The following is a 285,510-nucleotide window of genomic DNA, read 5'->3' as shown; positions in this document are numbered from 1 at the left end:
ATTGCGCAACCAGATTTTGCCATTATGCAACTGAATCCCACCCAGCAATAGCAACAGCCTAGAGGCATCCACTGCCTTTTAAATGTACGACAGCAAACAGAAACTGTCCCAAGGCCCAATACTAACACAAGGCAGTAGGAAGGCATCAGGGCCCTCCATGTATGGCCCAGGAAGTGATGTCGGTCTCCCCTTTGACCACTTGAATCATAAACTCTGGTGAGGAGCCAGCAGTGGCTCAAACAAGGATTGGCTAACAATGGGGAAATCAGTCAGTTCTCTCAGGTTCTCATTTTTCCAATGTTAAGTTGAGTTAAGTTGAATTTCCACTTTCACTTGCAATTAATCTTTCTTTTTTTTTCTTCAAGCCCACATAAAAAAATTCACAAATATTTGTGTGCAAATTTATTCTCATATATGCATTTTTATATGCATGTTCCCCTAATATATGCATTTTAGTACACTTTAAAGGTAAAGGTAAAGGGACCCCCTGACCATTAGGTCCCGTCGTGGCCGACTCTGGGGTTGCGGCGCTCATCTCACTTTACTGGCCGAGGGAGCCAGCGTACAGCTTCCAGGTCATGTGGCCAGCATGACTAAGCCGCTTCTGGAGAACCAGAGCAGTGCACAGAAATGCCGTTTACCTTCCCGCCAGAGCGGTACCTATTTATCTACTTGCACTTTGATGTGCTTTCGAACTGGGACTGAGCAGGAACCGAGCAACAGGAGCTCACCCCGTTGCGGGGATTTGAACCGCCAACCTTCTGATCGGCAAGTCCTAGGCTCTGTGGTTTAACCCACAGCACCACCCGCGTCCCTTTATTTATTTATTTTTTAAAAAGAACAGCATTGCAAAATTCAGGGAAGCGTGAATTTCAAAGGATAGCTGTGTTCTGGTTTGCATCTGCAAATCAGTTCAAACAACTTTCTTCCTCTCTTTAGGACTCGCAGAGTTGTAGAACCAATGGGAGGAAGCTCTAGAGCAGCCTTTCTCAACCTGTGAGTCCCCAGATGTTGTTGAACTACAACTCCCATCATCCCTAGCTAGCAAGGCCAGAGCTCAGGGATGATGGGAGTTGTAGTCCAACAACATCTGGGAACCCACAGGTTGAGAACTGCTGCTCTAGAGATACCGGCAGGAGACTTAAGAGGGCAAGGAGCAGCAGAGGCAGCAGCAAAACAGCCCTAACTGTAGAGCCAATTTTGCAGAGAGAGCCATAGCTCAATCTCTCTTCTCCTGCCTCGTCTTAGCCTCCCACACTCCATCTGAAGGACACACCCAAAACTACACCTAAAGTGATGACAACACATAAGCCAGAGAGCCACAGGCTAAATAGTTTCTTCTTTACTGCTCTCGTTGCCCATAACGAGCAATGTTAAGTCACTCAGGTTTTCTTTGGTTCCCTTTGTTCTGGTTTGTTGTTGTTGTTTAGTCGTTTAGCCGTGTCCGACTCTTCGTGCCCCCATGGACCAGAGCACGCCAGGCACTCCTGTCTTCCACTGCCTCCCGCAGTTTGTTCATAGCTTCGAGAACACTGTCCAACCATCTCGTCCTCTGTCGTCCCCTTCTCCTTGTGCCCTCCATCAGGGTCTTTTCCAGGGAGTCTTCTCTTCTCATGAGGTGGCCAAAGTATTGGAGCCTCAGCTTCAGGATCTGTCCTTCCAGTGAGCACTCAGGGCTGATTTCCCTAAGAATGGAGAGGTTTGATCTTCTTGCAGTCCATGGGACACTCAAGAGTCTCCTCCAGCACCATAATTCAAAAGCATCAATTCTTTGGCGATCAGCCTTCTTGATGGTCCAGCTTTCACTTCCATGCATCACTACTGGGAAAACTATAGCTTTCGTTCTGGTAGAGTTTTACAAAATAAAAGTCATCCGCGTATTTACACCAGGACTTTCCTCTTTCCCTGTTTGGCTGCAATGCGGGCATCTCAGAATGCCTGGCACACAGACCGCTTACAAAGGATACCGATTCAGCAAACTTTGCAAAGGTTCAGAAGGAGCTACTTAACAACTGCAGTCCCAAAACAACAAAAGTCCAGCACCCTAAAAGCCCGAAATTGCTTTGATCAGTTTGTGCACTCAATGCTTCTTCTTCCAAAATATCTTTGCACACAAACGGATTCCAGATTCCCTCTTCTACAGGCCATTATTTTTAGGCATTTGTGACCCCGGTCCTTCTTTTTGGGTGGTCTTAAAGCTTCTGCATGCACCATTCCCTGCTACCCTTCCCCTCTTGCAGGTTGAGAACACCTTATGAGCCTCCAAGTACCCTTTGCAGCTCCTGGAGGTAAAAACCAGTGAACCTAAGTAGATCAGTGATAATGTCAGAGCACTATTGAATTGGTCATTCCACCCCCCTCCCTCCTTTCTCTGCCTGACCCCTCTCTTGCATGGTTCAAGGAATCAGCAAAACTCCCTGACACAGAAACTAGAAGACACTTGATCTGTCTGTTACAATTTCCACCAGCTTTGATAGAAAAACACACATGTGCACACGCTTCTTGGGCTCTCCTCTGCCCCTACCAGCCTCTTGGATTGTCCTGGTTTTTTTGTTACACAGAAATTACCTCCTTCCTTAAACCCATCAAACAAGTGTAGATCCCTCCTCTGGAGCTCAGAATCTCCCCTCCACCTTGCCCATCATCCAAGGAATATAGATAGCCCTGGCGCCACTGAAATGTGTACTGTGTGACACTAACAATGTGGGGGAGAGGACCCTGAAAAGGGAGGGAGGGAGGGAGGGAGGGAGGAAGGAAGGAAGGAGGGAGGGAGGGAGGGAGGGAGGAAGGAAGGAAGGAAGGAAGGAAGGAAGGAAGGAAGGAAGGAAGGAAGGAAGGAAGGAAAGAAAAGAGGCAGCCTTCAGAGAGGAGAATCACATTCACTCCAACATTTCTCAGGTGAAAATAAGGACACTTCTCACTCCCCCCACCAACTGACCCTCCGCAACCCCCCCCCATTTTTGTGGGGGGGGCCCAGAGCATTTCCTATCAGAAGGGCGAGTGCTGCCACCAAAACACCAATGGGACACAGCATGCATGCCCTCCACCATCTTAAGAAAACCCCATAATTCTGACTTGATTTTATTCTTTGGTAGATTTACAACAACAAAAACAGCTTACACACAAACCCCAATAAATAAATTTTAGAAAGCGGCAAGATTGGACACAAAGTACCTCGGGTTAAGAACTTAATTCGTTCCAGAGGTCCGTTCTTAACCTGAAACTGTTCTTAACCTGAAGCACCACTTTAGCTAATGGGGCCTTCTGCTGCCGCATCACCGCTGCCGCAGCACAATTTCTGTTCTCATCCTGAAGCAAAGTTCTTAACCCAAGGTAGTATTTCTGGGTTAGCGGAGTCTGTAACCTGAAGTGTATGTAACCTAAAGCGTCTGTAACCCAAGGTACCACTGTACAACAACCTCGGTTGTCGAATGTAATCCGTTCCGGAATACCATTCGACTTCTAAAACATTTGACAACCGAGGCGCAAAGAGCTGTCGGCAAATTCAATTCAGAAATTTGAAAAACACGCAGCGGAAGGTGTTCGACTTCCGAGGCATGTTTGAAAACAGAAGCATTTACTTCCGGGTTTTCAGCATTTGGGTTCCGAAACGTTCGTCAACGGAGACATTTGAAAAACAAAGTTCCACTAGATATAGTTTTAATTTTATCCATTTTTCATTGTTTCTTAATGATTGTTTTTTCTATATTTTTAGCTGTTCTTATTTTTATCTGTAAGCTGCCTTGAGTCCTATCAAGGAAAAAGGTGGGGTATAAATAAACATAAAACTAAGAATCATGGTCACTGGTCCCATCACCTCGCGGCAAATAGAAGAGGAGGAAATGGAGGCAGTGAGAGATTTTACTTTCTTGGGTTCCATGATCACTGCAGATGGTGACAGTAGTCACAAAATTAAAAGACGAAATTAAAAGAATAAATCTTGTTTTATTTATTTTTTAAAAAATTAAAATGTTAATTGTGTGATCTATTTTGTACCAGTAGTAATGAATGGAAGTGAGAGTGGACCATAAAGAAGGCTGATCGCCGAAGAATTGATGCTTTTGAATTATGGTGCTGGAGGAGACTCTTGAGAGTCCCATGGACTGCAAGAAGATCAAACCTATCCATTCTTAAGGAAATCAGCCCTGAGTGCTCACTAGAAGGACAGGTCCTGAAGCTGAGACTCCAATACTTTGGCCACCTCATGAGAAGAGAAGACTGCCTGAAAAAGACCCTGATGCTAGGAAAGATGGAGGGCACAAGGAGAAGGGGACGACAGAGGACGAGATGGCTGAACAATGTTCTCAAAGCTACCAGCATGAGTTTGACCACTGCGGGAGGCAGTGGAAGACAGGAGTGCCTGGCGTACTCTGGTCCATGGGGTCACGAAGAGTCGGACACGACTAAACAACTAAACAACAACAACAATAAATGATTGATTATTTATCATCATCATCTATAGGTTTACCTCAAGTTAAACAAGTGGTTAACTTTCCCAGTGAGATCAATGAAACCTAAAAGTGCTTACGCCTAGCTCAATTGCACCCAATATATGGATTCTGGGGGTTCTGGGTGTCTGTTTGGAACCTGCTATAGTTCAGCGGGGGGGGGCTATTTTACAGTCAAGCACCCATAATACTTTCCATTTGTTACGTGATCTGTAAAAACGCTCAGAAATCTTTATATCATTACTAGGGCAAATGAAACTAATGAAAGGTGTGGAGGCAAGCATGGATCTGTAATTGTTCATGACCTCAAGTAAAAGGAACTTAGTTTGCCCAGCGATGTGTTGAAAAGGCATCCCCCATGCAGAGGTGGCCTGGAGTGTTTAGATGCAGGCGAACATCTATACAATTTTATACAGAGTCAGAGAACAGAGAGACCACTCGCAGTGCATTCTCACTGGTGAAGCTAAGCAAAGCTGGGCATAGGCCCCTCAGAAACTGTCTCTCATGCCTTGTTACGCTGCCATTTCTACGGGGATATACGCTTGGTATCTATTACCCCTGCTATGCAAAAATCTCCAAATAGGGACGGAAGGAGTGTGAACCTTAATTAGGAGCACCGCCATTTCTAGGAGACGTGTTTTTGTGATTATTAAAGATTCTAACTGGTAAGACGCTCCTTTCATTTGATCCTTTGTTTACTGCCACGGGGAAGAAAGCCGATTCCCCGAAGTCTGACACCTGCACAGTAGATGACATTCCAGCCATACAAGAGTCAGAGGTTTTTATGCACACATACCACATCTCTCCCCCCTCCCTTCAGGCAAGCAAGGGGTATTCACATGGTTCAAGGTCACATCCCACCCAAACAATAGCCCTCAAGGAGGGTGTATAGCTTGCGTAGAGGCATGACCTGAGGAGAGCCCCAAGAGTCAAGCAGAGGTGCCTGGAGGCCTGCTTTTGACCCCCAGGTTTAAGGTTCCCCTACCCTGATACCCACACAGTAATAAAGGTAAAGGGACCCCTGACCATTAGGTCCAGTCGTGACCGACTCTGGGGTTGCGGCGCTCATCTCGCTTTATTGCCCGAGGGAGCCGGCGTACAGCTTCCAGGTCATGTGGCCAGCATGACTAAACTGCTTCTGGCAAACCAGAGCAGCACACGGAAACGCCGTTTACCTTCCCGCTGGAGCGGTACCTATTTATCTACTTGCACTTTGATGTGCTTTCGAACTGCTAGGTTGGCAGGAGCAGGGACCGAGCAATGGGAGCTCACCCCGTCACGGGGATTTGAACCGCCGACCTTCTGATCGGCAAGCCCTAGGCTCAGTGGTTTAGACCAAAGCACCACCCGCGTCCCTCACACAGTAATAGTCATGAGTAATTAAATTATAATTGATTTTATTAATTGATATATAATATGTTAATTAACTAATTATACTGATACTTGTCAATGTTTTAGAACAAAAAAAACCCACATCCATATGCTGATATTTTAGAGGATAGATTTGGAAACAAGACAGAATTGTTATAAAAGCAGAATAAAACAAAGTTTTCCTGGACACCCTTGTTTTCTTCCACCTTAAGTTTAGCCATTTCCCCAATCCCAGTCATTGCATTGACTTGAGAAAGTGGGCTCATTCAGTGGAAGAGGGTGTCTCTACAAGCAATCATGTAAATCAGGGGTCAGCAAACTTTTTCAGCAGGGGGCCGGTCCACTGTCCCTCAGACCTCGTGGGGGCCGTACTAGATTTTTGTGGGGGAAATGAATGAATTCCTATGCCCCACAAATAACCTAGAGATGCATTTTAAATAAAAGCACATGTTCTACTCATGTAAAAACACCAGGCAGGCCCCACAAATAACCCAGAGATGCATTTTAAATAAAAGGACACATTCTACTCATGTAAAAATGCTTTGATTCCCGGACCGTCCGCGGGCCGGATTGAGAAGGCGATTGGGATTGAGAAGGAGATCCAGCCCCCGGGCTTTAGTTTGCCTACCCATGATGTAAATGTCCCATATCACCTCCTGGTTCCAGAGGGTGGCTAGGGAATTGATAAGAACAGCAGACATATCAGCAGGAAACTCCCAAAGTATAATCAGAATGCCTTTCAGATCCATCTGCCCCTGAGAGTTGGCTGTCCCAATACATTTTCCAGTCCTGCAAAGCACTGAGGTTCTCTCTCTCTCTCTCTCTCTCTCTCTCTCTCTCTCTCTCTCCATGTCTCAGTGATACATGTAAGATCAGCATGCTCACATGACATTCTTTAGCCACATGAAACTGCCCCCATGTGCTGTGGCCAGATTGTTAGGAAGCAGTCCTGAGGAAGTCCTTGCCTATCAACAGTGGTTGGCAGTGCTCTTGGTTACAGGGAATCAACACTTACTCACAAGAAACAATTCAGACGATCACAGTATTAATATCCCAATCAGGGGCAGGTCTACTATGGAACTAATAAAGCTAAATCTTCAACTTTAGTTGACATCGCTTAAAAATTTTGGGTGTAGTTGACCCAATTTGAGCCACGGAGCTCAAATGTATTAGTTTGTTGTGGTATATATTTCAAAAATCCCAAAGTTTGAGAGTCAGTAGCACAGATGTTGTAAAGGAGGAACAACCCCATCGACAGACCCTCCAAGTGCCTGCATTTTCCAGGGACTGTCCCGGATTTACAGAAGCTGTCCTGGTTTCTGATTTGATCCTAGAATGTCCCATTTTTCCTTTGTTGTTTAGTCGTTTAGTCGTGTCCGACTCTTCATGACCCCATGGACCAGAGCACGCCAGGCACTTCTGTCTTCCACTGCCTCCCGCAGTTTGGCCAAACTCATGCTGGTAGCTTCAAGAACACTATCCAACCATCTCGTCCTCTGTCATCCCCTTCTCCTTGTGTCCTTAGGATGTCCCTATTTTCATTGGAGAAATGTTGGAGGTTATAGAGCTACCGACCCCCAAACCATCTGAAGCCAGTCCTGTACAGGGAAGTTTTTTAATGTGGCTGGGGCAACCCAGTCAGATGAGTGGGGTATAAGTAATAAAAAAATTATTATGGAATAGGACATCCCTATTTTCATCGGATAAATGTTGGATGGTATGCATTGAAGAAGATAACAGTGGTTACCCAGACCTTGTTGTTGGTTGCAAAGGGGCCTCCATAGCAGTTCAAGCTTCAGGGGCCACAAAATGTAGGTTCTCCACTGGTCCCTTTTCATTGTGACCAGATTGGTTTATAGTTATCCAGTCTCTCTCTCCTTGTGGCTCAGCAGTACTGCCCAACCAAGTCCAGATCCCTGGCATGCATCCCTTCCAGTGGAATCTTGTAGAATTGGCTTGTGATCCTCTCTGAGTAAGCTCTAGTCTGCATACAAAGCCTTGGAGGTCCATGATGCATCAGGACACACGGTCCTAGTGGTATTTTGATTAAATGTGATGGGGCAGATGTACAGGAAGAGATCAGAAGACTTGCTGAAGAAGTGGGGTCATTTTTCCTGCATTAAAAAGTACATATTGCATGGGAGTGCTCCCATAAGGGAAACAAGACCACACATGTGCTTGGAAGAAATTTAACATCATTTGCAGATCAGACCAATGCACCAGTATAAGCTTGGCCTGTTCTCCTAGCAAGCTGTTCCTCATTCACTTCTTCATTCCCATAGCCTTAATATTATAATTTATTTTATTTTTTAGAAGAAGGAGGAGAAGAAAGGGAGAGCAGGAGTGAAACAGAAAGGGAAATTGTCTGGTCCTGCCTCTCATTTGTTCAGCAGACCCCAGTTCTTGGCAGGCCAGACAGCTCCTCTTCAGACCAAATTGAAAAAAATCAGCTTTGGGATTTTTGTTTATTTCTGAGGGTTGGCTCTTTTTTTTCTTCCCTCTGCAAAATTCTTAAGTAAAATATATCACAGGTTCCAGTGTCCATAAAAATTGGACTGTTTTTATTTTAATTTTGAAAACAATTTCAGTGCCTCTGATGAGGAGCCAAGAAGGAGGTGCGGCTAGGTCATCCATCCTGGCTGGCAGACAGAATTCCATCTGCCAAGATCTGAAATGAGAGACTAAATGTTGATGAAGTCAGAAGAGGAAGAGTTCTCCACTGAGCCTCTACTGCCATGCCTTCAGCGGCTCTCTAGAGACGAGCGGCAAAGTAGCAAGGTTGGCATCCCCGGGGAACGCACACCCCTCCCTCCCTCCATATTCAGAACACTGAATATGAAATGCCAGAGGAGCGATCAATCTTACTTTGACGGCAGAGGGAGCTTCATTTGTTAGTGCGGGGTGGAGAAGGGGGCTGTTCAGATGCATTCGCTGATTCTTCAAAACACATTTCGACGCAGCAGCTTTGCCACTGCTCATTTCACCGCAATATCAAACTCGGTGCGCAGGAAGAGAGACACATGTCCACAATGATCTGCTTTGTAGTGTTTGCGGGGGGGGGGGAGCGAAGCGGGGGTTGAATGGCGGGAGAAAGGAAATGGAAGCCCCCACACCACCACATCTCCCTTGCGTGTATTTGCCCTCGCATGCACACAATGCGACACACAGATCGATATTCGCTTTGGGGGTCACTCCACCAGTTGGGAAGTAGCAATGTGGCTCCATTGTGCAGTGGATCTAGAGCTGGAATCCAAAGCTCAAATTGAAGATCATGAGACTGCACAGCAATCCTATTTTGGTGGGGGTGGGGTAGGGGGAGAAGGATCTGTGTTGGCAATGGTGCAAGTAGGGTTGGAGCTTGCGGTCAAATTCCAGTGCCCTACAATCCAAGCCACTTGCCCCATTCCAATGGATACTCTGAAAGCAACAGTTGATGGTGGGAGAAGCAGGTGTGGCGCTCAGGCCTGGCATTAGTACCTAGGCTAGTAAGATGCACTGAGATGCACCAAGGCTGACAGCGGTCACCATGCATATACTTGTTTACAGGTGATATTGAGATATCGATACAGTGGTACCTCGGGTTACATACGCTTCAGGTTACATACGCTTCAGGTTACATACGCTTCAGGTTACAGACTCCACTAACCCAGAAATAGTACCTCGGGTTAAGAACTTTGCTTCAGGATGAGAACAGAAATCGCGCGGCAGCAGGAGGCCCCATTAGCTAAAGTGGTGCTTCAGGTTAAGAACAGTTTCAGGTTAAGAACGGACCTCCAGAACGAATTAAGTACGTAACCAGAGGTACCACTGTACTTGTTCTGACAGGTAGCTGCATAGGGTTGCCATATTTTGAAGAACAAAAAAGAGGACACATTTGCCGACTTCTACTCTTAGCTATAAAGGGACACAGGTGGTGCTGTGGGTTAAACCACAGAGCCTAGGACTTGCCGATCAGAAGGTCGGCGGTTCGAATCCCTGCGACAGGGTGAGCTCCCGTTGCTCGGTCCCAGCTCCTGCCAAGCTAGCAGTTCGAAAGCACGTCAAAGTGCAAGTAGATAAATAGGTACCGCTCCAGCGGGAAGGTAAACGGTGTTTCCATGCATTGCTCTGGTTCGCCAGAAGCGGCTTAGTCATGCTGGCCACATGACCCGGAAGCTCCCTTGGCCAATAAAGCGAGATGAGCACCGCAACCCCAGAGTCGGTCACGACTTGACCTAATGGTCAGGGGTCCCTTTACCTTTACCTTACTCTTAGCTATGGATCACTATGATGACTCTCATTTTACACACCCATGGAAAAGAGGACATGTCCTGGAAAAAGAGGACCCTGCAGAACACTTATCCAAGCTTATGAGAACAAGGCGATAATCCCTATATTTGACATTCTGATATCTGATTTTTGCAAATGCCAGCTGAATGCTATTAAGTCATGAAATGCCATTATTGTTGCATAATATCAGTTTGGCTCTTGTTTATATTTTATGTTACCTGGTTAAATCCAGATTAGAGCGAGAGGTTAAGAATGCAAAGTGGGCAATAAAATGAAAGTGTGACAATTAGAAATTGGATGACTATCCTGCATTTGAATGCTGAAATTTTAAAAGTTTAACTTGGAGTTTTAAACTTCCACACTTGTGTCTGAAGCTTTAGTTCTGGCATCAAACTATGACTAAATTATGAGGATGGCAGACATATATAGTATACCCAGTGTTTTTTTCCTAGGGGGACACGTACCCATAAACATTTTGTGAATCCAACAGTAGAAGAAACTAAAAAATATATTTTTTTTTCATTGTTTCTCCTCTAGTGTGGTGAATCATCAGTTCCATTGCTACCCCTGATGGCGGCCTTTTGTCCATTTACTGCTCTGGTTTGCCAGAAGCGGCTTAGTCATGCTGGCCACATGACCCGGAAGCTGTCTGCAGACAAACACCGGCTCCCTCAGCCTATAGAGCAAGATGAACATGCAACCTCAGAGTCATCCATGACTGGACCTAATGGTCAGGGATATCTTTACTAAAGGACCCCGACAGTTAAGTCCAGTTGCAGACGACTCTGGGGTTGCGGCACCCATCTCGCTTTACAGGCCGAGGGAGCCAGCATTTGTCCACAGACGGTTTTTCCAGGTCATGTGGCTAGCATGACTAAGCCACTTCTGGCGCAATGGAACTGCGAATCCAGAGCAGCACACAGAAACGCCGTTTACCTTCCTGCCGGAGCGGTACCTCTTTATCTACTTGCACTTTGACGTGCTTTCGAACTGCTAGGTTGGCAGGAGCAATAGGAGCTCACCCCATTGTGTGGATTTGAACCGCCGACCTTCTGATCAGCAAGCCCGAGAGGCTCAGTGGTTTAGACCACAGCGCCACCTGCATCCAGTGTTCAAATTCACAAAATCTGAAAATGTACGCATCTCCTATCACAAACTGAGATGTCCCAAATCTAGAGAGGAACTACTTTGCCTCCAGAGATCTATAATTTTGAGACTCCCCTGGGCAATGATAAGGATGTAACAAAGGCTTCAGAAGGTCTGAATTTACAGTGGTACCTCGGGTTAAGTACTTAATTCGTTCCGGAGGTCCGTACTTAACCTGAAACTGTACTTAACCTGAAGCACCACTTTAGCTAATGGGGCCTCCTGCTGCTGCCGCGCCGCCGGAGCACAATTTCTGTTCTCATCCTGAAGCAAAGTTCTTAATCTGAAGCACAATTTCTGGTTTAGCGGAGTCTGTAACCTGAAGCATATGTAACCCAAGGTACCACTGTACATTCCTGTATAATGCCTTCATTGCCTTTGGTGCTGTTGCAGATTATATGCCCTGGTGCAGCAAAATATTATGACCCTATCTGTGCTGTCAGATTTTCAAACAGCACTGAATCATCCTTTCTGAAGTGGTACAAAATGCCAACAGTAAGCCATATTTGTGGAGAACAAAAATATGAAAAATACGTGTGGGTGTGTATGTATGAGATGAATGTCCCGCCTCTCACCATGTTAGTGAGTAACAATAGTGGAACTATAGAACTATAGCACAGTTAAACGCAACTTAGAATAAAACACAGTATGAAACAGCAGTCTGCAACAACACTCAGGTCCTACCTCAACAAAATCTGGCAGCTAGTACCGAAACAAAAAAAAAATATATCCCATTCCTCCCCACTAAAAAATATGGGGAATAAAAATGCTTCAATTACTGTCGAAAGATAGCCAAAGCTGATGCCAATCTCACTCAAGAAGTGATTATGGGAGTTCCATAGGGAGATTAAAGAAATTTACTAGTAGTACTAATAATATTCCCACCCTTCGCCAGAAGGTCCCTGGGCAGATGACAGCAATTTAAACATTCAGAATTAAAAACAGAGGGCGAGTCAGGAATAGCACCCATCAGGCCGGTCCACACTAGACATTTGTTTTTGAATTGTAATGTATCGATCGCTCACAGATCACACAGTACCAAGCCATGCACTCATCATAGTGTTTTTGTGGTTTCTGTCCTGGCATTTTTGAGACCCGTTGTGTTTTAATGTTTCTTAAGCGACTGAAATGTGGCAGAGTGTTCTTACAAACCACCCCAATTTCCAAGCAGTGCGAGATTCTAGGCGCTTATCCGAGGTTCATGTTTCCTTTGGAAATGAAGCACAGGGGAGACTGTGGTGTCTTTATGATATGTGGTTTATTTGCACATGCGTATATACAGCCTGAGAGGGACGTGGGTGGCGCTGTGGGTTAAACCACAGAGCCTAGGATTTGCTGATCAGAAGGTCGACGGTTTGAATCCCCGCAACGGGGTGAGCTCCTGTTGCTCGGTCCCTGCTCCTGCCAACCTAGCAGTTTGAAAGCACATCAAAGTGCAAGTAGATAAATAGGTACCGCTCCAGCGGGAAGGTGAACAGCATTTCCGTGCGCTGCTCTGGTTCGCCAGAAGTGGCTTAGTCATGCTGGCCACATGACCCGGAAGCTGTACACCGGCTCCCTTGGCTAATAAAGCGAGATGAGCACCACAACCCCAGAGTCGGTCACGACTGGACCTAATGGTCAGGGGCCCCTTTACCTTTTACATACAGCCTGAGCCGGGAGGCACTGAAACCCCAAGATGTTCTTGCTTCTCCCACAGCCACAGCAGCCTTGTATTAAAACAGAAATCCAACATGGAGCATCTCAACCTGCCTAATTCTTATGGGCCGAAGGAGAAAATTAACTGGAAAAAATGAATACGGCAGTGTAGAACCAAATTAACAGAGGCTTGGCCGACGAGTCAGGATTTTACCCAAGAAACATTTTTAAGCACTCAATTTGGAAAACGTTGATATGATGTCCAGGTTTCCTGCTGAGCAAGTGTTCTGAAATTTGACATGTTTTTCCATGATAATGAGAAAAATTAACTTGGCTCTGAAATGATAATGTGACCATTCTCTCCAAGGTTACCAAAAGTCATCAGTGCTTCTATCAGACATTAACCATCCAAATGTCTATTAAAGAAACAATATGCCCAAAATTTAAAGATTTCCTTGTATGCTCAGGGCACACCGGGTAGGAAATATTCAGCCAAGAGAAGAAAAGGTCACTGAAGGTTATGAATTGCATTTATCAGATGTTACCCAAGAACATGTTCATAAATGAGTTTACTGGGTGGCAATTACAGAGATTACAGTAGATTTCTGTTACATGCAACCATATCAGGAAAAAAGGTCCAGACCTGGTGAAATTATACAGGAAGGCTTGGTAAAAACTGGCTAAAACACTACAGGATTCAGCTGGTTTGACAAGATAGTATGGAACAGTTACATAATGCAGATGTCACAAAAATACATAAAGTGTGTGCAAGAATATTGTTCTGGTGCAGAACAATTATGATTCATTGAACAACAAATTCATTGAACTACAAGATGAACTGAAGGCATAGCAGATTCCTGTATGAGCACCAAAATTTTCAGAGTAAGATCTTTAAGTGCCGGGATTTCAACATTAAAACTAATTTCTGGCCAGGGGTGGGGAGTGTCTCCCAAATTTCAGTAACAAGTCTATTGGAGAATTAGTCAGTTGCTACGGAAGTTGTTCTGCTGTGCCCTGCATGAATGTATTGCCATATGTCTGTTGAAATGGGATAGTTCTGGACAGCTTTACAAACCTAAATCTGGGTAACGAAGTGAGCGGTATATACCGTATTTTTTGCTCTATAAGACTCACTTTTTCCCTCCTAAAAAGTAAGGGGAAGTGTGTGTGCGTCTTATGGAGCGAATGCAGGCTGCGCAGCTATCCTGGAAGCCAGAACAGCAAGAGGGATCGCTGCTTTCACTGTGCAGCGATCCCTCTTGCTGTTCTGGCTTCTGGGATTCAGAATATTTTTTTCTTGTTTTCCTCCTCCAAAAACTAGGTGTGTCTTGTAGTCTGGTGCGTCTTATAGAGCGAAAAATACGGTACATATATAGCACTAGACTGATAAGCAAGCTGGATTATTTGATGTTGTTGTTGCTGCTGCTGCTGTTATTCAATTAATTTATGTATTATATTCCAAAATATTCCTTTTACATTAACTATGGCATGCATGCAGGATTTTCTTTTACATTGGTGTCAGCACACAGCATCAAGGAGACAAAGGCCTCGTTTGGACGTCACACTAAACCATGGTTTATCATGATGAAAACAAGCTGGCACAAGCCTCCAGCTCATATGCTCCTCTGCCCTCTCCTCTGACAAGGAGGAATTCAGAAGCTTCCGTTTCTGTTTTAAATTAATTACAGCTTGTTGTGCCATCCAAACCTGACAAAATGTGTTAATCTTAACGATTTCATTAAAACAAGTCAACTTCAGACCATGGGTTATCAAGCTGACTCGCTTAAACAAATCCTGGTTAACATGAGCCACAGTTTAGGGTTCAGGTGACATGCTAAACTGTGGTTAATTGGAATAAGAAGTGAAAGCTTCTAAATTCCTCACTGTGGGCACACTGGAGGAGCAAGAGGGGAGGGGGAAACATGCAGACCTGAGGCTTGCTTTGGCTCATTCTTATCACTTCAAACTACCGTATTTTTCGCCCTATAGGACGCACTTTTTCCCCTCCAAAAATGAAGGGGAAATGTGTGTGCGTCCTATGGGGCAAATGCAGGCTTTCGCTGAAGCCTGGAGAGCGAGAGGGGTCGGTGCGCACCGACCCCTCTCGCTCTCCAGGCTTCAGGAAGCTATCCGCAAGCCTTGGGAGCGCGGCGGGAGTTCCCGCTGGGCTCCCAAGTCTTGAGGATAGCAGCCTGTTCTGGGGGCTGGGGTCGGGGGAAGCTCGGGCTTAGTCATGCTGGTCACATGACCCAGAAGCTGTCTGCGGACAAACACCGGCTCTCTCGGCCTATAGAGTGAGATGAGCGCCACAACCCCAGAGTCGTTCGCGACTGGACTTAATGGTCAAGGGTCCCTTTACCTTTAATTGCGAGGGCATCCGTGAACCTACACAACTCCAAAGCAACACAACGAAAGCCTTCTCCAAATCCTGTCGAGCAACAAACAGGAATTCAGTCTGCTTAGGCTTTGAACAGGCTGGTCCTAGAGAATAAAATCTTCAGCAAATCCTCGACTGATGAAATGTCATTTATAGGTTAAGAGTAGCGTGGGGCTTTCCTTTGGTCCTTAGCTGTCCTTTCTGTTCTGTTGTGTCATAGATCTGAAGGCCTTTCATTCTCTTATCCAGATTATAATTCAATTACTGTTATGATCTGCGGTCACCTCTACAGATTAAGGAGGTCAGCATCAGAGAACATTACAGCTGTTAAATGCCACTTGTATCTAAGGCAGTAGCTAGGCTAAATTGCAAACGGTCAAATGGCAAAAGTGACAAAATCTCATTTAAACTGACCAACATTAAAACCTCATAGCAAATAATTTCATCTGAATCCGAATCAACAGATGGGAAGAAGCGAGGACCAAGGTGAAATTTGGTTTGGTTTGCATTTTTGGTGTCAGCCTACTGTATCAGCACTTCCCAAAAACAATACACAAACCAAAGGACGTCTATTCTTTGAAATTGGACCTTATCAGAAATTTGTGATGGAATTTTCCAACTGAAAACAGTGGACAAAATGTACATATTATGGGAAAGCAAACCTAAAATGTATAGATTCATGAAACGACTTGGGAGGAAATGTGCGGATTATGTGAAATTGCAGGCAAAAATGTGTATCCTATGAGAACTCTGTACTAAAATACCAATGACATTTTGTGATAACTTTTTTTTAAAAAAAGTTGAAGACTGGAAATGTGGCCAATGCAATTTAAGATTGGGAAAATAAAAAACTGAAGGAAACTTAAATTAATGGATTCATTCATCCCCAGGCAGAAGTAAGATGGAACAAGCCAGCATTGCTGTGTCCCATGGTTTTAAGAAGTAAAAAACAAAAACAAAAAAAACCACAGTTTTTTTTGCCTCAGAACAGGGGTGAGGAACCTGTAGTGCTCAAGATTTTGCTGCTCTACAACCCCCAACATCCCTGACCGTTGGCCATGGTGGCTGGGGTGGATGGGAGTTGGAGTCCCGAGGGCCACAGGACAATGGAAGGTCACCATTTCCCACCCATGTCTTAGACAGGTAAAGGTAAAGGACCCCTGGACGGTTAAGTCCAGTCAAAGGTGACTATGGGGTTGCGACGCTCATCTTTCTTTCAGGCCAAGGGAGCCAGCATTTGTCCACAGACAGCTTCCTGGTTCATGTGGCTAGCATGACTCTAAAGCGCTTCTGGTGCAACGGGACACCGTGACAGCAACCAGAGTGCACAAAAATGCCATTTACCTTCCCACCGCAGCGTTACCTATCTATCTACTTGCACTGGCGTACCTTCAAACTGCTAGGTTGGCAGGAGCTGGGATAGAGCAACAGGAGCTCCCCTCGTCGTGGGGATTCAAACCGCCAACCTTCTGATCAGCAAGCCCAAGAGGCTCAGTGGTTTAGACCACAGTGCCACCCACATCTATCCTTAGATAGAAAAGGATCTAGTTATTTTAAACTCTAAAAGAGGCATAGGCAAACTCAGCCCTCCAGATGTTTTGGAACTACAACTCCCATTATCTCTGACCACTGGTCCTGTTAGCTAGGGATGATGGGAGTTGTAGTCCCAAAACATCTGGAGGGCTGAGTTTGCCCATGCCTGCTCTAAAACATAGTACTGTCTGTGTTGACATGACCCAGTCCATGTGTGAGGCCTGGGGCAATTGCTCTCGTTGCCCCACCCCAAGGGTTTGGCTGTAGATGGAGGAGATAAAGCTTTGATGTGGGAGGTGTCACCTCCCAACTCCTCTTATGCATACGATGCAACAAGAGCACATTGCTGGCCTGTTAAGTGAGGTGACTCTTTCCCCGTTCACTTCAGAGTCCACTGTACTGCTGTGTGGTTCTTGGAGGTCACTGAGTTGGCCCTTGGTCAATTTCCCCCTTCTTCCCGAAGAGGCTGCTGGAAATGCTTACCTGCTCCCATGCTACCTCCACGATTGCTGGCACAGCACAGGGACCAGGAGAAAAATGTTGTAAATTAATTAACATCAGACCTCTTGTAGCTGTTCATTTCTGTAAACAAACATTTTAATATACAGTAATTAATTAAATCTGCCACACTGTCCCCTTCTTCTCATTGATCTTTCTCCTGTTCTGTCTCATCCTTTTTTGCTCGGAGTAACATATACAGGGATAGACTTGTTTTCTCTCAGCTCTGAAGAAAGCACCGTTGACGGGGGACACCTCGCTTGTCTTAATCTGCCAGGGTCTCTCTGGCTCCTGCTTCCTTCTTCCAATAGCTCTTTCTCCTCCCTCCCACCAGCCCGTACCCAAACTCTTGAAATCTCCTCCTAGTTCCCGTGAAGGTGTCGCAGAATTTAAATCCATCCATCATAAGAGTGGACTGAATCAAGCACGATTATTGATTATCGTCTCAAACAGTTTCTCTGCCTCTGGAACAGTGCCGGATTTCCGTATAAGCTAAACAAGCGATAGCTTAGGGCCCCACTCTCTTGGGGGCCCCCAAAAAAATTAAAGGGGGAAAAACTGGATGAAGATTTCCAAAATATAAGATTAAAAAACAAATAAAATAAAACCTACATACGTCAACAGTGTTTTGTGTTGTGTAGGCTCCTATGATGTAAGTAATGGGCCCCGCCTGCTATCCTGCTAACTAAAATACCACTGGTTTGCTCATTTCTATATATAGGGTAGGGACGCGGGTGACGCTGTGGGTTAAACCACAGAGCCTAGGACTTGCCGATCGGAAGGTCGGCGGTTCGAATCCCCACGACGGGGTGAGCTCCCGTTGCTCAGTCCCTGCTCCTGCCAACCTACCAGTTTGAAAGCATGTCAAAGTGCGAGTAGATAAATAGGTACCGCTCCAGCGGGAAGGTAAACGGCGTTTCCGTGTGCTGCTCTGGTTCGCCAGAAGTGGCTTAGTCATGCTAGCCACATGACCCGGAAGCTGTATGCCGGCTGGCTTGGCCAATAAAGCGAGATGAGCGCTGCAACCCCAGAGTCGGCCACGACTGGACCTAAGAGTCAGAGTTACCTTTACCTTTACCTTTATATATAGGGTACCTACATTCTGCATGGACTGGTTGCATGGCAACATATGCAAATGGCTTTAGATACCTATTAGGTCCATAAACTGCCATACAGTGGTACCTCTGGTTAAGTACTTAATTCATTCCGGAGGTCCATACTTAACCTGAAACTGTTCTTAACCTGTAGCACCACTTAAGCTAATGGGGCCTCCTGCTGCTGCCGCGCCGCCAGAGCACAATTTCTGTTCTCATCCTGAAGCAAAGTTCTTAACCCGGTGTACTATTTCTGGGTTAGCGGAGTCTGTAACCTGAAGCGTATGTAACCCAAGGTACCACTGTACAGCATATATTCAACACAAAAATAGTGACAATTTGTTGTTGACAAAGGACAGCTGGACATATAAAGGGCCTCATTACCTTCAGTAGCTTAGGGCCTCATCAAACCTAAATCTGGACCTGCTCTGGAAATCCCAGTCTGTCCGCTCAGCTTTTTGAAGAAATTTATTAAAATCACCCCCTGAATTGTTGCCTCCATTTTGCATTAGAATGAACGTCAGCAATGTACTGCCTTATATTTTCAAGGTGCTAGTGGGTGACTGGGGAGGCAGGGAGCCACACACACACCCTTAGCACCACCGGATCCTTCCCTAGGGTTTGCTGTGGGACCTGCTTCATCCCTTTGGCCCAGCTACTCCATCCCAAAGGCCATTGCCATCCTACTGCCCCAACAATCAATTCCAGCTGCAAGGCTTTCTCCATGCACCAGTTCGTGTATATGTGTGTGTGTGTATATATATATATATATATATACACACACACACACACACACACACACACACACACCTCGGGATGCGAACGGGATCCATTCCGGAGCCCCATTCGCATCCCAAACAGAACGTAAGATACAACAGTGCGTCTGCACGTGCGCAGATTGCGTTTTGCCGCTTCCGCGCATGTGTGTGATGTCATTTTGACTGCGCATGCGCGAGCGGCGAAACCCAGACGTAACACGCTCCGTTACTTCCGGGTCGCTGCGGAGCGCAACCTGAAAGCGCTCAACCTGAAGCATATTTATCCTGAGGTATGATTGTGTGTGTGTGTGTTTGTGTACAGTGGTACCTCAGGTTACATACGCTTCAGCTTACATACGCTTCAGCTTACAGACTCCGCTCACCCACAAATAGTACCTCGAGTTAAGAACTTTGCTTCAGGATAAGAACAGAAATCGTGCTCCGTGGTGCAGCAGCAGCAGGAGGCCCCATTAGCTAAAGTGGTGCTTCAGGTTAAGAACAGTTTCAGGTTAAGAACGGACTTCCGGAAAGAATTAAGTACTTAACCCGAGGTACCACTGTGTGTGCATATATATATATATATATATATATATATATATATATATATTTCAACAAGAAAACCACAATAACAAATACAATAGCAACCACAAACAAAGGAAATTGTACACAAAAACAATGTCAGATCCATAAAATGGGATTATCTGAACCCCGTGACTTCACTCCGCCTCCACCCCTGTTTCCTTAAGTTTTTTTTTCCAGCTGCATATCATTTTTACTCCAAATTATTACTATTTCAACCTCAGATTTCCTGTACTGTTTCTAAAAGTGTTTCTAAAATCCTGCCAATGTAACACATTGTTTACAATACTTTTGCAAATACATAATAAACATTTCCCATTCTTTTTTAAATTTCTTGCCATCTTGATTTCGGAGCTTTCCAGTTAGTTTCGCCATTTCAGCATAGTCCATTAACTTGGTTTGCCGATCTTCTTTGGTCAGGACAGGCTAACAGTATCTGGGCAGCTGTCAGAGCATACAAAAATAATTTTTTCCTGGTGTTTTGGAATCTCCGCTCCTACAATACCTAATAAAAAGGCTTCTTTTTTTTAACAAAGGTCACTCTAAACTTTTTTTTTCATTTCATTATAAATCATTTCCCATTTTTAAAAAATCCTTCCTACATTCCCACCACATGTGATAGAATGTACTCTCTGTTTCTTTACATTTCCAACACTTCTTAGATCTTATTCTAAAACAACTCCATTGCAACCAGCTATCATCATGCGAAAGGCTGGGCTGGATGAATCCCTAGCCGGAATTAAGATTGCTGGAAGAAATATCAACAACCTCAGATATGCATATGACACAACCTTGATGGCAGAAGGTGAGGAGAAATTAAAGAACCTTTTATTGAGGGTGAAAGAGGAGAGCGCAAAATATGGTCTGAAGCTCAACACCAAAAAAACAAAGATCATGGCCACTGGTCCCATCACCTCCTGGCAAATAGAAATGGAGGCAGTGAGAGATTTTACTTTCTTGGGCTCCATGATCACTGCAGATGGTGACAGCAGCCACGAAATTAAAAGACGCCTGCTTCTTGGGAGAAAAGCAATGACAAACCTAGACAGCATCTTAAAAAGTAGAGACATCACCTTGCCAACAAAGGTCCGTATAGTAAAAGCTATGGTTTTCCCAGTAGTGATGTATGGAAGTGAAAGCTGGACCATGAAGAAGGCTGATCGCCGAAGAATCGATGCTTTTGAATTATGGTGCTGGAGGAGACTCTTGAGAGTCCCATGGACTGCAAGAAGATCAAACCTCTCCATTCTGAAGGAAATCAGCCCTGAGTGCTCACTGGAAGGACAGATCGTGAAGCTGAGGCTCCAGTACTTTGGCCACCTCATGAGAAGAGAAGATTCCCTGGAAAAGACCCTGATGTTGGGAAAGATGGAGGACACAAGGAGAAGGGGACGACAGAGGACGAGATGGTTGGATAGTGTTCTCGAAGCTACCAGCATGAGTTTGACCAAACTGCGGGAGGCAGTGGAAGACAGGAGTGCCTGGCGTGCTCTGGTTCATGGGGTCACAAAGAGTCGGACACAACTAAACGACTAAGCAACAATATCCTAATGCTGCCACTTAGCCACTACCTCCCCACAGCTCCGCAGCAGCCTCGCTAAGTCAAAACTGTTTGATGCAGGTTTCTAGCCTGATACATCTGGCAGAATCTCACCTCCCCATTGGCTGGGCCACAAAAGACTTGAGTGGTTCCATTGCCTGGAGAGGTCACTTCCTGGTTCGCATGGACAAGCCATTTTCAGCGGAGCCCAGCCATGGAAGCTGTAATGGTAGCTGTACTGAGGCAGGACCAGGTGTTGAAATTTTGCGCCCCCAAAAAATTTGCGCCTGGGGGCAACTGCCTCTGTGCACTCTATCCCCCCCCCCACCTCGCACACTACATCACTGCCTGGACATGACAGACTTTTAGGGTGTCAGAGATAGGTTAGCTGCATTAGAACACTACCTGCTCCATGGAGATTTTTTTTAAAAGGTAAAGGACTCCAGAGGCATAAGAAGGTCAGGTGGTACCCGGTACAGAACATTTCTTGTCACCCACACCCACACTGGGTTGTGTGTGGTTTTTTTGTTGTTGTTTTTTGCCTGCAAAAATGGTTTTACGTTATTTCATATTTTCTTACAAAGGAATGTGGATTCTGAGCCTCTGATAACAAGTAGGCGACTATGGACAGATACTTAAATCTACAGGATGGATTGTGTTTTGGCTTGTGTTATTTTATTTATATTTATTGTTTATTTATTTAATAACTTTTATTTTAAAAAAAACCTGCAAAGTGGTTTACCAAAACCAAAAACACCACAGCAATAAAATCAAGAAAAATTAACAATCTTACTTTAAAACAAACAAAAGCTAAAATGTTAAGATTAAAATTACCTCGACTTCCTAAGCATCTAGGTATGCTTGCCTAAAGAAGAATGCTTTTAGCAGGTGCCCGAAAAGAGTCTAGCAAAGGCACGTGCTTTGTTGAAATTTCAGCCTTCACGACATAGGAAAACGGCCAAATAAACAGCTATTTTCGTGGAGGAGGGTCAAGATATTAACTGATATGCATGAAATTTCATATGTAGCTATATAATCCCTAGTGTAGTAAGATAGGACCTTTGGAGCAGGCATTTAAAGAAAAAGTTTTTTATGAACCGCCCTATTATGGCAGTAATTGTTCCTTGATAATTTGCCACCCCCTCCATGATGTCACCTGGGATGGCCCACCCCCCCTTTCCTACGCCTCTGAAGGACCCATGGACAGTTAAGTCCAGTCAAAGGCGACTATGGGGTTGTGGTACTCAACTCGCTTTCAGGCCAAGAGAGCCGGTGTTTGTCCACAGACAGCTTTCCGGGTCATGTGGCCAGCAGGACTAGACTGCTTCTGGTGCAACGGGACACCGTGATGGAAACCAGAGCACACAGAAATGCCATTTACCTTCCCACTGGAGCGGTACCTGTTTATCTACTTGCACTAGCATGCTTTCGAACTGCTAGGTTCGCAGGAGCTGGGGCAGAGCAACGGGAGCTCACCCCGTCGCGGGGATTCGAACCGCTGACCTTCCAATCGGCAAGCCCAAAAGGCTCAGTGGTTTAGACCACAGCGCCACCCACATCTATCCTTAGATAGAAAAGGATCAGGTTATTTTAAACCAGCAGCACCAAAAAACTGGCACGAACAATCTGTGCAATGATACGGTCAACCCTGTGATTGGTAAGGCCTCTGAGACTGACATTATATCTTTTATACCATTGAACCTGCTCTGGAACACATTAGAGACAGAGAGAGACAGAGTCAGCAGGAACCGCATTCGCTCAGCCCCTGCTCGGGATCAGGCTGTCCATCTGCAGTTTTATTATCCATTTTTCTTTTAATGTTTTACACACTTGAGAAACCCTCATTGAGAGCAACAGAATGAGAGAGGAGAGAGAGAGAGGAAGAGAGAGCTCATTGCGGGCATTAAAGGGATGGAGTCTGATTAGCCGAAGTTATAAAAATGATGGATGTCTGCAAACATTATTTCTACTTGTATTGTTTGCCTGTGAGGCTTACGTCATCTCATGGAGCCACTAGATATGTTCAGCTAAGAGAAAAGAGCAGCAGGGTGGGGTAGGGGGGTGGGGGAGACATCCAAATATTTTTCAGATATTTAAATGACTGTTGGGGTAGGGAAAGGGGAACAACAATTCACCATATGTATTTTGGTTAGGACAAAAGCAAGCATTTAAATTACAAGGAGATGGATTTAGGGTTAACAGTAGGAGGAAATAAGCTTTTTTATTTAAAAAATAATAGCTTGCAAAGAATTTAACAAATTCAATTCAATTTCAGTAGAATATGCCCATACAGTTTTGACTGTCTATCCTTAATAATTCATCTACTGTCATACATGTAATATTTCTCTAAAACATATATCTTACATTAGTTTCCTTTAGCATTCTAATTCCTTTGCTAATAATTCCTTTCCTAATTTCAAATCCTGCCTGCGATTTCATTTGACTGTAATATTCTCTCAAATAATCCAAAAAGGGTCTTCGTTCTTTTGCAGACGTTTTCTTCTTTCGTGTCTCCGTTTCGACATCTCCACATTGTCCAATAATTTCAAAGTCCACTTCTCTTTCGTTGAAACTTCTTCTTCTTTCCATTTCTGTGCGTACAGAATTTTTGCTGCGGTGGTAGAATAAGTAAACAATTTAACCAACTTTTTTTTAAAAAAAAAGAACCCTCATCCTAACAGCAATAGTACAGGAATAAGGGAGCCGCCAAATATTGCTGGACTCCAACTCCCATCATTCCTGGCTGCTGACCATGCTGGCTGGGGTTAATGGGAGTTGGAGTCCAGCAGCCTTCAGAGAACCACAGGGTTAGCCATTCCTGCAGTAGAACAATTGGACACACCTGCCTCAACAGGTTGTAGGGCTTTAGGGCTTTTTGTATGGAGAGGCAGAGCTATTGATAGCCAGGGGTGCAGTCAGCACAGAGATAAGCAGCACACACAGATTGCTGGAGGTGCAGTCCACAGACACCTGGCTCTTCTTCCTCCTGACCATCTGACCAATCTGACTATCCCAAAATTTAGGAAAGCATTTACCCAGGCTAAGTTTAATGTGCTCCTATCTGCAGTACTGACAGGTAAATACAGCAAGGTACCATATTATGAATGTATGCTTTATTGTATTGTTCCTTCCACTGTGATATCTGCCGCCATTTTCAAAACAAAAAAAATTTTTTTTCCTTCCAGTAGCACCTTAAAGACCAACTAAGTTAGTTCTTGGTATGAGCTTTCGTGTGCATGCACACTTCTTCAGATACGCCATTTTGTTAATCCAATTTCACAAAGTATATCAGGAAGATCTGAACTCCTTTATATTGACTATCTTTTGGTTGACCAGTTTCCTGAGATTACAGGCAAGGTAGCTAGTATGGGGCAGTAGCAATAGCTTGTTGGCACAAAATCTTGTCCTAACTTTAAAATTATTAACGCCTTATTTTATATTTCCCATTTTTTCATATATTTTACATTGTTTTTAATTCTATGTTTAATAGTATACTTAACATATTATATTGTGTTCTGTGTGCTCTGTTTTATTCCTATCTTCTCTGCTGTTTATTGACTGACACAAACACACACACACACTACATATATATATATATATATATATATATATATATATAGTGTGTGTGTGTATATATATATATATATATATATATATATATATAGTCCACAGGCACCTGGTACTAGACTTCTAATGACCCCAGCTGCCATTTTAAAATATGAAGGATAAATGTTAAGGAAAATAGAGGGGCAATGTTTAAGTTGATCAAATGCTGTATGCTTTTTAATCTCTCGAAAACTTTGATTGGGATTTTTCAAGTCCTTCCAGGATATTATTCCTTCAGAATAATAACTCCCACCTATGGCCAACATGGGATAAGGACAACCTGACCCAGTGGTGTAGCATGGGTTGCCAGTGCCCGGGGTCACAAGGAGGGGAGTGGGAGGGAAGGAAACAGATGGAGTATGGAGTATGCATGCACATTCAATTTCCTAATGGTCAGCCAGGAGGTCACAGCCACAGAGGTAAGAAGAGTAGTTCTATTGTCTGGAGAGGTCACTTCCTAGTTTGCATGGAGTAGCCGCTTTCAATGGAGCCCAGCAACAGAAGTGTGCAGCTGTACTGAGGCAGCACCAGGTGTTGACATTTTGCACCCCCTAAGAATTTTGTGCCCGGGCAACCACCCCTGTGGCCCCACCACCACCATGCTACGCCACTGACCTAACCAACCCCACTTCCTGAGGTGAGGGGTTCACCATATAACTGCTTTCCATCGTAGAACTGCAGGGGGTTGGCCATGATTTGCCCCAACGGATGAGTCAGTGGGTTTGGTTTGCAGGTCGTATGCAGGGCCTGCTAACCTAAGATGCATTCATTCATAGAAACATGTATATACCACGTGTCTATTCTTCCAGAAATGGCCTCCCAGATGGCAATCAACTCTCAACTCTCCTTCTCCTCCCATTAGGACAAATCAGTACAGTGGTACCTCGGGTTACAAACACCTCGAGTTACAAACAGTTCAGGTTACAGACTCCACTAACCCGGAAGTAGTACCTCGGGTTAAGAACTTTACCTCAGGATGAGAACAGAAATTGTGTGCTGGCAGTGTGGCCCCATTACCTAAAGAGGTACCTCAGGTTAAGAACGCTTTCAGGTTAAGAATGGACCTCCAGAACAAGCGTCTCCACCCCCATCGTTCTGCCCAGACACTGAGGTCCAGCGCCGAGGGCCTTCTGGCGGTTCCCTCACTGCGAGAAGCCAAGTTACAGGGAACCAGGCAGAGGGCCTTCTTGGTAGTGGCACCTGCCCTGTGGAACGCCCTCCCACCAGATGTCAAAGAGAACAACTACTAGACTTTTAGAAGACATCTGAAGGCAGCCCTGTTTAGGGAAGCTTTTAATGTTTGAAGCATTACTGTTTTTTAATATTTTGTTGAAAGCCGCCCAGAGTGGCTGGGGAAGCCCAGCCAGATGGGCGGGGTATAAATAAATAAATTATTATTATTATTATTATTATTATTATTATTATTATTATTACGAATTAAGTTCGTAACCAGAGGTACGTCCATCAACAGTAAGACAGAAATAGAACCAGAGGTACATCCATCAGCAGTAAGGACAGAAATGGTTCTATCCTGCCACATGCTCTACAGCACAGCCCACATATGTCCACAGCATGTCATGTTCCTTTCTTGGTTCTATGGCCCTATGACTATTGTGCTCTGCAATGCAACACCCTTTCCTAAAAGAAAAACCTGTGTATAGGAGCCATCTGTAAGGGCTGGCCGTTCATTTAACAGTTGTGCAAGGAGTCATTTTTTCCAGGTGCAGCTGATCATACAGAAGAAAGCTGCATCTGCTGAACCTTTGGCACAACTATTCAGATTAAAGCTAAAGGTAAAGGGACCCCTAACCATTAGGTCCAGTCGTGGCCAACTCTGGGGTTGCGGCACTCATCTCGCTTTACTGGCCGAGGGAGCCGATGTACAGCTTCTGGGTCATGTGGCAAGCATGACTAAGCCGCTCCTGGAAAACCAGAGCAGCGCATGGAAACATCGTTTACCTTCCAGCCAGAGCGGTACCTATTTATCTACTTGCACTTTGACATGCTTTCGAACTGCTAGGTTGGCAGGAGCAGGGACCGAGCAACGGGAGCTCCCCCCGTCGCGGGGATTCGAACCTCTGACCTTCTGATTGTCAAGTCCTAGGCTCTGTGATTTAACCCACAGCGCCACCCGGGTCTCTGTTCAGATTAAAGGACCTTTATATTATTTTGCATCTGGTCATGCATGTTATGGCACTTATTCTGCAGGACTGTTCTTCTGCTGGTCAACCAGCCCCATCCCTGTACCCCAAATCTCCCTGAGCCAGTCTCAGCTTTTCTTCTTGGGCAATCCCACATTGCCTTGCCTCTGCCGATCCCAATTTTCTCGTTGCTCCTGCCATGCAGGAGAGCTTGCCCATCCTGCGACTTCTCCCCCCCCCCCCCCCGATGCCTGCCAGCCCCCTGCTCTGCCTTCGCTTCCTCGCCATCCACAATCCTTGCAAAGGGAGCAGAATGAAATACAGATGCAAAATGTGCTCGTAAGAATCTCCTCTCTTGCACCCATCTGCCAGAGAATAGATTTTAATCTTTAATCCATGAGCAATCAGTGAACACCAGTGAATTGCAAATTACAGATGTTTTACTGTCTTTGGCATTTTAAGCTTTCTCCACTGCCACTAGCAGCCTCCCCTCTTCTGCATGCAGCGGATGCTACGCACCATCACCAAAACCATATGACACTGTCATCATTTAGTAATTAAACCTTTATTCACTTTAAATACACAAAGCTGGCTGGGGAGGCAGCTATGAAGAAGCATTTAACTCTTTCCTCATGCGCTGCGTATTGATAAGTGGAATCTGGGATGGGATTGCAGGGAAGGCAGGGGGAAGGAAGCCAAGGGGCAGGTGCCAAACCCAGGTAAAGGCCATCTTCCAGTGGCCTTCCTTCTTGGGTTCTCATAACACCCGCCTGCAAAGTTGGCAGGCATCACTCCATCCAAGGCCAGGCAGGAGGAACATGCAGTGTTACTGCCTGTGAAGAACCTAGTGGTACCATAGCCAAGGAGGAGCACAAGAAACGCAGTGCAACTTTTTCAGATGAACACCCACGGTAAATTGGCAAGTATTGGAGGTCAGAGTTTGGGGGAGCTGGCCGATGTTCTGCCTCTGTGTCAGCTGTGGTTTCTTCCTAACTCACCACCCCACCCCAATACTCAGTGCTGGGTATACGTATAAGCTAAACAAGCTATAGCTTAGGGCCCCACTCTCTTGGGGGCCACCCAAAAATATTGTTGTTGTTTAGTCGTTTAGTCATGTCCGACTCTTTGTGACCCCATGGACCAGAGCACGCCAGGCACTCCTGTCTTCCACTGCCTCCCGCGGTTTGGTCAAACTCATGTTCGTAGCTTCGAGAACACTGTCCAACCATCTTGTCCTTTGTTGTCCCCTTCTCCTTGTGCCCTCCATCTTTCCCAACATCAGGGTCTTTTCCAGGGAGTCTTCTCTTCTCATGAGGTGGCCAAAGTACTGGAGCCTCAGCTTCAGGATCTGTCCTTCCAGTGAGCACTCAGGGCTGATTTCCTTAAGAATTGATAGGTTTGATGTTCTTGCAGTACCCAAAAATATACTTCTTCTTAATTGTATTTCACTGTTAATATACTTCTTCTTAACTCTATTTTAGTTCAATGATTCCTTTGGTAAAATACATATTTTGTTATGTGCAAATGGCTTTAGATACCAATTAGGTCCATAAATTACCATATAGCATTTATTCAACACGAAAAACAGTGACAATTTGTTGTTGGCAAAGGACAGCCGGACATATAAAGGGCCCCATTACCTTCAGTAGCTTAGGGCCTCATCAAACCTAAATCCAGCCCTGCCAATACTACTATCCTGTCAAACACAAATGTATTGTTGCATGTTTTATATTTTAAGCCGCTCTTTTGATCCTTGGAGGAAGGGTGGTATAGAAATTTAATAAATAAATCAATAATATATATGTTGTGGTTTCAAAATTCCAAATTATGGACTTCTGCATTTTGAAATCTGAAAGTGGTACTAACTAATCATGGTGTGGAAATTCTAGCCAGTGTTTGATTTGTTCGTTGTCAACAGAAGTATCAGGAGAAGAACACACCTCACTTTCCAGCTGCTACTCTCACCCAGAATCTAGAGCAGGGGTCAGCAAACTTTTTCAGCAGGGGGCCGGTCCACTGTCCCTCAGACCTTGTGGGGGCAGGGCTATATTTGGGGGGGTGGACGAATTCCTATGCCCCACAAATAACCCAGAGATGCATTTAAAATAAAAGGACACATTCCACTCATGTAAAAACAAGCTGATTCCCGGACCGTCCGCGGGCCAGATTGAGAAGGCGATTGGGCTGGATCTGGCCCCTGGGCCTTAGTTTGCCTACCCATGATCTAGAATGTATCCCGAGAGAAGGCATAGCATGAATGGTGCACTGTTTTTCTCGATTCAAAGATGCAGTCTCCTTTTCGTGCATTTTATAGCGACTGCTAGGTGAAGAACTGCAGTCATATAAACGCAGTTCAACAGCTGCATATGCATATGTTCATCTGCCCTAAGCTGCTGGTATTTCCTGCATTAGTGGATGTGACCCTTGTCCTTTGACTTGTCTGCAGAGCCCTCATAGTCACAGAGAGTCAGGGCCATACGAAGAGATCTGTCATTGGGATCTTTGAGTTAAAAAATAAAAAAATCAGTAGGTGAAAGGACCAGGACACTGAGGGAGAGTTTAATCCTTCCTCCTCATACCCCTGACCATTAGGTCCAGTCGTGACCGACTCTGGGGTTGCGGCGCTCATCTCGTTTTATTGGCCGAGGGAGCCGGCGTACAGCTTCCGGGTCATGTGGCCAGCATGACTAAGCCGCTTCTGGCGAACCAGAGCAGCGCACGGAAACGCCGTTTACCTTCCCGCCGGAGCGGTACCTATTTATCTACTTGCACTTTGACGTGCTTTCGAACTGCTAGGTTGGCAGGAGCAGGGACCAAGCAACAGGAGCTCACCCCGTCGCGGGGATTCGAACCGCCGACCTTCTGATCGGCAAGTCCTAGGCTCTGTGGTTTAACCCACAGCGCCACCCGCATCCCTACAACTAAACTCATACACCATCTCTAAAGCTGTTATTTGCCCCACTGGGGAAAACTAATGGGAACTTGTAGATTTTCTTCTGAGGGTCAAATAACTGGGTGGAGGAGTTGTTTTAATTAGGGGAAAGGTGCAAAGGCAATCCTACAGCACTGGGGGTCCTGTTCCAATTAATTAATAGGACATTTTGTGTGGGAGGTCTAATCACAGATTTCCAGCATTGACCCATTGAATTTGGCCCTCGTGGCATGTCCGGATACTGATGAATGATCTAAAGCCATCAAGTTTCACAAACAGAAAATATTATTTCCCCCTTTAGGTCACAGGTTGCCCACCCCAATTTACTAATCTAACACTGTATACAAATGTTCTTTTCGTAGCTTATCCGCAAAAAGAAAAAGTTATAAAAGTAGGACATAAGACAGACGGACAATCTAAAATTAAATAAAACCAGCAGCAGAATAAAATGAGGTAAAAACTGTCACAAAATATAACCACAGTGCAAAAGACCTAAAAAGTGCATTATTATTGCCATCTTTCATTATTCTGAAATAAATATATGATAATCTACAATATATATATATATGCTTTTGAATTATGGCACTGGACTCTTGAGAGGCCCATGGACTGCAAGAAGATCAAACCTCTCCATTCTGAAGGAAATCAGCCCTGAATGCTCACTGGAAGGACAGATCGTGAAGCTGAGGCTCCAATACTTTGGCCACCTCATGAGAAGACTCCCTGGAAAAGACCCTGATGTTGGGAAAGATGGAGGGCACAAGGAGAAGGGGAGAACAGATGGTTGTATTGGAAGGGAGATGGTTGTATTGGAAGGAGCAAAGCAGAAATTATGAGTGTCTGCAAGATACTAGTTTATTACGGCCAGTGGAGGCTCATGCAATAGAGCCAGGATTGCTTAGACAAAGTAAAATGATGGGAGCCTTGAGCTTTAGGGCCCAGAAAGTAGCCTGAAATCACCTGAAAGCGTAGCTCCATTTGTGAAGGCAAGTGGATCTGGCCCAGCCAATAGCTATATGAGAGAGGCCCATGTGGTGCTCTCAGTTGCTCCAAGGAAGGGTGGAATATGCAAGCCATATATCAGAGATAAGCAACTACTGGAGTACAAAGAGTAGCATTTGGAAGCATCATTAGTTAAGCCATTTCAAACTCAACTGGACAAAGCAGTCAAGCACAGAATGTAAAGAACAGGATACTAGCAGGAGAAGAACAAGATAACCTGATGGGTCCTTTCAGTTTGTTGGGAGCTTGCCCAGGTCCAGATTGCGAGATAGCATAGCGCAGTTCAGATTAGCCCATGGGCATAATCCTGCAAGATGCTCTTCTCAGCCAGCCGTATCAAAATGAGCAGGAGCTGAGCAAAGGCAAGGCAGAACTTCCTGGCAAATTGTGCCCCAGGATGGCCAACGCAGGACAGGTTCACTTCAGTACTGAACACTTGATGGTTCTCCACCGTGAATTTTCGCCCTTGAAAAATACTGTGTGAAAGAGAGTTGACAATGAATGTCAGGCTGTGTAGATTCATCTGTGGTGGCTCATTCTCATGGAAGAAGAAGAAGAGGAGTTTGGATTTGATATCCCGCCTTTCACTCCCTTTAAGGAGTCTCAAAGCAACTAACATTCTCCTTTCCCTTCCTCCCCCACAACAAACACTCTGTGAGGTGAGTGGGGCTGAGAGACTTCAGAGAAGTGTGACTGGCCCAAGGTCACCCAGCAGTTCCATGTGGAGGAGCAGGGAAGCGAACCCGGTTCCCCAGATTACGAGACTACCGCTCTTAACCACTACACCACACTGGCTTTCACTGGCAATGATAATGAAAAATCATGAATCAGATCAGAGGTTCCTCCTCTTGGCCTTAATGCGCCCATCTTAGAACGAGCACTTACTGTTGATTATAATACACATCATCTTTGTCCCCCAAATCCCCAGAGACCCAATGACATGGACCCGCTACAGTGGTACCTCAGGGTAAGAACTTAATTCGTTCCGGAGGTCTGTTCTTAACCTGAAACTGTTCTTAACCTGAGGTACCACTTTAGCTAATGGGGCCTCCCGCTGCCACCGCACAGCCACCGCACAATTTCTGTTCTTATCCTGAAGCAAAGTTCTTAACCTGAGGTACTATTTCTGGGTTAGCAGAGTCTGTAACCTGAAGCGTCTGTAACCTGAAGCATCTGTAACCTGAAGCATCTGTAACCTGAGGTACCACTGTATTTCACTTTTAACTTCATTCAGATAATGTTAAAACAAAAACCACGAAGATGCAGTGTAACGCCACAAATTAAGGGAGAATAGATTTGTCACACACACACAAACACACACACACACACACCGCTGCCTTGTTTGTAAACTCCAGGTTTAATTAGCTAGCAGCTGAAATCTTCCAAGGTGTCACTTGCAAGTTTAATAAACTTGTAGATTAACAAAGCTCTATATTTTGGTTGGCTGGTCTATCCATCCATCAGTCTCTTTGTTAAGCCTGTTTCTTTTAACGGCTAATTATACTGTTCAGGAAACATCTCTGCAGAAATAAATCTGGTTGCACGCTACCCGAATCTCTGAGCAGTGTGAGATTCCCGGGGATCCAGAGTTTGTGTTTCCTTCTGGAAAATGAGGCACAGGGGAGACTGTGGTGTCTTTAGGATATATTGTTTATTTACACATATATACAACCTGAGCCTGCGATGGAGGGTCTCACAGCATTGACACAGCCAAGACAGTCTTCCTTCTCCCATAGCTACAGCCTTAGATTCCAGCAGGAATCAGGCATGGCTCTCTCTGCCTTCCGGGCTACTGCTTTGCTCCCAGCTTCCACCTCACATAACTTAACTCTCCACACTGGCCTTTTGTCTTTATAACTCACAGACAGTTGAGCAAGGGAGGCCCACCTATTTGTCCTCTGGCACAGAGCCCGCTCCCTTTGTTCTCTTAAGGACCTATACTTAGAAAGCCATCATCAGGCTGGGCTGGCTATTCCAGCAATCGAATCCATGCTACATCCAAGAATTAGGAGGACTCAGGCACACAGCCTGACCTCCCGCCCAACACAGAACTTCTCCAAGCAACAAATCCTCCATCTCAACATCTTATTTCCAGAGAGGAGCCAAAAATTAAAATTACTAAAGCACCAAAGGGAGGGGGGAACCCACTTGCCTTCTAATTCAGAGCAAAATAGTTCAGTATACCTGAAGGACAGTCTCTACTGCCATCATTCAGCCCAGACACTGAGGTCCAGCACCGAGCGCCTTTTGATGGTTCCCTCACTGCGAGAAGTGAGGTTACAGGGAACCAGGCAGAGGGCCTTCTTGGTGGTGGCGCCCGCCCTGTGGAAGGCCCTCCCGCCAGATGTCAAGGAAATAAACAACTATCTGACTTTTAGATAACATCTGAAAGCAGCCCTGCTTAGGGAAGTTTTTAATGTTTGATTAAATGGGTTACTTCTGGGTTTCAGCGCTCGCAAATGCGCAGAAGCACTAAAGCTTTGCGCTTTAGGGAAGCTTTTAGTGTTCAATAGGTTGTTGTATTTTAGTGTTTTGTTGGAAGCCGCCCAGAGTGGCTGGGGAAACCCAGCCAGATGGGCGGGGTATAAATTATTATTATTAATCGCCGAAGAATTGATGCTTTTGAATTATGGTGCTGGAGGAGACTCTTGAGAGTCCCATGGACTGCAAGAAGATCAAACCTATCCATTCTGAAGGAAATCAGCCCTGAGTGCTCACTGGAAGGACAGATCCTGAAGCTGAGGCTCCAATACTTTGGCCACCTCATGAGAAGAGAAGACTCCCTGGAAAAGACCCTGATGTTGGGGAAAATGGAGGGCACAAGGAGAAGGGGACGACAGAGGATGAGATGGTTGGACAATGTTCTCGAAGCTACCAGCATGAGTCTGACCAAACTGCGGGAGGCAGTGGAAGACAGGAGGGCCTGGCATGCTCTGGTCCAGGGGGTCACGAAGAGTCGGACACGACTAAATGACTAAACAACAACATATTGCGCATGCGCAGAAGCGCCGAATTGCGTCAAGCGCGTGCACAGATGCGGTGCTGTGGGTTGGAAACACTGCATGTTGCGAATGTGCCTCCCGCACGGATCACATTCGCAACCCGAGGTTCCACTGCATCCTCAAGCCTAGTCCGAAACTGCAGGTATCTGCGTTGATTCATACATATGTATAAGTGTACCCTGCCATGGGGCTTCAGTAGGTAGCTTAGTGACCGATTTATTAGGGTCACCGGGCAGTCATAGAATAGATGCTTCTAAAGTAAGTTCGGCTTGTAAAACACAGTGAGCTTTATCAAAAGATCTCCAGCCAGCTGAAATGCAACCTTTAGTTTTTAATTAGAAGTGCACACCATCTCATTATCACCGCCTCCATCACTTGCCAGAGCAAAGAGAGTCCTGTTAGTTATCCTGGAGCTCTGGCAGATGACATCATCGCTCCTGCTCTGGGGAGGAGAATATCCTGGAGCTCTGCTCAGCATTCCCTCTCCACTATCCCTCTCTCTAGAGTTTTAATACAGGGGAGACGAATGAAGGGGACTTAGTGCAATGATCCCACTTCTGTAAGCCTCCCACCTAGTTCCATAAACTCACTCTCATTATGATTTTAAAATCATATTCATTACGTTTAGTGTAACATGCCCCTTTTACTTCTTGTTATTATCTTCTCGTTTCCTTCTTATTTATAATCTTGCATGCAGCAGGAGTATCTCGCCTTTTGCACGGGGAAAAATATACCTTGGGTGAAAATGCCACGTTCAAAAATGCGGTGGCTTTAGACAGCGGGGTAGCGTGGGAGGGCCACAGAGGCGGTCGCCCCGGGCGCAAAATTGTTAGGGGGTGCAAAATTTCAACACCCAGTGCTGCCTCAATGCAGCTATGTGCTTCCATCACTGGGCTCCATTGAAAACAGCTTCTCCATGAGAACCACTAAGTGACCTCTCTAAACAACAGAATGACTCTTCTATTCTTATCTCTGCAGCTGCAGTCTCCTGGGTGATGCCCATTAGGCAGTTGAATGCACATGTGTACTCTGTCCGTTTCCCTCCCACCCACCCTCTCCATGGCCCCGGGAACTGGCAACCCACGCTACACCACTGACTTTAGAGAAAGAAATATGATAAACCGGCACTTCCTTCATTAAGGATGGAGAGAGCCTCATGCTGGTCTATGCTCTTGCTGCGGGTTTCAGAACCCCAGGAAACAGGTATATCCTAGCACATCCAAACTATACTGATACTGTACTCTAGTTGTAATCCATGAAACTAACAAAAGCTTGGACCCTCATCCAGCAGTGAGTCCACCTCCTCACTGCTATTATCACCAGACTCAGCTCTCCTTCTGAGGTCCAGCTCCAATGGCCTTCTGGCGCTTCCCTCTCTGCGATAAGTGAGCTTACAGGGAACCAGGCAGAGGGCCTTCTCGGTGGTGGCACCCGACCTGTGAAACACCCTCCCATCAGATGTTAAGGAAATTAGAAGACATCTGAAGGCAGCTCTGTATAGAAAAGTTTTTAATGTTTGATGTTTTATTGTGCTTTTAATATTCTGTTGGGAGCCACCCAGAGTGACTGCGGAAACCCAGCCAGATGGGCAGGGTATAAATAAATTGTTGTTGTTGTTGTTGTTGTTGTTGTTGTTGTTGTTGTTGTTGTTGTGTTGGCTTGCCAGGCAAGAGAGTCAATGAGCAAGCAGACCAGTGGTATCCACTGCTCCTGTCTCTTACAACCATCGCTTTCATTTAGTTATTTATTAAATTTATATTCCACCCTTCTTAAATCAATTAAAACATTTTTAAAAGATCTTAAAGGCCGATTCAGGCTAAATTCAGCTTGTGTTGTGGCAAGCACATGAACATGCCGCCTTGAGTCCCTGTCAGGGGAAAAGGAGAGGGTATAAATTAATATATAATATACAGCAATAACAATAACATCTCCTCCATGGACTGGAACCTGCTATAAGTTGCCATGAGCTGGCCTTAATGCACAGAAGCGATCTTGAGACTTGAGTTAGAACAAATGCCCACAAATACCCAGCTCCCAGTTTCATTGTTCACATTTTGAATGTGAAATTTAACATTTTGAAATGGCGCTTAGCTTTAAATGTTATACTTTGAGCATTTTGGTTTTGTCGGCATTTCTTGATTGTTTTGATTTTGGCAAGCAGTGGCGTAGCGTGGGTTGTCAGCACCCGGGGCAAGGCAAGTAATTTGCGCCCCCTAACCCGTGGATTTGCGCCCCCTAACCCGTGGATTTGCCCTAACCCCCAGATGTTGCGCCCGGTGCGGCCGGCCCCCCCTGCACCCCCCACGCTGCGCCACTGTTGGCAAGCATCAGATATGAAATTTCATGAGATGTCAAATGTTAGATACACTCAAAAAAATGAAATGCTGGCAACTATTAAATACTGTCAGATATCAAATATTGAAATAAAATATCATCGGATGTCAAATGATCCAGACTGGGGCACTGCATGGCTGCTTTTCCTATAAAATAAAAGTGGTCAGCCTAAGCACACTTTTTAAAGTCTGTTAAAATTTGCATTTGGACTACAGCTTCCTTGTGAAAGGATATTCTTGGCTGAAGACATTGCAAATACTCTGTGCGGATCTCTCGATTTAGGAAATTAATAATGATGTTGATGGTATGCCTGTGTATGTTAGTTTTTTAAAAAACTGGCTGTGTCAATTAAGTTGGCTTGCATCACCACAATATTTATAGCATTTGAGACATATTTATTTACGTAATAGATAAAAGGATACAGTAAAAGGAAGACCTGTAGACTTCATTGGCTGATAGGCTTCAAAACAGTGAATCTATCTATGTATCAATCATGGCTCAGAATGTAAGCTGATCCTTTTATTAAATTAACCTTTGAGCTGTGAGACTCAAACAAATTATCCATGACCATCAGCTAACATGGTCTTAAATGAGGTACCAGATCTTTATCAACTGAGCTGAGGAAACAGCTTGTTTGTGTTTGCAAAGGAGGAGGTAGCTCTTTCAACTTTGCAAATCTCAACGCACATGCAACTTTGCACATGAAACTGTGGCTAACAGCCTGACAGGTGGCATTTTCCCTTGCCTTGTGCTGTAATGAAAGGGTCAACAGAACCATTTGAACAGTTTATGAGATGCAAAGCCTTAAGCAACCAAACAAACCCAAATTCCAGCGGTTGCCAGGACACCTAGTATCGGTGGGGGAGAACAAATTTTACACTTTTAATTTCTCCATAGGGGTGAATGTCAACATTGCACTTTTCTTCTTCTTTTTGAAGAAAGTTGAGCGTGAAGGGACACTAGCTCAGCCTGCGACTTGTCCCTGGTTAGCCTCGTACATAAGAACTAGGCTTTCACACTGCTGTTTATCGTGTTTTCAGTCTTACGTTCAATTCAACCCATTTCTGCATCAGTTTGCAAATCTTAATTTCAAAAATCTGCATAACAACATTTGTTCTTTTTCATTTTGCATAATGCGTCCATTTTTGAAGCCATTCCCCCTAATATAGCAAATATTTGCTTGTTACTTTCAGTAATATACACAATTCTTGTCAGGATTCAATTAGATGCTAGGAGAGGATATATTTATTAGATATTATCCTTCCTTCTTCACGTTTGTGAGTTCAGCAGCATGCAGTTCCTTAAAAGAGAAGCTTAAATAGGCTAGAGTTAGCCTTTTAGTGTTTGTAATACACGATGCTTTAAGGCAGACTGGATTTTCCTGTTTTACCCCCCTTTTCTCCCCCTTTAAATAATAATCACACACAAACAGTTTTGAGAAAAGGTAAAAATGCCATTTAATCATTCCAAAAGCATCTTAAAGAATAACAGATACAGTAGCTTGATGCGGGCAGGCTTTAAAATGGCCATTAAGTTACTAAGACGTATTACGTCTAGATTAAAAATGGAGTCTGAGTGGAAGCTCAGACTCACAGATGTTGTCACATTGCAGGTGTGGTGGGGAAAAGTGTAAAAAGTGTGTTTCCAGGCACAGAGATCCCTATTCCTGTCGAGGTACGAAGGGGAAATGATCTCACAGAGTTCTCTCTAGCAAGCTGGCAGGAAAACTCTGTGAGCCTCAGGCCCTTCATGTGTCTCTCTGGCAAAACATGAGTTGTTGGTTTGTGTGCATTAAACATCCCACACTTCTGTGCACAGTTTTCTGTAGTATTTTTGTGCAACCTTGCCATGCACTGATGCACGTGAACCCTTCTTTTCAAAACAACCATGTGCTAACAATTTAAAATGCCCTTTTAAAAAATGCTCCTGTGCTCCCATGTGCATAGAAATATTTTTAAAGTCGTAAGTGCTGATCTACACTGGGGGGGGGGACAGATCCCCAAGCCCCCTGTGAACACATTTATAACTTTTGAGTGCCCCCACCCACAAGAATGGGGTAGTACGTACTTCATGAGAAGGATTTTTAAAAGGTTCCTTAAACTCAATCCAATGCAGAAATACAATTGGAGAGATCACCTTGGTTGGAGTTGGGAACTAGCTGTCCAGCATATATGTAGCAGCGAAAGTCATGTGATTTGATAAGGTCATGTAGTGACCAACAGTGGCGTAGCATGGGGGGTGCAGGGGGGGCCGGCCGCACCGGGCGCAACATCTGGGGGTTAGGGTTAGGGGGCGCAAATCCACGGGTTAGGGGTGCAAATTACTTGCCTTGCCCCGGGTTCTGACAACCCACGCTACGCCACTGGTGACCAAAAGCAGCAGGGAACCAAGAGATGAACTTTGAGGAACCCCACAACAAGGAGAAGCCTGAACAAGAGCCTACAATGTTTCAAGCAGTCTCACGTTTCCTTCGATATCTCAGAAATGCAGCTGTTGGTCATGTGGAACAAAATTTACATGTGGTTAATTAATCAGTCAATAAATTGGTTTAAAGGCAGAAGAAGTTATGGAAGTGGTTGACAGCCCTAAAAATAATGCCATAATAAAATGCAGTATTGTGCTTACAGCCGGCAGTAAATATAGTGGCAATAGGGTGAGGTTTTCCCTGTTTAGATGACATGAAGATTCAAATCCACGTCATATTTCCACAGGTGCCCCAACCTCATTCTGCCCAGAACACCAGAAGTTCCCCCTGTTGTCAATTGTGCAAAAGCCCCAGAACTTCCAGGCATGATAGATGGGGAACAGAGAGGAAGTATGGTTTTCTCCCTCCCTTTTGAAAAAGTCTGGTTTGACGTATACCCCAGCATAGCAGAGTGTGAGCTCACCTCCCCCCCATCCCCATGGAAAATAATAATAATAAGCCTGAACAGACATACTGTTTAATGGAAAGGCTTGATGTAGTTTGATCATCCACAAACACTACTGATGGCTCATTAAGTTAAACATCAGTTCCCTTCAAGTGTGTGGACTTGCTGGTCACACCTACTTGCCAGGGTCTGAGACCAGGATTTCGTCTGGAAATATCGGTGTTCCAAAACACGGGGAAATGGAGAAGCAGTTTCGATTCTGGCAGAGAGAAAAGACAATGTCTGTTTTTGGAAAGAGCTTTGGTGTGATAACTGCAAGGCTGCCCTATATGCTGAGAGGGTGCTCTAGTAATAGCCCCGCAATGAAACAGATATTACAGAAGACCACACCATTCGCCGATACTCTGTGCTCAGGAAAGACTTGGCCGTGTAAGATTGCCTTGGTTAATTCCTACCACTCACAGAACTGGGGAGTAAGAAACAAAACTAATTGCATTATCCTGCGCCTTTTAACTTACAAGCAAGTTTCAGTATGGTTTAATCCCAGGAAAAAAACGCATAGGGTTGCAGCCTTACAAAACTAAACAATGGTTCAAAAGATAGTGTGGATGAGGGAAGAGGGAGGTTTGGAGATATACCATATTCAATGTGTGGATACAGACGACATTTGGAGTTCAAATGCATCAGCAGAAGCTTAAACTGAACACTAAATTATTGCTAGAGAACACTTGACTCTTCGATGTAATGACACAGAATCTCTGAGTCTGGAAAAAAAGAAAACTGAGTTGTTTATTAAAGGAAATAAATAATAATAATAATAATAATAATAATAATAATTTATTCCCCAGCCACTCTGGGCGGCTTCCAGCAAAATATTAAAATACAATAATTCATCAAAAATTAAAAGCTTCCCTAAACAGGGCTGCCTTCAGATGTCTTCTAAAAGTCAGATAGTTGTTTATTTCCTTGACATCTGGCGGGAGGGCGTTCCACAGGGCGGGCGCCACTACCAAGAAGGCCCTCTGCCTGGTTCCCTGTAACTTCGCTTTTTGCAGGGAGGGAACTGCCAGAAGGCCTGTTGGACTTTAATTTCTCACAACACGTTTCATTTATATGGTAAGTTGGTCTATAGAACCATATATTTTGATATGATATGTTTGAATCGCATTTGAAAAAGAATTTATATAGTTACATACAGCATGTTACGTTGTTGATGTTGTTATCAGTTTTGCATTTACATGACAAAGGGTTTGGTAGCATTTTGGATGCTCTTTGTTCTCAGCATAAAAGGCACATACAATATGAGATGTTTCTAATTTATTTCTGTTCCCTGCCCTTAGTTTTTAATATATCTGTGGGGGGGTGTGCAAGGTTAGTTAGTTAGTTAGTTAGTTTGGTTGTATGTTGCTTTGGGTTGCCTTGGGCAAGATAAAGCAACCAACAAATTTAATAAATAATATAGAAAATAATTCCCAAGGTAAGGATGCAAGAGGAGGAGGAAATGACATCACAACCCTAACAGTGTCAGCCTAGCACCTGAGGAAATGTCAGCACAGGTTAAACGGCAGTCTAGGAAGCTTGGAGGTGATTCTATCATCTCTTTTCCAGGGATGCATTCAATAGAACGCAGGCTTCAATACAAGCTGAGTTACTCCTCAACACTTCAGACCAGGTGAACCACAAAATGCTGCTCCCATGGCCCCCAGGCATACTGGTGGCTGCGAGGCTGTGCTTCTGTGTTTTAGGGGCGTCACAACTTTCTATTGCTCACAACCTATATAAGGCTGGTCATATCCCTGGGCTGCTTTCTTTCTCTGATCCCTGCTATCTGATCTCTTCTCATCAATGCTTCATCATTGACTAGAGTGGTAGGACATGTGCCAAGTCACAGCTCAGACTCCAACCCTAATCTAAACTATAATATATATCTGCATGCTGCGGATAATGCCAAGTTTGCAGGTTCGATCCCCGTATGGGACAGCTGCATATTCCTGCATTGCAGGCAGTTGAACTTAGATTATACTCAGGTATAATCAGGTATATAAGGGACTCGGGTGGCGCTGTGGTCTAAACCACAGAGCCTAGGGCTTGCCGATCAGAAGGTCGGCGGTTTGAATCCCCGCAACAGGGTGAGCTCCCATTGCTCAGTCCCTGCTCCTGCCAACCTAGCGGTTTGAAAGCACGTCAAAGTGCAAGTAGATAAATAGGTACCGCTCCTGCGGGAAGGTAAATGGTGTTTCCGTGTGCTGCTCTGGTTCGCCAGAAGCGGCTTAGTCATGCTGGCCACATGACCCGGAAGCTGTACGCCAACTCCCTCGGCCAATAAAGTGAGATGAGTGCTGCAAACCCAGAGTCATCCGTGACTGGACCTAATGGTCAGGGGTCCCTTTACCTTTACCTATAATCAGGTATAATCAGGGACACGGGTGGCACTGTGGTTTAAACCACTGAGCCTCTTGGGTTTGCTGATCGGAAGGTCAACGGTTCAAATCCCCACGACGGGGTTAGCTCCCATTGCTCTGTCCCAGCTCCTTTCGAAAGCATGCCAGTGCAAGTAAATAAATAGGTACCACTGCAGTGGGAAGGTAAATGGCATTTCTGTGCACTCTGGTTTCCGTCACGGTTTCCCGTTGCACCAGTAGCGGTTTAGTCATGCTGGGCTGGACATATGACCCAGAAAGCTGTCTGAGGACAAACACCGGCTCCCTCGGCTTGAAAGCAAGATGAGCGCCGCAACCCCATAGACGCCTTTGACTGGACTTAACCGCCCAGGGGTCGTTTACCTTTACCTTTTATCCTCAGGGTCCTTTCCAACTCTACAATTCTATGATCATTCTACAAAGTACATTTTCAGCCTGCCTCAAGACCACTACTGTGAAACTGAGTGAGTAAATCTATGTTTACTCATACAAAGACTGTTTTGCATGTTTATTGTTTTAGAGGGAAGGAAAGGGGAAAATACCAGGGAATCCAGTCTGCACTAAAGCATCCTGGATTACTTACATTAAAAGGCTAAAGCTAGCTTATCAACAGCTCCTTTATATTTGCTGACAAAGGGTTGTACTCTGCTGAACTCACAAACGTAAGGAAGGATAATATATATGAAATATATCCTAGTTTCTTTCTTTCTTTTAATTGGGTTTTATAAACAAGAATAATGTTGTACAAACAAGTACAGACATACCTCGGGTTGAATGTGCTTCGGGATGAGCGCGTTCGAGTTGCGCTCCGCGGCAACCTGGAAGTAACGGAGTGCGTTACTTCCAGGTTTCGGCACTTGCGCATGCACAGATGCTCAAAATGATGTCATGCGCATGCACAGAAGCGGCAAAATGCGATGCGCGCGTGCGCAGATGTGCCGTCGCTAGTTACGTTTGCTTCTAGATGTGAACAAGGCTCTGGAACGGATCCAGTTCACATCTAGAGGTACCACTGTATGCCAAGTTTTCTCATGTCATTTGCATAACACAAAAACAGCATAATAAATGTGGGGGGAAATATCTACAACATATATTTCATTATGTTCAGTGCACATATGTTCAGTGTACAGGTTCTTGGTTCATGGATTGGTTTAAACAGTTAAAGGAAGGAAGGAAGGAAGGAAGGAAGGAAGGAAGGAAGGAAGGAAGAAGAGGGGGAGGGGAATGGTGAGTAGGGTGGGGTCGGGTGGTTGTGCTTCTATTCTACTTAGTGGTGCGGGTTGTGTCAGCATTGCTTGTGTGGGTTCTCTTACTATTCACTTGTTGTATTTCCTTGGTGGTGAGAGAGGTCGAGGGTGGCTTAGGGTGTGGTTGGTTGTCACTGGTTGGCTGTAGTGAGAGTTGTTTTTGTGTGTGAGCCGGGTCTGAGTGTGTATTTTTGAATCAGGTTAGCCAGACTGATTCCTATGCTGCCGGCGGATTCTTGTCGTCTTGTCGGGCTGTGTCTACACATCCCTACAGAACCTGCCCCCGAATCTTTAACGTGAGAGCTAAACTAAAGCCTGCAGCCTATAGTGGCCAGTTCCGTCTTCAAGGAAGGCATTAAAAGGCTGCCTCCGGTGGTTTACAGAAGGGATAATGAGAGGCACCTCGATGGGGAGGGAGGATTGGGGCCTGCAGACTCATCATGCACCCAGCAGATACAAAGCAGGGTGCTCAAGTGATGGGGGAAATCTTTCTCTCTCTCTCTCTCTCCCATTCACAGTCAACCAAGACATTGCCAACAGACTGCATAAGAAATATGGGCGTAGAAATAGACGGAGACGGAGAGACACCCACGCATTCTCTTTCTTTCTCTCTTCCCCATCCCTGAAGCCCCCCGGGGGGGAACTGGGGGGGATTCCTCAGCCCCACCCCCACCCCACCCCGTTTCCAAGCGAAGCTGAAATAAAACAGGCAGAGGGAGCCTTGTGTGTGTTTTTATTATTATTATTATTTCTGATTAAAGAGGAATTCATTTCATCTCTCTGCCTCCTGCCAGGGGCTGAGGTGCCGCCATTGAGGTTAACGGTGCGGAAGAATACAAAAAAAATTCATTGAGGAGGATTATAAAAGTTACTAGCTGGAACATTAACAGAAGAGTAACTTGTAAAAAATGCAATATTACAATATTCACAAGGACGGTAGAGCGTGGTAAAGCTATAAAATTCAACATTAAAATCTTCTACGGCCTAGATAACCTAGTTAACAAACATTGTGCTGGAACTACTTTTTTGCGGGGACGTGGACGCCGCTGCTCCTGGCTGAAGGGTGTGAAGTCCAGGGGCCACCCGGCAAGTGGGGAGGAGACCAGGTGAGACGCTCGGCTGTGGGGCTCCCTCCGCGGTGCGGCGCCTAAGGATGGAACGCAGGTCTCTAACTTGGACCAGGGAGGCGCCGGGAGCGTTCCAGATCAAAGGAGGGCGGCGCGGAGTTCTGGAGCGTAGGGTCGCGAGGACATTCGGAATCCAGAAAAATCTGGAGCGCTCTGAGGTTCCCCCTGCGGCCGAACACCTCCCTCTCGCCGAAGATCAGGCAGATTTCCTTAGCAGCGCCGTAAAGTCTTGCAATTCTGGATTCCGATCCATTGCTTCGCCATGCATCTGGGGCTGAAACCAAAAGAGGAGGCTGAGAGCGGCTCTGGAGGAGAGCAGAACTGCTTTCCAAAGCGGCGTGAAAGTAGTACATCAGTGGGCAGGGAGTTCCGCAGATCTCTCTGGCCTTTCCAGTGGAAAAAGGCCGCAGTATGAGAGTTCCTGCTGCACAGGTCCAGAGACTCTTTGTTAAAAGAGAAAAGGAAAGAAATATTGTGTTATAAATCCCCACCTTGCTCCATCGTAGAGAGGGACGCGCGCCTCTCATCACAGTGACGTGGAGGGAACGCGCACAACCCGCAGGTGCCCCCAAGGTAGCGTGAAATTGTGGGGATCAGGGATGTCAACTTGAATAAAATATTGGGACCGTAGGTCACGCCCAGCCCCTCATAATCCATCACAAGACGCAACGCACACGCTATTTGAATGAAAATGCCAGTCAATTTTGGGACGGCAGGTCCCCTCAAATATTTTGTAGGGGGGCGAAGGACCTCAGCACATAGGAATTGGCTCCTACGGTGGAGATAAAGAGGTGACTGGGAAGCTACTGGAAAGTTTCCATCACCAGCCCCACTCATTTCCTTTTCCCTTGGCCTAGAGAGGATGCGTAAGTTACAAGAGACAACCCTGCACACTGCTGTTTGCTGCATGTTCTCGTTCACTTGCATTTTTTTTAAAAGTACAGTTTCCCGGCCTGGGGTGACTTGGGGGGCTAAAGGAGATGGGCCTGGAGGGGAGGAGAATCCTGGTTCCAACAGGGAGCGGACCATGTTGAGGGGAGAGGATGGGAAAGGCTATTAAGTCAGATCACTCACTGTCTATCAGCTTCTGTTGCTTTAGTAACAGATGCAGGCTTTGGACCTGCGCAGAATCCTCCTTCAGGAGAGGCCAAAATTGGGTTCCAGCCGAACGCTGGCAAGACTAGGGAATGGAGTGTGTTTTGTGCATCGTACGAAGTCAGAGAAATCAGCGAGCCTTCTTCCTCCGTCAGCCTCTTGGAAGTGTGATCCTGAGAAATGGGTGGGGTGCGCAGAGGTCCGATGCTGGCGTGCGGACTTCTGCTCTCCAGGGCCTGCCCAAGAAGAAAGCAGACGCGATTTGCGCGCATCTTAATGAGCTCGCGTTTGCACGGGTATATAGTCCCGTTCACACGTTCACATTTTCCCTACACTTGGTGATGGACCGTGGAGTTTCCTTTCTGGACTCACACGCCTTGGTTGGCTGCGAGGCTCATCAGGGAAGCTCTCGAAGGAGCCTGCAGCGCGTGTATGTTTCACCGGGAGTAGGCAACGTGTGGACTCCAGTTGTCCTGCCATTGACGCGGGCTGATGTCGCTGCCTCTAAGATTCACCGCATTTGGTGCCCCTTTGTGGCTAAATGGGTGGGTTCAAAGTAGCGCACTTGGCGCTCTCCCAAGCACTGCCAGTCAAAGTCGGAGTAGCAAACTGAGGTCCCAGGACGCCTCGGCTATGGGGATAGCTACAGAGAACTCTTCCAGCGCAGATGAGCACGGTCTAGCTACATGTGTGTCGACCTACATACGAGCCATGGGATGGCAAAGAGGATGTGTGTATTCTGGATTGACTGCCAAGTCATTCCAAAGTGGAAAACGAAGGCAATTGTGTGATGTGCAATTCTACCGTCCCTTCCTTCGAGAGAGGGACTTGCCTGGTCGGTGTATGCTATTCTTAAACTCTCTCCAAAAATCCAGTCTGCTCAACTGTTATTCACACACACACACACACACTCGGGGGATAATAACTTAGCAACACCACCCATTGTCCAGCTTCACTTTCAATGGATGATCCCCTTGTTGCAGGGGGAGTAGGGGCCGTGGAGAGAGCCTGCAAATATGTGGCGAGCAGCCTTCTTTTATCCCCTCGATTCCTCGCAGAAAATGCTGGGATGGATCTGAAAACTGTATAATTTGTTGCAGATCTACGGGTGTTGCACCTTCCCATTCCAAGTCGCCCAAGTAAGAAGGTGATTGGAGACGGGAGATGGGAGAGGACTTTGCCCTCAGTTCCCAGGATTGACTACTGCGCATGGGCTTAGAGAGGGAGCATATTGGCCAGTACTAAACGGTTACTTGAAAGTAAGCTACGTTGGCACCTGGGAAATGGTTCCGAAAACAATAAGCTGGGACTTAGTGCCTCGAATTCAGGCATGCATCGTACCAGCCTGACCGCCTATAACCTTTGCGTCAGAGGAAACCTACTTATCTTGCGAAGTGTGGCTGCCTCTTTGTGTATATGTGTGACGGGGGGGGGGGGAGGCGCGGAGGGAGAGAGAAATCTATTTTTTCCATACTATTATTTCCGTGTCCTCCTCTTCTTCATCTTCATCTCCCGTTTCTGTATCAGGAATCAGGAAAGGGGTTAAGGGAGAGAGGAGGAGGGTGGAAGAGACAGAGAGAGAGGGAGAGAGAATCTCTTTTAGCTGCTCCGAAGTGCGATTCAGTTCCCCAGGGAGTTGGCAGACAGTTTGTGGAGACGTTACTCCAGATTTTCAGACTATGATAAATATGATAATTTGTATAAAATTTGAATGGGTTCTTGTTTTCAGGGAGAATGCCTCCGATGATGAATGTTCCTGATTTTCAGATAGATGGCTGATAAAAAGTGTATTGAATTGTTGAAAGCGATTTTAATTTTAATTCTCTACCTGCAGATGTCTAATAATAATAATGTCTCCTAATAAAATAGGAAGGTGTCAGTTTAAGCAGCGGTATCGCGCTTGACTTCCCCCTTCCTGTCCCCACACTGTGACAACATTAACCTCTTCTTATAAAAAAAGCACATAAAATTATTATAATTACAGAGTTATTAATTTTAAAAAGAGGGTTAGCAGGATTTTTATGATTATTAATAGAGCTCACACATCTTACCCCTGGAAGTAAATCCCTAGCGCTAAGACTGTTATTGGATCGGAATCGCCTCTGGAGCTTCAGTTTGGACATTTGAAACAAAAAGGAAACGGGGAGGGCGCAGATTAAGCCGTAACTTTCCCCCCTCCCTTGAACTTATTTAAAAGCCACGGGTTTTAGAGGGTGCCGCCATAGGATGGGGAGGAAACGTTCACACGCCTCCGAATTCTTAAAAATACCTATCTGACGCGGGAGTGGGGGGGGAGGCGACTTCAGTTGGGGGGAACCCATTCAGCAGCACAAATCTGCCCTGGGGAAAGCGAACTGGGACTTCTCTCTAGACTGCCTTCCTCTGCCTATTTAACACCCCTGATTTTTTTTGGGGGGGGGGAGGCTCGCCGCTGTGCCTTTCAGACCACCACTGACCACACGGCGGGCGAAGCCAAACCAGCCGACTAGTAGCGCTTCAAGCTTGGCTGCGAATTGACCTCGGGTTATGTCCAACTCATCCGAAGCATAAACCGGTTTGCATCCAGATTGACAAAGCAATGCGGTGGGAGGAGGGGGGACTCAATCGCTTTTTATTTTTATTTCCTGCGCCCGCACCACGACTGAACGAGGCCAACACGAATCCACGCGCACAGGTGCGCGCGCGCACAGGGTGTCAAGCGAAACCTCGCCCGGCCTTCCTCCTTTTGCAACCGCGCTCTAAGCTCGCTGACTTCGGAAGAGAAGTGTTTCCTGGGTGATGTAAGACTTAACTTCCTCCCAAGCGGCCCTTAGGCTCGGAGCCTTCGGGGAATCGACGTGGGGCCGCCAAATTAATACTTGGCTGTGAAGGAAACAGTCCTCAAAAGGAAACGGGCGGGGGACTCTGGGGCTGCGATGAGAAAGTCGTTCTGGATTTGCAACCAACTTTAGGCGAAGCGGCCGGGGCTGGGGAATCGTTGACTCCGAGTTCTTGTGCGCCAAACCACTAGGCGCCTGTGCAAACGTCTGAAAAGACAAGGCAGGTCAGAGAGGGAAGCGATGGGGATTAGACAGGAAAGAGGGTCGATCGGGAAGGTACAGACGGAGTGGTAAGACAGGGCCTTCCCAAGTAGTCTGAAGGTACCTGCGCGAACTGCTTCAGTCTGTCGGACAGCAAAGAGTCTTTTTGGGTTGGCTGTGGCCCGGCCGCTTGGGAACTAGAGTCAGTTTTGGTCGGTGAAAGGTCAGGAAAGCCTGAAAAGAAGATGGGTCGAGGTGCAACTTCCACCAGGGCAAAAGCCGAGCAAGAAACGACGGCGCACGGCGGTTTCCACGCAAAAAAAGCAAGCGAGTGGATGGCTCACCTCTGCTCACCAGAGGGCATATTAGGGTGGATGGAGGGCGCATTGCACGCCTCCCCAGAACAGCTGCTAAATAGCCATAGAGGCTGACTAGTATGCAAGCGGGCGATCGTGTGGTGTTTGTGTGTGTCTCTGCTTTTTAGCCAGGTACCAAACCTGAATGAAGACATATGGCGTGGAATCCCAACCGCCTGATCTTAAAGGCATTGGGCTAACACCTACCCGCTGGGGACGCACTTCCGAGTATACAAGCCTAAAATCGGACCTGATCTTGACTCTCTTGACGCCCTTGCTTCCTATGTTCAGCCCGAGGCCTAAATGAACGGGGGATATCGCCCGTCTGCAGCACGTCCAGGCGTTGAAATAACAAGGGGGACTTTGGCACGGATTGTTTTTAATCCCCTTTTCTGCTATAGAGTCAGTCTCTGAGATTACAGGATTGTCCGAGGCTTTACTGAGCGTGCAGCCAGTTTTGGCCACAGAAACGAAGTCGGACCACCCCCATTTGTTGCACACGCAAAAAAGGAAGGAAACGGGGGCTGGGACGGAGGGGGTTTTCCGGGCCCTTTCCTCGCATTTTCTTGGAGACAGCGGTTTCTCGCGTTTTCAGAATGGGTTGTAAGGAGGAATGGGTAACCCATCTCTTACATAAACGTACCGGCGTGCTGGAGCAGCACTTGGCCCTAATAATAATAATAATAATAATAATAATAATTGAGTGCGGGCGTTTTTCGGGACTGGAGAGTTGGAGAGGAGGAACCCGCCGCCCCGCTCCGATTCTTCCAAGAATTCTCCTCCTACAGCCCTGGAACATTCACTTTTCCAATCCGGAAGGGGCGCGTGGTTAGGTTCCCTGGGCGCGCCTGGCGCTTTTCAGCTGGCTCGGAGAGTTTAAAAGGATCCGGAAGCGGTTTAGGCTTCCTCCACCCCCTCCTCCTCTCCAGCTCCCCGGCCTGGATTCCACAACTGATCCTCTCTTCCCCGCAAAGGTTTGAGCGGGACTTTGGCGAGTCGCCCGCGGGCCAGACAGCTCCTTCCAGCCCTCCTCTCTCGGAGGAGGAAGGATGCGAGGCTCCGCGCCTCCTGTCCTTGAGGACTCAGTTTCCTTGCTTGCAAATCGACCGAACGGATCCGCTGCGCCCTTGCGCACAAAGTCTGCGCACTTAATTCGGGGAAAAGTCCTGTTGAACTTCGTGAGAGACAGACTCGCGCAAGAAATTGTTAAGAGGGGCGGGGAGCTCGGTTGCTAATACATCCTGCTGCCAGCCCCCGAGTCATCGTCATCATGTGGGGCTGGGCTGGGGGGCGAGGAAGCGGATTTTGACCCGACCAAAATAATCTCACGACAACAGCAGCGAAGAGAGCGGCGGGGAAGCAGAATCAATATTTATGCACTCAATGGGTGGCAGTCACCTAAATTTTACTCAGAGTAGACCCATTGAAATTGATGAACTTTGCTAACTTAGGTCCATTAATTTCAGCGAGGGTACTCCCAGTGAAGTCACTCAATGTTTCTTTTTTCTGCCAAACTTTAGCAGTTCTCCCAAGGTGGGCACCTGCTTCAAATAACATCTTGAAGATTTTCAAACTGCACTAAAACTGCAGCTGGCCTCTCCTGCCTTTGCCAGGAAACAGAAGGGTCTTTTATAATCCTGGCGGAAGCAGCAGCAATTCTGATCCCGCACGGATTTCAAGGGCAGGAGTTGCTGGACTTTCAGATGAATTTCGGCCTGATCTACTTTAACCCAGGAAAGCCACCAGAAGACAGACAGAGAGAGAGAGAGACTTTCAGGGAGAGCCATCCCCTGTCCCTTTATGCTGGGTTAGGAACCAGTCGAAAAGCAGATCAACCCTTTAATTTAGGCCAGGGTTAGAGAGGTAGGCGTTTTCAAGGCCAGGTCCTGAACTATATAAAAAAAGCAAGAAGGAAGATCATGCCATGTGTGTGTGTACAAAATAATTTCCTCCCGCTGGTGCGTAATGCCGCCGCGTCCCCATCCAATACAGAAATCTGGGATTGAAAAGGGAAGGATTTGCGAGGATAAATAAGAGCAAATGAACCCCCAGCAATTCTCCGTTTAGAAATGAAAGGGAACTAAACTAAGTTTCTTTCGTGCCCGGCTGCCAGCAGGAGCCCAGGAGGAGAAGGGAGAGAAAGGGGAGGCGCTATCTCCTTGGAAGAGAGATTTGGGGCGCAGAGTGAGCAGGGTATCCTGGATCGTGTCCCGGGGGCAGGGCGGTTGGGGGGGCGAAATCCCTAGTCCGTTTCCTTTTCTCACATCCAGACAGAAAGTGAACGAGAAGTGGAGGGAGGGATGGGGGTTCGCCTGTCGCCTCCTCACTGGCTCTAGGGAAAACAACCCGACGGCGCTTCGTCTCTGCGAGATCTGCTTTCAGGCTGAAGTGGCCCTATGGGAGAAGAGAGCGAGATGCAGAAGCCCAGCAGGGAAAAGAGAAGAGCTGCTAGGAGGGAGGTGGCTTCTGTCCCCGCAACCTCCGCAGGTCAGAACCACGAAGGAAGAAGGAAGTACCATTTTTGAGCCTAAGCAGGACTTCTGAAAGGGCTGGGCGATATCTAAACATACGTAGTGGTGATGGGGAAATAATAATACTACAGTGGTACCTCGGGTTAAGTACTTAATTCGTTCCGGAGGTCCGTTCTTAACCTGAAACTGTTCTTAACCTGAAGCACCACTTTAGCTAATGGGGCCTCCCGCTGCCGCCGCACCGCCGGAGCACGATTTCTGTTCTTATCCCGAAGCAAAGTTCTTAACCTGAAGCACTATTTCTGGGTTAGCAGAGTCTGTAACCTGAAGCGTATGTAACCTGAAGCGTATGTAACCTGAGGTACCACTGTAGTAATAATAAGACGAGCTCTGCCCATGTAACATATACGGTAGTCAAAGGTGCCAACTTGAATAAAATATTGGAGAGGACAGGTAATTACGCCCCGCGTAATTGTTCACAAGACACGGCCCACGCGCACCATTTGAATGAACTTGGGGGCAGCCCCCCAAAAAACATTTTAGTGGATAGGGGCACGGGCGTTGCCAGGGGGTGCAGAGGGCAGCTGCCCCCCCAATCAAGCAGGTAAATAAAAATACAGTGGTACCTCGGGTTAAGAACTTAGTTCGTTCCGGAGGTCCGTTCTTAACCTGAAACTGTTCTTAACCTGAAGCACCACTTTAGCTAATGGGGCCTCCCGCTGCTGCCGCGCCGCCGGAGCACGATTTCTGTTCTCATCCTGAAACAAAGTTCTTAACCCGAGGTACTATTTCTGAGTTAACGGAGTCTGGAACCTGAAGCCTCCGTAACCCGAGGTACCACTGTACTTAACTAACTGACCAATTGCGTCGCAGATAACTCAGTTCTGCCCCCTAACATAAAGCCTGCCCCCCCCAAAAAAAATACTAGGTGGGGGCTACAGGGACCTCGACCACTAGGAGGAGACTCCTACGATGGCAGTGGTGGAAGTAGTAATACGACCCCTGCCCACTTCGACGACTAGGAAGCCCCCTCCCTATGCGAGAGGAGAACCACCTCAGTCCGGGAGAAGTAGCGAAAGGACAAAGCGGAAGAAGTCGGAGACCTGTCGGGCTGATAGGAAACACAGCTCTGTGAGACTGTGGTGGTGCGTGGAAAAATCACGCACGGACCCTGCGGCACCTCGGGGACCACGCGAGCAGATCGTGGGAGAAGCTCTGGCACCTGAGCCGAGGGGCTTCAGTCCGGGTGATGGGCGCCCACGTTTTGCGGAAGCACCCAGAGCCAGTGTCACCACGCGAGGGTGAGCGAATTGCCTGGCCACAGATCCACCCAAGATAATTTCTATCTGGAGGCTGAAGTTTTGAATCAGCAGCCCAGTTCACCCGGAATAGTCGAGTTTAAAGTTCTTTAAAGACTTCTCAGCGCGTTCCTTCTACCCCTAAGCACACCTCAAGGTCTTTCATAGGCTAATATTTATTCCCCACATATTGAGGGTCTGATTGTAGGCGAGGGAAGGAGTCTATTCCGCACTGTGGGCTCTGAAATGGGAGCAGGGAACAGGGGCAGAGAGTGAGGTTCTTGTTGGAATTGATATTAGAGTTATTTTCAAGAGGGAACGGTGTAAACGCTTGTGCGCGCAGCAGGTATATATGACAGAAGCAGCTCGATGCCAATCGAATAAACGGATAGAGGCCAACGATTCTCAGTTCTCTTGCTCCTGCTGAACACTCTGGGCCATAAGTCCACATAAACATATTTAGGGAAGTCACAGTGGTGCTAACACAATTCCAGTTCCAGTACACACCCAGAACTGTTCTAAGCCGCCTTCACTTTTACACAGCTTTGCTGCCATCCTGAGGTGCTCTGTCCTTTTTTTTTTAGAAGTTCAGAAAGTTGAAAACCTAGAGAAGAGTTGGATTTGAGTTAAATGTTAAATCTAAAATTGAGACGGATAAGTTTTAACTTGATTTCAAGGATTCCACGTTTACAACCTGCCCGGGCATTGAGACTGCAACTGGCAAGAGTCAGGTCCCTTTTCGTGGTGGGCCCCTAGACTATGGAGCGCTCTGCTTTCGGGGCGCAGATGACCGCTGTGTTGCAGATTTTCGAATAGTTAAAAAAAATACGCCACCTTTTAAAGTATTAAATTAAAACGCGCCTTTTCCTAACTATAGCTTTTTCTTGTCCAATTGGTCTCTTAAATTATTGCTACTGTTGCTGCCTTTTTCAGATTTGGTTTTTTGTGTGTGCATACACACACACACACACACACACACACAAACTTGTGGTGCTTTTATGATATTGTGAAGCACCTTGAGTGAGCCATGCCCCCCAAGAAATAGCATATCAATAAAAATACAATCACATAAAACGTGTTTGATTGGGTATGTTAATCTGAGAAGAGCATTGTTGGGGGGGGGTTGTCTTTACTATGTGTTTTGTGTTTTCATATTGTGTTTTTATGTTGTAACCTCTCTGAGACTTGCGGACATAGGGTGTCATACAAATAATAAAAATAAAAATAATAGTTTTGACAACGCCACAGGTTTACTGAGTTCCAATAAGGTTCAGTTAGATTTACTCCAAAGTAAGTGTGCCGAGAATTACGGTAATCATTGGCAGATTAAGACTGCAGTCCCAAGTAACTTAAGTCCCGTTGGACTCGGTGGGATTTACTATTAAGGAGGAGACATGTTCAGGATTGCAAGGCGCATAAATCCTTTTCAATGCCGATTGCCTGGGATGGTCTTTTAATTTGACTGACCATTTCTCTCCAGTAGAGAGAATTTATTTGGGGGAAACCGCCTGCGTCGTGCAGGAAGGCAGTAAGAAAGGCGGCTGCCAGAACGGGATCCCCTTTCCCTGGAAGAGGGGGGCAGCTCCGATTTGTCACCCACCACAACTCAGTCCCTCCAGAGCTTTCCTAGCCAAGTCAAGGGTCTCCCTTGAAGGGTCAGCTGGTTTTCTGCCCACCGACCCCTCTTAAAATCTGCTGTTACCAGTGACCTGTCGCGCAAGGTTCTCCTAAGGACCGTGAAGCGCTCTTGTCTTCTTCACACTATAAATTCTGTGGAAGAACAAGAATAATGGTGATTTTCAAGTCCCGGTGGCGACGCGAAGAAAGAAACAAGAACGGGAAATGGAACCGAAGCCTTTATCTCTCTCCCTTTTGGCAACCCACGAGCCCTCTGGTTTTCTCATTCGTGGTTACAGACTTGCGCTTTAAAAAAGTTTGGTTAATGTTTGTTAAGTTGCCGTCGTCATCTTCCTGCCTGCTGTCGAGCAAGCCCCTTCTTTCTCTTTCTCTCTCTCTCTCTCTCTCTCTCTCTCTCTCTCTCTCCGTTTCCTTTCTGGTCAACGGGACCATCTGCCAAACCCACGGCTCTCTCCGACTCTGGCATCCAGAGAGCACCCGCCAGTCGGGGAATCGAGGCAGGCGCCTTAAAAGGCGGGCTTTGAATTCAAGTTGCTCAGGATGCAACTCTCGCCCTTTCTTGCTTGCTTCTCTGTTTTATTTAGTGAAATATAAACACTTTAATAAACTCCCTAAAGAATACCAGCTTTCCTTTTTCCACTCCCGCGGATTAAGAATCGGGCTTGAGGCTACAGCCCTCTGCACGCTTGGCCTGGGGGCAAGTCCCACAAAACGGAGTAGGGGGTCTTACTCCCCAATAAACGGGTAAAGGATGGGGCTAGCTGCGCTTGCCCCGTCTCCCGACGACTGGCCAAGAAAGCGCTGCTTCCTCCCTCTCCAAGCCAGAGGAGAAAGTTGTGGAGCGACTCTGGGTGGCGGACAGGTGAGCTGGGGGGTTGGCGAACCAACATCGGCTACTATCAGTGTTGTGGCGGATAGGCTCTCGCGCGCGCCCAGGTGGGGTTCACACGTGCTCACAAATGCAGCTAAGCCCGTGTCTTGAGCGCCACTTCTGAACACACGTTTAGATCGCGGCGGCTCAGGAAGGGAAGAAGGAAGACCAGGGAGCGCTGGAAATTGACGCAGTTCTCAAATGTGCGGGAACCAGATCATCACCATAGAATTGTTAAATTGGAAGAGATCCTGAGGATCATCTAGTCCAACCCCCTGCAGTGCAGGATCCTTGAGGTTTTCCTTCCTCGCCTGGTCCCGAAACCGGATCATGACTACCGGGTGGGATACATCCTCATATTTGCTTTTTTTGCTTAACTTTATTAGCTCTGCGCTGGCTCTTATTCAGAGTTTTCATTTCAGCAAAACGCTCTCAAAAACCGACCAAAATTTTGAAAACAGCAAATGCGACAGGATAAGAATAAGATAATTATAAAGCGGCGCTAAAAAGCACTCAGACAGCTCACTCGAACCCGAATTCAACGGATATATATATATATATATATATATATATATATATATATATATATAAGCACGGGAAAATCAAATGGGCGGAAAAGGAGATTTTGGGAGACAGGGCGCCACCGCGGAAAAGACCCTCTCGCCCAGCGCCTCTCCACTGAACCGAGAAGGCGGGCTCCAGGCAGAGAGCCTCTGGGGGTGCAAAGCGCGGGCAGGCGCGCCGGTGCGCAGGCATGTGAGACAATTTAAGTATAGTCCGATTTCCCAGTGCGTTTCAAACCTTCCATCCCTCAGTATATCTACACCACCCTCTCCGAGTGCTACTCTAACCGCGCTAGAGAGCGAGCCTGAATGTGGCCGCTCACAACCATTCCACTCCGCCTCTTAGCCCCACCCTTGATGATCCGGTTTTTCACCGAGATGGCGAGAAAAGCGGTTCTAAACTAATCCTGACTGCTCCAGGAGGTTCTCTAATCCGCCTCGGGGGAGCGCTCGAGGCCTCCATCCAACAAAGGGGGCTAGTAGCCCAAGCACTCCCGGTCCTGGCCCGTTATTGGGTTGTCTGCCTGAGGCTGGCCCGCGCGCGTGGACCCCAGGCGCCTCCTTTCCACTCCGGCCTAAATGGTTTGCGGATCGGGCTAGCAGGCTTGTTGCTCCGACTTCACTTCGCCCCCTCCGCGCCCCCTCTCCATGTTTACCTCCCTGCATTACCCGGTGGGACAGTACCCCCGTCCAACCACACCTCGCGCAATAGTCCCCTTTTCGGGACTTGTGGGTTACAAGTTGGAAATCGACCCGGATTCCCCCCAGAAAGAGGAAAAAGACGGGGGTGTCTATGGCGGATCAAACCCCATTTTTTTAAAGGAGTGACGTTGCCTGCTCACCTTTTCATTCCCCGCCCCCCTTACTCTCGCGTTCCTCATTTCCCTGGGAACTTTTCTCCTCCGGAGTTAACTATTAACCGAGGCACAACGGGCAATTTTCTTGGGAATGCGAGCTATTTCCTTTACACTGCAGATAGATGGGGCGAGTGATTAATAGCAGATATATATTTCAAAGAGATCGCCGATGTTTTATGTTGAGCAGAGGGGGCGGTGAGAGATGCATCGCAAGAGGTCCCCGGAGAGATGCGTCTGTGCAAAAACGCGCAGGAAACCAACCCAAAATGACATTCTGCGTCTATATCTATCTTATCCATATGTTTTTAAAAGTTTAAACATTTCAATTAAGAGGAGTAATTTTATACTTCGTCGTTGCAGTTGAAATTATAAGAATGTCGTGTGTATGATGGGTGGGAGTGGGGTTAGTTCCTATTTGTATAATGAAGACTAGTATTGGCTCCCCTGGAAGTCTCCAGGAAGTTGGATGGTTTCTCCTGCGCTCACACCCGACGCCGGACGCTTTTTATTCCATCTCCCGAAGCAGGGGCGCTCCTTTGCCTGCTTGGCTTTATTTCTCCGGCTGATCCCGGGCAAGGCAATTTTTTGGTCACTGGGCAATGAAGGGGTGCGCACTACCTGGTGCTTATAGGATCCGTTACAGGCACTGCCTGAAACGCAGAAGGAGCGGGATGTCAGCCAGCAAAATAACCCACCTCTTTCGAGGTGCTTTGCTCCTGCAGCCCACGCAGGATTAATTCCAAGCGGCGACTCTGAACGAGGGATGGCGCTGCGTTGGCGCTGCTCAGTGAGCTTGGCAAAGCAGCCACCCAAGCCGCGCAGCGCTCCCGCGACCTTGGCTTTCTGGGAGAATCCAAGTTCTCCAAAGGGGCCGATCCACAACAGAGTTGCGCAGACCGAGGTCGGAGCTGGAGAAATCCTGCTGAAAACCAAGACGGCTGAAATGAATCGCGTTGTGGATGGGGTTCAGAACCGCGCAGGTCGATCCTAAGCGAGCCCCGCTTGGTTTAACTGGGTTGTGTGGGTATTTCCTTGCCACTTCAGAATAAGCCTGCATAGGCTGTAGGGTGGCGCAGAAGTTGGAGAGGTTGTCCTTCTTAGGATGGGACGCAAAGCCTCCCCAACCTCTTTCCACGAATCCCATCGTGGTGGTGCCCTACACGTCATCTGCTTCTCCTCTTCCTCTTTCAGTCTTTTGTTTTTTTTGGGGGTGTCCTCTATTTCAGTTTCTAGCCTTCCTTTCTCGCCCCCCCCTTGCCTCTTTCTTTCTGTTTCCCTCTGCGCCCTTTCTCCTCCCCCTTCCTCTTTCCTTCGACCCGCTCCTTCTTTTTTGCGCCCCCCCCCCAGACCACGACGGAGGCATATGAAGTTCTAAGTCTAACTGGCTGGTGTCAGGCAGTTCTCCCTCTCTCTCTCTCTCCCTCTCTCCCTCTAACTCCTAGGCAGCCTGGCGTGACGGATTAAACATCAACTAGTTAAATAAAAATTAATATCAAATGCTTCCTAACTTCTAATGTCATGTTGTTTATAACTAATGAACTGATTAGGGGATAAACACATCAGGAAGACGTTTCTGCTCCTCTGCTCTTCGCCAGAGACAGCAGCTTCGAGAGGCAGCGCTCCCCCCACCAACCCACCCACCCACCCACCCACCCAATTGTCCCTGCCAGGGTTCTTTCTCCCCACATATAAAACGCCAGTGAGAGTGGCAGATGGGGAGGGGGACACGCTGCAGTGGCGGGGTGTGTGTGCTCCGAGATGGGCTTGGGCGCTTAGCTGTGGACTCCATGGACCTCTCTCGGGGAGGAAGGGGGTGGTGTTTATATTGCCAATCCTCTCCCTGGCAGAGATGCGCCCACAGACTCGGAGGGGGGGGGAGAACCAGGGGAGAAGATCACCACTGTCAGGAGGCAAGCTCATGCCTGCGCTTGTTTGAAAGTTCCTTTGGCGATGGGTCACTCAACAAACGGACATTCCTACAATTATTAACAAAGCGGTTCGGCTATATTCCACGTTTGCGTCCCGTCTCCCCACTCGATGCAAATTCCGCCCCCCCCCAACTTGGCTTGTTGGTGGATGGTGGCACTGGAGGTGTCTTCTCGACCTCTTTCCCTTCGGTGTCCCCCCCACCTCCTCGGCCCCCCCAAATTTGGCCCCCTGGCCCCCACCCCTCTTAGTTCCGGGAAGAACCCCCCCAGGCTTTTAAAACACTGTTTGTCCAGGCCGGCGTCGGTTTTGACAAGACCATAATAACAGGGGAAGCATTTTAAAACCAATTTAGCAAATGCAGAAATGTAATTTTAATGAAGAATCGATGAGCGAATGGTTCATTTTTCCTAGGGTACCTTGTTGGAGTTGAGAGACTTTCAATCAATGGGGGGCGGGGAGGCGGAGGGGGGAAAGGCGAGGAAGAATGGGCTCCCAGGCGCATCTGCTGCCGCCGCCGCGCCTGCTCTCGCAATCCTGAACTGCGGAAGGAAGAGACAGGATTTGTCCAACAAACAAGCTGACCGGCCAAGAGACCGCAAGGAGGGAGGATCTCAGGGGCTCGAAGGGGGCCACGCCATGGGCGTAGCCAGGCTTTTTGTCAGGCGGGGCGGGCCTTTTGTTGGGGGGGGGATGCAGAACCTCAGCTAGCTATGTATATTTATGGATTTTTATTGATTTGGGAGGGGGCAGCTGCCCCTCCCTTGGCTACGCCCGCGGGCCACACTCTCTCCTTAGCGAGATTCCAAAGTACATAGGCGACAATTCCTAGGGGCCGAGGGGTCTTCCGCCGCCCTCCGATAAAATCTTTGAGGGGGAGTCCACGCTCCCCCTGCGCCCCAAGTTGATGGGCATTGCCATTCAAATAGTGTGCGTGCACCGCGTCATGTGATCGATTATGCGGAGAGGGGCTTACCTGCCCCCCCTCCATATTTTATTCAAATTGGCACCACTGCCGACGGGGATGGGGAACCCGAGTTCAAGATCTCGTCTGAATCCGACCTAGATTTATCTTGGCATTTCGGGTGAGGGAGGAGAGCTTAGATGGCTGACTGTGGCTGCCAGCTTTTCAGACTGATCATTGAGAGCAATGGGTCTATAAGCGAGTCAGGGCAAGGCTCTAGCTGCCGTGTCCACACAGCCCATACCTCCCTTAAAGTGGTTCTTGAGATCTTTAAATAATGGCAGCAGGCCCCCGCCCTCTCCGCTGCCGACAAAGTGAGTTGGCATCTTACTCTCTGGAGCTGGGCCTCACCACTCTTCGACTTGCGAAGGATTTTGGCAGCGATCCTCGGCCAGAAGCGCGCTCTCTCGCCACCATCCCGCAGGTAGCTGCTGGACCACCGAGGGGAAGGCCTTGATTACCCAAGGCTGGGTTTGCGTTGGGTTTTCCCTCCTTGGAGGTTTTCCAAGCAGAAGCTGGGTAACAGGGTTTCTTTGCGCGCGGGGAGAGGGGGTGAGGAGGACACGAAGGGCGGTTCTCCAACTCTGGATTTCCTGAACGGAGCAGGAGGGCTGGGTTGGATGACCCACAAGTTCCCCATCCCCCACTCTTCCCCAGTGATCCTAAGGGATATCTGGTGAGGCTACCCAAAGGGGGTGCCTGTTAGCCAGACGGTCTTTGAAGGCAGCCCTGTATCGGGAAATTTGTAATGTTTTATTATGTTTTTATATGTGATGGAAGCCAGGTGGGCAGGGTAAAATAATAATAATAATAATAATAATAATAATAATAATAATAATAATAATAATAATAGGTAGGGTAGGGAAATGAGGTTCCCATCGCCAAGCTTCAGCAACGACCCTCTGGGGGTCCCAGGCACTCTGTACATGCCCTCGCCCCTCTCCACTTGCGACCGGGCCCCGAGGGCTAGCGGAGAGGAGCGCCTCTTGTCATCTTAAGAACGCGAGACAAAGTGTGCTTGTGCTGGCAATTTTTCTCCCCTCCTTTTTTAAGTTGGCTGAGGATCTGTGGAGCGGCATCTCCTTCTTCCGGGGTTTATTTATTATTTTTTTTAATTCCCCGGGAAAGGGGGGGTGAGTAGAGGAGCCCCTCTCCCTCCCCCTCTCTTTCCTTCTTCCTCTCCTTCCCTCCCTTTCTCGTTCTCTCGTTATCTAAACCGTTTAGCTTTGGGTGGTTGCTCGCAGATCACCAAAGTGGGGCTGTGGCGGGGAGGGGGGGGGGTAGCCGGCAAGACGGCCCAGCGAAGCGCTCGGCAGAGGAGCAGCGAACGCGAAAAGGCCGCGGCCGATCTGCTGGGCTGAGCCAAGCGGCCCAGGCAGGGAGACGCACCATTAGGCAAGGCAGGCATGGCTCACAGCTCCGGCGGGAGAGCAGGTAAAGGAAGGAGGGGTGGGGGAAAGAGGCGGTTGGCTAGGGCCCCTGGGCCCCGCTGAATATTCAGAAGGCAGGCAGGCAGGCAGGTAGGCAGAGATCTTTCCCCACCACACCAGCACCCCGGTGTCAGCAGCAGGGGAAGGAACCCGCCCCCCGCCATCAGATATAGAGAGACTTGCTTGGCTCCAGGGAGCCTACAGGTGTGCGGCGAGCCGCGTCTGAAATCTGGTACTGCGGAGCCTTCCCTTCGGCGGCCCCCGAGTGCAATCAGGACTTTTACCCAATGAAATGGTCCTTTGGAAACTTCCGCTTCCCTGGTTGGTTCCCTGTGGCGCCGCTCTTCTCCAATTAACCTCCTGGTGCTTATCACGACTTCCCTCCCAGCTGAAATTGGCGTGCGCTCCGTTTGAAAGGAAGGAATAAAGTTTTGGTGTCAAATGGGGAAATTTAAGCCAGTGTCGAAGGTTTTGGATTTGGGGCAAACTGGCCCCACTCTTGCTGTGGTCGCCTAGCCTGTGCGCCGGGTCTGCCAAACAGCAAACTACAAACTAATTTATGGTGCTCTACTCCGGTTAATGTCCCGCGCAGGGGCTTTCGCTTCCTCCGTTGTGGATCTAGCTGTCCGGAGAGCGCAGGGCGTCCCCTTATGGTGCAAGAGTGGGGGTGGCGGTGGGGGCTAAGTGAGAAGAGCTTTGGAAACTGAGGAGCTCACCCTATAGCTGCCACGTGTACACCCGGATTAAATCTTTGAAGAGCTTTCTGTGCCTTGGGGATGGGTTGAGGGTTCACAAACCGATCTCCAAATGCTGCTTCAGTCTGATCCCTGCCTGGGCTCACAATCTGGGCTCCTGGTGCCGCAATAGCTGGCACAGAGAGGCTTCAAGGCTTATTGACTAATTATGAGTGAGGTGGGGGGGCAGGAGTCTCTGCTGCTGGGCCATTGAAGTCCTGGCTGGACTCAATAGAACCAAACCAACTGAGTCTTTTAAAAGAAAACAAACCAGGAGTCTTTTAAAAGAAAAAGGTCTATTTTCGCTAGTTATTCTAACGAAGTTTCTCTAAATCTAGGAAGCACTTCAATAGAGAGAGATTCTGTAAACATATCCGGCAATATAAGGAAGATGAAATGCATTCAATTAAAACATGCAATATGCGTTAGGGAATCTATAACTGATGGCATGTGAGTTTGCGAAGGAGGCGATTTGTAGGGGAACCTCAAAATGAATGAACTTTTCTGGTTCGATGAGGGCCTTAGGATGCATGATCACTGATCAAATAAAGTCAGGAACACATCAAACACTTAATACGCGTTAAGTGTACTGCTGTGTATTAATCGTGTGTTTCACACCTGCCACCTAGGAGAGAAGGCCCAGCCAATTTTCCAGTCTCCCACGCAATGATTCTCGGTAGAAAATCCCTCTTCTCCCTTCCCTCCCCCCGTTCGAAGTCCCCTCTGTTCCATTTCCCTTCTGTGTCTCTAAAAGATCTGCCCAAGTCCCTTTGCATCTGAGGTTTAAATAGGAAGATCAATAGAAAACAGTTGTAATGATCTAATTAATTATAGCAAAATTAAAAGCGAGTAGAAAATCAATCTCTGATGGTGTTGAAGATGGAATTAAATTGATAGTCCATCTGTTCACCTCCTAGACCGTATAAATTTGCAACCCAAGGACGGAGCTAATGGGATCAGGCTGCTCGAAATCTCCTCCTATCTCTCTCTCTCCCCCCCCCCCGCCCCCGTTCTTACTCCTTCCTGAAGTTCAAACTTGCAGAATCAGAGCCTGCCACAACTTCTCCGCCAGACAGTTGCAAAATTAAACACAATATGAGGCAGTTCTGTGGCAGAGTCAAAGCAACAAGCAACAACAGCAGTGTGAAACTGGGAAACACTGGTGCAAACTGGGGTTCTATCTCTCTCCCCTACCCTCCCTCTTCCTTCCGGTTTATCCAGAGAGACCACTTCGTATCCTATTATTGGCCACAACTCCTTCTTCCCAAATTCCTAAACAACCACGTTGGTTCTAATGTTCCACTGGCTCCTAAGCCCGCTGTTTTCGTATGCCACTTTTAGGGTAATCCATGGGGTTTGAACCAGCATGTAGCGGGTGGGTTGTGAGGCCTCGATATCCCCTTCCACACTACACAGCGGAGCTGCCTTTTTGAAAAGAGTGGCAGAATTAATCACAGTAATGAATTTACACACTTGCTCGGAAGTAAAAGCCCACGGAAGGGGATGGGAACTTCCGTTCGGGATCAGTCTGCGAAGCCATTCAATTCCGTACTGGTTGCACACACAAAAATCTGCCTAAATCCGAATATCGGCTTAATTAATGGGCCAAGTACCACGCAGGGAGGGGAGGTGGCGGAGGAACCCTAACAAACTGGCCTAAAACAATGGCGTCTAAGGTGCACATCTAGGCAATCTCGAGGTGCGCGCGCGTGCAAACACGTGTATTCCCCTTACACACACACACTCTTTGGAAATGGCATTCTCTGTTCCACCCGAAGGCAGGGATTCCGTCCATCCCAAGGCCGCCCGCCCCCTCCCACGGATTTTAGTGAGACCTTCTCCCAAGAGGGGTCGCAGACTTTAGGGAAGGGGTGGTCAGGTGGTCACCGACTGCCCGCCCGCCCTCCGGATCCCCCTCTCACCCCACCCATCCCTAATACCTACCCTTCTTCCGGGGAAAGGCTTCCTCCACCAGCCGAGCCGGCCCGGTAGGTCCCTCTTAGGCCTTTTCGCCGTCCTTGCTCTCCCTTCCCGCAGCTAGAGCACCATCCGTTTTCCTAGGCTTTGCTTTGTTTCTCACGAACCAGGACTGAGAGCTAGGAAGAGAGAGAGAGACAGAAATCCCTCCTGTCGCCCCGCTGGTCCCTTTTAGAAAGCAGCCGGGCGAGGACTCTGGCTTGGGTAGCTTTGCTAAATCAGAACCCAAAAAAAACAGCAAATCGCAACAGCAACCTTTGCAGCTTGCTAGTTCTCTTCTTCCTCGCTTTAACCCCCAACCCAACCCACCGCGCCGTTCCCCACCTCTCCAAACTCCCTGCAATTTGCCCTAGAAAGCATGGCAAGGAGGCAAAGACTGACGTCTGGGGAACTCCCCCCCCCCACTCCGGCTCCTTTAGGGATGAAAAATGGAATATTTTTTTTGTATGGGGGGGGGAGCTGCAGAGCGCAGTGAAATTAACCGAACAGAAACTCTGCTTCTTCCCCCGGGTTTGGGGACGAGCAAAGTGCCGCGTAAGCCTTCGCGTAAAAACGCCAGCCCCGGTGGGTTTGCGGGGCCTTCCCGGTCCTGCGGTGTTTGTGTGGCGGGGGGTGTCCGCGGTCCCCTATGCGGAGACAGCAGAGGCAAGAAGGAACCCGATTCCACGATGTGGAAAGCAGACTTTGCTAGAGCTCTTGAGCTGGAGCCTCTGTCCTCTCCCCTTTTAAAAATCCTGCCCATTTTAGAAGTGGGGTAAACGAGATTTCCACCCCTCAAAGCCGTGATTGCTCTGCTGGTTCCCCTCGAGCTTTAGCGCAGTGTTACCATTATCACCTAGGCCCAGAAGAAAACTCCTACATATACTGCTATATATATTTATTATATATATATATGTATATATTAAAATACCTCTCCTTTGTCCTTTTCTGAACCCCACACAGAGACACACGCGCGCGCGAGGAGGGCAGGCAGGCGCCCCGGAGCTCTGCTAATCCGTTTTATTAACTAATATATTCAAAAGGATGGCTTGGCCTATCGCGAAAGGCTGTTGCAGCCCTTCTTGTCGGTTGGGGCTCTTGCCTGGTGGGGCAAAAGGTGAGCTGTCGTGGGCCCCTCGGTCGCTCCCCCTCCACCCATCCCTCCGCCTGTGAAATACACGCACATTTTGACTGGATTATGCCCTGAAAGTTAGAGCAGCACCAGGACTCCAGAAATTATAATCCATTCGGGACTTTTCTCCGCTTCCTCCCCACGAACTACCGCCGTCTTACCTGAAAATGTACGCGAAAGATTAGCGCAGGTGCCACGAGCTGCTTCTGAGCAGAAGACGACGCGCGATCTTCTGAAAAGTTGGAGATCTATGCCGAAGTTTGTTGGGGTGTTGGGCAGAGAGAAATCGTTGGAGGTTTATTCTCTCTCTTTCTCTCTCTAAGGGAAAAGTGTGTCCAAAATTAACTAACCACCTCAGCAGCATCCAAGGGCGGCTATACTGAGAAAAGTTTGCAGAGAGGAAATCCTGAACTTCGCCGCCGCCGCGTGGAAAGGGCTGCAGCGAAATCCATTAGGTCAGGATCACACGCAGAGGAAAGACTGGCCAGCGGTGAGGGGTGGGTTAGGGAGAGGCGTCTTTGCAAAGCTCGGGGACGGAGAAATCGGGGAGGCAGCTTGGGTGGGCTGGGAAGAGAGGCGATGCTGGAGAGCCCCGGCCAGGCCGCAGTTCAAAGACTGGGGAGTCCCTTTTGCTCCTGCCTCTCTGGCCCCTTCGTTGCAGCATGGACCTCCCCCACGAGCCCATCCTTTTCCCAGCCGGTGCCGGCTGAACGTGGAGCGGAGGAACCCGAGTGTCTCCTCCCTTCCCTGCGTCCCGCAAGGCTCCCTTTCCTCCCTGCTGCTCACCTGGGGCTCCCTTCGCATCGCTTTGGGCTGGGGTCTTTGGGGGGTGTTTGTTCGGAACAAGGAAAGGAGCTCTTTCTAAGAAGGTTTGGCTGCTCAGCTTTTGGAGCCGTTCGCAATTCTCATATGCCCTATTTAATGTTGCCCTTAAATGTTCAGTTTCTCCTCTCCTCCCCCCCCTTTCTTTTTACACCATTTCATTTATTGTTATTATTAATTTTGATCTTGGATTTAGATCTGCTCCTCCAGCCAAAAGGTTCCCGAAGCGGCTATACTTTTATTGGACTATGGTCTCAGATAACTTTAAAATCTTGCATTTGTTTAATTGCACAGAGAGGTATTTGGGTTTGTGTGTGTGGTTTTTTCCCTGTTCGTTCGTTCGCCTCGTTCTCCTCTTCCTTTCCCCCTCCCCCTCCCCTTAATTTGTCCCTTTCGGGGACTCTCGTTCAATAATTCCCCTCACCCTTCCTCCTCCCGATTCCTCCCGATCCCTGCGTACGCACGCACACGCACGCACACGCACACACCATTAGCAATTCCTGCCAAAGTCGAGTGACTTGGACCGACACACTTTTTAATTAGACTTCAGATTTGAGGATTACCTGCTTTCAGATTTTACAAAGAAGTATTAAACGGTGAGGGAAAGAAGGGAGCAACAACGACACCCCTTTCCACCCCCTTATAGGAAAAAGATGGAAACTGTTCTCTTGCAAACGAAGAAACTTTCCCTGGTATTCGCCCTCCCAAGGCCCTGGCTGAGGCTGACTCGCCACCTGAAAGGTTTAGGGTCAGAGACGGGGAGCGATCCGGTGCCCTTTTTGGGGTTTTTTTATCTCCTTTCTCCCTCCAGACAAACTCAGCATTAAATCGCTATCCTCCTGGTTTACCAATGAATGAGGAGAGGGCCACATTTCCAAATTCTGGGTGGCATAGTGGTGTCCACACATAAATTGTCGTGTGGAGGTCAACTTTGTCTCACCACCGTTTTGTTTCCCGGGAGAGAAAACGCCTTTATTCAGCAAACAGAAATTGCTAAAAGTAACGATGCGCCGTTTGAAGTATTCGTAAGTTATTCAGATAATATACATCGGCAATAACACTTAAAAAAGAATGTCACAGTCATGGAAAGAAGACCAGAAAATTAATAACAACATCGCAGGTGCCTTTATTCTATCGATAGAAATAATTTCATGCGGGAACTGGCCAGTAACATGGAAACAATGGCCGTAACATGGATATATATAATATAGAATATTATATATATCTATATATATATAGATATATATAATATAGAATATATATATAGAATATATATATGTATATAGAAAGAAAAAGAAAATGGGAATATTCTACTTTCTCATTAGCTAGAGAGTCTACAGATAAACTCCTTGCCCTCTCGGCCTTCTAGGAACTGAATTGTTGTTTGTTTGGTGGGAGGGAGGGAGGGAGAAGTGCTCCCCCTTTTTCATGGATTTGAGGTGATGGGAATATAGTGCTCCCCCTTCTAATCCTCTCCTGTAGGGCTTTGTGAATTGCAGGCTCTCATCATTTCACTTTGGCCCTGCCTCTACTGGAATTACCCTTTCCAGGGACTTAATGGGCAAGCGCCAGGGTTTTCGCTGAGCCGCAGCAGTTTCCACCTATGTCCCCGTTTTTATGGGTGCATTATAGTTAGGGGGTTATATAAATGTTTTTGTCTGTGATCACTGTAAATCCTAACATTTGCAAAAGGCCCCAAGGCAAGCCAACCTTGGACGGAGAGAGGGAGGGAGAGGACGGAGCTGGGGGGGGGAGGAAATCTCCCATTACTGCTGATTAAAAGGAGACTTTAATAAGCGCCTAATTCACTCATCGGGAGTTTTATGGAGAAATTAGAGAAGACAAAAATATCTCTGGCGGGGGTGGGGGCGGGAATCCCCGAGAAAGCCTGTTTCTGAGAGGGAAGCCAGGACAGAACCAGACCCCCCTCAAGCGCCTTAAGATCTAAGGCTGTCTAGGAGAACCAGGTAACGTCTCCTGCCCAGCTTGCCCGCTGCATTCCCAGCCGTTTTCGCCATCACCAAATAAAGGAATGGAGATGGGCATTTTCTAGGCGAGAGGGGCGAGGCCACCAAATTACAGCCGCCTTGCATTTGCGGGCTGCAGGGGGTGGGGGAGCTTGTCCGTCTGCGCCCAAAGCCTCGCCAAGCGGTTGTTTACCAAAAGCAAGTCTCCTCTCTCCTCACCCCAGTTCCCCGCACAAGGGGCTCGCTTGCTTCCCCATATTTGCAGCTCCTCTCCGGACGCCCACCTGCTTTTCTGATGCATGCAACTGCAAAGGACGTTGCTTGCAGCAAGCAAGCAAGCAAGGAAGCACTCGCGCATGGGTGCACCTTTTCCGCCTTGTTTGGAGGGGTGGGTGGGCGTTAGTTGCTGGGTTTAACCCTTGAGTTTAAACTCTGAGCTTAAGCCCTGAGCTGGCCAGCCTCGCTGCAGAAAACACACACACTCCTGAGCTGGCCTCCCCCTTCTTTCCAGCCGAGGCTGTAAAAAGGTCTCCGGCTTGTCTGGGTTTTGTGGCCAACGCTCCGTTGTAAAGAGGAGAGGTTAAAGTGTCGGTTGCCGAATAAAGAGCGGCGCACGTGGGCTTCTTAGCTTTGAGGGCAAACAAATGTAGCAAAGGGGGGAAGAAAGAAAGGCTGGAGGGTGGGGGAAGAGCCAACAACAGCCGGAGCAGCAGGAGGCCCGCAAGACTCGCCCCCCCTTCCCGCGCCTGCCTCTCCCTCCACCCTGTCCATTCATTTCCCCCTCTGCCCGGTGCCAAGGTGCCCACGTTAAGCCTAGCCTGACTGTATCCGTCAAGTCCCCCAGACATGGAACCCACCCAGGAGTCACAAAAGAGAAAGGGGTGGGGGGGGGGAGAGAGGAGGGAAATGAGGGGGTCTTGGCTGGGAAAGAAGAAAGTAGCTTTAGGGGAAATGTGCCGTGGAGTGTGAAATTGCAGCCCATGGTGCTCCATATTGTACCAGAAGCTCTCTCTCTCTCAAAAAAAGCCACGCCAACCCCTCCTCATCCTCCAACGTGACCACAGGGGCAAGGGGGGGGGGGAGAGAAGAGACGGAGGATCCGGGCACCGGGAGGGGTGGTGGGGAGAAAGACGGACCAGGAAGCGGAGGGCAGCGCCAAGTCTCCGCTGAGGGCCCGATCCACCGCCAAGCGCCCATTGCTTAAGCGCCCCTGAGTTGGGGAGTGGGCGCCTCGGAGCAATGCACAGCAACTTCTCAACATTCAGCTCATCCAGGGCTTCTCTGTGTATTTGCTCCAGTGTTTCCACAAGCGGCAAGTGAGCTTTTTTTAAAGCTCGGCATGCGGGACATATTAAATGTGCGGAAACGGAGCCCGTTTTAAATCCGGGTATAGCCCTGTAGCTGCTGCTGCTGCTGTTTTTAACTCTGATTACCCCCTACCTGGCGCGCCGTGCATTTGGGGCGCGTGTGTGCCCGCTTGTGTACAGCCCCTCTCCCATGAATGATAGTCTTATCTCATGCATATAAGATAATCTAGGCTTTCTCCCCTTAGATGACTGCCCAACGCCGTCTCCTTTTAGCAAGAAGAAATGAGCAAGAATTTGGGTTTATTGAATCAAACCGGGAACTGGAAAACGCGCGGTGTGCGCGTTTTGTAGACTAAACCCGTCCGGAAAGGGCAACAAGGTTTCTCTGCCTGTCAGTAAGGCCTGTTTGGAGGCCGCCAGGACCTCGCCGTGGTAGAGGGAGCAGACGGAGTCCAGTCTGGTTTGGCAGGAAAATATTTGCGCCCCAAAGAAACGAGGAGGGAAATTGGTAGCAGTTACTTGTTAGTGGTGGCGGCTAGTTTTGTATCCTCTAGCGTCAAGAAGGCAATGGGGATCGAGGTGCAAATATACTATCTAGAGCTCCCTAGGTTAAGATAAACTTCATTGTGTTGCGGGCTCCCAGGGCGTGGGTGAGGTCTCTGAGGTGACCTTCGGGGAGCCTCGGTGTGTTGCAGGGGCTCGGATGCGATCAATAGGTTTGACTTGATCAGCTAAGGAGCCGGGGAAGGAGAGGAGCTAATGAAGTAAATGCAAAGATCACTATCTCCTCCGCTACTCCTCCAAAAGTTTGTGAGGTTTCTCCCCCCCCCCCCTTCCAAATTTCCGCAGAGGAGCGGTCGCCTCTTTTGAAGTGTAAATGTCCCGAGTTGGGAGGTGAGCGATGAATAGCCGGGACAGGAGACCCTCTTTGAAAAAGGAGAAAGAAGATTCATTTAAAGTAAAAATGGGGAGAAGCAGCCAAGCCTGACAGGCCGCGAGCGGGACTTGGGGAGTTTTCCCAAAGATAACAGAGAGGGGGTGGTGGAAGGGAGGGGAGGGGGTTCTTTATAGTTATTGAAATCCAGTCCTTCCATCTGTTTGGGGAAGGAAGAAGAGGGAACGGTTTCAGGGATCCTGCTTGAGGAACAACCAACCCCCCAACCCCCTCAGGCTGATAGGGAGTGTTGTGCGGATTTGATTGTTGACAAAGCAATTCCTCCAGGAAGTCTTGGTCGGAGAGGGGCAGCGGGTGACACTTCGGATGTGCCGTGAGATTAGAGGCTCTCTCTCACAACTCTGGATGCCCGGAGAGCACAACTGATATACCTATTCACAGATAAAGATGGCATCCGTAGCGACCTGTTTGTTTTCAGGGCCGTAAATATATACATATATAATATGGTTCTCGCGCTGGGATGTTTTATAAGACCTACGGCTGCAGTTAAAACAACATTCTATATCCGATTCTTCAATGGGATTTGGTGGCATCTGCGGCTCTGCACGACCTTCTTGCAGCCGCTTCGCTTCTCTCTTGTTGGGGAGCCCCTGGAGAAGGCAACGTGTGGACGCCTTTTCTCTAGGTTTGCATTTTTGCACCTGCCCACTCTCCACCCAAGCACTGGGCTCTGGGTGGGAGAGGCTTTTCTCCCTCCTCCTCCTCCTCCTGTATAACCTCGATAAGGAACAGGCCCTCCCCCGCTTTCCACTGCCTCGTTCCCACAATCAGAACTATTGTCTCCTTAAATATAGGGTCAGCCTATAAACCTGCTGGAAGACAGAATGAACTCCCCTGTGCGCTAATGACGAGGCGGGGAGGGCGCGAGGAGGTTGCGGGGAGAGGCAAACAATAGCCTCCTAGGAACAGATGCACCCCGGGGGGGGCTGCGAAGGAAAGAGCAGGGGGGGTTCCAAAATGGGTCGGCTGGGCCTAAGTCACCGCTATTAGTTGATGTCCGAAGTGGGGTTTATGGGTTGTGGACTCTGGGCCTGCTTCTTGCAGATGAAATATGTCTTCCATATGTCTGGAAGAAATAGCATGGAAATACCAGGAACTGTCTTGTTTTATTTCCAGTAAAAAGATGTGTGTGGATTCGGTATAATTTAAATAAATTCTCTGCGCCTTTTCTGGATCCCTTCCCGATACAGGCGGGCGTGTGTGTGTGTGTTTGTGTGTGCAGCAACTCCTGGGGGGGGGGGGGAGGGGGAGGGGAGAGATTAAGTTAAAATCCGGTTACTTTGAAACTTTTCCCTAGGTCTGGCGATGGAAGCTGCGCAGAAAGCAAACCGCGGAGCGCCATCTACAGGCGCAACCGGGAAAGGGGATTTCACCGCCTTCCCCTTTCTCTGTATTCGTTCCAGATTTGCTTCAGAGCAAATCATGTTTTCCACCTGTATTCTGAGAAGGGTCCCAGGCACACTAGCACAGCCTACCTCTGCCATCACCCAGGCTCCAACTCCACCCTGGTCGGGAGCGGCGAAGGAGGCATTCCTTCTTTGATCTACAGCTTCGGCTGCTCTCCTCAAAGGAGTTGGGAAAAGTCTGAGGTGGGGGGAGGAAATTCAGTCTGGGATCGAGGTGGAGTGGGGGGCGGCGAACAGCACAATATCCAGAGCAGGGAGGTGCGCAACAAAGAGACCCGGCCGTGGGGTGGCGAGGAGAGACAGCGTGCTAATAAAATAATATATTGCATTATCGTTACAAAAATTATAGGCGAACTCCAAAAATATTATATTGGATATGGCCGTAATTAACCAACGACTCCCACGGCCCAGTTATTCGAATTTTAAGCCTACTTTTCCCATCGATCACAAGAGCGTTGTGCACATATTAGAACTCCCCTCGATCCATTTCCTAGAATAGGCCCGTGGCAAACCGATCTCTGATCCAGTGGAGCAGAAGTACGAGAATTTGGCGCCGGCACTTTCTCTGCCGTGTGACGCGGGCGGCGTTTCACTCCAGGAGAGTCCTCAGAAAACCCGTCCAGCGATTTTGTTTTTGAAAAAGAATAATAATTTAAGCCGCCGAACACACAAGCGGGCCGAAAATGTCCAGAAAAATAAAGAGAGAGGCGCTTTTGTAAACACAGAGCGGGAAAAGAGACGAAGAGAAAAGGGAGAGAACATCAGCTTAAGTGCCAATTTGATTTATGAGATGGAGGAAAATATTTCATCAAGGAGATCCTTGGCTTAACTGGTTATTAAACAAAGAGGTTAGTTTGTGACAGATAAGCGGAGAGGTGGGAAGGATGGATCAAAGAAGGCAGAGGAAGACGGAGCGGCGCTTCGCCTAATGATACAAGCCGAGGAAGGCAACAAAAACCCGAGCTAATATTCACATCTGTCTGTTTATTAATCTCAGGTTGGTTCCCGACTCTCTTTCGTCAGTTTCCCGCGCGTGTTTTCTGAGGCCACCTCTTTCAGTTTTTGAAATACATATACTAATACATATCGTACAAAAAAAATAATAAAAAAAAATCAAAAGTTTAAAATGAAAACGGGAGAGGAAAAATAAGAGACAGGGTCATTAAGTCATAACACACGCGCGCGCGGTTTTAAAATTCTGCTTCTAATGGAACGAAATGAAAATGCGGGCAGAGGTACAAAAATCTGGGACGTTTGAAACAAGCCCCACGAAGGCGGAAATACCCAACATATTTACTTGGAAGCAAGCCCCATTGGAATCAGTGGGGCTTGCCTCCGAGTAAACGTGGTTGGGATTGGAAAATGACTGACAGCTACCGCAAAAAAGTGTTTTCCTTCTCCTCCCTATGCCAGATTTTTCTTACGCCAGAGTTCCAGGCATTTTTAAACTGAATTCCCCGCAGGCCCTTCACACACAGCTGGTTCACACGACCCTCCCGATGCCCAGATTAATCCCCGGGACCTCGAGGGCCTCGTCCCCAATCGCTCAGGTCTGCGGGTGGGGGGTTGGGGTGGACAAGTGCCTGCTGGCTTTGCTGGCCGCAGCCCCGACCTCCAGGCGACTCGAGGGGGAGCGCGCCGAGTTCCAGCGATTTAAGCCGAGGCCGCTTCGCTGCCCGGGCGGCCCCCGCGTCTCCAGATCCGACCCTTTCGCCTGCGTTTGACTGAGGGGCAAACCGGGAGGGAAGGGCGCGCGCCTAGGCGCGCGCGCAAAAGTCGATCCTCGCCTTCGATTCGGCTCCAGCAGCTGAGATTTCTGGAGGCGGAAGGCCTCCCACATTAAAACAAATAATGGCGGCGGGGGAAGTGTTTTCGGGGGGGGGGGGCACATTTACATCTACATCGGCAGGCTTCCAACGCGCGTAAAATACGAAAGTAGACCCCTTCCTCATCCCATGGCGTGGGAGAGGGAAGAAAACAAAGCCGCGAGGGCTCTCTGCGCCCGCGGACTTGCCAAGGTGCTACCCAACAGTTGATGCCCCCTGCGAGTTTCGTGGCCCTTCCCGGATCCCCCGATCGCCCAACCAACCAATCAACCACTCCGCGCCTTCCCTATACCTCGGCGGTTTTGGTCCTCTCCCCTCTCCCTGGTCTCCTGGATCTGCTCCCCTCCCCCGCGCCGGCACCCACACACAGATATATTTATTTGTTGGTACGTATTTATTTTTTTTGAGTGGGTGCGTTTTTCGCTTTGGCGGTGACAGAGCGCCGGACCTTCCTCGCCGGGTCTCCGGCGCTGCGTGCTGGCGAATCCGAGAGTGTTGGAATCTACTGCCTTTGTCTGACAAGCCATCCATCTCTCTCTCTCTCTCTCTCTCTCTCTCTCTCTCTCTCTCTCTCTGTGTGTGTGTGTGTGTGTGCCCGGCGAAAAAGGGAGGGCGAGAGCGAGAGGGGAGGGGGCGGAGGTGTGTGCGAGGGAGAGGGATAGCGAGAGAGAGAGAGTGTGTGTGTGTGTACGGAGAGGGGGGGAGTCCGGGGTGAGATCTGGAGGGGGGTTTGCCGCTTTTAGAGAGGCGCACACCGGCGACGGCAGCTCCATTCTCCAGGCAAAGCTCGTGGCAAGCACATCCCACCTTGTGCAAAAAAGGAAAAAAAAAAGGAGACAGGGGGGAGGAGAGAGAGAGAGGAGAGGGAGGGAGGCGACAAGGAAGGAGGGAGCGAGCGAGCGAGCCAGGGGGGAAAAAGTCTGGAAGGACCAGGAGGAGCCGGGTTTCCTCCTTCGCCCTCCGCCTAGGGAACCCGGAGCTGCGGAGTCAGAAGCAGATCCTCGACGGCGGAGAGAAGAAGCGCCTGCCTGGGTGACCCACCGGCCCATCGCTCCCGGATTTGCCGCCGTGCCGTCGAACGAACTTGGCAGAAGCGAACTCCGCGGCGCCGGCGACTTGGAGAGCTGAGCGCGACGCTGCTGCGCTGCGCCGGCCCGACGGGGCCCCCGCCATGCCGTGCACCTGTCCTTGCTCCGGGTGGGGATCGTGAGCGCCGCCGAGGAAGGAAAGTTCCCTTGGCCCTCCGCCGGCCCAGGACCGGCAGCGAGGGAAGAAGGGCGACCCGGGGGGCGGCGCCACCACCGCCGCCGCCGCCGCTTCGGCTTCTCCATCTTCTGCTCCGCGTCCAGGCCGTCGCCCGGCTCCCCGTCGGCGCGCCGAGCCGGCTCCCCGTCCGCTCCGCCGCGCCTCCGGCCCGATTCTCCCCCAAGTGCCGAAGTTGACTCTGCGCGGCGACACGGCGGCGTCAGCCGACTTCTTCCCCTTCCTCTGCCTCCCCATGGATATGCACTGCAAGGCAGACCCCTTCTCCGCGATGCACCGTGAGTACCGGCAGCAGCCCTCGGCGCCGCCGCCGCCTCCTCTCCTCTCCCTCCGCACCTGAGAGCCCCTTCCCCGCTTGCCATCTCCGTCGGCTGGAAGGTGAAGCAGGAAAAAGGCCGGGCAGCCGTGGCAGTCCTTCCACTTTCTAGTGGACTGCGGGCGGGGGGGGGTGGAGGTTTCAGAAGGGACCCCCTCACCCCACACTCCTGGCGACGCTGCTTAGCGGAGTGAAGGCCCCCAACTCCCTTTCCATAGAGCCAAATCTTTGAAATAGTTCGGAGGAGTTCTGGACTTTAAAAATGCAGCCTAGGGCTTCAGTTAGGCAAGAGAAAAGCCCGTAGAATATAATGAAATTATAATTGGATAGGAACATGCTTATAAGACGTCGGTATAAATCTATATGCTGCCTTTCCCCTTAGATTTTACATTATCTGATTTGTAATTATTAAACGGGGGTCAGGAGCGGAAATGCCAGCCTTGGCGTAAGATGAGAGCGTTTCCTTTAAAATAAGGATTTTAAAGGCCTTTCCCTTCGATTCGCTTTGCCTTCTCTGAAGTTTTGTGCCTTGAGCTTTCCGTTTGCCACATTCCGCACCCCCCCGCCGCCGCCGCCCCAAATCCTCGGCCTGTCTTTTAAATGCATCCATTTCTGACGCGGAGGGGCAGAGGATCCCGGAATTGTTTCTCTCTCAATCCATTTCACGAGGAGCAAAACCCAGAAATCAACCTGGCTCTTTCTTCTTATTGTCGCGGCTCACCACCGCCTTGCCTAACACTTTTTATTTAAAAGGAAATTGCGGAGAAACAATTCTGTTTAAAACAAAACAAAAAGCAACAACATTCAGCTGAAACCCGAGAGGGGAGACTGAGAGAGTCAGTAAATGAATAATTAACAGCAATCCCTAACTTTTGACATCCTTAACTTTCAAGCATATGCCCTACACAAAAATCACGCTTAAAAAGACACAAAGGAGGGGAAAATAATGTGTTAGGAGTTAAAACGTATTTTGGGACCAGGAAATCGGGCGAAAAGGACGGATGTTCCAACCAATAAATACCTAAAAAAAAAAAAAAAAAACCGACCTTGTCTATATTTTTCGCATTTTTTGACATTTGGTGTCAATCACCTGCCTCTTATAAAAGCAAAACTGAAATGATTCCAGCTGCAGTTTGATGTAGGAATGTTTTAACAGGCCGAATCCCACATTAGGTATTTCTAGAACCGTTTAAAATTAAACAACGTGGCTCATCGGAAGGTTTAATTCCCTCCTGCAAACGCGGGGTTTTTTTTTTTTTGTTTCTTGGAAACGGGGTGAATTTCGTACCCCCACAACCTCTTCTGACTTGCTCCGGGTAGAAGCGTGCGCCATTCAACGAGCGCCCTGCGTTACAAAGGAACGGCCGGAGCACGAAAAGCGAGAAACAGCCGTAGGAAAGAAAAAGAAGACAGTCTCTAACCCCGAAGGAAGTGAATTCAGAACTTGGGCTGGTGTGTGGCTGGGGAGACGCAGGTGCAATAATCTGAATTATTAATCCCTTAATCTTTTTTGCATCTGTTGCCTTTTAATACTCTGTAATGCGAGTTATCAAAGGTGCCCTGAATTATTCAGGAATGAGGTGCTGCAGAAATTGCCTGCTTGGTAACTTTAGAGGCAACATCTGCAGAAGGTGACCCAGACAAATGAAGGAAACAAACAGATACAGAGTGAGAAAGAGAGGCCGGTCAACGCCATTCCACCTGCAAAAATTAAAAAATAAAGGGAGACAGTGAAAAGTGTGCGGTGGATGCTCAGGAGGTTGGGGGGCCGGGGCGGTTGCAGGAAGACGACCTGAAATCCCCTCTTAATTTCACGAAAACAAAGCCGTGGCAGTGGTTGGGGAGCGGCGGCGTGGAGTGCATTTCTGTGCAACCTCCCCGCCAATAAATAGGATGTAAGCGGGCTTTAGAAGCTGCTCCTAGCTGAGCATCCTGGAAGGAGGTGAAAAAACTCTATTTGCGAGAAAGGACTGGGATCGATCGCAGGGGCAATGAGAGTTTCCACTAAGTTCAGAGCCAATAAGTCAGTGTCACTGAGTACCGAGGAGGGTGGGAGCTCGGCAAAAATACAAACAGATCATTTTTCAGTAAGCTTGGGGAGGAAAAAAAAAACCAAAGACTTAAGATCTCTCTGTTTTTCCTTTCCTTCCTACCTCGCCCAGGCAGAAGCAAAGGTTAGGTCCGTTGTGTGCGAGTTAAATGCAGCGCTCTATTCACCTTGTGGGTGTAATCACTCCAGGGACCTTTTGACACTTAACATCGCTCCGGTACCTATTCCAGTTAAACACCCGAGAGGGGGCTTCAAGCAACTCCCTAGTCCACGGCAGGTTCCGCCTGGGCTGGAGCTCCCGAAAGGGAAATATTTCGGCTTAAGTGAGTTGCGGATCGAGGCGCAAGGGAGAAGGGACCGCGGGGAAAGGCTAATAAACAACAACACCCCGGGGGGGGGGTTCTCTTAGAGCCTTTTGGCGCTGTCCAAAACATCCAACCCCCCACAGATTATTGTGGCAAGCGCTGGATTAAAATCCGCTCCGTGAAATTCCTGCTTCGAGGACAGCAGGGATAGACTCCTGCCCCGCTGGATTTAGCTAAATTATAAATTATTAGACTGCTGCAAAGGCAACTCAGGTCTGGGAGATTGTCTGAGACGGGGAGGATAAAGAGGAATATATAAAAAGATAGGTGGCTTAAATAAAATAAAAGCAAAGCGCACCCGAAGCTGGTGTAAATTATTAGTCCCCTGAAAAATAATTCCGTATAATGGGAGAAATTATGCCGAAAAGCAAATAAAGAAAAAGGAAAGATATAAAATGTTAGTGAGGGGGGAGAAGAAAAGAGACGGACTCCTTCGTTCTATTTTTATACCAGCGTCTATGTAACAAATTTAGCAAGCATTTTGCTATGAAACAATTGAGCGGCCCCTCAGAAAGAAGCAGGATTTCGCCCGTGTCAGAGGATCGAGCCCGGCCTGTTTGGAAACTTGGGCAGAGCCGAGTGGAAATATAAATTGAGGGAAGAAAAGAGAGAGAAAAGGAGGGGAGAATTTGAGGAGACCTTCCTCCTGAGCAGAGATTTTGGTTTCCGGTGGGAACGGCCAGGTCAATCACCTGCCACTCTCCCTAGGGTGGGAAAGACCCTAAAAAACCCCCAGGGGAGCACCCAGCCCCGTTGGGCGCCAGGAGAAGGCTCCCTTCCCCGCGCGGGGGTCGAATCCTGCCTGCCTGCCTGCCTTCCCACCCCACCCCTTCCCCTGTCATTGGCGACTTGTCCGGCTTAACTGCCCCGACTAATGTTTTTTCTCCCTTTCCCCTCCTCCCCCTCCCCTCTCCTGCCCTCCCTTCCCCACCCCCGGTGTGCGTGGGTCTTCGCTGGTGTGTGCGTGTTTCTTCTCTCTCCCCAGCAGGGCACGGGGGTGTCAACCAGCTCGGGGGGGTGTTTGTGAACGGCAGGCCCCTGCCGGACGTGGTGAGGCAAAGGATCGTGGAGCTGGCTCACCAGGGGGTGCGACCCTGCGACATCTCCCGGCAGCTGCGGGTCAGCCACGGCTGCGTCAGCAAGATTCTGGGCAGGTAAGGCCCGGGCGCGCGTGGGGAGGGCAAGCGCCGCCAGGGGCGGGGAGGGGGAGAGAGAGAGAGGCGCCTCGGCTGCCCCTTGGCACAGTCTCGGTGTGGACCTAGAAGCGGAGCCCTGGACCCCGGGGGCGAAGGGAGGCCCGGCTCGTCGGCGCTGCGCACCCGCCACCCAGCCACCCAGCACCCACGCTCCTCTCTTGCTTTCTTTTGTCTGGCACTATCTTAAAACAGGGACCTGCTGTGGGTTCGGAAAGAGGGGGAAAAGCCCACCAAGCAAAGAAACAAAGCGATTGCAACCCAATTTGCTGTGAGACCAACCTGCAAGTCTCCCCTCCCCGCCTCCTCCTCCTCCCAGCTAAGACAGGCCGGGCCCTACTTTCTCTCCACCCCCAGGTCAGCAGGAACCAGCAGGCCGGCAGGCTGCCTCTCTCTCTCTCTCTTCTTCTCCTCTCTCTCTCTTTTTCTTCCTTCTCTCCCCCCCCCCTCCGCCAAGTAGATGTCACCGCCCTACAGCAGAGCTCAGCTCAGAGGGGGAGTGGGGAGAAGACGGGGGGGAGGGGGGCAGCTGAGCCGAGTGCATGCCAGGGAGGGGGCTGGAAGGGGGGTCCCAAAAATGTAGATTTTCCACTATCACCCCGCTTTCTTTGCAAAGGATTTGCAAAGGGATTAGCAATTGCCCGGCGAAGGGCAGAGAGAGAGAAAGAGAGAGAGAGAGAGAGAGAGGCAGAGAGAGAGAGAGAGAGAGGAAAAAAGATGCGTCTGGGTTTTTTAGGGGGTGGGGGAGACCCGGGACCAAGCGCTGGGGAGGAAATCGGAGTCGAGGAAATCCCCCTTTTAAAAAAGCAACTCTCAGTTCCCCCCTCCCCCATGGTTAAGTGTGTCTAGCTGACTTCTCCTGGTTGTAGGTTGGCATGGGCAGGGGGGAGGGGGGAGTGTGGTGGCCAGGGTGCCCCCGGCCTCTGCATCGTCCTGCCCCGCCGAACCAGGCGTTACGCGCGCCAAGGGCCTGTGGAAAATGGGGGTGGTGTTTCCGGGGCTGACTCCAGGCAAGGCGGACCCTGCAGCCCCAGGACGGGATGCGAGAGTGGGGCTTCCCTTGCAGATCCTCGCAGGGGGGGGGGGAGGCGGGAATGCGGGGTCCAAAAATCGCCTCCCCAACCCGTTGGTTTGTGTGCACGTGTTCTGGAGCGGCGGTGGGTGCGGGGTGCGTGGATGGAGGCTTCCCTGCAAGCTCGGGGGCTCAGCTTTGAACCTCGCTCTGCGCTTGCAGGTACTACGAGACGGGGAGCATCAAGCCGGGCGTGATCGGAGGCTCTAAGCCCAAAGTGGCGACCCCCAAAGTAGTGGATAAAATCGCCGAGTACAAGAGGCAAAACCCCACCATGTTCGCTTGGGAGATCCGGGACCGGCTACTGGCCGAGGGCATCTGCGACAACGACACCGTCCCCAGCGTGTCCTCCATCAACCGGTGAGTCGCACACACCAGCGCCTCCTGCGCCCCCCAGCCTCTGAGCGCCACCGGGTTGCTTCCCTGGCGGGACACCCAGCCCGCCTTCTCCCCCCACCCCGCCCTTGTCCCTAGAGGCCCTGAAGACCCCTGCCCACCCCAACAGAAGCTTCCTCTCTTCTTCTCTGAGCCCTCTCTCTCTGTGTCTTCCTCGCTCACACTTCGTCTGAAAGGACAAAAAAAGAGGTCTCCATCCTAACTCATGGAGCCACTCCAGTTTCCGGGCGCGCGCGCGAGCTTCTGGACCGCTTCTGTATCTGCCTTAGGGCGTGTCCGTGGGGCTCCGACGGCTTGTCTTGGTTCGCCGGGGCAGATTTTCGAAAGGAGATGGTTATGGGGCTAACGAAATGTAGGGTGGTGACGCGGGTAGGGGGAGCAGGGAGCCGGGTCCACGGCGCATCTCCCCAACAGTTGTTTCGGCGCTCAATTGGCGTCGGGTTTGTTGGGGAAAAGAGGAGATGGACGCGCTCATAGTATCTTTGCCTCCCTGGGAAAGTCGAGCATTTTCTCTCCGGTTAAACCTCTAAAAACACGAAAAGCTCCTATATGTGGAGACGATTGCCGTGCAGTTAAAATACCAAATGGTGATTTGTCTTAAACAAACAGTCTTAACTTCTACTACTACTGCTACTTCTTTTCCTCCCCCTCAAATAAGAGGCCTTTCTTTCCCCCTCCCCCGGGCAATGACGCTTCCTTTTGGAAGAAGAAAGAGCCCTCGCACCTTTTCGAGCCCCTCGGGAGTTGGAGAAACTTCTGAAAGGAAGATTCGCTTAGGTCAAGGGTTACAAACAGTTGTGTGCCTGCCTGCGCGCAGGCGCCTCTGCCTGCGCTCTGTGTGCGTCTCACGCGTATTTTTCGCTATCTCGATTTTAGTCTGGCAGCTTTCTAAACATCTTATTTCGTGTTCCCTGCTGATGTGTGCCTTTCTTTCCTTCCCAAGTTTCTGGATATATCATAGGGGTGGCGCCCCATTTGTGTGAGTGTGTGCCGTACAAAAGTGGTCAGAGAGTAATGCCAGCCTTGTACGTTTCACTGTGCCTTCTTCCAAAGCAGGTTGTCTGCCTGTCTTTCTACCTATAGATAACTAAATAAATAGAAGACAGATACCCCTGTGATAAGATCCAGTGCTGGTGTTGAGACAACAATGTAGCAGAATCAACTAGAGAGCAATATATCCCCTGTGCTTTCAAACACAATACAGTAGGACAATTTGCACACCTGCAAAAGGCAGAATACACACTGAAAACCGTAAATACCCTCCTTCAAAGAGAGACACTCCACTATTCCATGTGCTGACGTTGGGAAGACAAAAATCATGGGCGAGGTGATCTGGAGACTGTGATTTAGATAGGCACACACACTACTGGTTGTGCTTTAAAGGGGAAAGTGGGATTGAAGGACTTCAACGTTCTGTTGTCATCAGTTACAAAGGAATTAATGCCGGCTACATATCTGAGCAGATTTTTAGACTTACCTGTATCTGTGGCTCCCTTATACCCAGCATGTTAAGAATGCATGTAAGGAAAAGAAAAGAAAACTCTAAATGGATGTGTTTCAAAACATACAGATTGAGATGCAAGAGTATTTTCTGCCACAAACTGCAGAATGGGGCAGCTGCTGCAAATATCAGAGATATGAATCTCCATGTAGGAAAAAGTCATACAGAAAGTCGCCCCACAGAGACACTTGTATCCAGATGGACACAACGGTCTAGCATCCATCTCTACAGCTGCTTGGCTAAATAGTTAATCATGAAATACATAGAAAATGTAGCCAATTACATTTTTTTAAAAAGAAGTCATTCTCACCAATAGGAATGGGGGGGAAAATGCTTTTTTAATTTATGTGGTTTCCATAGAAGATTTGTCAAAGTTCTAATGGCCAGGAGGCATTTTTCCCCCAAGTTGGCATCTTCGATCAATGGCTTCTAATATTTTTGAAAATGATATGGAATTATCCCAAATCATCTCGAAACAGCAGGTAAAATTAACTTGGAGAATGTACCTTGGCTAAAAAAAGATCCCCCCCCCAAACACACTGTCTCTGTAATATACTGCAAGGCTATCCCAGGAAATTGTCCCTGTGTGTGCCATCTGTATTAAAATGGTTATTAAGTTATGAACAGAGTAACATAATACTGATTGGCTAATTATACACCCTCCTTTTGAAAAATCCCAGATCCTACCGTCTCCGTTCGGGACTGAAATAATAACACTTTGACATTCAGGTACCTTTTTGGAAGCAGCTGTAGAAGGGCAGTCAGGAGAGAGAATAACTCAGCACCTCAAAATTGCAGGGAGAGTTTCATTTTATTCGGGGTTTGTTCCCTCCTGAGAGCAGCACACTTTTCTTGGTTAGCGCAGAAAACCTACTCTTGGCGGCTCTGACACATGTAACAGGCAACCATCCTAGTTGGGTGGCGGTAGGAACTGTCTTTAGGGAATCAAGCAGTTTTTGCATGAGGATGTGATGTGCAAAAAGCGATGGGCGGTGGTGTTTAAAGACCACACCCCGTAGAACACACAGAATCTGGTTTCTTAGCCGTAGCAACCCCCCATCCCAAGCCCCACATTTGTGCACTGTTTATCTCTGTGTAGAATATGCACACGGTCTTCTGCTTTGGCTACTTTTCTGGATCAGGACTATTAGATTTCACCCCCTGGTTGCTGAACGGAGAGGTCAGTTCCGAGTTTAGGTAGCTCTGAGTTTACCTTTAAATATTGACTAGATGGCAACTTACCAGAGGAGCAAGGAGCTTTCAGGGGCAACTGCAGCAGCTGATGTTAGGCATGTGGGAATAGAATGAGTAAATTCCACAAATGGTTGTGTACGCACCAGCCCAGGGCATCGTCTTGAGACTCAGGCACTTCTTAGATCCACTTGGTATCCATTTAACTGGGAGACCTTAGTTTGCTCGGTCTGCCCCAGAAATGAAGTTAAATGTGTTAACACAAGCAGCATTTGTTATCGTAAGGTCTGATCATACTCTTGGCAAATATTCCCCAGAAACATGGTAAATATGATTGCACCCATTGGGTCCTGAGAGATCTCTCAACCTTCTGAAATTCAGTTTTGAAGAAGGTTCCCTTTTTGTTCCCCTAATAATTAAAAGTTATCTTGGTGCAGATTTTTTAAAAGCATCAGCCTTTCATGCCCTCCCCACTCCTCCTTCCTTTCACTCATTAGTCAAGGGGGGATTTGTTCTTGGAATTTGAGGCACGCAAAAAATGACTCAATTTAAGGCCATGAGCAATGGCAGAAAGAAGTGAGGAACCCTGGAATTGAGAAATACGGGAGGGAGTAATTAGACCCCCCCAAAAAAAGCCTGATATTTTTTCCACTGAGCAGTATTTCCTCCCACAAACTTCTGTGGGGAAATCTCTGATCTTTACAAGAGTGCAGAAAGGAAGGTTTAGTAAAAAAATCCAAACGCAAACGCTTGTCCGATATTCACAAATATTGGGCGGGCAGATAAGCAGGCGATTTCTAGTTCACATGCATGTTAAAAAACGATGACGCAAAACCATGTCATTATTTTGCTAATGGTTTGCCAACGCCTTGCCGATGTGGCCTGCAAATTCATATTTGCACAATCGTTTGGGACGGAACTGCCCTCCGTTGCTCCCACTAGATTTCTTAACTCTCATGAGGGAAATGAGTGTTTACGTTTTCAAACGCAAATATTCGGAAGTGATCCCTCAGTAACAGGTTTCAGATCTGGCGTCTTGAAACTATAAGAACCGTGTCATTTTGCCCGGAGTTTGTTTATTTTACTTTATATTTATACCTTGTCTCGTTTGATCACTTCTGTGTTCCAAGAGCAAGTGCTACATAATGACAGGCATAAAGTCAGAAAATTTTAGTTTCTTTTTCATGTGCAAAACGGAAGATTCTTTGTAAGAAGCGTTTAGAGCTGATTCAGCTGGAGTCTATTTTTTCTCTTTTCAGAAATGGCACAGTCAAATTTCGGATACATAGATCCTTGAATAATCATAATATAATTTTAATATCCCTTTTTATATGTTGGAATATAAGGAATATATGGGGTATACCATGGTACGGCGAAATAGAAGAGCAGTCCCAACTTTAAAATTTGCAACCAAAGTATCCTATCCGTCTTTCTGCTCACCTATACAGTATACCAAAGAATAAAAATGTCTTCTTATTCCTCCTCCTCCTCTTCTTTCCCCACAATATGACTGTATACCTGCATTATAAATTTACTGCCGATCAGTGCTGAAAAACACCCGGGAATTTATTTCTGTTTTGTTATGTGCGTGCCTGTGTCTTCTTTAGCTTTTGTTACTTTTGAGATGAGGCGGGCCATAAATCAAGAGATAGATAGATGAGAACCTATGGAAGGTTTGTTACTTCAGGTCTCGATGCGCTGCTTTGATGAGGAGCAAGTGACCCCGGTATCATTGACCCTGGTATAAGAAAAGGGGAACTTGGGAAACACAGATATCTCAGCTTTGAAAGTCGTAACTGGTGTGAAACCTTTCTCAAGCCAGTTAAGAAAGAAAGAAAGAAAGAAAGAAAGAAAGAAAGAAAGAAAGAAAGAAAGAAAGAAAGAAAGAAAATAAAATAAAATAAAATAAAATAAATAAGAGAGACTTGGACATGGGTTGATGACTTAAACCTATGACAGAGGCTGTAGCGATCAGATGGTCTTTTAAGATACATGGAGGGGGGGATCAGTTCCTGAAATGAGCAGCAAAGACACGTCCATATATTAATTAATTGGTAAAAATAAAGTTAAGTTCAATGGGGCACAATCCTGTGCAAGGGAGAGAAATGTAACTGGACTTCAGTTGTGTAGATTGAAAGTGAATGAAACATGTAGTTCTGTTCTACATTTTAAAAGGGAGAAACTTTCCTAATTCAACCATTTGTTCTGCGCAGGAAATATGCATAGCTGGCTGTTTTTCTCCCGAATTTCATTTGACTGGGGCTCATTTCACATGGTTTTACTGCCTTCCTTAAAACAAATCCCACGACACCCACACAACTGTCTCCTCTTGTCCCTCTTGTGCTCTGATTTGAAACTGTCGGGCAATTTCCAGAGACCGAAGTAGTCCCGTAAGGAGAGTTGCCAACTTTTGAACCCCACCCCGGTGACTTGACCAGCAGTTTTACCTGCGGCAAGTAGCAGGGGGTAGCGTTGAGCGCCGTGCCGCGGAAAAACTTCACCGGCTGCTTTCTGCTGATGTGATCCCCTCTCTAAGCACAAGAGCAGGCCGAGCCAGAGTCAATTAGCAATGTCTTGTTTCTTGTAGAATCTGCACCATCTTGCTAGTGACAAAGAGATTGTGTGCCCCACTCGACTTGCTGTTTCGCCATAGCCATAGAGAGTGCGGGCTTCTGGTTTGTAAGCCAGACTGCTGTCCCTCTTTATAGGACCATGTTTCTGAGGTGCGCTGCAGCTTGTGCTGCAGTTGCATGTCACCTAAGGGGAGGTTATGCTTCCTCTTGCTTGGCCTGGTGCCAGACAGAAAGAGCAACTTTTTCCCTCTCTCTGCAGAGAGGGAAAGGGCTTGCTGATTGCTCTTTAGATTGTGGCACAAAACTCTGAGCACACAGGCTGTGCTGTTTACTTGCTGTGATAGATTACAGATGCGTCGTTTTCAACTCTCAGATAAGTGAATCACACGGTATGGGAAATTATGTTATTGGCTTTCAGTGCTGTTTCTCTATTGCATTTCTGGATAGAGTCTTACAGTGGAACGCTCTTCATGTCTACTCAAAAGTAAGCCAACGGAGCTTTCTCTTGGGTAAAGGATAGAACAGGATTGCAGCCTCATAGCACAATCCTCTGTGTGCCTACTCAGAAGTAGAGTCTCCTTGGATTCAATTGAGCAGTAGATTCATTGGGACTTATTCATGAGGTCCAGCGCCGAGGGCCTTCTGGCGGTTCTCTCATTGCGAGAAGCAAAGCTACAGGGAACCAGGCAGAAGGCCTTCTTGGTAGTGGTGCCCGCCCTGTGGAACACCCTCCCGTCATATGTCAAGGTAATAAACAACTACCTGACATTCAGAAGACATCTTAAGGCAGCCCTGTTCAGGGAAGTTTTTAATGTGTGACATCTTAGTGTATTTTTGGTCTTTGTGGAAGCCGCTCAGAGTGGCTGGGGAAACCGGGTAAATATGTTTCGGACGGCAGTCTTAGTCGGTCACAATGTTTGCAGAAGTTCCCATGGTAATGTAGCTTTTATGAAACACAAATCTAAATTGCACCAGTGACATTTTTTAGGAGCAACTGAAAATCACAGAGCAGGGAGCTAGCTTTCAGGATCCGCAGAGCACTTCCTCAAGCGTTTGATGAAAAGCGAGAGGTGGGATGGGTCAACATGGCTGCCTGCTTTTATTTTTGTTATCAATATACTATGAAATATCTTATTGCCATGATATTGGGGGGGGGGGAGAGGCTGTTGCTTGGGAGAAAGCAGAGGGGTGCATTCAGGGACCCTGTTTGGGTGGGAGCCAATGGCGTTGAACCCAGTGAGCGACTCTAGGCAGCCAAGGAAATTTGGTTGCCATAGGCCTGGCATGCACGTATATATCAGATGGGAGTTGTTGAGGCAGAGGAGAGAATAGTCCATTAGCGCAGGCTTCCTCAAAATCGGCCCTCCAGATGTTTTTGGCCTACAACTCCCATGATCCCTAGCTAGCAGGACCAGTGCTCAGGGATGATGGGAATTGTAGTCTCAAAACACCTGGAGGGCCGAGCTTGAGGAAACCAGGATTAGTGGCTCAGATCCCATTTGGGTGCGTGAGTGAAACAGCTAGAAATCCCATGACCCTAAGGTTCCTGGAAGGTTGCTAGGGAGTTCTGGGTGCTGTGACTGCAGGTAGACTAGCAAGAAGCAGAGCAATTGGCTGAGAGATCATATAAGATGTCCCTATTTTCATTGGAGGGCATGGAGTTATGCAATCCCACCTCCCCAAGCCAAGGAGAAAAGTAACTATGCAACCTTTAGAAGACATCTGAAGGTAGCCCTGTATGGGGAAGTATTTTTTAATGTTTTAATATGCAGTCGTACCTTACCTTGGATCCCGAACGCCTTGGTACTCGGACGTTTTGGCTCCCAAACTCCGCAAACCCAGAAGTGAGTGTTCCGGTTTGCGAATGTTCTTTGGGACCAGAATGTCTGACGGGGCTTCCGTGGCTTCCGATTGGCTGCAGGAGCTTCCTGCAGCCAATCAGAAGCCGTGCTTTGGAAGTCGGAACAGACTTCCGGAACAGATTCTGTTCGACTTCCAAGGTACGACTGTATGTTGGAAGCTGCCCAGTCAGATGGGCAGAGTATAAATAGTAAAATAATAATAATAATAATAATGATAATGATAATATTTAGTACATCCCTATTTTCATGGGAGAAATGTTGGAGGATATGGGAAGAAGCATTCTTTTCTGATTTAAAGTGTGAATTATTCAAGCTCCGTGGTGTATTTTTTGGGATAGGCAAAGGGTCTGCTGCTCTCACATCTCCTGCCCTGTGTAAACAGATGATCTGGGGAACCCTTTCATGAGTGCTGCTGCTGTGGAACGAATGGTGGGTGATGACTGGGATTGGGCCTTCTCTGGTGTGGCTCCAGGACTTGGTTAAACAAGCTCAAAGTGCCAGGCAAAGCCATTTTTATTTTCCCTTTGCGCCTGAACAGATACTGCTGTTTCTTAGCCTTCTGTTGGCTGTGGGTTTTAGTCTTGTTCTCGCCACCCGCTGCTTTTATGTTTTATTGTAGATTAATTGCTGGGGTTTTTGCCTTTTAAAATTTCGTTTCATGTGTGGATGATGTGAGCTGCCTTTGAAGACCCCAGTTTGAAGGCGGGGTATAAATATTCCCAATCGATAAATCAATACCGGCCTTTCTTTTTTCCTCCACGTACGGTCACTGGCAGATTGTCATATGATACACAGGCCAGTGAATTTGAGTCGGCTTCAGTTGTCTGTTTACTACGGGATGCAGTAATTTGTAAACAGAGATCCTCGTTCGTGAGGCACATTTTTCTTTCTGTTCCTGCAAAGTAGATGTTGATTGTGAAGTGATGCTCCCAGAAATCAGTGCAGCATATGATGTGAGAGGTGCAGGATGCGCATAACGAGCAAAGATAAAAGCACAGGAAGTTTGGGAACCTGGAGCAGCTTTTCTGCGTCGTTCGGTTATATATAATGCGTAATCCTGAGTTTTCGGCTTGCGCTCTTCTCCATAAAGAGAAGAGTGGCGTTAACATGCTCAGGGAAAAACAAGAAGAATGGGAGATAGTTCTGTGGAGCATCTGTCATGCATAGGATTGCAGGATTCCCACTGATCCCAGTGATCAGTATGACTTGCTCCCCATTGTGTATTATGCACATTTACTATCAGTGGCGGACTTGGAGCTCTCAAATTTCAGTGGCGCCCTGTGCACTGCCGAAATCTGACACACAACACACACACACACTGCCTCTCGTGCCATGTTCGACAGCATTGTTTTGGTGCCCCCTGCAGTGTGGCACCCAATGAGCCTCACCCCCGTTGTGCCACCCTAAAACCGCCTCTGTTTACTATTGACATTTGTTTGTGACTTAGTTCCCTTGAGCGCATACCAGATTTACGGTTCTGTAAAGGCGCATAGGATCAGGCTTTAACAAATCTGGGATTCTTCCATTTTCAAGACTATAGGGAGCAAATGGTTATATGGAGGGGCTCTAGAATTTGGGGCACAACGTGACTGCCAAGGAAAGGAGTGCGGGGTGGGGGGAGTCCAGGGTCAAGAAATAAAGCCAAGCGATATCAACCCCAAATGTGTGTTTCCCCCCAGCCAGAAAAACTTCTAAACCCCTGTGTCATTTCCCCAGCAAACCCTAATGCGCATTTGCAAGCTGCAGGCTGCGCTATATGTGGGCAGAGCTTCCTAGCTGCATTAAGCAGCACCTGAATTAAGCTTTACATCAATTAATTTGAAATACCAGAATTTCAGGGTCAAGTGCTTTACTCTGCTTTACCCAGCAGGGGGCTTGTTCTCAGGGCTCTGTAGGTTTCATTTCCTAGATTTAAGATTTCAGGATCAGGAAAGGGAGAAGCGCTGTGTTCACAGACAGGATGAAAGACAGGAAATTCTGAGCTAGTGCATCTCGGTGGTTTCCTTCAGCTTCTTCTCATGATCAGCTGAAACAATATCCTTTAATACGGCACAAAGATACAGAACGCTACTAACCTTAGAAACTCCGTGATGGCGTTTGGTGCACAGGGGTGAATCAAAATGAAAGGATAATAAGAGTGGATTAAAAAACCCTCCTTTCTAAATATCCCGGTATTTTAAAGGGAAAGTGTTCCCACTTCAAGAATGACAATGCTACAAACAGAGAACCTGAAATCGCTGGGCACTGTAGAAGAAATAAAATGAGAAATAATCGAACCCTGTCCGAAAGTTTGCAGCCAGAAGTTAGGACTAGAGGACGGAAAGGAAAATGGAAACCAGGAAAAGTCCAGATGAATGGATGAGTCTCAAGAAGTGCTTGGATGAAATAAAAGAGTGAGTCGGTTCTTATATTTAAAGGTGTACCGGTGGTAAGATACTGCCTGAAAAAGCCCGGGGAACAGAGAGAACTAGTCCTGCAACAAAATGTTGCAGTATGGGGTGCTCCTTTTCAGGATATTCCATTCCATATTCCCTCCCACCTGATTTTCCATCCCCTCCCCATAGCTGCTCAGGGCTCCTCCATGCTGTTGTTTAAGGAGGATATTAAGCTTCTTGCGTCGCTATTAATTCTCCATGGCGCATGTGACATTCTCCTCCAAATCACCGTCATCCCACACTTCCCTCAGCCCAGATTTCCTCATGCTGTCTTCTTTTTGGAGTACCCCTGGTATGAGAAAGTCAGAACTGAGAGAAGGGGAATTGTGGGAAGACAGAGATTTGAAGGAGGACGTCATACGGACAATGGAGCATTAATGGTGGTACAGGAAACTTGCATTAAAGGACAATACGGGTGAGTCCTTAGTCCCCCATTGGGATTGTTCTATAATAATAATAATTTATTATTTGTACCCCGCCCATCTAGCTGGGTTTCCCCAGACACTCTGGGAGGCTCCCAACAGAATATTAAAAACACAATAAAACATCCAACATTAAAAACTTCCCTAAAAAGGGCTGCCTTCAGATGTCTTCTAAAGGTCAGATAGTTGTTTAATTTCCTTGACATCTGAAGGGAGGGCGTTCCACAGGGCGGGCGCCACTACCGAGAAGGCCCTCTGCCTGGTTCCCTGTAACCTCACTTCTCGCAGTGAGGGAATTGCCAGAAGGCCCTCGGAGCTGGACCTCAGTGCCTGGGCTGAACGATGGGGGTGGAGACGCTCCTTCAGATATACTGGGCCGATGCCGTTCTTGGGGTTCCCTGCCATTTCCCTGCTAAATATTTTTTATTTTCTCCTCCTACTTCTGCAGACTTTGGGGCTCCCCTGAGCCTGCTGATATCTCCCTCCTTCCCCTTCATGGATGGTGGCTTTTCACTGCGTAAGCGACAGCACTCATTGCCCTGAGCACTGGAAATAGAGGGGAAGATATAACTTTTGGTTCAATTAGACGTTTGGCACCTCTTCTGCGAGTCCCTTAAGAAGGATAGGGAAAGAGTGGAGCAGGACCATGGGGGGGCACTTGAAAGTGAGTAGAAGGAGCTTAAAGTGAAAACGAAGTTGGGGAAATCAGTGATGAGAATGAGCAGCAGCAGCAGCATTTAGAACAGACTAAAAAGGTAAAGGGACCCCTGACCATTAGGTCCAGTCGTGACCGACTCTGGGGTTGCGGCGCTCATCTCGCTTTATTGGCCGAGGGAGCCGGCGTACAGCTTCCGGGTCATGTGGCCAGCATGACTAAGCCGCTTCTGGGGAACCAGAGCAGTGCACGGAAACACCGTTTACCTTCCTGCCAGAGCGGTACCTATTTATCTACTTGCACTTTGATGTGCTTTCAAACTGCGAGGTTGGCAGGAGCAGGGACCGAGCAACGGGAGCTCACTCCGTCACGGGGATTCGAACTGCCCACCTTCTGATCGGCAAGTCCTAGGCTCTGTGGTTTAACCCACAGCGCCACCCGCGTCCCTTAGAACAGACTAGTGGGGCTGAAAAACAGGAGCAGGAAGAGCAACAAGAATGATGTTCCAACAGAGCCATGAAGGTGGGTCATGCTAAGGACACAACTGCTCTTTTCCTCTGAGCTTTTAACTACATGTGCATTTTTAAAGAGATTGAGTGGGATGCTGTTACAAAGAGTGAGATGGATCACGTCCTGGGATAACTCCTTGGGGTGACTCCTAGCTGTGTCAAAGGACCTTATTTCAAGATTCCTGATGGCAGGAGACTGACTGCTGGTCACCTGGTTTATTTTCCTCATTTTTCAATTTCCTGTCTTTCAGTGCTAGTGCACAGAAAGCTGAGAATACCATGTGAGAAAGCTCAGCTGAGAATACCATCTAGGTGTGCCTTTAATTTCTTTTGTTAAACATCCAAAGCTGAATTGGCACACTTTTGTATACTTTGATTTAATCCCCATCCCATTTAGTCCATGTGGAAAATCCCCAGTTACACATTTTCCTGGAATCTTTGCATTTGAGAGTTACGGTAAGAAGTCTAGAGAATACAATATGTCAGCAAGTTATAGTTTGGCATCTGCTTGCATCCTATCATCCCATTACAATTTGTATACATTAAGGTAAAGGGACCCCTGACCATTAGGTCCAGTCGTGGCCGACTCTGGGGTTGCGGTGCTCATCTCGCTTTATTGGCTGAGGGAGCCAGTGTACAGCTTCCGGGTCATGTGGCCAGCATGACTAAGCCGCTTATGGCAAACCAGAGCAGCGCATGGAAATGCCGTTTACCTTCCCACCAGAGCGGAACCTATTTATCTACTTGCACTTTGACGTGCTTTCGAGCAGGGACCGAGCAACGGGAGCTCATACTGTCACGGGGATTCGAACCGCTGACCTTCTGATCAGCAAGTCCTAGGCTCTGTGGTTTAACCCACACTTTATATTATTATTATTATTATTATTATTATTACTACTACTACTACTACTACTACTACTGGACCTGCAACAAAATGTTGCAGTGTGGAATGTTCAGTGTTCCAGCCAATTAGCCATGCCACCTTCCAGAATACTCCATTCCAGTCCCTTCTCGCTTGTTCTTCTGAGTCTCCCCCAGCCAGACAGCATTTGGCGGCTGCTGAACATGCTCAGTACTCATTGGGCTGTTTTTGCTCAGAGATTTTTCTATTTAGAAAAATGCACTTCAGCAAATTTTGGGTTTCTCCCCAAGCCAGCTGTTCCCCCTCTCTTGCACAGAGGTGCTGCCATGATGGCTACAAAACCAATGGTCCTCACAGTTTGAACATCAGAAACAGAGGAGGTGGGTATATATCCCACCTTTCTACAAAGTATTTACCACAAGCCAGATTTTATATTTAATTCCTCCATTGCATGTTCATCTCCCTGTAGCACAACCAACCTGCACTGGCAAAGGGATGCATAGTTTCAGAGCCTCCAAGTGTCCCTATTTTCCAGGGACAATTTTCTGGATTTACAGAAGCCGACCTGGTTTGTGAATTGATCCTTGAATGCACCGCTTTTCCTTAGGATGTCCCTATTTTCATCAGAGCAATGTTGGAGGGTATGGAGTTATGTGACCCCTGAGCCAAGGAGATAAGGAACTACACAAACTTTAGATGACATCTGCAGGCAGCCCTGTTTAGGGGAAATATTAATTTTTAATGTTTTATTATGTTGTTATATATGTAGGAAGCCGCTCAGAGTGGCTGGGGTAGCCCATTCAGATGGGTGGGGTAATAATAATTAATAATATTAATATTATTATTATTAATAATAATAATAATAATAATAATAATAAATGGGATATCCTTATTTCATCATTTTCTAATCTCCACTGGATTCTGTATATTCTTTCCTTCCACTTCCAAATTTGTAATAGTGTTAAGTTTTTGTCTTTTTTTTCATTTGCCACTTCTGCTTATTCTCTGCTTTTTCTGCTTTGTATTGCTTCCTGATTTTAAATCCAACCATTTCAAGTTAAGGAAGGATTGAAAGAGGCAGGCAGCATAATATGATTTACGAAAACAATTGGAGTGACCACACACTCAGAACATTGTGTGTTGTTTTGGATGTCCCATCTCAAAAAGGAAATATGGAAATGGAAAATGTATAGAAAAGAGCAGTTGAAACGATCTGGGTGGTTGGAGGAAAACATGGAGAACATGGGGGGGGGGGAGATTTTTAGATTTACCTTTGAAGGTGACCCGGAAACTACAATTAATCCAGAATGTGACAGCTAGACTGGTGACTGGGAGTGGCCGATGAGACCATATAACACTGGTCCTGGAAGACCTACATTGGCTCCCAGTATATTTCAATCAATCAAAGTGTTGGTTCTGACCTTTAAAGCCCTAAACGGCCTTGGTCCAGTATACCTAAAGGAGCGTCTCCATCCCCATCATTCTGCCCAAACACTGAGGTCCAGCTCCGAGGACCTTCTGGCAGTTCCCTCCCTGCGAGAAGTGAGGTTGCAGGGAACCAGGCAGAGGGCCTTCTCGGTAGTGGCGCCCACCCTGTGGAATGCTCTCCCATCAGATGTTAAGGAAATAAACAGCTATCTGATATTTAGAAGACATCTGAAGGCAGCCCTGTTTAGGGAAGTTTTTCATGTTTGATGTTTTATTGTGTTTTTAATATTCTGTTGGGAGCTGCCCAGAGTGGCTGGTATTAATAATAATAATAATAATAATAATAATAATAATAATAATATTTTTATTATTATTACAATGAAAATCAGAAGGGCTAGGGAGATGATAGATAGATGATAGATCTATAATCTATCTATCATCTATCTATCATCTATCTATCCCCCCCCCCCAATAACACTACATCTCAAGGTCACCTAACTGGTAGTAGTTCAGGACTGTCAAGAGGAGAGACTTCTCCATGCAATGCATAATTAACTTATGCAATTCATTGCCACAAGATCTGTTGATAGATTAGAGAGGGCTTTAATAAAAAGGGATTAGAAAAATTCATGCAGAAAAGCCAACAGTTATTTGCTCCGTATAACCCCTATGCACAGAGACAGTTTATCTCCAGCTACCAAGTATGGAATAGCCATCTCCTGTGTGAACTTGTGAACTTCCAGAGGCATCTTGATGGGCACAGTTAGAAGCAAGAGTGCTGTCTAGACAGAACCTGGTCAGATATAGCATGGTAATTCTAAAGTTCCTACCTAGTGGACAGTGTCTGTGATATCATGGATCAGAATCCCTTGCTGTCTATTCACCACTGCATGTCAGTTTGAAACACATGCGCACAAGCACATTAATAGTGATCTAAATAATCCAAGTACTGAAACTTAGGTACCCAAAATGTCATGCATGCACAAGAATGAGGTATCAGTATGCTTGGGGAACCTCAAAATTTATGAAACACAGCGGAAGGAGGGAATTGGGGGCACCCTCTCTCCAAAAAGAAAACAGCTTAGTGAGGCCTGTGGGAATGGAATGCTATATGATCACATTCATCCAGTGCTTTACCGGCTGCACTGGCTCCCAGTGAAGTACAGGGTCAGGTGTAAGGTGCTGGTTCTGACCTTTAAATCCCTATGTGGCCTAGGACCCTCGTACCTACGGGACCGCCTCTCCTGGTATGCCCCATGGAGGACCTTAAGGTCCACAAATAACAACACTTTGGAGGTCCCAAGCCGTTAGGTGGTTAGACCGGCCTCAACTAGGGCCAGGGCCTTTTCAGTACTGGCCCCGACTTGGTGGAACGCTCTGTCACAAGAGACTAGGGCCCTGTGGGACTTGACATCTTTCTGCAGGGCCTGCAAGACAGAGCTGTTCCGCCTGGACTTTGGTTTGGACTCAGTCTGCCCCTTTTGTTTCCCTCCCCTTATGGTTTTGATTAATCGGCTACTATTAAACTGAGGCTGCATTTTAAATTGTATTTTAACCCGTATTTTAATAAACTGGTATTTGTTTGTTTGTCCCCCCCCCAATTATGTTTTATTGTAATTTTATTGGGGTTAGCCGCCCTGAGCCCGGCTCTGGCTGGGGAGGGCGGGGTATAAATAAAAGAATATTATTATTATTATTGTTATTAGGAGATGGAGTAGCTGGAATCCTGAAGAAAAATATTCCACACTGCAATATTTCACTGCATTTGTTTGTGAGCATGCTAAATGGCTTAGTTAGCTTCTGATTTCACTGATGACAAAGATGTTACTTTTTTTAAGCAAGGAAATGGTTCCTAGAGTTCTTTCCTTCCCACAGTGCTCTGAGAAAGGCAACCTCTGCCATGTGATAGATATTATGTGGGCAACAAATGTTGTCAACGTACGATATGTTAGTTTGGTTTTGCTGCTGGCGTCTCAGGATTTAAAAGGCGGTGGCAGCGGCTGTTGTGATCACTGAGTCATACTTTCCGAAGCAAGTACAAAGATCAATTGTCGTGTCCCACCCACCCCCACCCCATATACTAGTTGTGGCAACTGGGATATTGACAGGGGTTATTCATCAGCTCTGTGCCCACCTCACAGAATAAGGTGAATTGGAATGATTTGGGGAAGGTTCTCCCATTTCCTTGTCTGATGATCGCACAGTTAACAAGGTACACTGTGAAGTAGATGAAAGGTAAAGGGACCCCTGACCGTTAGGTCCAGTCATGGCCGACTCTGGGGTTGCGGTGCTCATCTCGCTTTATTGGCCGAGGAAGCCGGCGTACAGCTTCCGGGTCATGTGGCCAGCACGACTAAGCCGCTTCTGGCGAACCAGAGCAGTGCACAGAAATGCCGTTTACCTTCCCGCTGGAGCAGTACCTATTTATCTACTTGCACTTTGACGTGCTTTCGAACTGCTAGGTTGGCAGGAGCAGGGACCGAACAACAGGAGCTCACCCCGTCGCGGGGATTCAAACCGCCGACCTTCTGATCGGCAAGTCCTAGGCTCTGTGGTTTAACCCACAGCGCCACAAGATTAGGGACTCCCTAAGCTTCCTCGTGGCTTCAGATGTCCCAAAACACACACACACACCCCATTCCCCTGTGGCCCCCACCTGAGAAATGAGACCAAGCTGACTGGGGAAACACCCAGAGCTCCAAAGGAGCGGAATCTTTCATTTTGACATAAGAGGTCTAGCTTTAAACCAGAGTGATTTATTTTTCCAGGACATTCTAATCACGCAGATTTGGGGGAGAGATTAAAAACTCTTTGTTTTCCATGTAGATATAAGTCTTTCCCCATGCATTTGTTATAACCCCAATAATCATTGATGGTGGTGGGGAGGGAGAACCAGGCAGAGGGCCTTCTCGGTGGTGGCGCCCACCCTGTGGAATGCCATCCCATCAGATGTCGAGGAAATAAACAACTCTCTGACTTTCAGAAGACATCTGAAGGCAGCCCTGGATAGGGAAGTTTTTCATGTTTGATGCTTTATTCTGTTTTGAATATTCTGTTAGGAGCCACCCAGAGTGGCCGGGGAAACCCAGACAGATGGGCAGGGTATTAATAATAATAATAATAATAATAATAATAATAATAATAATAATAATAATTTAATTAATTAATTAATTAATTAATTAAGACCACCTCTACCAACAGTGACATATGGTAATTTTTTTTTGTAGGGAAGATTAAGGCCAGAAGCACTGGCTTGCAAGGGCAGGGGAGGGGACACTGACATGTATGACGTCCCAATGTTGTGATGTCATGCGCGTGAGCATCGTGTCTCCCTCCCAAAACTGGGTAGAAGCTTCCCAGACTTTGGGAAGGGGACACCAGGGAAACATTTAGGAGACTAGCCAAGTCCCCCATGTCCACTGACCACAAGGCACTGCCCACCAATGAGCTTGGAGTAACAGGGTCCTTGGGGTGGGTGGGTGTGATTTATACTATTTTCACACTCCCCCACCCCCTCAAGTCAACAGAGAGAGATGTCTCTCTGAGGGAGAAGAGGTTATATTCTCTAAAGTCCTCTGTCAGTGATCCTTGGAGTAACAGGGTCCTTGCTGGGATGGCAAAATGTCCCCCGCCTCAGTATTTCTCGGGGATCCACCATATTTTTTTCCACCACTAACACTATGAGTCCTAACGTACCTATGTCAAAACAATAAAATCTGCCCTTGTGGGAGAACCACCAAGGCCGCCATTCTGAAATTTGGCAGGCTTCATCCCCTCAGAAAGGGTAACCGTGCCTGCAAACGGCATCCAATTTTCGCAGGAAATTTTTTTTGGGTGGGGGGGGAGAAGACTTTTCCTTTGTTTTAAAAAATAAACTCCAAAGGTGCCCTGCATCAAAACCCTCCTGGATCTATCTATCTATCTATCTACCTACATTTTGACAGGCTTAATCTACTCTAGAGGGAGTGCTGTGCCTGTAAATTTTATCCACTTCTGCGGGAAAGGGGGGAAAAGAGGTTATAGCCATTTTTAGACTCCCTATTACAGCAAATCTGGAGGAAACAGACCTTCATTTTTAAACACATGCAGTTTAGTCCCAAATAACAATTTGAATGGCGAAGAGAGTGGTTCTAAGATAGATCGGCCTGGTTTCCAAAGCGACAGATACAGATGCAAGTTGAATCTTGTGGCTGGTGCGCTCCCCTAATATTTACATCCCATCATTCCATAGGTGCACACCAGGTGTTGTTGTTGTTTTTTAAAAAAGGTGTGTGTGAAATTGCCTTTTCATATAGGTCCCCATGTGGTTTTTAAAAGGTGGGGGGACAGCTACCCATTCTGCTCCAGAAATCTCCTGCCATTTCAATGATATCCTCTTTTGCAAACATTGTGTTCTTTTCCAAGGAAATGCATATCCAATGCTAGAATGTATTAATAATAATAATAATAATAATAATAATAATAATAATAATAATAATAAATTTATATCCCACCCTCCCCAGCCAAAGCCGGGCTCAGGGCGGCTAACAACAATAAAATAGTACAACATTCTAAAATCATTTCATTATAAAATTAATTCAACTAAAATTGATGGCAACCATTAGGCTAAAGTTCTGTGAAGATTGCCAAAGGAGGGAGTCAGGCTGTGCCTTGGCCGAAGGCCTGGTGGAACAGCTCTGTCTTGCAGGCCCTGCGGAAAGATGTCAAGTCCCGCAGAGCCCTAGTCCCTTGTGACAGAGCGTTCCACCAGATTGGAGCCACAGCCGAAAAAGCCCTGGCTCTGGTTGAGGCCAACCTAACCTCTCTGTGGCCTGGGACCTCCAAGATGTTTTTGTTTGAAGACTGTAAGTTCCTCTGTGGGACATACCAGGAGAGGCGGTCCCGTAGGTACGAGGGTCCTAGGCCGTATAGGGCTTTAAAGGTTAAAACCAGCACCTTAAACCTGATCCTGTACTCCACCGGGAGCCAGTGCAGCTGGTATAGCACCGGGTGAATGTGATCATTATCATTACTATTAAGCTAGATTTCTCTATGCAGCAAGGCCCCTGCCTCTCCTGAGCACAGACTTTATGCTTCTTTAACCATCACGCTGTCCCTGCGAGAATCACAGCTAGCGCGACGGCAGCAGAGAGAAAGCAAGAGGACGATCGGTGCCTGAGAACCACTCTCCTTAAAGGGCTCATTTTTCCAAAAGGCCTGTCGCCCTTTCCTTCCACAGCTTTTCCCCGGGTGTGGGTCCACCCACCCACCCACCCACCCAAGAAAACGGGGAAGGGCGCTTGGCCGCGCTGTAAAAACCACCGTAAACATATAAATAAATAAATAGCATCCTAACCGTACCGGGAACTCAATAAAACAATCACTTCAAATATGAGGAGATATAAATCTTATGCCCACTCAATTGCTTTTATTATCGCTCAGCCCGGCTCTATTTATTACAGTCTGCGGTCTGTGTGTGAGGGACGTTGCTCAGAGGGTGGTCCCCCTATGCAATCCTATCCCCCCGAGAGGCAACAATAAGCCCATACAGAGGTGGATTCCGCGAGGAGGGTAGGGAAAGGGGAAGGGGGGGGAGGACCTTGACAAGCCCATCCGTCTGTAGGAAAACCAATCAATAACTTTGTAACAAGAGCTCTTCTTGCTGGGAAATGGACAACAGGGATAGTCTGATGCTGGTGGACCAACGGAGGAGGCTGGGGGGGGGGGCGGATTCACTGCAGGGAGGCATGACAGGGGAAGGAAGGCATGGGAACAGGAGAACAGTACCTGTGTTTGTCCTCTTAACGTGGAAGCAGGAGGAACAGTGGAAGGCGTGTGGAATGAAAAAGCAAATGCTACAATGGCAGTCCCAAAGAGCATCGCTTTGTGAACATCTGCACTTCACATCCGAGGCAATCCCAGTTTCAAGTTGGCTTGATTTTCTCGCGGAACTATACAGAGGGCCAGCATGTTTACCAAACATGTATTTTTCCATTTGGACAAAGGGCACTCAGCATCCCTGCACTGTTTGCTTTTTTAAGTGTCCACTAATGCTCTTTGCATTGTGAGTTATACCACAGATCCTAGGACTTGTCAATCAGAAGGTCAGCGGTTCGAATCCCCGCGACGGGGTGAGCTCCCATTGCTCGGTCCCTGCTCCTGCCAACCTAGCAGTTCAAAAGCACGTCAAAGTGCAAGTAGATAAATAGGTACCGCTCCGGCAGGAAGGTAAACGGCATTTCCATGCGCTGCTCTGGTTCGCCAGAAGCGGCTTAGTCATGCTGGCCACATGACCCGGAAGCTGTACGCTGGCTCCCTCGGCCAATAAAGCGAGATGAGTGCCACTACTCCAGAGTTGTCCACGACTGGACCTAATGGTCAGGGGTCCCTTTACCTTTACCTAATGCTCTTTGCTTTTTTCAAAATCAGTGCCGCACAAACTCCAAGTGCATGGTTACACCCAATGTGTGTGCTTGCTTTTTAAAGCTGAAAACTCAGTAAAAGAACTTAGAATCTCTGAAGGGACTCCCCAGGATTACAGTTCTGAGATGCAATCTCCTTATCAGCAGAGCACTCCTTTCTAGGAATGTGCACAGATGCACATCAAAGCATGCAGTGCATGAAACCTACTACAGCGCAGCACCTTCATTCCAGTGTGCACTTGGGGGCGCACACCTGACTTACATCTAGCTAACCTTATTGTCTTTCTTTCAAGTTTATAAAGCTTGAGAACCAAGGCAGACCTTAGAGTGGCTCCAAAGATGTCGCTAAGGCAGTTCTCCGGCAACAGAGAAGCCTGCATCAGAGCAGTAGTGTGAAGTTCCGCGGATCTTACTTACAGGGAAACTTTGCCCCTCCAGATGTTGCCAAACCACCACTCCCATCAGCCTCAGAAAACACGGCCCATGGCCAGGGATGATGGGAGCTGTAGTTCAGCACTCTAGAACATGGGTAGGTAAACTAAGGCCTGGGGGCTGGATCCGGCCCAATCGCCTTCTAAATCTGGTACACCGATGGTCTGGGAATGGGCATGTTTTTACATGAGTAGAATGTGTGCTTTTATTTAAAATGCATCTCTGGGTTATTTGTGGAGCATAGGAATTCGTTCATCCCTCCTCAAAAAAAAAAAAAAAACAGTCTGGGCCCCCACAAGGTCTGAGGGACTGTGGACCGGCCCACTGTCTGAAAAATTTTGCTGACCCCTGCTCTAGAGGGTCAAAGATTCCCAACACCTGGCATAGAGAGTGCTCAGAGAAGATTCTCCCTGGCTGATACCAGGGCACAGGAAGATAACTTGGGAGAAGATGCTTCTGAAGTGACAGAGGACTTTCCCCCAGTTTCATAGGTAATTACTAGAACTTTGAATTAGGCCTAGAAGCTGATTGGCAGTCTGTGCAATTGAGGCAGGGTTTAATGTGTTTTTCCATAACCTGCTCTTGCCAAGAGATGGGCAGCAGAATTTCTGTAGCGTCTTAGCTGCCGTTGAATTGGATGAACACGCAGGATTGCTGTTAATGTATTTAATAGCCACATTAGGCTCCAAGGCTGTGATATGGAGATATGCAGTGCTTTTGTCCTTAAAAAAATGTTTAGGGGTAATCTCATTTTGACTCAAGAAAATCACCATTTTATAGTTCAAATCAGGGAAAAATAAATACAGTAAATGGACAAAAGTGCAAAGATTCACAAAATGTTTAGCGGTATTGTATCCCTGCGTCCTCCCAGAAAAAATGCTCTGGTGATATATCTTTTATTGGACCAATTGATTATTAGCTATCATTATTAGCTATTATTTATGTAGTGCTAGTACCATCAGCGCAGGGGAAGAACTTCAACTCCCTTGTTCAAGGAAAAAACAGGTGTAAAAAGGAGAATTCCTGGATGCCCAAAGCGAAAGTTTGGGGAAAGTACTCTTTGGTGAGAGAACCCCAACAGAGATTTAGAATCACAAAACATGCAGCAAAGCAAAGCATGGAAATATAGGTTTTAAAGCCTTAAAAACTGCCCTTTAAAGTGAGTTCCAAAATGTTCCCTTGAAAAGTTTATTTCCAAAGCTTCCCTCCTCCTCCAGCATAGGAAAAGACCACATATTTGGTAAGTTTAAAAATTGCTTATTTACAGGCTCCAAAGGTCGGATTCATGTGCTTCCCCCTAAATCAACACACAGGAATTAAAACTTGGCTTATTTCTAAAGCGGTGAAAGTTCCTAAATTATTGCTATAGGAGCACAGGTGAGAGCCATGCAGACTAAGCTGGGGCAATCAGCTCAAACCTCTTCACACATGGAGCTTCTCAAGTAGAGTGGAGGAGAACAAAGTCTTGCTTACCTAGTTCCTCCCAGGTGATGGGAAGTGATTTAGCTAAGCCTGGTAGGACAGCTTAATCTACGGTATTAACTCCTTCGTGCATTAATTAGACTTAAGTGTGTTGGTTATATGAAGCTGGTTATCCCACAACTTGGACTGAGCTGCAGGAAGGCTGCACAGACAAGGTGTGTTCTTCTGAGGAAGGTTTCGAAGGCATGTATTCTGATCTCCAAGCTTATATAATGAGGGTGAAAGAGTTGTGGGAGCAACCCAAGTTCTGTTGGGTTCTGTTGAAGTTTTATGATACTTCTATGTTATTTATTATCCTTTTCCTGCTGGTTGGCCCCAAACATGGGTCTTTTCTTAAAAGGTCCAGATCTTCTTCCCCCATTTATGGGAGACCTTGAGAATTTTTCTTGCTATGAAGTTGCTGTTAACTGCTTATTTGTAGCCTATATGTAACTATTCACAAGTGTGTGTTGCAGTATGCAAGAGAATACATTTTTCTCTCTGCAAAGGTTCATTTGTGGTCCCCTCCACCTGCCCTTCTGCCCCAAATAAAAGGTTGAAAGAGGGAGTGGGAGGAGACCATAAAAAAAAAAAAAGTCGTATGGGATGCAACTGAGACCTTGATCTGGCGCCAGATCAGAACAGATTCAGAACCAGGAGTAACAGTGAACTATTTATCTGGGAGAAGGGGATGTGCTTGCTTCAGCCTTGATCGCTTTAAGAATGGTTGACACTTGGCTTCAGAGGCAGGAAGAAAAGAAAGGAAGTTAAATTGCGAAAGAAAGGAAAACAAAAACCCCTACCACGTTGTCATCTGTGAAATATTGGAAGGTACGATGTTGGCACTTGGATGTAGAAGTCAACAAGCTGTAGATGAGAACAGAACGTTTAGAGCACACAGTATACCTTGGTTTTTGCTTTCTTCGTTTGCACGTTTTAGTAAAGTAGTGAACGTTCTGTAAGTGGCCTGGTCTTAGCTTCTCCCCGCCTTCCTAGCAAGATACGGCAGCAACAATCACAAACAGCATCTGGCAAGCACAGAGCAGGGCTTGTGTCTAGACGGGGACATCACCTCCTAGTGTAACTGGAATGTTGCAGAGGAGCAAAAGGTTTCTCTGTGTGTCCTTGCTTTTTGGCATAAGATATGACTCTTTGCTGATACTTACATGTAGGCAAAGAAGCGAGGGTTTGCAAAGTCACCCTGGGCGCATTTCTCCGCATTATATTTCATCTGTTCTCTTTTTGCTGCCTGCTGCCCTGGTTTATTAATGAGACCTTTCTTCAAATCCTCCCATTTTGCCCGCCTCTTGGGCCGTTTCCCTTTGGAAATCCTAACCCACCCTCTTTGCCCTTAGCGATTGTAGCTCTGGCTTGGGTGGCAACAGAAGAAACGGTGGCTGATCGGGGCCTCAGCACTGTTACCTAATATTCCCTGGCTCCAGAGCTCCCTTCTGACCCCACTGTTGATTCGGTGATTGAGAATAGCTGTTCAGATCTGAGACTGTTCATGTTATACTTCATGTTTAACATGCTCTGTGTGGGGAGGGAGGGAGCTGGGAGCAAAGCAGCTGAGAATTAGATCTCTTTCCATTGTACCTGATGGTAGAATTCAAATACACCTGCAAGAAAAATACAGTAGCCCAGCAATTCATATCAGGTTACAAACATATCTATTCCTTTATACGGCGCCAGCAAAGAAGTCATCTGTTGAGCTACCGTCTCTATCGTTCCACAGTCCAGACGGGCATCTGAGTTAACCCAAAATATATGCAGGGAACCAGTTTGTTGAAGGCTGCATTAGTAGGGCATGTCATTTTAGGGGGTGGAACTTAATTTTTGCAAATTTCTTCAGTGAAGTCTTAAAATATAAAATAGCTCAGTTGGTTAGAGCATAATGCTGATAATGCCAAGGTTGCAAGTTATATCCCTGTTTGGGACAACTGCATATCCCTGCATTGCAAGGGGTTGGACTAGATGATCCTCAGGGACCCTTCCAAGTCTATGAATTCTAAATCCGATATTATTTTTGTGACTAGACAACATTTCGCTTGGTAAGTACATTTTATGAAGGAGCACATAAACTGCTTTTGGAAAACTAAAGGATTTTAATTTTACCTTCTGAAAATGTCAGGTGTCAGAGTTGCCCAAGGTCCCAGCTCACAAAGGACCAACGCTGCTTTGTTGTTAAATACAAAAGTCTTTATTGAAGTTCAGTTTCACTTCCAGAGCCGCAGCGCGCAGCTCTACGTCTCAACTGTCAGACCGCTGATGACCCTTCTGAATCTCCTCCCCCTGTACACCAATTTAAGACCCTCGCCTTGCTCCACCTTTTCCGCTGCTCCTTCCTCCTCTGGGTCCCCCTGCCCGCCGGGGTCTCGCCCTTTCTAGCCTCTTCTGACGCTGATTCCCCTGAGCCTTCTCCCTCCCTCCGGCGGGCTTTAGGAGCTGGTTCCCCATCCGGGTCTCCTGCTGTCCCGCGCGCCTGTACATTTGAACTTGGCGCGCGCGCCCAGCCAGCAGTTTTCCTCCTGACCGTTTCACTGCTGCTGTCACTGCTTCCCCCTTCGGGTGGGTTAGCTGCAACTGACCTCCCCTCCATTCCCCCACTCTCCGATGGAGGCGTGGTCAGCCCTGACTTACTCTCCCTCCCCTCCGGAGGAGACGCTGGCCCTGACACATGTGACTCTTCCCCCCCACTACGCTCTGGTAGGGAAACTGGTTCCGATCCTCCACTGCTGTTTTGGGGTTCCCCTCTGGCTCCTTGTTTCTGGTGCGTCCCCCCTGGGACCCCCCTTGCCCTGACCATCGGCGCCCCCTTCTGGGAATCTTCTGATTCGCTGGAGAAGCTCATAGAATCTCTTGGGCCACTGTCATACTCCCCTACGCTGCCCTCGGATTCTTCCCCTTCGCTCTCCAATTCCTCTCTCCCCAGTGCTCCTGCTCCTGATTCCCTGACATCCGGTAATGCCTAATAACAACTCAGATTCTTGGCAATCACTTTTAATGATTTCTGTGCAATTTAAAATGCATTTTACTTACCAAGCAAAACAAAATTATATTCACTTAGCCCAAATATCTTTTGAATTCCCAAGTCATGTTAGAATTTTTTTTCTAACACCCCTCACTTTTGGGAATTCGAAAGTTGAAACATTCAGCGTGCCCTACTGTGTTAGCAAAAATAGCCAATAGTCATATGTGAAGGCTAACCCGTTTATTGTAGCTTGTGCCACAATAAACATGGCATTTGGTTTGCCATATTTCAATGCAGAGCCTGTTAATAAAAATATGAAAGCTTTTGCCACACGCTTCATTTATTCATTCGTTTACTTACTTACTGGTGTTCTGGGTTGGCATTTTGAGCTAAAAACACCTGGGCAAATGTCAATTATGCAGGAGAAACAGCTAATGAGGATGATTTTTGTTCTGGTGACAATCTTGGAACGTGTTGATTCAGAAGATTGTTTCAAGATGTTGGGAAAAGCCATGTGCATTTTGCCTGTGTGAAGCTCAAGTCTGCTGCTTAGGTGACTGGATTTGCTTCTGTCTTTTGACCAAAATGTAAATGAAGAGTCGGTGGTTCTTCCTTCTTCTCTCAGACTTGAACCTGCCTCTGTCGTTGCAAGCTTCTCTCTGGAAATATTCATTCATTTGTGTCGGTCAGTTGTAGTTCCCTTGCTCAAAACTTCTCAGTTTGCTCTCCTTTTTTTTTGCTTTTTTGCACTTCCTTGAAATTGGGTAATGTTGCATGACTTGTGGTCAGCTGATGGCAAAAAGAGCATCTGCCACGGCTGGGGAAACAAAGCATGTCAAAAGTTGTAGAACAAATAACAGCACTGAGGTATATTTAGAGGTGTTGACTTTCAAAGGCTAAAAATGTTGAGATGACAAATGTCTGAATTTGATTTATGTTTTAAAAGTGGTTGGTTTTATGTATTATTTAGCATACTGATACCCCACTCTTCTTTCAAGGGGCTCACATGAGATTCTAAGGAAGCTGGCAGGCCTAAAATTGCTAGTTTCATTAGAAAAAAACCCTCCATCATTTACCTGCAGACTGAACTCTAGCCTTTAGTTTGCAAATTGCTATTCACATCAGGTTTGGCCCAATGTGAGAGTTTTCAACATTTTGCGACACACTTGCCTGTCTAAAAGACATTCCGTTTCCCAGTGAATTCTCTTTTTTCTCTAATCCAGCTGGTCAAATACTTCTCTTCTTCTCATGAAAGGTTCCAATGACTCCTCAGTTAGCCTAAGATCCAAATGTTTTCACTGACTATTGAATGTAGGGCTATTCACTAGGGCCGGCCCACGCATGAGGCAAGAGGAAGCGACTGCCTCAGGTGGCAGGATTCACAGGGGCAGCAGATCCCGATGTGAATCTTTATCCCCCACCTTGTTCCTGATGTAGATCTTCACTCACCCCTTCTTCCTTGGCAGCTAGGGGGGACACCATTTTGTGGTTCATCTCATGTGTCAATCTGTCTCATGCTGGCCTTGCTGTTCACACACTCAAATGTAGAACCTGGTAGTCACACACCTGCTTTCTGTTGTTTATATGGCCTAACCTTATGAAGGTACATTTCTGCCAGAGTTTCCAGTTCATTGAGGCCTCTCACTGAGCGTCTCCACCCCCATCATTCAGCCCAGATACTGAGGTCCACTTCTGAGGGCCTTCTGGTGGTTCCCTCACTGCAAGAAGTGAAGTTACAGGGAACCAGGCAGGGGGCCTTCTCGGTAGTGGCACCCACCCTGTGGAACACCCTCCAATCAGATGTCAAGGAGATGCCAAGGCCCCATGACCCACAGTTACCTAGTGGATAAATAAACACACAGACAAGTGGATTATGGCTTATGGGGTTCAAACAGGCCACAACTTCATTGGTTACAGATGTGAATGGTTTGGCTTAGGCATTGGGTGAAGCCCGCCTATATCTCGACTCCCGCCCATCTGCAGGGAGTCCAACTAAGGGTAGATCACCAATAGGGGGAGCCCTATGACTTGCATCAAATAGGGGCACCCCGAAGGGTCCCCATTGGGGCTGTGGCATGGCCCTAGCCCACCTCCGGGCATTGGACAGAATCCGCACCCCTGGATCCCTTTAACAGGATACTTTCAGAAGACATCTGAAAGCAGCCCTGTATCAGGAAGGTTTTAATGGTTGATGTTTTATTATGTTTCTATATGTGCTGGTAGCTGCCCAGTGTGGCTAGGGAAACCCAGCTATATATATATATAATAATAATAATAATTTATTATTTATTATCTAATGCTGGAGATGATCAGTGGAGAAGGATCATCTTGTTATAGCTCCAGTTCATGTCTTGAAGGCTCCACGGCATGGCTGATGAACTGGTAATCATCTGGTCCATCAGTGTCCATTACCTTCATTACCTCTCTTTCTCAAAGAACAAAGGTTGTCCCTGCTTACCTTGAAAACAGAGGGAGAGGGGAAAAATAACTGGATCCAGCCTCTTGTTCCCTCCTTTCTCGTGGCTGATATAATACAATACTGCAAGGAGGCAGACAATGTCCAACATATAATTTCAAAGGGGCTTTTTGTAAAAAATTTGAAACCTCGCCACCGGAAGTGCTTATAGCATTGGAAAGTGGATGTGGGATATTTATTTATTTCACAAAACGTATACCGCATTTTTCGCCCTATAAGACGCACCAGACCATAAGACGCACCTAGTTTTTGGAGGAGGAAAACAAGAATAAAATATTCTGAATCTCAGAAGCCAGAGCGGCAAGAGGGATCGCTGCACAGTGAAAGCAGCGATCCCTCTTGCTGTTCTGGCTTCTGGGATAGCTGCGCAGCCTGCATTCGCTCCATAAGACGTACACACATTTCCCCTTACTTTTCAGGAGGGAAAAAGTGAGTCTTATAGAGCAAAAAATACGGTATATCACCTGATTGTAGGGAAAAAAACCACCAAATTCAAAGTGGTTTACAGAAAAGATAAAACAATAAACTTACCACTAAAAACTTACAGCCATGATTTAGAACAAGCAGGAAGCTAAAACTGCAATAGAATAGACTAAAACAAATTAAAACTCACACACACTTTTAAAACATCTGCTGAGGGAAATGTGCCTGCATAGAGAGGGATGCAAGAACAGGCAGACCGGCCTGATGATGATAGACTGCATGAGAAAGGGGCACCTGAGGACACAAATTATTTTTAAAAGCTTGCAAGGTTGGGAAGGTGAGGGTTATGTGGGATCAGCTTTTGTACCAAATGTACAAGGCATTTTTCCAAAAGAGGAAAATGAAGCCCATAACTTACATGGACTGTTGGCTAATCCCACAGTTAATTGATTTACTAGTGAATATATATCGGAGAACTTCTGAGGACAGCATAATGTAGCGACAATGAATGTAGCTAGACTCCTTCAGTCTCGGCAGATGTTCTCCAGAGCCATTGGAATCGTTTAGATAAGCCATTGCTCCTTTCCTTCAGCTATAAAACGGGAGATAGCGGGAATAATAAGCGTATATCGGCTACATTATTGTTTTCACCAAATAATTCAGCCCCAAATTACGAACGCTGATCAGAGTGCCAAAACTTGGTTCGTACTAGCACGGTTGCAAGCCAGTTTGCTGCTTGAGATAGAGGGTGAGGCGGCACACAGGCGTTCCCATTCTATGTGCAGAATCTGAGCAGGATGATAGCTGAGTCTTACTTTGACACCGGCAATGGGGCAGAACCAGCCATAGCACCAGAGGGCAGCAGATTATTAGGGGGTGCAGGGCTGGTCATAGAGCACACACCCACCCTCACACACCCAGTGTTTACCTTGCAAACATGGGTCTGAGAATCCTGCTGGAAAGCTTGGTTAGGGTTGAGTTTCAGAGGAAAGGCAGACGGGTGAATGCTTCTACTCTCTCTTCCCTTCCATTCTTCACTTCAGTGCGCACACAACCAGGCAGGAGGCAGGTGCTTTGAAAATGAGAAGGAGCCGTGGGACTTCATTACCCAGGTTGTCATCTAATGTGTGGTTTGTTCTTTAAACCACCTGCACAGGCCGAGAGGGGCTCGGGCTGAGAGTTTGGAACTTTGAAGTGGAGGGGAAAGCGAGTGGGAAGTTAGATCCTGCAACGATTCAAGTATCCAACATCCCCCAACATTTTCCAATTTTGTCCGATTCATTTTCTTTAAAAAAATATATATTTGGTTTTACATATTTAAATTTATAATCATACCACATCTAAAATCATGAGATTTCCACGAATCTCTGGACTTCCTACCTTCTGTTGTTAAACCTTTTCTACTGCATCTTTTTCTAATAACCAAATTTTTATCCCTCCATTGTGTCCGTAGTTCTCCTTATATTACAAGTGTTACTGCAATCCTAGCATTTTCAGCTGCTTACAGTGGTCTTCAAGGTACCGTATTTTTCGTTCTATAAGACGCACCAGACCATAAGACGCACCTAGTTTTTGGAGGAGGAAAACAAGAAAAAAAATATTCTGAATCTCAGAAGTGAGAACAACAAGAGGGATCGCTGTGCAGTGAAAGCAGCGATCCCTCTTGCTGTTCTGGCTTCTGGGATAGCTGTGCAGCCTGCATTCGCTCCATAAGACGCACACACATTTCCCCTTACTTTTTAGGAGGGAAAAAGTGAGTCTTATAGAGCAAAAAATACGGTAAATTATAATTTTTTCCCATTCCTTATTAAAGTTTTGGTCTTCCTGGTTCCTGAACCTTCTGGTCAGTTTCGCCATTTCACCATAGTCTTATCAACTAAATTTGCCATTCCTCTCTGGTAGGGACTTTATCTTCTTTCCATCTCTGGGCTAGCAACATCTGGCCCAGCTGTCCATTTTGCCCAATTCAGACTTGTGCTTTGAATGTGAATCTTTTGCCTCAACATGTGCACCTGAATGATTTTGACTTGCTGGTACCGCTTGCATGTTTTGATTCTGGCAGCTTTCGGGTATGAAATCCCATAAACCGTTGGTTGTGAAATATTAGGGACCTAGCTGTGTGCCTGTAGCAGGAAAACCAGCAAAGAATCTTGTGGCACCTGACAAATTGGCTGAGACAGCTTTTGTGAACTAGACCCTACTTGCTCAGATGCATGAAGTACATATGATGGTGAAGTAGCAAGCCTGATGTTTCCTTGCAACGTGTAGTCACAAGGGAATATTGAGTGTCTTTGGTTTCACACTTTCCGCTCATAACGGATGATGTTGACGCTCAGTAGGGCTCCTATTTAAACTGATTGTGAAACCAGAACATGTCCCAAAATGCCAATGCAGTCTGCAGGGATTCTACAGCCGGGATGCAGACCAGTGTTCCTCAAGAGCATGATAACCACTGTTGGGATCTGTTTGCATCCAATGGAGTGTGCTTCTGGGGTGAAGTCAAATCTCTGGTGACCTCTCTGGGGCGCAAACCTGCGCAATGGGTATGGAGCTTCTGGGCTGCCCAGATGATAAGGCTCCCCTCTTGGCATGGGTGCCAAATCCCTGGGGCCCTGGGTGTTTGAGCACCCACAAAAATTCCCTATGAATGGGCTGGGTACCCACAAATTTCAGTGCCAGGGCCATGCACGCTGCATGACACTCACGGCCCCAGGCACCCATGGTTGTGGGGCCAAGCTGGCCCTCCTGCCTCTTGGCCTAGCTGAGGTGGTCCAAAGGAAAGCAGAGCAATACGTTTGGCACCAGCGAGGCTGCAGGAGTTGCTGTCAGGAGTTATAAAAGGTGTCATCCAACCAACTTAGGCAGAGGCGGCAGCTTGCGAGGGCCAGCGTCGCCTGCGTGATGTCAGGATGTCAGGAGGAGCCAGGGGCGGAGCTGAACCCTGAGGTCACATGGCTCCCATGGCCAGCAGCTCCTCCTCTGCCTCCTCCTGGTGCCGCCAGTGGTCCTCTCCATGGCAGCAGCAGGAGGAGGAGCTGGTCTCTGGACCTATGCCACCCTTGGCTCTACACTGTGCCTCCATGCTTTCTGGACATGGGTTGTTTTTTGAAGGAGCAAGGGATGTTTTCTGTGAAGAATAGGCACTATGCTAGCTATTTTCAAATACGTTAAGAGCTGTCACATAATTGATACAGCGGGGGTTTTTCCCCTATTGCTCCAGAGGATAGAAACCAAGAAAATGACTTCAGATTACAAGAAAAGGGGAGCTTCCTGATGTTATGAGCTGTTTGACAATGCAACAGGCAGCTTAAGTAGTTGGTCAAATCTCCTGCATTGGCGGTTTCCATGCAGAGGCTGAATGGCTGCTTCTTATTAGGGAAACTGTAGTAACAGATTTCTTGTACCAGAAGGGAGCTGGACCACATTGCTTTTGAGGTCCCCATGGCTCTAAATCATTGCACACCAACTGAATAACATAGCTGGCAATATTTGATGCTATCAAATATATCAGGTACAGGTAGGTAGCCATGTTGGTCTGCCATAGTCAAAACAAAATAAAAAGTACTGTGGGGCCATGTGGGTGCCCATTGCTGGATTCTTATCTCATTATACATGATGGAGCTATTTTTAGCCATCTCACCCCTTGCTTTTTCCTGTAAGACCAATTGCAGTCGTTAACAGGTTTACCACACCTATCAGCCAATCACCCATTCCCACCACCTTTCTGAGTAATACCCCTCCCCACCCTCTCACTATATATGAGGGTCTGGTGACTTCTGTTTCAGTGTATCTGAAGAAGTGTGCATGCACACGAAAGCTCATACCAATAACAAACTTAGTTGGTCTCTAAGGTGCTACTGGAAGGAATTTTTTTATTTTTTAAATATATCAGCTGTTTGCATCAAATATAACTGGGTAACAAACATCAACTGTTTGGCAAGTACTCAAATATCCAGAGTAATCCATTATTATTATTATTATTATTATTATTATTATTATTATTATTATATCACCCCACTCATCTGACTGGGTTGCCACAGCCACTCTGGGTGGCTTCCAACATATATAAAAACATAGCCATAGGCTTCCCTATACAGGACTACCTTCAGATGTCTTCTAAAGGTTGTATAGTTACTTATCTCCTTGACATCTCATGTGAGGGCTTTCCACAGGGAGGGTGCCACTACTGAGAAGGCCCTCTGCCTGGTTCCCTGTAACTTCCCTTCTCACAGTGAGGGAACCACCAGAAGACTCTTGGAGCTGGACCTCGGTGTCCGGGCTGAGCGATGGGGGTGGAGATGCTCCTTCAGGTATACAGGGCCGAGGCTGTTTAGGACTTTAAAAGTCAGCACCAATACTTTGAATTGTGCTTGGAAACATATTGGGAGCAAATGTAGGTGACAATATGTTGTAGCGGACAATATTTGATAGTTCTCATGCTATCAAATATATCAGCTATTTGCATCAAATATAACTGGGTAACAAACACCAACTGTTTGGCAAGTACTCAAATATGCGGAGTAACCCTACAAATTCTGCAAAGGGGAGCCATCAGGAGTCTTTTGGGAGGCAAATTCATTTTACTTCCTGTCTCTGATTTGGGCCTTGCCCTCTAGATTAACAAGCACAGAAGTCTGCTTGCGACTCAGCTACATTATTTTTTTTTTTAAGTGTGTTTTAAATGCGTTATAACGCCGTGACACCAGATGGCGCTGAGGAGTTCTGTCTTTCGGCAACGTGATTTCCCATTATGTTTACGGCGCGTTTTCCTGAAACGTTTTTCCCCCTGTGTCTAGATCCAGCCTTGGAGAGCCACCTGGTGACCACAGGGCAGGGATAGGAATACGCAGCCTTCATTCTATTGTTGTCAAATGCCCACTGCTTTGTGGCCAGGCCACTGTCTGCATGGCAAATTCATTTAAACCTGTGTACATTTTAAGAATGTGAACTGTCTGGTTATAAAAGAAGGCCCCGGAGAGAGAGAAGGATCAAGCTGATTTAATGGTTGTTTTCCTCAAAGGCCCTTTGAGTTACAGGCTGCTACTGTCTGCTAGCTTGAGATGCTGGACCATTCCTGGCCATCTATCTCCCCACCCTCAAAGATATTGCAGTCTCTGGGGGCCTCCAAGCTGGCAGGAGGGTGCGCCTTGGTGTGGCGGGCATCCTCACTCCCAAGTTCTCAAAATAGTGAAAAGAAACTCATTTCATGGCCTATGGCTGCTCCGAAAAGGCAACTCCAGCATATGCATGTGATAAATGTTAACTGTGCATTAATCGCATTAAAGAGGACCCTATAAACTTTTCATTTCTAATTAAATCCCGGCCGCCAATTCTGCTGAAGAAGGCGCACTCTGAGCCTTTGTTTATGTGGAAAATTAAAATGCAAATACAACAGAATTTATTTCCATTACCAGAGTGATATGCTGGGCTCCTCCATTTAACAGCCTCCAATTATTTTAAAGCCACCCTCCTTCTCTCCCCCTTCCCAGTTTTCCCTTAGAAGTTGCCACCTCTAAGTGGAAGGTGAGGGAGGAAAATGAGGAGGCGAGGATGATGGGCAAGGGGGGGGGGAGAGAGAAGACTTCTTGGTCGCATTATGTGTGTTCAAGGTCACACACAGGATTTAGGAAGGAAAATGCAGCGGTCAGGGAAAGATAAGTGAGAAAGAACAGAGGGCCAGCAAAGATAACCAGGAGGTGGTGTTGAGCGCTCTGTTATGAAAACTCAATTTTCTTCCAATGATAAAGGCATCCTTCCGACATTACAGTTGGGTACCAGGTATATGCGTTGACCTTTGTGACTGAGGATTGCGCAGGTTGGAAGATTCTCTTTAGAAGTGAATCAGCTGGTGACAATGGAAGAATTGAGCTTCAAGCATGTTCGGGCAGAACAGCAGCTGCCATGTTTGTTTCTCCCGTGTCTGCTTTGTGTGGGCAGGTGGGGATCTACTTCTAAAACGAAAAGGTTTGTGTAGGTGAGACGAGATTATTTATTTATTTATTTATACATACATACATACATACATACATACATACCCTGCTCATCTGGCTGGGTCCCCCCAGCCACTCTGGGCGGCTTCCAACAAAACACTAAAACACAATAACCTATCAAACATTAAAAGCTTCCCTAAACAGGGCTGCCTTTAGATGTCTTCAAAAAGTTTGGTAGTTATTTTTCTCTTTGACATCTGGTGGGAGGGCGTTCCACAGGGCGGCCGCCACTACCAAGAAGGCCCTCTGCCTGGTTCCCTGTAGCTTTGCTTCTCGCAGTGAGGGAACCGCCAGAAGGCCCTCGGCGCTGGACCTCAGTGTCCGGGCAGAATGATGGAGGTGGAGACGCTCCTTCAGGTATACTGGACCAAGGCCGTTTAGGGCTTTAAAGGTCAGCACCGACACTTCGAACCACCAACCTTGCAATTGGCAAGCCAGCCCAAGAGGCTCTGTGGTTTAGACCACAGCGTCACCCCTGTCCCTGTACCAGCTGGTGCAATCATCACTGTTTACCATAGTCCAAGGGCAGTCGTATTCCTTTGCAGTGATAAATACTAATTCATTCATTCATCTGCATGTGCATCTTCACTTTCATCTGGCAGTAATTGTAGTCTTTTTAGCAAATGTTAAGCTTGGCTGTTTGGATGGGACTTAGTTCAGCCTCACCGAAGTGTAGTTATCTGGTTGCAAACTTAGTATATCACAGAGGCTGCAGGTTACCAGGGCAGTGCTTGGTTTATTACTAAGTCATTTGCTAGCGTCAGTTTTTAGAGGCTCTCAGTATCAGAATGTCAACATGGACGTATACCTTTTCACACAGGAAGCATGATAACATAGGTACACAAGACCAAGTGATAAAAATGTACACAATTAGTTAGCAGTGCAGTGTTTGGCTAGGCCTAAGTGTCTCATTAGGCGTGTTTGCGTCTGGGGTGGGGGGCAGGGGTTTAAAATACGAATACAGATTACAGAAAAAGATGCCTATATCTCTTGATGCTGTGCTGTTTGTAAATGTGAGCATGCGTTTTCCAGCGTGGTCTCCCACCCCCGGCAGAGAAGGTAGCGTGGGTTGTGATACACAGCCATTGTAGTACAATTTCTGGCACACAACGAGCATCACAAAATAAAATTATCGCAGCTGTAGACACAGGAAAGGCAAATGCACTCCCTGTGCTGACAAGAGGCTATTACAAAACCCTGACATCATTATTCAATACACAGGAGCTCTGGGACCGCTTGCTAAGTCAATGTTGAAGAGGGAATTACAAAATAATATTGATAGGATCAATGAAACTGGCACATAGGCATGCAGCAGTGAAACCATAGGTATTAACATACAGTAACGGCTGCCTAGGCAGACAAGACTAAAAGAAAAAACGGGGGGGAGGGGACACCCCAACCTCTCCTTGAGGACACAGCCATAGTACAAATTTGCCAAGGAATTCGAGGACAACAGTCACAAACAACATGCATTGGGACTAGAGAAAGTGTGCCTTTATTCACTAACAGATTGGAAAGTGACCTCAACACACAAGTCAGGATGGGGAATCAAATGTTGCATCGAGATGGCTGGAGCCCCAGGCCAGGACATTGGTTAGACTGAATTACATTTATATATAACTTTTGAACATATACAATGTGCTGCAGCATACCCTCCAACATTTCTCCGATGAAAACAGGGACGTCCCATTCCATAAGGATAATTTTACTATTTATACCCCGCACATCTTACTGGGTTGCCCCAGCCACTCTGGGCAGCTTCCAGCATATATAAAAATATACTAAAACATTAAACATTAAATAAAACCTTCCCTATACTGGGTTGCCTTCAGATGGCTCTGGGGTTGGATAATTCCATACCCTCCCACATTTCCCCAATGAAAATAGGGATATCCTAAGGCGGACGCGGGTGGCGCTGTGGGTTAAACCACAGAGCCTAGAACTTGCTGATCAGAAGGTTGGCGGTTCGAATCCCAGCGACAGGGTGAGCTCCCATTGCTCGGTCCCTGCTCCTGCCAACCTAGCAGTTCTAAAACACGTCAAAGTGCAAGTAGATAAATAGGTACCGCTCCAGCGGGAAGGTAAATGGTGTTTCCGTGCGCTGCTCTGGTTCGCCAGAAGCGGCTTAGTCATGCTGGCCACATGACCCGGAAGCTGTATGCCGGCTCCCATGGCCAGTAAAGCGAGATGAGCGCCGCAACCCCAGAGTCGGCCACGACTGGACCTAATGGTCAGGGGTCCCTTTACCTTTTAAGGGAAAGTGTGACATTCTGGGATCAAGTCAGAAACTGGGATGGCTTCTCTAAATCAGGGATGTCCCTGGAAAATAGGGATGCTTGGAGGGTCTGCTGCAGTCCCATCACCTTCACAACAACCCTGGAAAGTAGGCCACTGTTATATTGCCATTTTACTGGAGAACTAACTTGGAGATGATGATTGTTCAAGGTAGTCCAGCTCTCTCTATTAGTTCTGTGCAACCCCTATAGGAATCAAGGGGATATTAGTGGGCTATGTGTACTGCATGCTTATGGCAACATTTATTCTTCACGCCTGTTAACTCTGTTTTGGTGGGCAGGGGTGAAGGAAGGCGTAGGGACACCGGGGCAGGCGTCACTAAGTAGGGCGCAAACCGCTATACAGCACATGTGGCATTGCTACGCACAGTGCATGCGTGCGACACTGCAAATGCGCTTTACTTAGCAGATTGCTGCCTGCGCCGGGATCCTCTGCTCACAGCCACAGCCGCAAATGGAGGATCCACCAAAGGCGGCGGCAGTGGCGCAATGGCTGCTTGCGCCGCCGCGAGCCCCTGTGGATTGACTTCTTGTCACCCCCGCAGACATGGAACCTGCGGCGTACTGCCCCCATGCCCCCCCATTGCAACACCACTGTTGGTAGGGAGATCGTGCCAAGGCTATGCCAGTTTAATATGCCCATAGGAAAGCAAATCTTGCTTTCCTATGGGCATATTAAACTGGCATTATACTAGGCTAAATCCCAAGTTGTCTTATACTAGGCTAAATCCCAAGTGGGTAAGATGCTGCCCTTTGGGCCGGCCCTACTTTTAGACAGGAGGAGACAGGTCTCTCAGGCAGCATAATGCGGGGGATGGGGGACGGGGAGGCAGTGAGTAGGAAATGTTGTCATGTTTGGAGGACAGAGCTGTGGGTGTGCCAAGCTGCTTTTGGGTTTCAACTTGCTAGAGAGGACTCTGTGAGGCCATTTCCCTTTGTACCCCAACAGGAATAGGGTGAAGCTGTCGATTTTTTTCTCCTTGCCTGGGCGCACGCTCTTTCTGCTCTTCTCCACCATGCGTACAATGCAAGAACATCTGCAAGTCAGACTTTTAAGCTAGGCTTAAGTATGTCTTGGTAACTCGATTACTGACTCAGGCAGCTGTAACTTACTGTCCCAAAGGTCACCGTGAGCCTGAGCAGAGCGTGGTGTTGTTTTCTTATTCTGGATTACTTAACCCGGAAGGCTGAAAGTACCATATCTAAGGTTCCCTTTTAAGCTGCAAAGGGGTAGCGCTCTGCAGAACTCACAAACGTGAGGAAGGAAGAACAATATCTAATAAATATAGCTTCTCCTAGCTGCTAAGCACATCCCAGCTTGGACCAATAGTTTGACTCTGTGTAGGGCAGGTTCCTATGCTTTTATGCCTTGCCTAGATCCTTGTAAAGGTAAAGGGACCCCTGACCATTAGGTCCAGTCATGGCCGACTCTGGGGTTGCGGCACTCATCTCACTTTATTGGCCGAGGGAGCCGGCGTACAGCTTCCGGGTCATGTGGCCAGCATGACTAAGCCGCTTCTGGCGAACCAGAGCAGCACACGGAAACGTCGTTTACCTTCCCGCTGGAGCAGTACCTATTTATCTACTTGCACTTTGACGTGTTTTCGAACTGCTAGGTTGGCAGGAGCAGGGACCAAGCAACAGGAGCTCACCCCGTCGCAGGGATTCGAACTACTGACCTTCTGATCGGCAAGCCCTAGGCTCTGTGGTTTAACCCACAGCGCCACCCGCGCCCCTTCCAGCCTTGTAGAATGCTACAAATCAGTAGACATGCCCAGCAGTGCTTCCTCCAACAGGCCCAAGGCAGCCCTCCTTGATCTTCAGAATGGGATCCACCTTTACTGCTTCTAGCCTCCTGCACCTGTCACATACAGACAGTTTAAATATTCCCATTTCCTAAGAGCAAACTTTGGAAGGGCTCCAGGGGTTGAGCAGCGTCAGTGTCAGGGAGATCCTGTACAGCCCCCTGCCTCCATTAAGAAAATGGACCTTCAATTGCAAGAGACGTCAGCTGTGGAAAGAGGAAGGGATTATTGTCCTGGGTTTCAAATCCAGGACACAGGACCTTTGGTCTTAGCATGAATCAGCTGACATTGAAGAAGGTTGAGGGAAGAAGTGAATGTGCTTGTGGGGTATTCAGGGACCCCCTTTCCCTGAATACTTCTGTTTGTTGTGCCATAAAAACAACCCAAGTCCTCATGCTCAGTGTTCAGTGAGTATTGATTCAGTCTGCAAGCAATTTTAATATTTCTTCAGGGACTTTCCAGCAACAGCACAAGTCATTAATTCATCCTCCCAAATTGCTTATTCAATAGCAGGAACATGGCTCCTGAATAAAGTCTCAGAATTTATGTGACTCGTACGAGTCAGGAGGTCAAGCAACTGTTATGGAGTGAAGTTAAAAATCCAAATAAAATATTGACACTTTTTTGGAGGAGAGGGGGAGGAGGAGATGGGAGGAAGCAAAGGTATTTAAAATAGGGGCTTGCTGCCATGCCCCCAGGATAACAAAAGGAAAGAGATGAAAGACAAGTTGGAGTCTGAAAAATCAATGGGATAGACGGCACATTCACTTAGTATTTCATAATTCTTTCTTACACACACAATGTCCTGCACATACATAGAAATAAGGAGAGATATTTTCCCAAGGCTGTGTTCTCCTAGCTGCATATACACAAATGCAGCGTAGTCTTAGGTGTGAGGTAACTCTTGAGGATAATATGAAAGGCAAAAATTAAAAATAAAGGCTTGTGTACTCACAATTTGCCCCAGGGGTGTGTGTTACATATTTGTGTGTGAGAGAGATCTGTAAGCGGAAATATTCCATTGTCTGCAAGGCACAACATATTTGGACAGGTAGTAAGTAACCCACACAGCTTACAGCTCATGGTGAAATCCAGAAAAGCTAACTAGGGTTGCCATATGTCCGGAATTTCGCAGACATATCTGTAATACTTGAACCGCATGCAGTGTCTGGGCAGAAATCAGCAAAACATCTGGGGAAATCCGGACGTATGGCAGTCGTTTTTGCCGATTTCCCTCAGAAATAGCTCAAAAATTTCCAATTCCTTTGTGATTTTGCTCAACGACTTTGGCCAAAACTGGAAAAAAAAGCTCAATAACTTTTCTGTCTAGATTTTCGCTTTTTGAAATATGGCAACCCTGGCTAAACAAGAACTTTATCCTCCCCTTCACATAGCTGCAATTCTGAAAATCCTGAACGATACAGTTCCCAGAATCCCTTGGAGGGAAGTAATACAGACTCTATTTTCAGGGACAGTCCTGGATTTACAGAAGCCACCCCCAGTTTCTGATTTGATCGTGGAATGCCCTGCTTTTCCTTAGGACGTCCCTGTTTTCTTTGGAGAAAAATGGAGGGTATGGAGTTATCTGACCCCTGAGCCATCTGAAGGCAGGGAAGTTTTTAATGTTTTATTATGTTTTTATATATGTTGGAAGCTGCCCAGAGTGGCTGGGGCAACCCAGTCAGATGGGTGGGGAATAATAATAATAATAATAATAATAATAATAATAATAATAATGCCTATTTTCATCAGAGAAATGTTGGAGGGTATGGGAAATGTGTGTTTGCTGTGCTCTGAATGCATGGTGTGAATCTGCCCTTAGATATAAGTTAGCTCTAGAGCTGCTAGTTAGAATCTTAGATACCATCAAACTGTAAAGTTGGAAGGGACCCTGAAGATCTGACATAGTCTGCATCCAGAAAAGGCAGTTATAGGTAAGCACGACCTCTGCAGTCACCCTGGGTGCTGTGCTGCGGGGGCTGCCAAAATAATGCTGTAGAATGGAGCGAGAGAGGTTCCAGAATTTTAGTTCTTCTTCTTTGCCGATCACTCGTAGCCGAGTAAGATTGTCTTCCATGGACATGATCTTAACAGTGAGTCCATGAGTGACTGTGGAGGCCAATTCTGGATCCACACGTCCTTCCACAGTGGGGACATAGGTTTCCGGGCAGGAGTTGATCACGATGTGGATTTGCCAAGCGTGTCTTCCTCTTAGCACGTTTCTCCCCTTTGTCCTAAGTTCAAGCGTCTTCAAAGTCCATGACCCCTTTGGTAAAGGCTGTCCTCCAATTGGAGCACTCGCAGGCCAGTGTTTCCCAGTTGTCGGTGTTTATACAGTGGTACCTTGGGTTACATACGCTTCAGGATACAGACTCTGCTAACCCAGAAATAGTACCTCGGGTTAAGAACTTTGCTTCAGGATGAAAACAGAAATCGTGCCCCGGCGGCAGCGGGAGGCCCCATTAGCTAAAGTGGTCTTCAGGTTAAGAACAGTTTCAAGTTAAGAACGGACTTCCGGAACGAATTAAGTACTTAACCCGAGGTACCACTGTGCTACATTTTCTGAGATTTGCCTTGAAAGAGTCTTTAAACCTCTTTTGTTGACCACCAGCATTACGCTTTCCATTCGAAATAGAGTAGTTGTTTTGGAAGACGATAATCAGGCATCCGCACAACATGACCAGTCCAACGAAGTTGATGTTGAAGAATCATTCCTTCGATACTGGTGATCTTTGCTTCTTCCAGTACAGTGGCATTAGTTACCCTGTCTTCCCAAGTGATGTGCAAAATTTTTTGGAGACACTGTTGATGGAATTTTTGTAGGAGTTGGAGATGGCGTTTATAAGTGCTCCATGTTTCACAAGCTGGTAAGTTTCACAAGCTGGTACAGTAAGGCTGGTAGTTCAACAGCTTCGTAAACAAGCATTTTGGTTTCCCTGCAAATGTCCCTGTCCTCAAACACACTACCGCTGCTGAAATCTAGAAGGTTGAAGATTCATTTCATTGTAACTTTGCTGACATGTACTAATGCAAGGTATTCTTTTGGAAGAGAAATTGGGTAGTGCCTGTAGCTCAGTGTTGGAGGGTCTGCTTGTGTGTAGAAAGTCCTAGGTTCTCTCCTTTGGGTCATTCTACCTGAGAAGGAGTTTTGTGGGGCTGGAAAGTTTGATATTTTCCTCAACCAGATAACTTGGTTCAAGAAAAGGCTAAGTAGATGCAATAACCCTTATACGTAGTGGGATGCTGTTCACGAGAATGACTTCCACATGTGGTTTATGTGCTGGGCAATTGAGGATCTCTGGAAATACTTCATTTGAATTAGTCCTTCGTACTCTCACTTGCCTCACAATGTCTCCTTTTGGGGGACGATTATAGGCAGCAATTGGTGCAGTCTGCTAATAGGTGCTCAAATTGAGATAGCCAATAAAAGGAAAATAACAGACAACCCTTGTATAGGTGATTGGCTCCAATGTATGTGGCAGGTGGAATACAGTAGACGATAAGACTTACTTAACTAGTAGGATACAGAGTGGTGGTGTTGAGAAAAGTATACTGATAATTAAGTTATTTTATTCAGTGTGAATAAATGCTATAATTTAAGTTTTTTTGCAGATATTTTATTGATAAGCAAGTTCCACTTCTGGTCTGCCACTGGATCTTGAGCTGCATCTAATCTGTTGCAAACTAATATTTGGTTTTGTCATTTATGATGTAGTATACATAGATTTCAGAAGTGATTACATTATCCATGGCTATGCGTGAAGTAATTGATTTGGGCACATGAAATGACATTTATATTTGAAAAGAAAAGGCATCATATTACCTGACTTTAAAACGTCTATTTTTTATTTTTATTTTTGGTGGGGAAAATCAGCAAACAACTGTCCACACCAAACAAGTCAGGGTGTATTTTAATCTGCAATGGATTTTTGTTGAATTACTTGCTTCCGTTATCTAGTTATAATCCACAGGGGATTATATCAGTACTGTATATATATCACTTGATCTTTTTGCTCACCTTCTCATCCTACCCTGTGTGGCGGATGTTCACGGCAAAACTGGAAATTTTGATTCCAGCTATATGTAACATCAACATTGAGTAAGTGATACAGTTCCTTCCCCTTCAGTGCTTGGACACTGAGGTCCTCCTTCAAGGGCCTTCTGGCGGTTCCCTCACTGCGAGAAGTGAGGGTACAGGGAACCAGGCAGAGGGTCTTCTCGGTGATGGCGCCCACCCTGTGGAACACCCTCCCATCAGATGTCAAGGAAATAAGCAGCTATCCTATTTTTAAAAGACATCTGAAGGCAGCCCTGTTTAGGGAGGTTTTTAATATTTAATGCAGTATTGTTTTTAACACTTGATTGGGAGCTGCCCAGAGTGGCTGGGGAAACTCAGCCAGATGGGTGGGGTATAAATAATAATAATAATAATAATAATAATAATAATAATAATAATTAATATTGCAGCAATATACCAAACATTTTTCTTAGGGTTTGAAAACAACAACACTGTGCTGATTTGTTGTAAAACTTGTGAAGTGCAGAGAGCCCCCTGTAGCAGTCATCTGCCTGTATTTTTCTAAATGGGGAAATGACAGGCCCCAGAGCAATATAGTTTAAGAATCTTTAGTTGGAAATCTTTTTCCTTTCAACAGTTTTGGGGATGTGTGCCCAAAACACACATCTACTAAGCCCATCTGGGGGGCGGGGAAGGTGTTGGCAAAGGGTTACCATAGAGTAGGTATCTGCCCTCCACATGCAGCAATTGAGCAGAATCAAATTTTCAGGAACCTTTTAACAGTTACGCAAATTGCAGGTCCTAGATGCGAATCATGGGACATGGGTAGCGCTGTGGGTTAAACCACAGAGCCTAGGACTTGCCGATCAGAAGGTCGGCGGTTCGAATCCCCGTGACAGGGTGAGCTCCCATTCCTCGGTCCCTGCTCCTGCCAACCTAGCAGTTTGAAAACACGTCAAAATGCAAGTAGATAAATAGGTACCGCTCTGGCGGGAAGGTAAACGGCGTTTCCGTGCTCAGCTCTGGTTCGCCAGAAGCGGCTTAGTCATGCTGGCCACATGACCCGGAAGCTGTACGCCGGCTCCCTCGGCTAATAAAGTGAGATGAGCGCCGCAACCCCAGAGTCGGTCACAACTGGACCTAATGGCCAGGGGTCCCTTTACCTTTAGATGTGAATCACAGCTCACGCGGTTGTGCAGAAGCTTCAAAGAGGGACTTAGAACTTCTGTGCTTCCTGAGTTAGTCCAGGACACAGTCCAGAGAAGCTTGCAGTTGAGCTGTTGGGAGCAAAAGAGCTGTGCAAATCCCTAAGTCGAGCGAGGGCAGCTCTACTGAACCGCAGTATGAATAGAACCTGCCATGATGACACCGAAAGCAGGAAATTCCCTTCATTGTGTGTCACCCGAGGTTGCCAGGGAGACTTCGGGTCTCATTTATTACAGCGAATACACGGCTACGTAGCCGAACATGATACAATGTGTAGGCTTCATTCGGAACCCCTCGGGCGGATTTTGGACGGACGGACTGATGAATAGATACATTTCTACTAAGTATACATACATTATATCACTCTATTGATTTTTGAAAAGTTCCAGGTCTGCCAAGCTGTAATGAGATTTTTGAACTTTGGGCTGTGATCAATGAAAGGAATATTATTGGCCTGGAGAATTGATATAACCCCTCTCTGCAGAGCGTTCTGCTCCCAGGCTGCCCCTGCTCCCCACGTATAGGATTCCACCAGACACTTAACCTCTCTTAGAGTGTCATCGGGCTAAAAGGAATCTAATAGTGACACAGGACTTGTGCGTAGCACTCCGGCACTATTGCTTTCCTGTCACAAATAATTTATAGCTTTCTATTTCCATGCCTTTGCCTGCACCCCTTCACTGCTTCCTGGGGCTGCTGCAGGGGAGGGGGTGCGAGCGCAGAGGTGGGATCAATATGCTCACGCAAGCATCACTTCAGGGTGCTTTGTGGGAGCAAGGAAGGAACAGTTGTAATATCTGCCCCTTTCTGTCTTCAATCGCCGGGCAGCTCTAGAACTTATCTCCTTCAGTGTGTGCTTCTTGGTACTTCAAAACCACAACATACAGGTCATGGCAGCTATACTGCCACTCCCCTCCCCAAACCATGCCAGGCAAAGGCTCATCTAGTTTAGCCGCCTGTGTCCAATAGTGATCAACCAGGTAACTTTGGAAAACTCACAAGGGCACTTTGTTGGTTTACTAAATGGCCTCAGTCCAGTATATCGGAAGGAGCGTCTCCACCCCCATCATTCTACCCGGACCATGAGGTCCAGCGCCGAGGGCCTTCTGGCAGTTCCCTCACTGCGAGAAGCCAAGTTACAGGGAACCAGGCAGAGGGCCTTCTCGGTAGTGGCACCTGCCCTGTGGAACGCCCTCCCACCAGATGTCAAAGAGAACAACAACTACCAGACTTTAGAAGACATCTGAAGTCAGCCCTGTTTAGGGAAGCTTTTAATGTTTGATGCATTACTGTATTTTGTTGGAAGCTGCCCAGAGTGGCTGGGGAAGCCCAGCCAGGGGTGGGCGGGGTATAAATAATAAATTATTATTATTATTATTATTATTATTATTATTATTATTATTATTTATTATTATTATCTTAGAACAGCACCATACCCCCAACATTTCTCCAATAAAATGAGGTTTGTCCTATTCCATGATGATAGTAGTAATATATTTATATCCCACCCATCTGACTGGATTGCCCCAGCCACTCTGGGCAGCTTCCAGCATATATAAAAACATAACAAAACATTAAACCTTAAAAAAACAGCTTTCCTATACAGGGCTGCCTTCAGATGGCTTCTAAAGGTTGTATCTCCTTGGCTTGGAGGTCACATAACTCAATACACTCCAACATTTCTATGATAATAATAACAATAATATTTTTTTATTTATACCCCCCCTTCCCGGTTCAGAAAACCGGGCTCAGGGTGGCTAACAACAAATTTAAAACACTTAATTGATGCAACAAAAAACAGCATAAATACAGTATAAAACATGAATAAATAAATTCAGAATTCAAAAATCAATTTAGGGGGGAAATCCATCCAATAAACATTAGACGATCACCAGGGCTAGCTGGCTAAATTAGTCCTATTTGGGCCAGCGAGGAAACCAGGGGAGAATTAGCTGTGGGATCCCAGAGCGGGTAATCTTCATAAAAAGGGGGAGGGGGAGGGAAGGAAGGGGAATAAAAGATCAGGCTAAGTTCAAATTGAAAGCCAGGCGGAATAGCTCTGTCTTACAGGCCCTGTGGAAGGAAGTTAAATCCTGCAGGGCCCTGGCCTCATGCGACAGAGCATTCCACCAGGTCGGGGCCATCACTGAGAAGGCCCTGGCCCTGGTGGAGGATAATCTGACTTCCTACAGCCCAGGGCCTCTAAACTATGATTATTCATGGACCTTAAGGTCCTCTGCGGGGCATACCAGGAGAGGCGGTCCCATAAATACGAGGGCCCTAAGCCACAAAGGGCTTTAAAGGTCAAAACCAGCACCTTCAACCTGACCCGATACTCCACCGGGATGAAAATAGGGATCTCCTAAGAAAAAGTGGGATGTTCTGGGATCAAATCAGAAACTGGGGTGGCTTCTGTAAATCTGGGACTGCCCCTGGAAAACTTGGAAGGGTCTGCAACACAATATAACCTACCCTGTCCTTCCTTTAGATTCTAGATTCTGGTATGATTATCAGAGTTCTACCTATTTTCTGATAAGCTTGCTGTGTCTGTTTTCTGCTATCATACAAAATACTCTAAATTCACGCAACTCGGGTAGGCGACTTCTAGGATCAACGTATATATTGAAGACTATATATTGTGTCTCTTATTATGTAAAGACTCTTGCATATGCTGTCTTTCCCCCTTTAGTCTTCTAAATATCTTTCGTTGTTGTTCTGTGTGCTCATTGTCAACTTTTCTACCGCGTAGTTTAGGGATCTAGAACATATAAAGCATAGTTCTTAAGGGATGAGCCTTTCTACAGTCCCACACCCTCCAACATTTCACTGATGAAAATAGGGATACCTTCTTCTTCTTCTTCTTCTTCTTCTTCTTCTTCTTCTTCTTCTTATTATTATTATTATTTACCCCATCCATCTGACTGGGTTGCCCTTTTGGCAGCTTCCAATGTATAGAAAAACAAAACAGAACACTGAACATAAAAAACCCTTCTCTATAGAGGATGTCTTCTAAAGGTTGTACAGTTACTTATCTCCTTGGCACGGGGGTCTCATAACTCCATACCTTTCAACATTTCTCCCATGAAAATAGGGACATCCTAAGGAAAAAGCAGGACATTCGGAGATCAAAGCAGAAACCAGAATGGCTTCTGTAAATCTGGGACTATCCCTGGAAAATAGGGACACTTTGAGGGTCTGTGTCTGCTAGAGCCCCAGCACGATACTATTCTATTTGTTCCACATTTCCCCCTAAAGTCCGCCTTTCTCTCTTTTTTTGCTTCCCACACAGCAGAACTCTTAAGTGTTGAGAAAATGTACAATGTCTACAAGATCTATGTTCAACAAAGAGGTTAAACCATCTCTGTATTATTGGGTCAGGGAGCTCTGTTGACCTTGTCAGCCTGCACAACTTGGATCATTTTTTTGTCCACTTCCTTCATGGTGGCACAAAGCTGCAAGTTTCACTTCTGGCACCAAAGTCGCACTCTTTCCTGATCCAATCGGAATTATGTATTCCGGTGGCAGCTAATGAGAAAATATTGTTCTTGGAAATGTGGAGGCAGGAAGAGACTTTCCTTTCTCCTCTCCTGAAAAGGAGCTCTAGAGTTGAATTCTCATGAGTACAGTATTGAATTGTCAAGACGGAAAGTCTTACATGAGCAGATAGGCAAACCATACACTTCATTTTGTTTTGTTTATGTCTTGAAGACACTACTCAGATTCACAACTATGCAAGGGGTCTCGGAGACTGGTTCTCAAGACTGTGCAGTCCCTGGGATACAAGCCCCATGGCAGAGTATATCAAAGTACCTGGACACTAGTCCTTTGGGAGAAAGAGCTGTAAGATAACCTGTGCTTCTGTGAGCTGCCACCTTTACTTTGTTGGGAGATTTGTCATCAGATCTCCTGTGTGTGTTTTTTAAAAATGTAATAACTACCAGGGTGTCTGTCTGGCTCTCTGAATCAGATTGGATGCGACTCTGAAGGAGCGAAGGGTTAACTGTTTTCCTTTATGCTATTTCCCAATTAAAATCATGCCCTGAAGTTCCTATTTCCCCCTCGGGCAAGAATATATAATAAATATGGCACCTGTGTTTTTTCCCCTGCTGCTTTGGAGAGTATGTGATTTTTTTGTTAGAAAATCTCTCATTCCCTCTCTCTCTCTCTCTCTCTGTGTGTGTGTGTGTGTGTGTGTGTGTGACAGAGAGAGAGAGAGAGTTAACCACAAACCACAGAGCCTAGGACTTGCCGATCAGAAGGTCAGCAGTTCGAATCCCCACCACGGGGTGAGCTCCTATTGCTCGGTCCCTGCTCCTGCCAACCTAGCAGTTCGAAAGCACATCAAAGTGCAAGTAGATCAATAGGTACCGCTCTGGCAGGAAGGTAAACGGCGTTTCCGTGCACTGCTCTGGTTCGCCAGAAGCGGCTTAGTCATGCTGGCCACATGACCCGGAAGCTGTACGCCGGCTCCCTTGGCCAATAAAGCGAGATGAGCACCGCAACCCCAGAGTTGGCCACGACTGGACCTAATGGTCAGGGGTCCCTTTACCCTTTTACCAGCACCACAGTCCCAATTACAAAACCCACCTTCCCCACAATAGCTTTTGCATTTTTAAAAACTGTGGATTTTCCAGCCTCATGTCTAATTTCGTCCTTTCTGGCCTGCTACAAATACTCTTGACATTCTGAAAGCTTTGTTAAAGCCCATGGCCTGTTCTTCATCCAGTCCCTAAGCATGTTTACTCATAAGGAAACCCTTCCAAGTTCAATGGAATTTGCTAGGGATTCCTGGTAAATACTCCTACGATTGCAGCCTTCATCAACCTTCCCAACCATAATGAAGTCTAAGCAGAACCATCTCTCGAGGCATTTTGTTGCCTGAAGCAAAATACAAGATGGCGCCTCCACTCCCATTCCATATGCAGAAGCCAGCTGAACTGCTAGTTGAATATTATTTCAATACTGTGGTGAAGGGGATAGTGTCCTCTACCACAACTTAGGGCAAAAGGCCACATGTGAGTGCAGAATAGGCCATGTGGGAGACTCAGAAGGAACACTCATGGGGGACATCATTAATGTTGCCCAGCATCTGCCACCAGAGGTGGGTATTATCACTGTATTTAATGGTAGGGCTGGCCCTGAGCCTATGTAAGCATAACTACATCTGAACGCATACACACAGATTGTTACATTTGTCTCTTCTTTTCTTTCCCTCTGCGCCTGTTCTCTTGTCCCATCCCTAATCTCAATATTTATTTTGTAAGACTTGGTGCAAGACTTACCTTTTGCTTAAGTTACTCTGTATGGTTCTGTATATAAAGGAAGATGTTAAGAACAATGGGTGGTATTCAACTAAATTTTACTCAAGAGTAGGACGCAGGTGGCGCTGTGGGTTAAACCACAGAGCCTAGGACTTGCCGATCAGAAGGTCGGCAGTTCAAATCCCTGCGACGGGGTGAGCTCCCGTTGCTCGGTCCCTGCTCCTGCCAACCTAGCAGTTCGAAAGCACGTCAAAGTGCAAGTAGATAAATAGGTACCGCTCCAGCGGGAAGGTAAACGGCGTTTCTGTGCACTGCTCTGGTTCGCCAGAAGCAGCTTAGTCATGCTGGCCACATGACCCGGAAGCTGTATGCCGGCTCCCTCGGCCAATAAAGCGAGATGAGTGCCGCAACCCCAGAGTTGTCCGCAACTGGACCTAATGGTCAGGGGTCCCTTTACCTTTACCTTAGGTATGTTGAAGTTAATGGCGCTAACTTAGGCTCATTAACGTCAGGGGGCTACTCTGAGTATAACTTAATTGCAATATCACCCGATGTTGATAATCCTTTCACCAATAAAAGGGATCCTCATAGAAAATAGCAAAGACTATATGTCTTTAAAAAAATTCTCTACATGTTGCTAAACTTCTTAGACCATCCTTAAGGGCAGTTTACTCCAACCCACTTCTTTCTCTTGTAAGAATCAAATTATAGCCCTAAACAGTTACTTTGTTAAGAAGTGAGATGTAAACCAACTCCCATAATGCATTGAGCTGAGTGGCTCTTGGTCACTGGCAAACAAAGTGTATTCTCATACTACTACTACTAATAATAATAATTCAAAACATACATTCTACATGCCTGAGTTTTCACTTGCAGTCTCCATCCTTCAGGTTCAGACTGGGGGTGGGGAGAAAAGGTGCATATTTTAATTTAGCTAATTTGAACTTTCAGAAGCAATATGCAAATTGAAACACAGCCACCTTTTGAAATCTGCACTTCTCTGAATTATCCCGTACAGTTCTACTACCAAAAAAACCAAAACATGCCAAAAATGCATGTATTAGGAGAAACTGTTTTCAAAAGAATATGCATATTTTGCAAAATTGCATTCAAAAATATGAACGCTAAGAGAAGCGCTCGCTCAAATATGTTTTTCACATTTTTGTGAGGACTTTTAATCGGAATTTGAAAACTGTCATGGAAATGTGGCAAATGAGCTTATGACGGGGGGAGGGGGATTAGAAACCAAAAGAGACGGAGTTAATAGCTAGTATGTTTGTTTGTTTTGTTTTGGCAGGATCATCCGAACCAAAGTGCAACAGCCATTCCACCCAACACCAGATGGGAGTGCGACTGGAGTCACTGCACCTGGACATACTATAGGTAAGATGAAACCAGAGAGGTGGGGATGGCGGGGCAGCGGGGGGAGGGAGGGAGAAAGTAATGTCAGGAATTGAGTGGTCTCATACACAGGTCCATAGCTGTGAACTTACAGATATGAAAATAAGGGACCAGCAGCCTCGAAAATAAGGGATCAGCAGCCAAAATAAGGGATTTTGCTTAGCTTATACATAAATCCGGCACTGATGGAGCCATGTTGCTTTTGCTGCCACTGACTGTGTTTTGCAGGGGGTTGGACTAGATGATCCTAAGGGTCTACAACTCCCACCAAAGAAGAGTGGCAGACAAAACTGATGAACGACGTCGAGATGGCAAAGCTTACAGGCAGAATTAGAAACCAGGAAGAGGACCTCTTTAATAAAGAATGGGGAAAGTTTATAATTTAGTTGAAAAGCTATTGTCAAGATTTACATACATTGGTAGGATTGACAGAAAACTTGTAGTAAAAATTTGAACTATGGATGGACAAATGATTTATAAAAATAGAGTTATGAAAGGGATGCAGAGGGGGAAATCACTACATTAAGATGCTGCACTGGTTGGAGGGTATGCTAAGCAGCACGTCGGGGCTGCCGTCGTCCTGGTGTGAGGAGTTCCATCGGCCCTTCCCCGCCCGAGAGAGGGGGGGAGGGAGAGAGACTCTTGCCCACAAGCCCGGCATGAGGCAGTTGTGGCACCGCGGTGGCTGCTGAAGCGCCGCCCTTCTACGTCCCTCCCCATCCCCTCCCCTTCCTCCCCCCTCAGGCCGTCTCCTCAGCCACCGCTACCGCCTCTGGCTTCCCCTGGCAGCACAGCAAAATCTCGCAAGAGAGGGGCTGCCTGCCCGCCCGCCGCCACCTGTCTCCTCACGACGCACCCCTGAGGGGGAAAAGGAAGAGACGGAGACGCGGCAGCTCTTGCACGCGTTCTCTCTCACTCTCTCGCGGCGGAGGACCCTGCTTCCCTCCCAAGCCGGGTGAGCATGAAACCCAGGAAATTTAAGGGACATCATAATAAGGGACAGCAGCGGGACACGGCGCTGGGATAAGGGAGTTTCCCATCAAATAAGGGACGGTTGACATCTATGCACAGGTCCAGCACACAGTTAAACAAAAGGACAAGGTTAAGTGAGGCAAAGCTTTCATGAATGTCTCCCCAAGGCCAAAGCAGCATCGAGCCTGTCCTCTAGCTAGGCTTAGATCTTGGGCACAGAAGTTGTATGTTTGAGTGGCGGTTTGCAGTTGCTCTTGTTTGTGTGAATGCTTCGCTGTCCCATTGCACATCTATGCAGCAAACGAATCTTCCCTTTCGGAGGAGCAAGCTGCTGCCGCCGCCTCAGAAACCTGCCTTGTACCTGCGTGAAAAATCCCTTGTAACCACAGTTAGAGATTAGAGCCCATTTCCTGCAGGATCGAAAACGCAGTGTGCCCCATATCCATGTTTACATTACAAAAAATGGTGTTGCTCAACGCAGGTTTTATAAGTGTGTGCACACCGAGGGAGCGATAGAAGACTGAGCAGAGGCTAGAATTAATTGAATAGCCTTTTCCCCAGGGATATGACTTTTGTCTCATGGAAGTGAAAGGTACTTAAATTAGATCAGCTGCCAAATAATGTAAGTTTGCCAAAGAAGCGAGGGGACAAATGTAGGAGGAGCTGTCCTGTTTTCCAATGCCACATTCCTAGAACGTCTCCTCCAAAACACTGCAAGCTGGGATGCAAACTAGACTGCAGTGCAGGGAAGGAACAGCCTTTGAGGAAATGGGCATGCAGATTCTATTTCTGTGCCAAGCAGCCAAATCTTCTGTAATACGGTCTGGAAGCTGGAAGAAAAGACACCAGAGTCTGTGCACATAAAGGGGTGGTACAGCTCAATCCAGCCACCTTGAAGGTTTTTGCTCCAAAGATTTAACCAGCTGTGGCCACCAGACTGTTCCCCAAGTCTGTCCATGGCACATTATCGCCCGAGTAACGTACAGTCAGGGACATGGGTGGCGCTGTGGGTTAAACCACAGAGCCTAGGACTTGCCGATCCGAAGGTCAGCAGTTCGAATCCCCACCACGGGGTGAGCTCCCGTTGCTCGGTCCCTGCTCCTGCCAACCTAGCAGTTTGAAAGCACGTCAGAGTGCAACTAGATAAATAGGTACTGCTCCGGCGGGAAGGTAAACAGCGTTTCCGTGCACTGCTCTGGTTTGTCAGAAGCGGCTTAGTCATGCTGGCCACATGACCCGGAAGCTGTATGCCGGCTCCCTCAGCCAGTAAAGCGAGATGAGCGCCGCAACCCCAGAGTCGGCCACGACTGGACCTAATGGTCAGGGGTCCCTTTACCTTTTTAATGTACAGTCATACCTTGGTTTTCGAACAGCTTAGTTCTTGAACATTTTGGCTCCCAGGCGATCAAAAACCAGAAATGACTGTTCCGGTTTACAAACTAATTTTGGAAGCCGAACGTCCGGCCCGGCTTCTGCAGCTTCCGATTGGCTGCAGGAGCTTCCTGCAGCCAATCAGAAGCCGTACTTTGGTTTACGAACGCTTTGGAAGTTGAACAGACTTCCGGAACAGATTCTATTCGACTTCCAAGGTAGGACTGTATTTGCATTAAAAGAGTTATGCAAGCATTCCCAGAAGTATAAATAAACACTCCTCTCCAGTTTTATTATTAGTAATATAGTAGCACTAACTCCAATCCAATTCCTGTAGGATGGCATATTTTGGGTGGGTGAGGGGAGAAATAGCCTTTCTGTTGCATTATTTACTCAAAAGGGGGTGGTGTGTACACCCACAGTAGAAAAGGGGGGACGCGCAGCCATGACTGGTCCTACCATTAGGCAAGGTGAGGCAATCACCAGACAACAGGCAGCAGTAGCTACCCGTGGTTTTTCTTCCTGAGCCCCTGGCCCTCTGTTGCCTCACTTGCCCGCCTGAGGCTCCCCAATTTGGCCTGCTACCTTATGTGTGGTAGACAGTATCCCATTAACAGCATTCACCCAGTTTTTGTATGTGAAATTGGGAGAGGCAACATCTTTCCCATCCTTCTGGCAACATAATAAATTAGGCTGGTCCTGTGTGCAGCCCTCCAAAGGGTTGTTAAAATCAGAGCGGGAAGATAATTTTTGCAAATGAAATTATAGTCACTGCAACGAGGAGAAGGGTATCCTCACAGACAGTGGTGTCCAAACTTTTTTCAAAGGGGGCCAGATTTGATGAAGTGAAGGGCCGTGAGGGCCAACCAAAGTGGTTAACCTTTTTTTTAGGAGGGAAGTTTTTATATATATATATATTTTACCCCAAAGTTGTTGAGCTAAACTGCCACAGGGGCCAGATTAAACAGACTGGTGGCCCCCGAAATGGACTTTGGACATAGATAGGCAGACATTTTTGTTTGTTCCACAGGAACACTTGATTTTGACGGGCACTGAGGGGGGAGCAACTCTCACTTACAATAATTCTGCAGCATCGAGAAAGATACATTTTCTCACTCACACCATTGTATAACTAGGGCTCTTCTTTCCAGTATGTCTCCTTTCCTAGGTGTTGAGCTTTAAAACCCTAAATGGCCTCGGCCCAGTATACCTGAAGGGGTGTCTCCACCCCCATTGTTCAGCCCGGACACCGAGGTCCAGCACCGAGGGCCTTCTGGCGGTTCCCTCACTGCAAGAAGCCAAGTTACAGGGAACCAGGCAGAGGGCCTTCTCGGTAGTGGCCCCTGCCCTGTGGAACGCCCTCCCACCAGATGCCAAAGAGATAAACAATCCTATGACTTTTCACAGACACCTGTTTTGGGAAGCTTTTATTGTTTGATGTTTTGGTGTGTTCCTTTATACTTTGTTGGAAGCCTCCCAGAGTACAATCAATCAATCAATCAATCAAATAATAAATACTTCATGACCATCCCTGCTTGTTGTTCAAGGCCTCAGGATGCAGGGGTTGGTGTTCTTATCAGGGCTCCTTTCCCACCCACCTAGATTCCAAAAGAAACGGCAGCGTTCCTTGGTTTTTCCCTTTAATCTATTACAGGTGGCTTTCCAAGCTGCCGCCATTTTCTCCTCCACCTCCATGCTCATGAGACTGAAGCAGGTCCTTTCTCATAAACAAGTGATGGCCCCAGCTTCTGTCTGAAGGAGCCTTCTGGCTCATGAGGTGGTGATAGCACCGTGCTCTCCTTTTCTGGCATCAGCTGCCAAGGACACACATGGCTGTTCGGCGCTTCCATGTGCCAATGCTACTTTCTCCACAGTACAGTGAGCATTATGGAGGAAGTTGTTGTTGTTTGAACCATATTTGGGGAAAGAGGAGAGAAAAAGTGCACCTGGTGGCCTTGCCATCCCAAAGTCACCGCTTCTTTCCCGCCTCACAAATTTATCAAGGGGCGGTTTATATTAATCAGCGTCAGTTGATTAATCCAGCGCATTAATCTGTTAGATCTCAGGTTACTTCCACGCCAGGTGTTTTGAGGTGGAATTCCCCATTCTTTGGCCTCTAAAAAAGAAGGTAGGGAGATTCAGTTTCTGAAGCATGGGAAACAGTGAAGAAGAATAAGGAGTGCTTAAAACCATGAGTAAAATCAACATTTCAACTTTTGGTCAGAACACATGTGCTCTGCTGTGCTGTGATTTTTTTCACAACACCTCCACAGAGACTCGGACTATTCTATTTATTCAATCAGTTTTAAGCAATGAAATTTTCATAAATTAGCCTGCATAAAATACCACTGCGTAAAAATACGCAGTATTTCTGCGTAAAAATACTACTACTTCTTTTAAATAAATAAATGGCGCAAGCATGTTCAGGTGCGCCAACTTGGGGGGGGGCAGAAGGTGTCACCGGCCCCCTCAACAGCTTGGTACTGGATAGCTCAGTTGGTTAGAGTGCATTGCTAATACCAAGATTGCAAGTTTTCTATAAAAATATATATAATACTGTGTATAATTTTTAATTAAATTTTCTAATTTACATTTCAAAATACTCATTTAAACAACCTTAAATCAATGACTTCCTTTCTTCTCTTTCTGTGGTTCATTTTGCATACCATACATCCCTGCATATTTACATGAACTAAACCACTCAGTAAACCATTGTTAAATCCATCAAAATTTCTTTACACTGTTGAATTTATCTTAATGCTACCAGCATTTTGAAATGAGCACAATTTTCACCCATATATTCAGTAAACATTTTCCAGTCTTCTTTAAATGTACATTCTTCTTGCTCTCTTATTCTATATGTTAAATCGGCAAGTTGCGCGTATTCCATCAGTTTAAGTTGCCATTCTTCTTTAGTTGGGACCTTGTTCGTTTCCCATTTTTGGGCTAACGAAACATGGGCCGCAGTAGCAGCATACATAAATAGTCTTTTTTGACACCTGGGAATTTCCCTCTGAATGATCTGCAACAAAAAGGAATCTGGTTTGTTTGTTTTTTGAAAGGTCCTTGTAAACATTTTTTCAATTCATTGTAGATCATTTCCCAACACTCTTTTACCCTGAAGGTAATGGGGCCCTTTATATGTCCAGCTGTCCTTTGTTGACAACAAATTGTCGCTGTTTTTTGTGTTGAATATATGCTATATAGAAATGAGCAAACCAGTGATATTTTAGGGAGCAGGCTAGCAGGCGGGGCCCATGACTTACACCGTAGGAGCCTACACAACACAAAACACTGTTGCTGTATGTAGGTTTTATTTGATTTGTTTTTTATCTTATATTTTGGAAATGTACATCCAATTTTTTTTCCTTTAAATTTTTGAGGGGTCCCCAAGAGAGTGGGGCCCTAAGCTATAGCTTGTTTAGCTTATACGTAAATTCGGCACTGTACATGTGCTATCTACACCTCTAAAAGTAAAGGTAAAGGGACCCCTGACCATTTGGTCCAGTCGTGACCGACTCTGGGGTTGCAGCACTCATCTCGCTTTATTGGCCGAGGGAGCCAGCGTACAGCTTCCGGGTCATGTGGCCAGCATGACTAAGCTGCTTCTGGCGAACCAGAGCAGCGTACGGAAATGCCGTTTACCTTCCCACCACAGTGGTACCTATTTATCTACTTGCACTTTGACGTGCTTTCGAACTGCTAGGTTGGCAGGAGCAGGGACCGAGCAACAGGAGCTCACCCCGTCGCGGGGATTCGAACCGCCGACCTTCTGATCGGCAAGTCCTAGGCTCTGTGGTTTAACCCACAGCGCCACCCGCGTCCCTATCTACACCTCTAGCTCACACCAAAGGGCAGCGCGAAACAAGCAGGAACCCAACAGGTGCAAGGAGACACCTTTATTAGTCCGAGTAAGTGGTATAGATTCCAACGTTTCTTTAAAAGCAATTAGCTCATCTCTAGGGGACTGTCAGAATCAGGATTAGCTCAAATCTATTGCAGGCTCAGCTGCCACGGAGGGAGTCCGTATGTCAGTGGCTCATTTTGGAGCTAGTCATCTAAGAAACTGTAATAGATGTAGCCTATTTCTTTTTCTGTCAGGACCCTGATGAAGAGCTAATTGTTCAAAAGAGGTTGGGATTTATACCTCTTGGATGAATACGCTCCTGCACCTGCTGAATTTCTGGTTCTTCTGAAGTTAGGTTCCTGCTACTTCTCCACCTGCAGTCTTTGTACATACTGATGTTAAAAATAGTGATTGATATCTATATAAATTATAGTATAAATTAGTCTAGCAAATGAATTGGTTAATTATTGCAACCCTAATTTATATATTTGGATCCTGATACTGACGGTTTTGTAGTCGTTTTAAACTGTTCTGTTGATGTATCTGGGAATAGCTCATATTTTCCCCAAATTGATTTCTAAAAGCGCCTTAAAGCTATATTTTCTTTCTGACAATAGTCATTTTGCTTACTAGATGGTTAAATTTTCTATGGTTAAGGTATGGGAAACAGTCGCCTTTGCAAAGGTGGCAGGTGACCGCAGTGCAACTTGTGACTTTGTTTAATTATAATTTATTCACAGATAGAATAGCAAGCAGAAAGCCAGTCTATCAATTAAAGGCGCTTTTTAGAAAGCTTATCAGGAATTTCTTGATCAGAAATTTAGTAAGGGGAGGTTAGTTGCTCAAAACCTGCCATCACCAGTCTTGTCCCAAAATGCACAGCTAGAGGATATTGTGTATTTTGCTGGTTGCACATTAAGATGTTCCTGAGCAATGTGTTCCAGTACATTCTCTTGGTGTGGGGAGTGCTGCAGGAATGACTTTCTAATTCCTGCTTAAGATCTTAGTGGTGTCTGCATATCAGCTTAAATAGTACCCCTTCTGGAGTACTCCTTGCAGACCAAGATTACTCTATGTCCCAGAACCATAAAATGTGCAGAGATTCTGTGGCTAGCTTAGGGTTTCCTTGGCTGATAAACTGAGGAAGGAGGGGTTCCCCAGGGGCAGGAAATTTAAAAACCACAGCGGCGAGGGATTTTATGGTGGTGGCAATGGTGATGAGACGCCCAGCAGTGATTGGCCGTGGTGCCCTGATGTCACAGAGGGGAAAGGCAGGCGGAATAGGCTAAAGGTTATTATTGCCTGAGGCACTCTACCCAAAAGAGCAACTGGGACTAGGAAAGTGATGCAGAAGGAGGTGCATAAGAAAGGATAAAGTTGAAGGGAAATGGGGGGCTGAAGCTAAAAAGATGCAAGCAATTGCATGCTACATCAGCTGAAGTATAGTGTTCAGTTCACGAGAAGCAATGGCACCACTCTTTTGTACTGGAGCAAAATGTCCAGTTCTGGGCACTGCAGTTAAAGGAGGACATCAGCCAAGTGTAATGTCAGGCATTGGGGAAGCGGCTTCCTCCCTCCCTTTAGCTGTGGATAAGCAGAACAAAGCAAAAATAGTCTCTTACCATTTAAAGAGATTTTAATGATCACAGCGAAAGAACAAAGAGTCTATTCTCGGAGTAAAGGTGCTCCCAGTTAAGGTTTCCACCCACTTCCCCCCGAGTCACTTCCTCGTCTTGCAACCTGATCTTGCAACCGCTGTGCCTTCTGTGCAGCTACCTTGTCTAATCTATGTGACCTTGGACTGATCAGCTGGACATTTTCCAGCGAACCGGAGTCCATTAACTCTCTCTCTCTCTTCTGGTTCTTCTTCTCCTAGCTGTTCACCACCCAGTTCTTCCCAACTTTTGTCTTCAGAACTGTGCCCCTCTGCAAACCACTGTTCCAATTTTATACTGTTCCACTGCTTCTGGGCAGCTTCAGGATCCTGGTTAGGAGCAGGGGAAGGGGGAGGCTCCCACTATTCCTCATTTGTGCAGCCCTCCTCAGCACGGTCTCTGACATATAATATTCCTGGAGGAGAGCTACAAAGATTGAGAAGAGCCTAGACAGCAATCCTTGGGAAAAGGTTGAAGGAACTGCCTTTGTTTAGTCTGGAAGGGGCAGCTAAGAGGCAATATGATAGCTACCTAAAAATATTTTGATAGCGTCTCATGGATGATGGAGCTCTGGAGGGTAGGATGGAGCTGCAGAGAGTAGGATTCAAATTAATGGGTTCACATTATAAGAACTTTCTGATGGTACAAGCTGCTTAACAATGGGCCTGATGGTCACCTGTCGGGGATGCTGGAGCACTGAACTTCCTACGGAGGACCTTAAGGTCCATAAATAGCAACACCCTAGAGGTCCCAGGCCCTAAGGAAGTCAGATTAGCCTCAACCAGAGCCAGGGCCTTCTCAACACTGGCTCCGGCCTGGTGGAACACTCTGTCTTATGAAACCAGAGCCCTGCGGGATCTGATTTCTTTCTGCAGGGCCTGTAAGACAGAGTTGTTCCACCTGGCCTTCGGCTTGGAATCAATTTGATTCCCTCCCCCTCTTCTTTTTTCCTTTCTCCTCCTGTGATGGAACTCCTATTTGGGGACTTCCCTGGCTTTTTTTCTGGCCCATGTAGGACCACAGTCTGGATAGTTAGCCTTGGTGAAGACTAGACGTTTTCATCCCCAAAAAAGTTTTTGATTTGAATTTCCATTGAAATGAGGCTGTGTTTTAATGTTGTATTTTAATCTTGTTTTTAAGTTGTATTTCAATCAATTTGCTTTTATATCAGGTGTTAGCTGCCCCGAGCCTGGTCTTGGCTGGGGAGGGCAGGGTATAAATAAAATTATTATTATTATTAGCGGGGGGACAGATGAAACGACCCTAGAGATGCCTCCAAACTCGGTGATTCAATTAATATGGCAATTCACCTTCCACCAGCATCAATTTTCAGCATTGCCAGCAGGGCAGGCTGGATGTTTCTGGGGTCCCTTGAGCAGAGGATGTCAGTGGGCCCCTTTCTCCCTTCCTTTCTTCCTCAAACCACACTCCCTCTTGGGCTCCCCCCTTTAAAGTAAAACAGACCTTGAATAACAGGGCAACCCCCAATGCCAATGTTTCAGTAGTGTTTCAAACATACGCGGTTTCACTTAAACACAAGGTGCCTTGGAACATAACCCTAAATGGAGAACTGCATGTAATCAGTATGGCAAACAGGTCTATTGAGCAGAACCGGCCTGCCCGTGGGGCAGAGTGAAGTATCTCCCTCAGGTGGCAGAAGTACAAGCGCTGGCACCCTGCCCACCCCATGGCATAGTGCACAGTGTTGCCGCTCATCTTCCCTGCCACGGGGCGGAGAACACTGAGATCCAGCGCCGAGGGCCTTCTGGCGGTTCCCTAATGGCGAGAAGTGAGGTTACAGGGAATCAGACAGAGGGCCTTCTCGGTGGTGGCGCCCGCCCTGTGGAACGCCCTCCCATCAGATGTCAAGGAACTAAACAGCTATCTGATATTTAGAAGACATCTGAAGGCAGCCCTGTTTAGGGAAGTTTTTAATATTTAATGCTGCCTTGTTTTTAACACTCGATTGGAAGCCGCTCAGAGTGGCTGGGGAAACTCAGCCAGATGGGCGGGGTATAAATAATAAATTATTATTATGATTATTATTATTATAGCAAGACCATGAGGTGCGCCCTACCTCTCTCCGAGTTTGGCAACGGGTTTGCAGTGTTCAGTTGCTGGCAAAAGTGGGCCACAGCGATGTGGGGAGATGGCTGCACATTCCCGTTTCGCCTCAGGTGCTGAAACAGGACAGGCCGCCCCTCCTAATGAGACTTGTTTAACTTGTGTTGGGATGCAGATACATACCCTGGAAGGGAAATGGGATTTTGCTGGTTAGTTGTACAGTCATGTGGGAAATGTGTTGTTTAACTGGGTGACACTTATCAGCAACAGGGAGCTCCAGTAACCAATTACAGTGGTACCTTGGTTCGCAAACGGCTTAGTTGTCGAACAAATCGGCTCCCAAACTTTGCAAACCCAGAAGTTCTGGTTTGCGAACGTTTTTCGGAAGCCGAACGTCTGGCGCAGCTTCCGTTTGAGTGCAGGAAGCTCCTGCAGCCAATCAGAAGCCACACCTTGGTTTTTGAATGGTTTTGGGAGTCGAATGGACTCCTGGAACGGATTACGTTCTAGAACCAAGGTACAGTAGTAGTGGCGCCTGCCCTGTGGAACGCCCTCCCATCAGATGTCAAAAGAGCTAAACAACTACCTGACATTCAGAAGACATCTTAAGGCAGCCCTGTTCAGGGAAGTTCAGGGAAGTTTTAAATGTGTGACATCTTAGTGTATTTTTGGTCTTTGTGGAAGCTGCCCAGAGTGGCTGGGGAAACCCATCCAGATGGGCGGGGTACAAATAATAAATTATTATTATTATTACAGGCTTGTTTGGAAGGAGTGAGCCAATGCAGGGCATATTCCCATGACGACTTTCACTGTTAGCCATACTGTGACTCTAATATTTATCTGTAGTGTAATAGACTCTTGAAAAATAGTGGGTATGTGTCAGTGGTGTGGGGGGGGGAATTTTTCATAGGAGAAAGTTAGGGTCAGAGGCACCAGCTTGTGAGGGGGATTGTGGGGGGGCCGACATTGCAACGCCCCGTGTGTGAGCATCATGCCTCCCTCCCAGTGGCGTAGCGTGGGGGGTGCAGGGGGGGCCGGCCGCACCGGGTGCAACATCTGGGGGTTAGGGTTAGGGGGCGCAAATCCACGGGTTAGGGGCCGCAAATTACTTGCCTTGCCCCGGGTGCTGACAACCCACGCTACGCCACTGCTCCCTCCCTAAGCCAGGCAGAAGCTTCTTGGATTTTGGGAATGAGGTGTCAGGCCTCTGAAGTGATGCTGGAGCCTTCGTACTCCTTTCAGAAGCTGGGTGGGCTTTGGGAAAGTGGCAGGGAGGGTCTTGGCCCCATCTAAGCATCGTGCCTCGCCCCCTCCCCAGACGAGCAGAAACTTCCTGGTCTTTGGGAAGGAGGCAACAGGCTTTAATACTTTAATACTCTGATTTACCAGGAACATTTAGGGGATTAACCTAGTCCCCATAGTCCACTGACCACACGCCGCTGGCATGTGTGTGTTTTAAACAAGCAACTTCCCAGCTCTCGCGTTCACAGAAAGCTATGTTCAAAAGTACGGTGTTCATTTACTGCTAAAAAATATAGCAAGCAGGAGGACTTGGGTGAGATATTTCAGTGGCTAAGAAATACAACTGGTGAACTTAGAAGAGTTTCTTTCTTTAACTATCCTTCAAAAATTATTTTAACTTCGACATGACAGGTTGGGCCAACAATTGCCCTGCAGTAAACTCAAACTTCCCTAAGCATGAATATGCCTTATTTTTGTAACGTGAAATCTGATTTAAAAGAGTTGCAAAGCTGCTCTGAGGATGGGAAAGGTGAGCTTGTGGCAGCACAGGCACTTTGCATAACATTTGCACACGCTAATTGATGCAAATTTGGAAGGATTGCTATAATTTAAATAGTGAGGAAGATTGGGACCAGGTGATCTGGGTGCCTGCTTCCTCTGCTCTCCAGGCACTAACTGCCAATGGGCAACTTTCGTGCTACCCTGCTCTCCCTTCTAATAGTTCTCCATCATTAAATGGTACCCAGAATGGAGAGGCCTGCAAATGGAAGATGTCTTCAAATGCAGGAAGACTGTTCTCTAGCTCAGACATCCCCTCAAATGCAGGACGATGCTCATTAATGGCTTGGACAGTCCCCGCCCTCTATTGACCATGAGACTGGCATCTAGTTTGCGACAGTTCTAGTATCCAACAGTATAAGTGAGGACACACTTTAGAAGGCTAGCAGGATGACAATGGGTCATAAATAGAGCTTTAATTATGGGGAGGGGTGTCAGGAATCTGGAGAGTCCTTTAGCGAAATCCACAAACCAAGTTCCCAAGTCCCTAAATTTAACTAAATCATATATACCTGTTAGAAACGGTTGCCAAAGGGCACCATCACAAAAGTTAAGAGGGCTGCCCAACCCTCAAGTGTACCTTCTGTAACTCAAGCACTGGTTGTAAATAATATCTTCTCTTGTGTGAGCTGCAGCTGCAGATTTAACTCCTTTAAAAGTTACTGTCCCCCTCATGTTGCAAAATTCTAATCTTCCCTATCGGATCCGAATATTCATTCTCTCTCTTTCACCCGCCAACCCGCCATGCCTAGTCATGTAGAATGCTCTTCCAACAAAGATTCAGGAAGCATCTTCAATTTTTATACATTTCCTGAAAACTTTTCTAATCTGCTAGGCTTCTGCAGACAATTAAAGAGAGAGAGGGAAAAATATATTATATTTACAGTTAGACAGTGATCTATGATTTTGGTTTTTATAGGAGATATATATATATTGTACAGTGCTTTGATTTTTTATTATTATTAAAAATGCATTATACACATTTCCATTCTGAAAATAAGTAAATAAATCCTACGCACAACGGAGTCTTGTAAAACACAAACCAAAATAGACATACAGTGGTACCTCGGGTTAAGTACTTAATTCGTTCCGGAGGTCTGTTCTTAACCTGAAACTGATCTTAACCTGAAGCGCCACTTTAGCTAATGGGGCCTCCTGCTGCCACTGCACGATTTCTGTTCTCATCCTGAAGCAAAGTTCTTAACCCAAGGTAGTATTTCTGGGTTAGCGGAGTCTGTAACCTGAAGCGTCTGTAACCCGAGGTACCACTGTAGGCAAATTCGATTGCAGAGCTGGGGTTTTCAGCTTACCAGGAGAATTCTAGCCAGCCTTGAACATACTGAGATAGGTTGTGTGACAGAAATAAGTGTTTTGCAAAGGATTTACGAGCTATGTTGACTACTGAAAGGCATTTTTTGCGAGGGGGGGTCTCCCTTAGCGGGGTGAGCAGGGCCACCTCTGGAGAGGCTAGGGTGTGCTCCTGTAGCTTTCTACCTTCTGCTTTCCTCATGGGCCTTTTCATTTTGTCCAGTTCCCAGTACAGCCTCCCCTCCCGTCTCCAGTGCCTCCAATGATCCGGTGGGCTCCTACTCCATTAATGGGATTCTGGGGATTCCTCGGTCGAATGGAGAGAAGAGGAAACGTGACGAAGGTAGGGGGAGGGAGGGGTTCATCCTCCCTTTATTTATTTCCTTTTTCTTTCTCCCCCCTTTGCTCTGCCCCTCTCATTCCCATTCTCTTTGACCTCCCTCTTACCACCCCCTAAGCTCCAGTTTTGGACCAGGATTCGCAGGTGCTTTGCATATTGGATTAGTCTTAGATTAGGGATGGTTCTCCACCACCAGCACCACCACAACAACTCGACTGGCCCAGAAAGTCTTTCATGACCAGCTGAATTCTCGTTAGGAGGCAAAGCCAGCCGATTTCGTTCCCGGAGCCAAGGCACAAACTCCCTTCCCGGTTTCTAGATTGAGCCTTGGACTCACACCAAGGTAGCTTATCCTGAATTTCTAATCAAAGGCAGCAAAAGGGGGATTCTGGAACGATCCACTTTGTATACCCAACCGCCTAACAATATTTAAGACAAGAAACAAAACCTGGCTTTCAGGGCCAGGTAAGAGAAGGTTGAGGAATGTGAGAATTATTTTTAAGGAGAGAGAGAAACAGCTGTTGTGTTTTGGCACCCTACAAATAAAACATGCATTCAGAATTGAAAAACGGGGGGAAAAATATACTCCTCTTTTTGCCAATCTCTTTAGCTGATGGTTTGCAAGCCCAAAATGAAAGAATTAAGTTGTGCAATGTATTTGATCTATGTGATCTTCTACAGATTAGCTTCTCTGGTGTCTCTGCCCTTAAGTCGTCTGCGACTGGACCTAATGGTCAGGGGTCCCTTTAGGCTTAGCACACTGACGAATGTGATTTTTGGGAAGCATTTAGAAAAAGGTAGAGATATAATTTCCTTTCTTTCCGGAAGGATATGTTTTTATGCGCAGCACCACAACTAATTCATAGTCTTTCAGTAGGCAGTGGTGACTTTTGCCTATACTGTTCCATCAAACGCTGATCCTCACATGCCAGTCCATGTTGCCAGGTGCCAATAACGCTTCCTGAAAATGTAGATGGTCTCTGTTTGTTTCCAGCTGGTATATGCTCAGTGTTTGTTGGCATGAACTGATATGCGCACTCATGTGCATCAATGATATGGAGAGAACTCTGTGCTTATAAACACAGTGAAAACTCTTGGCTTAAGCTTGATATTCATGTGTGAAATGATACCGTCCAGATAAAAAATTTAACTGGAAAAAAAAACTGAGAAGAAAAAATGGATGTGGGCAAAGGAATTGCTGGTGTCAGGATTGTTACCATAGGAGCTGGTGGTGAGGCTGAGGTTGTGATTTGTGATCAATGCTCAGCAGTCGCTGGTTCCCCTTCTGCAATGCAGAACAAAAACACTGGAATTACGTGGTGGTTGTAAAGATAAATGAATGAGCGTACAATGTGCTTTGAACGTTCAAAAAGCACAATATAAATGAACACTGTTGTGTTGTTGTTGTTGTTCTAATCAATTTTGAAGGGCTGCATGGACTCCTGAGAGATTAATAGCACAACTGTATGTCTACTAAGTCCCATAGAATTCAATGGAACTTGTTGCCAGGTCAGAGAAAACACCTGAAAGTAAACTTCATTGGGCTTAATGGGACTTACTTCTAAGTAATACTACTACTACTACTACTACTAATAATAATAATAATAATAATAATATTTATACCCTGTCCATCTGGCTGGGTTGCCCCAGCCACTCTGGAGAGGCTTATGCTGCCAGGCTACAATTCAATGTTTATTTACCTCAAACCACATCAAACTCATTGAGACATTTAGAGGATTGTAAAATATTTATGGTGACATATGCTTTTATTTTATTTACTTATTGTCTTTATATCCCACCTTTTTCTCCAAGGAAACAACCCTGTGAAGTAGGTTAGGCTGAGAGGCAGCAACTCAGCCAAAGTCACTCAGTTTCTTGGCTGAGGGGGAATTTGAACCCTAGTCTCCACTACATCACACTGACTTGCCACACTGCCTGCCAGCAAGATGCCGAGTTTCCTTTTCTTTTCTTTTCTTTTCTTTTCTTTTCTTTTCTTTTCTTTTCTTTTCTTTTGGAAGTTTCTAGCCCTCCTGGAAAGAAAGTTGTAACACAAAATGTGCAGGCAATCATCTAAGCGATTTCTGTGAAACCAGCCTGCCTCTCGCTGTTTCTGCTTTTCAGTATATTTAGCCTATGAGTGTAATCAGAGTTGGGCTAAATCCCTGGGGTCCTAAAGAGCTCATATTTACCCCTCTCCTTTAACACATTTTTCGTTCCTGCTTCTACCTCATTTTCTAGTCCTTGGAACCTCCATTGTTTGCCCTTCCTTACTTTCTAGCAACTGCAATACATCTTTCCTGTGGGGGGATAATCTAAGCTCAGGTTCTCTCTAGAAGCTATTCTCTGCAAATGCTACAGCCTAATAGGGACGCGGGTAGCGCTGTGGGTTAAACCACAGAGCCTAGGACTTGCTGATCAGAAGGTCGGCAGTTCGAATCCCCATGACGGGGTGAGCTCCCGTTGCTCGGTCCCTGCTCCTGCCAACCTAGCAGTTTGAAAGCACGTCAAAGTGCAAGTAGATAAATAGGTACCACTCCGGCAGGAACGTAAACAGTGTTTCCGTGCGCTGCTCTGGTTCGCCAGAAGCGGCTTAGTCATGCTGGCCACATGACCCGGAAGCTATATGCCGGCTCCCTTGGCCAATAAAGGGAGATGAGCACCGCAACCCCAGAGTCGGCCACGACTGGACCTGATGGTCAGGGGTCCCTTTACCTTTTTAATAGGTGTTAGGCTGGGTAGGTGTTAAAGAACACTCCCTAATGGCAAATGGAAAATACAAAAAAATTTGCAAAGAGACTTAGGCATATCTCCTGCTCTGCGGGAACTGAAGAATTCATGGTATAGTCAATGTACAGTACAATGATGTACATGTCATAGAATCATAGAATCATAGAGTTGGAAGAGACCACAAGGGCCATCGAGTCCAACCCCCTGCCAAGCAGGAAACACCATCAGAGCACTCCTGGCATATGGTTGTCAAGCCTCTGCTTAAAGACCTCCAAAGAAGGAGACTCCACCACACTCCTTGGCAGCAAATTCCACTCTTGAACAGCTCTTACTGTCAGGAAGTTCTTCCTAATGTTTAGGTGGAATCTTCTTTCTTGTAGTTTGGATCCATTGCTCCGTGTCCGCTTCTCTGGAGCAGCAGAAAACAACCTTTCTCCCTCCTCTATGTGACATCCTTTTATATATTTGAACATGGCTATCATATCACCCCTTAACCTCCTCTTCTCCAGGCTAAACATGCCCAGCTCCCTTAGCCATTCCTCATAAGGCATCGTTTCCAGGCCTTTGACCATTTTGGTTGCCCTCCTCTGGACACATTCCAGTTTGTCAGTGTCCTTCTTGAACTGTGGTGCCCAGAACTGGACACAGTACTCCAGGTGAGGTCTGACCAGAGCAGAATACAGTGGCACTATTACTTCCCTTGATCTAGATGCTATACTCCTATTGATGCAGCCCAGAATTGCATTGGCTTTTTTAGCTGCCGCGTCACACTGTTGGCTCATGTCAAGTTTGTGGTCAACCAAGACTCCTAGATCCTTTTCACGTGTACTGCTCTCAAGTAAATCTCTACTTAGTCAATGTCTACTCAGAAGTAAATCTCTTTGTTTTTAATGGGTCTTACTCCCAGGTACATATTGGTGCAAAATGAGCACCACTTAAATATAGACAGATATAAAATAATCTGATAAGCTTAAAAACAATTAAATTATTATGAATAAAATAAACAATATATTATAACATCCTGTTAGTTTTCTCACTGGCTTTGCAGTTTGGGCAGGACAGTGATTTTGCTGGGAAAATTAGGGAAAGTACGACCTGTATTGATTAAAAAATTTAAAACAATTTTTGTACCCAGTATAAAATCATAAGTGTGCAAGGTAAAATAAGACGTGAAAAGAAAAACAATTGTTAAGATACACCTGTGTGAAAAAAAGACAAAATACGCCCCTTATAGGCTCACAAGGTGGTTACTGTGCTTATCCTAAACTTAGCCTCATACGGTGCTTTTATGAATTCAGCCTGTATGCTTTTCCTTACTATTTTACCTGCAATTTTTTTATTTAAAAAAATCCCACTGTTTTATCATTTTTTTATTTGTTACATTTCCACAGCACCATTCATCGGAAGATTACAAGGCAGTTTACAATATAAAAACACAAAAATACATACCATAATAACAAACAAAAACAATTGCACCCCCCCCTTTAATAGGTCATGGATTGTTTAATTAGCCAAAGGCCTGGGAGGAGGAGAATGTTTTTACCGGGCACCTAAAGATATGTAATGAAGGAACCAGGCAAGCCTTTCTGGGGAGAACGTTCCACAAGTGGGGAGTAACCACTTTCATTTTAAGAATGAAAGTGGATCATTTGGCTTTCCACAACCCCAGTGACTACAGGCCTGGAAGTAAGCTCAGCTGAATGGGACTTATGCATGTAAAACATGCAGTAACCGGGCCAGATTAAGATTGGTTGAAGCTTTAGGGCTGTTTTAATCTGTAGGGGGCGGAGGGGCATGGCTGTTTATACTGCAGAGATGCATCGCTCTGGTTAGAGGCGCCCCAAAATCTTCACTTGCAGTCATTTTATGCATCCTTCTTTGCAACAGCCATGCAGGGTAGGCTAGGCTCAGAGTTGGTGCATGGCCCAAAGTGAGCAAAAAGAATAAGAGTTAAAATGAGAAAATGCACATGGTCAAAGTATTTTCTTTTTGTTTACCAAGGTCTGCATAATATTTTGTTGTTTGTGAAACAGAAGTCCACAGTTTTTTTGTAGTTTTAAGATAACGCAAGTCACCTTATTTTATGCATTCCTATTTAGGGAAACTAGGGACGCGGGTGGCACTGTGGGTTAAACCACAGAGCCTAGGCCTTGCCAATCAGAAGGTCGGCGGTTCAAATCCCCGTGACGGGGTGAGCTCCCGTTGTTCAGTCCCTGCTCCTGCCAACCTAGCAGTTCGAAAGCATGTCAAAGTGCAAGTAGATAAATAGGTACCGCTCCAGCGGGAAGGTAAACGGCGTTTCCATGCTCTGCTCTGGTTCGCCAGAAGCGGCTTAGTCATGCTGGCCACATACCCGGAAGCTGTACGTCGGCTCCCTCAGCCAATAAAGCGAGATGAGCACCGCAACTCCAGAGTCGGCCACGACTGGACCTAATGGTCAGGGGTCCCTTTACCTTTACTATTTAGGGAAAGGGACCCCCGATTTTAAGAATAGCACCAGGACTCACAACTACCTTGATCTGGCCTTGAATTTAGGCAATTACATCTGTCCAGGTCAGCTCCAACCCACAAGAACTGATGCCCCAAGTAAATATATCAATCTTGAGGATGCTGCAACGCTCGTAATTGTTTTTGCTGCAACGACCCAATAAGGAATAGGGAATTACACTTATTGTCCATTTTAGGGTAGGCCAAAATATGTTGAGACAGAGTGCTTGCTTGCCTGTGTCTATGTAACTGTAGGAACAAGAAAGGCTGTAATTTATAGATTGAAGAGATCTCTATATTAGGGTCCCATACAGGAGCGGCAGAGACATCAGCTTGCGGAAGCCCACTTAAGACTCAGAGAGGCGTGAGGCTAGAGTGGCCTGGTATCTCAAATTTCATAATTGCTGCCTTCCCAAATCAAGAAATAAGTGGTTTGAGCATTCCCTCCATTTCTGGCCCCGAGCCAAATGTAATTGAGACAAAGCGAAGGGGAAAAGAAATGTTTGCAAAGCTTACTCTTGATTAAGTTGAGCAATTCAGTGGGGAAAGGATTAAGCGGGGGAACGCGCTGTGTCAAGTTCCTGAGGGAAGCGAGACCCCTGCCGAAAGCGGGTGAAGGTTCTGCTACCTTTGGTAAGCGAAAGAATGATGTCCATCAACATTTGGTGATCTCCTTCTACCGGTCCACAATAGAAAGTGTCCTTTCATACTGCATCACGGTGTGGTACGCTGGTTTGACATCAACTGATAGGAAGTGCCTACAGAGGGTGGTGAATACAGCACAAGATATTATGGGCTGTCCCGTGAATCCGCTGGATGACATCGCGGAAGAACGTTGCCTCAGGAGAGTGGGGAAAATTATCAGGGGTGATTCACACCCTGGCTGGTTGTACAAGTGACAATAAAGTATAAAGTAAAGTATATTTCCAGTGAACAGTACAGTGGTACCTCAGGTTAAGTACTTAATTCATTCCGGAGGTCCGTTCTTAACCTGAAACTGTTCTTAACCTGAAGCACCACTTTAGCTAATGGGGCCTCCTGCTGCTGCCGCACCGCCGGAGCCCGATTTCTGTTCTTATCCTGAAGCAAAGTTCTTAACCTGAAGCACTATTTCTGGGTTAGCAGAGTGTGTAACCTGAAGCGTATGTAACCTGAAGCGTATGTAACCCGAGGTACCACTGTACTTGGGAAGAACACAACCTTCAAATGTTTGCACAGACTGGGAGTAAACCATAGAAAACCATTTGTTCCAATTCAGTGGTAAAACATGATTTTCCCTGGGGAAAGACAAGCACTCAAAGCTGGAAAGCCCAGACTGTCCAAGTGTCCCTATTTTGCAGGGAAACTCCCAGATTTACAGAAGCCGTCTCGGTTTCTGATTTCATCCTGGAATGTCTCGCTTTTCCTTAGGACGTCCCTATTTCCATCGGAGAAATGTTGGAGGGTATGGAGTTATGGGAGTTACAACTAGTGTGACTTAATCATAGGGTACAGCTCTGATAATCATCTGCTCTTTTTCTTAGCAAAAGGGACCCTTGATAAGGGTGATTTTTCTTTTTTTGAAAACCATTATTTCCACCCTAATCTTTTAGCAGACAGTCTTCAGCCTTTCATCATAGCATGCTTTCCCAACACATTTGTTATCTTGCTCACCTCAGTTATCCGGTTTGTTCCTTGCTTTATAAAACAACAAACCTGAAGGGATGTCTCTAGCAACACACCCCAGACCCTACAAGTGTCCCTATTTTCCAAGGACAGTCCGAAATTTACAGAAGCCATCCCAGTTTCTGATTTGATCCCAGAATGTCCCGCTTTTCCTTAGGATGTCCCTATTTTCATCAGATAAATGTTGGAGGGTATGGAATAGGATGTCCCTATTTTCATTGAAGAAATGTTGACGGGTATGGAGTTATGTGACCCCTGAACCAAGGAGATAAGTAACTATACAGCCTTTAGAAGACATCTGAAGGCAGCCCAGTATAGAGAAGTTTTTTAAAAAAAATATCCAGTTGTTTTTTTTTTAATATACACTGGAAGCTACCCAGAGTGGCTGAGGCAACCGAGTCAGATGGGTGTGAATTATTATTATTATTATTATTATTATTATTATTATTATTATTATTATTAAATTGTTGAATAGGACATCCCTATATTTTCATCAGAGAAATATTGGAAGATATGCAGACCTGTGTCCCGAAATGCAGTACAAAGGGAGGGGTGGGTGAGCCCTGGATTAGACTATTGTAGCATACTCTACTAGATCTCCCAGTACGTTTCCAAGCACAGTTCAAAGTGTTGGTGCTGACCTTTAAAGCCCTAAACAGCCTCGGCCCAGTATACCTGAAGGAGCATCTCCACCCCCATCGTCCAGCCCGGAAACTGAGGTCCAGCTCTGAGGGTCTTCTGGTGGTTCCCTCATTGTGAGAAGTGAGTTTGCAGGGAACCAGGCAGAGGGCCTTCTCGGTGGTGGCACCTGCCCTGTGGAACGCCCTCCCATCAGATGTCAAGGAAATGAACAACTATCTGACTTTTAGAAGACATCTCAAGGCAGCCCTGTTTAGGGAAAATTTTAATGTCTGTTATCGTGTTTTTAATATTCTGTTGGGAGCTGCCTAGAGTTGCTGGGGAAACCAAGCCAGATGGGCGGGGTATAAATTATTATTATTATTATTATTATTATTATTAAACTGCTTGGAAATTGCAGCCGATGCAGAATGCTTCCGCCAGAGTGCTGACAAGGGCCCATGTATCAGAGCATATTATTTGATTGCTACTGGCTCCTGGTTTTGATTCTGAGCTAGACATTCTGCGGATTTTGTGGGCAGAATGCTGTGGTCCTTTGGTCTTTCTTGCGGACTCCTCACACACATGTTTGGCCACTGTGAAAAGAGGATGCTGGACTTGGACGGGTCTTTAGTCTGTTCCAGCAGGTCTAATCTTATGTTCTTTTTTTATGTATATTGTCTCATGCCCTGCAGTGCTGTCACAGGGTTATACCTATGCCACCTGATGTTGATTTTTTCAGGCAGTTTGCTTGCATTGGTGGGTGGATGATATGCTTTGATAGCATAACCAAAACTAGCCTTTTTCATGCCATGTGGATATTTCAATCCAGGTTGCTTTGTTTTTGTTATTCACCTAAGGCAGAAAGGAATTTGGTTTTCTTTATTCTGTGCTTCCTGTCTGCGTTGCTGCTGGGGGTGACGTGGGCTGCATTGTGTCCGGATGGCATTTCTAGTGTCCAGGTTTGCGACAAGCTGAAAAATGAAGAGTTCCCTGTCATTAGAATATAGACCACAGAACGCATATTATGCAAATGTGCTTTGGCTTTTAGACATTTGAGCCGACTGTGCTAGTTATAGCTTCCATGCACACGACCTAAAAAGGATCCGTAAAAGAGGCAGCTGTCTATTTATTTGCAAGCGCCAAGCATGAGTACTTTGGCCTGCTTGCAAAGCTGTTGAAGTAAGAGTTAAGAGATGCAGAGAAGGAAGGGCGGAAGAAGTCTGACTCCCAGGTGAACTGGAATAAAAGTTCTCGAACCTAGGGTGGCAACTCCTTTGATGGCAGCCCCTTCACCTTGTTCCTAAGGACCAAAAAGGAGACTAGAAATATTCTCAAGAAGTGATACAAATGGACAACATGGGACAAGACAACTGCTCGACGCTTAAATGAACGCCCTTGAATCTAACTCTGGCAAAGTGACTAGCATGAACCTTTAGAAGACATCTGAAGGCAACCATGTATAGGGAGGTTTTTAATGTTTGTTGTTTGATTATTTTTAAGTATTTGCTGGAAGCCGCCCAGAGTGGCTGGGGCAACCCCGTCAGATGGATGGGGTACAAATTATTATTATTATTATTGCAGTCTAGTATGAATCCCTAAGGGACGCGGGTGGCACTATGGTCTAAACCACAGAGCCTAGGACTTGCCGATCAGAAGGTCGGCGGTTCAAATCCCCGCTACAGGGTGAGTTCCCGTTGCTCAGTCCCTGCTCCTGCCAACCTAGCAGTTCAAAAGCACGTCAAAGTGCAAGTGGATAAATAGGTACTGCTCCGGCGGGAAGGTAAATGGCGTTTCCGTGTGCTGCTCTGGTTTGCCAGAAGCGGCTTAGTCATGCTGGCCACATGACCTGGAAGCTGTACACCGGCTCCCTTGGCCAATAAAGCGAGATGAGTGCCGCAACCCCAGAGTCGTCCGCGACTGGACCTAATGGTCAGGGGTCCCTTTACCTTTACCTATGAATCCCTAAAGAGTGCATTATTTCCCATATGCTCTTATGTAACTGCTGGCTCCTGAAGCCCTGAAACTCAAGAAAAATGGGGAGGAGTTAGAGGAGAAATCTGAAGAAGGCAGAAGCTGTTTATAGCCCTAAGGGAGGGTAAAGGAATTGCTTGGCTGGGCTAGATACAGGCTGTGTACATGTGATACCTTTAAAGCACATTTATCCCCTTCAGAGGATCCCGGGGAATGTAGTTTGCTAAGGGTGCTGGGGACTGTAGCTCTGTGAGGGGTAAACTGCAGACCCCAGGATTCTTGGGGGGAGTGCGTTAAATTTTCGGCCAAGGCAGCCACACTCTCGCCCACAGTAGCAGTTCTCTGGTCTGACAAAAAGACAGAGGAGGTGAGGGCTGGTCCAAAACATTTTGCTATACAAAGGAAAGGAGAAGATGGTGCCTACTACACCAGTGTGGTGTAGTGGTTAAGAGCGGTGGACTCGTAATCTGGTGAACCAGGTTCGATTCCCCGCTCCTCCACATGCAGCTGCTGGGTGACCTTGGGCCAGTCACACTTCTCTGAAGTCTCTCAGCCCCACTCACCTCACAGAGTGTTTGTTGTGGGGGAGGAAGGGAAAGGAGAATGTTAGCCGCTTTGAGACTCTTTCGGGTAGTGATAAAGCAGGATATCAAATCCAAACACTTCTACTTAGCTGACAGGTAAAGGTAAAGGGACCCCTGACCATTAGGTCCAGTCATGGCCAACTCTGGGGTTGCAGCGCTCATCTCACTTTATTGGCCAAGGGAGCTGGCGTTTGTCTGCAGACAGCTTCCAGGTCATGTGGCCAGCATGACTAAGCCACTTCTGGCGAACCACATCCGTGCACGGAAACTCCGTTTACCTTCCCGCTGGAGCGGTACCTATTTATCTACTTGCACTTTAACGTGCTTTCAAACTGCTAGGTTGGCAGGAGCAGGGACTGAGCAACAGGAGCTCACCCCGTCACGAGGATTCGAACCGCTGACCTTCTGATTGGCAAGTCCTAGGCTCTGTGGTTTAACCCACAGCACCACCTGCATCCCTAGCTGACAGGAGAGGCAGTTAAATAGGGTAGCACCCTCCATTGTACCTGAGACAGTAGGCCAAACTGGGGTTTGTGGTGGGGCAGAACAGGCGATGTGACAATAAAAAGAAATGGTTTGGGGGCTTAGGAGGGAGAACTGGGAGCTGGTGCTGCCCCTACTCCCAGCATCTGCTGCCTGAGGTGGTTGTCTCAGTCTGCCTAATGGTGGGGCCGAGAGCATCGCCTGCGTTGTTGAAAGAGGCAAGGAGCAGCGGCCCTAAGCTCTGAGGGGTTTGGGAACCCCCAAACTCTGGGCTTTTCTGGCACAGCTGAACATGTATTCTTGATGAGGAGCAGCAGAAGTTTGTGTACTGAGGAAACCCAGCACATTTTGCCATCAGCAGGAGGACTGTGGCCTTGCAGCAAAGCACTGACCTCTGGCCTTTTCCACAAGAGCAGTTTTGTGATGTGGTTGTGGCACCCCGTGTGACCTTCTAGTTACGCAGCTGCGCCCTCCTTACTGCTGCCTGTCTTCTGCTGCCGCAGATAGCTAGGCTGCGCTAATCTCTAGCGTGACAAAAAAGTTAGGGCAGACTGGTGTGTTTAACAGCTTCCTTCAGCCTCCCGATGAAGCTGTGCTTTGAAGAGGCCGTTTATTCCCAGCTTTGCTCCCAGAGGTCAAGTTCTCACTCCAGCAAGTAGATCAGGATGTAGGAATGAGAGATGCCTGTCAGTCAGTGCCCCACCACGAACTTCTCCAAGCAATCTGAAGGAGGAGGAGGAGGGAGGAGAGAAAGAAGGATAACTCAGAAGATGCACAGGCCAATTCTGTGACGCCAAAGTTCCACGTTTGCGTGTGGCACCTGATCCCAAGTCAGGACAAATGAGTCATCAGAATTCAGAGAGTTGTATGGGAGCAGAAAAAACACTGGCTGCTTCTCACAGCCATCCATCTGCAATATATGTCCTACTAACCTCTTGACTGACAGTGCTTTCCTTTAACACTTTTAACGGGTTGGGCCCTGAATATTTGAAGGAGTCCCTCCTTCCTTCTGTTTCTTTCTGCTGTTTGCAACCTGGGAATGACAACTCTTTATAGACCTACCATCTGTTAGGTAAAGGTGAAAGGTTAAGGACCCCTGAACAGGTTAAGTCCAGTCAAAGGCGACTATGGGGTTGCAGCGCTCATCTCGCTTTCAGCCCGAGGAAGCCGGCGTTTGTCCACAGACAGCTTTTTGGGTCATGTGGTCATGACTGCTTCTGGCGCAATGGAGCACCATGATGGAAACGCCATTTACTTTCCCGCCACAGTGGTACCTACTCATCTCCTTGCACTGGCATGCTTTTGAACTGCTAAGTTGGCAGGAGCTGGGACAGAGCAATGGAAGCTCACTCCATTGCGGAGATTTGAACCGCCAACCTTCTGATCAGCAAGCCCAAGAGGGTCAGTGTTTTAGAGCACAGCACCAACCGCCATGTGTTAGTCTACTGATCACCCACAAATGGTCTTTCTTATCTTTTTCTTTTTGTGATGCACCTCCCCGCAAGTTCTATACTCCAATATAAAACATTTCCCCATTTGAATGAGCTATCAAGACCTTTCTTTTGAGCCAAGTCATTTATAACGAAGGCTGCCATGCTAGCCCCGCTTACCTGGGAGTAAGTCCTGTTGAATGCAGCAGTATTTGCCAGGGCTATAGCCTTGGTGACAGGGTCACCTGCCTCTGGGCAGAGGGCAGACTAGATAATTTCTAGGGAGCCCCTCCCAGTGCTAAGACCCTGAGTTAAGTTGTGGGGACAGGAAGTGGTTGTCAGTACCTACCACTGACAAAAGAAAATCCCGATTGGCCCGTAAAACAAAGCAGAGATGACTTGAGGGAGCCTCTGACAGCCTTAATTCATCATAGCACGGACTTGCCTTTTCCCCCCTTTCATGTTCCCATTATATTTGTTTGTAAAAGTGGAAATCAATTTTGAAGGTAATTTTCTGGAAAGAATGAAAGGGAGGTAGGAGGGCCAGAGATGGCAGAGATGGGGAAAATAGAAGGAGGGGGGGAGTTTAGGCCAGGCACAGCCCAGGGGCAGCTCTTGGCAAGGTGAAAGAAAATTGCATATTCAATCTCCATCCATGAATCTCCCTCACCACTGCCCGCCTCCTGCTCAGGAACAATGAAGCCTTCCTCCCCTTTTTGCAAGGCAGGCAAAGAAGGCCGGAATATCAGCACTCACTTTAAATTCAGGGTCATTAATTCACCTGACTACTGAAGGAGAAGGGAGCACGGTACCCTTTAGAAAGGGGACCCTCTTCCTCACTCCCCAATGATGCTCTCGGTAGTAGTTGGCAGAGGTGGAGGAGAAGGAAGGAAGGAAGGGGAAAGGGGAGAGCGGAAACAATTTTGTGCTCTCAGACATGTTTGAAACGGGCATGAGGGGAGACACAATCGGGGAGCCATCCAGGTTATGCAAGGGAGGAGGAGGAGGGCTGGGAAACAGCCACCGCGGCATTCTCTGTTGTGCTGTTACTGCAAATTAAAAGTAGCATGTTTTGCCCTACATGATTCTCTCTTGAGGAGAGGAGCCAAATGTGTGTCTGTGTGTGTATGTTGGGGAGGGGGAGGATGGGAGAGGGGGGGGGTGGCGTTTATCATTTCTTCCTCAGAAGCCCAGGCGCAGTATCACCATGTGAGATGACATTTGAATTTACAATTCCGCTGAGAAAAGCCATTAATTCACAAATTAACATCCCCCCCCTCTCTTTTCTCTCTCTCTCTCTCCCTCTCTCACATGGATGTGCAAAGCAATTGAAAAGACAAAGGAAATAGCCTTAAGGAAGAGACTTTACTACTAGTCTGTCTGGGTGGAGATTGCTACCCCTGCTTCCAGATAGATAAACCAATTACCTGAGCGACACTGCTCTTGGCAGGCTGCTATTACTTCCTTTTGTAGAACTGCTCAGGCCACCGCTGGATTAAGCTTTATGTATCTCATTAATGTAAACCAGCAAGACTCTAGGAGCCAGGCAGGCTCCTCCATCCAGCACGTTGTGGCAGAAAGTGAAGGAGGGGAGGGGGCTGTGAAGAACTGGGGCGGAGGAGACGGTTGCTGGAACACTCCTGGTCCCTGCGTTGTTTTGCTGGGCTTTTTGTCTTCTCTAAGACCTTGACCACCCTTAAGCCAATGACAGGGCAGGTGGGTGTGTTGTCAGACCCTCCAAGCGTCCCTGTTTTCCAGGGACAGTCCTGGATTTACAGAAGCTGCCCCAGTTTCTGATTTCATCCCGGAAAGTCCTGCTTTCCCTATTTTCATCAGAGAAATGTTGGAGAGTATGGGGCACGTCCCTATTTTCATTGGAGAAATGTTGGAGGGTATGGAGTCATGTGAGCCAAGGAGATAAGTAACTATACCACCTTCAGAAGACTTCTGAAGGCAGCCCTGTATAGGGAATTTTTTTAATGTTTTATGATTTCTTTATATCTGTTGGAAGCAGCCCAGAGTGGCTGTCAAATGGGCAGGGTATAAATATTATTATTGTTATTATTATTATTTATTATTATTATTTTATTAAATAAGTTGTCTCTATTTTTCATTGGAGAAATGTTGGACGGTATGTCATGTAGGCTTTGCACAGTCTGTAGATCTGACTATCTGTATCTAAAATGGCCGATGCATTATGAGCAGACAGGGTGCTTACAGAGCAGTGAGCAAACTTGGCCCTGTATGTCTGTAAAATAAACAAAATCCGATCAGATTGGCAGCTGGCACTAGGACGGGTGGTTGTGAAAGATTCCTGGCTAAGCATTTACCCCCACCTGTGGATATTTGCTGCTGTGGCCTGCACACCTAGACGATTTGGGTCTGATGCTCGCAAGGTGGTCATGTGACCTCATCGCTGACATTATTAGAGCCACCTGGATTTTTCCTCCCTCCCCCAATCCCCAGAGGAGCAGCCAAGCTGCCATGGAGTGGCAAAGTCGGGGCAAAACCATGAGGGAAGATGCTCAAAGGGGTGGAGTTAGGCATCGATGCCCTTGCAAGTGAGCTATCCTCTCGAGTCATCACAAGGCACCTGCCACCCAGGCCTCATCTGGAGGGCAAGAAGCCATACCAAAAAGCAGAATGTCCGAAGGGTGTTGGGAGGGAGGGCGTAACTATGTACATATGAGTGGGTGAGTAAGAATTAATGGACTAATGGTAAAAATAAGTTAAAAGGAAGGCTAGAGTTAGAAGTACATCCCTGGTCTAAGTCTACAGTCGTAGAAAGTGTAGCTGTCTTGGCCACAATGACTCTCTTCTTGGATACGCTCATCATCTAGCTTCAGGATGAATTGCTAGGCACCACAATATTGCACATAGTTTGGGGCTGTGACCAGGACAGGATCCAGGGATAGACAGATAAGTTGGCAGAGTGCTAGGTGAGCCATCAAAGCACCGTCTTTTTCGCTCCATAAGACGCACCTATTTTTTAGAGGGGGAATGCAAGAAAAAAATATTCTTTAAAGGGAGCGCTGAGCAGAGCCTGTATGCATCCCAGGCTCTGCTCAGCGCTCCCTTTCACGAGCCACGTGGAGCGTGTGTACGGCGCTTGCAGGCTTTCCCAGGAAGTGGGGGAAGGGACAGAGGGGCTATCCCAGAAGCCAGAACAGTGAGAGGGAGCTCTGCACAGCGAGCCCTGAGGGCGAAGCCTTCTCAGGGCAGCGGGATGAAGGCTCCCCCTTCCTTGAGGAGGCTTCGCGCAGCTAAGCCAGAAGCTAGAACAGTGAGAGGGAGCACTGCGCAGCGATCCCTCTTTCCGTTCTGGCTTCTGGGATAGCTGCGCAGCCTGCACTCGCTCCATAAGACGCACACACATTTCCCCCTACTTTTTAGGAGGGGAAAAGTGCGTCTTATAGAGCAAAAAATATGGTAGCTTTCGGATTTGGTTATCTCCAGGAATTATGGGTAATCTCTGTCCTTTCCAGCTCGAGATGTGGTTCCTGTCCACATATGATCAAGATGAAGCCTGACATTTTAGTGTATTTTTGGTCTCTGTGGAAGCCGCCCAGAGTGGCTGGGGAAACCCAGCCAGATGGGCGGGGTACAAATAATAAATTATTATTATTATTATTATGAAATAAGGGGCTCTTTAAGGGTGGGGGGCAGAGATTTGGAATCAGCAAAGCATCATTTCAGGTCCCAAGTCAAAGCACAGGGTGCCATTTTCCATCCTTGCCCCCACCCTGGTTTTTCATAGCACCCAGCCTCCCTACCACGGAAAGCCTGTCCCCAAGGGTCATGCTGCCGTCTTGGCGCACGACACGGACAGCATCTTGTCACCGTCGGTGCTCCAGAGCAGGGAGCAATCAGTGGCGGAATCGGCAGACAGCACCAGTAATTCAAACCATCCTGACCGTTCAGTGAACCCAAACCTGCTGACCTTGACAGCTCTCCACAACAGCAGGCTCAGAAATCCCAACCTTTACAAAAGGCAGCAGCAGGGGCCTTCCTTTTCCAGGAGTTGCTCAGTGGTTGTCTCAGGTCCAGCGATAATCTCCCCGTCTATATATACCCTGAGAACTGGCGCTCTGCTCCAGCCCACCACACAAAAAAACTGAGGTGGCATTTTAATCTAACTTGGTGACTGAAGAGCAAATCAGCTCTGCAGCAGGGCAGGCATCAAAGCTCCTCCGCCAGCTTTCCATAGGGTTTGATTCTCCTCCATCTCACAGAGGAGACAAGGTGACATCGCCCAACATTGAGCTGGAGAGAAATAGGGGGCTGTGTGGTGATACAGAGGAAGAGCGACTTGCTGGGGTGAACCTTCACAAATGCACAAGCGATGCTTTCGGCCTTCGGTTTTGGAATGCGGAATTTCAAATTCCAAACTCTGGTTTGGGCGGTGAGCGCAGAAGCACACCTCCAAAATTGAAAAGGGGAGTGCTTTAATCTTCTTGTCATCTCTTGATCGTTTTGATTTTTGGCAGGACAATCTCCTATGCTGTGAGCTGTCAAATATACTACCATGTCCCAATTTTTAAATACTGTCAGACATGGAACACCATTCTGTGCCAGCCCTCAAATACTGTCAAATAATGAAATAAGAGATTGCCGGGTGTCAGATATAGATATCAAATATTCAATTACTGTTCAGCAAATATTTAAGTGTTCAGAGCATATCTGGGGAATATTCAGCTTCAGAATTCACAGAGGTTCTTATGTGATGCCCAGTTAGTTTCAGCTTTAGGGGGAACTAACTTATGATAAAGAAATGCCACTTGTGAGCTTTTAATTCCCTTACTCTTTCCACACAACCCTTGAAGCATGTGTGCACTCACACATGCACACACACACAGCTTTTTGTTTTATTTAGCTAGGCTGAACTCTAAACGGAAGTTATAAAGTAGCAAAAAAATTGTGTTTCGTTTAGTGAACTCTTGATGCAGCTGCTGTGAATAACGTTTTAGCTGCTGCAGTTTGCCCATCATAGAGTTACAAATATAAAAAATATATAGTTACAGTATATTAACAAGCAAGCAGTCACTGTATTAAAAACAAACTGTGAAACATATGATAACAAAAAATATTTGAATAAAGCAAATTAAACAAACCAAAGGCGTATGATATCTTGGAAAATGGTACTTAGAACTGTAAAAGAGGCACACATGCTGAATTCAATAATCATAAATGCTAAACAAATCAGACACTCTACCATGTCAAGGGAAACTTATCACAATATTAAGCTTAAGCTTACATTCTGTGTTAAAGTATTAGTAATTTTCTTCAAAAGCAGGTGGAGGTTCTTCCCCGTATTCCTCCTTACCTACCAAAGAGCTAAAGTCAAACCAAAACTGGTACAGAATTATCCGTTTTACGTAGACCTCTGGTGATTCTCAATTTGTATGTTTATTTTCCCAGAAGGGCGATATCCCAAACCTTTGTATGCTGAGTTTTAATATTAGCCCTGCATAAAACTTTCAAGAAATGCTTAAGAGTCATTCTAGCTGCTGTCAACAAATGTATAATACAGAGGTTTTCAACCTTTTTGAGTCCACGGCTCCCTTGACAAACTACCTTCTTTCTGCGGCACCCCTGTGGGGCTCAGGAGCCCAGTTATGTCACCCCTGGCAGGCAGAGCTGACATCTTCTTGCCCTTTTTCAAACACCTCCCTTGGGGAGTGTTCCCTCAGCCTCTTCTCTTCTCCTCTCCCCTCTCCTTGGAAGTCCCCTGCAGTGGCGTAGCGTGGGTTGTCAGCACCCGGGGCAAGGCAAGTAATTTGTGCCCCCTAACCCGTGGATTTGCGCCCCCTAACCCGTGGATTTGCGCCCCCTAACCCATGGATTTGCCCTACCCCCAGATGTTGCGCCCGGTGCGGCCGGGCCCCCCTGCACCCCCCACGCTACGCCACTGGTCCCCCGGGCAGCTGCTGCTGCTGCCCCTGGCCTCTGAGCTGACCCCCACTGCCCTAAAGAGAGCTGCCTTCTCACACTGCCCCACAGAGGGCTAGGACTTGTCTGTCCATTCCGAAAAGCAAGGGCTGGTGAGCTGGGGTCCATCCCTTGCTTGCTTGCTTCTTCCGAGGCAGCCTCAGCTGCTGTCAACCAGCACCCCCTGGCCAGCTCCAGAGGCACCATTCACCTGCGGAGCTTGTAGCCAGGGTTGCTGCAACAAACAGCCACACAAGCCTTTGGGAGGCAGAGACACAAGAGGGCATCAGAGGATGGAGGGAAGGAAAGAGGGACGGAGGCACCCCGACCATCATTCATGGCACCCCAGGGTGCCAGGGCACGCTGGTTGAAAACCACTGGTATAATAAATGCTTTATTATGTAAGTTTAGGTTACCCTAAACTTTAGGATAAAGTTTAGGGACGCGGGTGGCACTGTGGGTTAAACCACAGAGCCTAAGGCTTGCTGATCAGAAGGTCGGCGGTTCAAATCCCCGCAACGGGGTGAGGTCCCATTGCTCGTTCCCTGCTGCTGCCAACCTAGCAGTTCGAAAGCACGTCAAAGTACAAGTAGATAAATAGGTACCGCTCCGGTGGGAAGGTAAATGGCATTTCCGTGCACTGCTCTGGTTCGCCAGAAGCGGCTTAGCCATGCTGGCCACATGACCCGGAAGCTGTACACCGGCTCCCTCGGCCAATAAAGTGATATGAGCACCACAACCCCAGAGTTGGCCACGACTGGCCTAATGGTCAGGGGTCCCTTTACCTTTACCTTTATCCTATCTGAACAATGATTCCCAGAGGATCAGCTCAATAAACTATTTGGTTATCTCTCACTTGGACTACTGCAATGCGCTCTATGTGGGGCTACCTTTGAAAGTGACCCGGAAACTACAACTAATCCAGAATGCGGCAGCTAGACTGGTGACTGGGAGCGGCCACCGAGACCATATAACGCCCATCTTGAAAGACCTACACTGGCTCCCAGTATGTTTCCGAGCACAATTCCAAGTGTTGGTGCTGACCTTTAAAGCCCTAAACAGCCTCGGTCCAGTATACCTGAAGGAGCATCTCCACCTCCATCATTCTGCCCGGACACTGAGGTCCAGTGCCGAGGGCCTTCTGGCGGTTCCCTTGCTGCGAGAAGCCAAGTTACAGGGAACCAGGCAGAGGGCCTTCTCGGTAGTGGCCCCCGCCCTGTGGAATGCCCTCCCACCAGATGTGGGAGAGAAAAATAAAGAGAAAAATAACTACCAAACTTTTAGAAGACATCTAAAGGCAGCCCTGTTTAGGGAAGCTTTTTATGTTTAATAGGTTATTGTATTTTAGTGTTTTGTTGGAAGCCGCCCAGAGTGGCTGGGGAAACCCAGCCAGATGGGCAGGGTATAAATAAATTATTATTATTATTATTATTATTATTATTATTATTATTATTATTATTTTAAAAAGCTGATTAAGGGTTAAATTAGGCTTTTGTTTGTTTCGGAAAACTCCAAATGTGAAATCCCACAAGATGCCAGCTGTAAAATACTAATTGCCATTGAATGTTACCTATCAAATGACATCAGCTGTTTTAAAACACTCCTAGGGTATCATGGGGGCCAGAGACATATCACTAGGCAAGCCTATCATGGAGATCTTAGCCTAGGAGGTTTTCCACAGCAGGCATGTCAGTTTTGGTTCTGCGCGACACTACCTAACGTCAAATAGTGTTGCAAATGAACCATCAAATAACTATCGTGCATAATTTACCCGTGAGTCCTTTGGAGATTTGTCAGGGCTTCTTGGTTAGAAGAGTTGAAAAGCAGCTTGCCTACTGCTTAAGATCTCCATCTGCAATGAGCAGCTTCTGAGGAGTGATGGATTTGTTTTAGGACATGCACGTAGGGAATAATGGGCGATGATGAAGCCTAACATTGGCTTGTGCAAACTGGCTGTGCACCCGCCTCGAATATGCCTGCAAACCGTCTGGCAGGCACAAAGAGGTTCTTTAGCAAACGTCTGAAAACGCTGCCTAAAGGTTGAAATGTCAAAACCACTGTGATATGCCATTGCGGGTCGGTTGCCAAATATTAAATACAGCTGTTCGCCGCTGATCAAACACTTCAAAACACCAGCTGTGCGATATAAATTACGGAAATAAAATTTTATCATTTGCCACATTAAGGTAGCCAATGCACGCAAGCTTTCGCAGGGCAGAATGCACAGCATCCCAATGGGTGCGTGTGGACTTTGAGGATGCTTTTTGGGGAGCAAATTCATTTCGGCTGCACTTGTTCCAGTTGGGCAAACATTTTACTTGCCTAGGCTGAATGTGTGAAAACTCATTGCGTGACTGCTAGAAGCTTCTCTTATGACGAATGGTCAAGAACCTACGCATGCAACTGATCCAAAATACAGCCATGTTCTGTCCAAGCAGACAAAAGACGACTCTTCTTTTAGGGGAAATAAACCCCAAAAGTGGTTATGTAAAATTGGCCCTGATGTGTTTCAGGCCTTTGGCGAAGATTGAGGGTGTGGGATTTGATGTCAAAGAAATAAACAACTATCTAATGTTTAGAAGACATCTGAAGGCAGCCCTGTTTAGGGAAGTTTTAAATGTTTGATGTTTTATCATGTTTTTAATATTCTGTTGGGAGCCGCCCAGAGCGGCTGGGGAAACCCAGCCAGATGGGCGGGATAATAATAATAATAATAATAATAATAATAATAATAATAATAATAATTATTATTATTATTTGGTGGGATATCTCAGCTTGTAGCTGTAGGAAGGAATTTCTACTGGTGCAGCTAGCGGGTCTGTGGTTCTGTGCACCCCCACACTCAAACAAACTCCCAACAAAGTGTATTCAACAGGCATTTCATTTTAAAATATATCTGTTTAATGACTGAATGAAATGTGCAGATGAAATATGTACTGGTCGTAGGAGAACCAGATAACACACATAAGTGTGTGTGTGTGTGTGTGTGTGTGTGTGTGTGTGTGAAAGAGTGTGTGAGAGAGAGAAATATGTGTGTGTATTGATGTAGGTCCCACATCAATGGGTTTGGGAAAGTATAAGCCCAGAGAATACTTGCCTTCCTCTTCTGGGGGAGGAGGGATGAATAGTCCAGGGGTAGATCTACACACAGGGGAAAAAACGCTATAAATAAGTCAGAAATTAAATCATTATAAAAAGAACCGCTATGGAAAATTGCTAAAGAATTTTTTTTGCTTTACAGCGCCATCTGGTGTTGCATGTCTATAACGCATTCAAAACACTTTTTTTTTTTTTTTTTTTTTACTAATGGAGCTGAGTCCCAGGTGTTGTGTGTGTTGAGGGGGTGAGATTGCCACTGACCATGTATATGCTGAAGCCCTGATCATCTCAAAAAGATGCCTCCCAATGTGATGGAAATTAACATAAGGAGAAGGGAGTCGATGACAGAGAATGAGAGTGAGAGAGATCAATGGGTTGCAACAGTGGGAGAAACCACTATCAGTGGACTTGAGGGTATGCTATATGCAAAGAGGCGTTCTTACCTGCAATATTGATGTGCAAAACATGGAGCTTGGGGCTGGTAGCAGTTTTGGTTCTATAATGGGAAGAATAGGGATATGAACTTGTGTAAGTTGCATTATATAAGAGAAGTCCCCAATATAAAATGCAGTCAAAGTTCCAGGGGCAGAGAGGGGAGATCCAGAGGCCAGGAAGAAGGCAACACAGTGAAGGACAGAATGCAACCATTTCATTTAATGCCCAAACTCCCAATGAACAAGCAGAGTGCTTTCTCAAGAGCATGTTCTGCCAAAATGTTTTCCAGAAAGAGGATTGCTCCCTAATTCATGTGAACGCACACATTTGCCCTCTTTGGAACAGGTTTCACATCATATGCAAAGTATTGTTATCTGAGCTAGTGAAATTCCACTTCATGGGATACCCAGGGAAACTTGAATGTCTGACTTCATACTTTTGCATATGTGGGCCAGTCATGGAAACTTTCCAAGGAAAATCCTAGGTTGCATCATAACAGCAAATGATACGACTGCATTTTGTCCTACGCTGGGTTTGTCTTCCTGCCTCGTCGTCCTTAAGCAATATTTACACTAAGAAGACATCTCCTAAACAGCAGTGCACAAATGAACCAGCCTTTCTGCAAAGCACCACGTAACTTTGATTATGCCAAAAACAAAGAGACCTTTTTAGCATTTCCCATAGGTGTTCAAATTCTTTTGCATACATATCACAGACGAGGACTCTGTAAGGAGGGCATGTGTCACACCAAGAAGGAGGCAGGTGCCATCACCTTCTTGCTGCTGGGATGCGGATGATTCAGAAAAAGCATTTTGAAATGAATGGGTAGTCTGGAAGAGATGAAGTTGTGCAGTAAATTGAAGGATGTGGCGGGGGGCGGCGGCAGATTTGTATACCTGTATACCTGAAGGAGCGTCTCCACCCCCATCGTTCAGCCCAGACACTGAGATCCTTTTGGCGGTTCCCTCATTGCGAGAAGTGAGGTTATAGGGAACCAGACAGAGGGCCTTCTCGGTAGTGGCGCCCGCCCTGTGGAAGCCCTCCCACCTGATGTGAAGGAAATAAGCAGCTATCTTCTCTTTAAAAGACATCTGAAGGCAGCCCTGTTTAGGGAAGTTTTTAATCTTTAATGCTGTTTTGTTTTTAAAATTTGATTGGAAGCTGCCCAGAGTGGCTGGGGAAACTCAGCCAGATGGGCGGGGTATAAATAATAAATTATTATTATTATTATTATTATTATTTTATTTTGTTATTTGGAGTGGTAGGTTAGATGGGAGAGAAGAGAGCTTTTTGAAAGCAGGCAGGCGTTGCGCAGAGCAGAGCAAATTTGGGAGAAGAGGAGGCCAAGGCAGTAAGGAGGCAGTGAGGGTGTGACAATAGTGAGGCTGGCTGAGTGCATTATGGCTGCTTCTGGCCGTGTGTGTGTGTGTGTGTGTGTGTGTGTGTGTGTGTAAACAACTGGTGAGTTTCATGGGAGGAGGGACGGCTGCGTTTTGCCAGCCCCCTTAGACTTCATTGGTTCCCATAATAGCGTTGATTTGCATGTCAGGCCAGCGCAGCTATGAAGGGGGGGGGGAGAGAGAGCCCTCTGAGTGTGGTGGTGTCAGCGCTCGCTGTTGTTCGACAGTGTAAAATTAAATTAATAAAGCCCCCAACACCGGATAACATAACAGGAAATTAATGGCTTTTACTGTCGTTCCGATGCAGTCATTTGCAACCCAGCTTTCCGCACCAAAGCCTTCATAAATGCAAGCAGTTTCTCTAAACAAGCATAGTTAGGAACTGCATGCAAGGTAATCTCTTTTTTTTCTTTCTCCCTTTCCCCACCCACCCTTCTCTCCCCCCCCCCTTTTTTTTTTCTTTTGCCACGCTTGTGTCCTTTAAGCTAACGAAATCTTCTGTTTTGGTAGAGGATGGATGCTGCAGGAGGCTGGCCCTACCGCCACAAATGGGGCCGGGAAGCCAGACAGGATTCCACCCTAAAGCCTGCGGGGCGATTGACCCCAGGGGATGCCTGTTCCTTTCAACAGAGCTCCACCTTGATGGACGCCTAGGGGGTGAGCCTATTTTACTGCAGGTGGCAAAGGCAAACAGCTTTGCTGATTCTCCTGCTGCTGCTACTACTGGGGAAGAAAGCTTTGTGGGGCGTGGGACAGAGGAGCATTCTCGTTCATTGGCCGGCAATATACCACTGTGTATCTTATGGGCAGGGACGCGGGTGGCACTGTGGGTTAAACCACAGAGCCTAGGACTTGCCGATCAGAAGGTCGGCGGTTCAAATCCCCGCGACGGGGTGAGCTCCCGTTGCTCGGTCCCTGCTCCTGCCAACCTAGCAGTTCGAAAGCACGTCAAAGTGCAAGTAGATAAATAGGTACTGCTCCGGCGAGAAGCTAAAAAGGCGTTTCCGTGCGCTGCTCTGGTTTGCCAGAAGCGGCTTAGTCATGCTGGCCACATGCTGTACGCCGGCTCCCTTGGCCAATAAAGTGAGATGAGCGCCGCAACCCGAGTCCGTCACGACTGGATCTAATGGTCAGGGGTCCCTTTACCCCTTTACCTATCTTATGGGCAGGAAAGGAAGCACACCAGCTCTTAATGTTTTAATTATGTTTTTATAGAGGTTGGAAGCGGCTCAGAGTGGCTGGGTACAAATAATAAAATGATTTTATATATATATATATATATATATATATATATATATATATATATATATATGATTTTTTATTAGTTTTTTGAACATATCATTTTCGACAGTAATTAAACATACTTTTACATCTTATTCAATTTTTTGACTTCCATCAATCCTGTCTGGAAATTTTCCAATCTAATCTCTCAGTATGCATTTCTTATCTTCCCTATTACATTTCAAACTCATAACCAATATCTCTATCTTTTTCTACTTTGTAACCCTTCGTATATTTCCGCTTAGTCCTACTAGCGTAATTTGCTGATTACAGTTGCTCTTCAAATAATTCATCTACTTCTTCCGATCTTCTGTAAAGCTCTGGTCCCGCAGGTTTCGAATCCTTCCTGTCATTTTGTCCAATTCTGCATAGTCCATTAATTTTGTCTGCCATTCTTCTTTTGTCAGAATTACTTCTTGTTTCCATTTCTGGGCTAACAATACTCTTGCCGCAGTTGTTGCATATTAAAACAATTTAACATCTTGCCTATTAATGTCCTGACCTATAATACCAAGTAAAAATGCTTCTGATTTTTTAAAAAACTTTTATCATTACAGTGGTACCTCAGGTTAAGTACTTAATTCGTTCTGGAGGTCCGTTCTTAACCTGAAACTGTTCTTAACCTGAAGCACCACTTTAGCTAATGGGGCCTCCTGCTGCCACCGTGCTGCCAGAGCACGATTTCTGTTCTCATCCTGAAGCAAAGTTCTTAACCTGAAGCACTATTTCTGGGTTAGCGGAGTCTGTAACCTGAAGCATATGTAACCTGAAGCGTATGTAACCCGAGGTACCACTGTACAGTCAAACCTCTGCTCCCAAACACCTCCTTTTTGGAACGTTCCGGCTCCCGAACGCCGAAAACCCGGAAGTAAATGCTCTGGTTTTTGAACGTTTTTCGGAAGCTGAACATCCTGCATCCTTCAGAAGCCACCGGCTCCTGCAACCATTCGGAAGCCGTGCCTCAGTTGTTGAACATTTCGGAAGCCGAATGGGCTTCCGGAATGGATTGTGTTTGACAACCAAGGTTTGACTGTATTACACGAAAAAGGCTGATGTGGGAGAACTTTCAGGTGGAATTGTGCCCCAAATTCATGAAAGGCAGCCAGGCCTGTTCTACGACTTCGGGACAAAATGTATGCAAGCGTACAGAGGAGCAACCCTGAAATAAGTTGGATCACTTTTGGTGTGGAGGGGCTTGTCAGCTTAGTATTCTGCTCTGTATCTTACTTTACTGAACATTCCCCCCCCCACCTTCCCATACACACCAAGCCAGGTGTCCTTCGCATGACCCAATATGTTACAAGCTAAACATAGTTTTGAATTTATTATTCATTCATTTGTTTGTTTCATTAGTTTCAGGATAGCTCGGTTGTTTCAAGTGTGGTGTTGATGACGCCAAGTTTCATAGACTCTTGGAATCATAAGAAGGGGCCTACAAAATTCATAAACAGAACAAAACAGCAAGTTAAAAACAAAACAAAACATCCATTTCAATAAGAACGCTTCATCTTAGTCCCTAAACACTTTTAAAGAAGATTTTACATTGCTGACTGAACTCTTCCAACGTGGTGCATTGTCAGGAAGATTATTCCACAGCTGTAGGGCAACGGCAGAATCGGGCCCTGCTGGGGTGACTCTCAGCGAGGCTCAAGCTGCAGGTTCATAAACTTCTCCGTCAAAATTGGAATTCACCTGCCTCAATTTTCAGTCGAAACTTGGCATTCTGAGTTCAAAAAGCTGCAATCCGATTAAAGAAATAAAAGTTGAACTCAATTCAAATTTATCTCTCCTTAAACTGCAGTGAGGTGTCATCACCTTTCTCTCTCTAGAGAGAACTGCCAGTCAGGTTTCTGTGGTGCTATGGCAGGCCAAAAAATTGAAGTGTTTCAGGTCAACCAAGATCTGGATGAGGTGATCTTGGAAGCCAGTAGGCTCTCATTTGGTATTCTGTAACTTCCTTCTCTGGTGCGGCTCCCCTGAGGAACTTACTGCCTTGTGCCAGCCAGCCATACCTCAGGCGCTTTTTTTAAATACTCCTTGTACTGAGTTTGCAGATTCATTCTGCAGTCTTTAACATATAGCCAGTCTGCGTATTATTTACAAACGATCTTCATGGAGATGCTTATACACTTCATTACATGGTGCCGCTCTCCTTTTGTCAAGCTCATATTTGCATTATTTCATGTGCTTCATTAAGTACGCATTTATTTATCCACGGACCGTGGAAAATGCGCCAATCCCCCAAAAGAAAGCCTAAAAACACTTACTAGGGAATAAAAGCCTCATTGAAGACCATGGGGCTTACTTTTGAGTAGACATGCAGAGGTTTGCACCGCCAGCTGCTGATCAAATCCTTATCAGTGGATGCAGGGCGTGCGTTCCAATTTGGGGAATATTTGACATTTATATCCTCCGTGAATGACACCCTCGATCCTGGGCGCATAGCTGTACATATTTCTAGTCTACATTGTGAATCGTGCCTTCAAAAATAATTTTTAAAAGCTCGTGAAGAGTTGGATAATTCCAACAAAGGATCTTCCTCATCAGCACCAACCTTGTCGTTTCCAAAGGGGGTTTCGGATTCTCCCCTGGGTTTTCTGAGGTCATTTGATCCTCAAAAAAAAGGATGAACATTTTTGCTTGCATTTTGCAGAAGGCAAAAAATCATTAAGAAGCCACAACTGTAGAGTAGGAAGTAAAATCCTTTCCCCCCCTTCCTCCCTGTTGACTGAGACAGCAATCAGATTACCCCCACCAGTTTAAAGCAAATGGTAGACCTTTCACAGACCCTCCAAGTGTCCCTATTTTCAAGGGACAGTCCCGGATTTTCAGAAACCATCCTGGTTTCTGATTTGATCCTGGAATGTCACGCTTTTCCTTAGGCTGTCCCTATTTTCATCAGAGAAATGTTGGAGGATATTAAGTTATGCAACCCCCAAGCCAAGGAGATAAGTGACTATATAATCTTTAGAAGACATCTGAAGGCAGCCCTGTACAGTGGTACCTCTGGTTGAGAACTCAATTTGTTCTGGAGGTCCGTTCTTAACCTGAAACTGTTCTTAACCTGAGGTACCACTTTAGCTAATGCGGCCTGCCGCTGTGCCACCACCACGCGATTTCTGTTCTCATCCTGAGGTAAAGTTCTTAACCCGAGGTACTACTTCCGGGTTAGCAGAGTCTGTAACCCGAAGCGTTTGTAACCCAAGGTGCCACGGTAGAGGGAAGCTTTTTTTAATGTTTAATGTTTTGTTATGTTTTTATATATGTTGGAAGCTGCCCAGAGTGGCTGGGGCAGCCCAATCAGATGGGCAGGGTATAATTAATAAAATTATTATTATTGTAATTATGGAGTGTACAGGTAAAGGGACCCCTGACCATTAGGTCCAGTCGTGACTGACTCTGGGGTTGCGGCGCTCATCTCGCTTTATTGGCCGAGGGAGCCGGCGTACAGCTTCCGGGTCATGTGGCCAGCAGGACTAATCCGCTTCTGATGAACCAGAGCAGCGCACGGAAATGCCATTTACCTTTCCGCCAGAGCGGTATCTATTTATCTACTTGCACTTTGATGTGCTTTCGAACTGCTAGGTTGGCAGGAGCAGGGACCGAGCAACGGAAGCTCACCCAGTTGCGGGGATTCGAACCGCCAACCTTCTGACCGGCAAGTCCTAGACTCTGTGGTTTAACCCACAGCGCCACCCACATCCCTTCGATTATGGAGTAGGATGTCCCTATTTTCATTGGAGAAATGTTGAAGTGTATGCACGCCTGGTGCGCCTCATACAATCTGAGAGCCATGCATTTGAGAGGAACCTGCGCCAGGGGAACTGTGTGTGATTGTACATGCCCCTTTAGCACATTCTGTGGGGTTTGGTACCTAGGTAAAGCTGCTTCTTATGTGTTGATAAAAAATAGGTGGGAAGCCTATTTTTCTGGGGGCAGTCCTGGGGTCGGTCACATGGGAAATTGAGACAACAATCCCTTTCCCCCTTGCTCCTTGGACAGTTTGCTTGAGGAAGGGTCCCTAGAATTTGAATCACTGGTGTTGTTCAGCCTCTTGTTGGGTCCAAGGCATGTTGTGGGGGGGGGGACCGGGCCTTTCTGCGCAGACTGGGGCTAGCTGCTGTGAATGACAAGCGCTGTGTATTGATCGTTTTCTAAACTCGTCCCAGCCGATAGAAGGTAATTAATGACTCCATTTGCCTCAGTACCAAGGAGAACAATTGAGTTTGAAACGGCAACAACTGGCAGTGATGTGAAAGCCGCCCCCCAAGGGGGATATCTCGGAAAGACGCTGACTGGCCTTGGCTGCTTTGGGACACAGGAGCACAGCTGAGGGGGGAAGAGCTTCGATGGTGGGGGTAGGAAGCAACAGAGAATGGGGTAGAGGGAGAGGGAAAGTTTGGGACAAGCAGGGGCTTATATTAGCTGGTTAATTTCAAAAAATAAGGAGTGCTTTGGAGTGGTGATATCTGTTTGTCTTGGCTGAAGATCTCCCTCAGGCCACTTCCACTCACAAATCTCTCCCTTTGAAGCGCTGCACTAGTCCCAGGGGAGAGTGTTTAAATGTAGAACCATGCTGGTTTCAGACCCTCCAAGTGTCCCTGTTTTCCAGGGACAGTCCTGGATTTACAGAAGCCATCCCGGTCTCTTTTTGGATCCCAGACTGTCCCGCTTTTCCCTAGGACGTCCCTATTTTCACTGGAGAAATGTTGGAGGGTATGAAACAGGACGTTCCTACTTTCATTGGAGAAATGTTGGTGGGTCTTCTTCTTCTTCTTTGGCGATCACTTGTAGCTGAGTAAGATTGTCTTCCATAAACACAAGTCCGTAAGTGACTGTGGAGGCCAATTCTGGATCCACACGTCCTTCCACAGTGGGGACATAGGTTTCTGGGTGGTAATTGATCATTCTGAGGGTTGACCAAGCATGCCTTCCTCTTAGCACGTTTCTCCCTTTCATCCTGAGTTCAAGTGTTTTCAAAACCCATGACGCCTTTAGTAAAGGCTGTTATCCAATTGGAGTGCTAGCAGTGTTTCCCAGTTGTCAGTGTTTATACTGCATTTTTTAAAGATTTTCCTTGAGAGAGTCTTCAAGTCTCTTTTGTTGACTACCAGCATTATGCTTACAATTTTTAAGACCGGAATTGAGTAGTGCCATGCTGGTTTGCACTTGCCAGAAATGCTGCTGCTTTACCTTCATGCGTTCCGCGAAGTGCAACATAGTGAGGATCTCGGCCACAGAATATGTTTGGTTACCGTCTGGTAGGCCTGGAACAGAACTGGGGCCAGTTGTAGACCCCAGGACGTTGATATGCCAGGAGTCTTTTCTGCTGTTTCAGACAGCAGGCCAAGCCAGCTGGAAAACATGCCATGGGCCTCAGCCCTTAGAGAAGCTCTAAACACTGGAGGAAGGAAAAAATGTGTAAGGTTTGAAATCTGGCAACTTTAAAACAAGTAGTTGGGGAGATCTCTTATTCTGTGAGATCAGCGGGATCCCCTTCAGCTGGGACACTACAGAATCTCAATTGTCACAGTTGTCAGGCGGGATTTAAACTGGATGGATTTGTGCCACAGAAGGCTGCTTATTAGTATTCAGAATCTGACGGTTCGCCATTTTGCGGGCCCTTAGGATTCATAATTTTCAACTTCGCTTTCCCATGCTCCCAGCTCCGGCGCACAGATAGGAAGCTTGCCTTCAAACCATGGCTAACCAAGCATTTGAATCCATGCCTCATAGATCTGCCTCGAGCACTTTATCCATTAACAGAGGGTGGGAGCTGCAGAGTGTTGCACCGGCTTCCCTCGGTTAGCATCATTTATTTTCAGTGCAGAATATAAATTTTAGTATTCTGATGCAGAAAATTTATTTTGTGTAGAACCTGAATTTCCTTTCTCGTGGAATATGAACAGCATCCGTGCCTTCCTTGCTGTCTCATCTTCTCACCCGTGTCTGTTGGATCTTTGGGGCTGCAATCCTGTACTCGTCTACTCAGCAGTAACCCCACTGGATTCCCAGAGACTTGCTTGCAGCCAGATAATTGTGTGTAGGGCTGCCTCTCCCTCCATCTCTCTCCTTCTCTCTTTGTATGGGGGCCTGTCGCATTTGTTGTCCTAAGTTTGTGTGTAGAGCGGGAAAAACCCCCAGAACAGAACTATCAGTGGGACATGATTGATCAATTGAATTCCATAGCGGCTGAAAAATGTGGGATTAAGTAGTGTATTATACGCACAATGAGTTGAGGCATGATGTTCATTTCAAGTTCATTTTGCCGGCCCTCTGCCACCAGATCAGGCAATCAATAGGGGCAGCAGATATCATATATCACCTCTCGCCGTACGAGGGAGAGCACCATAATCTCTCGCAAATTTAGAGTGACAGATTTGTCAAGATCTGAAGGGCCCTGAATAAATGAAGGGAAAGAGAAGCTTACAGTGGCTTGAGAAAGCTCAGGTTTCAGCTCCTGCAAACAAAGTCACAGTGTACACATGCACATTTCATACACAGGCATGAATGCGCTATGTGGAATTGTAGATACAAAGGTGGCTGTAGCAGATTGCATTAATTAGATTACAGTGCAGTTTGTGCTGCCCAGAATGGAGATGATTTAGCACTCAGGTTCCAAAGCTTTTAGGAGCAATATAACAGCAACAACAACAACAACAAAAGGTAGGTAGGTATTTGTGTGTTCGTTATTTCTCTATCTCTGGTGCCATTTGAGTTACCCAGAACCTTTAGTAGACAGGAAGGAATGAGACAGCAACCAAAACAGAAAGAAAACCATTTTATAATTGCTGTTAGCCTTGCCCCAAGTCACCATTCAATGCCTATTTCGTGTTTTGAATTTCATGTATGGGTTGTTTAGGGCAAAGCATGTAAACGACTTGTAGATCTTCATGTATGGTGACTGCGACTGCACATACCTGGAGCATGTGTGATTGTCACCCACATGTGGGTGCTGTCTGGGTAGCAAATTCACCCCCTTTCATCGCAAAGTCATCATAATCAGCTGGGCCTGCAGCTAAACGGGTGGATGACTCTCATCCAAATCTGCTACGTTCAAATCCATAGCCTAGGGGGAGGATCATGGGGTACAGATTGGTGGAGCATTTAAAAATGCAGGCACAAATCAGACCCCAAGACCTAGGGTTGATGTAAATGATTCGATGAGTGCTACCTGAAAGACCTGGCTCTATAGGCGTGTAAGGCCCTAGAATTAGGCTTCTTGGCCATTTTCCACTTTACGCTGGCGTTATTCTGAAGCCTCCAGAGACAGACAAGCGTTTGTTCATTTATGGTGCAATAGCCTTGTTGCCAATCGGATGGGGATGCACACATGTAAATAACTGTACAGTGGTGCCCCGCAAGACGAATGCCTCGCAAGACGGAAAACTCGCTAGACGAAAGGGTTTTCCGTTTTTTGAGCTGCTTCGCAAGACGAATTTCCCTATGGGCTTGCTTCGCAAGACGAAAACGTCTTGCAAGTTTGTTTCCTTTTTCTTAACACCGTTAATACAGTTGCGACTTGACTTCGAGGAGCAACTCATAGAATGCAGTGTACATAGTAGCCTTTTTTGAGGTTTTTAAAGACTTTGGTGATTTTTGAAGCTTTTCCAAAACTTCTTTTGCAGCCATTTGGTAAGTTAAGCTTTTAAAACTTTGGGGGGGGGTTGGATTTTGGGTTGGGGTGTTTGGAATTCAAGGACTTGGTGTTGGGGAGGGGTTTGCAAGAATCTGGAAGCTTGTTTCCCCCCCCTGCATTTTTATGATTTTCTGTGACCATTGGGCCACTCTGCTGTTTTTTAAAAAAAATTCTGGGTTTGAATTTTGAAATGCTCTTTACAGTATGTGTGACTTTAAAGAGCATTTAATAAACTCTTGTTGTACGAAATTTGGCTTTGTTTGGACTTTTTTTGACCATAGGAACGCATTAATTGATTTTCAATGCATTCCTATGGGATTTCGTGCTTCGCAAGACGAAAAATTCGCTAGACGGAAAAATTCACGGAACGAATTAATTTCGTCTTGCGAGGCACCACTGTATTGCACATGTTGGCTAATGCTACCAGCACTAAGGTCTGCTACTTAACTGGAATATGGCTTGACAATATCTCCTGGGTGGCGAGAATCCCTGCAAGCAGAGGATGGCTTCATTCCCACCCCTTGCTTATTGCTACCTGATGCCCTTGGAGAACCATGCTCAAGTTGCCAGCTTCCTCCCAGGGCTGGATTTAGGTTTGATGAGGCCCTAAGCTACCGAAGGTAATGGGGCCCTTTATATGTCCAGCTGTCCTTTGTCAACCACAAATTGTCACTGTTTTTTGTGTGTTGAATATATGCTATATGGTAAAGGGCCCCCTTTACCTTTTTATGCCATATGGTAATTTATGGACCTAATAGGTATCTAAAGCCATTTGTAGATGCAGAATGAAGGCACCCTATATATAGAAATGAGCAAACCAGTGATATTTAAGAGAGCAGGGGCCCATGACATACATCACAGGAGCCTACAAAACACTGTTGCTGTTTGTAGGTTTTATTTTATTTGTTTTTTATCTTATATTTTGGAAATGTATATCCAGGTGTTTTTTTCCTTTACATTTTTTGGGGGCCCCCAAGAGAGTGGGGCCCTAAGCTATAGCTTGTTTAGCTTATACGTAAATCCGGCACTGCTTCCTCCCTATCCCAATGTGGCATTTGCTCTTTCACGCCGGCTGTCCTCCGCAGCTTGCCATGTTGATCTTGCCTGAAGAGGTGCTAGGATGTGCCCTTCTCTCTGCTCCCTGGGCCCTGATAACTCTCCTGCCTTTTTATCTCCTCCTGTCTCCCACAATCGCACAGTGGAGGCCGTTCAATAAATGTAAGCTACTCCTGGCTCACAGGGTGGCGGCGAGGTACGCATTTGAATACATTGATTTGTCCGTTTGTATTTAGTCCTCTGGAGAGAGAGGAAGGGGGCTTGAAGATTTTGGACCAAAGCTGGTGACTTTCCAGTGCGCTGTTTCACATGGCAGTCGTCCGGGCTTTTTCTGGCCTGCATGTGTGTGGCGGGGAGGGGGAAACCCCCCAAACACGGCTTTCAGACAGTCCGTTCTGGCAAAGCAGTGTGATGTATGGGAAGAGAAGGCAGAATGTCAAACAGACTTTTGAACCTGAAATGTTATATAGATTATTTCTCCCCGTTGTATAGATTAGGTGGAGCGAAATTCATGCTTGTCCAATAACTGTCATTGCCACCCTCCCACTCCTCCTCCTCGACTGCCGCCTAATTCATTTTTAGAGCATCGTCCGCATTCCTCCCCTTGCTTTTCCTTCGGGTTAGGAGCGGCTTGGGCATTGAGGCACCCCGGACAGGGACCTGGCTGGCTCCCAATTGCCTCTGACACCGTGGGGTCGCCTGCATTTCTCCTTGTGGCATGGCTTGAAACCATGGGACCGATCGGTTTTCTGCTTGCCTAAGTGCACCAACTCCTAGGGGCAGAGGGGTCTTCAGCCCCCTCGGTGTTTTCTGGCAAGGCCCCTGTGATGTTGAGAGGGAGGAGGAGGAGGCCAAAGGCAGCACGGTTCAATGGTTGGCTCTTTCTGGGCTCAGCGCTTGGCCTCCTCCTGACAATTTGGTGCCACACGTATGACGCCACACATGCACGACATGTGCTGCCCCCACCCCCAATCCTGGACGCAAGATGGTGCCTCTGTGCTTGCCCCAGTCCTTTCCAAGGGAAAACCCACTCTTTAGTGATAGATCAGAACAACTGGCAGTCCAGGGAAAACCTGAATTGCCCTTTGTTCCAATTGAGCACTAAAGAGCAGTTTCCCCTGCTGGTTTGGTGGAGGGGGGAGCAGCAGGAGAAGTGTGGGAAGCCCTGTGTATCTGCATCCCAGAGACTCTTTGTTTTCAGGCTCCTTTCTCCTTTCGCTTGTCCACTGCTGCACCTGTCACCAGAAGTCACACAACGGCCTAGAATCAGCCATTTTCCTTAAGCCAGACAAAAAAAGGTATATTATATTTACCCAGAAATGACTTAGGGATTTATGCCTGTAGTTGCCTAGTAGTCACCATGTGCCAGTCTAGGTTTTTAAAAGCGTTAACATAAGAACAGCCCTGCTGGACCAGGGTCCTAGCCCAATATCCTCACAGGGTCCGATGCCTGTCCCTGCCTACAGGTACATTTCAGACCTTTTCGTATACTGTTTCATGGCCCACTGAGCTGCATAAAAGGTAAAAAAAAATCACCTTTCTTTGAAACTTTTCTGAGGACCTATGTTTCTCTAGCTTCTTGATGGTGTTGCTGAGCCATCCCAAAGTACAAACTCTGATCTTAGGCACAAATCTAGAAAAAAATTAAGGATGGCAGCGTTAAACATGTGCTTGCACGTCTCCCATTTCAATCGCTGGGACTTAAAAGTGTTTGTTTTTGACTGGTTTGTGCCCATTATTCCTTCTGCCGACCCTCCTGCTGTGAAGTCTACAACTGAATAAAGGCATGAGTGGAACCCATGGATTTTGAGTGCTTTTTTGGGGGGGGTGTCAGTGATCCCCAAAGCCCACTCTATGGAAATGAGATGAGGAAAGGTAGTTTAGCTCCAGATTCTTCCCTACCCCCCACACTGAATGAGAATGTCGGGGAGGGTGAGGAAGCAGGAGGCTGCAAGCTTGCACTAATCAATATGTAATATTGTCCATGGTCTTACAAGTGATATTGTATTAGGTTACTGTATATAATGCAGTATTGATTATATCATATTGTATAATCACATATAAACTGACATGTATAACAGTCAGGAGGGAAGTGGCCACTACCATAGGCCACAATGGAGAAGCAAGCTTTGGACTGCAGGCTTCTTGAGGTAGGAAGCCAAGAGACAAAACTATAATCTCTATAGTTTGGCTGCTGAATAGATGCTGCTGGAGACCCCCCTGGTTGTCACAGGGAGGAAGAAAACAGTGCAAAGTCCACAACACCCTCACAGACCTGTCATATCTGTCCAACAAAGCTGTTGTTTACGACAACTTGAAATCTGAACAGCGATTCATCTCTAGGCTTTTGATGTTGTATCTCTGCAAGCGCAAGCCAACTTGGAATTGGGGGGGGTGCTGTCTGAGGTCCCAGATTATTCCCTGCGCAGAGAGGCACGCACAAACTCGCACCCTTCTGTGCCTGATAACCGGATGCAGAAGTTGGTGAGGATTGCAATAGACAGAGCCTGACGTGGGAAGGGGATGGGCGATTCCTCAATAACGAATCAAATGTAATTATTTGGTGGTCTGTTTACCTCGGGACAGTGATGTTGGGGCTTGTTTTGAGATCTCATTATGCAATGGGCAATGCAAATCTACTAAAAAAAATCTAAATATGGCTGCATACACGTAGTACAAAGCTGTTTTCTATCAAATTTGTCTAGCGTAGGTCGAAGGTGGTATATGAACAGCAACTCGAGACCTTAGCCTGACAGAGTGCACATACAAGTAGGATTAAGAAACAGAGAATTTCTGCCCCGGGGCATAGTAAAGTGGAGCTTTTGTGTTCAGGAGGTAGTGCCCAGCTTGGTGTGCTCTGCCCAGAGAATTTGATCTGACGCAAAGTGTGTGTGTGTCTCTATTTGTGTCACAGATAGAGAGAGAAAGATGTGTAGACTAACAGGACTGCAGACATGTGGGTTGAGGTGGGGGAATCGCGCCAGCAGCCTTGAGTGGATGGTTTTTTGTTGTTTTCAGAATGTGGCTCATTAAGTGATTATATGCATTTGGAATATTGTACAAAAACTGCCCTTATGCAGAGCACTGGAGAGCATTGCTCTGAAAGGCCACTCCTTTCTATAAAGAGGTACAAATTGTTTGTATCCTGTATAAGCAGGTGTCCTATACTCTGCCCCCCCACTTTCTTTCTTTCTTTCTTTTTTGCTACATGGTATGTAGATTGGGTGATTATATATATTAAAGAGTAGGAATAATCAGACTAAGGAACTAAGCCTAATTCTCCACAGCCCAGATTGCACCAGGCTGATGCAAACAGCCCCCAACACCAAGTGAAACACCATCTCTAGCACAGAGTACAAGTTTGTGCAGACCGGGCTTGGTTCTGAAGCCTCGATGTTGTCCTCTAAAAGGGGTGGACAGCTCGCACAAAGACACTCAGGAGTCGGGCCTGGGATCTGGAGCGAACGTCGCCAGGTTCCCAGACCCTCTTGCCCAGAGAATTGAGATGGAGACATTGGGTGCTTTTGGCAAGAGAGAGACGACCCTCACTAACGCCCTGTTATCTCTTCCTGTGTCTCGCAGAAGTATCCGAGGGCTCAGTCCCCAACGGCGATTCCCAGAGCAGTGTGGATAGTTTGCGGAAGCACCTTCGCGCCGACACTTTCACGCAGCAGCAGCTGGAAGCTTTAGATCGGGTCTTCGAGCGTCCTTCTTACCCTGATGTCTTTCAGGCATCAGAGCACATCAAATCTGAGCAGGTGTGGACCCAGCTTGAGCGGGGGGGGGGGGAGAGAAGCATTTGGGATACATGCAGCTGCAGAAGCTGTTTCACTCAACCTTACTTCTTGTTCTTGCCTTACTCTGCATTTACAGACCTCGAATTGGTTTCCTAATCACCCCTTCCCCCCAGGGAACTGTAGCTGCGTGAGGAGGGGCAGCCTTTCAACAAGGCTCTCATGCCCTCCCTGCACTACATTTCCCAGAATTCTGTGGGGGAAGCCATGACAGTTAAATTGGCATAAAACCAACATGAGTTTGTGGTGTAAAGGATGTATCCATTTTCACATGCCCACCCTCCCCCTTGGCATACTTTTCTTTGTGAGTCCCCACACTCTTTTAAAGTGGGTCATATCTGCATCTGTCTCGAAAGAACGACAGGCAGACAAAAAACTCATTTGAGTCCATGGCATGCACGCATCGTTTGCTTCCCCAGTTGTCACCACACCATAGCTGTCAGTTTACAGATTTGAAAATAAGGGACTAGCAGCCTCGAAAATAAGGGATCAGCAGCCAAAATAAGGGATTTTCAGAGCACAGCTATGTTCAACTTCTGAGCCCCCCCTAGCCAAAGGCAGAAAGCCCAGGCAGCAGCCAAACAAAGCCTCAAGCCGTGGTTCCCACAGCGCAGCAACCCAGCAAAGGGGATGCAGCAAGGAAACCACTGTCACCTCTTCACTGGGAAGCGCTGAGCAAAGGCGAGTCCCCAGGCAACGCGGCCGATTTGATTGGCACAAGGCATGCAAGTTCCACCCCCCAGTCGTTCTTAGACTCCTTATTGGGTGAGCAACGCAGCCAAGCAACACAATTGGAGCCTCCCTCCTCCCTGGCCGGCAGGGAGGGAGGGAGAGGAGCTGCTTCCTTTGAAACCTGGGAAATTTAAGGGACATCATCAATAAGGGACAGCAGCGGGACACAGCGCTGGGATAAGGGACTTTCCCGCCAAATAAGGGACGGTTGACAGCTATGCACCACACACTTGTGCAAAATCTGCCTGCATGCTCACACACCCAAGCACACAGAAAGCACATCTCCAACTTACTTTTGAAAGGTGCTGGCGTGCCCACTTTGTGCTTTAAGGTACATTGAAATGTGATGCAGAAATACTAACATGCAGGCACATTTTCTAGAGAAGTCTTGTGTTTTCTGTAGCTCCCCTCCCCCCCCCCAACAGATCGGTTCTTTCCATGCCTCCCTTTGGAAACAGACACACATACTGCTTTCCGATAGTATTGTTTGTACACCTTGAGGCACCTTGGATGATAATGTTGAAGGCAGCCTATAATTCACATCCACGCTTACATCACTTTGGGTAACTGCACACTTCCTGCAACACTCTTCAGACAATCACAGCCACTCAAACACACCATTTAGGCATTTGTGTGAACACACACACCTTCCCTTTGGTTATTTGATTGTGTAAGGGCGCACCCAAAATATGTACACATGCACACTTGTTTGTGCTCAACAGTTGTGTCCTAAAGACGGCAGTAGTCTATATTTTTCCATCTGGGATACACAGACGAAGGCTACTTTGGAAGATTCAGTTGACCAGATTCTGTGCACATTACCTATAAGACATCAGTGTAATTTTTGTTCTCATTAAGGTCACAGACAGTTAATTCCCTTCCCCAAGTAGGAACTCCAATAGAAGATGTCACAGCTGAGTGTAAAAACAGTATCTCTTGCACAGAGCTTTAGATAGATGTTTTCTAAAAGGCTAGTCCTTTGAGTGGGTTTGTTTAAAAAAAATATTTAATTGATTTATATACCACCCTTCAATAAGCATTTCCTGGGAAGTGTTCTCTCTCTCTCTCTCTCTCTCTCTCTCTCTCTCTCTCTCTCTCACACACACACACACACACACACACACACACAAAATAAATAATGAATAGATGAAACATTTATTGTAAAATCATGATGCAATCTGTACCATCATTTTATTTTTATCCTCCTAGAAAAGAAAAAATGGGCTCCCAAGTTCTATTTTAATATTGTAGAACAGTTATCAGAGGACCTGTAAATTCTCATTCTGTTCCTGTGCATAGTAATACAGGACTGTTGGGTTGCAAAAACGAGAGATGTGTTGTTGTTGTTGTTTTAAAAAATAATAATGTCAAACTTTAGACAAGGAGGGTTGAGGAAGCCGAGTCACTGACTAAAATGCTCACCTTTGATTTAACAGACCCTTCAGTTTACACAGAATTCTTCTTTTGAGTTTCCTAACGGCCAAACAGAGCTTCCTTGTGCCATCTTCCAACTGATGATGGTGGTGGTTGTTGTGCCCTTGTCAGAGACAGGACGCAACCTGTGAGGATGCAGATTTGATATAGTTCAGCAGGAACTCCTCTTTCAGTTCAGCCCAGCCAGCAGAAGCTAAGGACTTATGCGGAATGAATGGAGCGTTTTTCCCTTTGCTTGATGCCAAGCCCAAGCGCTGCTTTGGAAAGCCCTGTCCCTCCTTCATCTTTACCTGCCTCCCCCAGGCTTGCCTTTTATCCCCCAAGTGGTTTGCCTTTAACACAAAGATCAAAAGTCTTTTTTAAATCACCCCAAGCGGTAAACCAACAATGGAAAGTGAAGGAGAGGTTGGCTTTAGGCTCCTGCTATCCCCGAGTCCCTGAGTTTATTACAATGAATAACCTTTATTTACTTTCATTAGACTATTAAACACCAGCACAGTCATTCTTCCCCCAGAAACTCTGAATGGGGCCCATAAAGCAAATCCAAAGCCTAATTGAGTTCATTTTAATTTCTCTCCGATCACAGCGAATTACTCCAGTGATAAATCAGGGGGCAGCCTCACCCCCAGCAGAAAGCCTAATTTGCAGCTAATTACAAAACTGATTTCTACAGGAAGATCAATACAAGAAGGAATTGGAAATGACTAGGCAATCGCGGCTGGCCAGGGAGGGCGGCAGGAGGAGGGCAGCTCTCTGGGAGCTGGCATGGAAAGCGGGGACAGGGAAAAAAACAAAGCAAAAAGAGCAGAAAATCAGTTTTAATTTAACGTAATATTAATCAGAACAACTTTTCCTGCTTTTTTTTTCTTCCTCCTGTAGTCTCTCCGGTTCCCGTGTCTGGTTTGGAGGCTGCCACAATAAAAAGGCAATTACCACTGCCTTTTGGACAGGACACCCTTTTCAAATGCAATGAGTTTTCCCCCTCCCACCCTTCTGTTAGCCATGTGGCCTGCCCCCACCCCAATTTCATACCCCAATGCACAAGGGTTGGGGGAAGCAAGAAAGGAAGCTCTTTTAAAATAAATAAATAAATAAAAAAATAAGAGAGAGAGAGAGAGAGAGAGAGAGAGAGAGAGAGAGAGAGAGAGCGCGCACGCTCAAGAACGACTGTGGGGACAAGCTGATCAGCAAGCAAATCCCACCCTTTCTCACAATGCAAACCCCCCCAGAGGACATTTTCTGCCCCTAGCAGAACCTTTTTTCCACACTCTGCAGTCGCCTTTCCACACCCTACAGAGAGAACAGTCAAGTTTTCTGAATCTGCCTTTCAAAGAATGAAGGGGGTTCTCCCAGCCAAACCTCCATCTTGTAGCATCTGCTGGGGAAACCCAACAGAATCTGGCCAATAAGGGAAAAGGAAATTCATAGGCAAGAGGAGGTGGGCTTGCGGGGGGGGGGGGGTGCTGGCCAGAGCTTGCCCTTCCTCTGCTTTGTGCCCTCCTTCTTTGCTCCCATCTGTGCAGGGACCGCGTTGCACCTCTTCCTAACTGTCACCCCCTCCTCCCATCTGCCCACTGTTCCCTTCCTTCCAGCCCATCAATAGAGAGCTTTCTTTTCTCTCTTCCCTAGGGTAATGAGTACTCCCTCCCAGCTCTGACCCCTGGTCTTGATGAAGTCAAGTCAAGTCTATCCAGCTCTGCTAACCCAGACCTGGGGAACAACGTGTCAGGACCCCAGACATACCCTGTAGTGACTGGTAAGTTATGAGCGCAGAGGCCGGAGTCAAAAGCTTTTTCTTTCCTATTGTCATTACCCCGCTTCTGCTTTTCCCAAAACCATGGCATGCTCCCAAAACAGAGAGCCAAGGAAAGGGACCTTGAAAAAGATGGGAAGAAGGAAGGCAGGACTCTGATGGGGGGGCAGCATTGATTTCCCAGCTGAACCAGTTGGCAGGTGTCTTTACTTGATTCACCCCTGTCCTGCCTTTTGGCCCCCTAAAAGGTAAAGGTAAAGGGACCCCTGACCATCAGGTCCAGTCGTGGCCGACTCTGGGGTTGCGGCGCTCATCTCGCTTTATTGGCCGAGGGAGCCGGCGTACAGCTTCCAGGTCATGTGGCCAGCATGACTAAGCCGCTTCTGGCGAACGAGAGCAGTGCACGGAAATGCCATTTACCTTCCCGCTGGAGCGGTACCCATTTATCTACTGGCACTTGACGTGCTTTCGAACTGCTTGGTTGGCAGGGGCAGGGACCAAGCAACGGGAGCTCACCCCGTCGCGGGGATTCGAACCGCCGACCTTCTGATCAGCAAGTCCTAGGCTCTGTGGTTTAACCCACAGCGCCACCCGTGTCCCCTTTGGCCCCCTAGACTCACAGAATAAATAACTAAACGTTAAAATACCAAATGAAGTCATTTGAACACTTTATAAACTTTTTTAAAAAGCGCAAAACTCAGCAATAAAATCCAGCTAGCCCACACTGAGCTAAAGCTTGCCAAACCATAGCTCGTCCAAAAGGCCTTTTGAAACCATAGTCTTAACAAAGCATCAGAAGGCTGTGTCTTGGGGAATGAGGGCAGGTGTGCTGTAACTGAGAGAGCCCTGTATTTTTGTGGCCACTGTTGTATTTTCTTCCATTGATATCCCCGCATTCCTTCCATCATGGAAGCCAAGAAGGTGCACAGGTGGTCCCTAGGCAGTCACCTCTCCCATCCAGGTACGGAGCATACCCTGGGACTACTGGTTATGATAGCCAGGCATTTGGAGGCAGCATCTAATTAGATCTAGGTATATTTGTTAGAAGGGTGGAGGACATATTGAAGCACATGCTTCCAGAAGTATTCAAGTTCCAAGGTAAGAATTGGCACCTTGCATCTTGCCTAGACAATAGCCAGTCGCCAGATAACAGGCGTTGGGTGCTGTTAATGCCCACTGACAGTTAATGATCTGGGCTGGATACATGTTCTGCATGGTCTTCCAGAGCAGCCCTACACAGGGCACATTGGTGTTGTTGTCCAAATACAATGTTACCAGAACTCGAATGAAAATGGCCAAATGACTGTAAAAGGCAAATCCTGGCCATGGATGCTACTTAAATATCCTGATGTGAAAGCTGGGTTCAGGAGCAAACCCAACTCGCAAAGCTGCTGCTGCTGCTGCTTCAGAGACTGGGACCTCAAGCAGAACTTGGGTCCTCAGGTTACAAGGAGGACTTTTGTCCCTTAGCATCTCCATCTCAAAATGGATTGTTAACCCAGACACTTGCATGCCAAGGCTTTGTGCCTCCCATCACCCCAACCGACTGCATATAGAATAAGGACAGCACACACTTGACTTTGGATTGAATAAGGCCACAGCTTTATTGAATACAAATGAAAGAGGTTTAGCATAGGCATAGGGTGACCATTAAGTTCCGGTCCACCTGCTGGGTCAATCCGACAAGGAAAACCAGGTGGTTGCTTCATTATGTCTGCCCCCAAGGCCAGCCCTGTGTCCAAGCCTGCCTAAGGTAAAGGTAAAGGGACCCCTGACCATTAGGTCCAGTGGTGGCCGACTCTGGGGTTGCGGCGCTCATCTCGCTTTACTGGATCGAGGGAGCCGGCGTACAGCTTCTGAGTCATGTGGGCAGCACATGTGGCGAACCAGAGCAGCGCACAGAAATGCTGTTTACCTTTCCGCCGGAGTATTTATCTACTTGCACTTTGGTGTGTTTTCAAACTGCTAGGTTGGCAGGAGCTGGGACTGAGCAATGGGAGCTCACCCCGTCGCAGGGATTCGAACCGCCGACCGGTCGGCAAGTCCTAGGCTCAGTGGTTTAACCCACAGTGCCACCCGCGTCCCCCAAGCCTGCCTACCATTGGCCAGTCATGCAGGCAGGCTTGAATCCAGCTCCTGATAGGTGCAGGGGCGCTTTCTGCCCCCTCACCTGTTCAGGCAGGATCCCAGCGACCTGAGCCCCCTTGTGGAGCCTGTGTGATGCCACTGCTGACCCATAATGCTGCCTCAGCAGGGAAGGTGAGTGGACTCGCTGATCCAGATTGCAATGCAAAGAAGCTACCCCACCACCTGGATTGTATTCAGGTGTCATCAGGAAGCTGACAACAGCTCATTACAAACCCACCCACAATTTCTCCTTTCATGTTGACTAGCTGTACATAGGAGTGGACTTTTGCATCTTGTGTGGTGAGGAAAGTGCCAAAAGTATACTTTATGCATGACAGCCGGACCTTTAACCTTGTGGATGCTGAGCTGAATTTGACGCGCATCGTCTCAAACCACTTATCCCTTCTGGCCAAAATCCTGCTCTTTTAGACAAATACTTGCATGGCTTGGTACCTCCTGCTATAAAAGTGTGTGGGGGGTGTCACTGTGGGAGGCAGAAACAATATTTCACCTATAACAGACCCCGAACCTCAGGTAACCTCCTAACACCAATATCCCTATTTCTAATGAGCAACACCGCTTGCTTTTTAAACTTGGAAAAAGAGGGCCTGTTTTGGTTTATGAAGATCATTTCCCATGCTGCATTGTAAAGGACAGACTCTCACAAACTTGCCTTTGTCTGAGAAAGGGTGAATATAGATGACCAGCTTAATTACAACATGATCATATTTTCTACCATGTGATGGGCTGAACATATGTATTCTTACAAACATTATTTGATGGACTGCCCTGCGTTCTAATGGTGTAGTAAAGGTTAGTGACGTTAGCAAAGAGCACCTCCACATGGGTGTTTGGTCTTCTGCCTTAGTGATCATGACTGGAGAAGGGACAGAATTTTACGACTAGAGTCGCTTAAGAAATGGCCCGCCGTTCCTGTTTTTCCCTCGTATTTTTTTTAGATTTCACAATACCAAGTGTTTTTATACTTTGAATGATTTAAATACTTGCTGTTTGTGGTTCCCCCCACCCCACCCCAATCCACTTACATTTTAGGTGTGTTTCAGTGGGTTTGGGGGCGGGTATTTTTCCTTACCAAGAACCTGTACTCTTGTTTCTCATGTTAGATGTCACGCCTTGTAACGAGGGTCCTGTGTGTGTTTATCTATGGTTAATCTTGATTATTTTTAATGTGTCAAGTGAACTGAGGGTGTCCCTCACTTAAAAACAAACCAACAAACCACCAGCAGTAGTTCATATTGCCATGAAATTGAATAGTTTACCTGGCACCGTCATTACTCTCTTTTAGGGGCTGGATTATGTCTGCTTTTTCTCTCAGGCTTCTAAAGATATTTGATTGATTTCTATAATCTCATTGGATCCCTGTTTTAAGTTTGCTTCCTAAACTTGAACCAAGTCAGACCATTGGTTCATTTGGCTTAGCAATGTCTACCCCAGGCATAGGCAACCTTCTGATGTTTTGGACTACAATGCCCATCATCCCTGACCACTGGTCCTGTTAGCTAGGGATCATGGGAGTTGTAGGCCAAAACATCTGGAGGACCAAAGGTTGCCTACGCCTGGTCTACCCTGACCAGGATTTTAGGCAGGGGACAATTCCCATCCCTACCTGGAGATATCAGGGATTGAATCCAGTATGTCCCCATAGACTCGCAACTGTCCATGGAGGCGCAGGTCAACTCTGTGTCCTGGGCAACTATCTACCAGCTCCATCTGGTCCACAGGCTGAGACCCTACCTGCCTGTGGACTGTCTCGCCAGAGTGGTGCATGCTCTAGTTATCTCCCGCTTGGACTACTGCAATGCGCTCTACATGGGGCTACCTTTGAAGGTGACTCGGAAACTGCAATTAATCCAGAATGCGGCAGCTGGACTGGTGACTGGGAGTGGCCAGTGGGACCATATAACACTGATCCTGAAAGACCTACATTGGCTCCCAGTATGTTTCTGAGCACAATTCAAAGTGTTGGTGCTGTCCTTTAAAGCCTTAAACGGCCTTGGCCGAGTATTCCTAAAGGAGCGTCTCCACCCTTCGTTCAGCCCAGACACTGAGGTCCAGCTCTGAGGGCCTTCTGGTGGTTCCCTTCCTGCGAGAAGTAAGGTTACAGGGCCTTCTTGGTAGTGGCGCCCATCCTGTCGAATGTCCTCCCATCAGATGTCAAGGAAATAAACAACTATCTGACTTTCAGAAGACATCTGAAGGCAGCCCTGTTTAGGGAAGTTTTTAATGTTTGATGTTTTCTCATGTTTTTAATATTCTGTTGGGAGCTGTCCTGAGTGGCTGGGGAAACCCAGCCAGATGGGTGGGGTATAAATATTATTATTATTAATAATAATAATAATTATTATTATTATTATTATTATTATTATTATTATTATTATTATTCTGCATGCAGAGCAGATGCTCTACCACTGATGGTCCTCACTTCCACAAAACTGCATTACAGTAGAGGACCCAGTCCACTGCTTCACATTTTGGAGGTGCCTAGGTAGACAGTCGTGTCACATTGTGGTGGATTCACTCACATATTGTCTCCATTCTCTCTGTTTACAACTCACCACATCATCCCGCCATTGTCAAACCCATCTTCCTCCTCTCCCTTCTTTTCTTTTCTTTACCTCCGCTCTCCCTTGCGTTCCTGATATTTTTAGTTTGTAAGTCTGGAAGCAGGGCCTGTACCTTGTTTTAATATTATGTTCAGTGCCTGCTGCCAGCACTGTGCTAAATGTAAGAAGAGTAAGAGTCCTGCTGGATAAAAGGCCTTTTGAGTTCAGCATCCTGTTTTCCCCGGTGGCCAACCAGGTGCCTCTGGGAAGCAGGATGAGAATTTTTAACCCTTGCGAGCCACCTTGGGAGAGAGTACTTGTCTGAAAAGCAGAATGAAAATACAGTGGTACCTCAGGTTACATACACTTCAGGTTACATACGCTTCAGGTTACAGACTCCACTAACCCAGAAATAGTGCTTCAGGTTAAGAACTTTGCTTCAGGATGAGAACAGAAATCGTGCTCTGGCGGCGCGGCGGCCCCATTAGCTTAAGTGGTGCTTCAGGTTAAGAACAGTTTCAGGTTGAGTACGGACCTCCGGAACGAATTAAGTACTTAACCCGAGGTACCACTGTATAACATTGATTATTATGTAACACAGAGTTAGTGTTGTCCACTCATTCATTCATACATGGATGGATAGATGGACTGTTTGTACACAACAAACGGAAACAATATGTGTGGATAGTATAGATACAGCACCATTTTTCTATGTGTTTTGCCGGCTCTCCAATCCATGGTCTGAGCCTAGGTACATAGAGTTGGTTGGTGCATAGACTCTGTTCACACATTCAGGTGAATGTGTATAGGGCAGGGGTCAAAGAGCACAATTTCTCTAACTTGCTCCATCTCTTCATTTGCACATAGCCAAATAATAATAATAGTACGGTAATAATAGTAATAATAATAATAATAATTTATTTTTTGTACCCCACCCATCTGGCTGGGTTTCCCCAGCCACTCTGGGCGGCTTCCAACAAAGATTAAAAATACATTAAAATGTCACAAATTAAAAACTTCCCTGTGAATGAGTGAATAGACCTAGAGTTGTGCAAGATTCTGTTAGTTACTTTAAAATGAGGGGAGGCATTCGATATGGAAAGATTTAACTCTTTATCTCGTAAACTGCTTATAACTATCCCAGGTTTTCCTCAGCTGCTTTGTTTAGAACTCTTACGAGAATCTCCACAGTAACTAAACTGGCTGTAATATGGAAGTATAGGTATAAAGGTAAAGGACCCCTGGAAGGTTAAGTCCAGTCAAAGGCGACTATGGCGTTGCAGCGCTTCTCTCGCTTTCCGGCCGGAGGAGCCGGCGTTTGTCCACAGACAGCTTTCCGGGTCATGTGGCCAGCATGACTAAGCCGCTTCTGGCATAACGGGACACCATGACAGAAACTAAAGTGCGCAGAAATGCCATTTACCTTCCCGCCACAGCAGTACCTATTTATCTACTTGCACTGGTGTGCTTTCAAACTGCTAGGTTGGCAGGAACTGGAACAGAGCAATGGGAGCTCACCTCAGTCTTGCGGATTCGAACTGCCAACCTTCTGATCAGCAAGCCCAAGAGGTTCAGTGGTTTAGACCACAGCACCACCCGCTCCCTGGGAGGCCAGCATTGGGCAGGCTTGGGGTAGCTCTGGCATTTATGTCTATGGTAAGCTTCAACAAGTGTTAATAAGTGTATACAGTGGTACCTTGGTTTAAGAACAGCTTAGTTTATGAACAACTTGGATTAAGAATGCTGCAAACCTGGAAGTAGGTGTTTTGGTTTGTGAACTTTGCCTTGGAAGCAGAACATGTTTCGCTTCCTGTTGAGTGTGTTCCATTTGTAAATTGAGTCCCCTGCTGCTATGGGAAAGCACGCCTTGGTTTAAGAATGCTTTGGTTTAAGAACGGAATTCCGGAACGGATTAAGTTCATAAATCAAGGTACCAGTGTAATATGGGGTTGATTGGGCTGGTCCCCACGTAGTTGACGATTGTCCTGTGTGGAAGCGCTTGCAAGGAGCTGGTCTAGTGCTTGAAAAGACTCCAAGGATTAAAGATTGTTCCTTTTGTTTTACTCAGAGGCTAGCCTATAGTTGAACCCCTTTGCAAGCTGTAAGGATGGGGTGCATGCGAATACTCATAGCAACATTTGTCTCATTGGTCAGATCCAGTATTGCGATTTCACCCTTGGATTTCACCAGAATCTGTGAAGTAGCTGGGTAAGGGAAGACGTTGATGTTCTTGTAAACGAAGGCACGAGATGTGGGAGAGGAGGGACTGGCAAGGGCTGAGAAAGTGAGATAAACCATTGCCTTCTGAAAAATAGCTGCTGAGACCTCAGGCTACAGAATGAATGGACAGGTCACTGAAAAAACCCATATGCACCCATATGCTCAGATCCTATGCAGTTTGGGACGATTTTTTGTTCCATCAGTTTTTCCTTTACCCTCATGCACAGTTGTTATGAAAAGAAAGAACTTTTTATTTGAAAGATTAATTTGTTTGGGGTTTTTTTTAAAAAAAAAGTGGTTTTACACTTGTTATTTTGCATTAAGGTCTTGCTGCTTAAGCATCTAGAAACTGAAATTTAGTAGAAGATTCAGTCAAGAAAGACTGCAATATTTCAAAACGAAAATCAGCCTGTGCACATCATGATATTTTATGGTCAAATGTTTGATCTGGCCACAGAACTCAGAACATGGCTATTTTCATAGAAACAATTTATTCAGAACCACAAGAAGCTCAGTTTGGCTTCTCTCCCCCCCGCCCCCTCGAAGAGTAATGCTTTTAGGCCTCGTGGTTATCAGGACGAATGTAAAATAAAATGGGTCCTGATTCAGAAGAATTTCCAATGTTCTCCCAAGAAGCCTCTGGTTTTATAGAGACCCTAGAGCATGGTGTTAAAAGTACCAGGGAGAAGACTCTAGTGATAAAGATCAGGGTGGCCAGGCTGCAGTCCAGAGATTGATGCCATACCTTTACATTCCCGCATGCAATGAGAGATTTCTCTTACCCATTTTCCATCCGGTTCTTTCCCCCAGCTAACTGCTTGGAACACCAGGGACCCTACTTGCTATAGCAGCCAGGGGAGAAGGCAGATGAAAAGCAGGAGGGAATGGAGAACAGAATCCTCTGCTGTGCTGAGCCTCTGAGAATATAAAGGAATGGTTGCCACCCAATCAAAGATAGCTTGGTTAATTAACTGCATGACTTTAAGCCAACTTATTTATTAACATTTGCATTTATTTTGCACTGATTTCTATATGGGTAAAAACAATAATTCTGAAGCAAGAAGCGTACTTTGCTTTTAGAAGCTTGTATGCACATGATCTAGGGACGCGGGTGGAGCTGTGGGTTAAACCACAGAGCCTAGGACTTGCTGATCAGAAGGTCGGAAGTTCGAATCCCCGCAACAGGGTGAGCTCCCATTGCTTGGTCCCTGCTCCTGCCAACCTAGCAGTTCGAAAGCACGTCAAAGTGCAAGTAGATAAATAGGTACCGCTCCGGCGGGAAGGTAAATGGCGTTTCCATGTGCTGCTCTGAATAGCCAGAAGTGGCTTAGTCATGCTGGCCACATGTCCCAGAAGCTGTACGCTGGCTCCCTCGGCCAATAAAGTGAGATGAGCTCCACAACCCCAGAGTCGGTCACGACTGGACCTAACAGTCAGGGGTCCCTTTACCTTTATGCACATGATCTACAAGGCAACACAGCCTTGGAAGAGGCTTTCCCACCTGTGTGAGAAAAAAGGTTGGATGCCGTTTAAGATGGTGTTTGTTTTTAAAAACCACCCACTAAATCAGAGAATCCTTTTTAGGATAGTAAACGATTGGGGGGAGGGGGACATTCCTTCCAAACAACAAATTAATTCAGCCATGTTTAAAGGCAGGACATCCATCTCTGGATTTGCAACTAGGCTACCTGAGGTAAGAAGCAAAAGCTCAGATCGTATTTGCCCTCAGAATAAAAGAAAAGGCTTGGTTTTGAAAGTTTTTCCTTTGAAACACCCCAAAATAGCCGATAAGATTTGCTTTCGTTTGTTTCTTTTCCTTGTAGCTGAAACGTCTGTCTTTACGAATTGTACCTGGTGTTAGAGATGAATAGCTGTTTGAGGAGAAGGAAAAAGGGAAGGAAACGCAGTAGTTTCTTTTTTTGTGTTCAGATGCAAAACCCCATGTTATTACTGTCAGGAGAGCCAGTCTGGCTGACCAAACATGGTGACAGGCCACACAGCTTCTTTCAAGCTCACTTCTGTTGGGTTCTCATCCTGAGCTGCTGAAGAATTCTCGGCAAGGCACGATAAAAAGACCTAGGCAAGGCTCATGGAAATGCTGCCGAAATAGAAAAGAAATCTAGTTATTTTTTCTTGTTTGATTGAATATTTACCTAAGTACAAGCCAGGAATGTGATGATACAATACTAAATGGTCAATGCATGGACATGGCTATAGTATTTATATTATATATTGAATTTATATACCACCCTATACCCAGGGGTCTCAGGGCAGTTCACAGAATAAAATCAAGACATAAAACCACAAAATACCTAATAAAAATAAAAACAACAGCCCAATAGCCCCCCCCCCCAAAAAAAACCCACATTTTAAAAGGGCATAGGATGTAAATCGGATCAACGTTTTTGCCTGGTGCCTAAAGGTGTATAATGAAGGCGCCAGGCAAACTTCTCTGGGGACAGCATTCCACAGAAGGGGAGCCACTGCAGAGAAGGCCCCGTTCTCGTGTTGCCACCCTCTAAACCTCTCGAGGAGGAGGCACCCAAAGGAGGGCCTCAGAAGATGATCTCAGGGTCCAGGTAGGTTCATATGGAAAGACGCAGTCCTTAAGGTATTGCGGTTCTGAGTATTCCATATTTTGTGCATTGAAGCTACTGGAAAAGCACATCCACTCTTTTGCCTTTGGAAGTGCTAAATAAATTGACTGGAAGGAAGGACACCTCTCAGCAACATTGATTAGGCCAGATGACTCCAGTGCTGTGTCATCAGATGTCTCCCTCGCTGCTTCAGAAAAGAGGCATCCATTTGGATTCTCCCTCAGGAGGCCTCCCAGCAATCCCAAAAGCAGGATAAATGGAGAATATATTCCTAATCTAGATGAGATAGCAATAGGGAGGCAAGTCTTCAATGGTACCCTGGACAGCACCTTTCCAGGGGTCAGAGCAGAGCGCAGATATTGTTTCAGCAGTTGTTGTCCTAAGAGAGAGGCTTAAATAGGAATTGCAACTCTTTCCCAGTGTTTAGCTCTGCCTTCTGTAATGGTAGCCTCTTCATTTAATCACCCCAGCCTGCTTGGGCAGCCATTGATTCTGACAGAAAAGGGGAAGCTATGATTTTGGTAGAGCATCTGAGCTGGAATCCTTAACTCAGTGATGGGCAACTGAACCTCCTTGGGCCAGAGAGGTTCTGGTTCAATGGACTTCCATTTGCTTCTGTTGCAGTACGTGTATCGGGACTTAAGGTGATTCCTTCTCCCACTCTGAATTCCTAGCCTAAGTCCCCAAAGAAGAGGAGCCTGACTCCACGGTCGTGACAGAGATCTAGATTTTTGTATATCTAGGAGAGTATAGGCCCAGCTTACCTGAAGGAACATCTCCACCCCCATCATTCAGCCCCGACATTGAGATCTAGCACCAAAGACCTTCTTGTGGTTCCCTCGTTGTGGAAAGTGAAGCTACAGGGAACCAGGCAGAGGGCCTTCTCTGTAGTAGCACCCACCCTGTGGAACACCCTCCCTTCAGATGTCAAGGAGATGAGTAATTACAGTATATAACTTTTAGAAGATATCTGAAGGCAGCCCTGTATAGGGAAGCTTTCTAATGTGTAATGTTTTATCATGTTTTCATATACATTGGAGGCCACCCAGAGTGGCTGGGGTAACCCAATCAGATGGGCAGGATACAAATAATAGAATTATTATGATTATTATGATTATTATTATTATTATTATTATTATTTATTTCACATGCTTTGGATTATCAACGTAGGAAAGATCCCACAAATCATTCCCAAGCCTGAAAGTGATGTAAGAGGAATGAGTGCATACAGCTACTCATATTTTATCATGAGCTACCCATAGTGCTTTTTCCCCTGGGGGTATGCAGGAGTACGCATACCCCTGAACATTTTGTGAATCTAAGTTTGGCCTCGTTGAGGGGCAGTATTTAAATATGAATAGGGAAATCACAGTACCACTAAACATTTTTTTTCAGCAAAAAAAGCACTGGCTAGCTACATATGCAAATCCTCCCCATGTAACATTCCAGTCATGGGAGTTACCGTATTTTTCCGTGTATAAGACAATGCTTTTTTATTATTAAAAAGTGTTTAAGATTGGGGGTCATCTTATACACTGATAGTGCAGAAGGGGGAGGTGCTATTGGTGGCAGCCGTGAGCAAGAGATTGTCAGCGGCGATTGGGTGGGCGATTGTTGGCTGGAGCAAGGCCTGCTGATGATTGGCTGTGGTGGCGGCAATTGGGCAGGTGATTGGTGGCTGCGGCAAGGCCTGCCGGCGATTGGCTGCTGCTGCAGCAATTGGGCAGGCAATTGGCAGCTGCTGGCGGCGAGCGGGCAGACGATTGGTGGCTTTGGCGAGGCATGCGATTGGCAGTGGCGGTCAGGCAGGTGAGCGATTGTGGGCAACCCCCTCAAAAAAACTCAACTCTGGGCAATCCCCCCCATTTCCTTAATTTGGGGTTCCAAAAAATAGGGGCCATCTTATATATGGGGGCGTGTTATACATGGAAAAATAGGGTACTTGCAGGTCCTCTTCCCATCCCGTTTTATTAATATGTGTCATGGAAGCGGTGTTGATAGAATGATAGACGGAGCACTTTCAAGGATATTGAGGAGCAGCCATGGTTTGGAATACAGGGTGTGAGCCAATGGGATTGAGAAAAGCAGAGGATGTCGATTCTTGCCAAAGAACCCCCTAAGCTGGAGTCGAAGTGTTTCTCTTCCTCCCCCCCCCCCCACTCCACTGCCCTGGAACAGTCTCAGGCCCACTCGGGAACACTCCTGGCTGATCCATCTGGTTCTACGAGGGAGAAAAGTTCATTTCAGACCCAGCTTGATGTTCCCAGGTGGCAGTTTAACACTAACATCTCAATCTGTATGCGACTTTTCAATCAGGCACAGAGTAACAAAACAAGCAAGAACCATTAACATTCGGAGTTGCGTGCCAGCAGTAATGAGAGGAAATGCAAAGCCTGGAAATTAAGAACGCACACTCAGAGGTGTGGGGAAGGACAGGGAGGGAAACGGTGGAGGAGGGATGTTGCTACATTTAGGCCAGGATCCAACGTTTGGATTAATGGTGCCATTACCCAAGAAAAGGCTGCAGATAATGCTCATTCTTAAAAATGTCTTTGCTGGCAATTAAGTGGCTGCAGTTATTGATTATTATTGATTTTATGTCCCCCCAATTTGCATAATCTGTTAAAGATGAATGATTCATGGTGTGTTTATGATAGGGATGGGCAAAGTTTTCTGGGGGGGAAATGACAAGGCAAGAGACAGTGTGTGATATCCAGACCTACCAAGGCCAAGAGCTTAAACAAAATTGAAGTGGAATCATTCAAGGTTTCTTGAAGGGGTGGGCATTAGGGAAGATTCTGCCAGCCTCCTGGCAGCTCAGTAAACAAGCATGGCTCAACTTCTTTCTCTTCCCTACTATGTGATCCACCATATGTTGAATTCCCTGTGCACATAAGAAAAATGTGTGCAACCCTTATGTGGATTTGAGAGATCCACCACTCTGCTGGGTTTTGTGCTTGAGTACAGCACAGAAATACAGGCTAGTGTGCACATGGAAAGGCTTTATTGGCTGAGGGAGCCGGCGTACAGCTTCCGGGTCATGTGGCCAGCATGACAAAGCCACTTCTGGCGAACCAGAGCAGCGCACGGAAACACCGTTTACCCTCCCGCTGGAGTGGTACCTATTTATCTACTTGCACTTTGATGTGCTTTCGAACTGCTAGGTTGGCAGGAGCAGGGACCGAGCAACGGGAGCTCACCCCATCGCAGGGATTCGACCCGCCGAACTTCTGATCGGCAAGTCCTAGGCTCTGTGGTTTAACCCACAGCGCCACCCGCGTCCCATGGAAAGGACAAACAACTGTAAATTTTTTTAAAGTCCACTTGTCACCAAAATGGGCCTAATCCTTTTCTGGCTGAAGCTTGCATGCATTTTAAAGGGGGAAGCATCACACTGGCTACCCTTATTTTAAAAAGGTAAAGGTTTGTGCTGTGTTGCGGAAAGGAACCAGAATCCGGCACAGGGTTAGAATATATGGTTTGAATGACAAGAGCAGTGAATGGTTTTGACAGCAGAGTTTTGCAAAGAGGTGCTGGGATTGAGCTGTGATGATGGCAACTCAAAGAGAAGGCTATTGTAGTTTCAAAGGTGGTAGACGACCAGAATATGGACAATAGTTTTGGTCAAGGGGATGCAGAGGGAGGGACGGAGGGACTTTTGCCATGCTGCACAAAGAGAACTAACACAATGGCAATAGAATGAATATCAAGAACAAGAGGGAGGAAAGAAAAGGTGAAACCAGTTCTTAAATATGAATTTTTATTGGCATTATGCTACATTTTTTGAGACAGAACAGCATCCCATGCTTATCTGTTACTCTGGGGTGTGTGGATCAAGTTAGTTCATACTGGAATTGGCATAGAACAAATTCCTCAAGCATCTCTACTACCATGAACCAAAACTTTATTATATTTTCCATTGGTGAATCTCATTTGTTTGTTTTTTTGATGAAGTTACAAGCTTGGTGGATCAGGGGAATGCTGTGGATATAGTGCATCTTGATTGCAGTAAGACTTTTGACAAAGTCCCCCATGTTATTCTTGTGTCAAATCTGGTAAAATGTGGGCTGGATGAGGTAACTGTTAGGTGGATGTTGACTGACCAAACACAAATAGTGCTCATTCATTGTTCCTCAGTATCCTGGGGAAAAGTAACAAGTGGGGTGCTGCAGGGTTCTGTCCTGGGTCTGTTGTTGTTCAATGTCTTTATCAGGCTTCCTCAACCTTGGTCCTCCAGATGTTTTTGGCCTACAACTCCCATGATCCCTAGCTAGCAGGACCAGTGGTCAGGGATGGTGGGAATTGTAGTCATTGTTTGGATGGGGGGCTTTTATCCATTTCTGCAGTCACACAGTCAGTCAATCAGTAGGTGAACTGGGTTCCACACAGTCCCAAAAACAAATTAACCGAAAAAGCCTCAAAAGCAAAAACGCAAAATAGCAAAAACAAAAGCGCCAAACTTAATCCATTCCGGAAGCCCGTTTGACTTCTGACATGTTTTAAAACCAAGGTGCAGCTTCTGATTGGTGCAGGCGCCCCGGAAAGAATAGCCGACAGTCGAAAAGCGTTAAAAAACTGGAGCGCTTATTTCTGGGTTTTTGGCATTTGGGAACCAAGGTCTTTGAGAACCAGAAGTAGATTAGTCATGCTGGCCACATGACCCGGAAGCTGTACTTCGGCTCCCTCGGCCAGTAAAGCGAGATGAGCGCCGCAACCCCAGAGTTGGTCACGACTGGACCTAATGGTCAGGGGTCCCTTTACCTTTACCTTAGCCAGAATTGTACACAGCATTCCAAGTGTGGTGTGACACCGTGATGGTACTGGCACAAATCTCAATGGCTAAAGTACTAAGAAATGGGAGCAGATTTCCATCTTACTCCTCCCCCATCTTCTTAACATTTAAATCTCTGTTGGCAAGAAGGCTAGAAATTTCTCTATCGAAATTTCAGAGAAACCAAGATTTTCCTGGGATGACCAGTTGATATTCCAGCAAAAATTTGGCATGTTAATGGCCCACCTGGCATTTTCAGTGGTCGAGTGCTAGTCGAACATTTGCCTGATCAAACAGGAATGTGCTGATTACAAGAGCCAGCGATATTCTCCTCTTCCCCCCCCCTCAGTTTGTTATTGCTCCCTACTCCTCTTCCAGGTTCCTTCACTCTTTAAGCCTTTGAGAGGTGTGAAATATCTTCCCTTCCAAACCTTGATAAATACTAGAAGGGGGAAAAGGATGGGATGGGTTGATCTTTTCCTGAAAACCTGACAAGGAAGATCAGTCTTGAATAGCTTCAAAATGCTAGGACAAATAGCTTTTGGTCTCTTAACCCTCCGCAGCTTTGCAAAGTAAGACTTGGTCCCGCTCTTTCCCATTGCTGGGGCTTTAGCCAGCCTTTCAGACTGAAATCCTCTTGCTGGTGGCTGGGCAGATGGGAAATCCAGGGTCTCTGGACTCGATTGGCCTAATACTACAGCAGTTTAAGCAGTCTGTTTTACCAGAGATTATAGTTTCACTTACACAGAGCACCTGAAAAATGCTGTGGTTTAGAAGGGATTAGAGCGGGGGGGGGGGGGATTCAATGCTTTTTAAAAAAAGAAATAAAGCAAGCAAGGAAGGAAGGAGCTGTGGAAACTGGTGTGCCCGAGGGCTGTGCAAACAAGGTTGGCCTTTGTACGCAGCACAAGGCATTTCTCTTTCACACTCATGTTGCTGCCATTTCCCAGTGGTCCACCTCCCCCCTCCCCAAAGTCATCTTCTTGCCTTTCAGCCAGCATAAAAGGTAAAGGTAAAGGGACCCCTGACCATTAGGTCCAGTCGTGACCAACTCTGGGGTTGCGGCGCTCATCTCGCTTTACTGGCCGAGGGAGCCGAAGTACAGCTTCCGGGTCATGTGGCCAGCATGACTAAGCCGCTTCTGGCAAACTAGAGCAGCGCACGGAAACGCCGTTTACCTTCCCACCAGAGCGGTACCTATTTATCTACTTGCACTTTGACGTGCTTTCGAACTGCTAGGTTGGCAGGAGCAGGGACCGAGCAACGGGAGCTCACCCTGTCGCAGGGATTCGAACCGCCGACCTTCTGATCGGCAAGTCCTAGGCTCTGTGATTTAACCCACAGCGCCACCCGCATCCCTTCAGCCAGCATGGTATGGTCTAAATGCAGCCCTGTCTAAAACTGAGCAAAGGTGCATCGGGGAGCCAAAACCTAAGCACGTGTTTTTGGAAGTTCAACACAAGTTGCTTCCTGCTCTGGATCGGTCCTTACTCTTTTCCACCTGAACTCAAACCTCTGCCCAATGCAACTGGTTGAATCCCAGTGGACTGGGGTGTCATACCCTCCAACATTTCTCTGATAAAAATAGGGATGTCCTATTCCATCATCATAATAATAATATTATTTCCACCCCACCCACATGACTGGGTTGCCCCAGCCACTCTGGGCAGCTCCCAGCATATATAAAAACATAATAAAACATTAAACACTAGAAAACTTCTTTCTGTACAGTGCTGCCTTCAGATATCTTCTAAAAGATGTATGGTTACTTATCTCCTTGGTTCGGGGGTCACATAACTCCATGCCCTCCAACATTTATCCAATGAAAATAGGGACAGCCTAAGGAAAGGTGGGACATTCTGAGATCAAATCAGAAATTGGGGTGGTTTCTGTAAATTCTGGATTGTCCTTGGAAAATAGGGACATTTGGAGGGTCTGGGTTGTGTTGCTAGAGACATCCCTTCAGTTTTTGTTTGTTTGTTTAATAAAGCCATGCACAAACTGGACACTGAAGTGAACAAGATAACAAAAGTGTTTGGAAAGCATGCGACAAAGAAAGGGTGAAGACCGTGTGCTAAAAGATTAGGGTGGAAATAATGGTTTTCCAAAAAAGAAAAAAGAAAAACCACCCTCACCAAGGGTCCCTTTTGTAAGAAAAAGAGCAGATGTTTATCAGAGCTTTTTAAAGGCCCTCTGTACCCTATGATTAAGTCACACTAGTTTTAACCCAGTTCTTTGTTTTGTGTCCTTTTAGCATCTCTTTAGCCTTATCTTTGAGATGATCTTTTTAAATGAAGGCTGTGATTTGTGGGTTCTCTTATCCTTGAAGATGTACCACTGAAAGAAAGTCGTGCCAGAGCTTTGGTTGGAGGAAAGAGCTGGTCTCTACTGAATGTTTCCCATAAAAAATTTAGGCGGTCTATTACTATTTCTTTCACTCAGAATCCCTGCAGTTGGGTAGGCTTTCTCCTGCCCAGAGTAGACACATGTGTCTAGTGGTATTGCAGTAAAGCCAGCAAGGAGAAGGAGCAGTAATACTTACGGTAATTCTGGACTTAATTCTGCTCCTAATGGGACAATTCCTTCTGGAAAGAAACAAAAGCTTGCCTGCAGCTGTTTCTGAAGATGGGCCTTGTGTGCCGATGAGAAAAACAAATGAATGGATAGTTCATCTTCAGGAAAAAAAGTCTCACCCAACGTATTTTAAACTTATTTTCCATACCAGAGCAATCTTGGCAAGTTTCCTCGAGCCTCAACTTTGGCTTCAATCTGGTTTTGCTCAAAACCATCTCTTAAATAACTTGTTTCTTCTTTCATTGGTTTAGCCTACAAAGCAGGAACTTTGCCACTTCAGAATTTGTTGGTAGAGACATCTTTCTTGGCTGGGCTTCAGATTTTTTTCGGACCCATGCTGCAAATCACTTTATGTGTACTGTATTAAAAACAAAACCAGCGAGTCCTGTGACTCCACTAATATGCTTAGTTACACCTGAATGCTCTAGCTGGCCCATGTGAGCTTCTACCCTATCAGTCCATGACTGTGGATGGACATTCTAATCCACATTAGCAATTCTGAATGTAGCTGAACAGAGTACAAAACTCTGATCTTCTGTATCTGTGAGCATGTCCTCACCTTTCTTCCTGACCCACGCAAGTTAGTCTTAAAAATAAGGCATCCTCCATGCACCCGCATAGGGTTTTGTTTCTGCTTTTTTGATGGAAATAATTTCTTCCATAGCTTCAGGTGGATGCATGCATCCACAAAAGAACTGGGAACAATAACAACTCACAACCCAAAAAGTTGTCACTTGCAACTGTCAACTCTGTGCCTGCATCATTATTGTGCTTATGTATTTTTGTTTCTATGTATTCCCAAGGAAGCTACTGCAACAATCCTGTGATCATTAAATTTCTTCTCTGCATCTCTGACTGAGCAAAAAAACCCTCTGTCCTAGCAGCTGTAGGGGAACAGTGGTTTTCATTTGCTTAAAACTCATTTCCCCTTCAATAGATGGCCTTAGCATCTTATGAGCTGATTTTAAATCACAGAAATGCAAACTGTAGAGGAGAAATTGAATGGCTCATGCTGGGCAGCTTCTACATGCCTGGACCAAATGTAGAAATGCCCTAATACTGAGCAGAAGAACTGCAGCAACCATGTTTCCTGAAAGAACCAAAGATTTGAGTGAAGTTCTCCTTGTTACAGTGCAACTAACTAAAGAGAGGCAAACATTACAAGCTTAAGAATTCTTCTCTCCCTTGGATTAAAATCTGAGCCGGGGAAGAATTGGTGGATCAGATCTCTCCTGTTTAATGTAATGGAGCTATGTCGGGGTGAGGGGTGAGCACATCTCCTGCAAAACACTCCTGGGAGTGGGAGGCTCTCCAGCACATCCACTTTTTGAGCTCAGTTAGTTTGGAGGACGCAGGTGGCGCTGTGGGTAAAACCTCAGCGCCTAGGACTTGCCGATCGCATGGTCGGCGGTTTGAATCCCCGCGGCGGGGTGCGCTCCTGTCGTTCGGTCCCAGCGCCTGCCAACCTAGCAGTTCGAAAGCACCCCCGGGTGCAAGTAGATAAAAAGGGACCGCTTACCAGCGGGAAGGTAAACGGCGTTCCGTGTGCTGCGCTGGCTCGCCAGATGCAGCTTGTCACGCTGGCCACGTGACCCGGAAGTGTCTGCGGACAGCGCTGGCTCCCGGCCTCTAGAGTGAGATGAGCGCACAACCCTAGAGTCTGGCAAGACTGGCACGTACGGGCAGGGGTACCTTTACCTTTACTAGTTTGGAGGTGAGGGGGAAATTGGCTCCCACTGGTCTGGCAATTTCTCAAGCTGCTCTTTTAGTTTGTACAGGGGCAGATAAAAAGGCTCCAATCCTCAGAGAGTTTTATTCCTGATAGTTTCCAAATTAATCTTTTGAAAGCTCACCCATCTCTGTCAAGAACACTTGCTGTTATAGTTGTTACGTATTTCATTATTAGCGTTTGTGTTGTTATGGGGGCAATCGTACAAAAGCAAAGCTGCAAATAAAGGAAGCTGGATTACATGGGGCTGAATTCCCAGGATTCGGCTGAATATCATAGAATCATACAACTGTAGAGTTGGAAGGGAGCACAACGGTTATCTAGTCCAACCCGCTGTAATGCAGGAATCTTTTGCCCAACATGGGGCTCAAACCTAGGACCCTGAGATTAAGAGTCTCATGCTCCATCAACTGAGCTAACCTCTATAATTAAAGACTTGTTAGCTTTGCAAATTATATTACAATCCATACCTATTAATCCTTGCATAAAGCTGTGGAATTGAGACTTGGGTTGCAATGCTAGGTACGTTTACCTGGCACAAAATCACTTTGAATTCAGTGCAACTTCCTTGCATAAGATAGGGCTGCATGGTTGCCCAATTCTGTCCCTGCCCCTATTGAACTGAATCAGATTTACTTCTGGGTTAGCATGCATACATGCTAACCCATGCATACAAGGGACGCGGGTGGCGCGGTGGGTTAAACCACTGAGCCCCTTGAGCTTGCCAATCAGAAGGTTGGCGGTTCGAATCCCCATGACGGGGTGAGCTCCCGTTGCTCGGTCTCTGCTCCTGCCAACCTAGCAGTTCGAAAGCACGTCAAAGTGCAAGTAGATAAATAGGTACCACTCTGGCGGGAAGGTAAACGACGTTTCTGTGTACTGCTCTGGTTTGTCAGAAGCAGCTTAGTCATGCTGGCCACATGACCCGGAAGCTGTACGCCGGCTCCCTCGGCCAATAAGCGAGATGAGCGCCGCAACCCCAGAGTCGGTCACGACTGGACCTAATGGTCAGGGGTCCCTTTACCTTTACCTAGCATGCATACAATTCTAGCTGCATCACTGAATAAAGCGCATAGGGTTTGGTTTGTTTGTTTTGAACACCACAGGCACCGTTGTAACTTCTGTTAAGGACGGTACAGATGCCATTGTAGATGTAAGAAGAATGTTTATCTGCCAAACAACCTGCTACACCCAAATGCCACCTAGTGAGCTCGCAGCTGAGGTGCACTCTGTGAACTAGGAGCTTCCTTCCTTACAGTTCACACCCTGAGCTGCTGTACTGAAATCGGCTCTCCCTGCTTTTTCTCCTTGCTAGGTCGTGACATGGCAAGCACAACCTTGCCCGGCTACCCACCCCATGTTCCACCAACCGGACAGGGCAGCTACCCAACCTCAACTCTTGCAGGAATGGTGCCTGGTAAGTTCTTCTTGCTTTGACACATTTGCAACTGTTTCAGTTTGGATTAGATAGAAGAACAGTCTATTTCTTCTATTTTCAAATTTGTCATATTTGGGCAAGGTGCTTGAGGGTGTGTTCGTCAACCAGCTCAGAGTTTTCTTGGATGATACTGGGAAAATTCGATTGGTAGAAAATATGGCAGCTGCTGCAAATGTTCTGAGTGGAGCCAGTAAGTCAAATCATTATTTCTCCAACCTTTTCAGGCTCCATTCAACATTTTTGGCCTCTAAATGGCCTGAGACCAGAATATCTCAGGAACCGCATCCTTCCCCGAATGAGTCGGCTACACTAAGACACTCCTCTCTCTGCTCTTGGATGCATAACAGATGGGCACAAGAGTTTGGGCCTTTTCAGTGATGGTACCCAAAATTTGGAACAGCCTTCCAAGAGAGGTCTTCTTGGCCCTATCAATTATATTCTGGTGGGCAGCCAAGTTAGATCTGTCTCTTAGTGGTTTTGACTTTTGTTTTCAGGAGTGGCAGTCCTTGAAGTATTGAGGTCCTGGGCTGCATCAGCCTTATAGGTCAAAACCAGCACTTGAATTGGGCCAGGAACTAATTAGTAGCCACTGTAGTCAGGCCAATATTGATTTCATGTGCTCAGACAGTCTAGACCCAGTCAGCAACCTGGCCATTGCATTCTGCACCAACAGTAATTCTGTATGAGAACTACTTTTTATCTAATCACCTGATGGGTCTCAGCGTGAGCCTAAGGCATACAGAGAGCTTGCACATTTTATCACAAATAATCAACATACCTTGCATCTCCTTTCAGTGAATCAGAGTTCATGAACTTATTTTTTAAAAGGCCAGCTCCCCTTTTTGCATTCGCAGGGAACAAAACTGCAACACGGAAAGGATTAATATGTGTGCCAGTTAGACGTATAGCTGTGTGTGCACACTTCCAGACACTATTGCATTGCTGGCCAAGCTAGATTGCTACTAATAGCTCAGAATAGTTGGCTGATGGGAGCTAATGATTGGTAGGTAGATGGCAATCTCAGTGTGCTTGAACAGGATAATGGCCTCCTCTCCACCCTGCAAACTAAAGGGAGGAGACTGGGGTAAGAATACATCTGATGACTAAGTGTTGGCTGAAGGAACTTTGAAGGTTCAGGGCTTTCTCTGGGGATCTGGTATTGGGTAGTAGATCTGCTGCTCATCGGAGTGCTTGCTGCTGTTTCCCTCCACTGTTTTTTTGCCTGTGTGTGTGTGTGTGTGTGTGTGTATAAGCTCTCTCACCCAAAGGAAACCACATCTGTAGAGTGATAGAGTGATGCCCTGGAACATCCCACTGTTTAGGGAAGTGGGGAACACACAACAAAACACAGACGCATCCCGGCATTATTGCTGGCAGGAGAGCATCTTGTGGGAATGTACATGGATCAAAACTGAAACAGCTTGCAAATACTGAGGAGTTGCCAGTCCTGAATACGAAACCTACGTGTTTTGCATTAAGTATTCACGTTGGCTTGAACTAAGTGAGGATTTAAATCATGGGAAAGCAGCAAACCAACAACAGGTTGGATGGCAACTTGTCTAGATGCTGATTATTATTATTATTATTACTACTGAAAGAGATTCTTAAGGTACCGAAATTAAGTGGTTTCCAGCTGTAATGCTTTAAGAATATGGAAGAAGGGTTAATTAGGTAAAAAAAAAAAACTAAAATGGTGTTGGATTGGAAATAAGTGGTATTGGCAACAAAGTTAATAAGAATATGCAAAAATGGATTGATAATGTATGAAAATACTGAGTTATAAAATGTTAAGTTATAGAGATAAGATAAATGAAAGAGGGTAAGGATTTGCTGATTTGATTATTTAAATGGGAATACAAGAAGGGGAGGTGTGAGGAAGTCAAAGAAACAAGCAAACGAGTTTTATGTTATGAAAAACAATTGTTTTTAATTTTTCTTGTTGTTTCTGTATGTTTTGTTTATCTTTTTATTTTTTATTTTTTCTCTTTTGTTATTATGTGTTTTTGTATGTTTGTCTTTGTGAAATCTTAATAAATATTTCTTTAAAAAAAAAGAGAGAGATTCTTAAGGTACCTGTGAAGAAGAGGAGTCTTTTAAATGATAATAATTTATTATTTATACCCCACCCATCTGGCTGGGTTTCCCCAACCACTCTGAGCAGCTTCCAACAGAATATTAAAAACATGAGAAAACATAAAACATTAAAAACTTCCCTAAACAGGGTCGCCTTCAGATGTCCTCTAAAAGTCAGATAGCTGTTTATTTCCTTGACATCTGACGGGAGGGCAGGCACCACTACTGAGAAGGCCCTCTGCCTGGTTCCCTGCAATCTCACTTCTCGCAGGGAGGGAACCGCCAGAAGGCCCTCAGTGCTGGACTTCAGTGTCCGGGCTGAACGGTGGGGGTGGAGACGCTCCTTCAGGTATACAGGACTGAGGTCATTTAGGGCTTTAAAAGTCAGCACCAACATTTTGAATTGTGCTCTGAAACATACTGGAAGCCAATGTTATATGGTCTCGGCGGCCACTCTCAGTCACCAGTCTAGCTGCCGCATTCTGGATTAATTGCAGTTTCCGGGTCACCTTCAAAGGTAGCCCCACGTAGAGCACATTGCAGTAGTCCAAGTGGGAGATAACTAGAGCATGAACCACTCTGGCGAGACTTTAGGGGTATTAAATTTTGAGGAGATACTTGGGGAAAGTCCTTCCTTCTGAATGACTGGCACCTGGGTGGCACTCCCCGTCTCCAGGAGATAAATTTCTATTTCTGACATTTACCCTCAGTTGCTATCACTGTCCTAGAGATATTATGTAAGCCTGTTTCTGGAGCTGGGAGAAGCCTGGTTCCCCAGTTCCACTGAGGAACGGGGACACCACCGGTGAACCACATTGACCAGCAAAGTCCTATGAGGCTAGTGAAAGGGATAGCTCCTGCTGCTTGAAAATGGAGTAAGAAGATGCTTTAGACTCTCAGACTCATAGTATTGTAGGAAGGGACCCTGAGGATCATCTGATCAGACCATTGAACCATCTAGCTCATCATTTTTTTACACTGTCTGGCAGCAGGTCCCCTGGATTTCAGAGACACTTCTCCCCCCTGCTTAGCTGGAGATGCTGAGTTTTTAAGCCGGGAACGCCTGCATGCAAAACAGATGATGCTTTGCCACTTGAATGACAGCCCTTCCTGGCGATCTGGGGTGGCAGTTCCTCAGGGCAGGCCTGTAATGTCCAGGGACCCTTTTCCTCCGTAGACTCAAAAGCCTGGCCTCCGCTTGCCTTTTGACTCCTTGGCAACGTTTACAGAACATCCTAGGCTTTGGCAGAAAAGCTTTGGGACCAGCCGAGAGAGCAGGTCACAGCCAGGGTCTGCTGTAAAGGGAGCAGTTAAACAGAATCCAGTGCTGATGAGGAAATTACATGTGTTTCATTAGTGATCGGGGAAGGAGATAGCTCAGTTCCTCTTGGTCACAGTTGAGCTCAAAAGCTCATTATCCTGCAGCACGTTTCCTTTCACTCCTCGTCAATAAACACCTTTCACACTCGCTGCTTCTCCCTCCCTGGATCCCCTTGACTGCTCTGGAGAGAGAGAAAGAGAGAGAGAGAGAGGCTCTTTCTCCTCTACTTAACCTGCACTTCAGATTCACTGTAAACAGTTTAGGGTGACAATACAGATGGGAGAAGGGGGAGCAGCTGAGACTTCTTTTTACAGACACAGATAGGGCTTTGTGAAGAAACTCCTCTCTGACTTGGACAAGTCCCTGCACATGCTTTCCTTACAGGAGTGGGGGAAGAAATTCTGCACAATTTTCCTTCGTTTGCAAAGCCACCCAATTTGCGCTCCCTGAAACGATGCGTAAGCCGAAACACAAAATTTGCACATTCGAAATTTGCACTTCTACGAATTTTGTGATGCACTTATCCAACAGGAAAAAAATGTACCATATTTTTCGCTCTATTAAGACGCACCAGACCACAAGACACACCTAGTTTTTGGAGGAGGAATACAAGAAAAAAAATATTCTGAATCCCAGAAGCCAGAACAGCAAGAGGGATCGCTGCACAGTGAAATCAGCAATCCCTCTTGCTGTTCTGGCTTCCTGCATTTGCTCCATAAGACGCACACACATTTCCCCTTACTTTTTAGGAGGGAAAAAGTGAGTCTTATAGAGCAAAAAATACGGTATATTAGAATCATAGAAATGTAAACTTGGATGGCACCCTGAGCGTCATGTAACCAACCCCCTAGAGGAAAGTGGGCAAAAAAAATGCACGCATTAGTGAAAACAATATACAAAATGCATAACTTTAGGGGGAACTGTTTGCATAAATGTGTCTACAAGGAGAAATGTGCACTGTGAAAGGCTGGTTTTGAAACAACGACGACACTCCACAAACTAATTCAGAAATGTGGTGAACAGTACTTAAGAGTGGGAAAATGAGAGAAATCAAAACTAATGAATTCATCCATCCCTAGGTGAGATTGAGCTTTCCTAGAAAATACAACATACCGTATTTTTTGCTCTATAAGACTCACTTTTTCCCTCCTAAAAAGTAAGGGGAAATGTGTGTGCGTCTTATGGAGCGAATGTAGGCTGCGCAGCTATCCCAGAAGCCAGAACAGCAAGAGGGATTGCTGCTTTCACTGCGCAGCGATCCCTCTTGCTGTTCTGGCTTCTGAGATTCAGAATATTTTTTTTCTTGTATTCCTCCTCCGGAAACTAGGTGTGTCTTGTGGTCTGGTGCGTCTTATAGAGCAAAAAATACAGTATTTTATATATTAAGAACACCTTGAGGTTGTATCTAACACTGTATGAGCAGCATTCCACTCACACAGAAGGACTGCCCCTTCTTCTTCTTCTCTTTCCACACATCCCCAAAATCTGCTCCAGAGGGTTCTCCCAACTGCTTGGAACAGATTTTGAGGGTGTGCTGGTGGCTGCAGGGGGAGAGGAAAGCAGGAAGACGTCCCCTTGGGCAAGTGGAAGGGCAGCTTTGCACACACCCCTTTGAAACCACCCCTTCCCGCCAGCTCAGTGGCGTGGCGTGGGTTGTCAGCACCCGGGGCAAGGCAAGTAATTTGCGCCCCCTAACCCGTGGATTTTAGTAGGGGCAGAGAGCTGCGAGTGCGAGCGCACCCCTCCCCCAGATGTTGCGCCCGGTGCGGCCGGGCCCCCCTGCACCCCCCACGCTACGCCACTGCGCCAGCTCACAATTTGCGTTCGTAGGACAGGCAGACCAAATCCTCCGAAACAGCAGGTCAGAAATAGAAGACGTTTAACGCCTGCATTGCGTTAGTCCACACAGGCAAAGCCGAAATCATGGTACGAAATCCCAGTACGTTTCCTAGCACAATTCAAAGTGTTGGTGCTGACCTTTAAAGCCCTAAACGGCCTCGGTCCAGTATACCTGAAGGAGTGTCTCCACCCCCATCGTTCTGCCCGGACACTGAGGTCCAGTGCCGAGGGCTTTCTGGCGGTTCCCTCACTGCGAGAAGCCAAGTTACAGGGAACCAGGCAGAGGGCCTTCTCGGTAGTGGCGCCCTCCCTGTGGAACGCCCTCCCACCAGATGTCAAAGAGAACAACAACTACCAGACTTTTAGAAGACATCTGAAGGCAGCCCTGTTTAGGGAAGCTTTTAATGTTTGATGTATTACAGTATTTTAATATTATTATTTTTTTTGGAAGCCGCCCAGAGTGGCTGGGGGAAGCCCAGCCAGATGGGCGGGGTATAAATAAATTATTATTATTATTATTATTATTATTATTATTATTATTAAAGTCGGGAGATGGAGAAAGCACAAGGAAACACGGGTAACACGGAGAAAACTCACAAGTGTGGCTTCACGCCCCCCCCTCCCCTGTTAGGCATTGTCACAATTTTGCTCCCTCACCTTCAGTGTGCAACATAATGAATGACTCACTCCTCCTTTTGCTCTTTTCTAGGGAGTGAATTCTCAGGAAACCCTTACAGCCACCCTCAGTACACAACCTACAACGAGGCCTGGAGGTTCAGCAACCCTGCGTTACTAAGTGAGTATCTCTCTTGCATCCCCTTCCATCTCTTGCTCTCTCCTTCTGTTTGTCTCCTTGTTTTCTTTCCCTTATTTGTTTCTATTTCACCAGGGGGGCGGGGGGGGGCGGGGAGGGTACATTCCCACCTCCAAATGACTTCATCATTTAGCCCATCAGCTCAGTTCATTGTTCCTGGCAGTTCATAATTTGAGGATGACCTGATCATTTATACAAATGAGGTACCTTTAGTTATTTCCCCCACTCCACACCCCTGCCCACTTCTCTGTTTTGCAAGGCTATTTATTTATTTATTTGAGCAAGGTATATACATTGCTTAACACCAGAGTTTCTAAGCAGTGAACGGTAAGGTTATAAAGAACATACCGTTGGCAAAATCAATTAACAGAAAACCCTATAAGACAATGGGCAGTGTTTGATAGTATGGAAAAGAAATGGGACACAATGGCTTAAAAAGCTTTAGTAACTTAGTAATAAGGTAAAGGTAAAGGGACCCCTGACCATTAGGGTCCAGTAACGGACGACTCTGGGGTTGCGGCGCTCATCTCGCTTTACTGGCCGAGGGAGCCGGCGTACAGCTTCCGGGTCATGTGGCCAGCATGACTAAGCCGCTTCTGGCGAACCAGAGCAGCCCACGGAAATGTCGTTTACCTTCCTGCCAGAGTGGTACCTATTTATCTACTTGCACTCTGACGTGCTCCCAAACTGCTAGGTTGGCAGGAGCAGGGACCGAGCAACAGGAGCTCACCCCATAGCGGGGATTTGAACCGCAAACCTTCTGATCGGCAAGCCCTAGGCTCTATGGACCACAGCGCCACCCGCATCCGTCAACTTAGTAATAGTCATAGTTTATTCCAGGATCGTTAATATCTCACTATTACTAAGTTACTAAAGCTTTTCAAAACTTGAAAATGGCAGGTAGTGGTGTTCAGACAGCCACCTACCTCAGTTTTAACAGGACCAAACTAGCTAGAAACAGATTGTAGTCCCACAGAGTGTGCTGATTCTGGAACTGTTTCTGGTAAACTGGTTCTGTAGGGTTTTGTAGCATTTCAGAAACCTGCAAAACCTAACTGACCAGAAAACAACAGAGATATCAACAGAAAAGAATGTGTGCAGCCATCTTGCAACTTTCAGTTTTCCTAACAGCTATGTCTCCAGCTGCCCCCCCCCCCCCCGTTTTATGAAAGGCATGTGAAAAAAGAGGCTATGGAAACTCCTGTTGCAAAAGCTGGCCAATTGGACGGGACAGGATGTGGCCTTCTGGACCACCATTATAACATACCATCCAATATTTCTCCAATGAAAATAGGGATGTCCTATTCAAACAGCAACAGTAGTAGTAGTAGTACATCACCCATCTAACTGGGTTTCCCCAGCCACACTGGGCGGCTTCAAACATCTATAAAAACATAATAAAACACTAAACATTTAAAAACTTCCCTATATAGGGCTGCCTTCATATGTCCAAGGTCGTACACTTACTTATTTCCTTGGCTCGGGGGGTTGCATAACTCCATACCCTCCAACATGTCTCCGATGAAAATAGGGGCATCCTAAGGGAAAATGGGACATTCTGAGATCAAATCAGAAACTGGGACAACTTCTGTAAATCCGGGACTGTCCCTGGAAAATAGGGACACTTGGAGGGTCTGTTATAATAGAAGATAGGATAAGTAGCTCCAGACTCCAGCATCGCTGCAGTTTACTTAAGCAGGTCAGGGTGATGGCTGCATGGGCCAGTCTAGCCCTCCCACAGACTGCTACTGGAAGGCTCAGGTGTCAGACCAGATGAGGATTACCGTATTTTTTGCTCTATAAGACTCACTTTTTCCCTCCTAAAAAGTAAGGGGAAATGTGTGTGCGTCTTATGGAGCTAATGCAGGCTGCGCAGCTATCCCAGAAGCCAGAACAGCAAGAGGGATCGCTGCTTTCACTGCACAGCGATCCCTCTTGCTGTTCTGGCTTCTGAGATTCAGAATTTTTTTTTCTCTTGTTTTCCTCCTCCAAAAACTAGGTGCGTCTTATGGTCTGGTGTGTCTTATAGAGTGAAAAATACGGTGGCTAGCCCTAGACCCAAGATGACCTACAACATTCCCTCTCAGTACATCATTCTCTTTGGGCATTTTAGAGAAGCATTCATGCACGGGCAAAATAAATATTATTGAGTCCCTCCTGTGTAAGCACAGAACCCCAGAGGGTTTTGTCCCACCCACTTTCCCACGTGAGCTCCCCTGTGTACTCGCAGCGAATTCCAAAGTATCCCCATCTCTGCATGCCTGAGATGAAGGCCTCACAGCTATTTACAGAGCCATTTATCCTAATATGAAACAGATTTGAGACAAGAGTCTTTAATTCTCACGGGGCTCTTTTCATTAGCTTCCATCTCTTTTCTGCATCTGATTAGCCCCTTGATCATGTAAACGCATCAGAAATTGAAGTGCGTTAAAAGCAGTTGTTTACTGACTGTGTAAAGAAACTCATAGAGAAAGATATCTTCCACCTGCGAGGGTATTTCTCCAAAAAGCCACGGGTGTCTTACCTAGTTGATTTGGCTGTTACTGAGCACCCTTTCCTTTCTCTGGTCCTACACTCACAACCCTGAGAATCTGACCAGTTCCTCTGCACACATCGTAAGAACATAAGAACAGCCCCGCTGCATCAGAGCAAAGGCATATCTAGTCCAGCTTCCTTAATGGGCAACTTAAGGCAGAGGGAATAGAAGCAATTCCATACTTTTGCTGGTTCAGGCCCTTCCTACACCTTCCCCTTTGGGACGCGGGTGGCGCTGTGGGTTAAACCACAGAGCCTAGGACTTGCTGATCAGAAGGTCGGCGGTTCAAATCCCCGCAACGGGGTGAGCTCCCGTTGCTCGGTCCCTGCTCCTGCCAACCTAGCAGTTCGAAAGCACGTCAAAATGCAAGTAGATAAATAGGTACCACTCCAGCAGGAAGGTAAATGGCATTTCTGTGTGCTGCTCTGGTTCGCCAGAAGCGGCTTAGTCATGCTGGCCACATGACCTGGAAAGCTGTCTGCGGACAAACACCGGCTCCCTTGGCCTATAGAGCGAGATGAGCGCACAACCCCAGAGTCGGTCACGACTGGACCTAATGGTCAGGGGTACCTTTACCTTTACACCTTCCCCTCAAGTCCCCTAAAATTGACTGCTTACGCAAGACGCTGCACTCCACTTAAGCAAGATGCTGTGCTCCACTTCTCAGTACTTGTAATACAAAACTGGCAGGTGCAGACATGTCCTATACATAGAAGCATAGAATTCTAGAGTTGGGTGGGACCCCAAGGGTCATCTAGTCCAACCCCCTGCAATCTTCTGCTCACACCCATCCCTGGGTGGGCTTGAACTACCAGCCTGGCTAACAACCAGACACACTGATCCATTGCACCACATGCTTCAGGTTTGTGCTCCTCTGGTTTTGTTGTTGCAAAAATCGGCCTTGCCCTTAGCAGCAGCCAACAGCCCTTTTGTAAAATATGTCACACTTTTTTTACAAACTCCCCCTTTCCCATCAGTTTAATCGCTGTCTGCTTTGCCGCTTTGTTTTAAAGGCCCACCCCTTTTCCTTCCCTGATTTTCAACACCCCTGAATATTTAGCAGGGCTGAATATTTGACACGATACAAAGAAGGCTATGTACCATTTCTTTAATTTAAAAAACCAGATCAGTACTTCCCCTCCCTGGAGTGGAGCAGGCAACCCAGATATTTTGGAAGCTTGAAAGCTCTTAGGTATCATCAGTAAGCTCACAAAGCGAGTAAAGTTTTCAGCATCCTAACATTCCTTACAAAACATTCTGAATTGTAATTGTGGTGGATCAGCAGAGAGGGTTCCAAATCTGACATTTAGCATCCATGAGGTGCTTTTTGGGAAATATTCCTATGAATGCAGGCAAGTGGCAATTGCTACATGAGGAATCTAGTCAGGGGTGCCAACTTGAATAAAATATTATGGGGCCCAGGTAAGCCCCACCTAATCAGTCACAAGACACATACCATTTGAATGGCAATGTCCATCAATTTGGACCGACCCCCTCAAATATTTTACTGGGAGGCCAAAGGGACCTCATTCTCTAGGAGTTGGCTCCTATGAATCTAGGTTATCCTCCTGAACAGCATCTAATTGGAATCCAGAATGCAGCTGCTGCACCAGAACGCTTTCTGTGTGACTAGCACTATGTACCGTATTTTTTGCTCTATAAGACTCACTTTTTCCTTCCTAAAAAGTAAGGGGAAATGTGTGTGCATCTTATGGAGCGAATGCAGGCTGCGCAGCTATCCCAGAAGCCAGAACAGCAAGAGGGATTGCTGCTTTCACTGCGCAGCAATCCCTCTTGCTGTTCTGGCTTCTGAGATTCAGAATATTTTTTTTTCTTGTTTTCCTCCTCCAAAAACTAGGTGCATCTTGTGGTCTGGTGCGTCTTACAGTGCGAAAAATACAGTGATTTAGCAAATGCAGGTTCCCTGTTCTTTATATTGGCCACTAATGAGTCCCCATCCTCGGGTTTCTGTCTCTAGTTCCTTTTAATATGCCTCTCTCTCTCTCTTTCTCTTCCTTTCTTTTCTTATTTTATTTTACTGTATGTCCTTTCAATCAGTCCATTCTTCTCCTGTGTTAACTTTCAGGTTCCCCTTATTATTATAGTGCCACATCCCGGGGCTCCGCACCTCCCACTGCTGCCGCTGCCTATGACCGCCACTAGTTACCATGGAAACCACATGAAACTGCAGGGTGACAGCCTAGGCCTCCATATTGTACCTGTCTGATGAACATTCTGCGCCACTCGGAAGGATGAAGAAAACTTTCTCCGTGTCCCTCGCCTGCCCCTTCTGCCCCCCCCTCCGCCCTCCTTTCAGACTGCAGAAACGTACTGGAATACCGCACATTTCTGAGAACTTCACGCCCCTTGTAACCCAACCAAGCTACTTCACTGGATTGATGGCAAAAGCAGGCCTGCGGCCAGCGCTCCTGCTCCTGTCGCTATTGCCACTGCAGTACTTCAGACCACCCCACACCAATTGTTCCTCGGCTCTCTAGCCTTCCATGCGAGGCTTCCCAAACCTCTTAAGCCTGAGGGGAATCTGAGCAATATATAGCCTGCACTGTCGTCTTTTGGGAGTGGTCTGGACAGAAGGTAACGAAGGAGAGAATGCTGCGTACCAACTCATTGTTCTCCCCCAAGAGATCGTCTGTGAAAAACATCTCCGCATGTTAAGCGACGGTTCCCGGAAGCCAGAGGGGACCAACTCTGGCTCGGTCTAGCAAAGGGGGAAAAAGACCTGTGTCATCCTCTCTGTGTGTCCGACAAGGGTTGTTTTGTGTGACCCGTTTCCCTCCCATTTCCTCCATAGGTTGGTTGAATAAGGCCTTGGTTTCCTTACCGTTCCACCCGAAGAACGACCGCGTCCGACGTCATAACCTTATGGGCTGGAGTTGGGACGGCAAGTCTCTCACACACATGCACACACACACCTACAGTCAAGTCAGACAGGAGGATGGAGCGATGTCAACCCGCTGGCAAAATGAAGAACTATATAAATAGATATATAAATATAACTGTTTTTAATGCTTTGTCCTGAAGGTCTGTAAAAACAAAAAAAGGAGGGGAGGGAAATGAACAAATTCCCCCCATGTTTTCTAAAAATCAAAAAGTCCTGGCAAAAACAAGCTGAAATATCTCCCCAACCCGAATGGCAGACATGAAGAATAGTTTTCCCCTTTCATTCCTAGGTTTCATTCTTTTTCTGTTACGCGCCGGAGTTGTTACATGCATGGCGGCGAGGAGTGCAAGTGTATTCTGTGGGGGAACTTGTTCACCTAATACACAACTCCAGCAAGATTTATGAAGGAAAAAGCTTAAATCCCCCAGCGACTGGTGTGCCACATTTCATTAATCACTGCTGAAGGGGTAGAAACATTTCGGGCATGTGAAACTGGACAAAAACAATTCCAGACTAACTGGGAATGTTTTCTGGTTCTCTGTCCTTCCATTTCTGCTATACCAATATGGACTAAAGGTCTGGGGTAAGGGGGGGGGGTGTTTCTTCTCTCTGTGGAGCTGTGGTACTCTGAAATAGTGGCATACAGCAAAAAGCAGGTGTTTTATCCTTGAACCTCAAGCTTGTTTTAACTGAGTCTTACATCAGTCAGCACAGCAACTTCCCTGTTCCTGGGGGCTGTTCATTTCCTTGTTTCTGCATGCCTAAAAACTGAGCAGAATTTGGATCTCTAAGAAGTTCACTCTATTTTAATTTTAAGGCTAATTTCCTGTCTTTGTGGACCCATAGATGAAAACATGCAGTTACCGTTCTTATAAAAGGTTGCTGCAGCAGAGAGGTGGGATCCTGCATCACTCTCCATCCTCTTATCTTGGCATCCGCTTTAAGTTCCGTAAGCAGCGCTCGTCTCCTCTTGCAACCACACCATGAAATATCCTATAGTTAAAAAAATCAAAAATTATGCAAACTCTCAAAATGCCAGGATCAAAAATAAACATGCAGATTGGAGCCATTTCATACAGAAAGGCACATCTGCATTAACTGATGGTTTACAGACATTGTTTTTGCATGTGGAATTTGCAGCAGGGTTGGCTGTGAAGGGTGACATTTAAGCAGAAGATGGCAAAACAAAATTTGCTCACATTTTATATTTCATAAATCTGGTATGTGGTGAGCAGTTATCAACAGGGGAAAGGGAAAGCATTCATGGGGCAAACACAACATCCTCCTCCAGTTTACATCTCCAGAAGGCGGATTGCGGACCAAATTTCAAACTAGTGTAAAGCAGGTGGTTTTTAGCCCTGTTTTCTTTTTCTTTTTCCAAATTGCCATATCCAAGGGGAAATAAGAGATCTCTGTATTTGGGGCAATACTTTATAAACCCCTTTTATAGGGATCAACAAAGCAGGTTGATCGCCAGGAATTCCAATGGCGCCTTTCCATTTTTCTCTGTAACCTGCTTGCCCCAGGTGAATTGACCAACTCTCTTTTAATTCACCTATATTTGTCTGAGACGATTCAAACAATTGTTTGCTTGTCACAGACACTCACAAGAACAAGCTTTTATGTTCCAGGCCTACGGAAGTTACCTATATCCACATCTGTGCTATATACTGTATGCCATTAACACCCCCAAATTATAAGGTTGTAGCAGGAAATCATTCTGTAAATATACCTGCTTTTTTATCTCATCCAGTGCACACAAAGAAATATTGGGCAAACAGAAACTGTTTCAGTGCTTCCTCAAACCTCATCCCAAATTCGGCTTTATCCAGCTAGGGTCCCTACATCGCTCAACAATTTAAACACACACATACACACCAGTTGCTCATGCATTTATGACTCTGTTTGGGGAACGGCACATGTACTATTGCCCATTTGACTAGTGTTAAATGTACCCCAGAATGTCTGGGAAGGAAAATAGCTAACTGGGTCAACTGAAAACTTGTTAGGTCCTTGAAGCCCCAACTTTGGCTATCCCAGAAAAGTGAGAGTATAAGAACACTGACACATCTCACCTACTTAAAATTATCTGGTTCAGGAAAACACAAATAAAGGAAGATGGAACTGAGAATAGTCATGGTCTTTTACTTACACTGGTAGAAAAGAAGGGGAATATGTGTCTGTCCATAACCACTGGCTTGATTTGGGGCCCGCTGACATAGATAATGTTACATTGATTTTGATTTGGCCTGGCATGATCATATAGAGAGTAAGCAATTCTATTTGGAACATCCTATGCAAAGGACTAGTAGGCTGAGTCTTAGTCTTTCCACCTTGTCTTCTGAAGAGCCACCTGCAAATGTGTATTACATTTGCCAAAGAATTTCTTGTGTTGGCCCCTGCTGTTACAGTTGGTGGGTTGCATTGTAAAGCAGTATTATAGTTAAGTTTAGTAACCGACAAGGGGGGATTTACGTGATGATATTCTACGGAAGACAACCATCAATATTCATATAGATTCAACTGGACTGGACTATGCGGGACATGCAAAAATTATTTAATATTTTGTTATTTGCGGGGGGAAATTTGCTGCTTTGTAGGAAGATGATGTTTGTAACGTGAAGGCAATTCCTCTTGTATATAAGCCCATTCTCCATCTTCATCATGCTAGTGATTGAAACAGGCTCACCTCATCGTGTAGATAAAAGAACGCACCGTCTGTACTGTTCGAATCGCATTGTGCTCACTGAAAACAAAGCTCTGTGTTCAATAAAGCACAGCACAAACTCGGACTCTGTGGGAACAAACAAGCCTGACAAGGCCTTTTCCCTGGCAACCTCCAGCAGCCCCCCCCCCCAAAAAAAAGTGGTTTACTTTACCACTACTCTCTTTTTTTAATAAAATAAAAAAACCTAAACAAAAAAATTGAAAAGGCAGGGAAAGAAAAACACACAAAAAAAGTTGAATGGGGGAAAATATTCTCTATGCAAAAGAAAAAAAATGAAGAAAATGTTAGCATCTTTTGCATTTCTGCCCATGTGTCCTGATTCCTCTACTTTTGCTGCCATGATATATTTCTCCATTGCTCTCCCTATGGTTTTGCTCCCCTTCCACAGAGGGCTGTCTGATGGCCAACGCAAATAGGTGAATTGAAGACTTTGGAGGGGGTTTTTCCCCCCTTGGGACCTTATTTGGGCATGCTGTGCCACTTTGTGCTTTCTGTTTCCCCAGCTGTACAATAGGAATAAAAAGAAAACACCCTAACCTGGCGGGGTGTTGTGATTCTTTGCTTGCTAGTATCGCCTGAGTATTTGGACACCTTTGGAGAGAAATCTCGGGGGATGTTTGGGGCTGGCAACCAATATTACCCTCTGTTATCTCCCTCTCGTCCGTCTTGTCATGTTGTTCTTTCATTTAACTGGCCTCTTCAGCTGAATCTCCTCCCTAAATTCATCCCAGGTAGACAAAGGAACAACCTTGACTGTATCTACTTTTCTGTGTTGGGGGAAAGGATCCCAGAAGCTCCTGCCACTGACATAGTCCACAGGGAATATGAACCACAGCCTTCTTTACGACAGCCAGGAATGGCTCAGCCGCAAAAAGGGGAAAGTGGGAGGGCGGGGGGAGTTTATAGAATGGTAGGGATGGGAGGAGATAGACCATTTCTGTTGCAACAGACACCTTGGGTGATCTGTAAGTGTTCTTTAAAAGAATAGTGTCTTTAGTGGTGATGAGCCCTCGTGGAGAGACAGGGCTGTTGCATGTTTTCTCGCCCATGGATAGTGACAATTAAAATACAGAGGAAAAGATTCTGAACTAATCACAGACCAATGTGAAGCTATTAAACTGTCAAAAAACAAAAAAACAAAACAAATGACACTCTTATCTCCTCTTGAGTCTTCCTTTAAAGAAAATCTGAAGTATTTTCTCACACTGAACTGTCTAAAATCATTCATAACCTTTGCGGTAAGAGCACTTACACGTGGTAGCTTGGTTTATTTTGGGGATAAGGTAAAGGGACCCCTGACCATTAGGTCCAGTCGCGGACGACTCTGGGGTTGTGGCGCTTATCTCACTTTAATGGCCAAGGGAGCTGGCATACAGCTTCCGGGTCACGTGGCCAGCATGACTAAGCTGCTTCTGGCAGACCAGAACAGCGCACGGAAACACCGTTTACCTTCCCGCCGGAGCAGTACTTATTTATCTACTTGCACTTGACATGCTTACAAACTGCTAGGTTGGCAAGAGCTGGGACTGAGCAACGGGAGCTCACCCCGTCGCGGGGATTCGAACCGCCAACCTTCTGATCGGCAAGCCCTAGGCTCTGTGATTTAGACCACAGCGCCGGAAAGACAAATGTGAGTTACATAGCAACTTGGAACCAGTACTATATTTCTAGAAAAAGAGGTGCCATGGACCCTCCGTTGTTATCTCAGAATGGCAATGGTGCCCATCTGAAAGGTTCCAGAGCTCCAGTGAGCTCCTGCTGGGGAAAAAAGGCCTGCTTGGAACTAAATTAATTTGGATCCTACCCACACAAGTTTCTGCCCATTTTGTTTCCACACATTTTAGGGTGCAGACTGATGAAACTAAGAAAGGAGGAGCCACGACTGCTAGGACCTTCTGTCCTTGTCACCCTCCAAGCTGTTGCATCTCCACCTGGCCATTCTTCATTTCTTTGTTTTTATTTCTTATCTGCCCAAAACCAACCAATTTCTTTTTTATGTCAGCCTGTGACACAGAGACCCGTAGCTTGCTTATCTCTGTTTGCTCACTTCCTCCCAACCCAGCCTTTTATTTTTAAATTGAGTCACCTCTGAGATACCCAAGATAAGGGATATCCCCAACCTGGTGTCCTCTGTATGTTTTGGACTCTACAATAACCACAAGGACCAGCCAGCACTTGGTCAGGGTAGGCTGACTTGATCCCTACCTAAACTGTAAACTGGCACAAGAAAATACAAGGGTGGTAGTAAACGCTAGTCTTTTCTGAACAGTGCTATTTTTCCAGAAAAGGAGGTGCCAGAACTCACCATGAATGCCTCTCTTGTTCTCTTATAATGGCAATGGTGCCTACCTGAGAGGTGCCGGAACTGAGTTCCAGCTGGGGGGAAAGCCCTTACTCTGAGTAGACCCACTGAAGTTGATGGACATGACTAGCTTGGGTTCATTGATTTTAAAGGGTCTATTCTGAGTTGAAAACAAACCATAGTTTTAACCACAAATTTAAGTGAGTGGGAAGCCCAACTCTAGAAGGTCTAAGCGGTAATACATACCGTATTTTTTGCTCTATAAGACGCACCAGACCACAAGACGCACCTAGTTTTTGGAGGAGGAAAACAAGAAAAAAAATATTCTGAATCTCAGAAGCCAGAACAGCAAGAGGGATCGCTGCACAGTGAAAGCAGCAATCCCTCTTGCTGCTCTGGCTTCTGGGATAGCTGTGCAGCCTGCATTCGCTCCATAAGATGCACACACATTTCCCCTTACTTTTTAGGAGGGAAAAAGTGAGTCTTATAGAGCAAAAAATACAGTATATTTACGACAGTGCTATTGGTGCTATTTTAGATGCTTCATGAAAGTTTCAAAGGCGAGAGGACTAGAATATTAGTGGACCAAAGGTAGGGCTGGGAAGGAAAGGAGGGAGTCTAAAGTTTGTATAGTTACTTAACTCCTTGGCTCGGGGTCACACAACTCCACACCCTCCAACAGTCATCTGGTGAAAATAGGGACATCCTAAGAAAAAACAGGACATTCCAGGATCAAATCAGAAACTGGGATGGCTTCTGTAAATCCAGGACTGTCCCTGGAAAATAGGGAGACTTGGAGGGTCCCCAGCTCTGTCGTGCAAATGCAACAAAAAGGCCTTTGTTGCCACTATTCCTGCCACAGTAGAGACCTGGAAATGAGCTCCATGCTGCGTTTAGGAAAATTAAGCCCAGAGTTTCTGCCCCTTGCTTTGCACTCAACACCCTAGCCATCATTAACCAGGAAGCAAGCCTCTGAAAGGTAGTGGGAAAGTTTGTATATAGAGGCAACCTTGCTAATCAGTATCTCATTCTAGAGATCACCTAGGCTGGTGGGGCAACCAGTGTGGTGCTCTGCAAATGTTGTTGGTGTGCCATTGCCAACAGCCTCTGCCACCATGGCAAGGGGGCAAGGGATGGGCATTGTAGCTCAACAACATCTAGAGCAGTGTTTCTCAACCTTGGGTCCCCAGATGTTGTTGGACTACAACTCCCATCATCCCTGAGCTCTGGCCTTGCTAGCTAGGGATGATGGGAGTTGTAGGCCAAAAACATCTGGGGACCCAAGGTTGAGAAAGGCTGATCTAGAGGGTCCACATTGGATACCCCTCTCCAAAGCCACCAGCAAAGCAACAGATACCAATGGCCAAATCTTGAAAACTGTTGGGTCTAGCATTCTTCACAATCACATTAGCCTCCCAGCCCCCATGGAGGCTATAAGCTACAATGGGTCATATTTGTAAAGAACCAGTCTGATATAGGGACACCCAGATGCAAATCCCTGACAGGGGAGAAAATTAGGCTTTACTTCACCCAGGTCAAAGACTCAGTTTTGTGCACACACCTTACATACATTTGCATACACACAGGCAGGGAGCTTCAATGGTGCCTCTCTGGAGGCCAAAAAACCTGGCTAGCCCCTCTGTACCTATGGCCCTGATCCCTTGGTAGCCATTAAACTCACCTGGTGAATGACTGTCTAATGCAATTAGAGTGTAGTGAGGAAACACAAAGGCAAGAGAGCATGCTACCCTGCATTCATTTCAGAAACTGTGGTGCAAAAATGTAATTAAGAAATTTAGATGGTAATGGCACTCCACCATAGGTATCAAAGATGTTACCACCACATCGAAAGCTCTCCATGTGAAGTACTGGATACAGATAAAATTAATTTTTGCATTCCTTCCCTCACAAACTAACAGCATGATGTTGCACCCATTATTTTAACGTAGTATGAATTGCAGTTGTTGAGAATCCAATTGTTCCACTGAACAGTAGATTGGAAACAAGATTCTGCATTCATTAAAATTCAATCTTGACGAGAGTCTGATCTTAACCTTTAACGCTTAGAGGGGGAAAAGTGTTCACACAAGCAGTAAATATTGAAACTAGAGCTGTCAAGGGCTTTGTTTTGGTTTTTGTTGATTAACCACCTCACTTTACCTTACTAATGAATTCATGAACCAAGGAAAATAAATATATATAAGTACTGAAGTCCAGCCTTCCTTATTAACCAATTTAGTTAAAGCAACGCTTTCGCTTCACTATACGATATCAACAAATCCTTTCTTATTTGGGAAATTAAATGGTTTAAAATGCACTGAGCATGAAAAGACACCAGGCATCTACTTTGCAAAAGTTGGCATAACCCCTATTTGCTGAATCACAAGATAAGTTCCAGATGAATTTTGCCAGTAATTACATGGGTGCATTGATTAAAGCATTCAGCTCTAATTTCCATTCTCCTTTATGGGGATTTCCATCCCTTCTCTGATTAGCTAAAACTGTGGCAACAATGTTAAATATTGGCTTCCATCAGCCACCTTTGGGCATAAGTTGTTAGCCTGATGTTCCAAACCGGCTGGGGAGAAAGTCCTGAATTCTCTAGGTTGTCTTGTGTACTTACAGGGCATTTTCAGGGCCACCTGTCAGTGGTCTAGAGCAGTGTTCCCCAACCTTGGGCCTCCAGCTGTTTTTGGACTACAACTCCCATCATCCCTCGCTAGCAAGACCAGTGGTCAAGGAATGATGGGAATTGTAGTGCAAAAATAGCTGGAGGCCCAAGGTTGGGGAACACTGGTCTAGAGGATGTGTATCCCCAGCCAAACAGTAAAATCTCACACAGAGGCATGGCTACAAAAGGCCAAGTCCTCACACTGCATCATAGCTGTCAACTTACAGATTTGAAAATAAGGGGCCAGCAGCCTCGAAAATAAGGGATCAGCAGCCAAAATAAGGGATTTTAATCAACCAGCAGCCAAACGAAGCCTCAAGTGGTGGTTCCCATAGCACAGCAACCCAGCAAAGGGGATGCAGCAAGGAAAACCACCATCACCTCTCTGCTGGGAAGCGCTGAGCAAAGGCGAGTCCCCAGGCAATGCGGCCAATTTGATCGGCACAAGGCATGCAAGCTCCACCCCCCAGTCGTTCTTAGACTCCTTATTGGGTGAGCAATGCAGCCAAGCAACACAGTTGGAGCCTCCCTCCTCCCTGGCCGGCAGGGAGGGAGGGAGAGGAGCTGCTTCCTTTGAAACCTGGGAAATTTAAGGGACATCATCAATAAGGGACAGCAGCGGGACATGGCGCTGGGATAAGGGACTGTCCCACCAAATAAGGGATGCTTGACAGCTATGCACTGCATGCTTCCTGAGTGTCACGTGGCAGGACATAAATACAGCAAATAAAAAGTAGCCGCATATCCTAAGGCCTTCCTTGAATTGATGCCGGATGAGGATGAATGCCCATCACTCAAGATCGCAAGTCGGTAAGGCATCAGGACAGAAACAGAACTACAGACCCTCCAACATTTCTCCAATGAAAATAGGGATGTCCTATTCCATAACAACAATAATAACAATCATCATCATCATTTTATTATTTATAACCTGCCCATCTGACTGGGTTGCCCCAGCCACTCTGGACAGTTTCCAACATATATAAATACAGTGGTACCTCAGGTTAAGTACTTAATTCGTTCCGGAGGTCCGTACTTAACCTGAAGCACCACTTTAGCTAATGGGGCCTGCTGCTGCTGCCGCGCCACCGGAGCCCAATTTATGTTCTCATCCTGAAGCATAGCTGTCAAGTGTCCCTTATTTGAAGGGACAGTCCCTTATTCCAGCGCCATGTCCCGCTGCTGTCCTTTATTGATGGATGTCCCTTAAATGTCCCTTAAATGATGTCCCTTAAATTTCAAAGGAAGCAGCTCCTCTCCCTCCCTCCCTCCCTGCCAGCCAGGGAGGAGGGAGGCTCCAACTGTGTTGCTTCGCTGTGTTGCTCACCTAATAAGAAGTCTAAGAACGACTGGGGGGTGGAGCTTGCATGCCTTGTGTGTGGCTAGTTAATGCAAGCTGAGGGGGGTTTTGAATGCTAGACGCCATTTTGTTCCTTTTTTGAGGAAAAAAGGCTTAATTACTATCGGGAGGACTCAAATGCACAGTGCAAGGGTAGAAGCGGGAAGAGTAAAGGCTTAATTACTATGCAAGGGACTGAAATTTGCTACGCAACAGTAAAAACAGAAGCTCATGGACCCCGTTTGGGTTCCGGGGCAAAGTTCCGGGGCAAAGCGTATGTAACCTGAGGTACCACTGTACATAACAAAACAAATTTCCCTATACAAGGCTGCCTTCAGATGTCATCTAAAGGTCTCCTTGGCTTGCGGATTGTATAACTCCATACCCTCTAACATTTCTCCAGTAAAAATTGGGGTGTCGTACCATACCCTCCAATATTTCTCTGATGAAACTAGGGATGTCCTAAGGAAAAGCGGGACATTCTGGGATCAAATCAGAAACCGGGACAGCTTCTGTAAATCCAGGACTGTCCCTGGAAAATAGGGACACTTGGAGGGTTTGGAACTATAACTGAGGATCCAGGCAGGACTGAATGCTAAGCCATCAGACCAGGGCAATCATGGAAGTTTCATGGGAAAAGGAAGGCATGCCAGGGTCCTCACCTGGAAGGAAGTAAGAAGGGTAGCTGTTTGGGAAACATGGCAGCAAATCAGAAATCAAAGTTTGGGAGTGCATGAAAAACCAACACAGCAAAAGCAGCTGGTGGCTTGTTGTATGGTTAACCCCTAAATTAATAGATTGGCTAATCAGAGCTTTGGTTGTACTCAGCCAACCCAAATTTGCTTGGTATGAGCAGTTTAATAGGCGTAAAATTCCAGCGCTTCAGCCATGGCTCAGTATGAGGAGCAGCTGTTTGTTGGGCTGATTTGATGGGTGCTTTCGTTTGTTGACTTTAACCCAGTTATCTCCCAGTGACATCAGCATACTTGGCAGCCCATGCTGGCTTTCATCTCGCTCCAGGTAGTTAAGCCATTATAACATTTTCAGGGTGCTAAGTAAAGGCCAGCCTTAGCACAGTACTCCAAAGAAGTGATGCTGCTATTGGGAATGCACAGAGGCAGAAAATCCTTCCCACTTACCGTATTTTTCGCTCTATAGGACGCACCCGACCATAGGACGCACCTTGTTTTAGAGGAGGAGAACAAGAAACAAAAATTCTCCCCCTCTCTGCTCAGCGCCCCTTCAGCGAAGCGGCAGGAGAAACGGAGCCCCTTCCATTTCTCCTCCCGCTTGGCTGAAGGGGCGCTGTGCAGCTCTCCCTCTCTGCTGAAGCCAGGAGAGTCTTGCTCTCCCGGCCTCAGCAAAAGGAACCAGAAGCCTGCAGAGCACAGCGGGAACTCGCCTGTGCTCCGAAGGCTTCGGGCGGCTATCCCTGAAGCCTGGAGAGAGAGAGGTGTCAGTGCACACCGACCCCTCTCGCTCTCCAGGCTTCAGTGAAAGCAACGCGAAGCCTCCGGAGCGCGGAGGGAGCGCTCCCTCTGCGCTTCAGAGGCTTTGCATTGCTATCGCTGAAGCCAAGGAGCCTGCATTCACTCCATAGGACGCACACACATTTCCCCTTAATTTTTGGAGGGGGAAAAGTGCGTCCTATAGAGCGAAAAATACGGTACTTGCTGCTTGTCTTTTCAGTGTTGGCCTGAGAGACATGTGGATTTCTCACCTCGACCTCTTGGTCTAGGAGGTGGCATGGGCAGAGATGCAATATGCAGCAGAGCAAGGATGGGGAACCTGTGACCTTCCCAACGTTGTTGGACTCTAGTTCCCATCAGCCCTTGCCAGCACAGGAAATGTTTAAGGATGGTGGGAGTTGTAGTTCAGCGTCGTCTGAAAGGCCACGAGTTTCCCATCCTTGCATCAGGGAATACATTTTCTGTCGCTATGCTTAGCCTGTCCAGGGAGGCCCAATTCACCTTTTGCCTGAAAAGTTGATCACAGACCATAGTTCTATGACATCATACCCTCCAACGTTTCTCTGATGAAAATAGGAACGTCCTATTAAATTATTATTAATATTAATATTAATATACCCTGCCCATCTGACTGGGCTGCCCCAGCCACTCTGGGCAACTTCCATCAATTAATAATAATAATAATAATAATAATAATAATAATAATAATAATAATAATAAATACACTAAATACACAGAACAGTAAAAATACACAGAACACTAAAAACAGAATAAAATTTCAAACATTAAAAACTTCCCTAAAAAGGGCTGCCTTCAGATGTCTTCTAAAGGTCAGATAGTTGTTTATTTCCTTGACATCTGATGGGAGGGCATTCCACAGGGAGGGCGCCACTACCAAGAAGGCCCTCTGCCTGGTTCCTTGTAACCTCACTTCTCTCAGTGAGGAAACCGCCAGAAAGCCCTCGGAGCTGGACCTCAGTGTCCGGGCTGAACGATGGGGTTGGAGACGCTCCTTCAGGTATACTGGGCCGAGGCCGTATAAAACGTAATAAAACATTACAAAACTTCCCTATACACGGCTGCCTTCAGATGTCTTCTAAAGATTGTATAGTTTCTTATCTCCTTGACTGGGGGGGTGAATACCCTCCAACATTTCCCTGATGGAAATAGGGACGTCCTAAGGAAAAGCAGGACATTCCACTATCAAATCAGAAACCGGGGTGGCTTCTGTAAATCTGGGACTGTCCCTGGAAAATGGGGACACTTGGAGAATCTGTATTATTTCTCCTTTATAGTGTTACAAGCCTTCCTGAGGGCCTATCAGAGTGCGGGGTGTGTGCTTTCAAATTTAGATGTAACAGCAGGAAAAACAAAGGGGAAAGGGACAAATTGTCTTCCTTTTTCAAGCACCCTTATAACTTTAAGCACCTTTCTTTCCTTCACCCCCTTTTCTCGGTTAATAAAACAAAGGAATATTGGGCAGCCATACCTGTGTTAGAGCGGAAATTCAAGGTGGAATCACAGAAAGTGCCAGCAGTACAGATCAAAATGGTGGCAGCTTCACCCACCTTTTCCCATTCCCGCTCTCCCCTTAATTTCTTCCTTCTCTTCCCCCTACCCCCACCCATACCATGGATGCTCAGCTGATTCTAATTCAATTTCTCTGCCTATTGTTTATTTCACGCTCCCTGTGTAAAGTGTCAAATGCTGATGTTCCGTCAGGCCCAGACTGTTGTTTGCATTTGTCATTCACTCCTTGTTAAAAAATAAGGCTGGGTTGCACCCGCCTTGGCACGCTCTGCTGGGAAATTCCCCATGGTGAAATTAGTCCATTTAGATGGAAAGTTTTGTGTCACTCCCCTGTCTAAATTGGCAGATCCGGCTCTTCTGCAAAACCCAGTAAACTGTGAACTTTGATGCACCTGCCAATCAAATGCATATTTTGCAAGCAAAGCCAGATGACAAGAGCAGCGGAATGGGCTCCTCCGATTGGCTGGCCTCATTTAGGCATATCAGAAGATGCTTGCCAGTCACGCAGTAAAGCCCTCTGGTCCCGGGGACTCCCTTAACAGAATCTGTCCTCCTCATGCGAGGATGGGTAGGAGGACAGAGGTGTTGCAGGAGATCGCAGTGCAGTTTGGATGCAATAGGCAGCCTGGTCCTATTCCGCTGGGCTTTTCTGAGCGCCAAGGAAACAGAACCTTCTGCATCATGGCATCCTTTTCAAAGCCAACTCATTGGTCACAACACAGCTGAGGAAGATGAACATGTCCTTTTCACAGTACTGGAGAGCAGCAATAATGTTACCACATGGGCAGGAGTAAAAAAAAGGATTGTACACTTCACAGTTTAACATGAAGCTGGCTCATCTGTGCTGCCCAAATCAATATGCAAACCGAAACGCAGCTATCCTGCAAAATTTGCCCTTCTCCAAATTGTGAAGTGCAGTTCTTCAGCCAAATAGTGTGCATGCACACACCTATTTACATAAAATAATGTGGAAAATGCTTTATATAAGACAGTGCTATTTTTATAGAAAAAGAAGGGCCGGAACTCACCCTGAACTTCTCCCTTGTTCTCTTATACAGTGGTACCTCAGGTTAAGTACTTAATTCGTTCTGGAGGTCTGTTCTTAACCTGAAACTGTTCTTAACCTGAAGCACCACTTTAGCTAATGGGGCCTCCTACTGCTGTGCCACCAGAGCACGATTCTGTTCTCATCCTGAAGGAAAGTTCTTAACCTGAAGCACTTTTTCTGGGTTAGCGGAGTTTGTAACCTGAAGCGTATGTAACCTGAAGCGTATGTAACCCGAGGTACCACTGTAATGGCAATGGCGCCCACCTGAGAGGTGCCAGAGTTCTGGAGAGTGCCAGCTTTTAAAAAAGCCTTGATGTGAGGGGAAATGCATATATTACGGGAAAGACAAAAACCGCAAACTGATGCAGAAATGGGCTTAGCTAAACTGAAGATTTGGAAAATGAAAGAAAACGAAATTGACCGATTTGCCCATCCCGATGCACTCCAAAGGTTGCAGGTGGAAATGGAACGAGACAACCCAGCTCCACAAAAAGTGGGTGGCAGCCAAAGCCAGAGGGGCAGAGACCCAGAGGCACCTAGGGACTGAAAGGTGGCCATCACTGTGCTTTGGCAGTATGTTCCTGTGAAGACCAAGTCATGGTGCAGCCGTTCTTCACAGCGATGCTTCACAACTATAATTTTCTCTCTGTGTGTTGGGAACACATCAAGTGCAAAGCAACCTGACAGTATTGGTCCAATGGGACACCTCAGTGTTGTGGGGGGGAAAGGAGAACATTCCCTGTTTAACTGATCCCACAGCCACTCTTGAATTTCCCTCCTAGGCGAATGAGTCCATCCTTCCATCTGATAAGGAAACTTCTCCCAGTACGTTTCCGAGCACAATTCGGTGTTGGTGCTGACCTTTAAAGCCCTAAATGGCCTTGGTCCTGTATACCTGAAGGAGCGTCTCCACCCCTGTCGTTCAGCCCAGACACTCAGATCCAGTGCCCAGGGCCTTCTGGCGGTTCCCTCATTGCGAGAAGTGAGATTACAGGGAACCAGACAGAGGGCCTTCTCAGTAGTGGCGCCCACCCTGTGGAACACCCTCCCTTCAGATGTGAAGGAAATAAGCAGCTATCCTATATTTAAAAGACATCTGAAGGCAGCTCTGTTCAGGGAAGTTTTTAATATTTAACGCTGTACTGTTTTTAACACTTGATTGGGAGCTGCTCAGAGTGGCTGGGGAAACTCAGCCTGATGGGCGGGGTATAAATAAATTATTATTATTATTATTATTATTATTATTATTATTATTATTACTATTATTATTATTATTATTATTATTATTATTATTATTATTATCCTGCTTTCGGGGACGTGGAGAATTTGTGCAGAAAACCCAAAGCAATAATATGCACACTGCACTTGGGGAACTCCTCTTGCCTCTACCTGGAGAGGCTGCCCAAGCGCAGGCGGTGAATTTGTCAAGCTCACAGTGCTCAGAGAGAATATTAACCGAGCGCCAGTTCCTCCAAAAGCTCTTCTCTGACCATGAATATAAAGTGAGGTTCTTCACTTGTGCAGTCAGCATTATACTGAACAAGCTGCTTTACAGGATCGTGTTCCAGGGTTATTTAATGTTAACTCAACCTTACATGGGAAAAATGGAAAACTTAAGAGATACTGAAACCGACAGATTCCTCCTTTCCTATGAAGCGGCAGAGGTTCCAGTTAAGGTAAAGGCAAAGGTACCCCTGACCTTCAGGTCCAGTCACGGACGACTCTGGGGTTGCAGCGCTCATCTTGCTTTACTGGCCGAGGGAGCCGCCATTTGTCCACAATCAGTTTTTCCGGGTCATGTGGCCAGCATGACTATATCGCTTCTGGAGAAACCAGAGCAGTGCACGGAAACACAGTTTACCTTCCCGCTGGAGCGGTGCCTATTTATCTACTTGCACTTTGACGTGCTTTCGAACTGCTAGGTTGGCAGGAGCAAGGACCAAGCAACGGGAGCTCACCCTGTCATGGGGATTCGAACCGCCAACCTTCTGATCGGCAAGCCCTAGGCTCTATGGTTTAGACCACAGCGCCACCCGTGTCCCTAGAGGTTCCAGTTACTTTACCTTAAAAAGCTCTGCCACCCCTTGGAGGGGCAGTGGAGCTCCCTTCCCCTCTGCTGCAGGAGACAAAGTCACCAGAGGGGGCAGCAGAGCTTTTGTCAACATTTGCAAGCTGCCTCCATTTTTACCCAGAACACATCGTAGAATCATGGATTAGTAGAGTTGGCAGGGACCCCGAGAGTCATCTAGTCCAACCCCCTGCAATGCAGGAATCTCAGCTAAAGCATCCATGGCAGGTGACCACCCAACCTCTCCTTAAAAACCTCCAGCAAAGGAGAGTGTCCACCACCTTCTGAAGGAGACCGTTCCACTGTTGAACAGCTCTTCCTGTCAGAAAGTTCTTCCTGGTGTTTAATCGGAATCTCCTTTCTTGTAACTTGAAGCCATTGGTTCGAGTCCCACCTTCCAGAGCAGGAGAAAACAAGCTTGTTCCCTCTTCCATGTGACAGTGCTTTAGATATTTGAAGATTTGCTATCGTATCTCCTCAGACATAACATGTTCAAAACCATCAGTCCTGACCAGAACCGTGGGGTTTCTTAACTATATTTATGAGTCACCCTAAAACAGAATTTATTTGGGCAAGGGTGTGTGTGTCTATGTTAAAAACAGGGAACTTGAAACAATATCATAAAATACTGTTGCACGCCACCCCAGTATCCGAAAAATGAGAGATTCCAGGGGTTACAGGCACTTATCCAGTTTCTTTGGAAAGAGGGACAGCAGAGACACTGATGTCTTTATGATGTATGGTTCATTTACACAAATCACAAGCCTACGATGGAGGGGCTCACAGCATTAACATCCCAGAAGGTCTTGCTTCTCCCAAAGCCACAGCCTTGGATTCAAGCAGAAATCAGGCATGGCTCTCGCCCTCAGGTTTCCTCCTGCTTCTAGCTCATACACTCAACTTTGGCTTTCCCCCTGGCAGCTTTCTTTCTTATATTTATGACCCATACTTGGGGGCCATTTCCAAGAAGCTGGTCTGGCTATCCCAACAGTTGAATCCTCCATTAGATTTCAACCCTTGCTGGATCCAGGAGTGAGAAAGGACTCAGACATACAGCCTAAACCACCCCCTGAAAAATCCAGCTCACAACAATACAATGAAATCCAGCAAGCGAGATCCACTGTGATTCCATCTGATCACAGTGAAAACAAAAGCAATCTCATAGGGCTAAATGCACATCCTAAAAAGGTAAAGGACCCCTGACAGTTCAGTCCAGTCGCAGATGACTCTGGGGTTGCGGCACTCATCTTGCTTTACAGGCCGAGGGAGCCAGCGTTTGTCCGCAGACAGTTTTTCCAGGTCATGTGGCCAGCATGACTAAGCCGCTTTTGGCGCAACGGAACACCAAAACCAGAGCAGCGCACTGAAACGCCGTTTACCTTTCCACCACAGTGGTACCTATTTATCTACTTGCACTTTTGGCCGTGCTTTCACACTACTAGGTGGGTAGGAGCTGGGACTGAGCAACGGGAGTTCACCCCATCGTGGGGATTCAAACTGCTGACCTTCTGATTGGCAAGCCCAAGAGGCTCAGTGGTTTAGACCACTGCACCACCCACGTCCCCTAAAACGCACATTCTATCTGACTTAAAAGCAAATGCTAAAAAATTACATCAAAAATCCAAATGATGTTGAATGGATTAAAAGATTTTACAAGCATTAAAACAGTAATACTTGTGGTCTTCTATGAAAGACAATTCTGCCAGGATATGCAAGTTTTGAGTATTTTCAGAATATGTGAATGCCTTCTCGTGTTCTAAGCCATATCATGCTAATTTAAAAGAAGGTAACACGAGAGACTAAATATCAGTGGTAAAGAATAATATTTACATCTCCAGCATAGTAATTATGGTAAGATTGAAATCCACCTGTAGTCTACTAATAAAGACTTGGCCAAAGGTTCTCCAATGAGGACTTCTAGCTGACTGCAAAGCTGGCCTCTTTCACCTTCAGCTGCTATCGCTTGTCTCATGGTAATGGCCTCAGCACTCCTCTCGGGAGCTGCCCTTCACACCTCTGAATCGCCTTAGAATCATAGAGTTGGAAGGGACTACAAGGGTCATCTAGTCCAACCCCATGCAATGCAGGAATCTTTCGCCCAAGGTGAGGCTCAAACTCACAACCTTGAGATTAACAGTCTCATTCTCTACCAAGTGAGCTATCCCTACATCATTCCAAGGGGGATTGGTGGAAGGGGATGGAATATAATTTTCCATTTGGTGATCAAATAGCGTGTACAACCACCATATCCAATTTAAAGTGGAGGAAAGAAAAAGGTGAAGCTAAAGGTAAAGGACCCCTGGATGGTTAAGTCCAGTCAAAGGCGACTATGGGGTTGCGGCGCTCATCTCGCTTTCAGGCCAAGGGAGCCGGTGTTTGTCCACAGACAGCTTTCTGGATCATGTGGCCAGCATGACTAAACCACTTCTGGCGCAACGGAACACTGTGACAGAAACCAGAGCACACAGAAACACATTTACCTTCTCGCCGTAGTGGTACCTATTTATCTACTTGCACTGGGGTGCTTTCAAACTGCTAGATTGACAGGAGCTGGGGCAGAGTAACGGGAGCTCACTCCGTCGTGGGGATTTGAACCGCTGACTTTGTGAGCACCAAGCCCAAGAGGCTCAGTGGTTTAGACCACAGCGCCATCTGTGTCTGAGCGATACCCACTAAGGCATGTCCACACTTCCACTTGGCCCGCTGTTTCCCCCTGGAGTAACCCCCCTGCTTACTGCTGAAATGGAACAAACATCCACCGGTTTTTCTGTGGATTGAAGTTTGTTCCGTGTCAGTGATAAATAGCAGGTTTTCCCAGGGAGAGTGGGGGAGAAACTTCGACACGTGCTTTCTAAGAATGGAACCAGCAGAAGTGTGGATGATGAGCCCTAAAGTCTACAGAGTAGACTCACTGAAATTAGTGGACTTGTTACATGGGTCTACTAGCAGATGACTAACATTGAATACTGTATATTGAAGGTCCGTATAGTTAAAGCTATGGTTTTCCCAGTAGTGATGTATGGAAGTGAGAGCTGGACCATAAAGAAGGCTGATCGCCGAAGAATTGATGCTTTTGAATTATGGTGCTGGAGGAGACTCTTGAGAGTCCCATGGACATCAAGAAGATCAAACCTATCCATTCTTAAGGAAATCAGCCCTGAGTGCTCACTGGAAGGACGCTGAGGCTCCAGTACTTTGGCCACCTCATGAGAAGGGAAGACTCCCTGGAAAAGACCCTGATGTTGGGAAAGATGGAGGGCACAAAGAGAAGGGGACGACAGAGGACGCGATGGTTGGACAGTGTTCTCGAAGCTATGAACAAACTGCGGGAGGCAGTGGAAGACAGGAGTGCCTGGCGTGCTCTGGTCCAGGGGGTCACGAAGAGTCGGACACGACTAAACGACTAAACAACAACAAACAACATTGAATACCATCCACCACACTGCAACATCTTCCTTGAACAGTGAAATAGCAGACAGCTTTTTGTTTGACTTTTGAGAATTTACTCAGTCCCTTGCACCTCTATATTTTTTTTCAAAAGGGGAGGAAGAAAGATGCAAGGTATATTGCAATGGGCTCTCGATTGTTGCCCTGTAATCAGTATCGTTAGTCATACTGCTTTTTTCTTAGTCTTGTTTTCCACCATGGGGACGAGGATGAAATCTGACAGCATCATGCAATGCTTGCTGCTGAATATCAATGCAGACAAATGAAGGAAGATAAAATAAACTCTGTACATTAGTCAGCAAAACATGCAGTCATCCAGATGGGGGGAAGTTGCAGTCAATGACAAGTATTTGTTGCGTCAGTATGTCTGTCTGTCAATCAGCAATAAGGCTGGATGATCACTAAGTCCACAGATTTTAGAATATTGAGAATCCAAACATTAGGTAACAGAAAAAGCCAAATCTGGATAAATCACAAGTTTTGCATGCTAAAAATGGTACATCTGACTGTTTATGCTCTTGGCATTGCTAAGCCCCTGATTATCATGCCAAACAAACTCAAATAACAGCTGTCAAATTTGTCACATTCTTCTAAAATGAGAAGTAACTCAGTCGTGTGCTAATCCAAGGCTGCTTCTGTAGGGTTTAGGGCTTCGTGATTGGTCTTGGTGACTTGAATGCTAAGAGCCCACTCGAACATTGGGCCCAGAAAGAACTACATATACCCCGGGCAGCCAAGAAAACTTTTGCCGGCTCTTGTGGGTCCCGTCCATGTTTGAATCGGGAACTTGGCAAGGGAAGTGTCTGCATTTGCCAAGAGGGTGAGAGAATAACCAGGACACTCTCCTCTGTTCAACATGATGGAGTGGGGTGGGGGAAGAGATGGTGAACGGAATGTGGCTCTTTCTATTTTTAGCTGCCTCCCAGTTGTCGCCTTTCCTCCTTTCTCGCCTCCTCCTCTTCCTCTTCCTCCTCCTCCCATGCCTTCCTTTCTTTGCAAACTCCTGGCACAGGCATCCACTGCCCTGCCCATCTCCCCCTCCTCCCCTCCAGGAACCCCTCCGGTATACAGCACTGTCAACCCAAACACATGATAAATTGCCCTGTCAAAACAATTCATTCAGGGACCAATTAATTCCACAGAAATGAACCAGGAACCTTCAGTTGCTGAAAAACTCCAAGTGCAGAGAGCGAGGAGACTTGCTCTGTAAGTGAGATAGCAAAAGGGGAAAGGAGGAGGAGGAGAAGGAGCAGAGAAAGAGAGAGAGAGAGAGAGAAGGCTTGGGAAGTTAGTCTGACAGAAATTGGTCATTTAATGCTTAAGTGCACTGTAGACAGCCCCTGTCATAGCAGCCAACATGGTAAGAACTCCCCCTGTGCTTTATTTATTAATTATATGTAACAGCAAGGGGGACACGTCACTGTCTCAGTGTGGACTCGTCACCTTTACTGCTCATTGTCCCACAGCATGCAGGCAAAGGGAATGCAGAAAGAAGTCTGCAGAATTAAATGGAAGCTGAAGGGTCGAGCGTTGAGACCAGGGCTGATCTACAGAAGTTCTCCCTGCCCTCCCCGGCCATTGTGGGTTACTTACAGATAGGCACGAGTAGGTGAAGAGTGTCTAAACCAGCTTTCCCCAAACTGGTGCCCTCCAAAATGTTGCTGGACTACAAGTTCCATCAGCCCCAGCCAACATGGCCACTGGTCGGGGGATGATGGTGTAGGATGTGAAACACAAGAGCAGTCAAGTACAACATTCCTAGAGTGAACATGTTTGCACATGGGAAGGAATGTTTGTCCAGCCAGCAGGTAAACTTCCTGTTTCCTTCTGGGCTGGGACAGACTTCCTCTGCATGTGACTAGAGGTGGGTGTGGCCTCACCTGTGCAGGTAATGACAAAAAGCACAGGGTAGGGCAGCCATCTGTCTCTCTTTCACCACATGCATCGAAGAAACAACATCTACTAAGCCAAAGATGCCCTCTTGGTTTCCAGCCAAGAGAGGACAAAGGGACTGTCTTCTTACGAGATAGATTCCAAGTGTATGTTACTTCATTAAGCTAAGTCTGCCTTCTGGGATCTGATTGTGAACAGAATGTGAGTAAACTCTTTTTATACTTTTGTAAAAGACTGTGTCGTCTCTTATATTTTATGAGGGAATAAGGGGAAATTACCAGAATAGTTATTATAGAGGCTTTAGCGAGCCAGAGCAAATGCATCCGTTGCAAAGCTTAAAATAAAGGGGAATGTTTCTCTGCTGAAATTGTGGAACTTGTTAACACAAGTTGGATAAGGATATAATCAGACAATATATCCTCTCCTGCATCCCTGAACATTCCCACAGATGGGAGTTGTAGTCTAAAGCTCATGTTGCAGAAGGCTGGTCCAAACCAACTTTTCAACCCACCCCAGGTAATTCCCAGCTATCGGCCGCACTATTTCACAGGGGCATGAACATGCTCATCGCAAGGACACAGACACAGAGCCCTCCTTGTTAATTAGATTGTGCAGCTTGGGATCCTACCGGAGTCCAAGATGCGCTGCATAAATTTCCAAAGGTTTTTTTAAAAAAAATCTATTTCACATTTTATTGTATTGTTTTCCTGCTTTGTTGTTTGCCACCCTGGACTCCTTTGGGAGGAAGGATGGGGCAGAAGTAATAGTAATATTAATTCTTCGTGGTCTTGAACCTGAACTGGTGGCAGTGGTGGAGTCACGCAACCTGAGAAAACAATGGTTGTTCGCCATTCATTCACAAATGTTGCAATTATTATTTGTAAAAGGTAAAGGTAAAGGGACCCCTGACCATTAGGTCCAGTCGTGGATGACTCGGGGGTTGCGGCGCTCATCTCGCTTTATTGGCCAAGGGAGCCGGCGTACAGCTTCCGGGGCATGTGGCCAGCATGACTAAGCCGCTTCTGGAGAACCAGAGCAGCGCACAGAAACGCCGTTTACCTTGCCGCCGGAGCAGTACCTATTGATCTACTTGCACTTTGACGTGCTTTCGAACTCCTAGGTTGGCAGGAGCAGGGACCGAGCAACGGGAGCTCACCCCGTCGCGGGGATTTGAACTGCCGACCTTCTGATCGGCAAGTCCTAGGCTCTGTGGTTTAACCCACAGCACCACCCACGTCCCACATTATTTGTATTACTAACTGATTAAATTTTGATACTTCATCTAAGGATCATAGGGCGGTTTGCAATAGAAAAACACAAAAATATGTACCATAGTAACAAGCAAAAACAATGCCACTACCACCACCCCAATTGTAATAACAATTGCTTAAGAGTCTGCTGTATTTCTGGAATACAATTGCTGCCTGAATCTCCTTTTTGTCTGGCAATTGTAGCTGAAGCAGAATTAGGAGCCCAGGCAGCTAACAAACACCGCCAGGAACAGAAACAGCTGGTATGAGATCCCAGGAAAGACACTTACAAAGATCATAGCTCTAGTTGGTCTAGTAAGTGGGTGAATCAGTAATCTTTAGGCTCTCTCGGAAGAAATGGCAGCCAGCACTCTCACGTGTTCCTTTTCCCCTCTGTCCATTTCAAATGCAACATTTCCTTTTCAATTATCACATTTTGAATCTGAGGAGGGGGGAATCACTGAGATTTCAGTATTTAATATTGGAGCAGCGATGAAAGCAGCACTATTCATATTGCAGAGGCAAGCTCCGAATTTTCAGACTTAGCGTATTTTTCGCTCTATAGGACGCACCCGACCATAGGACGCACCTTGTTTTAGAGGGGGAGAACAAGAAAAAAAAATCTCCCCCTCTCTGCTCAGCGCCCCTTCAGCAAAGCAGCAGGAGAAACGGAGCCCCTTCCATTTCTCCTCCCCCTTGGCTGAAGGGGCGCTGCGCAGCTCTCCCTCTCTGCTGAAGCCGGGAGAGTCTTGCTCTCCCGGCTTCAGCAAAAGGAACCTGAAGCCTCTGGAGCACAGCGGGAACTCACGCTGTGTTCCGAAGGCTTCAGGCAGCTATCCCTGAAGCCTGGAGAGCGAGAGGGGTTGGTGCGCACCCACCCCTCTGGCTCTCCAGGCTTCAGCGAAAGCAACGCGAAGCCTCCGGAGCACGGAGGGAGCACTTCCTCTGCACTTCAGAGGTTTCACGTTGCTATCACTGAAACCAAGGAGCCTGCATTTGCTCCATAGGACGCACACACATTTCCCCTTAATTTTTGGAGGGGAAAAAGTGCGTCCTATAGAGTGAAAAATACGGTACATCTCAGATCTCAGCTTTTAAATAATGACAAAGATGAAATTCAGATCTACTAAATCTGGACTTCCCGCGGAAATGGATTTCGTATTTTCAGCGTATGGTGTGCCGGGAGCAAATGCTGCGTGTTGGTTTTCATAAAAACAATCCTAGAATGGATTTTGCTACTACCCAAGTATTTTGACACCTGGTTGAAAAGCAGCACGTGACCCTATCAGGCCTGCGAGACGTTATGCGACTTACAGATTGTCAATGGATATGCATGACTGCATGGCTTGGAAAACTGCATTTGCTAATAATCAAAGCCACCCTACCAGCTGAAATAAAATGTAACTGTATACCATCTATAGCAGGGGTCAGCAAACTTTTTCAGCAGGGGGCCAGTCCACCGTCCCTCAGACATTGTGGGGAGCCAGAGTGGGGAGCCACAAATAACCGAGAGATGCATTTAAATAAAATCACACCTTCTACTCATGTAAACAGGACGCGGGTGGCACTGTGGGTTAAACCACAGAGCCTAGGACTTGCCGATCAGAAAGTCGGTGGTTCGAATCCCCGCGACGGGGTGAGCTCCCGTTGCTCGGTCCCTGTTCCTGCCAACCTAGCAGTTTGAAAGCACGTCAAAGTGCAAGTAGATAAATAGGTACCGTTCCAGTGGGAAGGTAAACAGCGTTTCCGTGCGCTGTTCTGGTTCGCCAGAAGCGGCTTAGTCAGGCTGGCCACATGACCCGGAAGCTGTACGCCGGCTCCCTTGGTCAATAAAGCGAGATGAGCGCTGCAACCCCAGAGTCAGCCACGACTGGATCTAATGGTCAGGGGTCCCTTTACCTTTACTCATGTAAAAACACCAGGCAGGCCCCACAAATAACCCAGAGATGCATTTTAAATGACACATTCTACTAATGTAAAAACACGCTGATTCCCGGACCGCCTGCAGGCCGGATTTAGAAGGCGATTGGGCCGGATCTGGCCTCCGGGCCTTAGTTTGCCTACCCATGATCTACAAGGTATTTCTGTTGATTTTGAACAATGAGCAGTACACATCCTTGCTGCAACTGGAAGATTTATGATAAGCTGAGGGTCGACTTCTTGTTTTTATTATTTTACATAACAGAGTAAAGTTGATTTTGAGTTAGCCTTTAGAGCCTGGAGTGTTATGATACGTTTCATTTAATTGAAGCTCTCCTTTAGGTTTATATACATTAAACTAGATGGTAAATTATTGAATATCCATGGCCCTTCTTGCTCCTAAGTTTGTAAATTTAGAACTGTATCCCAATATTTTTTTTCTTGAAACAGATTGGCTCTAGTTCTAGTTGCCTATGATGTAAAGAGCATGTTTTATCCTAATCAGATTTTGTGTCTTGTGGTTTGTTGTTCATATTTCAACATTTGTCTTGTTGTCCATGCTTATCTAATAAGTAATTTAGTATCAATGAGCTAGAAAATATTGAAAAATTGGAGGTCAATCACCTTTCATAAAAGCCTCTACTTCAGCTTTCACTACTTTGCACACTGTTAGTAGAGCTGGTAGTAGAAGAAAGTTGTGTATCCTAGTTCTAGTAAATTCATTCTACAGTAGCCTTCTTTTGACATGGTTACCCACGACTTGGAAAACTTGTCACTGCTTGACAAAATGGACTGCAGTTGTGAGAGATGAAACTAGGGTGGTGTACAGGTCCCAAGATTCACCTTGTATCTGTGCATTTTAAAAAACATTCCAATCTGTTCCCAGATCACTTTATGCTCACTTTGCTTTGATCTGTAATTTGGGTTCCAAGCTCCTCTGTGGAAAACAATTCTCTCTGGTCCCCATTTACTATAATAGGGAAGCTAACATTGGCTATAATTTCCCCCATCGTGGCCAAAGTGGATGAAATTTACAGGCATAGGAGCCGCCGTCAGAGTGGATTAAGCCTGCCAAATTGCAGACAAATAGATCCAGCTGCTTTTTGTGGGGGAAAGTAAAGTAAAAGAGATTCGCTTTCCTAATACTTTGTGTATGGGGATGCTGTCTTTTGCCCTTCCCTGTTTTACAATAATGAAGAGATCATTGATTCTTCCCCATATTTATTTTAAAGTTTGCAGCTTTACATCAGTCTTCCCTCTCAACTACTTCTTTGTGTTCTGTGTTAGACCTTATGTTTGATTTTGTTGTTATTGTTAGAGCAGAGTAACCTGGAATTTTAAAATAAACTTAAATTAAGCTTCTACTTTTAAAAAAAAAAAAAAAACGCTGCTGTGCTTTAATTAAAAAATTTATAATACAGACAATGTCAGTGCTCCACTTATTTCAAAGCTGAATTTTGCAAAGCCCATAGACATAGAGAAATATAGCAATACAGGAAAATATAGAACTGTTCAACGCAGAAAAGTACAGATATAGAGCAACAGATAAAGACTTTGTCCCTGCTTCAACTCATGGAAGGGGTTGTTGACATTGTACTTTGTTTTGGGAGGGGGACTCCCAAATCATCTCAATTTGCCTTATTCAGCCCCCACGCAAGGTTAATGTACACCTCTAGCTGAAACTATAATCGATTTTGGGTATAGTTTTATTGGCCAGCCTTGCCATTCTTGGTGGTCACTAGGGTCCTTTTATGTTTTCAAGAGTTGTAGGACACCATGAAGAGACCATGAATAGTATATCTACTACTGTGGGCAAGAATCCCGTAAAAGAAATGGAGTGGCCCTCATAGTCAACAAAAGAGTGGCGAGAGCTGTACTAGGATGCATTCTCAAAAATGATAGAATGATCTCGATACGAATCCAAGGCAGACCTTTTAACATCACAGTAATCCAAGTTTATGCACCAACTACTGGTGCTGAAGAAACTGAAATTGACCAAGTCTATGAAGACTTACAACACCTTATAGAAGTGACACCAAAGAAGGATGTTCTTCTCATTATAGGGGATTGGAATGCTAAAGTAGGGAATCAAGAGATAAAAGGAACAACTGGCAAGTTTGGCCTTGGAGATCAAAACGAAGCAGGACAAAGGCTAATAGAGTTCTGTCAAGAGAACAAGCTGGTCATCACAAACACGCTTTTCCAACAACACAAGAGACGACTCTACACATGGACATCACCAGATGGGCAGCATTGAAAAATGAAGACAGAAGTGCCTGGCGTGCTCTGGTCTATGGGGTCACGAAGAGTCGGACACGACTAAATGACTAAACAACAACAATAACAACAAAAAATGAAGAGACCAATCTCCCGCAGATGCCCATATGGTTGGTCCCTGTGAAGCCCAGGGATGGGAAAAGATAGGTTCGGGGTCGATTTCCTTCCGGGACATTCAGGAAACCTTCCAGTGGTGCTACCCTCTCACCAGCCAAAAAGATAATTCCCTCCTTGCCTCCCACAGGGTTGCAGTGTCACAAAACAGTGCACCTGAAATGAGTAGCTCCAGCTGGCTTCTTTACACTTTGTCCATTATCATCAGCAATGAAGGCTTTACTGCTGGAACTTAACTCATGCATTTGCTAAGAATGTATGAGGCAGAACCAAAATTCAGCTTGCAATTCTGTACTGTGGATCCATTAAAAGTCAATGGGGCAGCCCCTCAGCTTGATGTAGTTATATGTGACAGCAGCTGAGACTCTTTGCTCAGTGCGACTGCGGCCCACTGAGCTAACTTTGCCAACTCGAACCCTGAGCGGTTCTACTTGCCTGAGAGTGCTTTCCTAAGCAATACTAAGACTCTCTTTTTGCTCCCAACAAGTTTTCCTGTCTGTGGCTGATGTGGTGTATACTGTAAGCAGCCATCTTTAGTCTGCACGAAATAGAGCTATTTTAGATTATCTGGTGTCTGTTCATTTTCAGGTTCCTGTGAACAAACCTGACCACAAAGATGCCATTAAAAGTTGCAGTTCCCCATATGCCCCCGTATCTCTGCCGCTGCGTCCATATCAAAAAGGTGGTTGCCTTTAATTTAATTTCAGTTTTTAATGCTTGTTACATATGCCTCGTATTCAAAGATCATGCTCACCTTTCAATAAAGTTTGCATGGCATACTGAGAAAAAGAAAGATATGGTGAAAGCCTATTTTCCAGAAGACGGACTCAGGGATGCAATTACAGTGGTACCTCGGGTTACATACGCTTCAGGTTACATATGCTTCAGGTTACAGACTCCACTAACCCAGAAATATTACCTCAGGTTAAGAACTTTGCTTCAGGATGAGAACAGAAATCGTGCTCTGGCGGCGCAGTAGCAGCGGGAGGCCCCATTAGCTAAAGTGTGTGCTTCAGGTTAAGAACAGTTTCAGGTTAAGAACGGACCTCCGGAACAAATTAAGTACTTAACCCGAGGTACCACTGTATTTAAAAAGACAACAAAACGAACTGGATGCTTTGGCAGGTTTTGAATAAACACTCACAAATTTATTAGTTGAACATATGATAGATAAAGTAAGAGTATGTACAATTTTATAACGTGCAGAAAACAAGATATGTAAAAAAATCAGGGAGGGGAGCTGAGGGAAGTCCTTGGTGGGAGGGAGAGGGAGGGTTGAGGGGGGGAATAAAGGGGGGGAAATAATGTAATTGATTAAATAAATGAATGAATTAAATACTTAACCCGAGGTACCACTGTATATACTTTTTCCTAGTCGTGAGCCTCATTCTGCAGTTATGGAAAACACTTGTAGCTCTTTAATGCATCAATCCTTTTAGATCAGGGTTTCCCAGACTTGGGTCTCCAGTTGTTGTTAGACTACAACTCCCATCATCCCTAGCTAGCAGAACCAGTGGTTGGGGATGATGGGAACTGTAGTCCGAAAACAGCTGGAGACCCTGTTTTAGATGCTCACACTTTCTTAAATGTTGCAGATTCACGCAAATGGCATTTTATGCAAATAAACCAATGGTGATCAGATAGGGGATGAGATGGGGAGAGCACAGAAGTAGTTAACCTTTTCTGGCACTGAGGGTTCCCTCCAAGGACTGCATGACACATTGCTTGCACTCACACTTCTCACAAACATTTTGTCAATCAGCAGAAGGGTGTTGGGGGTTTCTTCCTCATTGCAGTGCTGTGTTGGGGTGGCTAAGGAGGGAAAATCCTTTATGTTAACGGTAAAATCCGAGGGCTCCCTTGGACAAAAACAAAGACACCAACCAGACACTAACTTGGAGCAAAACAGCAGCCTGTAGGCTCGGCCTTTATTGAATACTGTCGCGACAGGACTCCCACCCACAACAAGATGAAGCAAAATGGAAGTCCAGAACAAAAGAAGACCCCAACTTTTATTAGTTACTAATCCCCCAAACTACACCCCTAAGACTACATCACAACTACATCACAAAAAAGGAGGAGTTGAGGGAGGAGTTGTGGAGGTAACCTGAGTATCTTGTCACCTGGCTGGTTCCTCCTCTCTCCCTCCCCATGAGTCATTTCCAAAGGACAAAAGGGAGCTGGCAGTTTCCTGCCCCCCCCCCAGGGAAGATCAGATCATTGTCCTTTGTTCCAGTCCATGTTGAATCCACTCCCATATGCAAGTCCTTTGTGACCTGGATGGTCTTCTGTCTGGGACCATCAAGGTTGCCATGCCAACTGGGTAGGGCTCCTGTGTGTGTGCTGGTATGGTTAAGGGATTATGGCCGTCCTGTATCAAACCATCCCCCTTTGATAGTCCTTCCTTCATGGAGTAAAATAAAAGTGGACCGGTGTAAATCCGATGTATGGTTGATTTACTATGAATTTATAACAGAAACGTCGTGTATGTCGTGAGTGTGTGCACGTGTCGTGTTTGTACAAACTGAATGATTGGGGGAGGGGTTTCCTGCAACAAGGGAAAGCTCTCTTCTTAGGAAACTGGAAGAAGCCATCCAATCCCCGCACCAGCTGGGCTTTCCAAGAGTTCAACCAAGGACTGTCACATCCTACAGCTGAAGCAGGGAGGCTGTAGCCCTCCAGATACTGCTGAATATCAACTCTCCCCATAGCTGTCAAGCGTCCCTTATTTGCCGGGACAGTCCCTTATCCCAGCGCCATGTCCCGCTGCTGTCCCTTATTGATGAGGCTTCGTTTGGCTGCTGGCTGGGCTTTCTGCCTTTGGCTTAGAGGGGCTCAGAAGTTGAATATACCTGTGCCCGGAAAATCCCTTATTTTGGCTGCTGATCCCTTATTTTCAAATCTGTAAGGTGACAGCTATGATTTTCACCCATGCTGGATGGAGCTGATGGGAGCTGCAGCCCAACAGTAGCTTCTCCCCTCCTGCCCTATAGCAAGACTCTCACCCCTAACCCCAAAAGCAGGGAAGGCACCCCCAGTACACTACAACTCCCATAATCCCTAGGTAACATGACCAATGGTCAGGAATGATGGGAACTGTAGTCCCAAAACATCTTGAGGGCCGAGTTTGGAGATGCCTGGTATCAACGATAGGAAGAGGGGCTCTCCACCATGCATTAATTTGTTTTTACTTCTCTCTCATTCCTCCCCAGAGCGGATTCCTTACCTGTCTCTTCCTTAAGACAGACACCTGCACAGATATTAGCAACAGCACTTAAAGTTGATGCTTCTTTTTTTCCCAAAGGGTGAAACTCTACAGAGATTGCGGCAGCGCATGTTCCCCTCCCAGCGCACCGCTCCCCTCTGAGGTCTTTTTTTCCCTGTGACTGAGAGGAAAACTCCCTGCAGTACCGTTATGTGCTGAAATGTTTTTTAATTATCTCTGGAAAGTATGGACTGTGTATCATCATTAACTGGACTAAACAGTGACGGTCAGTGAGGCAGGTACCAGTAAACGGAGCAATTAACAGCCAGGGGAGAGAAGTATATTCAATCTGAAAGCTTTCTTTCTCAATCCATCTCCACTCATCACCCAAAGTGCTGAGCAGCGGACTTTTACTTTCAATTACATTAATCAGGTTAATTCCAAGTTAAAGTCAACATTTTAATCAAGAAGCAGCAAACTCAAGACAGAAGAGTAGAAGGCAGAGAAGAGAGAAGGCGAGGAAAGGGAGAAAGTTCCACTGAAGGAGCACAATATTGAAAGTCCTGAGAATAACAAAAGTAAATAAAAAATGTCAGCCTGCCGCCCTGCCCCCCAGCTGCAATTAAACTACTGCCACCAATTCAAGCTCCATCTTGAATCTGGTATTTCAAAATATCCGTGATGCACAGAGTCATTCCTGTTCCACGAGTTCATTCCTTGCATCTTCACTATCACGATGCATCGTCGTATAACACCTGTTAAGTTTGCTTAAGACATGGGTAGGCAAACTAAGGCCCGGGGGCCGGATCCAGCCCAATCGCCTTCTAAATCCGGCCCGCGAATGGTCCAGGAATCAGCGTGTTTTTACCTGAGGAGAATGTGTCCTTTTATTTAAAACGCATCTCTGGGTTATTTGTGGGGCCTGCCTGGTGTTTTTACATGAGTACAGTGGTACCTCGGGTTACATACGCTTCAGGTTACACACGCTTCAGGTTACACACTCCGCTAACCCAGAAATAGTGCTTCAGGTTAAGAACTTTGCTTCAGGATAAGAACAGAAATCAGGCTCCGCCGGCGCAGTGGCAGCGGGAGGCCCCATTAGCTAAAGTGGTGCTTCGTGTTAAGAACAGTTTCAGGTTAAGTACAGACCTCCGGAACGAATTAAGTACTTAACCCGACGTACCACTGTAGAATGTGTCCTTATATTTAAAATACATCTCTGGGTTATTTGTGGGGCCTGCCTGGTGTTTTTACATGAGTAGAATGTGTCCTTTTATTTAAAACGCATCTCTGGGTTATTTGTGGGGCATATGAATTGGTTCTTTAAAAAAAAAAAGTAGTCCGGCTGCCCCACAAGGTCTGAGGGACAGTGGACCGGCCCCCTGCTGAAAAAGTTTGCTGACCCCTGGCTTAAGACATGCACCATTCACCAAGCATGGCAGAAAATACATGCAAAGGAAGCTGTCTCATACTGAGTCAGACCATTGGGCCACAAGCTCAGAACTGCCTGCACTGAAGGCTCACGCAAACTCGTTTGTCCCGTGAGTTTGAGTCCCAGGTCCAAGAGGTTCTGTCAACCAACTCAGGAAAACCCGCAGTTTGCTGCTGAATCAGAATGCATATAGCGGAAGACCAGGCAAAATTGTTTATGTAAGTAACCACAGCCTCCAGAATGCTATTTGCCCAGAGGTGGAAGGAGGGTACTGCCCCAACAAAGGAAGAATGGCAAGTAAAGTTAATGGACTATGCGGAAATGGCAAAACTCACGGGAAGATTGAGAAATCACAAAGAAAGAACTTTCAGCAAAGAATGGGGGAGATATGTGGATTATTACAAAAATTATTGAAAACAATTAAATACATTAGCAGGGCTAATTTAAAAGCAAGTACTGTGGTACCTCGGGTTACATACACTTCAGGTTACATACGTTTCAGGTTACAGACTCCGCTAACCCAGAAATAGTACCTTGGGTTAAGAACTTTACTTCAGGATGAGAACAGAAATCGTGCTTCGGCAGCGCGGCGGCAGCAGGAGGCCCCATTAGCTAAAGTGGTGATTCAGGTTAAGAACAGTTTCAGGTTAAGAACGGACCTCCGGAACGAATTAAGGCCTTAACCCGAGGTACCACTGTAGAAATGGAGGCAGTGAGAGATTTTACTTTCTTGGGCTCCATGATCACTGCAGATGGTGACAGCAGTCACGAAATTAAAAGACGCCTGCTCCTTGGGAGAAAGGCGATGGCAAACCTAGACAGCATCTTAAAAAGCAGAGACATCACCTTGCCAACAAAGGTCTGTATAGTAAAAGCTATGGTTTTCCCAGTAGTGATGTATGGAAGTGAGAGCTGGACCATAAAGAAGGCTGTTTATGTTTGTACATATTTTATGGGCTAATAGCCGTAAATAAATAAATAAATAAATAAATAAATAAATAAATAAATAAAATAAAGAAGGCTGATCGCCAAAGAATTGATGCTTTTGAATTATGGTGCTGGAGGAGACTCTTGAGAGTCCCATGGACTGCAAGAAGATCAAACCTATCCATTCTTAAGGAAATCAGTCCTGAGTGCTCACTGGGAGGACAGATCCTGAAGCTGAGGCTCCAATACTTTGGCCACCTCATGAGAAGAGAAGACTCCCTGGAAAACACCTTGATGTTGGGAAAGATGGAGGGCACAAGGAGAAGGGGACGACAGAGGACGAGATGGTTGGACAGTGTTCTCGAAGCTATGAACATGAGTTTGACCAAGCTGCGGGAGGCAGTGGAAGACAGGAGTGCCTGGCGTGCTCTGGTCCATGGGGTCACGAAGAGTCGAACACGACTAAATGACTAAACAACAAAAGTTAAAAGGTGACTTTGGAAGAAGTATAAAGTGTAATAAAGCAGTTAAGGAAGAGATGCACTTTTGCAAATGCTTGTATAGGGAACCAAGGAAGGAGAGGAGGGGAGTCCAAACAACTATATGTATTTGTATTTGATTGTTATTGTTGTTAATTTGAAAAAATAAAAATAAAATTATATTTTTTTAAAAAATGAATCAGAACATCAATCAGGTTTTCTGCAGTGGGGCAAACAGAAAGGACTTGTGCCTAGAAATTGTAGAATTGGAAGGCAGTGGCGTAGCGTGGGTTGTCAGCACCCGGGGCAAGGCAAGTAATTTACGCCCCCTAACCCGTGGATTTGCGCCCCCTAACCCGTGGATTTGCGCCCCCTAACCCATTGATTTACCCTAACCCCAGATGTTGCGCCCGGTGCGGTCCGCCCCCCCTGCACCCCCCACGCTACGCCACTGTTGGAAGGGACCCTGAGGATCACCTATCCAGGCATCCCCAAACTTGGCCCTCCAGATGTTTTGGGACTACAACTCCCATGACCCCAACCTAGTAAGATGTGTGGGGTATAAATAGTAAAATTATCATTGTGGAATGGGACATCCCTATTTTCATCTGAGAAATGTTGGAGGGTATGTAGAACATTTGCCTGGTATGCAGACGGTCCCAGGTAGGGATGGAAGAGACTTCCTGCCTGAAAACAGAAAATTAACCTAAGGCACTAATAATTTGAGGTGGGGCGATCTTGCTAGGCCAAGATAACCTCTCTCGCATCCTTTACCATAGTGAAATGTTCACTCTGGTTGAAACATGCTGGTTTGGTAGCCATTTCAAGTTCCCTTTATTTGCAGCTCCTGAAGAGTCTTGAACCCACTGCCCATCGTTCAAAGAACATTCAAAGGGCTCCCCCACATTTCTGTTTAGTCCATGAGCCTGGATAACTCAGTTGGTTAGAGCATGGTGCCAAAGCTGCAGGTTTCATCCCTGTTTGGGACAGCTGTGTATTTCTGCATTGTAGGAGGTTGGATTAGATCCAGACTTGGTCCTCCAGATGTTTTGGGACTACAACTCCCATCATCCCTGACCACTGGTCCTGCAAGCTAGGGATCATGGGAGCTGTAGGCCAAAAACACCTGGAGGGGCAAGTTAGAGGAAGCCTGAGCTACATGAAAACACACAACTTCCCCCAAAGAACCCTGGAAACTGTAGTGTGTCCCTTGCAGAGCTTTGATTCCCAACACTTTTAACAAACTACAGCTCCCAGGATTCTCTGAATCATAGAATCGTAGAGTTGGGAGGGACCCTGTGGATCATCTAAGTCCGGCCTCCTGCAGTGCAGGAATATGCAGCTGTCCCATACAGAGATTGAACCTGCAACCTTGGCATTACCAGCACCATGCTCTAACCAGCTGAGCTATCTAGCTGGAGAACAATGGGCTTTCAATCTCTGGTGTAGATGTGAGCATAGGCAGAAATCCAAGAGATTTTGTTTTCCTACGATTTCAGCTTCCCCTCCGAAAAAGCTGGATTTCTGCCCTCGATACAAGGCCTCGGTAGCGAAGAAAAATGGCGACCACCATCGCAGCAACCCAGCTATGGAAAGGCAACATCATTCAAAGTCTGACAGGGCCAGGGGTGAGGGCAAATAACGTCATGGTTGTGAGCGGCACAAATGCCCTTTCGGGTCCCTTGCAGATATCCTAGTTCTTCCATTTCCCCCAAACCTGTTGAGTTTCGATAACCCCAGGAACGCCGGCTCTCTCAACACCATCAAGAACAAAGCCCCCAGGACATCCCGCCCAACAGGACTCAACTGCAGCACTTCAGAATTAAAATTTTGAGAAGTATCTTGCTGTTTCACTTAAACAAGGGAACAAATGATGCAGGAGTGGAAAGATTGAAGGAAATAAAATGAGAGCAAGCAGTTAATTAGATGGCCTGTTCTGGAGGGCCCCGCTGTGCTTATTCTCTCCTCAACATCTCACCACTCTACCACCTGGCAGAACCCCATTCGGCTTCTCGTTTCACTTTTAGACTCTTTGCGAAGCCTTCTACCTTACTTTTCCTACCAAAGCTTAGGAGCGACATTGATTGAGCCCTTCACGAGACCGTTGTGAGGGGCAGACTCAATAATAATACTAATAATTTATTATTTATACCCCATCATCTGGCTGGGTTTCCCCAGCCACTCTGGGCAGCTCCCAACAGAATATTAAAAACACGAGAAAACATCAAACATTAAAAACTTCCCTAAACTGTGTTGCCTTCAGATATCTTCTAAAAGTCAGGTAGTTGTTTATTTCCTTGGCATCTGGTGGGAGGGCGTTCCACAGGGTGGGAGCCACTATCGAGAAGGCCCTCTGCCTGGTTCCCTGTAACTTGGCTTCTCGCAGTGAGGGAACCAGCAGAAGGCCCTTGGCGCTGTTCCTCAGTGTCTGGGCAGAACAATGGGGGTGGAGACGCTCTTTCAGGTATACTGAGCCGAGGCCGTTTAGGGCTTTAAAGGTCATCACCAACACTTTGAATTGTGCTTGGAAACGTACTGGGAGCCAATGTAGGTCTTTCAGGACCAGTGTTATATGGTCTCGGCGGTCACTCCCAGTCACCAGTCTAGCTGCCGCATTCTGGATTAACTGCAGTTTCCAAGTCACCTTCAAGGGTAGCCCCACATAGAGCTCATTGCAGTAGTCCAAGCAGGAGATAACTAGAGCATGCACCACTCTGGTAAGACAGTCTGCAGGCAGGTAGGGTCTCAGCCTGTGTACCAGATGGAGCCATTCAACCCATGAACAAATTTGCCACACCCTTCCTATCCTGGAAGAAGATTGTAAATAAATCCAAGCGTTCGTTTTGTACTCCGTGCTACTGTAATAACTTGCTGATTTAGTAAGATGCTTTATTACATTGCTCCGGAATGGAAATGCAGAACCAGAAATGCTTGAAGATCTTTGTTCTGGTGGGCTTTCCTAGCAGGATGAATGGGTAAAGGTAAGGGGACCTGACCATTAGGTCCAGTCATGGCCGACTCTGGGGTTGCAGCGCTCATCTCGCTTTATTGGCCGAGGGAGCCGGCGTACAGCTTCCGGGTCATGTGGCCAGCATGACTAAGCCGCTTCTGGCGAACCAGAGCAGCGCAGGGAAACGCCGTTTACCTTCCCGCAGGAGCAGTACCTATTTATCTACTTGCACTTTGACGTGCTTTCAAACTGCTAGGTTGGTAGGAGCGGGGACCGAGCAATGGGAGCTCACCCCATCGCAGGGATTCGAACTGCTGACCTTCTGATCGGCAAGTCCTAGGCTCTGTGGTTTAACCCTCAGCGCGACCCACATCCCTGGATGAATGGGTATCTAGTGTTAACTTCCTGCCTAAAGTGCAGTTTGCAGAGCCCTGGACCATTGCTCACATAGCTTGCACAAAAATGTGTTACACATAAGAGCGTGCATTAACCACCAAAAGTGAACTTGTTATGCCTGCAAGACCACACTTCTAACCAGAAGTTCTGCCAGTGGCTTCCTAATGCGGAAGAGTGATCTCTATATCGACAGAGAATCATGTTTTAACGCAAACAAAAAGCACAGGCCTGTTTTCATTTTGTATTTTTATGCTGTGAACCACTCTGTGATCTTTGGGAGAAGGGTAGTATACAAATTTAATAAATAATAAAATAATATTTCCCTCCCTCTTCTTTATTCGGCTTTTGCAGTGTGGGCCTACAGGCTAGTTGTTTGTTTTCCAGGGGCTGAGTAGGATTTTTTTTTGGGGGGGTGAGACCCTAATTGGCTCCAGGCCTTCTCTTTTTTTGCCTGCTCCACGCTGTTGAGTGGTGTCCTTTAAGTTTGGTTAGCAGGCATGCAGTCTGGGCATTTGAAAAGATTTCAGAAAGAATGGAAACACTTACCTGAGGCAGTGTTGGGTGGTGGGCATCCCTGTTGTCAGGCATGGCCTATGGGTCCTGGGGGGGGGGTGCCTTTTGCCTCTTACACCCAAGGTCCACACAGTGGTGAGGGAGGAATCACAATAAACTTTGCTGCATGACCACAGCTGATAACTTGCCCAGGTGATGGAGATAGAAATTACCCCCATCTCTTAATGAACACCTGCCCAGACTTGATTTGATTAGGTTCCATTGGTTGAAGCTGACTAGTTAATTTGTTTTGCAGATCCTCAAGTTGATCTATATAATAAGTAAAGGTAAAGGGACCCCTGACCATTAGGTCCAGTCGTGACCGACTCTGGGGTTGCGGCGCTCATCTCACTTTATTGGCCGAGGGAGCCAGCGTATGGCTTCCGGGTCATGTGGCCAGCATGACTAAGCAGCTTCTGGTGAACCAGAGCAGCGCACGGAAACGCCATTTACCTTCCCGCCAGAGCGGTACCTATTTATGTACTTGCACTTTGGCGTGCTTTTGAACTGCTAGGAGGGCAGGAGCTGGGACCGAGCAACAGGAGCTCACCCCGTCGTGGGGATTCGAACCGCCGACCTTCTGATCGGAAGCCCTAGGCTCTGTGGTTTAACACACAGCGCCACCCGTGTCCCTTGTTCTATGTAATATATATAACCTATTGATCCACGTTTGGTTGTCTTGACTCTTTTTCCTGGTGTGCTGGCAAAGCACTAAGAAGTCAGAAGTGCTATATAATTGCTAAATAGCCCCGATATCTCTTATCAGTCACCAAAGGTAAGCAGGGCTGGGGCAGAGCTGGAGAAACTCTGTCAGCCCGAGGGCCACATTTCCTCATGGGGAGTCTTCCGGGGTCCACACAGAAGTGGTGGCTGGGGCCAGAGGCAAAAGTGTGTGGGACAACGGAGACGACTCTCACCTTTGGACAGCATGCTTTTTCCAGCCACACAAAATCTTTCCACATGTACCTCTCTACGTCCAAGGAAACAAGAGGTATTATCACCAATTCCAGCCAGGGAAAAGCACTAAGGAGGGCACAGAGCCAGTGAGAAGTGTGACCCAAGAAGGGGGAGCGTAGTCTAGGGAGATAGGGAGAGCCAGTGATGACAATGCAATATTTTCCACTCCCAGTACCACATGTAAGTATCTACAGTGGTACCTCGGGTTACATACGCTTCAGGTTACATACGCTTCAGGTTACAGACTACGCTAACCCAGAAATATTACCTCAGGTTAAGAACTTTGCTTCAGGATGAGAACAGAAATCGTGCTCCGGCGGCGTGGCAGCAGCAGGAGGCCCCATTGGCTAAAGTGGTGCTTCAGGTTAAGAACAGTTTCAGGTTAAGTACAGACCTCCGGAACGAATTAAGTACTTAACCTGAGGTACCACTGTAGTTTTGAAAGATGGGGACACCAGGGGGAGGGGGAATTGGGGTAAGGAAGTTATGGCTTTGCCAAACCCTCCAAGGCAGGCTTCCTCAACTTCGGCCCTCCAGATGTTTTTGGCCTACAACTCCCATGATCCCTAGCTAGCAGGACCAGTGGTCAGGGATGTTGGGAATTGTAGTCTCAAAACATCTGGAGGGCCGAGGTTGAGGAAGCCTGCTCCAAGGGTTCCTATTTTCCAGGGCAAGTCCCAGATTTACAGAATCCGGGATGGAGGATTGAATCCTGATAGAGTACTTTCAAAGGAGAAGCGCAGGAAAGCCTTGTAGCTAGGGGGATGTGTAAGTACTTTTATTGTTCTTTGGGGAAGAGGGTGGTTAAAAGGTGTTGGGAACTGGGGTTATTGACAGGGGTGGGTGATGGGCTCATGTTTCTACATGCCAGACACTCCTACTTTGTGACATATTTGTTGTTATGTACTGAGTTGAATAGGATCCAAAATGCAGCAGTCTGATTGGTCCCAGAACAATAGGATTCAGAATGCAGCCGTCTGATTGGCCCTAGAACAATAGGATTCAGAATGCAGCAGTCTGATTGGTCCACAGGAGCCACCCAATCCAGCTCCAGGTGGAAGTGAATCCGCAACCTAATCCGCAACCTGATTGGCCTACAGGAGAATCCTGGAATTAGCCAATCACGTGGGGCCCATTGTGTAAATGATGTATATACAGCAGACATTCTGGGGGAACTTCCATTCCTCCTCACCACTATGAGCTGAATAAAGAGCATGAAATCCACTCTCAACTCTGAGTATATTTCATTTGTGATGCATTGATGATGCTGTTGGAGAATGTATTATGGGGAATGGGGAGAGGTCTTAAAAGTTCACACAACCCCATGCTCAGGGTTCCTACTCTTTGTGTGTTTGAAGCTTGTTGCAACAAACAAAGATCAGGTCTACTGACCGCTGTTTGCTTCTTTAAATTGGCTGGAGACTCCTTCTTTTGTTGACTAGAGAGACCAGCGGGGAGAGGCACCTTGATGAGCTGGGCACAGTGGCGTAGCGTGGGGGGTGCAGGGGGGGCGGCCGCACCGGGCGCAACATCTGGGGGTTAGGGTTAGGGGGCGCAAATCCACGGGTTAGGGGGTGCAAATTACTTGCCTTGCCCCGGGTGGTGACAACCCACGCTACGCCACTGGCTGGGCAGAGGAGTAAATCCATACCCCAGGTTTTTGCTTTATCACTATAGACAGAAGACATCTGAAGGCAGCCCTTTATAGAAAGGTTTCTTAATGTTTAATGCAGATGGGCGGGGTGTTGTTGTTATTGTAATAATAATAATAATAATAATAATAATAATAATAATAATAATAATAAATTTATTATTTAGACCCCCGCCCATCTGGCTGAGTTTCCCCAGCCACTCTGGGCGGCTCCCAATCAAGTGTTAAAAACAGTACAGCATTAAATATTAAAAACTTCCCTGAACAGGGCTGCCTTCAGATGTCTTTTAAAGATAGGATAGCTGCTTATTTCCTTCACATCTGAAGGGAGGGTGTTCCACAGGGTGGGTGCCACTACCAAGAAGGCCCTCTGTGTGGTTCCCTTTAACCTCACTGCTCACAATGAGGGAACCGCCAGAAGGCCCTCGGCACTGGATCTCGGTGTCCAGGCTGAATGATGCGGGTGGAGACGTTCCTTCAGGTATACAGGACCGAGGCCGTTTAGGGCTTTGAATTGTGCTTGGAAACGTACTGGGAGCCAATGCAGATCTCTCAGAACCGGTGTTATGTGGTCCCGGCAGCCACTCCCAGTCACCAGTCTAGCTGCTGCATTCTGGATGAATTGCAGTTTCCAGGTCACCTTCAAAGGTAGCCCCACGTAGAGCGCATTGCAGTAGTCCAAGCGGGAGATAACTAGAGCATGCACCACTCTGGCAACACAGTCTGCGGGCAGGTAGGGTCTCAACCTGCGTACCAGGTGGAGCTGGTAGACAGCTGCCCTGGACACAGAATTAATCTGCGCCTCCATGGACAACTGTGAGTCCAAAATGACTAATGTTATTGAATAGGACATCCCTATTTTCATCAGAAAAACGAAGGAGGGTATGCATCACAAGCAAAAAATTCTTCTTCTTCCAAGCCTTTGGATAATTAATCTATTGCCTTTTAAACTAGGGGGGCGGGTATTGTCTTCATTTGTTTTTATAATATGCATTTTTGTGTTTTTATATTGTATACCACCTGTGATCTTCAGATCAAGGGCAGTGAAAATACTCAATAAAAATAATTATTATGAAGATGCTAAGAAGACTGTGCAAGATGGATGTCAGGAGCTTCAGGGAATAGAAGATGATGTCATGTAATATTTCTCCTTTGGGTCATGGAAGTGTGAGCAAGCAGGAAAATATTTGGACTTCCAAATATGGCCAAAAGTCATGGCGAGTCCTCTTTTGGATTTAGGTTGGGTTGGTTGTAAGTGACTTTGGGTTGCCTTTGGCAGATAAAAGCAACTAACAGCTTAAATAAATAAAAACCTTAAAGAACAAGAAGCAGAGAACATAAAAAAAGGAATTTCTCACAAGGAAGGGAAGTCAAAAGTGGCGTGGTCCCCAGAACATATTTTGGGACCAATGCTTTCAACTTAATTATTAACGATCTGGAGATGTTTGGTGCACAGTGAAATGGCCAAATATGCAAATGGCGCCCAGTAATCCAGGATGGTGGGAGCAGTGGCGTAGGGTGGGTTGTCAGCACCCGGGGCAAGGCAAGTAATTTGCGCCCCCTAACCCGTGGATTTGCGCCCCCTAACCCTAACCCCCAGATGTTGCGCCTGGTGCGGCCGGCCCCCCCTGCACCCCCCACGCTACGCCACTGGGTGGGAGCCCAAGCAGACACTGAAGAACTTCAAAGGGAATCTCTCCAAACTGGGTGAATGGACAACAAAATGAGATTCAATACAAGTATTCCATTCCTGCTGATAAGACCACCATCGTGTCTTTATGCTACACTTGGAATATTGTACAAAGTTCTGGCCATCCAATTTGGGGGGGAAAGCATGTCAGAAAGACAGAAACGACGCAGGTCAAGTGATTAGGGGGCTATAGCAGTTGAAAGGCTACAAAAGCTGAAGTTAGTTTAGGGGGGAAAGGCTTCTGAGGGGGAGGCATGACAGAAATGCATTCATTACGGCAATTTATTTTATTTGCCACAAAACCCCACGTCTCGGACTTCACTCTTCGCACACGTCGCTCTTCGTGTACATGACATTGAGCTGGCTTTTTGAAAAAGCTGGCCAGCTTGCTGTCCCATAACTATGAAGGGGTAGGGAGGCAAAAGGCTGAAAACTGGAACCTCAACACACACAAACACAACCCACAATTCCAGTGGGTATGTGTTACGGGATACTGTATTCAAGCTGATGAAGACATAGCCTTCAAGTCCCTCTGTGCAAAGTGTAAGCAGCTGAAAGTAATAATAATAATAATAATAATAATAATAATAATAATAATAATATTTATACCCCGCCCATCTGGCTGGGTTTCCCCAGCCACTCTGGGCGGCTTCCAACAGAATATTAAAATACAATAATCTATTAAACATTAAAAGCTTCCCTAAACAGCACAGGAATGTTATCCTGCACCCTCCAGCAAGCGATCAGCCCACAAAGCTCTCTGCCTGCAATTCTGTTCTCGCAGATGAGCAGAGCCTGAGCATCAGAAAACGCAGAATGCCATTGGATGTCTTCTCTTGCCTTCCCCTAAGTCCCCAAAGCCCTGGTTTCGCCCCTGATCTTGCTCTTCCCAACGGGAAGAAGTTGAGCAAACCTGTGCCGGAGATTCATGCCTCTCCCTCGAAGAGTTATTTGCTTTATCCCCTTCTTCCTGGGTGGACTCCCATCCGAGTCCATTTGCATAATACCATTTTACCTTCCTCTGCTCTGCTTTAGTTCCCTGACCTCTGCAAGCCAACATGTGATTAACTGAGAAATTCATGGCAGTGCCACTTTAATAAAAGGGGACAGAGGTTATAGCAGCTCAATATTCACGATAACCAGCCTTTGATTCCCTGAGCTCAGTAGAGGGTGGCAGGCTGGCAAGGAAGAGACTTATAATTGGAAGTCCTTTGGGGAAATAATTCCCAATTAACCCTTTCAACGTGGGGGAACGTGGAGAAGAGCTACCTTCTTGGTTCTCCGTGCCCCTAAATTCTAGTTCCTTTAGCTAAATATTGATCGATCTTGGACACTTTTTCAGTTTTTATTTCAGACATGTATATCAAAAGCGGACATTATACAGCCATGAGAACTGAGAAAAGTCTCAAGCTTTGGAGTTTAGTGCCACCAATGTAAACCAAGAATCTGGGATTTGCTATTCCATTTTGGAGGCCATGGTTGGTTTATTGGTTTGTTGGTTGGTTTGTTTGCCCGTTCATTTGCTTCTTTGCTTGCTTATAGGATTTATATCCAGCCTTTTGACAAGTGCCTGCAAAGTGACTTGCAGAACAACCCCGTATTAAAACATAATAAACAACATATATCATAAAAAAGACTCATAAAAACTACAGAAGATAAAACGGCAAAAGAAGCAGCCTGATAAGGACAGCACCTAAGGCCAATAAAAAGATCCTAAAAACCACTGTGGGAACAGGATGAACTTTGCCTGGCACCTAAAAAGTAAACCTAAAACATTTCAGGAGACCCTGAAATCCGTGATGCTTTTTACATAGTGAGCCGTGTGTGGTTGTTGTTTTAAGAAACTTTAAAATAAAGACATACTACAAGCAACATCCAATATAGTGCTACAAAAGGGGTGGAAGGAAAACTAGGATGGATAGAAAGGGAAGAAAAAGTTGGGATATTAAATAAATAAAAGATGAGATATTAAACAAACAAGCAAGGTGGGGAGCTGGATCACACGGCCTTCCAGCCCTATGATTCAAATCATAAGTGATTCAATTTATACACTACTAACAACAAATCCGTATGTTTTACCGTATGACAGCAGTCACAAAATTAAAAGATGCCTGCTTCTTGGGAGGAAAGCAATGACAAACCTAGACAGCATCTTAAAAAGTAGAGACATCACCATGCCAACAAAGGTCTGTATAGTTAAAGCTATGGTTTTCCCAGGAGTGATGTATGGAAGTGAAAGCTGGACCATAAAGAAGGCTGTTCGCCATGTTTTTGAATTATGGTGCTGAAGGAGACTCTTGAGAGTCCCATGGACTGCAAGAAGATCAAGCCTATCCATTCTGAAGGAAATCAGCCCTGAGTGCTCACTGGAAGGACAGGTCCTGAAGCTGAGGCTCCAATACTTTGGCCACCTCATGAGAAGAGAAGACTCCCTGGAAAAGACCCTGATGTTGGGAAAGATGGAGGGCACAAGGAGAAGGGAACGACAAAGAACGAGATGGTTGGACAGTGTTCTCGAAGCTACCAGCATGAGTTTGACCAAACTGTGGGAGGCAGTGGAAGACAGGAGTGCCTGGCGTGCTCTGGTCCAGGGTGTCACGAAGAGTCGGACACGACTAAACGACTAAACAAACAACAACAACAACAAATCCAGTCAACAGTACCATGGACAGAATTGTTTCTAAGTCACAACACACTCGGTTCCTGTGTTGTTCTTTTATAATTAACACTTGGGCACTTTTCAAAATCTGGAAAATTAATCATGATTTGAATTCAAGGGAAAGTATGTTTGAACGCGAGAAACAATCAACATAATCTTCTTCTAATAGGGTTTTCATTAGAGGTCCGTTGGTCATTCCTCAAGTTGGTGAGACTCGTTTGAAAGCAAGAAATAGAGCTTTTAGTGTCACTGGTCCAGTATTATGGGTGACTGTAAATACCTGTAGAGATTCAGCAGGTGTCTTCTGTTTCCACTTTTAAACGCCTACTGAAAACTTTTCTATTCCACCAGGCCTGTGCAGGCAATTAAAAATGTATCTTTCCACAATAGTTAATTGCTGGCTAGCTTTTAATCTTTTTGACATGGTTTTTTACCGTATGGCTTTATGTACTTTGGTTTTAAACCGCTTTGATATATTTTATTAAGTAATAGTATATAAATATTTCTATGAATTAATAAAGATGTGATGATAAGAACCCCTATTAATCTCCAACTTATGCCTCTGTGAATATTCAAAACAAAGAATGCTGGGAAACAGCAAAGAACCAAGTCCCTCAATGATGCTGCGAATGGAAATGTACGAGCGTATGCAGCCAAGTTGTTGTTGTTTAGTCGTTTAGTCGTGTCCGACTCTTCGTGACCCCATGGACCAGAGCACGCCAGGCACTTCTGTCTTCCACTGCCTCCCGCAGTTTGGTCAAACTCATGTTCGTAGCTTCGAGAATACTGTCCAACCATCTCGTCCTCTGTCGTCCCCTTCTCCTTGTGCCCTCCATCTTTCCCAACATCAGGGTCTTTTCCAGGGAGTCTTCTCTTCTCATGAGGTGGCCAAAGTATTGGAGCCTCAGCTTCAGGATCTGTCCTTCCAGTGAGCACTCAGGGCTGATTTCCTTCAGAATGGATAGGTATGATCTTCTTGCAGTCCATGGGACTCTCAAGAGTCTCCTCCAGCACCATAATTCAAAAGCATCAATTCTTCGGCGATCAGCCATCTTTATGGTCCAGCTCTCACTTCCATACATCACTATTGGGAAAACCATAGCTTTAACTATACGGACCTTTGTTGGCAAGGTGATGTCTCTGCTTTTTAAGATGCGGTCTAGGTTTGTCATTGCTTTTCTCCCAAGAAGCAGGCGTCTTTTAATTTTGTGGCTGCTCTCACCATCTGCAGTGATCATGGAGCCCAAGAAAGTAAAATCTCTCACTGCCTCCATTTCTATTTGCCAGGAGGTGATGGGACCAGTGGCCATGATCTTCGTTTTTTTGATGTTGAGCTTCAGACCATATTTTGCGCTCTCCTCTTTCACCCTCATTAAAAGGTTCTTTAATTCCTCCTCACTTTCTGCCATCAAGGTTGTGTCATCTGCATATCTGAGGTTGTTGATATTTCTTCCGGCAATCTGAATTCCGGCTAGGGATTCATCCATCTCAGCCTTTCATATGATGAATTCTGCATATAAGTTAAATAAGCAGGGAGACAATATACAGCCTTGTCATACTCCTTCCCCAATTTTGAACCAATCAGTTGTTCCATATCCAGTTCTAACTGTAGCTTCTTGTCCCACATAGAGATTTCTCAGGAGACAGATGAGGGGATCAGGCACTAAGTAGGTATAAATAAAAGTAGATTTTTATGGGGAGAAAGCCTGTGGTAAATGTTCTTCAGCTAGGCAAGGCCTACAGTTTCCATAGCATGGAACTGGCATCGGTTGGTATTTGATGATTACCCAATGGAAGGACTTGCCAAGAGTGAGCCAAGACTTTGTAGGCTACCAGCTCCTGAGCCATAATTTGTTCTTCCTCGACATCATCCATGTATATATGCATTAATTGGTCCCCGACCTCCTTGAGAATGCATTCCCTTGCTTCCCGAAGGCAGAGCAGCCCCCTGTTTCTCCCCATTGCTACCATTAAGATGGGTCTCGCATCGCTGTGCACCTCACTGCAGAAGCACACATACACACACACACAAAGATCCCAACACCTCGGGGCAAGGCACATCGTTCCAATTGGGAGCAAATGCTGTTGGTTTTCATTAATCTGCCAATTTCTTGACTTTCCTTTCCTTCCTCCCCACCCCCTCCCCCCATCTCTCTTTCTCTTTTCTGCTCCAAGGCAGGTGAGTGCATCAATTTTCTTCTCATCTGTGGCAGTTAAATTAAATGGAATCGGCCTGATTGCTGAAAATCAAAGAGAAGGCTGATAAAGCAATTAAATCCCTCTAATTCCTCCTCTTGAAAAGGTGCAGCTTGACTCAGAGAAGCTAATTAACTTCATAATGAAAATCCTTCTTCACCCTTTTAGGCTTTCTTTTCTCCTTGTTTTTGGTGGCATCTTTGCATTGCCTGGGGAAGGAGGGGGCTGTTGGGGTGACTCATATAGCGAGAGCCGGAACGCACCAACTTGGATGACTACTTGTGGCATTCTGTATCCCTTGCCATGGTTTGCCAAGGAACATGCATGGCACAAAGCTAAAAAGTAGCCATCTTGGGCTCGTGGCCTCCGGTCGCTCATCCTGTTCTTCCACTTGCTTGCTCCCCTCACTGCCCACCACAGGTCCATAGCCTTGGCATGCCCAGAAATGGCACAGACCGTACAAGAATGCAGCATCCATAAAGAGCCAGCAAGCCATCCGCTGAAGACAAGAACAGTGGATTTTTGTAAAGTATTGTCAGGTTTCATTGCAGACAACTCCCTAAACGTGGTTCACTGCTGGACTTGTGAGGAAAAGGATAGGGATGATTTAGGGTCAGGGAGCAGGACTAGATTGTCCAGTTTATTTTATTTATTAGATTTATATACCGCAGACCCTCCAAGTGTCCCTATTTTCCAGAGATGTTCCCGGATTTACAGAAGCTGTCCCAGTTTCTGATTTGATCCAGGAATGTCCCAGTTTTCATTAGGATGTCCCTATTTTCATTGGAGAAATGTTGAGAGGGTGTGGAGTTATCTAACCCCCGCGCCATCTGAAGGCAATCCTGTATAGGGACGGGGTTTTTTAAAAAAATGTTTAATGTTTTATTATGTTTTTATGTATGTTGGAAGCTGTCCAGAGTGGCTGGGGCAACCCAGTAAGAAGTGTGGGGTATAATAATAAAATAATCATTATGGAATGGGACGTCCCTATTTTCATTAGAGAAATGTTGGAGGGTATGTATACCTCCCTTCGTCATAAGATCTCAGGGCAGTTCACAGAATAAAGTACGGGGTAAAGGTAAAGATAAAGGGGCCATTAGGTCCAGTTGTGGCCGACTCTGGGGTTGCGGCGCTCATCTTGCTTTATTGGCCGAGGGAGCCGGCGTACAGCTTCCGGGTCATGTGGCCAGCATGACTAAGCCGCTTCTGGCGAACCAGAGCAGCACACGGAAACGCCGTTTACCTTCCTGCCTATTTATCTACTTGCACTTTGACGTGCTTTCGATCTGCTAGGTTGGCAGGAGCAGGGACCGAGCAACGGGAGCTCACCCCGTCGCAGGGATTCGAACCGCCAACCTTCTGATCGCAAGTCCTAGGCTCTGTGGTTTAACCCACAGCGCCACCCGCGTCCCTAAAGTACGGGATAAAAACAAGTAAAACAAAACAGCAAAACAATAAACACCCCCCCTTCCCACAGACACATTTGAGAGGCTGTAGAATATTAATCAGATCAAAGCTTAGCTGAAGTTTAACATTTTCACCTGGCGCCTAAAAATATATAATGTTTGTGTGTATGCCATAACCTTAAAGATGAATTGCACATGGAAGGATGGTGCTGAGGAAAGGGAGAGATCGGGAAAATGGTGGTGTTATGGGCAAACATACAGGTCTGTTTTGTAGCTTGTAAGGATTCAGGAGCCCTAGTTCAGAAAAAATTTGGCAACCCTAGCAACACAAAGGGCCACAGACAAGCAGAAAGTGTGGTTGCCAACTTTTTCTGCGCCTGCTACAGCGAGCCAAGCATTTTTCTTTTTAAGCAAACCAATGGTAAAAATTCTCACCTGCTTTGCGCCTCACCAATGTTAAAGGCACAGAAGCAGGCTGGAAAACGAAAAGGTGGCATTCCTGTTTAGGCAGGAAGATACAGGATCCAGAAAAATGGGTGGGCAAGGTGACCGAGTGAAGTGCAAAGCTGAAAAAACTCATGGGGAAAGTTCTGCCAGATGCAGTCTCTCCTGGGGTGAGAAACAGTGGTGTGTCATGGGTTGCCAGTGCCTGGGCGCCAGCGGAGGGAGTGGGGATGGAAATGGGCACAGTATGCATGTGCATTAAGCTGCCTAACAGCATCCATATCACCCAGCGGATCACACAGAGTTGCTACTGTTAAGAAGCCATTTTCAACAGAGCCCAGCAACAGAAGTACAATGGTACCTTAGTTCTCTAACGTCGAAAACCCAGAAGTAAGTGTTTCAGTTTTTGAATGTTTTTCGGAAGCCGAACATCCAGTGCAGCTGGCGGCTATTGTTTCTGGGGCACATGCACAAATCAGAAGCTGTGCCTTGGTTTTCGAACATTTCAGAAGTCAAGCAGACTTCCAAAGCGGATTAAGTTTGGCGCTTTTGTTTTTGCTATTCATTTTGCGTTTTTGAGGCTTTTTCGGTTCATTTGTTTTTGTGACTGTGTGGAACCCAGTTCAGCTACTAATTGATTGATTGTTTGACTGCAGAAATGGATAAAAGCCACCCCCCCCAATCCAAACAATGGCTATCATCAGTGCAGGTAAGTAATGTTTTTAATTTTAATTGTACATTGATTATTGCTTTCATTTTATGGATCGATGGTCTCGTTAGATAGTAAGATTCATGTTCAATTGCTGTGTTGGGGTTGTTTTTAGAAGTCTGGAACGGATTAATCCATTTTGCATTACTTTCTATGGGAAAGCGTGCCTTGGTTTTGGAACGCTTTGGTTTTGGAGCGGACTTCTGGAATGGATTAAGTTTGAGAGCCAAGGTACCACTGTATTGAGGCAGTACCGGGTGTTGAAATTTTGTGGCCCTAAGAATTTTGTGCCCAGGGCAACATGCTATGCCACTGGTGAGGATAGCCGCACCCGGTCAACTTCTTGCCTGTATTGGTGTCCATAGTGGGGGTGAGGGGGTGCTTTTCAACAGGAGACTGGGAAAGGATTGTATTCCTAGACACACATGTACAGTGGTACCTCGGGTTAAGTACTTAATTCGTTCTGGAGGTCCGTTCTTAACCTGAAACTGTTCTTAACCTGAAGCACCACTTTAGCTAATGGGGCCTCCCGCTGCCACTGCGCCGGCGGAGCCTGATTTCTGTTCTTATCCTGAAGCAAAGTTCTTAACCTGAAGCACTATTTCTGGGTTAGTGGAGTTTGTAACCTGAAGTGTATGTAACCTGAAGCGTATGTAACCCGAGGTACCACTGTATGCAGCTCTTACAAGTGCGTGTCTGGATTTGGTAGCCCTGGATTTGGTAACCCTCGAGACGTCAAGGAGAGAAGAGAGATTTAATTGGCGGTTCCGAGCAAAGGAAAGAAGATGAGGCAATCTCTGAGCCAAGTCAGGCCTTGGCCACTGCAGTCCGCATGACATGAAATATGAGAGTTGTGGGCAGCAACAATCGCTTTAGCTTGGCCTCCTTCCCTCGGAGGCAGCCGCTCTGCCCTCTGAGAAGCACAGCTGAGACCACGGCTGAAGGAGATGGGCAAGGTGGAAAGGAACGAACGCTGACTCAGCTCAGGCCTCGCTTCACCCTCTTCTGGGCTATGGTCCAGGCAGGCCAAAGTGATGATCCAAGGTCTTCAGCTCTATATCGTCTAGGAATAAATGAGGATCCTGCGTTGTGGAGCTGCTGTCCCTTCACCAGGTTGGCGTTCAGGTAACCCGGCTTCCGGTAGGCCTGTTCTTTACAAGAATTGTTTCTGGAAGGAAATCTGTGAAGGTTGCCCCCCCAATTCTACAGGCAGAGATCATTCACAGTCTGACATGGCACAAAAGCAGTGCCCGATTTCGGTATAAGCTAAACAAGCTACAGCTTAGGGCCCCACTCTCTTGGGGGGCCCCAAAAAAAATTTTAAGGGGGAAAAACTGGATGCACATTTCTAAAATATAGGATAAAAAACAAATAAAATAAAATCTACATACAGCAACAGTGTTTTGTGTTGTGTAGGCTCCTATGATGTATGTCATGGGCCCCGCCTGCACCCTAAAATATCACTGGTTTGCTCGTTTCTATATATAGGGTGCCTACATTCTACATGTGCAAATGGCTTTAGATACCTATTAGGTCCATAAATTACCATATAGCATATATTCAACACAAAAAACAGTGACAATTTGTTGTTGGCAAAGGACAGCTGGACATATAAAGGGCCCCATCACCTTCAGTAGCTTAGGGCCTCATCAAACCTAAATCCAGCCCTGCACAAAAGGCTAACAGTGGATTTAGTCTGTTACCAGACTATGGAGGGGCAAACATGTCCGTTTCTGATTCTCGTTTCCCAGTCTTCAGTTCAGTTCTGCACAATCTGCTATTTCCCTAAAAGCAGCTAATATCGAGGGGCAACTTGGTTTGCAGGCCCAGTATTGAAGGAGAGATGGATCAGGCCTTAAAGACATACTGATCCTCTGATGCAAATCACTCCTCCCTCTCATGGAGCTGCTATTAGCTATAAAAAGGAAATCACAGAAGTTCTTCTTGTATCTCTGTGTTTCTTCCTTCCCAGCCAGTGGCGTAGCGTGGGTTGTCAGCACCCGGGGCAAGGCAAGTAATTTGCACCCCCTAACCCGTGGATTTGCGCTCCCTAACCCGTGGATTTGCGCCCCCTAACCCGTGGATTTGTGCCCCTAACCCCCAGATGTTGCGCCCGGTGCGCCCGGCCCCCCCTGCACCCCCCACGCTACGCCACTGTTCCCAGCTAAGTGTGGGGAGGGTACTTGCATGGAGGAAATAGTTAGCTCCCCTTGCCCTGATAAGAGTGCCACAGCCTTGTTCCAAATCAGGTTCCCCCCATGTCTATTTTATGTAAATAAAAAGATGTCAAGACATCTCAGGTTGTATTTTTAAAATAAAATTATTTATATAATGCCATATCATATGACAAGATATCAAAGTGGTTTACAGTGATATCTATATATAATAAAAACACATTAAAAATAAATAAATCAGAGACCATCAGTTAACCATTATGGAAAGATATGTTTTTCCACATCATGTGGCTCCATGATTCCAGATTTAATGCAGACACCTTTAAAGGAGAAATAGCAACAAATCTCAGCTGATAAAAGTTTTTGTCGGACCCACTGCAAAAGCCAGCAAGGAACAATCCTACCAATTCTTGGGAAGATCTATCTAGCATTAATATTTTTCTGTGCAGAGAGATGGGTGTACTTGAGTAAACAAAACAAAAAAATCCCATTTGCATTAAATAGAAAGGTAAAAATTTGAAAATATTACGATGTGAGAGCTCAAATTCATATTTTCGGCACTGCCACCATCAACACCACTTCTGAGGTTAGACAAATTCCATCGGAGCAAATGAGGAAAAGTCGAAAAGCTAACGTGAGCTGAAGTTGGAGATTTGAGCTTCTTTTTCCAAGACAGTATTATTTATGCATTATTTGTTATTGCAGTATTATTAATTATTTTATCGTATTTATAACCTGCCCCTGCTCCACGGAGTGTTATCCTCCCAGGTCACACTGAAAGACAGTGACTAGTCCCAGGCTGCTTATGACATAAGCTTTATGCCTGAGTGATGATTTGGACACAAGCATCCCTGGTCCAAGTTCTGTCTACAAAGCCAGCTCTCTGGCACCAGTAGCAATCGCTGCTCACCACCCTGTGCATACAGTTATTCTATCCTTCCCTTGGTACCCCCCCCCAACTCCTGCACTGGCTCTGTGTACCATCCACCCCTGCTCTAGCTCTCCCCAACATCATCTCCTAGCATATGCAGAGTGCTCACCGACTGACTCTGGCATGTTTCCCGGCAGTGTGCCAGTAGGCATAGGGGGAGAAGCAGGTTGATAACTTTTCAGCAGCATGAACCAACCCACTGCTCATTCACAATAAGCATAGCTGTCAACCGTCCCTTATTTGGCGGGAAACTCCCTTATCCCAGCGCCGTGTCCCGCTGCTGTCCCTTATTGATGATGTCCCTTAAATTTCCCGGGTTTCAAAGGAAGCAGCTCCTCTCCCTGTTGGCCAGAGAGGCTCCAACTGTGTTGCTTGGCTGCCCGCCCCCCTCCGGCCCCCTCTCAGCAGCCTCGGCCCCCAGGAACCCCTTCCCGCCGGGACTGGCGGGAGCCTCGGGCCCTTCCGCCGCCATCTTCCTCGCGACCGCTGAACTGAGCGTCTCTGCCTGGGGCCTCCCTTCTGCCCGCCGCCACCGCTCCCACTAGGCTGTACTGCAGCTGCGCCGCCGAAGGACCTGGATAAGATGGGCAGCCTGGCGCAGCCTATGAATTGCTGAGGAGCCTTGAGAGGAGAGCGAGGACAACCATAGAGAAAGCAGTTCAGAGAGAGGAGGAGGAGGAGGCGCAGACAGGTGTTCCAAGGGCTAACCGTAGAGGGGGGAAGCGGAGGAAGGACCGCAAGCGCTTCTCCCATAGATTTGTAGTGGTAGACTAGCATAGATCGTCTGATCTGCGTGTTTACTTCGGGCGCTATTTCCCCCCCCCCCCCGCCTGATGGAACTGAGAGCTGCAGATGGAGCACAAGAGAAAAGATACAGAACTGCAGCAGCATCTTCGTAGCTTGGACTTTGTTTTGCGCGAAAAGTTGTTGCTGCTTGTAGTTATTTAATTGCAGTGTTTCATCAGCTGGTGTCTTGAGCAGCAACCTCTGGAAACGAAGGGCTAAAAACCGGCGCTGCTCTCCCAAATTATCTGGTCCCTTTTAACTTTGTATTTCAGCTGGTTGACTAAAATCCCTTATTTTGGCTGCTGATTTTCGAGGCTGCTGGTCCTTTATTTTCAAATCTGTAAGTTGACAGCTATGACAATAAGCCATTGTTTGTTTTTTAACTATGGTTCAAAGTGATGTGCGAGAACAGAAACAGGCTCTTGAAGGTGGTGTTGAAAGAAAGAAATTGTTGCATGGGCTGAAATCCACTGTTGAAGCCGCACACACATCTGGCCATGCATAATCTCATCACAGAACCAGTTTCTCCATACATTTTTTTTAATGTTGTGAACCACCCCGACGTTTACGGATGAAGGGCAGTATACAAATTTAATAAATAGTACATCTGAGATTTTAAAAACAAGCTATTATAATTTTCGTTTCAGGGAGAAAGCCATGATTGTAAAATGTAACTGGAGGTTATAGATTGCCTTTCTACAGTCCGCAGAGCATGGTTCGAAACTCCCATTGTCCTAGGCGCATTTTGTGACAGGGAATTTCATTAGTGTGAGCAGTTTCTGGGCTCTGGGCGCGGTACTGCGCCTAAGATTTCAGATTAAAGCTGCAGAGTGGAAGAAAAGGAGGAGCTTTTTCTACCTCCCCAGCTACTCTCTGAAGACTGGAGAAGAGACCCACTTTAAGAATATTAGGGGGTGGGCAGGGGAAGGACTAGACCATGTGAAAAATGAACACAATGTTTTAGCCTTCATTCATTCATTTTCAGCTGTGTATTCTTGTTATAAAAAAGCACGCCTAGACATTCCATTGTGGCTCCCATAACCTAGATTGAAGGTGCCATTGAGCTCCTAGCTTTTCTGTCTCAGTTTCTAACACTGTTGCAGAGTGTTCTAAGCACAATAATTACGTTCTAGGTATATTAGTGAGCATGCAAATATGGAAGTGGGGGAGAGTTTTTGGACAGGACCAGTTTTTGGAGACTGGTTATATGTTCTGAATCAGAGAACTTAAAGCCTTGTTAAAAGCAGCAGCACAGCACTCTAACCGGAGGGGTTGTGTTTTCATACAAATGAGATAAGTTTATTTTCTGAGTTGTGCCATTTGTTCTGACAGGCAGGGTGGCTGTAAAAGCTGGAAACGGAGCGGCAGGGGGGCCAGCTCCGTGCACAGTGAGAATCCGAGAAGAGAAGAGACCGAGCTGCACGAGATCTTGGACCCGACCCAAGTGCCTGCCTCAACCGTCTGTTGCAGCAGCTTTGGAAAGCAGGGGAAAAGAAACAGCCGGCTGTAATACTGTGGAACAAATGCATTCAGCTGAGAAGCACCTGGCCACCTTGCAAGCACGCCCTACCCGTGCCTTGAAAGCGATGCTCAGTCCGCAGGGGGCCCACAGGGAACACCAGCCCCCAAAGTCAGCATCTGATCCCGAGCAAGTGTCTTCCAAGCACTGGGGCCTAGAAGACACCGGATCTATTCTTTTATCCAGCTCAGTGGAACAGGTTCCTCGTGTGTAGCCCAGCCGGTATAGTTTGTCAAGTCCAAGACCAACTTTCTCATCTTTCCCACTACTCCTCCCAAGCCCTCATCTTCTCCTTGAACACCACCAGAAGCATAATTCATCAGGCCCGTGCTTTCTTCTCCTCTCTTTTGACCCCCAATTCCAGTTGGTTGCTTCTTCCTTTAAGGTAAAGGAACCCCTGACCATTAGGTCCAGTCGCAGACGACTCTGGGGTTGCGGCACTCATCTCGCTTTATTGGCCGAGCTTCCGGGTCATGTGGCCAGCATGACTAAGCCGCTTCTGGCGAACCAGAGCAGCACACGGAAATGCCGTTTACCTTCCTGGCAAAGCAGTACCTATTTATCTACTTGCACTTTGACGTGCTTTCGAACTGCTAGGTTGGCAGGAGCAGGGACCGAGCAACGGAAGCTCACCCCATCGCGGGGATTCAAACCGCCAACCTTCTGATCGGCAAGTCCTAGTCTCTGTGGTTTAACCCACAGCGCCACCCATGTCCCTGCTTCTTCCTTTAGAACGTTACAAAAATAGGGCCCTTCCTCACCATCCTTTCAATGAAATCTCTCGTCTACACCCTTATTTTGTGCCATGACTATTGCAACTGTATCAGGCCAAAGGCCTTTCACGTCCAGCATCCCATTTCCTACAGTGCCCAACCAGATGTGTCTGGAAAACCCCAAAGTAGGTAAAGGTAAAGGATCCCTGGACGGTTAAGTCCAGTCAAAGGTGACTAAGGGGATGTGGCTCTCAACTTGCTTACAGGCCAAGGGAGCCAATATTTGTCCACAGACAGCTTTCTGGGTCATGTGGCCAGCAGGACTAAACCTCTTCTGGCGCAACAGAACACCGTGACAGAAACCAGAGCGCATGGAAACTTAATTTACCTTCCCGCCACAGCGGTACCTATTTATCTACTTGCACTGGCGTGCTTTCAAACTGCCAGGCTGGCAGGAGCTGGGACAGAGCAACGGGAGCTCACTCCGTCGTGGACATTCAAACCACCGACCTTCCAGTCGGCAAGCCCAAGAGGCTCAGTGGTTTAGACGAAAGCAACAGCATTATCCTGCTTGTGCTCCCCTGTGGATGGTTTCTGGAATCTTGACCATTAGAGCCAGATGGGCAAGGTACAAAATAATAATAATTATTATTATTATTATTATTATTATTATTATTAATTTATTTATTTATTATTCTCCATGAATCTATCTAATCCAATTGAGAGCACAATGACAGTTGGCTGCCATCATTGCAGCTTATGGTAGCAGATTCCATAGTTTAACTATTAAATAAAGAAATTTATTTAATGTCGCTTGAAATTTCCCACCATTAAGCTTCATTTGATGACCCTGTGTTTGAAGGAGGAAAAGCTCTATTCACTTCCTGCACGTTGTGCAGACACCTGCAATTGGGCTTCCCCTGTGCACACACCTTTGTTGTTCTAAAACAGAAAGCCCCAAATGTGGCTATTTTTTTTTCAGTAGCTATACACTATTATCATCTACCAGGACCTTTTCTACATTAAACAGATAAGGCACTTTTGCTATCATAGCTATTCCTCTTTTTCATGAGCTTCATGGATACGGCACAGACTTTTCCCAACCAAGCAACCCACTCGTATGCCTGTGAACTCAGTGATGCTTACTCCCAGGTAAGTGTGCATGGGAGTACAGCCTTGCTGCACAATCCTATACATGTCTACTCAGAAGTAAATCCTTTTCAATAAAGTTCCATGGGAAAAACTCTCAGGCTAGTGAGTTTAGTACTGCATACTTAAACTTATTAGAAAATACCTACCATCCTTTCATATTGCTCCCTGTTTTTTAAAAACAAAAATTTGTTCTTATTAGGGCTATTAATCCCTTTCCTATTTAGTAATATAATTTCAGATTTAGAAGATTCCCCTTCCTTTTCCAATTTTCCTCTCTGGGGAATTTTTGCACAGCTTTACCATTTGGATGAAATTCTCCTGGAACCTACCTCTTTCCTGTAGCCAACTAACTGCCTATCATTTCTCTTCAAAGAAAACCTATTGCTTGACCCGATATCTGCATTTATACTTGCATGTGGTTCCCATTTGCCATGCTGGGGGGAAATGGGCTGAAACAGCAGTTTCTCTACAGCAGCCTTTGCCCTGCCTGGTTCCTTTCAGCTGTTTGGGAGTCCATCTCTGGTCAGTGTCCACATAAGCTATCAGGAATGGTGGAGCTGAGGTCCAGAACATCTAGACGATGCCAGGATTAGAAAGAGGGCTGTAGAGGAATATATGGTTGTGAAATCTGGGAGCATCTCTACTAACAGCGAGATGCGGGTGGCGCTGTGGGTTAAACCACAGAGCCTAGGGCTTGCTAATCAGAAGGTTGGCGGTTCGAATCCCCGCGACGGGGTGAGCTCCCGTTGCTCGGTTCCTGCTCCTGCCAACCTAGCAGTTCGAAAGCACGTCAAAGTGCAAGTAGATAAATAGGTACCGCTCTGGCGGGAAGGTAAACAGTGTTTCCGTGTGCTGCTCTGGTTCGCCAGAAGCGGCTTAGTCATGCTGGCCACATGACCCGGAAGCTGTACGCCGGCTCCCTCGGCCAATAAAGCAAGATGAGCGCCGCATCATGCCTCTGCTGGCTAAAAGATTGGGTTAAATTAGTGAATAATGATCTGCTCGACTTAGAGGGTTTCGACAACAGGTTCGGTTGGCATGCCTACCTATGGTGCGAGAAAAGAAAAGTACATAGGGGATTCGAGAACCACATCTTCCGAGGTCCATTGATTGAGATATGGGAAAGGTATAAAAACCTGCTAGAAGCTAAAGTTCCACACTGGCTATCACCTCTCGAAGTGTTAAGTGTGAAGAAAATTAATATGAGAAGTAGTTGGCCAACTTACAGTCAATTAGTAATCAAGGAAGTTGGGAAATGGAAACTAAAACCGTATGATCAGGTTAAAGAACTTGTTTATGACTGGCTACACTATTTTCAAATAAATGAATTGTTTAAAAAGGATATTAAAGAAAGAGGATATGCAGATAAAGAGTCGAAATTCCAGATTGAAATTATAAACAATGATGTGAGAACACTATCCAAAATGTATAAGATTTTGTTGGAGTGGAATTTAGGAGATGAAGAGGTCAAGGCAGTAATGATCCACTGGGCTAGAGATGTGGGACATAGTATACAATTCGAAGACTGGGAAAAATTGTGGAAAGAGGGTATAAACTTTTCGGCATCTATGGCAATAAGGGAAAATGTCATGAAGATGTTTTACAGGTGGTACATAACACCTTTAAAATTATCGAAAATGTACAAGGTTTGTAATAAATGCTGGAAATGTAAAGCTCAGGAGGGTTCCTTTTACCACATGTGGTGGGAGTGCGGGAAAGTGAAGGGATTTTGGGAAAAAATATACACTGAACTCAAGAAGATTTTAAAATATACGTTTATAAAAAAACCAGAAATCTTCCTGCTAGGGATATTAGGGAATGAAATAAAAAAGAAGGACCATAAATTTGTGTACTATGCGGTTACAGCAGCAAGGGTAATTCTAGCCCAAAAATGGAAACAGCAGGATATACCAACGGTGGACGAGTGGAGATCAAAGCTATTGGATTATGCGGAGTTGGATAAATTGACAGGAAAGATTAGATATTTAAGAGACCAAAAGTTCATTAAGGATTGGGGGAAATATGTAGATTACCTGGATTATGTAAGTGAGGGAGAAACAACGTTAGTGGGATTTAAAGAAGCACTGTGAAGCAGTAAGAGTTATTGTCTAAAGGAATTAGAAGAAAGAGAGATATATAATGTCAATATAAGCCAGGAAATGCGTAAACTTAAATTGTAACTACGAATGATTTTCGGATAAGCTGAAGGAAGTCCTAAAAGAGAAAGTAATGTAAAATCTTTGATGTGAAGTATTTAATGTCGGTTACTTGTTTTCTTGTTTGTTATCTTATTATTTATATATATTTTTTGTTATTCCTTTATTTGAAGCAAATTAATAAAAACTTATATGGAAAAAAAAAAAAAAGATGAGCGCCGCAATCCCAGAGTCGGCCACGACTGGACCTAATGGTCAGGGGTCCCTTTACCTACTAACAGCAGGTAAGAAAGGTGCTTGGTCAAAGCCTCCAGAGATCCTTCTCCAATATTATTCCCTCATGTTTCTAGCTTGGTGACCCCATTGCCTGTAATAGCCCCCATAGAAGGAGCTATGTGTTTTAAAGCATAGAGACAAGATGGAGGGATTGCCACATTTTTAGAAAATGGAAGAGGAGTTGAATTCAGATTGAAATGGCGGCACAGGGTACAGGGTGATTTAACCATTTTCCCATGGCAGTTGAAATGTCCCCTATTGTGGGAGGGGGGACATACAAGTACTTTAAGCACAAGAGTTTTCCTTAGCAATAAAGGGGGGGGTTGAAGCAAATCCTAAATAAACTCCTAAGTGCTATTTTGAAAGGCTGATAAATGGTGCTTTTAATTAGTCCATTCTATGTCACTTGGTATTTGGAGGGTAGACCCAGGGGAAGCGGCTGCGAATCCCTGGGAAAATCAATCTTAATTCAAGGCAGTCATAAAAACACAACTCCTCTTGGAAGGGACAGCATGGAGTCTGCTGGGTGCAAGCTGCCCGGCCTGACCTCTGACCCCATCAAGCAAGTGGGTGGAGGAGACGGTGAGAAACAGCTGCTTCTCCTAAACCCCCCACCCCACCCCACACTTTCTGTTTTTCTTTCCTCACTTTCCAGAGAGCTGCAACAGGGAAAGAGACAATGCACAAAGTTGCAGCGACTTCAGGAAGAAATACAATAGCACACAGGAAGAGACAGGGTTCAAGACAATGGAAAACAAAAGGCTATAGCCTGATTGGTTAACTTAAGGATGTGCAGTGCTTTTTTTAAAATCACTTTTAATTCTATTTAAATAATCAACACCTAAATCAAGGTACCTAAATCAAAGAGAGTGAGAAACGACTGCCTTCCTCACACTCCTATGGGGAGCCACACATCGAAGATGGGCCAAAAAAGGCCTAATAGAGTCCCCCAGCACCAAGCGAATGAAGTTGTTGTTGTTTAGTCGTTTAGTCGTGTCTGACTCTTTGTGACCCCCTGGACCAGAGCACGCCAGGCACTCCTGTCTTCCACTGCCTCTCGCAGTTTGGTCAAACTCATGTTCATAGCTTCGAGAACACTGTCAAACCATCTTGTCCTCTGTTGTTCCCTTCTCCTTGTGCCCTCAATCTTACCAACATCAGGGTCTTTTCCAGGGAGTCTTCTCTTCTCATGAGGTGGCCAAAGTATTGGAGCCTCAGCTTCACGATCTGTCCTTCCAGTGAGCACTCAGGGCTTCAGAATTTCCTTCAGAATGGAGAGGTTTGATCTTCTTGTAGTCCATGGGACTCTCAAGAGTCTCCTCCAGCACCATAATTCAAAAGCATCAATTCTTTGGCGATCAGCCTTCTTTATGGTCCAGCTCTCACTTCCATACATCACTACTGGGAAAACCATAGCTTTAACTATACGGACCTTTTTTGGCAAGGTGATGTCTCTGCTTTTTAGGATGCTGTCTAGGTTTGTCGTTGCTTTTCTAGCGAATGAAGTAGAGGATTCTTGTCCCAAGTGCCCTAAGCCAAGTAACCCCAAAGACCATTATGGAGAAACCTTCTTTGAGTGATGCCTGGGTTTACTCGCCAACATCCATAGCTTAATCGTACCCCATAACCTGCCCTGGCCTTGCCATTTATGCACTGTCAAAAAAAGAGGGTGCCAATTTGCATGAAATATGCATAGGGACATTTAGGAAGAATCTTTTAAATCAATAATTTTATCATCTTCTCTGCTATATATAGGCTCTATCCCAGATATAGGCTCTATCCCAGGCATAGGCAAACTCGGCCCTCCAGATGTTTTGGGGCTACAATTCCCATCATCCCTGACCACTGGTCCTGTTAGCTAGGGATCATCGGAGTTGTAGTCCCAAAACATCTGGAGGGTCGAGTTTCCTTATGCCTCCTCTATCCGTTATGTTCAAACTTGATTTGACGAACAACTCTCTGAGCCAGAAGAACCCAAAGGTGGCCATCCGTAGCGCTGCTTTAAGCACCAAAATGCTGAACGAGACAATACCTGCTTGAAACACCTTAGCCTAGTCATGAACAGATCAGGATGAATGTGACACAGTACCAGCTCTCCTAAGAGCTCTCCTAGGGTTGCTACCCATCCCTAGAAAAATGTTATTGTGCTTTTGGGGGGGGGATGTCCCTTGTCCTGTCTGAAGTCCAAACGGGATGCCTTTTTTCACATATTTGAGCTTCTCCTCCTCAAAACGACATGGGCAGAGGGTGGGTCCGGTGGGAAAAAGAGAACAAGAGCCTGACTGGGAGAGGCAAGAGTGAGAGTTATTGTGGGACACAGACAGAGGGTTTTGCTTGGGCAAGGGGGTGACAGGTGGGTTGAAGAGCGAGAGAAGGGGTTTGCAGGTGTCTGGCACAGTGGGGTGGGGAGTTTTTGCATGGGCAGAAGAGTCAGGGTGCGTCAGACTCCGAGAGAGGGAGCAATCCTGTCGGAGAGCAGGGGGAAAGAGGGGTGGTTGGGTCGGAGACAGAGACTCAGAGTCAGAGAGCGAGAGAGAGGGTTCCCCCCCCTTACAGTTGCAAATCATAGCGCTTTGTGTAGCATAGCATGAAATTTATTATGGTCAGAGAACAGCTTGAGAAACACAAATGGAACTACAATCCCAGTAGCAAAACAAACATTTGAAACAATATACAACAGTGTATTTAAAATTTAAAAGTGTGATAGGCATATAAACACATAAAAACTTTAAAACCCAAAATGACCCAAAGTCGACCATGGATCCAGGTTTGGAAATTTTCTTAACAAACTAGATTGAATCGGGGGATGATCTGCACCTACAGATCTGTGCGCTGAATCTGGTGACAATCTGGGTCATCTTGTGGTCTTTGCCTAGCAGGAGAAGATTGAATTTTTGCTTTACTGGGAGGTCAGCAAGCCTCACCAGGAGCAGGGTCAATGGTTTCTCAACATGCCTCATCGTAAAAGGGACATCTAAAAAATAGATGTGTTTTTTGTGTGTGTTTTTTTCCATTGAATAAACCCCTGTAACTGCTGTGTGCCATTGCAGTGGATGGCTTTGAAGTTATTTCTGCACCAGGTTAAGTAATTTTTACCCACCCACCTCCCTCCAACCTGTGTTTTATTTTGCCCGACCAAAGGTGGCAACCTAAAGCTCTCTGAATCCAGCCATCTAACACCTCAGATGCCTTAAAAACAACACTAGGGCCACCTAGGGACGTGGGTGGCGCTGTGGGTTAAACCACAGAGCCTAGGACTTGCCAATCAGAAGGTCGGCGGTTCGAATCTCCGCGACGGGGTGAGCTCCCATTGCTCGGTCCCAGCTCCTGCCCACATAGCAGTTTGAAAGCACGCCAGTGCAAGTAGATAAATAGGTAGCGCTCCGGCGGGAAGGTAAACAGCATTTCCGTGCGCTGCTCTGGTTCACCAGAAGCAGCTTAGTCATGCTGGCCCCATAACCCGGAAGCTGTACGCCGGCTCCCTCGGCCAGTAAAGCGAGATGAGCACCACAACCCCAGAGTCGGTCACAACTGGACCTAATGGTCAGGGGTCCCTTTACCTTTACCTAGGGCCACCTTGCCTAGCACCTTGACATAAAATGCCAATGTAGGTCGCACTGCCTCTCCTTGAGCAAAAAGACCTACAAGTACCCTAACAAGTGATAAATGGGAACTGCCCCAAAGCTGCTCACAGAATCTAAAGTATCAGAAATGACGCAGGGCGCTATAGAAGACCTGCCATACGGCTAGATCATGGGTAGGCAAACTAAGGCCCGGGAGCCGGATCTGGCCCAATTGCCTTCTTAATCCGGCCCGCAGACGGTCCGGGAATCAGCGTGTTTTTACATGAGCAGAATGTGTGCTTTTATTTAAAATGCATCTCTGGGTTATTTGTGGGGCATAGGAATTCGTTCATTCCCCCACCCAAAAAAAATATAGTCTGGCCCCCACAAGGTCTGAGGGACAGTGGACCGGCCCCCTGCTGAAAAAGTTTGCTGACCCCTGGGCTAGATGCTGCTACAGATGCAGAGCAACGCGCCTTCGTAGGTTCCAAAAGCACCTCTAGCCTGTCCCTCTCGCAGTAAATCGTTGATAGAGCTGAAGCTGGAAAATGCTCCACCTGGTGATGTGAGGGGGCCCTGGCTATGCCACCATCCATGCTGGAAACATACTGTGGTACAAACAAAATATTGAATTGCAAGCACCGCAAAATACATTCCTAACAAATCGCACAATCCCGGAGGACTTAGAAGTAAGGGAATTGATAAGGGCAGGGGCCTAATTACTCCACAAGAAATGCATTGCGCAATTAGAAAATTCCTCGGCACACAGGTGAACTGTGACTAAAACGGGGGTGGGAATCCTGGGAAAGTTAGGTCTCTAATCACCCCTTCCCTTCCCTGTTCTGGAGGGCAGGCCTGGGGACACCACCTGCCAGCTAAATCAGAAGGAGGCTGTAGCTCAACTTCAAACAGTACCTCATCCCTTCGGAACAATACCCCATTGTAGTTCTCCAAAAATCCCACCCAGACCTGAAAATCAGCTTTCGGGCCCACAGTGACCTAGAGATGGTGATGTTGGGCCCATGCACCCCTCATCGTATCGCACAAATGCTTGCCCTGGAACCACTAATCTAAAGGAGAAGTTAACAAACCAGCTTCTCTAGTCCCTTTAGACTCATACATAAGGAAACACTCTTAACCAGGTCCTCAGATCGCACAGCTTATCCCTAGGCAGCATACAACACTGATAAATAATAACAATAATAATAATAATTTATTATTTATACCCCGCCCATCTGGCTGGCTTCCCCAGCCACTCTGGGCGGCTTCCAAAAAAATATTAAAATACTATAATACATCAAACATTAAAAGCTTCCCTAAACAGGGCTGCCTTCAGATGTCTTCTAAAAGTCCGGTAGTTGTTGAATAATAATAATGATAAGTCTGTGTCCTCAAAATGCCAAACAGGTAAACCGGAGGAATTTCTACCATCTATGGGCAGGGAAACACCAAGTTCCTTTGAAAGACCAGAGAATTATTTTGTCAGGACACAAATGTACTCGGATAGCATCATGAATTGATTCACCACTGCAGTAAGACACTTGATGAATTAGATAAAAGCACTCCTTTTCTTTCTTTCTTTCTTTCTTTCTTTCTTTCTTTCTTTCTTTCTTCTTCCTCCTTCCTTCCTTCCAATGTTCAATGGAAAAACGCTGAACATGTGTCTGATTTCCTCATGTAATTTAACCTTCACAACATTTTTCAACTACCCACCTGTGACTGAGCTCAAGGTGATATAACTGTCAGCCTGGTCACCTGGTGCGCAGCATGGCTCATAGATTGCCTCCTCAATACAGTGAGGGCATATCCCCAAGTCAGAGCTAGATTGAGTACTGTGTGTATTTGGAAGTTCTTGTCAGAGTAAAGTCAAGCCAGACCAGCAAAGGCCCTGAATGATGTTGAAAAATAGCTAGAGGTTTGATGAGTTATGGAGCCCAGCAAACCAGTAAAATTCTGCCTACTGAGGTTACGAAATCTGAAAGCCCAGTTATGATTACCCTGTTTCCATCTGACTCTCTCTTGCTCTGAATAAGCACGCATAGGATTGCAACATTTATGTCATCGCTCAGATAGTGTCATTACAGTGTATTCCTTCGGCCACCAAAACGTCTTGGGGCATTTCTTGGGGACAGGCGATAGAACCACCGCCACACACAAAAGCCCCAATTTGTGATGTGAAGTCATTCCTTCTGTGCTCAAGACCAACTGATGTCCAGATCTCAGACCAGTTGGACTGGCCTATCATGATGGGACTGTATTCTTTTTCTAGGGGTGATCCCTTTTCTCATTTCCCCACCTAACTCTCTGCCTCCTCATCTGATCATTGGAATTCTACCTAGGTCCTTGTTAAAATCCTCAGTTATAAAAGAAATCAATAAATGTTTATATGCTGTTAAGACAGTAAGGTGGTATGGGAGTGATTTAATACAATATGCCAAGCTGTAGAAAAGGGCAGGTTAGGATTTCCCAATCTGATAGTTTGGGGGAAATCACGGGGAATGATTTGTTGGGTCTAAGGCACTGCAGCAAAGAGACACGACAGCGGCTTTCAGAGATTCCAGGAACACAGGCAGGTAAGAGGGGGTCTGTGGGTGCTGGCCGCACCCTCAGCCTTCCCTGCCCCCAGTGGCTCCACCCCCAGACCTTTGACTGTTGGGTGGAAGACATGCAGTGTGCATGCACACGAAAGCTCATACCAATAACAAACTTAGTTGGTCTCTAAGGTGCTACTGGAAGGAATTTTTTTATTTTGTTTTGACTACTAATCAATTTGATTCCCTCCCCCTCTTTCTTTTTTCCTTTCTCCTCCTGTGAAGAGGCTGCATTTTAATGTTTTAATGTTGTATTTTAATCTTGTCTTTTAAGTTGTATTTTAATCAACTTGTTTTTATTATTGGTTGTTAGCCGCCCAGTCTTGGCTGGGGAGGGTGGGGTATAAATAAAATTTACTACTATTATTATTATTATTATTATTATTATTATTATTATTATTACGGCAGACCAACACGGCTACCTACCTGTAAGTTGAAAGCATGTAAGCTACTCTGCATAACTGGAGCCCCTATACAGGGCCTTTTTAAGTGCATCCAGCACTTACAGGCCAAATCAGATGTGTGGGCAGGGCTACGCACCTGTCAATCACATCAGTTCACAATCATATCTTGTTAAGGGGCTTTGAAGTCCCAAAGCTGGGACTTCAAAGCACCTTGCAAGCTGCTGCTAAAAGGGAGGATTTCCCCCTACTAAAGAGGAAGGGCTCTTTAGCAGGGGATTCCATGGAATCCCAGACAGGGCCAGACAGAGGCCTTGAGGGCCACATTTGACTCCGAGGCCTAAGTTTCCCCATGCTTGTAACAGATCATTATCAGCTTTCAGGTGTTGCTTTGCATTTTGTATACGTTTGCTGCAGTTTTAGCTTAACAAAGGTAAAGGTAAAGGTACCCCTGCCCGTACGGGCCAGTTGTGTCCGACTCTAGGGTTGCGCGCCCATCTCACTTAAGAGGCCAGGGGCCAGCGCTGTCCGGAGACACTTCCGGGTCACGTGGCCAGCGTGACGAAGCTGCTCTGGCGAGCCAGCACCAGCGCAGCACATGGAAACGCCGTTTACCTTCCCGCTATAAAGCGGTACCTATTTATCTACTTGCACTTAGGGGTGCTTTCGAACTGCTAGGTGGGCAGGAGCAGGGACCGAAAGACGGGAGCTCAACCCACTGCGGGGATTCGAACCGCCAACCATACGATCGGCAAGTCCTAGGCGCTGAGGTTTTACCTACAGCGCCACCCGCATCCCTTAGCTTAACAAAACTTCAGCATAATTGAAAATTGTCTTCTTTCTTCCCATGGCTGCAAGCACTGCAATGGGCTCCAGATATTCCCTTTACAGGGGAGCAGTGGCGTAGCGTGGGTTGTCAGCACCCGGGGCAAGGCAAGTAATTTGTGCCCCCTAACCCGTGGATTTGCGCCCCCTAACCCGTGGATTTGCGCCCCCTAACCCGTGGATTTGCCCTAACCCCAGATGTTGCGCCCGGTGCGGCCCGCCCCCCCTGCACCCCCCACGCTACGCCACTGCAGGGGAGCCTTTTAGGGGAGCTTCTGATCCATTTTATAGAACACACCTCTAAAAGTTCCTTCCACCCTGACAAGCGCAGCTGCTTTTGGACAAGACTGAAAACGAAACTAAAAAAGAACTTTCAGCTGCGCTCCGCAAACCCTCCGTCCCTTATCCTTGCCTGCTCCGGACAACTTTGGTGGGTTTTCGAGCTGAGTGCAGCAGAGCCAAGGCTGGCACAGCCGCCTTTATCATGCAAATAACAAGAGTAAATGGGCAAATTCTCCAGTGAGCACTTGACTGAAATGCGGAGCTTCTGGCAGTGGGGAGTAGGGAAGGGAGGGGGGACGTTTATTTGTAGGTCTCTGTTCTCATTTAACTAAATGGCAATTAAAAGAGGCACCAGGGGAGCTTCTCTTGTCTCCAGCAGTCTCTGTTGCCAACTGCCAGGAATGGTACGAAATGAGAAAAAAGGAAAGGGGGGATAGTTCCGGGGCCAGAGGCTGGAGGTGTAGGGGAAGACGATGAAGTCTTCTGTTGCAAGATCCCCTTCATTACCTTGTAAACCGAGCCCTACATAAGTAGAGATGATGCTAAGCGGGATCTTGGAGGAGGTAGGTACGTGCCAAAGAGTGATCCCATTCCCGGAGACTGTTCGCTGCAGAGAGACCCAGTTTGGGTGTCCTTCATTTGCAATCAGATACGACGCAGAGGCACGCTTGCCACCCGAGTGGACAGCTGATTCAGCAGGATCTGGGCGGCGGCTGCAACTGGCTGGCAGCTCCCTTTGAATCAGCAGAGCAGGGGCTCGGACAAAAGAGGGATCTCGAAGAAATTCGTTCCAGAGATTAGGGCTGGCTGAGCATCAAATGCTGCTGCCAGAGGCAGGTTGTTCTTTTTCACAGCCCAGCCCAGGAGTGGGATGGAGACTGGACACAATCGAGATCAGGGATTGCCAAGTCGGTGCCGTCCCAGTGGACTACAAATCCCATCAACCCCAGCCAGCATGGGCAATGGTTGCAGACTAACAGCATCTTGGAGGGCACCACGTTGGTGAACCCTAATCCAGAACTATCTCACTTAGGGACAGCATCTCCAAATACCAACCTACGCTCCTATTGTATTAATTTATTATCCACTCTTCAGCCTAAGATCCCAGGGTGGGTTACTTATGACAATTTGAAATGCAACGTTGAGGGCAGTTTTTAAAACTTACAATAAAAAATAGAGTCACAGAAAATAGGGTGGGTGCCAAGCAGGAATCTGCAGTCGAAGTGAACTGCATTATGCCACAAAAGAAGGGAACAAATGCTCTGCTCCCGAAGACATTTCCTTTTTCCTACATGGGTGTTTTTACCCAAACCTATTCTACTGCATTAGGGACTGGGTGGCACTGTGAGTTAAACCCAGAGCCTAGGACTTGCCGATCAGAAGATTGGCGGTTCGAATCCCCGTGACGGGGTGAGCTCCCGTTGCTCAGTCCCTGCTCCTGCCAACCTAGCAGTTCGAAAGCATGTCAAAGTGCAAGTAGATAAATATGTACCGCTCCAGCGGGAAGGTAAATGGCGTTTCCGTGCGCTGCTCTGGTTTGCCAGAAGCAGTTTAGTCATGCTGGCCACATGACTCGGAAGCTGTACACCCACTCCCTCGGCCAATAAAGCAAGATAAGTGCCGCAACCCCAGAGTCGGCCACGACTGGACCTAATAGTCAGGGGTCCCTTTACCTTTTATTCTACTGCATTATAGCTTTATCTATTACACAAAGTTTCTCCATTACAATTATTTTATAGTTTTTCTTCCACTGAGTTTATCTCAAATCCTGCCCGCAATTTCATTTGACCACAGTAATTTTTAAAGTAGTCCACAAAAGGCCTCCTTTCTTGTGTGAAAAGTTCATCATTTTGATATCTGAATAGAAATCACCTTTGGTCTCATCTGCTCAGTCCACCAGAGCTTGTCTTCGCATGCAGGGGAATTCCTCCCAGCTGTATATTCCCTTGTTAAGTTACTGACACCTGTATGGAGCCTGAATTCCATAGTCAAGATTCAGACAACACAAATGAGAGCCACCACATTAGCTTTCTGTGATTCCACATGGTGTCGTGTCTCTCTATATGCTACGCTTCCATCTTGGCTTGTGTTTGGCATGTGAATTTTGGCACAGTGGTGTGACACAATAGCTTCAGGATGTTTTGCAAGAGGGAAGGAAGATGTATGTCAAAGTACTGAGGGGGTTTTAAGGAAGCTTGATTCTTCCTGCTTGACTCCAGAAGTGAGTCCTGTGTGTAGTCAAGGTGAACTCTGCCTGAAAACCAACATCCAGTCCGGATATTTGGTTAGATATCACAAAAATACAGAACCCAGGGTCCTCCCACTGGTTTCCCCGACTGAAAACAGTCAAAACCTGCGCCAATTATTTGGCGAATATCACCAATCCCACCCTTCGGAGAGCTTTCACCATGGCCCGTTTTCAAACCATTCCTACGGCCTATTTGTCAGGCAGATATGCAAAAATCCCAGTAGAGCAGCGTATATGTCCTTGTCATATGAGAACCAAAGAGGATCTCACACATTACATGTTGTATTGTCCCATCTATTCGGCCTTCAGGGATGCGATGTTACAAACTATTCCCAAATCAATAGCTAACTCTGAGGACCAAGTAAAGTTTTTACTGGTGGACGCTGATCCACGGATTTCTCACGTGGTAGCGGTCTTTGTGGTGAAGGCTATGAAAACTAGGGTATGGTTCCTGGAGGAAATGGTGAGGTTCCTCCCATTGCTCTCCTAACCTGTTGCTGTATCTTCTTTCCTGAATGGCGAGGTTTTTTGGGTAGTTTCCTTGCTGGGACAGCATGGCATGAATTTTAGCTTATTTTTATAATTTTATTGTTCATCTTTTAATAATGTTTTATGGTATTTTGTGTAAAGGCATGGACCTCACAAATCTAACAATAAACTTTGAACTTTGGTAAAGGCAGCCAGCCCATAAAATGGCATTGGCCCTTTCTGGCACTGGTGGGGAAAGTAGAGTTGTTGCAATTCTGTTGGCATTTGTGACTGCGAGAAAGAGATGCACAGCCGCTTTGTGCTGGCAGGGGGTAAATGACCGCAGACATGAGTTATTGGAGTACTTGCATTACCAGATTCTCCCAAATGCAAGGGAAGGATAAACTGTTGTTTTGCAAAGAAGGGAAAGCTTGCCGTTTCCTCAGTACCGGTGATCTGTGCAGCATCCATGTTGCACCTGAGTTCAGGATAACAGATGCAAGACCAACAAGCAGAGCTTCTTATACAGTCATACCTTGGGTTACATACGCTTCAGGTTACATATGCTTCAGGTTACATACGCTTCAGGTTACACACTCCGCTAACCCAGAAATAATACCTCGGGTTAAGAACTTTGCTTCAGGATGAGAACAGAAATCGTGCTCCGGCAGTGCAGCGGCAGCAGGACACCCCATTAGCTAAAGTCGTGCTTCAGGTTAAGAACAGTTTCAGGTTAAGAATGGACCTCCGGAACGAATTAAATACTTAACCCGAGGTACCACTGTATAGTGATCTCCAGTGGAAGATTCCACTCCAGTGGCAGCTTCCTTTCTGGGTGCAAACAATCCACAGCATCAAACACCTCTACTTTCTCTCCAGGCCATGTGGTGTGTGACCCCCTCCTTTCAGTCCCAGTGTGTTCCAAAATTGCAAGACGTCAGGGCCCAGAAAGTGCTTCATGGGATGAAGAGGGTACCTGAACCAGTAGCCAGAATCCCCCCTTGCAAATATTTCTGAGAGACGTTGCAGAAATTAGAAGGTCCTGTTGGCAGTTGCTAAAACTGCCTACCCTCCAACATTTCTTTGATGAAAATAAAGGTAAAGGGACCCCTGACCATTAGGTCCAGTTGTGACTGACTCTGGGGTTGCGGCGCTCATCTCGCTTTATTGGCCAAGGGAGCCGGCGTACAGCTTCCGGGTCATGTGGCCAGCATGACTAAGCCGCTCCTGGCGAACCAGAGCAGCGCATGGAAACACCATTTACCTTCCCGCCGGAGCGGTACCTATTTATCTACTTGCACTTTGACGTGCTTTTGAACTGCTAGGTGGGCAGGAGCAGGGACCGAACAACGGGAGCTCACCCCGTTGCAGGGATTCGAACCGCCGACCTTCTGATCGGCAAGCACTAGGCTCTGTGGTTTAGACCACAGCTCCACCCACGCCCCTCGATTAAAATAGAGATGTCCTATTCAGTAACAGCAACAACAGTTTTACAATTCATACCCTGCCCATCTGACTGGATTGCTCCAGCCACTCTGGGTGGCTTCCAACATATACAGAAACATAATAAAACATTAAATATTTTTAAAAACTTCTCTATACAGTGCTTCCTTCAGATGGATCAGGACTTGGATAACGCCATATCCTCCAACATTTCTCCAGTGAAAATAGGGACATTCTAAGGAAAAGTGGGACATTCCGGGATCAAATCAGAAACTGGGATGGCTTCTGTAAATCCGGGACTGTCCCTGGAAAACAGGGAGGGTCTGTAACTGCCTGCATTAACTGCTGGCCTGGACAAATTATTCATGCCCAGCTGATGTTTCCCATGCCGCCCTGTCACCCACTCTTTTACTGAATGGGATTTTAAGAATTAAAGTCTAGCTCAGTCAGTTATCCTCACTGCATTTTGACCTCAGATGGCCATTTGTACTGGAGAGGGGACAACCTGGTTGCGTATTAAAAAGGAAGGAGACCATGGCAATGTGACAATCCATAAGTCCTTCCTACTCCTTAATTGCTAAGCAAGGTGGCATGGGGTCTGTGGAGGTCTTCCCATCTGTATAGTCCACCTTGCTGCCTTAAGTGTGAGGTCAGTTAGAGCACTTGGTGCCAGGGGCGTACCTAGGGATTAGTAGGTTGGCACCTGCCAAGGGCATATCTTTGGGGTCTATGTGCAAAAGTAGTGCCTCTCCATTCTGGCTCTGTCACAGCAGCCTTGTGGGGCCCCCTTCCCAGTCAGCAGGAAGTGCTTTCAGCTCCTTGCCAAGGGGACCAGGGAGCACTGATTCAAGGGCCCTTGCCAAGGGTGCAAGGGAGCAGTTATGTACTAAGCTTGGATCCTAGAACAACAGGCAAGTAAGATCCTAGAATCCAACAACTGATTGGCTTGAAGGAAAAGACCAATCAGGCTCCAGGAGAAAGTTAATCAGCCTATTGTGCTGGTAGGATCGTAGAATGCAACAACTGATTGGCCTGCAGGAAAAGACCAATCAGGCTCCAGGAGAAAATTAATCAGCCTATTAGGCTGGTAGGATCGTAGAATGCAACAACTGATTGGCCTGCAGGAAAAGACCAATCAGGCTCCAGGAGAAAGTTAATCAGCCAGTCAGATGGGACTCATTGTGTAAATAATGTATATAAAAGTCTGAGGTTTGGGGGGCAATTCAATCACTGTTTTACAAGCTGCAATAAAGAGCATGAAATCACTACAGGACTCCGAGTATATTTCAGGAGCCTAGGTATCCCTTTGCTTGGTGCCTTCCCAGAACATCACGCCTGGCACAGGCAGGTGCTGTGCCCATCCCAATAGCGGGCCTGATCTTGGTTGACATTAGAAGATAGTCCCCATGCCCCATCTCCAACCCTGCTTTTTAGCCTCTGTCTCCTGTGAAGAATCCAGTTTGCACAGCGCTGGATTTAGGTTTGATGAGGCCCTAAGCTACTGAAGGTAATGGGGCCCTTTATATGTCCAGCTGTCCTTTGTCAACAACAAATTGTCACTGTTTTTTTGTGTTGAATATATGCTAAATGGTGATTTATGGACCTAGTGGGTATCTAAAGCCATTTGCACATGTTGCCATGCAACCAGTCCATGCTGGTTCAAGGGGAACCTTATATATAGAAATGAGCAAACCAGGGATATTTCAGGAAGCAGGCTAGCAGGCAGGGCACATGACTTACATCATAGGAGCCTACACAACACAAAACACTGTTGCTGTATGTGTTGTTGTTTTTTAGTCGTTTGGTCGTGTCCAACTCTTTGTGACCCCATGGACCAGAGCACGCCAGGCACTCCTGTCTTCCACTGCCTTCCGTAGTTTAGTCAAACTAATGTTGGTAGCTTCGAGAACACTGTCCAACCATCTCGTCCTCTGTTGTCCCCTTCTCCTTGTGCCCTCCATCTTTCCCAACATCAGAGTTTTTTCCAGAGAGTCTTCTCTTCTCATGAGGTGGCCAAAGTATTGGAGCCTCAGCTTCAGGATCTGCCCTTCCAGTGAGCACCCAGGGCTGATTTCCTCAAGAATGGATAGGTTTGATCTTCTCAAGAGTCTCCTCCAGCACCATAATTCGAAAG

At 46.4% G+C, this 285,510-nt stretch overlaps 1 protein-coding gene and 3 long non-coding RNA genes across 23 annotated transcripts; 1 reads left to right on the top strand and 3 right to left on the bottom strand.

The window, feature by feature from the left end:
• Positions 1-43,547: 43,547 nt before the first annotated feature.
• On the bottom strand, positions 43,548-65,200 carry LOC310763620. The gene is made up of 3 exons (XR_014548727.1): positions 64,405-65,200; positions 63,100-63,251; positions 43,548-44,375 (listed from the first exon to the last, which is right to left on the bottom strand). It is a non-coding gene; the product is annotated as an uncharacterized lncRNA (long non-coding RNA).
• PAX2 (paired box 2) lies at positions 60,306-214,264 on the top strand. 18 transcript variants are annotated; one of them, XM_083615740.1, is made up of 12 exons: positions 73,749-74,067; positions 77,506-77,674; positions 77,909-78,070; positions 78,948-79,145; positions 128,655-128,740; positions 141,999-142,118; positions 165,456-165,602; positions 178,504-178,679; positions 182,511-182,637; positions 202,532-202,633; positions 208,597-208,683; positions 214,050-214,264. In XM_083615740.1, the coding sequence occupies exons 1-12, from the start codon at positions 74,025-74,027 to the stop codon at positions 214,238-214,240; spliced, it is 1,608 nt and encodes a 535-aa protein (XP_083471866.1). In that variant the 5' UTR covers positions 73,749-74,024; the 3' UTR covers positions 214,241-214,264. The 18 variants fall into 18 exon arrangements, with proteins under 18 accessions (XP_083471880.1, XP_083471869.1, XP_083471871.1 ...); XM_083615738.1 differs by having other exon boundaries at positions 73,929-74,067; positions 77,509-77,674; XM_083615748.1 differs by having other exon boundaries at positions 73,929-74,067; positions 213,343-214,264.
• On the bottom strand, positions 200,701-203,518 carry LOC310763605. Its single transcript, XR_014548710.1, has 3 exons — positions 203,433-203,518; positions 201,186-201,432; positions 200,701-200,819 (listed from the first exon to the last, which is right to left on the bottom strand). It is a non-coding gene; the product is annotated as an uncharacterized lncRNA (long non-coding RNA).
• Positions 214,103-242,402, bottom strand: LOC310763581. 3 transcript variants are annotated; one of them, XR_014548673.1, is made up of 4 exons: positions 242,303-242,402; positions 241,874-242,007; positions 215,004-215,132; positions 214,103-214,228 (listed from the first exon to the last, which is right to left on the bottom strand). It is a non-coding gene; the product is annotated as an uncharacterized lncRNA (long non-coding RNA). The 3 variants fall into 3 exon arrangements; XR_014548674.1 differs by having other exon boundaries at positions 242,319-242,335; XR_014548675.1 differs by lacking the exons at positions 241,874-242,007; positions 242,303-242,402 and adding an exon at positions 216,246-217,381 and having other exon boundaries at positions 215,004-216,209.
• Positions 242,403-285,510: the final 43,108 nt, after the last annotated feature.

Source organism: Podarcis filfolensis (genome assembly GCF_964270895.1).
Source record: "Podarcis filfolensis genome assembly, chromosome: 5".
In the NCBI taxonomy this organism is placed as follows: Eukaryota; Metazoa; Chordata; class Lepidosauria; order Squamata; family Lacertidae; genus Podarcis; species Podarcis filfolensis.
The sequence above is the reverse complement of the archived record's forward strand: the minus strand, read 5'-3'. Positions and strand labels throughout refer to the sequence as shown.

Bases quoted from the DNA above. Each gene is read 5' to 3' on its own strand.
- PAX2 (XM_083615740.1), top strand. From the start codon at position 74,025: ATGGATATGCACTGCAAGGCAGACCCCTTCTCCGCGATGCACC. The intron at 165,603-178,503 runs GTGAGCCTATTT...TGTGTCTCGCAG, and splicing joins CCTTGATGGACGCCTAGGGG to AAGTATCCGAGGGCTCAGTC. The intron at 208,684-214,049 runs GTGAGTATCTCT...TTTCCTCCATAG, and splicing joins CAGCAACCCTGCGTTACTAA to GTTGGTTGAATAAGGCCTTG.